Source organism: Dysidea avara, chromosome 8, assembly GCF_963678975.1.
Source record: "Dysidea avara chromosome 8, odDysAvar1.4, whole genome shotgun sequence".
In the NCBI taxonomy this organism is placed as follows: domain Eukaryota; kingdom Metazoa; phylum Porifera; class Demospongiae; order Dictyoceratida; family Dysideidae; genus Dysidea; species Dysidea avara.
The window spans coordinates 11,281,858-11,570,215 of record NC_089279.1 but is presented as its reverse complement, the minus strand read 5'-3'; the positions used below and the strand labels follow the sequence as shown (position 1 = coordinate 11,570,215).

The following is a 288,358-nucleotide window of genomic DNA, read 5'->3' as shown; positions in this document are numbered from 1 at the left end:
CAACAAGCATTACAAATTTTCAAGCACCAACTGAAACTATTATTTCTTTCCCCTACCAATCAGTAATCCCATAATTAATCATATTGTAAAACATTTTGTATGCACGTTCCATATGTGCATTAATCCTCAAACTGAGACTGCACACATTTTTGGAAAATAAATAAATATGTGAATAGCTATTAAAATTTTGTGGGTTGAGATGTGGGTGAAAGCTTGTTGGAATTCATTAACAACCTCCATAGTGGTTGGGGTGTTAGAAACAAGTTGCCTATGCTAAGGACATAGCTATTTGAAAAGTTTTTGCTCAGACCCAACTGACCCAATTTTGCTCAGATTTTACAGTAATTAAGGAAAAAAATAGATCACATGACACCTTAAAATTTTTTTGCAAAAGATCGAGATACTCTAATCTAATCAAAAACAGCCAAGCTGTAAAAAAGGTGCGGCCCCCAGATATGAAATCCAAGGTGGCGGCCAAGAAATGGCTGTGATGGTAGGTTAATGGTAAAAATTTTAATAACGACAATTCGGGTGAATTTGGTGCAAGACCAAGCAGCACCAAGAGTCATTATTAAAATTTTTACCATTAACCTACCATCACAGCCATTTCTTGGCCGCCACCTTGGATTTCACATCTTTTTTCACCATGACCTTTTGGGGGGCCACACCTTTTTTACAGCTTGGCTGTTCTGATTAGATATCACTTCTTTTTGTATTTGTATACTGCAAAGCTGGCCTATGGCTGGCTTTGGAGCTTTTTAACCCATCTGTTTTTTTTTCTTTACCACAGGAAGAAGAAAAGAACTTAAGAAGATGTTTAATACTTCAACTATTTTTGATTTTATTAGTAATTATACAACTTACATACATATATTTACAATGGCGGATCCAGGATGGGGAATTTGGGGCAAATCCCCCCCCTCACATTGTGGAGGAGCAAGCCATGCTTCTGATTAAAATAGCTACTAAACTTTTATGTCAGGCCAAGATCAGTTTATCAACTCATGAAAATATACACATTTTACTACAAATTTACCTGAAACAAAAGCGAAGAAAGCCAAATTAACTAAAATTGTCACGTCCGTACTAAGCGCCTCTAAAATAATTATCGTGTTGTAGTTGTTCAAGATATTCAGAGCCTTTTAAACAGCTTTTAGGACTTCACAACCATTTGAAAATGCCAAAATGGCAAAAATCAACAGTGAGACACTACTAAGAGGTGATTATTTGCTGCTTCAAAAATGCAGAGAATTTGGCTCACCCCAACCACCTACCCTATTTGTGCCCCTCCCCTTACCAGCTCCTGGATCCGCCCCTGATTTATTAAATGCCAATTATTCCCCAATGGATAATCTCTTTGCAGCTGATCTCTCTACTGGGTAACTTGAAATGTAGTTGAACTCTCTACAAGGTGACTTGTTTCTAGCTCATCTCTCTATAAAGTGGTTTGTTTGTAGCTGAACTCTCTGCAAGGTAATTTGATCGTAGCCAAGCTTTCTACAGGCTTCTTTCTAGCTAATCTCTATATAGGATAACTTGTTTGTAGTTGAACTCTCTACGTATACAGAGTGGGTTCTTTGGAACTGAACTCTCTACAAGGTGACTTCTTCTAGCTGATCTCTCTGCTGGGTGACTTTATCTAGCTGAACTCTCTACAGGGTGATTTGTTTGTAGCTGAACTCTCTACAGGGTGATATATTTGCAACTGAACTCTATAGGATGAATTGTTTGAAGCTGAACTCTCTACAGGATGGTTTCTTTGTAGCTGAACTCTCTACAAGGTTACTTGTTTCTAGCTGATTTCTCTATAAGGTGACTTCTTCTAGCTGATCTCTCTGCTGGATGACTTGTATATAGCTGAACCCTCTACAGGGTGATTTGTTTGCCACTGAACTCTCTACAAGGTGATTTGTTTGTAGCTGAAGTCTCTACTGGGTGACATTTTTCTAGCTGATCTCTCTATAGGGTGATTTGTTTGTAGCTCATCTCTCTACAGGGTAACTTGAACTCTCTACAGTGTGATTTACATGTAGCTGAACTCCCTACTACGTATATTCATTGTGTATAGTTTCAAGCTGATCTCTCTACAGGGTGTTTTGTTTGTAGCTGAACTTTTTACAGGGTGATATGTTTGTAGCTGAACTCTCTGCAGGGTGATTTTTTAAATAAATGAACTCTCTACAGGATGATTTGTTTGCAACTGAACTCTCTAGGTGACTTCTTCTAGCTGATCTCTCTACAGGGTGACTTGTTTCTAGCTTTTCTCTCTACTGGGTGACTTGTTTCAAGCTGATATCTCTACGGAGTAAATTATCTGTGGCTGAAATCTCTACAGGATGTTTTTTGTAGCTGAACTCTCTACAAAGTGACTTCTTCTAGCTGATCTCTCAACAGCATGATTTGTTTCTACTTAAATTGAATTCTGTACAGGGTTATCTGTACATAGCTGAACTCTCTACAGGTTGATATGTTTGTAGCTGAACTCTTTACAGGGTGATTTGTTTGCAGCTGAACTCACTGCAGGATGATTTTTTTGTAAATAAACTCTCTGCAAGATTTGTTTGTAACTGAACTCTCCACAAGGTGACTTCTTCTAGCTGATCTCTCTACAGGGTGACATGTTTCTAGCTGATCCATCTATAGGGTGACTTGTTTCCAGCTGGACTCTGTACAGGATGGTCCCTTTGTAGCTGAACTCTCTCCAGGGTGGTTTATTTGTAGCTGAACTCTCTACAGGGTGGTTTATTTGTAGCTGAACTTTCTACAAGGTGACTTCTTCTAGCTGATCTCTGTAACTTGTTTCTAGCTGATCTCCCTACGAGGTGATTTGGCTGTAGCTGAACTCTCTTATGGTTTGTAGCTGAACTCTCTACAAGGTACTTGTTTGTAGTCAACATCCCTGCTTGGTGATTTGTTTGTAGCCGAACTCTTTACAGGGTGATTTTTTGTAGCTAAGCTCTCTACAGGGTGATTTGTTTGTAGCTGAACCCTCTGCAGGGTGTGATTTGGTACTAGCTGAACTCTTTAAAGGGTAGTTTCTTTGTGTCTGAACTCTACTTCTTTTAGCTGATCTCTCTACAGGGTGACTTGCTTGTTTGTAGCTCGTTTCCTCTCCAGGGTGATTTGTTCATAGCTGAACTCTCTACAGGGTAGTTTTTTGTAGCTGAACTCTCTACAAAGTGACTTCTTCTAGCTGATCTCTCAACAGCATGCCTTGTTTCTACCTGAACTCTCTACACGGTGATCTGTTTGTAGCTGAGCTCTCTACAGGGTGACTTGTTTCTAGCTGATCTCTCTATAGAGTGACTAGCTTGTTTCTAGCTGAACTCTGTACAGGATGGTTCATTGTAACTGAACTCTGTACAGGGTGGTTTATTATTTGTAGCTGAACTCTCTACAAGGTGACTTCTTTTAGTTGATCTCTGTAACTTGTTTCTCTCTACAGGGTGATTTGTTTCTAGCTGAACTCTCTACAATGTGATTTGTTTGTAGCTGAACTCACTGCAGGGTGATTTGTTTATAGCTGAACTCTCTACAAGGTGACGTCTTCTAGCTGTGAACTCTCTCTTGTTTCTAGCTGATCTCTCTATAGAGTAACTTGTTTGTATAGCTGAATTCTTTACAGGGTGGTTTTTGGTTGCAGAGTTCTCTACATGGTGACTTGTTTGTAGCTGAATTCTGTAGAGTGTGACTTGTTTGTAGCTGAACTCTCTACAGGGTGCATGACTTGTTTATAGCTGACTCTCTTCAGTGTGACTTGTAATGTTCTGAATCTCTACAGCGATATAGTGGGGCGGCTAAGTCATATGATTGTTCACTTTGTGATAAAAGCACGAAATTTGGTGTGGTGACTTTACTTCATGCATTTTCATTTTAGGATGGGTACCATTAAAAATTACAATGGTAAACCCACCATTATTAACATTTTTGAAAAGCTTTGAACCAAGGAAACCTTACAAACATACACTTCTTAGCTCTACATGCATACAACATATAAATGAACATGAAAACACATGTTTGTGTGTAGCAAGAATATGTTTATAGTAAATTGCTTGTATTTTTCAGTATAATCATGACCACACACTGTATGGACCATTATAAAAAGAGCTGCACTTTACCTGAAATGCATCGCAACCAAAATTTTAACAAATACATTGATACTCTGAACTGATTAACACCATATTTTTTGTTGTTGTGGATCACTGTATAGTAGGGTCCACAAAGGTTTGGGTATGGCCCATGAAAATACATCACTCAAAAACCACCCTCACTTTTCCCTGACGAGGAGGAGGTAGTATTGGCTAGGTAAAACTATATAAACCTAAAATAGCCTTCAGATCAACCTGAAACGCTTTCAACAAGTTGCTATGGAATTTTAAAATAAATACATTAAACAGAATTTTCTAGTGAATAACTGACTAACTGATGCCTTCAGACAAGCATAACTCGATAATGGCTAAGGCTACTGGCTTGATTTTTTCACTATTCAAGTTGTACGTACAATGTATTCTTTATGGACTTACCAGTGTCCTCCTTTGTGTCCCATTCATCTTGCTGACAGTGCAAGGTGTTGATTCAGAGGTAGTGTGAGATGGTTTCCCTTCATAATGGAAATCGTCCATATTTTCCATAGTAGCTATTTTAATTGCAGAGGTGCTTTTCAAACAGATCTTGATTCATAATGCTGTGTAACAGGTTGAACATAGCTGACAATGAAGCATAATAGATACTTCACTTTTCAGACAACAATTTATAGCTGGACCATTCCTTCTTTTGATGCGATATAGGAATTTTAAATTTGAGTAGGGACCACAGTAGAAAGAAAAGGTAATGAAACAAGGGGGGTTGCCTATGCATATAACCATACTAGTGTAAATTTATTCCTACTTTATAGTATGTTAACGTTGAGCTGAATCCTCAAAAACATTTAATAACTCATGGTGCAATTACACACTAACTTGAAATTTGGCTCATTTGTAGTACTGCTTGACCCACTAAAATTATTTTAAAATTTTTTGTTCAAATGTTTGACATAATATTTACAACCAATCAAAATGTTCACAATACATTTCCTATGGGGAATCCATATAAGTACAGTGTCCATTATAGCCCTTTCCCGAACTTGTAATGGAGCCAAACTGTACATGTCTGTTGTTGACACCTTTGTTGTTACCAATAATCACCTGGTTGGCTGAAATGTTAACTCTATTGAGAAAAAATCCACTTTTAATTTTTAGCTGTTTTTCAGGATTCAGCTCAACGTGAACATACTATAGTTGTTTCAGGGTAGCTTTAGCTATAACCATGACTAAAGTAGGGATAAATTTGCACTAGTATGGTTACATGTATAGGCAACCTCCCTTGTTTCATTGCTTTTTCTTTCTACTGTGGTCCCTACTCAAATTTAAAATTGCTAATTTTTCTACTGATCTACTTGTGTTAATTATGGATGCTGGCTACCAGCACACATTCAAGATATGGGAGTACTAGTGTTCAGCGATCAACACATAATAGAATAGCACAGAGTAATATATAGTGCAACTTATGGAGATGGATTGCTTGAATAAAATCAATTTGTGGATGATGGAAAATCTGTTCTAGGCACCATGAGCAAGTTCTGCACTACCAACCACCTTTTGAAAAATAGGTTAATACTACTTCTATTAAGCTGGGTAATGCAAAGGAGATGCTAGACCCCAAGGATTATTTTAAATGAAGATGCAGTCAAATTATTTTTATGCTAAACAATTAGGCACAGAGGCAAACTCACTATTACCGCATAACTTGTTTCACTCAATAATTGGAGCCAAAACACTGTTTAAAACAGCAGCACTCAAAAAAGATTGTCAACTCTCTGCTAGGTTATTTACTGTATGGTAGTGAAGAGAATCAGCTTTTAAATTAGAAATACTTTAAAGCCTCACAAAAGTTGTCCTGTACTTTCTCCATCGATCATCTGGCTTAAGCTTACCAAATCCTTGCATTAGGTAATGAGTCAAGTCTGATCTGCTGTTGGTAATATCAAGATATTCTGAAATATGCGGACAACAATCTGATGCCATTTTTGGATCCCAATTTGTTTGCAGATGTTGAGAGGCTAGACATTGTATTGGATCTTTATTCTTCAAACAATAGGTTCATAAGACTGGGGGAGGTTCCAGAAGATGTGTGTTAAATAACATAATTACCTAGAACTGGTCTACCTTTTGAGTAACAATAATACGAAAAAGAAGAGAAATATCTTTGATATGTATATTTCTCCAAACAGAAAATGTAGACATTAACCACAAAGTAATTTAATAGCTAGCTACCACTCATCTTAACAGAGATCTTTCAATGAGCAAAGCTAGCACTGAATTGAAGGCAGAAAATGAACCTTGGAATCATGAAGTAACTAATACTACACTGTTAATTCCTGCTGCTCATGCTACAAGACATGGTCCACTAAATATGGACAGTGATGTTCTAGTTTAGTAATTGTCCCAGCAAACGATTTGGGTTTGACAGAGGAATGGGAGACCTTTTGAAGTTGCAACAAAACAAAGGAAGCAATCCATTTTCAGACATTTTCCATCCCCATTCTATTCAAGAAGAAATGTAACTTCTTGTTAAGTAAATTCAGTGCTTGTCCCCAGGTCCCCATATACAGGTATGATATTTCACTTCATAAACTGCATCCATTGTAGCAAACAATTTATGTAAATTAATGTACGTGTGTACTGATCTATCACTTTTGAAATGATACTGCCCTATCAATGGTATTTAATGGTTTATTTTTATTGTAAATTATATTTGGGTTGTACCCATCCTGCAATGATTCAGAATGCCTTACTCTACATCTCCACCAAATTCCATGCTTTTATCACAAAGTGAACGTTCCTCTTTATTTTTGAGGCTTATCCGCTGCACTAATACATTTGTAGCTGAACTCTCTACAGGGTGACTTGGCTTGTAGCTGAACTGTCTATAAAATTAACTGTTTGCAGCTGAACCCTACAGAATAACTTGTAGTGTAATAGAAATTTCTATAATGGAGTAAGTCATATACGTAACTGAGTGCTCTATTAGGGTGACTGTTCTATTAGAGTAGCTCGATCTCGCATTTGCTACACGTAGTTGGCTTTCAAATCATAACTCAATGGCTTGTACTCCGATTCTTCTGTACTACTGCAAGGAATCTCTACGATTATTATTCCAGCCACATACCGATTTTCAGCTCATTGCTCTAAGAGAGAGAGAGATAAACGTCATAATAATTGACAATTACATGAACAAATAATTTCAAGGAGTCAGGAGTCCAGTCTCAGGGTTACTAAGTTATTACTAAAAAGTATGGAGCCCTGGCAAGACCAAAAAAAAGAGAAGTAAACTGCATACAAAACTAAACAATTATACATGGCTTCTCAACAGGTAAACAGATCAACTACATCCCAAGTAGTGGAAGCACGGGAGTTAAAGATCCTGTATAAACAGGAGATTGCAACACGAGCTGCCTGCTGAAGAATACAATGAATAGTATTCTTCGGTAGATGGCATACATTGCTTAGTTTAGAGACAGTCTGTGGCATGAAATGGCCCAAACAGCCAACCTCAATTGTCACAAGATTAACTGAAAATCCAACCTGTTGAAGGTCAGTCAGTAATGAACCATAGCGATCTTCTTTACGGTTCCTTGCAGCTAAAAGGTGATGTTCAGTATTAGTAACTACACAGAGTTCTAATAATGCGATGGAATCTGTGGAAACTACCACAAGGTCAGGTCTGCTTAAAGTAGATGTAATATGAGGTGGAATAGTACTTGGGGGACTAACACTTGCCTGATAGCCGGGAAGATCTGCATAAATCTTATAACATGGTGGTAAATCCTTCTTAAAGTTGCGAACAAGAACCGAGTCATGACGCCAAGTGTATCTGCCTTGATCAAGTGCAATGGAACAACCAGTTAAAATATGGTTAGTTGTTGGTTGAGTACAGTGACAAAGGGTACAAACTGGACTAGTGATTACATTCCAGCGAGCCAGATTCATAGGTGTTGGTAAGGTGTCACAACCGGCACGCAATAAGAAAGAAAGTTGCTTTTCAGGTAAACCATACATTAATTTCTTCCACAAGTGACAATTTTGTTCTAGGGCAACTATATCCAGGAATTTATTGTGTACAGTCAATGGTTCAAGAGTGGAATTCCAATAGCAAACATGAGAGGATCGTAAACTGGTACGAGCCTTGCTTTTAAATGTAGAGGAATGGATGTTAGAAACTGAAGATTTAGCAGCAGAAAGAACATCAAAAACAACATCTGGTGCATCCTGAAAGACATTAGACAAGAGAGAATGCCACAATTCAACAATAATTGGGTCAACAGAGCATCCAACAGCCAGGATATAAGATAGTTTAGCAGATTCCTTCAGATAAGGCAAAAAAGGAAGGTCTAAAACATCAGTATGGAAAACAGCTCCAGGAGTGCAATTACGAGGTAAATTTAGCCACTGTTTCACAAACCTCAGCACAGATGATTGAGCAGATTGAATGGATGACACTGTAAGCCTCTCCACAGCAATATGAAAGTGAAGTAAAGATGTAACAAAGTTTTTAAGGATCCACACTTTGTATTCCCCTCTAATAGAACAGTTGTCAATACACTGGAGATACAATAAGATTTGCTGTTTGATGTTGTCAGAGGCCAGCTTACAAGTAGCAGTGGGAGAAATACCAATTGTCTTGCCTAGAAATTTCATACAGTTATACTACAGATATTGATAGTATTACCAGTAGACATTGAGAACTCTGTAGTGGGCACGACATGATGGCCGTTAGAATGAAGGTATACGCATTTGGGAGGTTGAAACTCAAAGCAGATGTCAGCAGCTTTAAGCACTAATGAAGTAAGAGCTTGTTGATACAAGTCAACTTTACTAGAAATGACAGTCAAATCATCAGCAAAACCTTTTGCTTTGTGAACATTGGAGGAACAAGTCTTTGGTTCAGCAAAAGCTGCCCTAACAGAAGCTGAAGGTTGGGTGTTAATCGGTTTATCGACTCGAAAGTTCTTACGGTAATGTCCAGCAAAACACCACTCAATAGTATGTAAATCAACTGACGCTCTATATCACTGTTGTCATAATGTAAACTACAGGAACCATCACAATGATAGGAGGTGACATTAGCTCTGTACCGACCAGCAGGAAATCAGACCAAAAAACATAAATAGGTACACCAGGCGAGGTAAATCAGTTGAATGGGGAGCAAATAACTGAGCAGAGTACCCACAATGTTCTGACTTTGAAAGGAAAACAAACAATGGATTGATAGCTAGGTTAAACAAAAGGAGAGACAGTGGATCTCCCTGGAACACTCCCCTATTAATTTGGAATATTGTTGTGTTCCAATCAGCTGTGGAAACATAGGCACAGAGATGAGAATAGCAAATGATAATATATGAAATAAAAGCAGACGGTAGCTCCAAGTATTGTAGAATATCGAAAAGGTACTGATGGCAAACTGAATCAAAAGCATTTTTCAGGTCCAGAAAAGACATAATAATGGGCTTCTTGGAAGACCTAGCATTGGCTAACAGGGAGTCAATACTAAAGATGTGTTCCACTGTGCCGTTGATTCCAAAAGAAAACCTTTTTGGATGGAAGAATCAAGCAATTTGTTTGTTAAAACAAACTTCTCTAAGCGTAGTGATAATATACGATGAAAAAGTTTCCCAATTACTGATGTTAACGTAATAGGGCAGAAATTCTTAGGAAGGCTAGCATCACCTTTCTTATACAGTAATATGGTTTTGCCCTGACACCATGATGCAGGAGCAGAATGAGATTGTAAAAGAATCTTGGAGTACAGAGTAGCTAGAAAGTTGTGACAAATGGGAAGTTTTTTCAAATGAAAATAAGTGATTCCATCAGGACCTGGAGCAGACGACAATGAACATTTTTTCAAAACTTGCTTGACTTCACTTGGACGAATAGGAGACATATCAAACTCAGATGTAAGATCTGGGAATCGCCAAACTTCAGAAATCCAATCAGGAAGGCCATGATATGAGGCTGGGCTTGACATCACAGACTCAAAGTATTGTAAACATGTCTGTGCAAAAAAATCAGGAGCGGTTTTATCAGGTGGATGACAAGCTTCCTGAGCAAACTTCCACGGGTTTTTACGAAAAGACTTCTCTTGTCTAGCAGCGCAGTAGAACGATGTAGGCATCTCTTTTGGTAGCACGCAGAATCTTGTTGTGTAAATGCACAGCAGTCATAAGTTGGTTGGAACCACAGCATCTCAAATCACTTTTTAACCGTTGAAGATGTTCAGTCAGACGAATGATGGCTCGGTCTCGATGTGGTCCAGGTAGAGAATCTTCTGTCAAAATGCCAGAATTACGAAGGTGAGCACCAATTAGATTCGAAAAAGTCGAAGCCGCTTCATTAGTTGATATGGCACCACATGCAGTTCAGTGCTTCTCGTACTGGTGACATTAACGAAAACAGTTCTTCATCAATTACAGGCCAGTCAAACGCAGCTCGAGCTCACGGGTTGCGAAGAGGAGTTTCTGGGAGCTACGAACATGATCAAATACGCCTCTATCTCAAGCGGTTTTCCTGGTAGGCATGAAATTATTGGTAATTTTATTCACGAATCTCGATCGCGTAATTGTTACACACCTTCGGTTTCGTCTCTTATCTCCATGATCTTAATTTCGATTGTTTTCAAACCACCAAAAGGCACTCCTACAATGGTTGATCTATCCACAAACCGATTTTCAACTCATTCTATGAAGCGGTTTACCCTGTAGTAGAGATTTCCAACTAAATTAAATAATTAACATTCCATGCATTCATTGGTATGACAAATATTGTGCTATTTTTCAGGGTCATTTTAGCGCAAACCCCACCCCAATTGGTGGTTCCTATCAAAAGATATAAGCAAAGAGGTTGACAGTGTGATGATTTTTGTGTACAGTGTTTTCAATGCTTTTTACATATATCGCATGGCACCAAACACAATATTCAAAGTGTCATAAATCTAGATAGGAAACTAATAATGACATGAAATTTTCACCGCATAACTATTTTATGGAGAACAGCATATGAGCTAGGTAAAACCTCTCAAGAGTCACCACTTCTTTGTAGTGATTCACAAATAAAACTGTGTGTATTATGTAATACTAAGTATATACCAGTACCTAATGCATTTTCAACTAGAAAAATCAGTAATATTATATAACATGGTAAGTAATGGCATCACAAGTTACAATTAACAAGTACTTCGGAAACATGGCAATCAGATGACACAATGTAACACCAATATTATTATTAAAATAGATTTGTTTGGACACTGTTCAGCTTTACAAAATAATTTTGTCACATTGTAAGCACTAAGGATAGTAATTGGGAAGCAATAAAACCCGGAATACGGAACAGCGGAATAACGGAATAAGCGAAAATTACATTCTTAATATTTTACTACTATATATACAGTCTATAGCATTTATACAATACTCACCTCGTAGCAATTCCACAGAGAATCACTAAGGCGATCCTCAGGGCGATCTTTAAATAGAACTAGCACAAAACTAACCACTCTAGAATAATCTAACTAAGCTAAAATACTTTCTAATACACTTTACTACAAAATCGCTACAACACTATAAGTTCTTTCTGCTACAGCTACTTATACCAGCCATCACACACGAGTAACTGCCCGAATTTATTACTGACAACATTCCATCCTAAGAAATCTTCTCTGAAATAATCTACTTTGGCTAACCTGTTAGTTATCCATCGCCAAACAAGCTTAATGTAAATTCAAAAGGTTAAGTGCTGTATTTAGCTGACATCACTTTGTGCAGCTTGATTCTAATAAATTCGGGCAGTTACTCGTGTGTGATGGCTGGTATAAGTAGCTGTAGCAGAAAGAACTTATAGTGTTGTAGCGATTTTGTAGTAAAGTGTATTAGAAAGTATTTTAGCTTAGTTAGATTATTCTAGAGTGGTTAGTTTTGTGCTAGTTCTATTTAAAGATCGCCCTGAGGATCGCCTTAGTGATTCTCTGTGGAATTGCTACGAGGTGAGTATTGTATAAATGCTATGGACTGTATATATAATAGTAAAATATTAAGAATGTAATTTTCGGTTATTCCGCTGTTCCGTTATTCCGTATTCCGGGTTTTATTGCTTCCCGATAGTAATTATTATATAACATAATGACATCACTATACTACAAAGAGAAATTATAAATAGTTTCTGACCAAAATTACAATCACTGAAGCTGCTATAAAATGGATCAAAACAGCAGTAAATACATCAGAATACAACATCAGGTAGGTGTGAAGCCATGTAAGATTGGTATCACATGCCAGTCTCCACTTTTCAAAGATTATGCTCAACCTTGAACCCTATAGACTATTGCAATTCCGCGCAAGACAACAAACTGCTCACCTTCAAACTATACTTGCATCGATGCAGAAGGATGCCTTGAAGCCCAGGGTGATTGTAATGCTGAACTCTGAACAGTGAGATGGCGGTTTACATTTAACGGAGTGGCTATTCGCACGGTCACGTACTAATAGCTTCGTGCTATTCGCACGGCAGTCACGTGATGTTATTATTTTACGGATAGTACACGGTTCATTCATCTCCGAAAACTACACGTGACTTTGAGCGGGATTTTTTTTTTCTGGACCTTTCTCTGTAGTCTTTCGTTACATGCCCGATGTTTTGTATAGGAGACGAGTTCGAGAGTTACGATGATCTTAAGGAGACAGTCTCTACCTTTGAAAGAACGGAATTCGTCCAATTAAACGTTCATCGATCAAGATTCAGCAGCAAAACGTGCACCATCGAAGGTATACAATGAAGATTTGAGATATAGAGAAATAGATTTTCTTTGTACACACGGAGGAAATGTTCGGACTTTTTTTTCCCGGGCTGGATGTAATGCCCTTTCCTACCACCCCCAGCACAAGAGGCAAACGTGCTGGACAAGAACTGAAAAGCGGGACATCTAAAGTCCCTAGGGCCCTTTGTTCGGACTGCATTTAAGGGTGAACGACCGTGGGAGATACAGGGAGAGGGCCAAGGTAGCATACCAAGATCGAGATATTCTACTGAATAGAGCAGTCACTCTAATAAAGCTGTCATAGTATTAGAACAGTGTGTAGCGAGCTTCTTAAGGATTTTTATGTTCTTTTTCAGGCAGTGATAAATGCATAGTTGCATGTTAGGGTGGGCAGCTATATTGTCAGCAGGCTGTGACCTTTTTTCAGTGGTCTCGCCCCTGGTGTGTGTCACTTGCTATCACATTATAGGCTCAATTGTCTTGACATTGTGATTTGACAATTAATGCCCAGTGAATCCTGGTGCTGCTGACTCTTGCTTGTCAGGTATTACAGAAAATTTTTCAAATTTTAGAATCAAATTCTGTCCATTGTCATGCTTCCTCAGAGTTGTAGACCCCCTAACCACAGTTCAAAAACTAAACAAAGGGATGCTACTTGTTCTACTGGAGGAACAATGAAAGTGATGTATGTGATGGAATTAAGGTAAAATTCAGCCTTGTCTATGCTTGTATGCTACTGAATGATAAATTTCTTTGTTACTGTAGGATGGCATCACTCTTGTGTTCGCATCACTTTGGAAGAGGCCAAGAGAATAAATGATGTTGGAGAAATGTGGTTTTGTAACTATAAGGGATGCGAGGATGCATTTGGCAACTCGGACTGCATGACTCCTATTGGATTATTTTTATCCAATCAATCTGCTACTTTACAGTATGTGGTATTTTGTAAATCTCTACTTATTACCATATCAGTTTATATACTCTAACTAACTGATTATGAACTTCATGACAGCATGCATTTTACCATTCATGTAGTTGGGTAGCTATTTAAAATAGAGACATGCTTGCATGTTTTACAACGATGGCTATAATATGTAAATACACAACCCACAGCTAGCAGTCCATAGCAGGGAAAATGCATGTGCATGCATGGTGTATCACGACCAAATTTGGTGACGTATCCATTATACTTCCCGCATGCACGTACACACCCAGAAGATGTATGCCATAGTAAAGGATCTATATGTGTACACACATGCCAACTGCATCTCTTAGTAATACACCTATCAATGTTAGGCCCCTACCCCCCAGTACGGGCCATGTGGGGACAAGGTGGGGATTTGACACCCTGCAAGAGCAATAACCCCACTACTGGGGCCTAAATGTTTGTCTAATCCCCTACCTACCCCCTATATTCCCCGAGGTATTCCCCCACTCCATGATCAGTTCTGCCATGCCTGCAGACAATACACGTTAAGGTTTGGCTACGGGTCAACGTCACGTGATTTAACTAAATATAGCTACACAATTCGATTGAAAAATGCTTGTATCAAAAGCCCCACTACTGGGGGTAACTTTGTAGGTGAACCCCCCATATAAACCCCCTATGGATCCCGTACTGGGGGTTACAATTGATAGGCGCATAACCGTGCGAATAGCTCTGAACGAGGCTCTGTGCTATTCGCACGGTCACGTACGAATAGCTCCGTGCTATTTGCACGTGACCGTGCCCAGATGGTAGCTCAAAGAGATTCCTCCTCGCAACCCGCGACCCGAGCACAATTTGACTGGCCTTTGATTGACGAAGAATTGTTTTCAATGATATTCCCGCTCCGGGAGGCTCTCAACAGCGACGCGATATCTACGGATGAAGCTGCTTCAGCTCTTTCATCTCTAATTGGTCACACACGTCTAGCTTCTGGAAACAAGCTACTCCAAACAAGATCACCTGACAATTCCACTAGTAACTTTTATTTTAACCGGCTTCCTCGCATCTGGAATGCCCTTCCCGTTATCAACTACCAGGACAACCCACTCAAGATAAAGGCCAAACTTTTAGATTATCTGTGGAATCATTTCACTGCCAATTTCACCTCCAACAACACCTGCTCTTTTTCATTTCTATGTCCATGCTCAAAGTGTTCAAAGATCCCTCACCAACCTAACTTCAACTCCCTTTAACTGTTAACTTCCCCCCCTTTTAAGTAATCTTAGACTAGTAAGTAAACTTTGTAGCTAATCACTGCTACAATTTAGCTTCCGGCCACTGACACAGGATGTCAGTGGACCATCAATGTGCTGCCATATGTCCCAATTGTATCATACCAACATCTGCAACTTGTATGTATGTAGGTATATGTACACTGTAAAGTTTATTATTATTATTATTATTATTATTAATTGAAGCACACCTAGGAGACTCTGGCGTTTTACCGCAACATTCCTACTCAGGTCCGCACCGGGACAGAGCCATTATTCGGCTAACAGAACGCCTTCGTCGCCTGAAGAATGATCTAAGACGATCTCATTCTGCGGAATTCATGACTTCTGTGCGTCTGCACTCCAAGGCTATTCGTGAGGCTAGAAAAGTTACATCTCGACGTTCCACCAAGAGCCAAGAACAATCATTTCGCAAGAATCCTTGGAAATTTGCTCAGTCCATTTGCAGACCACCTCAAAAGGTAGATCCTGCTTTCTCAGCAGACCAATGCTTTCAATACTTTGAATCTATAACTTCTACACCGTCTCAATATAATGGCTTTCCGGATTGGATTCATGAGGTATGGTCAGTTCCAAATCATGATTATGAATTTGATATGTCCCCAATCCGTCCTTGTGAAGTAAAGTGTGCTCTGAAGAAGTGTTCTTCATCTGCTCCAGGAAATGATAAGATCACTTACTTTCATCTGAAGAAACTACCTAGTTGTCATTTATTTTTGGCAACCTTATACTCCAAGATACTACTACATTCCCACTCCGCTCCTCAGTGTTGGTGCCAAGGAAAAACCATATTACTCTATAAGAAAGGGGATCCAAACTATCCCAAGAACTTTCGTCCCATCACATTGACCTCAGTCTTTGGCAAGCTATTTCATCGATTACTGTCTCTCCGTTTGGAGAAGTTCGCTTTGAACAACAAATTGTTAGACCCCTCACTCCAGAAAGGCTTTCTCTATGGAGTGAACGGCACTATGGAACATATATTCAGTATTGAATCACTATTGGAGAATGCCAGAGCTACTACGAATCCTATTGTTATGTCATTTCTTGACCTGAGGAATGCCTTTGGGTCAGTATGTCATCAATACCTCTTTGATATCTTATATTACATCAAGGTGCCTTCTCCTGTTATTTCGTACATTACTAGCTGTTATTCAAAATTGTCAGCATATGTGTCTACCAAGAACTGGAACACGTCAGTATTTTCTATTCAACGAGGAGTTTTCCAGGGTGATACTTTATCACCTTTGTTATTCAACTTAGCCATTAATCCGTTATTAGCTTATCTCTCCACATCAGAGTATTGTGGCTACTCTGCTCAACTACAGGCTGCCAACTCTGTTGGGCTGCCTCCTGTTGAGACTGCAATCTATGTGCTATGGTCTGATTCCTCGGATGATTCACCATCTGGTTGGTACAGAGCAATCGTGACCTCTTATCATTGTGATGGCTCCTGTGATCTAGTTTATGATAATGGTGATAGTGAGCAGTCTGTGGATCTTCACACTGTGGAATGGTGCTATGCAGGCAGATATCGCAAAGTTTATCGCTCTGATAAACCTAATACCCAACCATCAACCTCTACTAGTGCAGCTGCTGCTCTACCTAAGATTTGTTATTCATCAATGCATAGAGCAAAGGGTTTTGCTGATGACTTGACTGTCATCTCCAAAGATGTCAAGTCTCATCAGCAGGCTTTATCATCACTTGTCCTAAAGGCAATAGACATATGTTTTGAATTTCAACCTCCAAAGTGTATTTCCCTTTACTTTAATGGTCATCGTATGCTTTCCTCTACTGTATTTTCAATGGCAGCTGGGAATACCATTAATATCTGTAATGTGGATTGTACTAAGTTTCTGGGTCGCACTATTGGTGTTTCTCCAACTATTGCTCGATCGGTAGCTTCTGCTAACATGAAGCAACAAATTTTACAATTTTTACAATCCATCGATAAGTGTTCTGTTCGGGGAGAATATAAGATATGGATCTTAAAAAACTTTGTGTCTTCTGTTCTACATTTTCATTTAGCTGTTGAGAGGCTTACCGTGTCTTCTATTATTTCAGCACAGTCATCAGTATTGAAATTTGTGAAAAATTGGTTGAACCTCCCCAGAAATTGTACTCCTGGAACTGTTTTCCACCCGGATGTGTTGGATCTCCCCTTTTTACCACACCTGAAGCAATCAGCCAAACTTTCATACATTCTGGCTATTGAACGGTCAGTTGATCCACTGATTATAGAGCTGCGACATTCTATTTTAGCTAACAGATCCGATATCTCTTCCACTGTCCTTGACTGTTTATCTGCTGCTAAGGCTTCAGTTGCCAACATTCACTCTGCAACTTTCAAGAACCATGCTCGCCACAACTTACGCTCTGCTCACATTGAATATTGGAAGTCAAAACTGGAACCATTAACTGTTCAAAATAAATTTTTAGATATTGTAACTCTGGAGCAAGCTTGCCCTCTGTGGAAGAGACTGATGTATGGCCTCCCTGAAAAACAGCTGTCCTTCCTGCTACGTGCTGGTTGTGACACTCTACCAACCCCTATGAACCTGGCCAGATGGAACATCATTACTGACCCTAGATGTGCTCTTTGTCAAGCTCCTCAACCCACAACAAACCATATTTTGACTGGCTGTCCTGCTGCTCTAGATCAAGGCAGGTATACCTGGAGACATGATTCAGTTTTACAGGTCCTTGTTCATGGGCTCCAACAGCATTTACCTGAAACATTCAAACTTTACGCTGACCTTCCTGGTTATCTAGCTAGTTCCAGCCCCCCTAGTACCATCCCAACCAATCTTTCCTCCACCCTCAGCAGGCCTGACTTGGTATTGGTTTCTAATGATTCCATTTGTTTGTTCGAATTGACAGTACCAACTAATACCCAGCAACATCTTCTTGCTGCTAGAGCTAGAAAGGAAGATCGATATAGCTCCTTGCAATATGACCTCCAGCTTTCTGGGTTAACTGTCAATCTTGTTCCAATTGAAATTGGTTGTTTAGGCCACTTTTTGCCAGAAACAATTGCTCAAATGGCTACTGCTTGTGAAGTGCCAAAGAAAACCATAAGATCCTTGTTTGAGCAGGCAGCTCGCATTGCTGTGTCCTGTTCTTACAGAATTTTTAATTCTAGAGCCTCCCCGGGCTGGGATCTTTTAGACCACCTTAGGTAAACTTTAAGTATTACATATATGTAGATAAAGTTTTTTTTTTTTTTTTTTTTTTTGTGTATTGTAATTTAATTTACCTTTAGTTAATGTAAGTCTTGCCAGGGCTCCTGTACTGATCCATCAGCACATGGTACCCCTGTGTCTAGGCCCCTGTATGCTTGTAGTGTATATTTTGTCTTAATCATTAAGACGTTTATTCTCTCTCTATGCTATTCACACGTGACCGTGCGAATAGCAACTGCCAACATTTAAAAGGCAGGGGGGTGAAAGGGCCACATTTTCGTCGTAATCCAACGTAAATCGTCCTCCAATCAACGGAAAATTGAAATCAGCATATACGGTTTGCCCAGGAACACTTCTCATCTGCCACAGATTCACGCAGAAACACTCGGAAACTTTGGCTCTAACCAGTGCCGTATTCTTCCAATTAGAATTACGTACGCAATTATTTGTATGGGGATTTTTATTTCTCAAACTTTGATTTGACATATTTCAATAAATACCGCATGGATTTTAATCCAGTAAAGTGCATTACGAAGTACGAAGCGCTGACCACGATTAACTGGAACGTCAGCTTGTGAAACATTTACTGAAGGTGTGTAATTTAAGTAGCAAAAATATGTATGAAAAATTGATTGGTTGGAAATCGCTACCTGTAGGCGTGACAACAAATCGATCTTGTTTTACGCGAATAATCGGTCATACCTCCTGAGCCATTCATCTCATTTGCACTAAATTTGAGGCTATAATTCGCCGTTGGACTGCCTTTATATGTGCCAAATTTCAAGGTGATCTGATTGCGCGTTTGTGTTTTATAGCAATTTTTCAAAGTGTGCAAAAAGGTGTGAAAATCGCGTTTTCTTTCTTCCTGTCAATATACTCACGGTGTGGCGCGCCAGATTCTTGAGCCGCACGAGACATTACCGTGTGTCTTGATAGAACAGCCATTCGGTACAATTTTGATTTCAAATATAATGCTAGCTATATGTAAACGTAAAACCAGCGTTTCCTCACCCCTGGCGAAGAAAATCTATGATATCATTGGTGCAATGCTCATGCACTGAACTACTAACTATGTTTATCCGCTTTTCATTAGAAGAGATTTGATAGGTCTGCATACAGCTTTAATGTGACTGATTGGCCTATTATACGGAGCAAGCGATTATAATTTCCAATCGATATGCGCCGTGTGGAGAAAAATCGGTCTGGCCACGCGAGACTAGACTTTCAGACTTTCACCAGAAAAGTAGTGACGGTCACTTGGTAGTTTTTACTGTGTGTACTTATTTATTTAAGCTTTATGGTGTAAAAATCACCAAAGGTCTGTTGGTAGCAACCAACAGCCATAAAATACGTACAATTAATACTAACTACTTAAGTAATTACATAGTTACATAGTTAAGATTATAAGTGATTAAAATTGGTAGTTGGAGGTTTAGTTTGGTGACTTCTGGAGCATGGACACAAGTAATGCAGAGTGCAGTTGTTGTTTTCATCAAAGTTAGTCAGGAAATGGTCCCACAGATATGATTTCAGTTTAGATTTCAGGAAACAAACTGACATGTTTAGGTCTAGAATTGGTATGGCATCCCACAGGGATGGTAAACGATGAAAATAAGAATGTCGCGATATGTTGTTAAGATGTTGAGGTAATAAGAGTTTGTTGCTGGAGCCTGATCTAGTATTGGTAGAATCGAAAGTGATGTAGTTATTGATGTTGAACTGATTAGTTGGTGATTTGATAGATTTAATAGCAAACAGTATGTCTTGAAGTTCAAATATGTACATTAAAGGAAGGAGCCTCAGATTTATCAAACTGTCTTTGTAACAACTAGTGTAATCATTCAAGATGTATTTAGTGGCACGATATGATGTTGTATTCTTTCAAGGTTTAAAATGTCTTTCATTAAGTGAGGACGCCAAACTTGCGTACAGTAGAGTAACTGTGATTTTACCAATGATATACAGTCTAACCAATGTAGAAGGTGAATGAGTGGGTGAAAAAGTATTGCGAATTAGTCCAAGCATTTTGTATGCATGAGCAGTGATGTCTTTGTAATGTTTATCCCAACTTAGGTCTTTAGATAATGTTAATCCAAGATCTTTATGAGAATTGACATGAGGTATAATTGAATTGGACATAGAATAAGAGGTATTGAGTTTACGTTTGAATGATAAATGAATAAATTTCTTTAAACTAAAATCCAGATCAACATCCCTTGACCAAGTTAAAAGAGCAGTGATATACGTAGGTGGGGTCTATTCTACGGAACAGAATGATGGACTAAACTACGGAACGGAATGCTTTCTCAAATTGAAGCTTGCAGCTTACCATTGCTGTACAAGTTATCGGTGGCACCTCCAGCAGGTAATCAAACATACCCCAAGAAAGATAAAACCAATTTAAGCATCGACTGTGGGTTCTTGTTGGTTGTCATTAGTAACGAAGTACTAATCGTGGGAATAGCTGACTCGGTGTGCTCATCTTTGGATGTATCGAATAGGGAACTTAAAGCATGCCTTGTTTTTACTAGTACGTGAGTTTTTTTGTTTACTTTGACTTTAGAATGTACAGTCTGGGGCTCAGCCTTTCTAATCAGCATAAATCAGTATGTAGCTAGCTACATTACAAAGAAAAGAAGAATGGTGGCAAGCTGAATCAACTCAGTATACTTAGCAGAATCTAAAGGAATTTTGTGCAGTGTATGAGGAGCAAACATTCAGATACCTCAAGGAGGCTATATTGTGTGAACATCAATGATTCATTAACAACCAACTAATGCCAGATATCTCAGCCCGAGTAGTGAGTTGAATCCAGAATGGAGTCTATTCTACAGAATGAAATGCTTTCTGAATTAAAAAACTTGCAGCTTGGCTAGCCGCTATCATCGCTGAAAGGAACCTCAGGAAAATGGAATAGGATAATTATAATAAAATATTATTAGCTGTCTCATTCAGCGATTCTTCTACTACCTGATATATCAAGCAGGTCTCTTTACTTCATTTATTGCATAACCAAGGCAAGTTTTTTTACTACAATACAGTAGCCAATTGGATGTCAGTTCTTTCTGCTGCATGATCTTGACAAGATAAATAGTTTAGAATACCACTCAATTTCTTCAATTTCAGAGCACATTATCCACAGAGAAATTAACTAAAAAGTAGAGTTGCACCGATAATCGGTTGAATTATCGGTAACAACCGATATTAGCTAATTTTACAAGTATCGGTATCGGCTACGAAGCGGAAATAACTTTCCGGTTAACCGAAACCCACAATCAATCGTTAAGTTGACGACAATGAACAGGTGAAAGTAAAGAAGGTGGTGAATGTAGCAGTAAGTGGTTTGTTGTAACTGTTTTGTAACTATTTGAGTTTGTTTGTTTGCACAAATGTGGTTGCAAGGCTATAGTAGGCTGTGTATATTTATCGGCCGCCCACGCAATTAGTTGATCACTCTTCACAAAGGGTCTGTAGTCCCACTAAAACACTGTTTGATTAGCTGTTTTATAACTACTTGGCTTCCTTTTCCATGAAAGGAGATACTAGCAAAACTGTGTAAAACATTGTAAAAGTCGGCCGCCCACGTAATTAATTACATTGATTACATTATCATTACAAATGCAGTTTATACGCATAAACTTTAGGTGATTTTCTGCTCCTCCTCTGTTCTGAAGAAATGAAGAATATCGGTAAATATCGGCATATCGGTTACAGGAATAGGTAAATAATCGGTATCGGCAAATATGAAAAAATGCATATCGGTGCAACTCTACTAAAAAGTTACTGGTGACAGGAAAAGGCTAGTTGATCATCACTTGATTCAGTCTAGTAAACAGAATATATGGTTGATTGAGTGAGGTATCACTTTTAGAATGTTCAGATTACCAGTGATGAGATGCATGGATTCATTGAATTTTGTTATGGTTGGGGACATTAAATATCCAAAAGCAAACTGACTGTATAATATTAATTCACTTTCTTCATATTTTCTCAATTTTGATCCTGTATACAAATAGTTAAGTTTTCTTAGTCAATAGAAATCAATAACATGGGAGAGAAAATTTATTTTTGTTTACCTATACTGTACAACTTCAAAGGAAATGAAGAAAATACAGACAAATCAATAAAATTAGTACAACTACAATAAGGTGAATTACAGATTTAAATACTTAATATGAATTACAGCCTTTAGTATTGTTCCAAAGCAAAATTGTAGATGCAAAAAAAAAGACTGGTGAGATCTTGGTTATTTAACTACAGTGGTTGGAGATTAAAAGGGTGGTAATTTCTTGTTCTTGGATATGTTGCAAAGTGGAGGTACGTACAAATCAAAATGGGATATCATTATATCAATTTCATTATGAAAAATTTGTGTACATAAATAATAATCTAGCATTACTGTATTCATTTGTCCTCCACTTTAATATGCTACAACAGTGTTGGTACATTGGCAGTCTTAGGCCTGAGCCTAATATGTTTTTACCTATTATTCTTTCCAGAATTTCCCAAAAAATTTTCCTATTATTCTTGTATCCAGTCTATTATTCCATAATTATTCTCATTCTGTGGCTAGTTGCTTAGTTTTCAAGATGCTGTTATAAGTAGCTTTGTCCAAATTATTAATTGCCATATATGAAGCATTCCACCTTACACATCAATTTTCTATCCATAATAGTTACAGCAGACTTAGAATAACTAATTCAAGTGTATTTAATTATTAGTGTATTATAATAATATGCTGTAAACTATATAGCTACTAAGTTAGGTAGATAATAATGCTCAAAGACTTGAAGAAGATACACTGGTATAAGATGTACTAGTTTCAGAATTGCAGATAATCATGCAGTTAAATCCCTGATGCTGGCTGCAGATTGTTAACACGAAACGATCTGACTGCTCTATTAGAGTATTTGAGCATTCTATTAGAGTATATCGATCTTTTAGAGGCTTTTCAGCTCGCACTCTTGTCAGCTTTATATCATTTGTAGTAGCTTAACTCTTTCTTCTAGGTAATCAAGAAGAGACACGCCCCTAATTCCACCGATTATTCCCGTGGTCGTCCGATTATTCTAAAATTATGCCTGTAACCATCCTATTAAGTATTATCCCGGAATTATTCTCACGAAATTGGTGACCTATTATTCTCAAGATTATGCCGGCATGATAGGCGCAGGCCTAGGCAGTCTACCTTGAAATTTCAACTCTAGAGTACATCCAACACAGAGCAGCCCACATTGTAACAAATACCTGTGATCCCACTGTAATTTCATGGACCGGCTGGACTGGGAATCACTTTAAAATAGACAAACAAATTTAACCTGTTTTGTTTGAAGTGAAGCATGTGAAATGTTACACTTAAGAAATCCTAGGATTCTTAGGTGATGTGAGTGTTCCATTTCAGGTCTGACTAGATACATTGAATTAGATCTTGGTTCAAATCACATTTGCCTGGTGGCTATGGGCATGGTATCACATGCATAGAAGGCTTATAATTGAGATCTGGTTGATCTTGGAGTTTTGGCATTTAGCCTGATTCAAGGCTAGCAGTCAGACTCATCCTTGAGTTTGTGCAACAGAAAAAAATCAGCTCACTATTGAATACATCTGGCATTAGTCCACTGTACCGGCTGTTAATAACTCCATGCGTACACTTCAATGATGTTTATAGAATATAGGTAGCCTCCTTGTGGTGTTCCAAAGTATTTGTTCCTCACACACTGCACAAAATTCGTCAAGTTTTACTTCAGCTGGCTCATTCCTGTTACCAGTGTCTTCCTGCTTGCTTTATTTGTACACTGACTTATGACTTGAAAAGCCGACCCAGACTGTTTTCTAAAGTCAAAATAAGCAAAACAGCTCACATACTATTAACTTTGGTAAGAACAAGTGCCCTTCTTGATATATCCGTAGATGAACTATGGATGAACATCACTGATACAGCTCATCCCACAATTGATACTTCGTTACTAACGACAACCAACAAGAACCCACAATCGATCCTGTAATTCCTTTTTATCTTATGTTTAATCACCCACTCTAGGTGCCACTGATAACTTGTAAGGGCAGTTTCAGCAATGGTGAGTTGCAAGCTTCGATTTGAGAAAGCGTTCCGTTCTGTGGTTTAGTCCATCGTTCCGTTCCGTAGAATAGACTCCACCGTATACGTAAGCTGTAAAGTACTCATTAATATTCCATTGACCCAACTCATCTACCGTTGTGAGAGATTAGTTTCATGCCCAGGTGCTTATTTATTTATTTATAGTGTGGGGGCCGGCAGAAAAAAAAGCGGTCTGGGCACGTGATGTGTTGAATAACCTTGCAGAAATGAGCCGAATGACTAGGCGTGGGAAGCGGGGGCCATGGCCACAATAATTTGGCCAGTCTAGCTATCAAGCCAATGACCTTCCCTCTGCTATTCATTCATCCGTTATGTTTGTCTTTGCTGATGATACAAAGTGCTTTTTAAAAATAAAGCCTGAGCTGGACATTCAAAGGTTTCAAGAAGATTTGTCATCAGTTTCTCATTGGAGTAGTAACAATAACCTTGCCTTCAGTGTTCCAAAATTTGTTATTTGCATTATCACAACAAAATTAATTTAATTCATTGTATACTAGTAACGGTAATGCCATTCCTTGCTCAGATAGTTGTAAAGATCTTGGTATCTTTTTCTCTGATAGTTTATCATGGAGATTACACTATAAGAAACATTACTTCTAAAGCTTATAAAACTTTTGGATTACTTTGCCGCATATTTAAAGACACTTACTGTTTGGAATCTAGGAAGAATCTGTGTTTCGATGATTAGATCTACTTTGATGTATTGTTCTTGCTTGCGGAAGCCCTATTTACTATCTGATATTGAACTGTTAGAAAGAGTGCAAAGGAGGGTAACCAAATATATTCTTAACAACTACACTTGTAACTACAAAGAAAATCTTTTGAGACTGAATCTTCTTCCACTCATGTATATTTACAATCTAGCTGACATCATGTTTGTTTGTTTTTTAATGAAATCAGCAAAATTTCCATCTGAAGTTAAAACTTTGTAGAATTTGTCTCTGGACCCACAAGATCAACAAGATACAAACTCAGGTACATGACAGCATCTAAAAACAGTGTATTGAATTCCTACTTTTGTTATATACCCAGGTTGTGGAACAATTTACCACTAATTGACCTATCCCAAACCCTCCAAACTATCAAATTCAAACTCAAGAATCATTTTTGGAATCATTTCTTTAACAATTTTGGCAGTAACAATCTATGTACTACTTCCGTTGCCCTTGCTCCAAATGTTTAAACACTCAAGCTCCTGCAAAATATTTTACTCTTTAACTATAATAATAATAATAATAACTTGAATGTACTCTTTATAGTTACCCCTTGTAATTATTTCAAGTATTTTCAACTAGAGTAGGGACCATAGCACATTGATAAAAAGTACTGAAACAAGCTGGAGTAGTGCATGATATTAAATCATAGTATAACAATAAGAAGTGCTATATCCCTACTGTGCTCCATGATACCATAATGGAGGCATACTTTATTCCACGGACTGGACTGGACTCGCGGACTGGACTGGACTCGTGGACTGAGCTGGAAACAGCTTTTAAACAATAATCCCAGGGGCGGATCCAGGGGGGGGGGGGGGGCTTTGGGGGCTGAAGCCCCCCCTTCATATTCAGGCTTTACTTGATCAATATGCTGAGTATTATAATGAAATTTTGTCTTAGCATAATTATATGATCACTAATAATACAAATACTCATAAAACCACCTTATAAACATTTTTCCAAGGTATTACCAGTGGGTTTATGCTAAAGTTTATGCAACAAGGACCCGGATCAGCATTGGAGGTGTACAAGATCGAGATACTCTAATAGAGCAGTCAGCTAACTACTCTAATAGAACATTCACTGGAAACATGTAGTTGGTTCTGTTATGGAATTTTTCCAAATCTGCCTGCACCTATACATACAATGAAGTGCATTGGTCTATTTAAAGGGCTTCATTCATCTACTTGTGTAGTTAATATGTATGACAATACTTAATTCAGGTACACAATTTCCATTGAGAATGCTCTCAGATTCAATCTTGTATTGTTCAAATTTCAAAATTTTCCACTTTCAATATTAGTATTCTAACATGCACCTATTCAGTGTTGTGCAATTGTGAGAGGGTGCATCATGTACTTGGTTGCCTGTACCTACCCAAACTTTTCCATTAGCAAAATACTTCAGAGTCAGAGAGCCATACCTATAATCTAAAGGCAGTATATAAAATATCTACAGGCAGAAAATTTTATGAATTTTATGTGGAAATGTCTCCAAATTGCAGTATTTTAGCATCTATTTTTTTAAAAATTTCCTGGGGGGGCATGCCCCCAGACCCCCCTAGTTCCAGAATAAATAGTATATACTATCTATGGTTCCAGCATGCTTCGCACACCTCTATCCAAGAGATTAGTACCTTGAGTTAGCCCCCCCCCCCCCTTTATAAATCCTAGATCCGCCCCTGAATCCAGGAATTATCCATCTCTTACAACACTGGAAACACCACTATCGAGCTACAACTGTGCTGCTAGTTCTTCCTTACAAGTCATGACACTAGCGTATTCACTAATTAATTAGAATACACTTACGATACATGTGTACTAGCAATGATACAGCGTGATAGAGGCTATTCTTGTAGCGTAGATGTTTTCCTTTGTTGCTTTAGCACTAGTGTTACAGTAACCTGTTGTAGAGATGAGCCAGTAATTATTCTTAGCAGGTAGCCAGGTGGCACCACCAGGCAAGGTGATGGGGCCGGGTGGGGCTATGCAAATAATCTGGCTCATCACTACAACCCTAACGCTAGTGTTAAGTACTGAAGCAACAAAGGAAAACATGTACGCTACAACAATAGCCTCTGTCACGCTTTATCACTGCGAGTATCGTAAGTGTATTCTAATTGATTAGTGCATGCGCTAGTGTCATCTGACTTGTAAGGAAGAGTAGTACCAGCAGTTATAGCTCGATAGTGGTGTCTCCAGTGTTGCAAGAGATGGATAATGCCTGGATTATTGTTTAAAGCTCAGTCCACGAGTCCAGTCCGTGTATGCGCTAGTATCATGACTTGTAAGGAAGAGCCAGCAGCAGCACAGTTGTAGCTCGATAGTGGTGTCTCCAGTGTTGCAAGAGATGGATAATTCCTGGATTATTATTTAAAAGCTGTTTCCAGCTCAGTCCGCGAGTCCAGTCCAGTCCAGTCCAGTCCGTGGAATAAAGTAGGCCCATAATAGAAACGCACAGTAGGGATATGTAACAAAATATTTGGTCCGGGTGCATAGCCAGACCGCATATGTTCGACATAAATGGTCCGGCCGGACCAGCTATGACAGCAAAAATGGTCCTACCCGAGCAAAACTGGTCCGAGTTATAAATGTCAATGCTATTAAAGCTAAGCCACTCGATACTACTTGTTGTGATTAGCTATACTGAGTGACAAAATAATTACCTAACAGAGGCTATACTAACTTTGCAAAGTCAAAGTCTGGAGACAGTTCGTCCTCGGTTCGTCCACAGCACTGAGTTAGCGAATACTGGTGGAGTACCATCTTCGCATTGTAGCTACCTCCACAAAGTTACCGACAGTTGCTGAAGAAGTTGGCGCTGAGCAAACTATAATATTGCTAACTTATAGCTAGCTATTACTGTACACGGTTTCATTCGCGTCTCTTTGACAGAGGCATAACTAGCCAGAACCCGGGCCACTTGGGTCCCAGGCCAGGCGGCATCAATTATTGTACACTATAGATCGAGATACTCTAATAGAACAGTCACCTTACAGCAGTCTCGTAAATATTCAGTAATATAGCAGCTACTCAAATAAACTGCTGAAAGTAACCTCATACACATTAATTAAGTCACCCGAAATATGTAGTTGATTGCAATCAACAATGAGTATATAGCTACAGATATGGTTTATTATGTCTTGCAGATAGATGTATAAGTTATGGTCTGACACTAAATTTGCATTAACATACATGAAACCTAGAAGATGTCAAGAAGATTAAAATGTTCCAGTGCTATATGAATGCTTTCAGAACCTTCATCAAATCACTGATTTTGAATAATACACTGAATAGCATGCACATACAGTTATATGGTTGGTACTATAACATGAAAAAGCTAGTGTGTCGTAAATTTATAACTAGGCTGGAGTTTGAACAATGACAAAGAGCTGCATTAGTGTATGCATAGCTATTTAGCTATAGTGGTACACTGCATGATTTGCATGTAAAAACTCAAATTTCATCATGATAGCTACCTTGAAAGAAATACAAGGCTATGGCATAGCTATTTTATACAAGAATTCTAATTATGAATTTCAGGAGTCCAAATAGGTCCTAGGAATGGTAATAGCTACACAAGTACTTTGGGACATTTATTTATTTATCATTGCTCAATGGCAAGTTGCCAAAAGTCCCAGTAAATGAACAGTAGCTAATTATAATAAAAGCATTTTAATTAACTTATACTTTTAATGTCTGAAAGTTAATAGCTAGGTGGTGGCAGTTCGTGACATCAAGCTGCTACATGAACATAAATAAAGGTAGGTGCAGTGGTTTTAGTGTGTACGAGATGATTTAGTTTGCTGTATGTAGATTGTAGAAGATCGTTGACATTGTAGTATCAACCAAATTGCTTCAGATATGTTAACTTACCTGCAAAATTCATGCCAGCATAATTATCGGGTGCATGCATGACAAACTGGAGGCGGACCATTTATGCACTGGCATGGGTGGTCCGGGGGGACCAAGTATGTAAGCATAAGCGGTCCGGCCAGACCATTTATGACAGCATAAATGGTCCGCCCGGACCTTATTTGTCCGGACCATTGGTGCGTTGACAGATATAATATAATAATAATAATATAGATTTAATGTACATACCTCCATAAGTGGAGTATAATCGTACATATCTGAATCAAAATTATGATTGTGTGTGAATGTATATTAACATTATTTGTTGTCAGTTAATTACAAGTGTATGCATGTGTGTGTGTGCAAGTTGGCTTGAAAATTTTCCACTGAGTATTGATAACATCTCCTGGCAAAGTATTCCAAAGTTTAATCGATGATGGCATATATGAATATTTGTATGTGTCCACTCTTGTGTACGGCTGCATGAGGTGACCACGTGTATAGTGACATGTTACTGGTACTAGTATATTGTCATCAATATCAACATCAACAATATCGTTAATTATTTTGTAAAACATTATCAGTTTTGCATTTGTTCTTCTGCTTTGCAAACTAGGCCATCCCAAAGATTACATCATTTTAGTCACACTAGCATATGTCTTTCTTATTTAAAACAAATCTTGCTGGTTGTCTTTGCACCATCTCTAGTCTGTCGATGTCTGTCTGGTAATGTGGAGACCATACCACTGATGCATACTCTAAAACTGGTCGTAGATAAGTTTGATAGCATGATGATTTTACAGCGATTGGACAGTTTGTTAAGTTACGTCGCAAAAAACCAAGCACAGAATTTCCCTTCTTGACAACGTTGTTGATGTGTTCATGCCAGTTCAGTTTTTGGTCTATGGTGACTCCGAGGTATTTAGCGTGTTCAACTTGTTGGATATTAGTATAGTCTATGTGATATGTAAGGTTAGGTAAGTTAGACTTGTTTGATATTCTTAAACACTCGCATTTACTTGGATTAAAGTTCATTTGCCATTTCTTGGCCCACTGAGATAATGAATTTAGATCTTGTTGTAAAATAGTAATGTCTTCCTCTGAATTAATATTCCTGTATAATAAAGCATCATCAGCATATAACTTGATCTTAGATTTAACTACTATTGGGATATCATTAATGTAACACAAAAAGAGTAGCGGTCCCAGGACAGAACCCTGTGGGACTCCTGATATTACTGATTGTGGTTCACTGGTTTCTCCATTTAGTACAACTTGCTGCTTTCTATCAGTTAAAAAGGCATTGATCCAATTTAACAATTGGCCACGTATACCATATGAGGACAGTTTATGAGATAATTTATTGTGAGGAACGGTGTCGAAAGCCTTTGACAAGTCCAGCAGAATTGCATGTACCTCTCCACCATTATTCAAAGTAGTCGCAAAGTCATGTACAGTTGATATCAGTTGGGTTTCGCATGAGCGCCGCTTACGGAAGCCATGTTGCTGTCTGCATATAATATGATTTTCTTCTAGATGTTGATAAATACTGGTGGAAATTATATGTTCGAGTATCTTACAAACAATGCGTGTTAAGGAAATTGGTCTGTAGTTAGAGGAGTGAGCACGACTTCCCTTCTTAAAGATTGGCACCACGAGGGCATTTTTCCAGTCTTGTGGAAGGACACTCTGTTCAAGGGAAGCTTGGTAAATTAGAGAAAGTGATGGGGCAATTTCACTTGACATTAGCTTTAAGAGTCTACCAGGGATCTGGTCAGGTCCACTAGATTTGTGTGGTTCTATGTTAGAAAGGAGTTGCTCAACTCCTTCGACAGAAATGTTCAGGCTTCTTAATTCAGAGGAAAAATTGGCATCAGCAATAGGTGGGCAATTGTTGTCTTCTCTGGTAAAGACAGAACTAAAATACTTGTTTAACTCTTCAGCCTTTGCCAAATTATTAGTAACAACTTCACCGTTTACCTCCAAGGTAGGAATTCCATTACAGTCTTTTCGCTGACTTTTGATGTATGAAAATAGTTTTTTGTTTGGACGATTTGATTGTGGATTTATCAAGTTTGTTAAATAATTATTATGTGCTTTTCGACATTCACGTTGGGCTGCCCTTTTAGCTATACGGTAAGCATTCCAGTCTTCGGTAGAGCCAGATGTGCGAGCACGGTTATACAATCGCTTCTTCTTTCTAATATATTGTTTGGTGTTTGCTGTTATCCAGAGCTTGTTATATCTATTAGTAATTAACCTGGATGGTATTAAGTTAACACATTCCAAACAAATAGCTTTAAACTCTTCCCACATCTGTTCTATTAATGAACCTGGTGAATACTTACTTAGAAATGTCCTAGTAAAGTTATTAATCAAATCTTTCAGATCATTCATGTTGACTTTTGACCATAACAATTGTTTCCTTTTAGCTGGAGGCATATAGACAGCCTTCACAGATGATTCAATGTAAACTATGTCATGGTCACTTATTCCTGGCAGAGGTATACATTTGTTAACTAAATTTGGTCGGTTAGTGGCAAAAATGTCAAGGGTGTTCTTATTTCTTGTAGGGAAATCAACCAACTGAGTCAACCCAGTATCACAAAACTTGTCAAGGATGATATTACAGTAAGAAGAAGGATAGTTGTTCCCCAAGATTGAACAATTTGACCAGTTGATGTTTGGAAGATTCACATCTCCACCAAACCATATCACAGCATTGGGATTTTTATCAGCTAGGTCATTTAAGCAGTGACACATTAATTCTAGGTATCTTAAATCTGCGTTAGGTGCTCTATACACTGATACTACTATTAAAGACTCACTCCGAGATAATTCCAGTTCAGAAGCTATGAGTTCACAAGGGTAGTTACTAGTATCAATTTCTTTCCATGAGTAAATTTTATTGCAGGCTAGAAAGACACCTCCATAACCATCACTTCTATCACGTCTAAATACTTGGTAATCATCACAAAATATTTCACTGTTCTGTATGTCCGACCTCAACCAAGATTCTGTTCCTGCAATAATATCAGGTTTGTAGACAGAAACAAAGTTATCAAAGAGTGGTTTTTTTGCATGAATACTTTGGCAGTTTATGACAGCAAGTGTCAATGCAACATTATCATTATTATTGCTTATATTAAGAGTGGATGAGACATTTCTGAAGTTACATACGAATACAATTAGTGTAGTGAGATCATGATTACTGTCAGTTGTTAGATTAGAATCAATGGGAGACAAGGGTAAATCTAATTGAACTTTAACACTTTCTATATTAGGTACACTGATCAGCAAGATCAATCAGACTGGGCTGTTTTATTGGTGGGATTGGTTCAGATAAAATTTCCGGCTGTCGTCTAGGCTGTCTTTTCATAATTGTGCCATTTTTGATAATTAGGTTCACTTCACCTTGTTGTTTTCTTTTCTTAAGTTCCTCTACCAGCTTCTTGTGTTTTAATCTCTGGAGTTTTGTCATGTCTTGTGCAATAAATATGTTTTTATACTCTTCATGAAATCTGAGTTTGGGGGCTCTAGACAGAAGTTCTAACTTTTCGACTTCAGACTCTAATGCAACAAGAAGGGGTCTAGCTTTATTATCAGTTTTACGGCCAAGACGGAATAACTTATGGATTTTAATATCCAAATCAGTAGAATCTTTGCACATTTTTAGGAGCTTATCTCTTTCTGCTGTGTCTTCTGGAAAGTTGTAAATGATTATGTTGTTTTTCTTTCTTTCTCGTTCAGCTAATTCTTCTGCAATAGTTGTGGCTGTGGATAGTTCTTGTGAGCTGGAAATGTTTCCTGTTGCCTGAGGTTGCTTTTGGCTAGAGAGCAAATCGTTAAATTTCTTTTTGAGAGACAGGTTGTTCTGGCTTAGTTCTTCGATTTGGGACCCAAGTTTTGACACTGTAGTCTTTAAAACTCCATAATGTTCACCAATCACTTTCAGGTCCTGAGAGATATTAACAGGAGAGTCATGGTTGGCAACAAAGGTGAATTGATTTAGACGCGAGTAGCACTGATTGTACCTACAACAATATACTAGATTAGGGATTTCTCCTACTACTTGGTTAAATAGCTTGTATTTTTCTTTAGGTATTCCCTCACAACTAGCGTGTACCCATCTATAGCAAATTTCACATTGAATAGCATCACTTGATTTACCTTTCGATGTGCAGCGTTTCATACAGTGACTACACGTATCACCTGGCAACTTAACTAGCTTGTTCTGGCTTTCTGTCGGCGAAGTGTCCTGTGAGGCTGCAGTAACTTGATCCAATGACCGTTTCATAGCCATGTCGTTCTAATTGAGTCGCACTGTAATGAAAAACTGCCACAAATAACCGTATACACGATAACTTTATATATATATATATATATATTTGTTAATGTACAAACTCAATCATGAGTATATTCGTACATATGTAGTTAGCTACAAATTTATATAATTGTTAAATAAATCAAGAGATGGAGCTTGGATAATATGATAATCTAGTTGGTTCCATAATTTTATTGTAAAAGGAAAGAAGGAGTTCATATAAGCATCTACCCTTGTTGGCAACTGCAGAAATCTTTGATGGTGACCTCTAGTTGTGGTGTTGCTTGGTCTAAACTGTTGGTGCACATTAATATCTACCATGTCATTAATTATTTTATACATTAGTGAGGCTCTCAAATTATTTCTTCGCTTCTCCAATGTGTGCCATTGTAAACTGTTCAACATTTCTGTCACACTAGCTGTTCTATTATAGTTATTCATCACAAACCTTGCTGCTCTTCTCTGTACCATTTCTAATTTATAGATGTTATGTTCATGGTATGGGGACCACACTGTACTGGCATATTCTAGAATGGGGCGAACAAATGTATTATAGCTGTAGCATTTAACTGTTGCAGGACACTTTGCTAGATTCCATTGTAAAAGACTTCTTACTGAGTTTGCTTTTGCAGTGATCATGTTAACATGTTGTGTCCATTTAAGATTTTTGTCGATAATGACACCCAGATGCTTTGTATGACTTACTGATGGTATTAAGGTATTAGATAGGTAATAGGATGATTGAACATAATTCATTTTATTGGTAATTCTCAAAAATTCAGTCTTTGAAGGATTAAATGACATCTGCCAAACATCAGCCCATTGTGATAAAGTATCCAAATCATTCTGAAGGGCTACCACATCTTGTTCAGAATGAATACTTCTGTAGAGTAAAGTATCATCTGCATACAACCGAATTTTTGATGAAATATTGTGTGCAATATCGTTAATGTAACATAGAAACAAGAGTGGTCCCAACACTGACCCCTGTGGCACTCCTGAAGTTACTTTACACAGTTGGCTATATTCACCATTCACAACAACTTGTTGGGATCTGTTTGTCAGGAAGCTTTTAATCCATCTTAATATATTTCCACAAATACCATAGTGACTAAGTTTGCTGCAGAGTCTGTTTATAGGTACGGTATCAAAGGCTTTGGACATATCTAAGAAAATTGCATCAATTTGTCCTGATAGGTTGAGAGTAGTGGCAAAGTCATCAATTGTTTCAATTAACTGGGTTTCACAAGATCTTCTGGATCTAAAGCCATGTTGTTGGTCAGCAAGAACATTGTGTTTATTTAAATGAGAGTAGATATTTGAAGATATTATATGTTCTAGGGTTTTGCACACAACACTGGTAAGAGAAATTGGTCTATAATTTGCTGGTAAACAGTGATCCCCTCTCTTAAAAACAGGTACCACAAAAGCTTTCCTCCAATCATCAGGGATAATTCCTTGTTCTAAGGATCCTTGGAATAACATTGTAAGGCAAGGTGCTAGTTCTGAAAAGAATTCTTTCAAAAATCTGGTTGGAATATTGTCAGGGCCACCAGCCTTTTGAGCATCCAAGTTAGACAGTAATTGTGTCACGCCTTCAACATTAACTTCAATACAGTCCATATCTGGAAAAGGTGGGCCTGGTACTTCTGGTGTTACTGAAGTATCTTCTATTGTAAACACAGACTTGAATTGATCATTAAGAGCATTAGCCTTATCTGTATCATCTGTTATTGTGTTCCCTTCAACTGTCAGGGTTGTGATTCCAGTAGTATCTTTACGACAATTTTTAATGAAAGACCAAAACTTTTTGTTGTTCACTCTAGGGTCAGATATTCTTGACACATAATTGTAGTATGCTCTGCGGCATTCATGCTGAGATACCTTTTTTATGTTTTTGTAGTTGGACCAATCACTTGCTAACCCAGTAGAACGGGCTTTATTATATAACCTTTTCTTATTCCTACAGATACGTTTGGTTCTGGTGGTGACCCATGGTTGGTTGAATCTAGAACTAGGATATGTGTAAGGCACAAGCTCCATACAATCCATACACATTGCTTTGAAGTCATTCCATATCTTCTGTACACATGAAGTGGTTGTATTAGAGCTGGTGAAACTTGAAGTAAATTCTGTAATAACTTGTGATAACAGTTGGAAGTCAGCTTTTGCCCACTGATAAAGTTTTCTTTTAGCTGGACACCTGTACTTTGCTGTAATGAATGATTCAACATAAACTACATCGTGATCACTGATTCCTGGGATGGGGATACATTTATTTATATAAGATTTGGCCTGTTTGTAGCAAAAATATCCAGAGTGTTATTTCCCCTAGTGGGAAAGGATACCATTTGTGAGATACCTGAATCACAGAACAGTTCCAGTACTAAGTTACAAAAAGACACAGGGTAATTATTTCCATTATGTGAATTTGTAAGCCAGTCAATGTTAGGGAGATTTATGTCTCCTCCAATCCAAATAATTGCCCCAGGGAAGTCAGTTATTATGTCCTGTATAAGATTACACAATGACTGAAGATATGCAGCATCACTATTTGGTGGTCTATACACAGCTAGTACTATAAGTAGGTGATAATTTAGCTGGAGTTTGCAAGCAACTGCTTCCACATTGGTTGTAAGAGTTAAGCTTTCCCAATTGTACATCTTACTACATGCCAGAAAGACACTGCCATAACCATCATTTCTGTCTTGTCGAAATGCTTCAAAGTGTTGTGGTGCAAATATCTCAGATGATGAAATGGTAGGATTTAGCCATGATTCTGTGCCAACTATTATGTCAGGTTTATATTCATGAATCAGATTATCTAGAACAGCCTTCTTTCTGGAGATACTTTGACAGTTTGTGATTACTACTTTAAGTGGGGAATTATTAATTTCGGGGGGTTGATTATTACTATTGTGCAAGTTATAATTATTTACTGGATTAGAGCTTAATGAAGCTAGTCAATTGTCTGAGTTATTTGTGTCCATAGTAGAGGAGTTATTTGCCTGGGTATTAGCTGCCTGTGGTTGTGTTGCCCCTGCATTATTATCCTGAGAGCTAGGGATAAACTCTGAGTTTACTACATTTCCATGCAACTTTCCTTTGAGAAGCAATTTGTTGCTAACAATTTTGATGTCTTTTTTCTATTTTGCCCAGCTTGTATCAATCTCCATCTCTCTTTCATCAATATCATATCCGCAACTCTCTCTTCTGGTGAAAGATCTGGTTTTATGGTTAGGCCTTTAGGAAGATTCTTTCTGGCACTCATAAGGTTAGAAACATCATAAGATCTGTTCAGCTTAACCAAGATAGGACGAGGACGATTGGCTGATTCATTATACTTTCCAAGTCTGAAACTATCCCGGATGTTTTGAGGTCCAACATTGCTTCCAATACCAGTAAGGATTTCTACGATTTGGTCTAGTTCTTGCTTCATACGGGCAGATCTGCTAGTCCCCTTTGGGAATTCTTTCAAGCCATACAGCACAATGTTATATTTTCGACTATCAGTTGTTAGATTTTTACTTAGTTTTGCAGAGGTAGGACAGGTTTTGGATGTAGGGGGCAAGGCTGGAGTAACACTAGTAGGTGAATGTGCAATTTGATTTGTGTTTTGACTATGTAGAGACTCCAGAAGTTCAGTAATTTTAAAAGTTAGAGTGTGAATTTGTTCTCTTAATTCAATAAATTCCTTTTTATACATAGATTGCATACGATGCACACAGTAGAATGGTGATTCAGACTCACCAGCCATTGCATATGCAGATTTTGAGACTCCAGAACATTTCCGATGGAACCATGCTGCACAACCACCTTCACAGTAAACCGCTTCATCACCAGGCTGGCCATCTTGTGTAGACTACTACACATCTGTATTTACTGAAGATACCCCCGTTGAGCTTCTCTGGAATGTTTTACATCATAACTTACTGGATATTATGGACAATTACATCCCATCTAAAACCGTCCGTATAAACCACAAACAATGCTGGATTAGTCGCAACATCAAACAGCTAAGGAGGCGTAAGCAGAGGTACTACAACAAAGCAAGATCCTCAAATTCAATTTCTGACTGGAATAGGTTTAAAGATATTAAGAGAACTATGCAAAGGGAAACTAGACGTGCTTTCAATCAGTATATGTATAAGACTATCCACAATCCTTATGTGTATGGTAAGCGGAAAATGTTCTATAAGTACATCAAATCTTTAAGATCTGATCACACTGGTATACCCTCCTTAGAAAGAAATGGGCAATCCTATACAACAAGTCAAGAAAAAGCGAGGATCTTGAACGAGTACTTCTGTACTGTTTTTACACCAGACAGAAATGATGAAGACCTGCCAAGCATTGGGGACTCTCCTTTCTCAAGTATTTCTAAAATCAATTTACAGGCCTCTGGAATAACTAAGCTTCTAACAGATCTTGATCCATCAAAAGCTGCAGGACCCGACCACATCCCTGCTAAATTTCTGAAGATGTTTGCTGAAGATTTGACTCCATGTTTGTTCATTTTGTTTTCAGCTTCCCTTAAACAAGGCATAATCCCTACAGATTGGAAAAAAGCAACAGTATCACCTATTTTCAAGAAAGGATCACGTTCCGACCCAGCTAACTACAGGCCCATTTCACTCACTTCTTTATTATGTAAAACTTTAGAGCACATTATTTACTCGCATGTGATGGGTCATTTAGAACGTAACAATATCCTCTCAACCAATCAGTTTGGCTTCCGCCAAAAACGCTCTGCTGATCTTCAACTACTATTAACCGTCCATGACTTAGCATCCAATTTAAATGACAATGCACAAACTGATTGCATACTGCTGGATTTCAGCAAGGCTTTCGACAAAGTTTCCCATAAACTCTTACTGTTAAAGTTAAGGTACTACGGAATTACCGGAGAGACAATTAACTGGATTCAGTCTTTTTTAACCAACCGTAAACAGCAAGTTGTTTGTGATGGTTCTATTTCAGAAGTTGTCAATGTTACCAGTGGAGTACCTCAGGGCTCTGTATTGGGCCCCTTACTGTTCCTTGTTTTTATAAATGACTTACCCAGCTGTATCAAATCTACTTGTCGCCTATTTGCAGATGACTGTCTATTGTATCGCCAAATTCACTCTAAGCATGACTCCAATGTCCTACAGAATGATTTACATTGTCTGGAACATTGGGCAAACAAATGGTTTATGCAATTTAACCCAATTAAATGTGTTGTTTTAACAATTACTCACAAAGTGCATCCAATTGTCACACACTACACACTGTATGATCAAATGCTTGCCCATGTACAGGAAGCTAAATACTTAGGACTTACATTAGACAGTAAACTTACTTTCAACAAGCATATTGAGTGTATCTGTAAAAGAGCTAACTCTGCCCTAGCATTTATAAGAAGAAACACTCATTTCTGTCAGAGGAATATTAGAGTTGATGCTTATTGTACATATGTCAGACCAATTTTGGAGTACGCAGCTTTTGTTTGGTCCCCCTATACCAACATTAACATTAACAAATTAGAATCTGTTCAAAGGAGAGCTGCTAGATATGTGATGTCTGATTTTAACAGATACAGCAGTGTTGGTGAAATGTTATCAACTTTACAGTGGGACAGTTTGAAGAAAAGACGAGATATTCAGTCTCTATGCGTCCTTTATAAAATCTTATAAATGGTTTAATAGATGTTTCACTCCCAGAATGTATGATTAAAAACTCTCTTATCACTAGAGGTCACAACAAAAGATTTGTTACAATATCTTCAACAGTTAATAGCTATAAGTACAGTTTTTTTTCCAAGAGTAGTCCCTCGGTGGAATGCTTTACCAAGTGTCACTGTCAATGCACCAACTCTACAACAATTCTCTACACTTGTACACTAGTGATCTCTTCAATTACTTAATTACTTATCCTTAATTAATTTACTTACTTAATTACTTATACTTAATTAATTTACTTACTTACACTGCTTGAAGTTTCTTAGTTTACTAGAGTGGTATATCCACAGTATATGGAACAGTTAATTGTTAGGAATTTTAGTAGCTTTTCAGTAAACCTGCATTCACTGATGTTTACTGAGAGTTTAAAATTTAGTAAAACAATTATGTTCCATATACTTAAAGTTACTGACATTTTACTATCAGTATAACTGGATACAACTACAGTAAGGCAGCTTAACAAATTAGTAAACTAAGAACCTTCAAGTAGTGTTATTTACTTACATTCTAATTTAATTTGTAACTAATCATTGTACTGTGCTCATGCATATGAGTCTTACAATTACAAAATATAATAATATAATAATAATAGACTCCTTTATAACCTCTTCACACACGCAACACGTTTCCGGTTCATCGTCAGAATCACGAGTTGCGGCTTCGTTCTGGGTACCCTTAACATAAGGTTTATCTTTGCCTCGCCGCTCTTTCTTTCGATCTTTTGGCATTTTCTGGTGGGCACAATGACAATTCTAATAAAAGCCACTCCAGCGAATTCTGAACTAGTAGTCAATCTTTGTTCTAACATCCGTAAAACTGTTTGTAGATCACTATCAATCAGTTACAAAGCATACAAAACAAGAAAATCTCAGGTCTGGCAGAGAACTCTGAACAGACCTTAGCCCAAGCTCACGTGATATTTTTGGTATCATCTTTACGCTCGCCTTTAGCGGTACCGTTAAAGGATGCCACGGTACAACAACTTCTCGGTGTGTTAGTAGAGGAAAAGTGCTTGAAGAGGAGGAGCGCGAAGAAGGACATCTGACTCCCACAATTCGCTGCAGCACCGGTGGTATAATCGTTATAACACTTCTTATTGTTTTACTATGATTTAATATCGTGCACCAACGTTGAAACCGGGTCACTACTGCTGACCCGGATGACCCACTGACCCGGATGTGACCCGGATTAATTAAAGCAGAGACGTGTTTCGGCTAGTCTGGGTGAACGAACGAGTCTACATTTTGAGCGTTCGATTCGTGTTGAGTAAATATTGCAACTTCAGCCTAGCTGTAGGTTGAAGACCAAAAAAAAAAAAAAAGGTTTTCACCTTCTGACAATAGCTACCCCTCACCATAGATACCCTCAGTTTCGTGTTACATACTGCACTTACTAACAAATAGGCGTGGCTGAGCATATGTTGGTAATGCGATAAGTGGGCGTGGCTCACGAAAGATCTACGCGATAGCGTTTATAAGTTCCACGTCGTCAAACGAACAATTTCCTTTCTCACGTGATCCAATCCGGGTCAGACCCGGATAAATTGTAAACTGAGTCAGACCCGGATGACCCGGAGAAAATGTGACCCGGATGACCCGACCCGGTTTCAACGCTGTCGTGCACTACTCCAGCTTGTTTCAGTACTTTTTATCGATGTGCTATGTTCCCTACTCTAGTAGATAATTCCATATTTTTGAAATACTTGTTTGTTAACTTTTTGCAAATAATATTATTATCCCACGCATACCGCATTTGAAATGGCACCGCACGGTGCCCCAGCTATATCGTCTGAAAAGTGAAGTTTCCATTACGCTTCGATGTCAGCTATGCTCAACTCGTTACACAACAGTACGAATCAAGAACTGTTCGAAAAGCACCCCTGCAACCCAAAAGAAAGGGTTGCGTTGGCGCCGCGCACCCCAGTTATATAAATTATTGTCTGAAAGGGAAATATCCATTACGCTTCGTTGTTGGCTATGTTCAACCCGTTACACAACAGTACGAATCAAAAGCTGTTCGAAAAGTACCTCTGCAATCGAAGTAGCCACTATGAAAATAAGGGCGATTTCCGTTACGAAAGGAAGCCATCACGTGCTACCACCAAATCGATACTTTTCGCTGCCAGCAAAGATGAATGGGACACTGGTAAGTTCATGAGGAATGCATTGTGTGTACTGCGGTATGCCAAAAAGGCACCTGTCGAGCCGAAGCGAGTGAAAAATCAAGCCCGTAGCCATGGCCTTTATCGAGTTACGCTTGTCTGAAGGCATCAGTCAGTTACTCAGTCAGTAGAAAATTCCATTAAATAAATTAGTTTTAAAATTCAATAGCAACTTGTTGAAAGCGTTTTGGGTTGATCTGAAAACTTGTTTGGACTTAGTTGCCTCATCGTCGTCAGGGAAAATTGAGGCTGGTTTTTGGGTGATGTTATTTCGTGGGCCACATCTATATACTCCTTTGTGGACCCTACTATACACTACTGTCGTGGTGTATGATACTATCGTAGTGTATGATTTGTAGATATATAGCTAATTGTATTTTGTTGGCAATTAATTGTGGCTATCAGTGCAAGACACTGGTAGACCTTCAGGTCTTGTGTAATTTAATACTTAAGTTTAATTTTGTATTGATCTGTACAGTCCTGTGAAGTATTAATAAATAAAAATAAATAAATAATAAATGAAAGCCATCTCTCAAATGTCTTCTTAGCTAGACCTACCACTATTCGTAAAACATCCATCAAGAAAAGTTTTAAAAGAGCATATAACTATACAGTCATCGCTATAGTCTGTTCGCGTTCACCTGAGCCCTCGTTTCTTGCTAATAACTCTTGCTACATGGGCCAGCTGCCCAAATATTTAGTAGCGCTATGAAATTCCGGGTCATATTGGTAAAAAAGTACTTTGCCGATACAGGCAAGAACAAGTGAGTTATAAATATTCCATACAAATAAGGCGTGCAAACATCTAAAACATGCTTGTTCCAGAAAAAAGCATTAGGAATGTCACTTCTTTGATATTGTTATATTTGGCGGGGGTTCAGGTGAACGCATACCGACTGTATGCTTGGTCCTGACTGCCTCGGGCGCTTATAGATTAGAAAACTAGTGTTCTCTTTTAAAGGTCAAAGGGGATATCTAATTGAGACCTACAAGATATTGAATGGTTACCATGACATCAACCCTACCTCATTTTTCACTTTGAGTAATACGGATACCACCAGAGGTCACCACCGTAAACTCTTTAAATTTCGATCTCGGCTGCTAGTGAGGCATATTTTTCACCAACAGAGTAGTTAATTTGTGGAATTCTCTTCCAGCAGATGTTATTTCTGCACCAACCGTGGCATTGTTTAAGAAGAATCTTGATGATTTATGGAGAACAACAAGATATGGGCACTCTCAAAGGCCTGCGGCCTAGCTTGACAGTCTTGTACTGCCAAGCAATTTTTGTCCATTAATAATAATAATAATAATAATAAAGAAACGCTCATAATTTCTAATCGATAAGTACCAACCCGAAAAGACTGACCACATAAGACATAGTCTCACGTGGTCAGACTCGCGTGGTCAGTCTGTTCGCACGAGACTAATAGCTATACTGACCACGCGAGACTAATTTTTTCTGTTTTATAAAGTTTTTAATTCCTGCCCTAATGGCACTCCCATCCTCCCCGATCTCTATAGCTAGAAGTTAAACCTAATTTAATTGATAAACAACAAAAAACAGCTAAACCTACAGCTAGAGCCTACACAGACCTACAACGCGGAACTAATAGCTACATAAGGTAGTTATTAGTCTCGCATGGTCAGTCTGCTCGGGTTGGCGTTTATCGATTAGAAATTATGAGCACCCCTAAGAACTACGCTTTTTTTTACAAATTCATCTATTAAATCAAAAGTCAAAACAGTTGTCGAACTGTCACCCAGCACATTTGTGCGTAATAAGCGCCTCTAGAAAGAATTATCGTGTGGCTGTATACAAGGAATATTCTAACCTTTAAAACATTTTGCAAAGACCAAAATAGCAAAAATAAACAGTGAGGCAATGCTAAGAGGAATTATTTGCTGCTTCAAAATTACAAGGGAATCTGAACTTGTAGGTGATTAAGGAGAGCAGTCTGTTTGTGCCTCTTCCCTTGACAGCTTCTGGATCCGCCCCTGCATGGAATTTATAGGCGTACTTACATGTTATAAAAGACATATGCAGCATAAGAGTGTTTTTGAGGTGTTACTCGCTACGCCCAGCCCATGCGTCACGAGACTAATGCATCCGCTCTCCTCAATATCGCGCATAGTAAGAGTACAATCTCGTTATGTACAGACTTGCTCAACCACAAAATTACGTAATACAGGAAACTGGGTTGTCACGTGATCACCGCACAAGCCGTTTTGTGGTCAACAAGTTTTCTGCGTAACAATGACGATTGAGTGACCTTTATTTAAAGATTTTTTTTACAGTGGAGTGGATATGTATAACAGGTAACCTCAAGCTACCCTATATCTTGGCTTCTGCTTCATGGAAGGTATTATAAAACTCAAGTTGTGTGGCTATGCTAACTAACTGAGTAGTGAGTTAAATACTTAGAGTAATAAGTAGTCAGTTTAGTGTACTGGTAGTTGTGTATGCCAAGTAGTACTTTCATTACATGGATTCTAAGTAGTGATTGAGCCTTGAGCTAATAATGTATGGCATTGTCATCAGGTGGTTACAAATCAACCAAGCTTACCAACCAATGCCTGTAACCTTTACCGGTTATCTGCACATGGACAATGTTGGGATTTGAACTTTGATTAGTACAAATGCCTGCTTTGTGCTGTTGCCGTATAGTATAGGTGAAGTGACATAGCCAACCTGACCGATTAGAACATTGGCTTGGTAATTGCAGGTTCCAGGTTCGATGCCCCCTCCCACTCCAACTGTAAGTTGCAGTTTCCTTGAGTAAGAGACCTACCTACTATGACTGTATAACTGAGACTTGGGGAAGCTAGTGTCACTTAGTGGTGTCGGGGTTAGGAGTTCCATGGGCATTTACCGGATGCTTGCAAAATGTAAAAACAAAATCACGTGCACATTTCACTTGAAGAATTTCTGATGAAAATTTGTGTTCTGCCTATCATATGACAATCAGAATATTTATGCATCATGTTTTGCTGGCAAACTGTTAACTACAATCCTTGCTATATAGTTCAAGATATTCGTATCACAGGTCACGTGTTTGATCATGTATTGTTCTTATACATTTTTGCAATTAACCTGAAAAATCAGTAGAAACATGATCAGTATCCCAACTTCACGGCTTGTGTTGTACTCTTCTTGATGTTTTCCACGAACTCTATACAGCATTCTTCACTTCGTCATTTAATAGCACTGTTGCACAGAATGTTCAGAAATTATGACTGGTATTCATTTGATACTTGATGTTTGTTTAGTAGAACAATTGCTTGTATCTTCCCTATTGTGTTGTGCATGTCAATCTTATACCGATTGTTTTATTTTGCAGAGTATTACAACAAGATGTCACAGAATTCACCAGCTTGGGCAATCCTGATGTAAGTGTTTGTGATTTTACTATAAACTATATGCAGTCATGAACATGGTTATGTAAAAAAAGTTGTAGGTGTTGATCGATCCAACTATTCTAAATGTCATTACTACTGTACAGTATTTCTTTATATAAAAGCCCGGTCTTGTATTTCCTTCCTAGCAGTATTGACACAGCCTGTAAATGTATCAGGCAGGCCCCAGTATTTATTTTCAAAGTGTGCTGGAAACTCCCTGGCTTATAATCGAGACAGGCGTTTATTTGCATGTGGCTTTTATACGAAATATGGTATACATGTACCATGGAATTTGTTAATCAGGGTACTTGAAAATAAGGACACCTGCATATTCTGGTCACTTTGTAATGGTTAACAGTTAAACTTATCTTCACTATAAGCATTAAAAATCTTCCCAGCATAGAATGATAAAGAATTTCTTGCTCTCATAATAATGGAGTATGTGTTGTGCATATTAAGAGGACCATGTTCTAGATTACAGATACTCCATAACAAGGAATACCCATCTACTCTAAGTTACATGGAACTGAATTGAGCGTCCTTAGTAGGGAGCTTGATTTAAGTGATGGTTATTTGCATTACCTACATAGGTTTGTAGTTGTAGATAAAGTAACCTCAGTGCCGGTAACTGTCTATCCAGTGCTTTTTTTTACAAAAATTGTCAGTAGTATGATCAGAGGAGGAAGGAAACAATTTAGGACTATTAAAAATACAAATAGTTGTTTTCTGGGACAAACTAAAATGAGTGGATGATGTGAAGTGTGATCACTTGTTTAAAGTATATGCCTAGTTAGTGTTACAATGTTACAAGCGAAACACTATTTTATAGATTTCACTTTGGAAAACTAATTATAAGTGTTTTAACAAAAGAAATGCTGACACAAAGTGCAATCTGAATACAATAACCCCTGCTTGCTAGTGTTGTATTGTGACTATTGAGGTGCTTATGTGGTAAAATTCCAGATACACTATGCAATTAACAAAATAGTTTTGAGTAGGGCTTTTATAAAGTGTTACCAACCTCTGTATAATGATAATTAAAGTGGGTTGGGCACCAACTAGGCTTTAAAACAAAGGACGAAAACAACAAGACTGGAGGGGGCTGTGTTGGCTCTTTAGAAAATGTAATGCATTAAAATTTGTAAAGAAAATCGTACATCCTTCCTCCTCACCCCATACACACAGACTAGCACAACGATATTTACATCATTCTTTCCTGCTAAGCCAGAAGGATGCCAAGGCCCAAACTGTCATTTGAATGGCACCTCTCAAAACTATCTTTACAGTAGCAAGGAACATTATATTTATTAATTTGTAAGGTTATATAGTACATGGAGATATTTGTTTATATAACTTTGGTTGTAAATATTGTTATTATTTTGTTTTATACGTAGCTACTTTCAGACATAAGCAGAAATGGGTGATAATAATTACAAACCAGCACTATCCCTACCCAAGGTGTATATTATGTGCTGAACCCTGGGACCAAGGACCTGCGGGATCCAACTTTCCTTGGAATTTTATACATTTCCCTGTATTTACACGTTCAAGTTACGACATTTCATCTCGCATGGTCAGACCACTTCTATATCATCATTACCTTGTATAATATCTATGATTAAAGCATCTTGAACAGTCTGGACTGGCTGCTCATTGGTTACCCCATGAATGCACTATTATATTACCTGACTGGAGACAAACTATTTTTACAAGAAGCGATCACTACTGGCTATACAAGCAGTTAGGCTTGTGTGCTTCTGCATGAAGGCAAAATGTTTAGTTTTTATAAAGGTCACTATGTGGCTGGATTCGCTGGAAGTGTGAAAATCAGCATCCATCAGGCCTGTGCTAACCAGTCTTTCAGAGTAGGCCGGCACTAAATGCTAGGCATCATATGAAGCATTGTGATGGAGAGTAAGTGGTCTGGCCATGTAAGTCTGGACACTGGCATGTGACTTGGAGGTACCAATAAATATTGTGAGTTATAGTTGGTCCCCACCGAACTTTTCTGAGGACTCCTCAGTACTGCTTGTATTATGTACACTAGTAATCATTATTGTTATTTATATTCCAGGAGGTGAGAAGTCTATGTGATTGCAGGTGTGCTCATTCAGCACTGCCCGTTTTATAGTGAAGAACCTTTGGTGATGATGTCCAGATAGGGTCAACCTTAAGGAAGCAATCAATCTGTAAAGTTGTGAATTTGTGTAACTGACAATTTGATTGTAGCTAGCTATCTACAGTACCAGTGTTGTTCTTTACTTTACATAAGTATTTGTGGAATAATCTATAATATATAGACGTGGGATTTTAGTTTGCAAAACGCACTCCGATGTTGAACAAAGTACATCAGTATAATATTTACCACAGCAAGAATATTAACCCTCATGTCGGTATTGTAATTGCTAATGTCTCTCTATACTGATACAATATGAATCACAAATCTATAAATGACTACAATGCTATTCAGTATTGGGGTCTGTGGCCTGTTTTTGTTTGAGCCTAGGTAAATTTTTTGACTGGTGTGTAGTTCCAAGACCGTAACATAGACGGAATAAATACAGTGGTGTATGAATTATGTTGTGTACATAGTTAGAATTTTTATGCCCCAAGTGTTAAGGTCACACATCTGGTGAATGTGCGGATAGTACATTTGATGAAATTACGTATCTCGCCACTTAAATAATTGTTTTGCAAGTCTTGCCTTTTCTATACCTCTCATGTCTTCTTTTTCACAGAAAATCTACTAGTGCCTTTCCATGCTCATCTTGTGTTAAGCTTACTCCACCTACCAATTCTCCCCTCACAGACCAAGGTCTGCCAGTCCACAGTCCAGGATGAGCATCCACCAGTCTTTATCTTGTCTGGCTGCTTCGTACTACAGTATAGCCTGACAGACCAAATTAAGTCTTAGAATAAATCTTTTTTCCAACAGTTATGCACTTATATTGCCGAGTTATGCTGACTTTGTTCATGATTTGGATGTAGCATATCAATGGATAAAATCTTAATATCTAAAGGAAAAGTTGAAGGTAAAACTCTGATCCAATGATTTTAAGTTATCATAGTGAGAGTGCAACAGGAAATTTTTGAGGTAATAAATTTGCATATTGAAATTCAGCAAGTTAAGAATCATTACAGCATAGCGGACCTACTTTACAACATGCAACGGGTGTGAACAAGTAATAACATCCACAACTCATTTTCTAAAGTGACAAACAGTAGGCAATTAGAATGTATACTATAAACTAATTGTGTGTTGTGTCTTCACATAACCTTCAGTGTAGACAGCATGCAGTAGCTCCTTCGAACAGTAGATACCTGTACAGAATGTAAAAGAGGAGTTAAGAAACTTTTACAGTTGAGTAGGGACAGAAGCTAAAGTTTTGGTAGGGATCACAGCAACGTTGAAACCGGGTCACTACTGCTGACCCGGATGACCCACTGACCCGGATTTGACCTGGATGTGACCCGGATTGATCAGAATTAATTAAAGCCGAGACGTGTTTCGGTTAGTCTCGAGCGAGTGAACGAGTCTACATTTTGAGCGTTCGATTCGTGTTGAGTAAAATATTGCAACTTCAGCCTATCTGTAGGTTGAAGACCAAAAAAAAAAAAAAAAAGGTCTTCACCTACTGACAATAGCTACCCTTGCGTATATTGGTAATGCGATAAGTGGGCGTGGCTCACGAAAGAGCTACGCGATAGCGTTTAGAAGTTTCCACGTCGTCAAACGAACAATTTCGTTTCTCACGTGATCCAATCCGGGTCAGACCCGGATGACCCGGAGAAAATGTGACCCGGATGACCCGACCCGGTTTCAACGCTGGATCACAGAAGACAATCAAATCAGCAAGGGAAGCCATCACAAACCCACAAATTGACACTTCTAGATCAGTGGAGTAAGGAATTAGATAAAAGGTAATTCGACAATGCACATAATCTTGCAGCTGTGATGGTTGGCATAAGCCCATTTTAGGCCTAAATAATGTCTAACAGTGAAGAAACTGAGCCTTAAGTTGTGTTTGGCTGAAGCCATCTTTTAGTCAATGCAAATTTAAGATTTAATAACTTCTCAGAAGAATTTCAGATCACTCTGAAAGCATATTTGGGCTTGATTTTGCCTACCCAGTGCAGCCAAGTAAATTTCGAGTGAGAATTTTAGCAGGAGATGTCAATCTACATACATCATCCTTACTAGCCTGTACTGAATGAACTGAACAAGTGATGATGTTTGATTGATGATTTGATTGTCTATATGGTATATACGTACATCACTAAAACTTTGGGACAATAGACTTACCTCAGTGGTATCTTGAGGACTTTACATGTCATCCCAACAATACAAGCATCTCTGTGCCACTAACACCTACAGTAATATAAAGAAGAACATTCACTACTTGTGAAAGCAGTTGCTTCTCTAAACTAAAAATCACACAATATGTAGGTGATTTTGTGAACCAGACCCTCCAGTCAACATGTTGAATTGTTGGAAACTAATGATAAACACCATAGTCTCTGTGTAAGGTAACCCGAAACACTCCTTGCAATGAGTAATGGATGTTTAATATATTATATGCTAGCTACAAAAAGAGTACAGTATATAACAGAAACCAAGATTGTCGAACGGTATATTAGCCTGTGATTAATGATCGCATATAATAACATGGATATTTCAGTAATTGTCCATTTATGTGAAATGGTAATTTGAAATGTGTACGTGGCAACGGGCCTTTGTTCGCCAGTTTTCTGTGTTATTCAAGCAAGTATTCAACAGTTATTGTACAAGGAAAGTGTAGTAAGGACCCCCAGTTCGCTAAAACAATGGTTGAACAAATGAGAGTGTTGCCAAACCTTCAGGGATCCACTTAGCGATTCCAGAACTTTAACATTAGCCATTTCCCCTTTAATGCTATCATGTTTCCACTGGCCGAATTGGGCTAAATACGGCAACCCTTAATGCCACTATAAACGAACAATTACTGAAATATCCATGTTACTTCACGCAATCATTTATCATGGGTAATACACCCGTTCAGTACTCTTGGTTTCTATTATATACTTTCGCTACAAATTATAAATTGGACTTTGTTATAGGTTGTGAACAGATAAATCATGCAAGTATCACTCATTTACACCCATGTCAATGTACATTAAAGCACACCAATGTACAAATGTGACAATTCACAACCAAAGTTATAACAGGTAGTTCCATTTATGACTGCACCAAATTAAGCAGTAAACGCATGTTCCTGGTAGTAGTTTTACATCGCCAAAAATTAAATAAGATTACACACACAACAAAAACCCAGTGATTGCAATTTATATGGAGGTGACTTTAGTAAGGAGCTTAATTTAAGCCCCCACATACTAGGGGTTGGAAACTAGCCACCTGCTACTGAGGATGTGGTCACCATTAATTTGAAAGCAAAATCTACAGCATTACATGCTGGAAAAATATTAAATACTCATAATGAAGGGAACGTTAAGACTATTACTATAGTGTTCTTGTGATACTTTAGGATGGTCATATCGTGTATGATCAACACTTTCAATTTTTTTATAAAACCATGTCCAAAGACTGGACATGGTCTATATTAAACAAATAATACACTTACATCAGGATTGTTCAAACTGGTGAATTCTCTGACATCTTGTTTTAATACTCTGCAAAATAAAACAAACAATCAGTATAAGGCACAACACAATAGGGAAGATACAAGTAATTGTTCAACTAAACAAATTCCAGGTATCAAATGAATACCAGGCATAATTTCCAAACATTTTGTGTGTAACACTGCTATTAAACAATGAAATGAAGAACATTGTACAGAGCTCATGGAAAGCGTCAAGAAGAGTATAACAAAAGCCATGAAATTCAATCATCTGGGACACTGAACACGCTTTTACCAATTTTGCATAAATGTATAAGAACAAATACATGATCAAACACGTGACCTGTGATACGAATATCTTGAACTATATAGCAAGGATTGTAGTTAACAGTTTGCCAGCAAAACATGATGCATAAATATTCTGATTGTCATATGATAGGCAGAACACAAATTTTCATCAGAAATTCTTCAAGTGAAATGTGCACGTGATTTTGTTTTTACATTTTGCAAGCATCCGGTAAATGCCCATGGAACTCCTAACCCCGACACCACTAAGTGACACTAGCTTCCCCAAGTCTCAGTTATACAGTCACAGTAGGTAGGTCTCTTACTCAAGGAAACTGCAACTTACAGTTGGAGTGGGAGGGGGCATCGAACCTGGAACCTGCAATTACCAAGCCAATGTTCTAATCGGTCAGGTTGGCTATGTCACTTCACCTATACTATACGGCAACAGCACAAAGCAGGCATTTGTATTAATCAAAGTTCAAATCCCAACATTGTCCCATGTGCAGATAACCGGTAAAGGTTACAGGCATTGGTTGGTAAGCTTGGTTGATTTGTAACCACCTGATGACAATGCCATACATTATTAGCTCAAGGCTCAATCACTACTTAGAATCCATGTAATGAAAGTACTACTTGGCATACACAACTACCAGTACACTAAACTGACTACTTATTACTCTAAGTATTTAACTCACTACTCAGTTAGTTAGCATAGCCACACAACTTGAGTTTTATAATACCTTCCATGAAGCAGAAGCCAAGATATAGGGTAGCTTGAGGTTACCTGTTATACATATCCACTCCACTGTAAAATAAAGGTCACTCAATCGTCATTGTTACGCAGAAAACTTGTTGACCACAAAACGGCTTGTGCGGTGATCACGTGTCACGTGACAACCCAGTTTCCTGTATTACGTAATTTTGTGGTTGAGCAAGTCTGTACATAACGAGATTGGTAAGAGTATGGTATAAATAACTGCGATAATTTCGCAAGCAGTTATTAGCTATACATACAGTATGTTGATCGTGGTAAAATCCTAGGTAAGATTTTGAGTGCAGTAACCTGAATTCAAAGGAGGAAAATGGAGCTACAAAAAATAATAGCGAATATTGCTGCCATTGTGCAACTGGTGGTTCTACTTGGTCCAGGGATACAAGGCCAATTGTTAACAAGTATTCCTCAACCGAGTAATACATATGTGCAGGTCTATGCTCTCCCAGTTGGGCAAGGTGACTGCACTATTATCCAATGTCCAAGCAGCGGAGATATCATTGTATTTGACTGTGGATCTAGCGGCGCAAATAGGATTCCACCTTCCTATGTGCAAACTTTCCTTGGTAACAACATAAATAAGGTTCGCTACATTTTCTTAACGCACGCAAACAAGGACCACTACAATTACCTGTATGAGATCACTACGTGGAATAACTCAAGTGTTACGGCGGTTATTGTAGGTGGGAAAAAGTCAGACTACAGTAGCGCAAATATTAGCAATTGGCTTAACAATTGGAATACACTGAGCAAACTGTATATGGTGAAAAACGGAATGTCGTGCATCTCCGGGGTCACAAATTGTATAATCACTAACGTCAGGACGCCAACGAGCACAATTTCCACTAACTTCTGCAACAACCAAAACATTCAATTCAACATTTTGGCAAGTAATGTTGGTAGCACTGCAAACCAGAAAAGCATAGTAATGAAGATTGTTCATAGCAGCTGGAGCTTGCTGCTTTCTGGTGACATGGAGGGACCTGCTGCAACAACAATTGCTATGGCATTAACTACAACCCTAAAGTCAAAAGTATACAAGATTTCACACCATGGAGCAAGCAGCATAGCTAACAGCGCTCAGTGGCTTGGTCCTATTAAACCAGAGCAAGCCTTTGCCAGTAGTGGTTATGCTTATGGTAATTGTCGTCACCCTACTTGTGTCACAATCAATAGGATACTGGCGTTAAACACTATTATAGCAGCAACATCCCATGCTTTATACTGTGGAGGCAACCCTAACATGAACTACCCCACTTTTCAAAGAAGCATTTTTGAAACATCCCCAACCTCAACTACAATTTGTTTTCTTACCTACAGCTCTGCAGGTTCCCAGCCAGGATCACACTGTGGTACACCACCTACACTTGCAGCAAGTACTGGTATTATAGATGATGATATGCTCTACAAAGATGATAGCATAGATGAAGATGACTGTAACATCATGAGTGGAGTCATGGAACATGGTGGTGCTCTGCCCATGGCTGCATTTTCAACCTTAGTAGTCATAATGCTGTTGCTGAGCTTTACACTGTGAACCACACAGCCCTTTTATTGCTACTTGTTCATTACAAAAAACTAACTAGCTAATATATAGGACTTTAAGCATATATACATGGCAGTGCTTATGTTTATGTATTTAGTGCATTCATTGTTAAATTTACATAATTACATGCATAATTATGTGATAAACAAATTTCTCAATGCAAAAAAAAACTTGACAGTTAATTGTTTAATAGTACACTTTAGCAGCTTCAGTTTAATGGAATGTAACAACGCTATGTGCTGCATAAGATTATCGCTGGGGTATAGTTAACTGACTTGTTAATTTTTATTTACTGCATTTCTAATGTGCCACAATGTACTATGCACAGCCTATATTTACGTATATAGGTGCAAGTTTTCTGTATACCATACAACAGGAATTTTTGAAAATTTGATGAGTCCACACTCATCAGCTTTGACAGGAATTAAAATGTTGATGAAACAAGAAGTCGCAGACGGATCTAAACACATACTTTAAAGGTGCATATGGACATTTGACAAATTAACAGATTTGTCTGCCTTTTCTTTCATCTCATAGACAGCTATACACAGGGGCGGATCTAGGATTTATAAAAGGGGGGGGGGCTAACTCAAGGTACTGATCTCTTGGGTAGAGATGTGTGAAGCACACTTCCCAGCATGCAAAGCATGCTGGAACTAGGGGGGTCTGGGGGCATGTTCCCCCAGGAAAAATTTTGAAAATAGATGCTAAAATAGTGCAATTTGGAGACATTTCCACATAAAATTCATAATAATTTCTGCCTGTAGATATTTTATAAAGATCTACTGCCTTTAGATTGTAGGTATGGCTCTCTGAAGCATTTTGCTAATGGAAAAGTTTGGGTAGGTTACAGACAACCAAGTACATGATGCACCCCTCTCACAATTGCACAACACTGAATAGGTGCATATTAGAATAATAATGTTGAAAGTGGAAAATTTTGAAATTTGAACAATACAAGATTGAATCTGAGAGCATTTTCAATGGAAATTGTGTACCTGAATTAAGTATTGCCATACATATTAACTACACAAGTAGATGAATGAAGCCCTTTAAACAGACCAATGCACTTCATTGTATGCATAGGTGCAGGTAGATTTGGAAAAATTCCATAACATGTTTCCAGTGAATGTTCTATTAGAGTAGTTAGCTGACTGCTCTATTAGAGTATCTCGATCTTGTACACCTCCAATGCTGATTCGAGTCCTTGTTGCATAAACTTTAGCATAAATCTACTGATAATACCTTGGAAAGATGTTTATAAGGTGGTTTTATGAGTATTTGTATTATTAGTGATCATACAATTATGCTAAGACAAAATTTCATTATAATACTCAGCATATTGATCAAGTAAAGCCTAAATATGAAGGGGGGGGCTTCAGCCCCCAAAGCCCCCCCCTGGATCCACCCCTGATACATAAGTCAAGCAAGGAAGGGTTTGCAGTATAAAAGACTTCATTATATATATATATATATTATATTTTAAAAACCTAAAGCCTTTTAAAGTGCATGTAGATTATATTTTTATAGTTTCTAAGCATTAGCCACAAAATTATATTATTTTTGTTACTGCTTTACAGTGACCAGCCTTGAAGGTCTACAGTAACTTGTGCTGCAGTCTGATCTAACCTTCTATTTTGCTACCATTCGGTGCTGTAACTGTTAGTGCCTTATCCTCCAATCTTGAACCATGCATACCCCCATGCATCTTCACATCTGTAAAAATAATTATTATAGTTTTGATATTAAGCAGCTACTCAGGACTCAGTTGCATTTCAATATAGGGATGTGGGGTAAAATGAATATTTGTGAATATTTGGCATAGCATATAGCGGAGTGTGAATGTTTGCTTTGAAATATTACAACTAGGTATATAACTAGACAGGAGGTAGTATTTCCACACATGCTCCAGAGTGGAGCACCCAAGTAAAAGTCTGGATCCAAGACCTTTCTGTTCAGTTGGGGCTCCATTAAGTAACAAGTAAGGGATTAGTTACATGAAACTGTAGCATCATACTGCTATATACGGTATGGGAACATGTAATACTTGTGACAAGCCCACTTTCTTCACGTATAGACCACCACACATCCATATATGAAATATGGTACACCACAGTTATGATAACATTAAAGTCTATCTGCTTTCCTTATTCACAAGGAAATACAGAAAACCAATATGTAATATTCTGTTACTGTGACTGGATACATTGTGTCATTTTAATGGGTAGCCTGTTTGTATGACATGCCAAATGAAATGTTTTAAGCAAGTGAATAGTACATTAGCACACTGCATGGCATGCATGGTTACACACATATACCCTATATCTTCCTTGTGCAATTCATGTACCACTGCACCGTGCATTAATTATACCTTTATCATTACAACCATCACTGCAAGTGAGATGAATATTGCAATAGAATACAGTCAAGAACTGTTGAAAATGTAGAAGGAATTGATTTAGTTACAGCACTCTAATGCCTGGTGATGGCCACTTCATGACATGCCCCACATGGTATATATGGGAACATTAAGTACTATGGTTAGAGGGCTAAGTAACCACTAATTTAAAATTAGGCTATCCTTGAGCAATATACATTTACGGTACATTCTCTTTAAGGTTATGGGATACCATAGACCCACATGTACACTATATATCATTTTTTCATGATTTAGGATTTTGATTTTTCTTAATCCAATGTTACCAAATATTTATGCATTCTTAAATTCTTATTGGAATTCAAATATTGTTACGGAAACATGAGTTGTCCCCATGCCAAATAGTGAAAACTATGAACCAAAATTCAGACCAATGAAGAACCATGAGAACTGACTTAACAATTCTAAGTTTTTTGAAGAACATCACTTGTGAGGAACTGACAAGAGGATTTGTGAATAACGTATCTAGTTGCTGAAATATGGCAACAAAATAGTCTGAAACAAGACATTGTGATCACAAAATTAATTTTTAAATTCATATCACAAGCACCAGAAACATTATTTCATAGAAATGGCTCCATCAGGACCTAGACAAGAAGCCAAAATAGTAGTAGATTGTTTATACTAAATGTTAACAACTTGTTTGACAGTCCTGATTTTTGGTTCGGGAAAATATTGCCATTATTGAGCAAAACTACACATGTGCTTACAGGTGTGCCAGTTGCTAAGTGCATGTGTTGTTTCTATGTTATCTTGTACCGTAACGTGTATTTTCTTGTACCTTGTAACTGTCCAGTCAGTGTGCTATTATTCTCCCAACAATTTAAGCCTGTTACCAGCTGATACACAACACAACAACACCAAGCCCGCCTTAATAAAAATTGAGTCGACAGTCGCTCACTATCCCGTAACGTTACGACACACACAAAAAAACAATTATTTCTAAACATTTTTATTATGTACACATATTAATGTTTCTTATGCTCATTGTAGTCAGTATACATGTAACACGTAACATTTACTCATGGTTGGCTGCATGTACTTTATGACTAGGCACATATATATTACTCTACATACCTGTGCATGAGAAAGTTTTTTATGTGGTAGATATACATTCTGTGTGTGATAAACCACTTTCCTCATGCAAAGATACCATATAACCATATACACAAAAAATATATACCAAAACTATGCAGGTGTGCCAGCGGTCACAAGAGGAGCATGCAAACAAATAACTAAAATTAAATCCTATGAGAGATAAGCTCAGTATTATTTTTTACTGCTGTAATCATTGGCCTATGATACTTAACAAAAGTACATGCATACATTATGAGCATTTAAACTGTTTTATAGCTCTAGTCACTGCATGAGTATCTCTAGTGGTACACTTGCAAATGTTAGCCTATTGTTAAACACTCCAAAAATCGGTGAATTTAGTAAACAAAGGGAGCTTCTTCTATTACCAATATCCCCTTGTTACATGTGTATATGCATACAAACCTATGAATGTCACACAGATTTACCATTGTAGAAAGTGAACTAAGCCCATGGTGTTCAAGTTCAATTCATGGTTCAAACTCAAGTCAACATTATATCATTGCATTAAAGCCCTATGAAGGTTTTGTCTCCATGATGTAATTGTTGTTTATGTACACTTACATGAATGTACCAAAGCCAGCCAGAGATACTTATTTGTAGCATTGACTGTTACTACAGCTAGACAAAAAAATATTTGCCAATAGTGGTCTGTCATTGCGAGACAAAGATACTGACACCCAAACCACATTAATTTTACATTTTACCATCAAGTAGCTAAACAAGGAATACTTCTTTGCTGTGATCTATATATAGTAGCTACAACACACAACAGGTATTCGTTAACTCATTCCGGCAGGGAAGCGTAATGGCCAGAAATGTTCACAGAACATTTTGTAAGATAGAATTCAGTGCATAACTAAATAAACAATGAAACATGATTGGATAAGCTAGGAAACATTCCAGTTTTGAACAACAAACAATAATTGTAATGATGTTAGTTAACAATGTAACAGTTGTCTTCTATCTATTATACCTTATGGCAAAACTAGCTAGACAGGGAAATGTACTCTGTGATGTAGTTATCTTATCACCAGACAACAAAATTTTACCTTGTGGTTATGAATGGGTGAAACTTTTCCATATAGCTGTGGTACTTTTAATTGCTCATGTTTGATCCTTGTTTGTTTTCTAGTGAATATTTCCTTGTCTCAGATGCATTTCCCTTATAACATAGACAGACAAGGAAATATGATTGCTGGGCTTGCATGTTTGACCCTTGCAAGCCCAGCAATTAAGCTAAACAAACCACATTTCCCTTATAACATAGACAGACAAGGAAATAATAATTTTTACCTTTATACTGTAGAGTAGCTTGGTAGCACAGCATCCAATATAAAGCATTCTATTCACTAACTTATTTTACATCGGAAAAGTAATGGTTAGACAAAGAAATGTTCACCAAATGATGCTGTAATAGACAGACAAGGACTTCACTACACATTAAAACAGCTACGTAAATAAACAGGACAAATAATTTAGAAATAAAATCCCTATATATGTAGCTAGCCAGACAAGGAAACATTCACTAGAAAACAAACAAGCATTAAATACGCAAGAAAATTATACTATTAAAAATAAAAACATTTTATACCATTCATGGTGGTTTATACATAGTCAGGGAAATGTTGAAACCACTGACCTCCATAAAGCCAAGAGGCACATATCAGCTTATTCACATTTACTGTAATATAGAGCATGGGGACTATATACAATGGGCATACAGTCATTTCTTCTGCACTGCAGCTACCAGCAGAAGAATAAAATACTGAGCCCAAATGGGGGCTGTGGACTGTACAATTGTCCAGATAAACCCTTATAATATATAGCCTATTAGTGTACAACTTAGGCATTTCTCACATGCATGAAATGGCTTGTATTGAGACTTGGTTTGTATATTCAGCTTTTAAAATTGGCATGGGACATAGAATGATAGATAGCTACGTTACAGTATGGGAAAGTATGTTGTATTTTTGCATGTGATGAAACCACATGCAAAGACACAACCGCATATCCATACATGAAAAAATATTATGTGCCAAAGTTGTTTACAGCTTTTTTACTTATGCTAATATTCACAAGAGAGTGTGCAAACACTAACAACCACATTGGATGTATGAACTCCCATGAGAGCTGTATACTTGTGCATAGACATCAATATAGATTTTGTACTACTACTACTATACTACTACTACTACTACTACTACGGGGTAGCAAGCATTTGCTAACAAAAGCCAAGTTGTCCAGATTTATAACAATAATACATAACCACCTTGTGATGCAGTATATACACTCAGCAACTGAAACTGTAATACGCTGTTTATCACAGTACAGACACATGTGAAATTATGCCCCTACTGAGACTGGGTGTGACAGTCAACATGGCCTGCAGTTTGAACCTTGGGTTTTTCCTTTTTTATTTTCACTTACAGTAGCTACCAGTATGTTAAATAGGTAATCTAAAGGCTGCAGCATATACTTCAGAGGTGTTTCATTCTTTGGTCTCAATATAACCATAATATATAGCATCCAGATTTCAGATAAACAAAACTCTCTTGTGGTTTATCATCATTATGATGAAAGATTATGAGAGAGGCCCCATTGAAGGAAACTGCCACATAGGAGAGCAGTTATCAACTTACTCTCTTCTGACAGACAAAGTAGCATTCACTAAATCACCCTGCACTGACCATATATGTAACAGCTAGGGCTGAATGATTGTGACATTTTGCTACTTTCATGATTGTAGGATGCAACATATCACTAATTTTACTCATGGTTGGCTGCATGTACTTTATGACTAGGCACATATATATTACTCTACATACCTGTGCATGAGAAAGTTTTTTATGTGGTAGATATACATTCTGTGTGTGATAAACCACTTTCCTCATGCAAAGATACCATATAACCATATACACAAAAAATATATACCAAAACTATGCAGGTGTGCCAGCGGTCACAAGAGGAGCATGCAAACAAATAACTAAAATTAAATCCTATGAGAGATAAGCTCAGTATTATTTTTTACTACTGTAATCATTGGCCTATGATACTTAACAAAAGTACATGCATACATTATGAGCATTTAAACTGTTTTATAGCTCTAGTCACTGCATGAGTATCTCTAGTGGTACACTTGCAAATGTTAGCCTATTGTTAAACACTCCAATAATCGGTGAATTTAGTAAACAAAGAGAGCTTCTTCTATTACCAATATCCCCTTGTTACATGTGTATATGCATACAAACCTATGAATGTCACACAGATTTACCATTGTAGAAAGTGAACTAAGCCCATGGTGTTCAAGTTCAATTCATGGTTCAAAGTCAAGTCAACATTATATCATTGCATTAAAGCCCTAGGAAGGTTTTGTCTCCATGATGTAATTGTTGTTTATGTGCACATACATGAATGTACCTTATGGCAAAGCCAGCCAGGGATACTTATTTGTGGCATTGACTGTTACTACAGCTAGACAAAAAAATATTTGCCAATAGTGGTCTGTCATTGCGAGACAAAGATACTGACACCCAAACCACATTAATTTTACATTTTACCATCAGGTAGCTAAACAAGGAAATAATTTATTACTTCTTTGCTGTGGTCTATATATAGTAACTACAACATACAACAGGTATTCGTTAACTCATTCCGGCAGGGAAGCGTAATGGCCAGAAATGTTCACAGAGCATTCTGTAAGATAGAATTCAGTGCATAACTAAATAAACAATGAAACATGATTGGATAAGCTAGGAAACATTCCAGTTTTGAACAACAAACAATAATTGTAATGATGTTAGTTAACAATGTAACAGTTGTCTTCTATCTATTATACCTTATGGCAAAACTAGCTAGACAGGGAAATGTACTCTGTGATGTAGTTATCTTATCACCAGACAACAAAATTTTACCTTGTGGTTATGAATGGGTGAAACTTTTCCATACAGCTGTGGTACTTTTAATTGCTCATGTTTGATCCTTGTTTGTTTTCTAGTGAATATTTCCTTGTCTCAGATGTTGATACGCTTGCAAGCCCAGCAATTAAGCTAAACAAACCACATTTCCCTTATAACATAGACAGACAAGGAAATAATAATTTTTACCTTTATACTGTAGAGTAGCTTGGTAGCACAGCATCCAATATAAAGCATTCTATTCACTAACTTATTTTGCATTGGAAAAGTAATGGTTAGACAAAAAAAATGTAATAGACAGACAAGAACTTCACTACACATTAAAACAACTACGTAAATTAACAGGACAAATAATTTAGAAATAAAATCCCTATATATGTAGCTAGCCAGACAAGGAAACATTCACTAGAAAACAAACAAGCATTAAATACGCAAGAAAATTATACAATTAAAAATACCGTAGCTATGAAAACATTTTATACCATTCATGGTGTGTTATACATAGTCAGGAAAATGTTAAAACCACTGACCTCCATAAAGCCAAGAGGCACATATCAGCTTATTCACATTTACTGTAATATAGAGCATGGGGACTATATACAGTGGGCATACAGTCATTTCTTCTGCACTGCAGCTACCAGCAGAAGAATAAAATACTGAGCCCAAATGGGGGCTGTGGACTGTACAATTGTCCAGATAAACCCTTATAATATATAGCCTAGTAGTGTACAACTTAGACATTTCTCACATGCATGAAATGGCTTGTATTGAGACTTGGTTTGTATATTCAGTTTTTAAAATTGGCATGGGACATAGAATGATAGATAGCTACGTTACAGTATGGGAACGTATGTTGTATTTCTGCATGTGATGAAACCACATACAAAGACACAACCGCATATCTATACATGAAAAAATATTACGTGCCAAAGTTGTTTACAGCTATTTTACTTATGCTAATATTCACAAGAGAGCATGCAAACACTAACAACCACATTGGATATATGAACTCCCATGAGAGCCGTATACTTGTGCATATACATCAATATAGATTTTGTACTACTACTACTACTATACTACTACTACTACTATACTACTATACTACTACTACTCCTACTACTACTACTACTCCTACTCCTACTCCTACTACTACTCCTACTACTACTACTATGGGGTAGCAAGCATCTGCTAACAAAAGCCAAGTTGTCCAGATTTATAACAATAATACATAACCACCTTGTGATGCAGTATATACACTCAGCAACTGAAACTGTAATATGCTGTTTATCACAGTACAGACACATGTGAAATTATGTCCCTACTGAGACTGGGTGTGACAGTCAACATGGCCTGCAGTTTGAACCTTGTGGTAGGAGGGTTTTTCCTTTTGCCTTTTTATTTATTTTCACTTACAGTAGCTACCAGTATGTTAAATAGGTAATCTAAAGGCTGCAGCATATACTTCAGAAGTGTTTCATTATTTGGTCTCAATATAACCATAATATATAGCATCCAGATTTCAGATAAACAAAACTCTCTTGTGGTTTATCATCATTATGATGAAAGATTATGAGAGAGGCCCCATTGAAGGAAACTGCCACATAGTGTGGCCACATAGGAGAGCAGTTATCAACTTACTCTCTTCTGACAGACAAAGTAGCATTCACTAAATCACCCTGCACTGACCATATATGTAACAGCTAGGGCTGAGTGATTGTGACATTTTGCTACTTTCACGATTGTAGGATGCAACATATCACGATTATGATACTATCATGATGTCATGCATCCATAGCAACCTTGAATGAATTATTTATTTTAACAATACACAGCAAAATTGTGTACAACTGTTCAACACAATTAAGGCCATAGGCAGTTAACAGTTTAATACAAACAGCATAATGAATAATAGTATTCTAACAGGTTAAGCTTTAACTAGGCAGTAAGATTTATTCACAATATAATGAACTGTCTCAGAAGTTTAGGCTTGTTTTCTGGATTGTGTTCTTCCACAACAGTATGTGCCACCATTTTGAATTTATTGCATGTGATGTCACAACATCCCGATTATTTATATTACATATCAACATCACAATGTTCAGAGACGATCACGATTAATCCCACAATCGATATAATCTCCCAGCCCTAGTAACAGCATAAACATTAACCAGCCAACTCAGAATGCAAAGCATGTAAATGAAATGCACTATGTGTGCACATAATAGAATGATAAACACAGACAACAAGGTACATGAATAACAGCAAAAGAATAAAAGAACCTCAGATGAGGAAAAATTAACCAGCTCACCGCATACCCATAAATAAAAATATATTATGTGCCAAAGTTGTTTACAGCTATTTTACTTATGCTAATATTCACAAGAGAGCATACAAACACTAACAACCACATTGGAAATATGAACTCCCATGAGAGCCGTATACTTGTGCATAGACATCAATATAGATTTTGTACTACTACGGGGTAGTAAGCATCTGCTAACAAAAACCAAGTTGTCCACAATTAAAACAATAATACATAACCACCTTGTGATGCAGTATATAGACTCAGCAACTGAAACTATAATACGCTGTTTATCAAAGAGACATGTGAAATTATGTCCCTGCTGGAGGAAGACTGGGTGTGACAGTCAACATGGCCTGCGGTTTGAACCTTGTGGTAGGAGGGTTTTTCCTTTTGCCCTTTTATTTATTTTCACTTACAATAGCTACCAGTATGGTACATAGGTAATCTAAAGGCTGCAGCACAAGCTGCTGTCAGCTGCAGATAGTCAGTACTTCAGGAGTGTTTCATTCTTTGGTCTCAATATAACCATAATATATAGCATCCAGATTTCAGATAAACAAAACTCTTTTATGGTTTATCATCATTATGAGACAGTGAAAGATTATGAGAGAGACCCCATTGAAGGAAACTGCCACATAGTGTGGCCACATAGGAGAGCATTTATCAACTTACTCTCTTTTGACAAAGTAGCATTCACTAAATCACCCTGCACTGACCATATATGTAACAGCATAAACATTAACCAGCCAACTCAGAATGCAAAGCATGTAAATGAAATGCACTATGTGTACACATAGTAGAATGATAAACACAGACAACAAGGTACATGAATAACAGCAAAAGAATAAAAGAGCATCAGATAAGGAAAAATTAACTAGCTCACCTTATTACCACCAGACAATCAAGAAAACGGTTTGAATGTAAATACCCAATGAACCTTACTTACATGTGAGTGGTGAATATTTTATAGACAAGCAAAGGTCTGCATGTACAATTGTTATCACAGTGTACAGTAGTCTATAGGCTGACAGGTAACAACAAAATACTTTGTAGTATAGTGATGTCAAATCATCTCATTTGTTTATAGCTCATCACATTAGCCATTAGCTATTAGGATTTAATCTATCCCACTATACTAAACATGGATTTGAGCAAAATACAAGCCAAAAATTAACTACCTTTAATCTCAAAGAAGGATACCGTAGATTCCCAAAAAATTCGGCAGAAATAGATTAATTTCGTCCGTGCCTGGCTGAACGATTAGGAAAAAACTGCATCAACCCGATGAATTTTTAAGGATCTATCCCTGATACAGCCTGCATGCTTCTTGGCTATGTTATTTACAATCAATTTACATTTAACTAGCTATTACTTACTTTGATTTCTTTCTACAGGGACCACCAGCAGGGCCAAGTTGAGCAGGACTGACTGCTCAGTAGACAATAATAATAGCTAATAACAGGAACGCCTTGGGGCGGAACTTGACTGACCGTACCGTCTGTAATACTCACTGAATCAGAATTGCATGCACGAGGAAAGGCACTATATACCGCGACTGCCTACATCATCCAGGAGGGAAGATCATTGTCATTACTACATCGCTTTTGAATACAATCTCTCAGACATAATATTAAAGATTTCAACAACTAAATAAAATAGAAACCACAATCAATAATTATTAAACTATCCTGATTTGCAAGTGAGATAATAATTAAATCATAGATAGAATAGACCGTATAGCCTAAATATTTCGAGGGGGGGGGGGGGATTTTCGCTGATTTCACGGTTTTGGGGGTTATCAGCGAAAATTTTAGCTTTGAAAAATTTAGACCTCCATATAGTCTAATACATTTTGGGAGTGTTTGCAAATCCGCGAAAATTTTATTTTTAGCAACATTGCTAAACCTCGAAATATTTAGGCTATATGGGACCATATTCATTTAGAAAAGTAAGCGCACTCAGATGTCACGCGGAGCCATACAAGGCTCTTTACTTACCATGGTAATGGCTTTTCGGACGCCATTTTGAGTTCTAAACCTGGGCGAACACAACGGTTGCTATCATGTTTCCATAGTTATGGTACTGCAAATGACGAACTTGGCGGACAACTGTGATGTTACTATGGTTTTGGTACTGCAAATGGCGAATATTGGCGGACAACTCCTTCGCAACGGGTTATAAGCGCTATGAAATTAATTCGGTGAATAAGGTCTATATGCTATCATAAATCTTGCTGTCAGATGCTGCATGGAGTGTTCCATGACTTAGCTAACAGTGCATAGATAACGTTATCAGATGGTATCATGATAAAAGTATAATATGTGGATTCAGTGGCAGGTCTAGAAATTTTCAGAGGAGGTTTCAGGTTTAGGAAGTTTTCAATAACTGCGATCTCAGACTGAGAAGTGTATGTAGTCCAGCTGGGGTGAATATTAACTTAGCTCAGTTACATAGATATCTAGCTAGCAGTGACTCAGCAAAAATAACTGTTTCACAGTTTAATCTTACGAATCCAGGCCTTCACAGAAAGTTTTGAAGCAAAAAAGCACTTCCATTCATTAAAATGATAATTATTTTAGAGGCGCTTAACACTATAAAACGCCGTAATGGAATTATTGCCAGTGACGTTAAAGACAAAACTAAAAGTCCCAATATAACACACTATGTATAACTCCTGGTGATTTTATCACCCACACCGAATCGTAAAGTAATTTGAGGGGCGCGCACAATTCAGAAGGGTTTCAGCTGAAACCGTTGCAATCCCCCTGTGTCCACCACTGGGATTCAGATATTAGAGAGATCTTATTCTGTGAACAGAAACGAAGATCACTTTGCAGTGTGTCACTCCATAATATCGTTGGCCCCAAACAATTTTACACGTCGCACTATATCCAGCATCGAGGTAGCATATGGTGTGAGGTCACTGGGAATCGTCAGCACTCAAGAGATCTTCATCAACTACTCGCAACTAGTCCTCGAGGTGCCGAAAAAATACCGCGCTTATAAACAGAAACTTGGTCTTGCCATTATCTATGGTCTTGCTTGCTGAAATTTAGAGCACATTGCATTCAATATTTAGAGATGCAACAGGGGTACAACAGGGTGATCCTCTAGGCCCCCTACTATTTTCTCTTGTTATTCTACAATTTATTGATGCTGTTCACCTTCGTGACCTTGTTAAGCTAAATCTTTAGTAGCTTGATGATGGTACATTTGTGGGCACACTGTCCTGTTTAATTTCCCTTTTGTCTCTCTTCACATCTCGTGGACCTGATTTTGGTCTTTTGTGCAAATGTGAGTTGTTTTTGCCTTCAGGTGACCCCTCTTTTTCTGGATTTCCTTCCGATATTAAGCAGGTTACCAGCTGGCTTGGAACTATTGGGTTCTCCATTTTGGGGTGATGATAACTTCTTCTTTCTTCTCGTTTGGATAAGGTGGCTGTAACTCAGGATAAACTGGCTGTGTTAGATGACTTTTTTTCCCCGGGCTAGATGGACTGCTCTTGCCACCACCCCCAACACTAGGTGTTAAAGTGCTGGACAGCTGGAAATACCAGTAATCAAACAAGGCCGCCAGACTCCAAGCGACCCTCGGAGTAGGCCAGATCAATATTAGTAGTTGATGGACGGCCAACTGAAGAGCGATGACCCCTCAAACACATCACTGCAGATCTTAACAATGAAAAACAAACCCTACATCGCAGCCAGAATAGCATTTGCTGTAATTAATGCTGCGCTTCTCAGCCAACATTGAAGCAAGCTTCCTAAAAACTGTTGTAGCAGTGGGCCCCATGCCACCAGTAGCTGCAAACACCAATGGTGAAAAGCAAGCTCTCTCAACCTCTCTAACACGCTCATCATATGCCCGTCTTTTTTCATGTTCATGAAGCTGGTAACATCTGGACAATTGGGAGTGAAAATAAGAGCGCGCAAAAGGGTGGAAAACCCTGACATTGAAAAATGCACGCTGCCTATTTTTACCCCAAAAATCCCTGGCAACAACATCAAGATGGGCACCATCTTCACTATTGGCAGTAGCGAATTGCAATGGCTCACCATCAAGAGTCTGGAGAGCAGGCTCAACACCAACATCACTGCACACTTCACTCAACAGACTTGCAGTTAAATCTCTGACTTCATTGTGGCGGATAGATGGAAACCCGCCACAGGGACAAGTAAAGGCATGCTCCACACAAAAGGGTTTACCACAAACACATGTCTGAGGCAAGTTAGCAGGTTGCCATCCAAATCTTAAATACAGGGCATCATGAAACTCCCCCTTGCTTAAGGCAAACCCATATTCAGCAATAGGTAGCGTTGTTAACCAACACGATGCGCCTTGCTCTGATGCAGCTTCAAAGGCACGTCGCAATTGTGGAGACAGTTGATCACAAAGCAAGTCTGCTTGAGTAGATAGATCATTTCGGCGTGAGACCCGTAAATCAAGCTTGCACTGGTATATATGCTGATATACATCTAAGGAACAAGAGGTACATTTTCTTAAAAGATGGTCAACTAGAGGAGCCGCAACACGGCTAGAGGATAAAAATGATGAGGAAAAGTGAACGGTTGGAATAATGACACCAAGCCCTCCAAGGCGGGCAGGCAGTGAAAGAAGCTCTCGTTCGATGGAACCAAATGCTGGTCGGCCAGTCATTGCAGGAAGAAAACGAAGGCTCAGGACATCATCAAGTGGATGGAAAAACTCAGGAGTGAAATGACAAACGGCTGTGTTAGATGACCCTCAAGTCTCCATCTCTTATGTAGTTGCCTCAGTAGCTGTAAAATTATTCACTTACTCCGAACTGTACCACCCTCTGTTCTGAGGCCTTTTCTTTGTCAATTTTACCATAATCTTTGCACTTGTCTTAGTCATATCATGCAGTGTATGTAGTCCTTCTGATCACTCTTGGTTCCAAGCCACTCTACCTTTTTGCTTAAGTGGGTTAGGTTTATGCAAATCTGTCCTTTCTGCTCCGGCTACCTTTTTAGACTCTTGTAACAGTACCCGTGATTTAGTTTCAACCCTTCTTTCTATTGATGCAGACCAGCTTAGTTTTCCTGATGAAGGGGCTGCTGCCGCTGTATTTTCTGACTTTCCCAGTGATTGTTCCATCTCATCAGTTTCTCAGCAAGATTTGCAAGCATTTTTAGATCAATGTTTGTTTGGTGATTTGTATGCATCTTTCAGTATTAGGGATCAGGCTCGTTTGACTGCCCTGGAACATTCCTCAGGTACTAGTAGTGGTTGGCTTAAGGCTATTCCTCAAGCCTGTCTAGGATTAGTCATCCCTAGATCTGAATTTGTTGTAGGCCTACATCTGTGGCTAGGAGTTGCGTTATTTATTCTCCACTGTGTACTTGCCTCTCTCCTATAGATTTCTTTGGTGATCATTTGTTAGGCTGTTCTCATGGTCCAATGAGAATCTGTCATCATGATACCCTGGTCGACATCCTTTATACAAGATCACCCTGATGTTCTTACGGAGCAGCATGCTTCTTATAATGATGGCTTATACCCTGGTGATATCTTCCACCCTGACTTCCAGAATGGTCGCTCTGCCTATTTTGATGCCTCCATATGCAGTACTACTCAGCCTGCTTATATTTCCTCTTCTACTTCTTGTGCTGGGGTGGCTGCTGCAGCTGGAGAGTTAGCCAAGGATGAGAAACATCTAGCAGCTGTAATGAAGGTGGGAGCTGATTTTATTCCCTTAGTAGTGGAGCATGTACACACATTTGTACAGAAAGGAACTGAGAGCATGTACTACTACTACTACTACTACTACTTTGGTTTCATTTAAGAATTACACATGTACATTTGTACAGACTACTACTACTGCTGCTACTGCTACTGCTACTACTACTGCTACTGCTACTGCTAATACTACTACTACTACTACTGCTACTGCTTGTCATTAAAATGATTACACATGTACAGAAAAAATTTGGTGCACGAGCAAAAAAGCTTAAGTCACACCAAAATGAAAATTAGTGTCCCTAATAATAGAGATAGTTCCAAGTAATGCTGCTTGTTGGAGCTGCTGGAATAAACTATCATAGTAACATGGTAACTTCAGAAACTTCTGATGGCAACACGAAACAACACCAGAATGTCCCAAAACAATTGGGATAACTTCAACGGGCTGGCTGTAGCAAGTGGAAACTTCTCTGGCAAGGGGTAAATACTTGGAAATCTTTTCATCCTCCTTTTCAAGCACGTTGACATCAGCTGGACAGGAAATTTCAACAAACAATATATGATGGATCTTTTTCAGAAATAAAGCAATATCAGGCCTGTTATTTGGAATTCTTATATTAGAAAATATTCCAAAATCCCATAAAATTTTAGTATCATTGTTTTCTACTACAGGTAAAGGCTGATGAGAGAACCAACTGTTAGCAGAGAGCGGAAAGCTAAAAGTCTTACACTGGCTATCATATTATGGCACTGGATGTAGCTGGTTTTAGCTAAAATGGGGCACCCAGCCAGGACATGCCGAATGGTCTCTTCGTGTTCAAAGTAAAACTGGCACATGCACAATAAAGAGGGAACAGGTAACCTCATTATTTTAGACTGGTACACTCTGGTACATAACACCTGATCTTGTACTGCAAATACTGAACTCTCAGACTCACTATGAAGGGAGTGCTTTAACCACTGAAAACTATGACTGGCAATGATGTTGTCTGATCTTATATAAGTAAAAAACTTGCCATGAAGAGGCTTCTCACACAGTCTAGTAACACGTTTCTGCCGCTGCGCAGACCAAATAATACTCTTAAGTTGTCCAGTAGGTAAACATGATAAGTTGTCCAACCCCAAGTCCACAGCAAATATCTCAGCTTTGGATATAGTAGCAACTTAGAAGATGGCATTTGAGAAATTATACTAAAACACTCTCTCACCAAAGGGTCACATGACATCTGAAGGTGTCGAGTAAGCATTAACAGCCAACGCTGGTACTAATGTTCGATGTTCACCAAACCACGACCTCCCATATGACGGGGTAAGTATAGACGTTCAATTGCAGAAGGAGGGTGATAACTGTTTGCAGTGGTCATAACCTTACATGTTAACACATCAAAGTGTGAAAGTTCAGCTTCAACAGTTCCAAAACCATAGGAAAGTAAGGAAACACAATAACCATTAGTGGCCTGCACTTTAAACCTACCATGAAGCAGTGACGTCCACACTAATTTAAGTCTCCTCAACATTTCAGCAGATATAGTCTCTTTACGCTTGGCATGATCAACTCCCGCAGACTCAGGGAAACCCAAGTAGTGATAGGTCTCACCATAGGCCAGTTCACCAATCTCATCTTCAATCATCAAAACAGGACCAGTAGTCATAGGTTTTCCTCGCTTCACAGTTAACTTAGCACACTTACTGATGCCAAAAGACATTTCATTATCATCTGAAAACTTTCTCACCAAATCCACCATTTTCTGTAAACCAGTGTCATTCTGGGCAAAGAGCTTTAAGTCATCCTATAAAGTAAATGAGTCACATTTCCTGTTGGTTAGATCTTATAATCCTTCAAACCATCCAATATATAGCTTAGGGGATTCAAACACAAACAGAATAACAATGGACTCAGTGTGTCTCCCAGATAGATTCCACACTTCACTGAGACATCAGATAATTTCAAGGGTGCTTTATCAGGTGAACAAAGAAACAAGGAGGTTCCCCACAATGGCATCAGATATTCTATACATGTAATCAACAAAGTTGGAAAATGAAAAAGTCTGAGGCACTCCAGAAGCCAGTTGTGAGGCACTGAGTCATAAACCTTATGGTAATCTAGCCATGCCACAGACAAAGAACGATACTTACTGCGTACCTGGTGTCACACACTATTTGTCAACAAAAGATGATCAACACAGCCATACTGGCCTCTGGAGCACCCCTTTTGAGCTGGATGGATCAGTTGATATTGTTCACAATGGTCAAACATCAGAGATGATAAACAACCAGTCCATAATTTATAAACAATATTTAAGCAGGTAATAGGGCGGTAATTCTGTGGAATGGACAAATCTTTGCACTTGGGCAAAAGGAACATCCTGCCATGCAGGAACCACAATGCGGGTACAGTTACATCACCAGTAAGGAGTTGACAAAAGTGTGAACATAAAAATTCATGAGTAGAAATCATTTTCTTCCACCAATAACCTTGTATTCCATCTCAATGGGATAGCATAATTACATAATTGTGCTCAATGGGATAGCATAATTACAGTACTTATGTTTAGCTACAACTGTTAATTACTCTGACAACCGTATTGCATAATTAAGTCATAACAATTGCATCTTGTTCAATCACATCAACATTATATGCAAATTATATGCAAATTATTTGAAACTACAGCAAAAGCTAATTGTCAACAAAAACAAAACTAGCTTCAAGTGTCAGTTGCATTTCAGCTGAAAGTCAAAGGTTAAATTGGACCTGGGATTTCAGGGAATGCTTTCATGGCATAAATGTCTTGACTAGGGAAATATTGCTGCAGGTCTTTAACAAGCTCATCTCCAGCTGCTTCAATTGGTGGAAGAAACTCTGCAGTTTTGGGATTCCTTGCAGCCAGCAGGTTTAGAGCATTCTTAACAGTATTCCACGCCACCATGAACCAAGAGGGAAAATCTTTGGCATTAGCAGGCAGTGGAGAGGGTTGGTCAGGAAAAGGTAGCTCATTTGTAAAATCAGGCTTTTGACCAGCTTGTGCTTGCTTATAGCCATCCTGCAACATGGTATAAACTTTTGATAATCCAGCATAGACAGCTCGAATTGTGGAGTCCACAATGCCTAATGGCTTTCCCGTAAGCTTTTCCATGACAATCTTGTCTATCCCCATAAGAACATCACAGGTGATTGTCACAATGTAAGCATACTGCATCAACTTTTTCTCCCAATCCTGTTGTTGCTCTGGAGTCAGTTTCCTGCAATCATTGTACATAGTTAATGTAGCCACAGTAACAGTACAAATTATGTACTATATACACCTACGTATACATATGCAAAGTAGCTGTACTTAATTTTATCAAATACGTTCTATAGCTAACACACCAGCATGATTGAATGTTAATATTTTCGTAATTCAATATTAGGCCATGAAAAGTTAATTATATTTTTCTGGTTCCCTTCCTGGTCATTTTTTTTCTGAATGAATTGCACAACCACCATACAATAATTTGTAATATTTTATCTCCATTGAAAGGTTTTCATGTCTTGTAAACACTCTTTCCTTATAAAGATGCACTAACTTAATACAATAACTTTGGTTTTCCCTATAATTCCATGTACTGCTATGTCAAATTTAGTGTACCACATCCAAAAGTTGCAAAAAAAATCCTGGTCACCTGGTCAATTTTGGGGAATTGGTAGGACCAGAAACATAATTGACTTTGTACGGCCTTAGTAACTATTTTTTGTAAAGATCAGGCTTTACAGCCTCTCTGAGCCTTCTTTACCTAATACAAATACTATTAAATACTAGTACTTACTGTGTATCTGAAAGCTCAGGAAATTTATCAACTCCAGAAAAGTCTAACACAGCTGCTGCACTGGTAAAGCTATCGGTCTTAGAGGGGAAATATTTCTCTAGATCTTTCACTAGTTCATCTCCAGCTGCCTCAACTGGTGGAAGAAATTCAGCAATTTTGGAATTCCTTGTGGCCAGCGCATTCAAAGTATTCTCAACAGTTTTCCATGCAATCATGAACCACGAAGGAAACTCGGTGGGATTAGCAGGTAATGCTGGCAGTGGATCAGGGAAAGGCAATTCATTAATGAAATCTGGCTTTGTACCAGCTTGTACTTGCTTGTAGGCATCCTGCAGCATGGTAAAGACTTTTGCCAATCCAGCGTAGATAGATCGTATTGTGGCGTCAGTTATGCCCAACGGTTCTCCTTTGAGCTTTTCCATGACCAGCTTGTCTATGCCCAAAAGCACGTCACAAGTGGTAGTAATGATGTAAGCATATTGCTTCAACTTCTTTTCCCAATCTTGTTGTTGTTGTGGCGTTAATTTGCTGCAGTGGCATATGAAAATGAAGAATTATTACTTAACTAGTCACCTTTCACTTACACTGGAGTAGACATAGCTAGTCTAGTTCGAGATCTATAGTTCAACTTGAGAACACTGTAATCCGGATGTGCGAATCTCACCGTTATAGCTAGGTGATTGTAAAAATATTTCACTTTTGAAGACTTATATTGGCGCATAGTATTCTTGCACGTGCGCAAAGCAAACTTGTTCTGTATAAATTGCGCGTTTCGCATGCAGATCACGGTCAGTAGTGGCTAAGTCGTAGTCGATGAACCGATCACTTGACAGACGAAGAAACGCAAACTAGAAGCAAAAGCCAAATCCGTTGATCCTATGTCGCAAACTAATCCACTAGAAGAGGCGGTAGATCTGCTTAATGCAGCAGCTGCTTTAGCAAGCAAAGTGACGTCACCGATAAACACAGTAAATGACGATCTACAGAAAGTAAATGGTTACATTGATAAAATCGAAAATTTTATTAAGTCCCTGAACGACAGTGTCTCGGCCGCAAGAGATATAGGGGATGCTTGCTTTGCTCTTACTGAAATCCCTGCCATTGGAGAAGTTCTCGATACACTGGGAAAGGCTTTAAGAGACTACGCTGGAACCGTTAATAAATCACTAAAACCTATCAATGATTTCAAAAAGGATGTACTAGACAAAGTGAAGTCCGTCATAAAAGACATCTGTGATATATGTGGAAAAATCAGTGGTTATGTCACATACTTTGCAACCAAGTAAGGAATTCAAATTCGATTAATTGTTCAGTCTGCGTGAAATCGAAAACTATAGCTACCTTAGGTGGGGAAAGTTACGCGCGGGAAATTTTTCGCGAATTTCGCGATTGCAATAACCATCGCGAAACTTTTACCCCGATTAACTTGCTACACTGTCTGCATGCTTGTATTTGTACAGTAAGATATTAGTAAGCACAATCAGCATCGCGAAACTTTTCCGCCGGTATACAGAGTTGAGTGCCATTCGCGAAGTTTTTCCACGCATAACTTTCCCTGCCTACGTACGGTAGATGGTGCTGGTCACTGTAAAGCTCTAATAACAATAACCATTAATTGCATTTTAAAAGTGACCATAATGTAGCTACAGCCACTTTACCACGCGCAATTAGCTATAGGCCTTGTGCGTGCCAAGGCGTGGCACTTTATTACATCATCAAAATAACGCATCCACCATTATAGCTGACCGTACCACTCCTCGCAGCGATGTCCCTTGGAAAGTTGCTAGAAAGAACTTGCTACAACAACTGTCTGTGCAACTGTGGTCCAACAATGCTAAGATGATCTTGAGGTACTGGGCCCTTCAGGGCTCGGATGATGATGACAATCCCCTTTTCGGCAATTTCCCCTAGTAATAGTTTTCCCCCTGTAGCTAGCTGTAGTTTATGTAGTTGTAATAGTTGTTTATAATTGTAATAGTTATTTATAGAGATTTAGATTTATTAGAATAAAGTTACGTTAAAAAAATTTTTGAGGGCAAAAAACCTACGCATTCTATGCCTACGAAATTTTTTTAATACTAATACGAAGGAATCGTGCTAAAAAATATAGTATCACTGTTATAAAGTAAGTTACTGGGTAAAAGTATATAACATATTTGGTGCATGGCGAGTTATTCCGCCTAGGGAAGGTTTTTGCAATAGAACGTTCGATACTTTTGCTCTCACTTTTCTCGTAAACTATCGTGAAACTTGAAGCCGTAGCAACTTTTTCCAAATTTTACCAGACTACGCCTTGCCACGCACAAGGTCCATAATTGCTCTATACTACAGTGTGCGAGTTGTTCCGCGAACCCTTGGGAAAATGGCAGCAGGCATATTTGTAAAATTTACCAGAATCGTTTGTGCGTGCCAAGGCGTGGTCTGGAAAAACCGGAAAAAAGTTGCTACGGCTTCAAGATTCACCATAGTTTACGAGAAAAGTGAGGGCAAAAGTATCGAGCGTTCTATTGCAAAAACCTTCCCTATAGGCCGAATAACTCGCCATGCAGCAAATATGTTACATACTATTACCCAGTAACTTACTTTATACCAGCACTACTCTATCTTTTAGCACGATTCCTTCGTATTAGTATTAAAGAAAATTCGAATGTATAGAATGCGCACGTTTTAGTCCTCAAAAATGGCGAATGCGTTATTATGATGATGTAATAAAGTGCAACGCCTTATATATATATGTATATATATTTATGATTGTAAAACTCACAAATTTGAGTATAAAAACAATGTCTTTAGATTATTAATTACTGTTTTTCATTGAATGTGTCAGTGTTGATTGAAGAATACTATCAAAATCATTTAGGGAAAAATATCATTGATTGGTAGTTGATTCCATAGGGTAATTGATCTTGGGTAAAAACTAAATTTGTATGCATCAACAGTAGCAGATGGTTTGATGAATTTATCCTGGTTTCCTCATAAACATCTTGTAGAATGTACAATATAACTGGGGATAGGAAGCTCTACTAGGTGATTGACAATCTTGTAAAACATCAAGAGACGAAGCCTTGTATGGTGGTACACTATGGATTTTAACTTTAGTGAATTTAGGATATGTGATATACTACTTAATCTGCGGTAATTTGACACAATAAAACGAGCAGCACGCTTCTGAATAGCTTCTAGTTTATTGATGTAGTATTGCCTTAGTGCGTACATGGTCAATAGACCCTGTCCCCGTGGCACTTTATTGCATCATCGAAATGTCGCATCCTCCAGTTCTGAGGACAAAAACATACTGTGTCCTGTTCTTACAGAATTTTTAATTCTAGAGCCTCCCCGGACTGGGATCTTTTAGACCACCTTAGGTAAACTTTAAGTATTACATATAGATATAATTATTTAGATTTTTTTTGGTGTATTGTAATTTAATTTAACTTTAGTTAATGTAAGTCTTGCCAGGGCTCCTGTACTGATCCATCAGCACATGGTACCCCTGTGTCTAGGCCCCTGTATGCTTGTAATGTATATTTTGTCTTAATCATTAAGACATTTATTCTCTTTCTCTCTTTGCTCCATGCTAGGATTTTTTAAATGTGAAAAACATAGGAGTGCGGTAAAAGTACATAATATACTTCTAGCATGGCGAGCTACCCAGCCTAGGGAAGGTTTACGCTCGATACTTTCATTTTCATTTCCCTCCATAATCTCCCATAAATCATCATGAAATCTGAAGTTGTAACAACTTTTTGCCAGACCACGCTTTAGTGCACATGGGGTCTATAAAGGTTGATTTATGGTTTATCTTCACCCCCGCATCACCTATCCTGCCACTTCTAAATTCATTACCACTATAATTGATTACGTGCGCTAACATTTCATGTTTAGACATTATTCTACCTGCAGAAAACGTTTCCTCCAGCTTCAGAAAAGCATTTAAGTGTAAGCATAAGCTTTAAGAAGGCTTTTGATTAATTCTTGTAGTGACAGATCAGAGGAGGTTGGTCACGCATCATCATTCATTATGATTATGAACAAGGTAAATGACCTAGAAATGCTCATTGCTGGCAGTGAGCCTGACCTGATATTAATTACTGAGATTTTGCCTAAATATCACTCATATTTTATTAACAAGACCTCTTTAATGATCCATGGTTATTCATTATATTTAAATTTTGATCCTGACTCTGATATGACTTCTACACTGGGTATTCGTGGAGTGGGAATTTATGTATCCAACACTTTATCAGCTAGCCAAGTGTATTTTAACAACAATAGCTTTAAAGATCATGTTTGGATAAATATTAATCTGCAAGGACAAGATAAACTGTTGGTGGGATCCATTTATCGTAGCCCTTCCGAGGCTATGCAGACAAATATATCCTCACTTTGTACTATACTGGAAGAATTGAATGATTTTACTCATTTATTGATATGTGGGGTATGAAAGATATTGTTTGGTCTAACTTGTCAGTGAACCCAAGGAATACTTATGTTGAATCCTTCATAGACACTATTCAAGATCTTTTTTATTCCAGCACATTCAAGAACCAACTCGTTTTAGACCAGGCACTACTCTCAGTTTGCTTGACCTTGTGTTTACAAATGAAGCTGATATGATTAATCACATTGACTATCTTCCAGGCTTGGGAAATAGTAATCATGTATGCATTCGTTTTCACCTATCTTGCTATTCTACCATCAAACCAAACCACACCCCTAGATACAATGTTAACAGAGCTGACTTTGACAGTATGCGTGCAGCATTTCATACCATCGATTGGCCTGACATCATGGAGTCTATGAATACTCAAGAAGCATGGGGATTTTTCAAGACAGTACTTCAAGATAGTATTGATAAATTTGTACCACTAACAACAGGAGTAAGGAAGAAAAGAAATATTTACATGTCTCCTGAGGCATTCGGAATGAAGAAATTAAAGCGGAAATTGTGGAAAAATTATACCTTGTCTAAAGCTGACCATGACTACAAAGCTTATAAGGAAGCTAGAAATAAGCTTCGGCGTTTAACAAGAAATTTAAGGATTAATCACGAACAACATCTAGTCTCTAACATTGGAAGAAGCCCTAAAAGCGTTATGTAAACTCAAATATGAAAACAAGATCTGATATTGATAGTATCCAACGTCCTGATGGTTCTACAGCTACTTCTGATCCAGAGAAGGCTGAATTATTGATTTCATATTTTGCGAGTGTTTTCACTAATGAAAATTTAACCTATTTTCCAGCCCTAGATCCAGGAGCTTCAGTACCAAAGTTGGAAAACATAACAATAACTGCTTCATTAGTAATTGATAAATTGAATAGGCTAAAAACAGATAAATCTCCAGGTCCAGAGGATACGTTGGCCTCCACGTATATTCAAAGAATTTTCTGACCAACTATCAGTTCCACTGTCCATTTTATTTAATAAGTCTTTCCAGTCTGGTGTTCTGCCATCGGAATGGAAAATTGCTTTTGTTACCCCTATTTATAAGAAAGGAAGTAGACATCTTGCATGTAATTATAGACCTGTCAGTCTTACATCTACAGTAGTTAAGGTTATGGAATCCATTATTAAAACTAATATACTAGAACATCTGAACTCTAATAACTTGTTGACATCCCACCAGTTTGGCTTTTTAGAGGGCCATTCATGCACTACCCAATTACTTCATGTTATGGATATTTTAACAAAATCACTTGATTGTGGAGTACCTGTTGATGTTATGGATCTGCAGAAAGCTTTTGATAGTGTGCCACATAAACGTTTATTGTATAAGATTGAACACTATGGAATTACAGACAACCTTCTTAGATGGATTGATGGATTTCTATCCAATAGGAGACAGCGCATTGTTTTAAATGGGGAAAAATCATGTTGGCAAGATGTGAAGAGTGGTGTTCCACAAGCATCAATTCTAGAACCTCTTCTCTTCCTTATTTATGTTAGTGATATGCCGAAATCCATCTCAAGTCATGTGTTTTTATTTGCAGATGATACCAAGCTTATATGAACCATTTCTACATTGGCAGACCATGTACAACTCCAAACTGATTTAGATAATCTAGCCAAATGGTGTGATGTGTGGCAACTGAAGTTCAATGTTACTAAATGTAAAGTGATTCACTTTGGTTGAGCCACACACAGCTTTGGAGACTACTATCTTAGCTAATGGTGTCTCATTGGACTCAGTTAATTGTCATAAGGACTTGGGTATTATCGAATTTAAAGTTCCACCAACACGCTTCTGAAGTAGCTATGAAAGCGAACAGGGTATTGACTTGTATGAAAAGAAGCTTTATCGATTTGAATGAATTTGTACTATCACGGTTGTACAAATCAATGGTTCGACCAATATTAGAATGCGGAAATGTAATTTGGGGACCCCATTATGTATTAGATCAATGTAAACTTGAGGGTGTGCAACGGTGTGCTACAAAACTAGTACCATCTTTAAGAGACAAGTCTTACATAGATCAACTGACATCAATGAATTTACCATCTCTTTTGTACAGGCACAGACGTGGTGACTTAATATTTCTTTTCAAGATGTTGAACGATTACTTCAATCTGGATCACTCCAACTTTTTTACTTTCTCCCACAATACACAAACTAGAGGTTACGCATATAAATTACTTAAGCCCCCTGCCCACCTTACATGTCGGGTCAACTATTTTGGTACTAGAGTAATTGTGACCTGATCTTGGCACTGCTTGAAACTTCTTGGTTTACTAGAGTGGTATATCCCCAGTATATGGAACAGTTAATTGTTTGGTATTTTAGTAGTTTTTCAGTAAACCTGCATTCACTGATGTTTTACTGAGAGTTTAAAACTTAGTAAAACAATTATGTTCCATATACTTAAAGTTACTGACACTTTACTATGGGTACAACTACAGTAAAGCAGCTTAACAAATTAGTAAACTAAGAACCTTCAAGCAGTGTGGAAAACCTACCTTTTTGGCACATTGGTCAATTTTCTGTTTTATAGCTTAAATACAGTACTGGGTATTCATCTATCTATTGTCAAAATTTCAGCTTAATATCTTTAAGCATTCCTGAGATATGGCCAATTTACTCTCCTGTACATTACAAACTAACTTTTATGGTAATGTATTAAGTTATGTGAGCGATTAAGGGTGACAAATGGTGACAAATCACTTTGTTTACCAATAATTCCATTTTTACCATCTAGAATACTTTAAAACACATTTCTGATAGTTTAATGAAGTATTCTTGGTACATTTCTGCAATTAAATGGCATGTATTATTGTCTAAGACTAAGTTTTAGCCATTCCAGCACCTGAACAAATCACCCAATTTGTAAGTTAATTGTTATGTGAAATTACTACATGGTTTGATATAATCATCCATATCTCCTAAGAAAAAGAAGCTATGGGTGTGAAACTTCACAACAAGAAAGTTTAATAGTTGCTTTATCCAAATGTGCAAAAAAAAATTAATATTGAAAAAATTGTTGAAAGTTTCAATTGAGTATTCCCAAAAAGTTTGCTTGTGCCCAAAAGGTAGGTTTTCCAAGATCCGGTCACAATTAATGATTGGAACAATCTTATGAGTGATATTGTAGAAAATTCTTTATTAAATAATTTTAAATCAGCTATAGATAATTACTTTTATGACTATAGATTTATCACTGCTTGAAGGTTCTTAGTTTACTAATTTGTTAAGCTGCTTTACTGTAGTTGTACCCATAGTAAAGTGTCAGTAACTTTAAGTATATGGAACACAATTGTTTTACTAAGTTTTAAACTCTCAGTAAAACATCAGTGAATGCAGGTTTACTGAAAAACTACTAAAATACCAAACAATTAACTGTTCCATATACTGTGGATATACCACTCTAGTAAACAAAGAAATTTCAAGCAGTGTATGTTAATGTAATAATTATATTCATGGTTAATTTTTGTTTATTGTATCTAATTTATGTATGTATATGTATGTAGTTGAATGGGTGTACAGGCTTCTAAGCCTCAACCCAAATCACTTCATAATCATAATCATAAAGAAGTCTTAACACCTAGAACAATGTTTGGTTGCGTAATTTTACATCATAGGCTTTTAACGCGTGAACAACCTCCCCTAGTGACAGATAGTCGGATATTTATAAAAAACGGAATCGAAACGGGAAACGGAAAACGAAAAGAAATCAGCCTACAGTAAAAAACAGAACAAAAAAAACAAGGTGCTGCAGAGAGACCCGACGTAAGTGTATCGACACGAGCCTGCAGATCGCTTCGATTGTGAGTGCACAAATAAACACATGAAACCCAATGCGAGCTGAACAGCTAATAATGAAGCTTAAGTGACACCATAGATATTATATACTACGTACTAGTATATACTATCTATGGTGACACTATAAAGTACTTACTATACTAGCCATGAATAAACTAAAGCAGTGAATATGTTTACAGCGTTATAATGGCCTAGTCAATTAAGCGCCACGGCCCAGTCACTACGCACGTGTGACATCGCGATAGGTGTCAAAACAGCAATTTAAACAGGGCGGATCTAGGAGCTGGCAAGGGGAGGGGCACAGACAGACCAAGTTGTAGCTGGTTGGGGAGGGCCAGATTCTCTTGTTAGTTGCTGCATTTTTGAAGCAACAAATAATCACAGTATAACCGACATGCTAATGACGTTGAAATGGCCATCGCTTGAGAATCGTAGAAGACATTCACGTTTAATTCTGCTATTTAAGTTCGTAAACAAGTTGATATTATTTATTATTATTTGTTTACTGTACAGAAACCTCCATATGGAGTATATAGTACAACAGATTAAATTAAGAATAAATTGTAGTGATTGTACTTAGCTATAATTAATACATTGTTTAAATGTGCTTAAGGTAGGTGATTCCACAGTACTGCTAGATAGGTTATTCCATAATTTAATTGTAGAGGGGTAATAAGAGTAAAGGTAGGAATCAATTCTGGAGTGTGGCTGCAAAAATCGTTGATCGTGACCTCGTGTTTGGCTTGCTGTTGGGATTAAATAAGTTCCATTATCGATGTGAACTTGTCTATGCACCATTTTATACATCATAACTAGCTTCAAATTGTTCCGTCGCTGTTCAAGAGTTGGTAGATGCAGGTGATCTAGTATCTCAGTTACACTAGCCCAGGGTGAATAATTGTTTGTAATAAACCTTGCAGCTCTTCGTTGGACTATTTCTAACTTGTAGATGCTACTGTTAGTGTATGGAGACCAGACAGTTGATGCATACTCTAAGATAGGACGTACCATTGCTAGATAACACAGCTTCTTAGTTTGTTGAGTGTAAGAGCTAATATTATGTCGCAAAAAGGCATTGGCTGAGTTTGCTTTACAGGTAACATGTTGGATATGGTTTGTCCATTTCAGGTGTTCATCTATTGTTACTCCCAGGTAAGTGGCACTGGTAGATCTACAAATTTGATGTTGTTTCAGAAAATATGTTGAGTTAGTTGTTAATATCCTGTTAGTGATCTTGAGGTGTACACATTTGCTAAGGTTGAAAAACATTTGCCAGTCTTCACTCCACCTTACTATGGCATCAAGGTCTCTCTGCAATACTAAAGTGTCTTCATTTGAATAAATCGGTCTAAAAATAAGTATATCATCAGCGTAGAGTCGTATCTGAGAGTTCACTAGAGCTGGTAGGTCGTTAATAAAACAAGTAAATAGTAAAGGGCCAAGTACTGTACCTTGCGGTACGCCAGAGATAACTTCACACTGCTCACTAGTTACACCATTCAGAACTACTTGCTGTTGTCTTTGTCCAAGAAAATCTTTTATCCAATTGACAAGTTGTGGACAAATTCTGTAATGCTCAAGTTTTTGAAAAAGTCTTACATGTGGAACTTTATCGATACATATTCCTACCCAGTATTTGCCAGTGCCATCCCCCTTAACAACTACCAGGGCTAACCACGATCAAAAGTTTATGCGACAGTATGCCAGAACGGACCGATATCTTTATTCATTTCTGCCAAGGACAATCCCTGACTGGAATAACTTGAATATTGAGAATTTAAGTAAATGTAATTTAGATTTTTTAAGGATTATTTATCTAGTTAATCACTTACATGACCTTTTTGTACATTAGCGTTATACCCTTGATGGGTTTTGCTAATCAATAAATAAATAAATAAATCACCTCTTAGTAGTGTCTCACTGTCGACTTTTGACATTTTGGCCTTTGCAGATAGTTGTGAAGTCTTTAAAAAGCTGTTAAAGCTCTGAATGCCTTAAACAGCGGCAGCACGATAATTATTTTTGGGGGCGCTTAGTACGCACGAAGGTTCCTGGTGACTATTTCACAGCTAGTTTGACTTCGGTTTGTTTTGGTTTCAGGCAAATTTGTAACAAATGTTAGTAAAAATATAGTATTAATATACATATTTTCATGAGTTGTATAAACTGATCTTGGCCTGACATAAAGCTTAATATTTTAATCAGAACTTGGTTGGCTCCTCCACAAGGTGAGGGGAGAGGGGCATTTGCCCCAAATGCCCCATTCTGAATCCGCCATTGATAAAGACGATTCAAGTGCACTAAAGTACTTACTTTACTAGCCATGAATAAACTAAAGTAGTGAATACTATTAACACTAATGGCCGAATCAATTAAGCGCTACACCTATGGTCTGGACATCACCACGTGACTATACATTCAAAACAGCAATATAAACCAACCTGTGACCTTTTTCATTCAGTAAAACAACAAACTATCTTCTTCCCCAAGTCCATTACAGGGGCGGATCTAGGATTTATAAAAGGGGGGGGCTACCTCAAGGTCTAATCTCTTGGGTAGAGGTGTGCAAATCCCAGCATGCAAAGCATGCTGGAACTAGGGGGGTCTGGGGGCATGCCCCCCCCAGGAAAATTTTGAAAAATAGTTGCTAAAATACTGCAATTTGGAGACATTTCCACATAAAATTCATAATATTTTCTGCCTATAGATATTTTATGTACTGCCTTTAGATTATAGGTATGGCTCTCTGAAGCATTTTGCTCATGGAAAAGCTTGGGTAGATACAGACAACCAAGTACATGATGCTCCCCTCTCACAATTGCACAACACTGAATAGGTGCATGCTAGAATAATAATGTTGAAAGTGGAAAATTTTGAAATTTGAACAATACAAGATTGAATCTGAGAACATTTTCAATGGAAATGGTGTACCTGAATTAAGTATTGCCATACATATTAACTACACAAGTAGATGAATGAAGCCCTTTAAACAGACCAATGCACTTCATTGTATGTATAGGTGCAGGTAGATTTGGAAAAATTCCATAACAGAACCAACTACATGTTTCCAGTGAATGTTCTATTAGAGTAGTTAGCTGACTGCTCTATTAGAGTATCTCGATCTTGTACACCTCCAATGCTGATCCGGGTCCTTGTTGTATAAACTTTAGCATAAACCCACTGGTAATACCTTGGAAAGATGTTTATAAGGTGGTTTTATGAGTATTTGTATTACTAGTGATCATATAATTATGCTAAGACAAAATTTCATTATAACACTTAGCATATTGATCAAGTAAAGCCTAAATATGAAGGGGGGGGCTTCAGCCCCCAAAGCCCCCCCCTGGATCCGCCCCTGCATTATCGTATCTACCACAGCACACCAAAATAGTAATTTTTCAAAAACAATTAATGATTGGAACTCTTTGCCAGTAGATCTTATTGAAGTTGCAGATGCTGACATTTTTAGAACCGGACTACAATCATTGTAATTGTGTTGCATGTATTTGGGCAAATCTGAGCACACCAGCAGGGCTGACTGCGCAGTAATTACATAACCAAGTAATAAGAATAATACTTTTTTTCGTCAAAATACGTCTTAAATAATTAAATAATGTACGGCTAAACTAGTGCACATAAAAATATGCACTCACCGGTAATGAAATAAATAATACACGAAGGGAAAAAATAAAAATGGATTCATCTCTGCTTGCTGTAGTTGCGAAGTTTACTATTCCTAATAACGCTGTCCAATAAACAAACAAAATAACTTTGCGGTCCCTAGCAACGAACTCGTACAACCGGTTTGAAAAACGGGTTGTAGCTTATAGCAACCGACTAGTTGATATGCGCTGTGCGTTTAACCGGCATTAGATACTACTTCAGTGCAGTTGAGAAGCTCAGTGAGAAGACACTTCGAGTTAAAGGAATTGTTAGTTGATGGATGAACAGAATACCACACATCGAGATTTAGTGGGCGTGTCACGTGCGTAAGGAACTCGGCCAGTAAAGCCAAAGCCAAGTGTAATTTTACTCGTCCAGCTAGGACAGCGACTGAAGGAGCAGGGAGAAACGACACAAGAAAGTTTACAGCTGAAAAAGTGTTGTAAGGTGAGTAGGAAAGGGTCCAAGAGAACATATAAGAGAAATGTCAAGCATATTGGATATTTAAGTAGAGCAATATATTAAAATTTGTTTGTTCCTTCACAGTAAAACAAACTAGTGAATGTCACTACTAAATGTAGTGAACGTCACTACTAATGTCTGCCACAATACTCACTATTTTTGTGTAGTGACGTTCACTACTAATTTTGTAGTGAACGTCACTACATTGACCACCAAGTAGTGACGTTCACTGCAAAAAATAGTGAGTATTATGGCAGAGCAATTCACTACTAAATTTTTACAATGTTGCTTCACTACATAATATGAAGTGATTTTCCAATGATATAACTTTTTTTATTTCCACATTCACATTTTTGACTGTATCTCTAGCATTGAAGGCAGAAAAATCTGTAATGAATTTCAACTTGTTTACCCCTTCATTTTATTGGTCATCACATTGTGTACTGCACACAGTTTTATTGACTGTAGAAACTAGTCTGCCTTTCTATAGAGTAAGGGTCTGGTCACTCTCACATTCAAAATTTGTGGTGTAACACTTTTAAAACTGGTAATGCTACCTAATTCATATGGAAAGAAATCTTGGTTATGTTAATCCATATGGAAAGAATCTTTGGTTCTCTTTGGTTAACAGCTGTTCGCTGATGTTTTTAAGAACTACTCACTTTATGTGGCTGTTGGATGTGCCATTCTTACTGACATCAGGGGTGTACACAGAATTTTGAAAAGAGGTTTCCACTACAGCTAAGTGACTGTTATATTAGAATAGTTGTGACTGCTTTATTAGAGTATCTCGATCTTTTCACCAAAATCATAATTCAGAACAATGCTATAAGTGTTGCTATCATGTGAAAAACTGTTATTTAACTAAGATAAAAGTTTAAAATGTATCCTGTTCCACAACAGATTCCAGATTCTAGAACCATGAAGTTTCAATTTCTTAATGTTTTAAGTACAGTGTAAAATCCAAAGGGGTTTCCTGAAACCCCTGGAAACCCCCCTCCATACACCCCTGCTGACATTATTGTGACATCACTGTTGAATGACACCTTGAAAGTGACCAGACTCTCTCTCTATGCAGAGGGGCAGACTAGATAGAAACACTATTAACATCTGTAACATTAACCATGCTAAATTTCTAGGCCAAACTGTTGGTGTTTCTTTTTCAGGTACTCATAAGTTAGACTCTAAATTGATGAATGTTCTATGAGAATACAAAGATTGGATTCTAAAAAAAATGGCATCTGTTTTTCATTTCAACACCATTGTGTAGTGACTTTGCCATGTCTGGGCACTGGGTGGGCAAGTCATATTCGGCCATGCAACACACATACACATGCCCATCTTCATATGGACACCAATACAATATTTTGAAGAATAGTGTTATGCATTATGTAACACTACTGTATGCAAAATGACTAATATAACCTTGAGAACTCTAACTAGCTATTGGCCTGCTTAACCCATATATACATCTGAACGTGTCTTTATATAGTTTATACCTGACTATAGGAAGAAACTTGAAAATATGAGGTGTTTTTAATGCTCTTTACACATGATAAATATGCCCTGCCACTAGACTAGAAACAAAGAAACAATTGTTGATTGAACAAGTTGACCATACCATTTGAACTATCACTAAGTAGTATCCACATTGCTAGATGGGTGCTATTGTCTCAAATAACTTCCTCTATTCTCTGATCAGAGTTTGGACCATACCAAATGTTACTTAACTTATTCCAAATGTAAACTGTCCAACCCACTACTGGTTGTTTGAGCTGTGTTATTTATTCTTGTATAATAGTTAAGTACACTAGACCGTCAGTTATCCAACCCTCATTTATCCGTACCCTCATTTATCCTAAATTGGTAACAACTGCTTTATTAGAATATTTTGAGTACAAATGTATGTCTATTAAAGAATTTCAATAGAGCTCTGGATATAAATGTATAGACTTCAGTTTTACAAACAATTGATTTATCTGAACACTTTTACCATTGTCTGAGACACATTGGGTTTCAGATAACCTAGGGTCCACTGCACCTTCATTATATTTGACTGGTTCATAGCCGTGGCTCTTACAATAGTTGCCCCCAGATAGTGGCCGATCTACAGCCTAAAATTATTGTCATAAGAGTTGCCCTCAGATAAGAGCCACATTTTGTATCTTAATATGCTGGTACAAGTGTTGATAAGACATGTTTGGAGTAGAAACCAGGCAAAGGAGTTGTTTTAAGCCAGGAAATAACATTTTTGAGAGAAGTTTAAATGAGTGATACTGTTGAAGGATGATTGAACAAGGCCAGTCACTTGTGAATCCATAAAGACACCATGAGCTGCTGCCACACAAGCCCATGGTAGCCGCCTTCACATAGTAGCCACAGGGTTTTCTTTGCTGAAAGTTGTAGTAGCCTCAGCTATAACTGGTCAAATGTAGTATTTGTTTTAACAACTAAATATTCCGTGATTGCTGAATTGCAGCATGTACAGTTTCTTTTACATTCAACAGAACAGTCACTCTAATACAGCAGGGAGACAGAAGTAGTTGCTACTTGCTAATAGTCAGCCTCATGTTGGGTGTAGTGTTAAAAAATTTCTGAAAAGTATGTTTCCTGCTTTTCTGTAAAATTTCCCTAATAGAGCAGTCACTCTTGTACAACAGTAAAATAAGTACTGTATACAGTAAACTGCTGAAATCACCCTGAGACTCAACCGCAATGGTCTAATTTTCTTAGGGATAGGGGTGGGGTGCATGGCCTACTAGGGACCACACTAAGGTATGCCTTCCGAATATTACCAAACTTTAGTATTTATGTAGCTAGGCCCTAAAGTCTATCAGTTCTTCTACTGAATTTTACTTGCATTGGAATTAGCAGTAATGAGAAGGTGCGTACACTGGAGAAGTGATTGTCAGCTCACTTATTGTACAGTACGATAGTACTGTTATCATACTGTGTAGTAGGGACCACAAAGGCGTGGGTGTGGCCCATCCAAAAACCATCCTCACTTTTCCCAAATGATGATGTGGCAGTATTGGTTAGGTAAAACTAAGCCCAAACAAGCCTTCAGATTGACCCAACATGTTTCCAACAAGTTGCTACGGAATTTGAAAAAAATATTTATCAGAATAACTACTCTTCTACTCTGTGTGTGTCTGCATGCATATGTGCATGTGGTGTAGTGAGTGGTGATGATTGTGTGGTGTCAGTAGTCTTTTTCTAATGGTACAGGGAACAGGGAATTCTTATTATAAGCTCCGCTTGTGATTAATTCAGAGTAAACCAATTACTAATAACTGATAGTCACTCTGATGTAAAACTTAGACCAACAAATAAACCTTAGTTTAAATCTCGGGGTAAACTACGCTATATATGTAGTGTCCCACCCGTTAGTTTACTGTTACATTTCTTACAGGGTAAAATGGTATATCAGTCTTCTTCCTGTGGTGAAATGATGTACAGTGCTAGCTCCCTTGATTATCTGAACACTTGGTTATCCGAACAGCAGAATTGAGTTCTCTTTTGTTTATGACATATGTTCTATTAGAGTATTTGAGCTCTGTATACAAATGTATGGGGTTTGATTATCTGAACATGTCTTGGTCCCGAGGGATTGGATAACACTGTATTACCCTGTGATTAATGATCATGTGGAATAACACAGTTACTTTGTTTATATGAAATGGTAGCGTGAAACAGCTCTTGAATAGCCGTACTTCTATCCATTCACTAGCTAGAATAAAATCCATTGGCAAAAATGATGTAGTGTTGTTTAAGTTGTGCTACTCATTCTTGTACAGTATTTGAGTAATTTCGTCAGTCAGTCAGACTTTTTATTCAGAATAATATGTCCCTGTGAGGTTCCCTATACTATACATGTAACTGCATGTATTTGTTGAATATCAAATGTGGGAATAAGCAGTTTCATGTATTCTTGTTTTGTAGCAAGATAAATAAATTGAATACCTGTCTCAATTTGCTATTAATGGATAAAGATAAACACTTGAAAAATTATTTTTGTATATTGTCAACTGTTACGTGCTTTTATGTTGTTATCATACCATATTTGTAGTGTGTAGCATCAGAATTCCACTTAAACTAATGTCGATTAATGTTAGGTCGTTAAGTGGGTGGTTTTCTTCATATTTTTTGGTCTTGAAAAAATCTGCCCTACTTGCAAGCTAAAAGTTGCTCTTATGGTGTTGCTAACTGACACTACATCTACATTCTTGTGGCATAATCAGGGCCATGGGGGCAAGGTAGAGAGGCCACCATCAATTGTGATACAAGCAGCTGATGCAATAGGACCTTGACTATCCAAACCTTGATTATTCATTCTTTATTAGTAGCTGCTCTATTAGAGTATTTCTTCATTAGGTGAACGTTCTATTAGAGTAAGTGTATGTTCCATTAGAGTAGTTGAACGGAACTCTGTGCATATTTAAACTGGCACACAGGTGTTTGGATAATGGAGGTCCTACTGTATTTATTATGCATCACAGTTAAACAAAGCAGCCACAGGTTGTTTAATACGCTAACAAATTTACTTGGTTATGTGTGACCCGGTCCTAGTAATAATAATAATAATATAATAATAATCTATGCTTTAGCTCACTTTGTAAAATTAAAACCCACTATTGATCCTGTGAAGTGTCACTATATTAAAGCAGAGGAGATCACAGAGTTTCATCAAAGAAATCATATGATTTCTGAGAATGTTTGGAATGCATTAATGAGAATAGGAGGTAGTATATACAAGTTTTTTTTTATTATTATTTACCTATACTGTATAATTTCAGAAATGAAGAAAAATGTACAGACGAATCACCAAAAAAAAATTTAATACAGTAAGTAGATTATAATTTAATTATAGATTTAAATACTTCAAGTGAATTAGAGTCTTTGGCTAGGTTAAGTAAATCATTCCAAAGTGAAATTGTTGGACAAAATGAGGACTGATATGAGGTCTTTGATGCTTGCAATGATAGGAGGGTAAAAGGATGGTAATTTCTTGTACTGGAATATGTTGCAAAGTTGGTATATAAATCAAATGGGATATCAATTTCATTGTGGATAATTTTGTACTTCATGGATAATCTTAATTTTGATCGTCTGCTTTCAAGTGATTCCCAGTCCAGCTGGTCCATAAGGTTAGTTACGCTAACAGTAGGGTCACATGTGTATGTATTGGTCACAAACCGGGCTGCTCTTCGTTGTATCTGCTCTAACTGGGATATTAAGGTAGACTGCCAGGGTACCCACACTGTTGCAGCATATTCGAGTTAGGAACGAATAAATACTGTGTATGCTAATTTCTTAGCATGGATTGAGGCACATGAGATATTACGTTTGAGAAATCCCAAGGTTTTGTTGGCTTTAGCTGTTATGTAGTTGACATGCATGTTCCATTTTAGGTCTGATTGGATGATGACACCTAAGTACTTGCAACTATTAACTTAGGACAAGGGAGAGTTATCCATGTAATAGGTTCTTGAGATAGTGTAAAGCTTACTTAGGGTTACACTCATGCTGTGACATTTATCTCTACATTAAGTTATATCCCTCCTAGGAGGGATGCGTTCCTGAGCACTGATATCAGTGCTATTATACCACTTATACACCTTGAAGTTAAGTGTGAAAGTGGCATATAGTATTTTAGATTTGTAACATTTATAGTACAAAAGGAAGAAGAGTAGCCAGCAAGCACAGGTGGTACAGTGGTATAGAGCGTGGGTACTCCAAACCTGGATGTATGAGTCCGAACTTTGGCTGCGTCAACCTTTTTTCTTTGTTTATTATTCCTTCTTGTGTCACAACTTTTTCCAAGTTTTTAAAATAACATTCAACAACTACCGGCTAAATTTCAACAGCGTTATATATTCGAAAGAGGGCGAACGTGAGGCACATAACTAGCAATATATAATGCCCTGTTTCGATTTTGTAGCTAGATAATTATCAGTCTCAGGTTTTCCTTCTAACTTGAATTGTTGTCCAGTGCATCACGGCATCCTATTTAGATAACATGTTAGTGACACTAGAGAGTACATTGACTAAACTTTGCACCACTTATACCAATCTGTAGACACATATTGGAAGGTACACGTGCTCTAGCGAGTTCTAACATGCTCTTTATAGCTACCCTTCAAATTTGAAAATAATGCAAGGCTTGTGCTAGTTATAACGACTTTTGTAAGTGGTACGAATAAATACGGACGAATTTTGAAGGCGCATATCTTAAAGGTGGTTGGACCAATTAAAGTTTACACAAAATCGTCTGTCGCGCGCGCTTTCCTTGGCCGGACGACATACTATCGTGCACGTGTGCATGATTAAAATCACTGCAACAGAAGACTATCTGGGATAGTTATAAAAACCGAAAGCGAAATGAAATCAACCTACAGTCTAGCTAGTGGTGGTCAATCACTATTATGCACAGTTACACTATAATTATTATGTTGTTTATGCATCAAGGAGAACCCCATGCAGGTGGCAGATTTCTCTACACGATTTACAAGACTCCAGGTGGCAGATTGTTTTGCACGATTTAATCTATTCATTTATTTATTATTTTTAAAATTATTATTACTGGGCAGGCAGTGTTTACTGATTATGCCCAGGGGAAAATTACAGAGGGGATTACAAGGGGGGAACATATGTACAATTAGCTACAAATGTTATCTAGAAATAATTTCTTATCAGTGATTTCAATTAATGAGGTCGATAATGAGTTCCAATCAATGATAGTTCTTGGAAAGTAGCTATTTTGATATGCTGTGGTGTTTGCGCTTGGGTGGATAAAGTGAAGTGGGCGGTGGTGGCAAGTGTGTCTAGTTGTCCTCAGAAAATGTGGTGGTGGTATATTTACTATACTAGCTTTGTGTACAATATCATGGAAGAAGGATAATCTAGCAATCTTACAGCATTCTCTTAGAGTGACCCAATTTAGAGATTCTATTATAGCAATCGTGCAGAGAAATCAGAAATCTGCCATCTGGAGTCTTTCTTGATGCATAAACAGGTATCAGTTGAAGTGCGTCAATTATATTATAGTGTAACTGAGCATAATAGAGTGATTGACCCCCACTAGTTAGACTGCAGCACCTTGTCGTTGCTCTTACGACATTAACCACAATCAAAATTCACATGGTCCCAAATAAATACACCCGAAAACTATTCCTGCAGTTTCCCCACACTTGTAGGTGAATCACCCAAGTAGAATATATTAGTTGTAACATGGGCACTTGTGATTTGCCTGAAATATACGCACTCACGCTGCTCCCTCGTGCTTGTGCGTATATTTCAGGCAAATCACTCGTGCCTATGTTACCTATGTTACAACTACTATCATACAGTACGATAGTAACTGTATAGTAGGGACCACAAAGGAGTAGGCGAGGCCCACGAAATAATATCACCCAAAAACCAGCCTCAATTTTCCCTGACGACAATGCCGGAGGCAGCATTGTTTAGTTTTTTTTTTTTTTTTTACTCCCATCCTCCCCGATCTCTAGCTAGAAGTTAAACCTAATTTAATTTATAAATAACAAAAAGCAGAAGAAAGAAAAAGCAGCTAAACCTACAGAGCCTACACAGGCCTACAAAAACACCGCATGGACCGCCAGCATACACACAGCAAAACCCCCGGACAGAGGCCTTAACAAGAAAGCCCTGCAGACTACAGACCAAACTGCAGGGCGTGGGAGCATGAAACAGAGTTCAACTCCCACAAAGGACTGCCAGGCAACAGGCTAAATAGATGTAAATATGTCCGGGCATTGTGGCGCCACAGACAAACAGAGAGTTGCTCTAGCAGATGGCGGTATGCTAGGCCACGAGAAATGCCACTCCTGGTGGTTGTCCTCAAAGCAATATCCTGCAAGACAGGACGACTAGCAGCAGACCACAAACCCAAGGACTCAACCACCAAGGGGACAAAAACACCTCCAGCAGCCTGTACAAGCTCGATCTGAAAGCTTGTTTGGGCTTAGTTTTGCATTGTTTAGGCAAAACTAAGCCCAAACAAGCTTTCAGATCGACCCGAAACGTTTTCAACAAGTTGGTACGGATTTTTTTAAATTTATTCGACGGAATTTTCTACTGGCTGAGTAACTGACTGATGCCTTCAGACAAGCGTAACTCGATAACGGCTAAGGCTACGGGCTTGATTTTTTTACTGTTCGACGTCGCTTTGGCCCAACAGGTGCCTTTTGGCATAACGCAGTACGTACAATGCAACTTACCAGTGTCCTCCTTTGTGTCCCATTCGTCTTTGTTGACAGGGAGAGATGTCGATTTTGAGCAAGCACGTGATGGCTTCCCTTCGTAACGGAAATTGTCCGTGTTTTTCATAGTGGCTATCTTGATTGCAGAGGTGCTTTTCATACAGTTCTTAATTCGTACTGCTGTGTAACGGGTTGAACATAGCAGACAACGAAGCGTAATGGATACTTCATTTTTCAGACCATAATTAATATTATTTTTATTTTTTTATTCCGGCCCAAACGGCACTCCCATCTTCCCCGATCTCTAGCTAGAAGTTAAACCTAATTTAATTTATAAAAGACAAAAAGCAGGAAAAAGCAGCTAAACCTACAGAGCCTACACAGACCTACAAAAACACCGCATGGACCGCCAGCATACACACAGCAAAAACCCCGGACAGGGGCGTTAAGAAGAAAGCCCTGCAGACTACATAATTGGGGCGCGGAACTATTCTTCTTTTTGTGTGCATGGATTATAGAGGTGTTTTACGAGCAGTTCTTGATTCGAAATGCTGTGTAACGGGTTGAACATAGCTGACAATGAAGCGTAATGGATACTTCACTTTTCACACGATAATTGATATGGGGCGCGCGGTGCTATTTTAAATACGGTATGTGTGGGTTTACCAGTCATAATAAAATTATTACAAAAAAGTTAACAAACAAGTACACGAGGAAATGCACAGTAGTGATTTGTTTATTTATTTATTTATTATTACTGAGCAGGCAGCACTCAGTGCTGATTAGCTCAGGAAAATTTAGCAATTACAAACATAGTTACAATGATTACATGCGCTTCTTATTGTTTTACGGTGATTTAATATCATGGACTACTCCAACTTGTTTCAGTACTTTTTATCGATGTGCTTAGTCTGGCGCCGCCCGCCCCTTCGCAAAAAGTAAGGGTCTGGTGAAATACAATTCGAAGTTGCTATTGTTCTGGCAGCCGGAAATATTTTGCCAGTGCTATTGTTCCGGCAGTCCGCTAGATTTCTCACTATCAAGCACACTAGTTGTATGCTATGTCACGAGTATTCGAATTTAGGGCACACGTCTAGTAGGTTGCCCGAGTATTCGACTTTAGGAAACGCGTTTAGTAGGTTGCCCCGAGCATTCAACTTTAGGGAACGCGTCTAGTAGGTTGCCCCAAGTATTCAACTTTAGGGGACGCGAAAAGTAGTTCTAGTATTAGGGTTAGGGTCGAGCATTTTGTGTTTTTTCGTTTTTTTCGTTTGAGGACCTTTTTTGTTTAAGTTTTATTTATATTCACGTGACTGCCGGAACAATAGCAACAGCCAATACAAATACCTAATCATTTCAAAAGGAATTCAATTAGACAGCGCACGTGATGCTTGTTTATTATTATTATTATTATTAATGGACAAAAATTGCTTGGCAGTACAAGACTGTCAAACTAGGCCGCAGGCCTTTGAGAGTGTCCATATCTTGTTGTTCTCCATAAATCATCAAGATTCTTCTTAAATAATGCCACGGTTGGAGCAGAAACAACATCTGCTGGAAGAGAATTCCACAAATTAACTACTCTGTTGGTGAAAAAATTATGCCTCACTAGCAGCTGAGATCGAAATTTAAAAAGTTTACGGTGGTGACCTCTGGTGGTATCCGTATTACTCAAAGTGAAAAATGAGGTAGGGTTGATGTCATAGTAACCATTCAATATCTTGGAGGTCTCAATTAGATTTCCCCTTTGATGTCTACAGTACAGTGAATATAAACCAAGTCTCTCTAGTCGAGTTTCGTATGGTAAATCAAATAAACTAGGTAATAACTTGGTGGCACGTCTCTGTACTTTCTCTAGGAGATCATTTCTCTAGGAGATCAATATCTTTCGCCAAGTAAGAGCTCCAGACCTGGATGCAATACTCCAAGTGAGGTCTGACATACATTTTGTACAAAAAAGTCTACAAGTCAACAGAAAGAAGTTTGAAGGACCTTCTTAGCAAACCAAGAACTTGCATAGCTTTTGTTGCAGCCTTACGACACTGTAGAGATGGTTTCAGGTCTTCAGTGCACCAAATACCAAGATCTTTTTTTTCTTGCATTTCTGTGATTTCAAAGGGTAAGTTGGTAGAACTGTCCAGCATAGAGTAGGTGAACGGAGCAAAGTTACCAATCCGCATCAGCTTACATTTAGCTATATTGAACCGAAGCAACCATGTGTGGGACCACTGCAACAATCAGTCAACATCACTTTGCAGCCTAAGGTGATCGTCAAAGCTCTGAATAACAGAATAGATTTTTGTGTCATCAGCAAACATTCTTACATTACTTTCGATATGTTACGTCAGATGATTGCACTTCAATTCGAACAAAAGCATTGTGTTGCCAAGGCGATTTCTGTGTGAACGCCATTGGCATGCACTAATTGGCTAGCGCCGAATCTGGGCGCTAGGAATGATTTAGTATCTGTATTTCACCAGACCCTTACTTTATGCGAAGGGGCGGGCGGCGCCAGACTACGATGTGCTATGGTCCCTACACTAGTTGAAAATTCCAATTTTTTTCGTGTACTTGTATATAGTCTAACCAAGAGTTAATAATAAGAGAGGAGAGTGTCTAACACTGTATAGGCCTGTAATAGATGATTGTGCAGAAGTTAAACGGCTTCCTTTCCGTGTAACGTATAGGGTTCTAGTATTTGTTCGTTTCCTTACCGCAATTAGTTTAGCCGCACCATGATGGGTGGTAGGCAAGGGCAGTCCATCAAGCCCGGGATAAAAAAAATATTAAAAAATATTTTAAAAACCATGATGAATCCTCGAGAATATTCGAAGACTGAATTAAAGACTGAGCTGATATGTACAGGGAACAGTGCTCCTTCAATTGAAGAATGCTCAAAGGTAGGGTAACATGGCGACGCAGTGAAAATTCGAAGCGATTCTCCACCTTTGGTTCAGTGTTTATTGGTTTCTCAGACGCTCTCCCCCAGAGTTATCTTTGAGGTTAACAGCCACACTTCTTTACGCAACAGAACGATGCTCTTCGTGGTGAACTTGAACATCGAGTTGAACGCACGCCCTTGTGTCTGGGATAGCCTTTGTGGTTAAATTCGAAAATATACTAGCCAGTCTGTACGTTACGCGGAAAAGAAGCCGTTTAACTTCTGCGCAATCATCTATTACAGGACTATACGGCGTTAGACACTCTCCTCTCTTATTATTAACTCTTGGTCTAACCCATACCCTAACCTAACCTAATGGCTAAAAAACGTGACGTTGCGCGTCTTCCTAATCCAAACGTTCCTTATCCTAGAAGCGCTGTTCCTAATCCTAGGAGCGGTTTCCCTAAACTTATACTAGGAGCGGGGCATACCTACTTTCCGGAACGGGACGAACAATTCCGGAAAATGCTACATTACTACTTTACGGACGGGAAGTAAAAAAATAACGTTCTATTGGACTATCCTTTGAACTGACAGATTGAGTGACCTTCATGCACCAATAGTTGGGCCACCACTACGCCACATCTACCGGGAATGTAGCCTCGGTAGCTCCTTCGCTAAAATATAACTCAGCGCGGGGCTCGTGGAATAACATGACTAACGAAGCACGTGTTGACACCTGCAGGTGCAAATTAAGCGCATGGCCACTGCTACAGCAAATCAAGCAACGAACTTAATGTGATATTATGGAGCCTACCGTTCCTGTTCCTTACTGTAGAAACCGTTGTACGCCCTATACTACCGACGAAGCGGCCAGGATTCTTCAAGGAATTAGTGGAAGTGCCTTGGGTTTGTTGCACACCACCAGTCAAACCAAAAGGCGGAGATGTGTCCATAATGATATATTGCTCAAAGTGAGACACATAAGTAAGTAGCTTGCTAGTCGTGTTGGTGGCTGATTAACCCAGCATCCCACTAGACAAGGTGAATGCATTATGCACATATCATTAATAGTTATTTCATTGTCCTTTAGCTAAGCAAGCAGTTATCAACTTATGTTGATTTAGCAATAGCTCATAACATAAGACCAGGTAAAGTTGATTGCTAGTTTCCTATTTTGCGTTTTTTTTTAACAGAAGCAGGTGGGAGATACATTTTCTAAACACATGCAGGCAGGCTGGAGGTATTGATTCATTATAGAATAAAAAATCAACACTGCTAGATTAGAGTGCAGATTGTTACACAACAAAACGAGTATATCTACATAGAACTTTATTTATGTACCATTTACAAATGACATGCAAGAACAATAGCTGAATTAGAAGTCAAATGTCCAATAGATTATCTTCAGGTGTAGGTGACCTCCCTTGTTTCTTTAATTTTTATTTCTAAAATCCCAAATTTTTGTTTGTTTGCATTTTAAATAACATTGCAGAGCCTATAATAGTGAGCCTACGCATAAAGAAAGAGCAGTGCCAGACTTCATATTTTTGCCTAAAGGCTTGCCTCTACTATCAAATACTGACTCAAAAGTGACTGGCCATTCATACTCTCCAGCTATCAACCTCCTTTTGCGACAGTGTTACAAATGACATGGACAATCTTCATTTATAAAAACAAAGAATCTATCTCCACGGGCACTACCACCAATCAACCAACCAACCAACCATCAAATTGTGCTGGCATGATTGGTGCAGGCCTACTGCTGCTCAATTTTACATAGTGGATATGATGAATACAATACTCCTCATATTGCTGTATGCCACAATGGACCATTATGTATGCAAGCCCTTGGCCTTTCAACCTTGTAAATTGGTAACCAAATACTGATACAGAGTGATATAGGAGCTAATTGTATTTTTAGCTATACGATAGCTTTTAAATCATCATCCCAGTCCCAATATTTTATCACCAGCAATCAAGATTGTGGAATCCTTTACCAACCAAGTCCTGTGTAATAGATGTGAGATGTCCAGAGTAGCTATAGAAAATTTGTGAGGGACACCTTAATTCTTTAGCTACATACTTATGTGCACTATCAGTCATACTGAGCTGGTGAAGCTCAGTAAAGCTATAAATGAATAACACCGGAACAGATTTACACAACACATACTTATGTGTCTCTCACATATGAATGGCGGTGTACCTGCTAAGGTTACTCCCAACTCCTTCAGTAGAAGAATTGTTGCTGCTGTACCATACGCGTATGTCGTGTACCTTGTGCCAGCAATAAGGCATAGGGATTTTATTTATTTATTATTTGCTTTACAGCATACATACAACAAGATACAGTATAAACATTAGTAGTCCTTAAAATCTAGTGTATGCTGAAGGTCCACTGATATCCAGTGCCAGTGGCCAGGAGTAAGTAGTTATTAAGATTAGTTATAGTTGCTTATATCATAATAAAACTCATTTAAAGCAAGGGTTACAGATGATCAAAGTTGGGAGGTTTGGGAGACTTATTACAACAGAAACAAACAAAACAAAAAGTGCATGCATTTTCAGGATCAAAATTTAGTTCAAAATGATTCCATAGAAAGTTTGTAAGTTTGTACTTGATAGTAGGTAGGCTAAGATTGTAATTTATTATTGGTAAAACATTCCATATATGAGGGAGTCTGTTGAAATAGAAGTTACTGCTGGAAACATCTTATGTGTTGCAGTTTATAGCTAGATCCTGATCGTGTGTTTCCCGAAATGAATTTAATATAGTCAGTGATATTAAATGCATTTGTAGGGATTTAAAGGTTTTTTTAACTTTATGATGTCCAAAACATACATTAATGGCAAAATTTTGAGCTCAAGTAATCGAGATTTATATATAGTAGCTGGTATAGTCATTCAATATGTACTTTGTTGTGCGACACTGAAGCTGTTTTAGTTGTCTGATATCTTTTAATAAATATGGTTTCCATAGTGTTGAACAAAACATTAATTGGGATCTGACTAGTGATATATAGATGTTTCTTGGTTTATATTAGTTGAAAAAGAACGTCGTAATAATCCTAACATCCGATAAGCCTTTGATATTATGTGTTGGTGGTGGGGTCTCCAGTCTAAATCTGATGAGGTAATGATACCCAGATCTCTATAGAGTAGTCACTTTGGATATAACATTGTTGCCTATACAGTGTAGGATGTTTGCAGGTGAGGTTTAAAGGACATGGATGGCAGGTTCCATAAAGTTATTCGATCAGGTTTAACTGATGACCTTTCATCTGTATTAAATCACAATCATTCGTTTCAGCTGTGTGCCATGTGCTCTCTTAGCTAGCACCTGCAGGTGTGAGCAGGTGCACAGCACATGCTTCTTTATTTCACGCGGCCTCGCGCTGAGTTATATTTTAGCGAAGGAGCTACCGACGCTACATTCCCGGTAGATGTGGCGTAGTGGTGGCCCAACTATTGGTACATGAAGGTCGCTCAATCTGTCAGTTCAAAGGATAGTCCAATAGAGCGTTATTTTTTACGTCCCATCCCGTAAAGTAGTCACTGAATGTAGCATTTTCCGGAATTGTTCCGTCCCTTTCCGGAAAGTAGGTATGCTCTAGGAGCGCTGTTCCTAATCCTAGGGGCGCTGTTCCTGATCCTAGGAGCAGAGGCGTAGCTAAGGGGGGGCATTTCCCCCCCCCCCCCATCACTAAATGATTTTTTAAAAACCTTAGTCACAAGTTTACCAGTATTAAACTGACACGCAAATGACTGTAAATTATGTACACTACTACGCGGTATCACCAGGGGTTGCTAGTGAATGCGCACACAATTTACATTCAACTCGCTCGTGAACCCATTAAACGAAAATATTAGAGACATACTTCTATATTTAGCCTAGATTACTCGCGTGATAGAACATTTTTGAATCTAAAAAGAGTGACCCGCTTCTCCGCAGCAGGAGTCACAACTCACAAGTGACAAAGGAGACCAGATGACGCTACGAACCTGCTGCCTACGAGGTGATAAAGTGTTAGCTAAATAAATGTACCAAGTTTATTTTATCGAATCGATCACACTGGACCTTTGTACGTACGGCAGTGCAGTCTGTTTTTACTTTGTCAGTCAGTCAGTCAGGTGGATCAGTCAAGCTTACAAGTTCTGCTAGCAAGACAGGTGGAATTTTGTGCAATACATGGCATTTGAATTTCGCCGAGTGAAGTGAGTGAATACGTCATCCTGTTAGCAGTGTGCTAGGACTGCAGCACAGGCTGTGACTAACATAAAGTAACTTGTATTTGCACTAAAGTATTAGCTCTACCGGACTGGATGAATTTGTTGGAGTACAGTTGTGGCACGTGCGATGATGCTCGACGAATATAGTTAACTCGATTGGAAGCAGTCAGTACTGAAATAGTTACGTAGCTAGTTATTTAAGCTGTAATAATACAACACCGTATGTTGGCTAGCCCCCCATTGGGTCATTAGCCTTTTTTTGCAATCATGAATAGAGTCCTTGTCTCAATTCAAGAACAGTTTAAGTAATCTTTATAATTAATTTGTACTTTTACACTCAACTTTGAGTTCTGTACAATAATCACTAATAATAAAATTATCTGTAGCTGTGATGGAGAGCCTAGCTCAACAGCATCAATAATTCGAGATACTCTAATAGAGCAGTCACACTATTCTTAGAGGAGAAGTGTAGCAAATAAGGAAATATAGTCTAGTTGGTAGAGGACAACTATTGCCAGCAGGTAGTGACCTTTTTTGGTCTTCCACTTACAATTAGGCCATGGCTCCAGCAAGCCAGACCACAAGCCCCCCCCCCCCCCCCAAATAAAGGTGTCTCTACTGCCCTTGCACTGTTCCTAAGGCCTACAACCATGTTTCTTAACTATAGGATCGAATCCTTGCCATACCCTCAATACTTAGTCCTCTTTGTGGTTGCATGCTTCCCAAGGACTCACATACTTGGGTAATCTTTTTTTCCTGTTACTTGTTCATATTTCATCATTACTGATGGTCCCTCTCTCTAAGAGATATACTATTGCAGCCATTACTTGTATGGCTTCCACTTTTTCATTACATCTTAGAAAGGCCTGGTTGTTTTGAAGATCAAGACACATGATAGTGTGTCATGCAACCAAGTACAGCCAGTATGGATGCATAACAGACAAGTGTGTATTTTATAGGAACCATGTATTGAATGCCCCGGCCATTTTAACTTAATTATCTGTAGTGTAGGTCGATAGTACTTATGAAAAGCGTATCCTTAGACTCCTTCCTTTGAGCTATACACATCAAACCAGGTAGTTAATCACTGCATACAATTCTGAGAGTATTTAGTGACTTGCACTGATAGCCTAATGTACATTAAATTAATGATGTACAAGAAAGTGAAGTAAACAAAACAAAGTATGGGTAAGAAAATAATCTATAGCTATAGCTGCATTGCAGCAGGAGCAGAATATTATTGACATGAGTCTGAAGCACAGCAGAATACTAGCGTCAATAAATAGATAGCTATTCTATAACTGCTGTGATATAAAAGGCCTCTATCCAAGAACAGTAACAGACTAGCAAATACTTTGGTGTATATGGCTTGCATAAATATTTGTGACCGAAAATCACCCATATGGTCATACACGAAATAATTAGAATTTTACTGTTGAGGGTGATGCTGTTAAGTGTAGGATCCAGTTTCAAAAATATGAGAATTGATTAAAATCGTTAATAAGTGGATTTATACCATAGAGCTTATACAGGTATTTAGCTAATTATTAAATATTTTAGGTGTCAAATGTGTCCATATGCAGGTGATTTTCTAAAAGTTGGTCATATTTTATACTGACACTGCATTTTGGTTAGGCCACTCCAAATGAGAGTGTAGTTTCCCGTCCTCCGCCCGCATCACATCTGGGCACCTGCATTAAATGGTCATTATTGTCATTATTTTTCCAAAACCACTTCCTGTGCTGCTTTCTGGAAACTTCTCATGAAGCGTTGTTAAAAAGCACAATGAAACCTAAAATGAACAGTTCTAATGGTTGCTAGCTTGTAAAAAAAGCCATTTTCATGACCTTGAATCCTCTCAAGATTGAGATACTCTTGTAGAGCAGTCGAATCTTTAATAATGAATAATGATAATAAGCCTCTCGCCCCCACCAAAAAACGAAAACCTCAGGACGGGAAACTACAGTCTTATTTGGAGTGGCCTTAGCAACATTACTTTGTGAGCATTTGGAATGTGTTGTTGTGTATCATATTTGCATTTGCTGTTTAAAATAAGCACTTAATTCCTGTTGTCAAAGGTGGTAACTAAACACCTTACTGGACTGTGTGGTAATTGTTATACAGTTTCAGTAATTTCTATGAAGTGTGGCTTCACTGAGATAATTAATAAGGATCATTATACAATTAAAAGTGCCAAGAGATCACAGAATTATTTATTTATTTTTTATTTATTTATTAATGCTTTATGGTACACACATACAAGCATGACCTTAGGTACACACACAGATACAAGAATTGACAATACACATGGTGTACTAAAGGTCTGTAGGCTTGTGCCTACAGCCAAAGTAGTAATTATAAAATAATAATAAAAGATCACATGATAAATTGTCTAAAACTGTGTGGTTAATCGAGAAATGATCAGTAACACACCGACTACAGGGACAGTGGTAGTGCAGTGTATGGGGATTGAGGGGGTCAAAGTTATGAATGAAATGATTCCAGAAGTGGGACCTTGCTCTGTTCCTGATAGTGTCAATAGACAGATTAATGTCAATTAATGGAAGCGCATTCCATAAGCGACAGATCCTTACAAAGTAAAAGTGTCGTTGCTTGTTAGTGGTGGAGGGATTGTGATGTAATTTGAAGCCTCCTGATCTGGCACTGGTAGAGAAGGAAATGAAATGGTGAATATTGAAACTACTGGTTGGATTTTTGATAGATTTGATGAAAAACATGATGTCTGAACCGGTAGAAACTCTGAGAGACTGTTGTTGACTCAGACATATTGTACACGATTAGAAAGATATGTTACAAACCAGTTAAATAATGTTCCAGTAATGCCAAAAGATCTTATTTTGTGTAGTAACTTGGTATGATTAATAGAGTCGAAGGCTTTCTTAAAGTCTAGATAAATGACATCTGATACCTTGTTTGTTCTTTTCGCTTCCAATAGTTCATTGATGAATAATAACAACTGCTGTAGGGTAGATCTACCAGGTAGAAAGCCAAACTTATCACTTAATGTAACTCCGAGATCTTTATGTGATTGTTTAGTAATGATTATGTTACCACTAATAGTATATGATGTAGGAAACTTCCGGTTAAAAGATAAATTGTACTTCATGGTCAGGTGTCAACTCTCTTTTTTTCACTGTAATGTAATGAGCTACCGTAATTCGCTTTATTTTCGTGCAAAATTTTTTTCTTGATAAAAATTTTCGTGTAAAAATATTTTTGTATGATTTACTTGTATGAAATTTTTCGTGCAAGAAATTTTCGTACAAATTTTGCATACGACAATTATTTTACAACGAAAAAAAGCAAATTACGGTAATGCATATTAGCTTCATGTTTCCTTACAGGTAGTATATGTGACTGGATTTTGGAAAAACGATCCAAATCGCACATTAGAAGTTTCGAGATAAACGATTTTGAAGAATTGAAGCCAGCATAACTCTCCAAGGATAGCAAGCACGCCGGGCGGCGTATGAAATTTACACAAAAGATGCATCAACTGATCTGTTACTTTTCAGGCCACGTTCAGTACTTGTAGTGGCTTGTAGAGTTTCCCGCCAAATAAGATGGAAAATCTGAGCAGTTGGACGAGCGAAGTAGGGGGTGGAGGGTGGAGGGTGGAGGGTGGCGGGGAGGGCAAGAGATAGACCTCAAAATGGAGGCAGACCACGATTGGAATCCAGACACGAGATTACAGGGCTGTGCTGGCTCCTCAGTGGCTGATATGTAGCAAAATCAACAGGGAACACGTCTGGCCAACATTATAAGGCTGTCCACCAGTAAACCACTGATTCTTGCCAAGCCAGGTCCTTCACAAGGCCTGAAACCGCCATTTGAGCACTCCACACCACCCAGAAAAGACATCTGTTAAAACCAGCCTCGTGTAGTTTGAGTAGTACTGAGGGTCAAAACTAGTAGTACGATAGTGTAGCTATCCACTGGTGGTGTTAGTTTGATTTTGCCTGATGTGCGATTTGGATCGGTTTTGTCAGTAAAATCTGGTCACATATGTTTTTGTACAAAGTGCTGTAGTTGTATGTTAACTAGCTGCAACAGTATGCTCTCCTTCTCAACTATACAGTGTTCCAACATGGACTAACACAGTTCAAGTATTGTACTTTGGTTGGCAAATTGTGTCTGTGTTGGTAAACCTTCTTGAAGGCACAGCACCAGCTGACCGCCTCAAAGACTTGATGGGAAAATTTGAGAGTATAGGAAAAGCAATAAAACCACCTTATGATGTAAGTTACTAGTTAGGTGGTCATGCTTATTGGATGTGTATGTATACAGTATAAATGGGGTTTTTCCCAGGTTTCTACAAGCTTCTTGGGTTGATGCTTTAATTGTTATGCACAGTTAAATACTCTCCCTACACTCTTTGTATATTATAGTTACTTACCATTTAGGATTTACACATGTGCAAGGATTACACCCTCACAAACACCTTCCTTTTCACCTCCCACAGTCCCAATGCATGAAAAAATGAAGATACTCTAATAGAGCAACCAAGGTACTGCTCTAATAAAGCAATCAAAGCTATACCCTATAATATAGTTGCAACTTTTACCCCACAGTTAATTCAGCATTAGATTTACACTGGCTTCATGAGTATGCATGAATCACTATTCTGTGTGCTGCTCACTACAACTGTAGTTCAAGGAGAACAAGGAGTCCAGAGCAACTAATAAGATGTATTTATGCACTTCTTTTATGTAGGTTGTGAAAAAAGTCTTTGAAGAAGCCTTAAATGTTATAAGCTCTGTACTGAAGCCTGCATTTGATGCAATGGAAGATTTTTATACATCTGTGTTTCAACCGATTGCTGACCACATAAACTCTGTCACAGGTGTCTTCAATGAAATTGGAAATGTTGTTGGACGAGTTGAAAATGCCATTGCACCAATAAAGTGGGCACTAGATGCTGCATCATGTGTGTTCAAGGAAGTGGTTCAACCAGTTATTGATAGCATCATGAAAGTAAGCATGAAAAATTGCCATACACATTTGTATCACATTACTTATGTGAGTGCACCAAACAGGGACTTGGTTTACAAAGCTTGGTTAATGGTTTTATGTCCAAGATAACTGGTCCTCTCCACTTTGCTGAGTTATTGACGAAGATAGAACAGGCTTTTGATCTTGATAAGATGATGAGTGCAAGTACATCAATGTCTGATTGTGCTACTGGGGCAGCTGATGTAGAGCAGGTACATATAAAATAGCTAAGTAAATTCCGTTAAGTGTATTAAATTGATACTAAAAATCAAACTGTATCTAAGCCCTTTGCAATTTAACTTTGAAAACTTCCACCTTATACAGACCACCTACTTAGATGTATGGTTTAGTTTTCTGTGTCATATGCCAGACCTTTTATCAAAAGTGCATTTTGGTACAAGCAATTGCAAGGAGTAGCAATGCTAAACCACTGCAAAGCAGACATGTTTTCTTGACTTGCAGTGACAATGCATGAGGGCCAACTATAGTTGTGTGTTTACAGAATGATGAAGAAGTATTTTAATCTATATTGCTTTGTTTATACTTATTATGAAATTAAAGTGGATCAGTTAAAGAGAAAAATTTTAAAGGCTTACTTTATCAGCATGCTATACGTATATTAGATTTTCTTGCGATTATGTAGCTAGGAGAATGGTAAACAAATGCAATATATTTGGCTGTCTAATATAATAACTAGGAATGGATGGAGTAACAATTCACAAACACTTACTTATCATCAATTTGGAACTCGTGTGACCCGCTGTATATAGTTACTCTACGTATTCTCTTTTCTTAAACTGTATATGGATTATGCAATAACATGCTTTTTCATTACCAGATGGCTACATTTGTATGAATGCAGTACAAGTAGACATAGCTACAGTATGTGTGTACTCCATTTGCTCCATAGTTTGCTGCAGCAGTAAAAGATTACTCGTCAGATCCAACACAAGTCCTCATGGCTGCTGTCCTTAGTGCAGTGTCTGGTACCGCTGTTAACCCACTTTCTTTCCCACCTCCTCCTCTCCCAATGCCACCACTTAATGTGAACCATCCCTCTGAAGAAAATGTAAGTATATTATAATATTCACTGGCAATAAAAACTAGTGTAAGCATTCCCTTGCCTTTCACTAGATGGTGTTTTTGCAACTGAAAGCCGGTAAAAAAAGCAAGGCAAAAGCAAAACAGACAGTAGTCCTTACTACTCCACAAATCACTTTTGCTGCTGTTGCTGCTCCAAACCCACCATCCTCTCCTACTGATTGGTCAGATGTTGATCAGCTTATTAAAGATATCGATGCTATCAGTGTGGGATTACAACCAGTGCTTACTCTTGGAGGGCAGTTGCAGCAGTTCCTCGCTAAAGTAAAGGAGCAGATGGGAATCCCAGCAGAATTACATGCTAAGCTATCACAGTTGATTAATGGAGCAAAGTTTCTGCATGACCTCCTTCAATTCTTGCAGACATTTCCAGACCTTAGTATATTTCTTCCTGCACTGACGAGTAGTCTAGCAGATGAGCTAAAAGCTGCTGGTGAGCTTGACACAGCAATGAATCAACTAGTGCAGTCTGCTACTGCTCTGTCTAATTCAGTTCAGGTATGCATGGTCCTGTATATATTAATTTAAAAAGTGCATTTTCAAAACTGAGTTAAATTTCACAAATCTTGGATAGTGAGTATGTTTTAACAATTCAATCTATTCTTAAGCCATGTGAGTATACTTGCTAGAAACAGGAATATAAATGTTAGTAAGCTAATTTAATAGTTCAAAGATAAGACACACTATGTATGCCATGTTCTATTATTTTCATCCACAACTCAAGAGTATTAATTTGTATGCTCCTATACATCAAACAATATATTCATTGCCATGAAAGGTGTATCACATAATTATATGACTTCTTGGAAGATTTACACACAGAGATGCTGTGACACACGCATGTGTGCACACACACACAAACATGTACTTTCTACAAATAATTTATTTGTTTTGCAGCCTATTGCAGCTGCTAACAGCCCTACTTTAACTGCTACTATTAACAAACTGAGTAGCTCACTTGATAATTGGAAGACACAAGCAGAGAGGTACCGCAGTTTACTGCAGCATTCTTACAGTTTGGACAAGGCTGGAAAGTTTAAACCTCGCATAGATGCTGTTGCCACTACTTATCATCAGCGTATTGCCCAACTCCAAAGCACTATCTCTGATATCAAGGAGTATGTATCCACTACTGGAAAAGATGGATTCACCATTGCTCATTGGCTCAATGGAGTTTGTAGTCAGTTTGACAACTTAGATCCAAATGTTGATAAACTGGAGATGGCAATAGGAAAAGTTGGGGAAATTGCTGACTACACTGCAAAGATAGATGGCATTTTCCAGCCATTGCAGTGGATGCTTCAACACTACAATTGCACTGGAGATGTTAAAGGCATTAAAGCCCAGTCACTTGGTCGGTTTCAGGATATTACTAAAATTGCAAGTAAGTTGAACAACCACACCAAACCTTTTTATTTGTTTAATGTATACATAGGTAGTACAGTTGTTAGAAAGTTCTTTGAGAATTTGTCCAATGAAGTAATCAACCATTACTTTCCAGTTCAGTCAGTCATAGTGATTGTAGGAGACACTAAACAGATACTCACTGATGCTTCAGCTGCCATAGCACAAATACAAAATGGTTATCTTGTAATGCTTCAGTCCATAGAGAAGATACAGATTGGGAATTATCAGTTTACGTACTACAACCCAATGACAAAGAAGACAAAAGCAATCAACAACTATTTTTTCAGTGATGCTGAAGTCGTTGAGGCTACTCAATTGGGAAAAGATATGCAGCCACCTTCCAAACATTCCTGATAAACCATTTTAGACATTTGAACTACTGCTGTGTAGTCATGTAGAGTATAGTTGGATTTTAGGTTCCATAAGCTTGACTTACTTATGCCGCTTTTTTCTTAGCTTTAGTTATGTGTGCTGATGACAATAATATTGTGGCATACAGGCATGTATAACAATGTCGGTGTAGCACACAAATGCGCAGTTCAGCAAGAGTATTGATTTTAGAAGGGCTGAATAGAGTAAAGCATCTCCAGGCATTTTAGTTTCCATTATAATGCTTCAAATTTTCCCAAAAATAATTGATATAACTATAAAACATCAACTTTGTAGTGTGAAGTAGCATTATTTAGGCTACATAAATAAATTATTTAGTCCACCCACATTAAATTGCTGTATTGAAGTGGCCTAAAGTATTTATTTTGCTAATTCATTGTGTGGAAAAATAAAGCAGTACAATTAGTGTAATAGCAACATATATGCCAATTGCAAGTTGAGAGGTCATATAATACCAGGCTGTGGTGTTCAGAATAGCAACAGATGATAGATTATATTTGCACTTGAGTGGGACTACTGCAATTTAACAGGTAATCATTTAGCTACATGATTTTGTCATTTTTGGTTATTTTTTCTATACAGAACCACATGAAAAAATTACTCAGACATTTTTTTTAAAAGTAAGTAAATTTATGCTTTAGTGCCTTAGCTTACTTTAAGTGGCTATGTAGCTAGAAATTGTTACCACTAAAACTGCAATTACTTCTTAGAAAAGCACTGTGTACACAGGCTGAAAAAACATTTCACAAGTACTGACTGTAGCCCACACTCTTATCCACAATTATAGTTCAGGCACCCATTTATAAAACTAATGGAGTGAATGTAGTTTCAGTAAGCATGCCCAAGTGGTATATATCACTTATACCACTCACCTAATATAATTATATGCCTGCACCCTCAGGCCATTAGTCCTCAGGCTTGGACATATAAATCAGGAAAATTCCTCATAGTCATAATGTAACTATTACATATACCTACCTGCATCAGGTAGTAATATCATGGAAGTTGCAAGCAGTATAAATTTAATGGAGTTTTACAGTTGGTAGCAGCACAAGATAGTAAATGTAAATAATAAAAAGGTAAATGTCCATTGGGGGACTCTTGATAGGACTGGCAATGGAGTAGATAATGATTGGTAACACAAACATGCTGGATGCTATCAGATAAGTAGCTCTGAAACCACTTTCACAATTTTCCTTGAATACCACAGCTGTAAAGCTTGCTAAGTAGCTAACTTGGATGCTGTCAAAAGCTTTCTTTATATCTAAGTAAATGACATCAACTTGCTTGTCAGAGATAATTATTCAAATGTTGATTTAATGTGATAATACAATAGCTGATCATTATGTTAGAGCGATTGACTGCTCTATTAGATAATGTCCTTGTCATTTTAGACAAGAGAATGACTTGGATTGTGTATATGCAGGCCATGCAAGGGTAGTAGATAGCTGCTACCGTCAGAGAAGCATAGTACAATTAAATGCACAAAAATCTAGGTGCGGTCATTGTGGGTGTCTATATATACTATTGAATGGTGCAATGTAGCTGATGTCCTCAGTGTTCATAAGAATAGCTTTACATTCAATATACATGACTATTTGATGTGCATGAGCTTCACAAGTGGCCAAATTTAAGATTGTGTAACAGAGGTGACTTTCAGCAGAGCTTTGTATTTTACAACCAGACCTAGCATACATTTGGAGAGTGTAAGAGTTGCTCTTTTTGATATGAGCAACTCACAATCAAGGAAATCCCCATCATAATCACTAGCAATGAAGATATTGTCCCTCACTAACTGATATCATCTGATCACTTGGTTGCCTCCTCAGTTCAGTGTTACATATGTAAGTCGCACGCAGACCACATGCACACCATATGCTTTTAAATACTCCCTGAAACAAGATTAGACGACTACTTGCTAAAATGAGACACACTTTAATCCCTAGCATCTTGAAATGAGACCATCAAATTAGCCAAAAGTAGGGATTAAAGTGTGTTTCATTTTAGCAAGTAGTCGTCTAATCTTGTTTCCTTACTTTTTACTGCTGATCATTTAAAGCCATTTGGCGTCACCCACTATTTGTCTCACACTGACTTTGAACAACTATCAGACATAGTTCTTTATTAAGAATAATGGTTGCTAGGGAATGGACCTATATAGCTATTTTTCCCCAAAATTGGAACCAATTCATTTAAGTTTCCCAAGTGGTACACTTCTAATATGTGCCATCAGATTAAATGTCTTTGTATTTTATAAAAAAAACAACTCACACCAAACTCTCAACTCTCATCCTGGCAACACTCATTGCACCTTGGTGTCATCTTATCCATGAACTGATTTGAACAATATAATACAATCAATTATTTCATCCTAAACTTACAGAATTCTTTGATTACTTGTACATATATACATTCAGCCGATGCGACTATGGTTTTAAAAGCCGCATGTGTGTTTTTCATAAGTTGAGCCATCTTGGAATCAATGGCCCTCTTCTCAAATGGATCAAGAGTTTTTTGTTTGGTAGAACACAACACTGAAATGATAGTAATGGAGAAAAAAAGTTTTGAATCTTCAGGAGTACCTCAAGGAATAGTTCTTGCTCTGCATTTTCTGATTTCTTTAATTTGGCATCGCAAAAGTAAGAATTTTCTTTGTGCAGTTAAAGAAATAGCTATCATGTCTGATCTCAAACATTGGTGGTTATACTCTATTAGTTTCTCATCCCCACCCGTGTCGTTGTTTTCCTTGCCACATTATAGCCATTAATGATTTTATACCATGAGTGGCTAAATGCAACCATTACTGAATTAAGTAACTTTTAAGTTCAACTACCTAGAGTAGAGAATGCATGCAAAAAAGCCACATTTTGAGTTAGAGGGTATATCCTGCAAGGCAGTTTGTTAAAAATACCTCTGTGTTTCCTTCCAATATGATGCTCTGCACAACCAATACTCTACCCCCATACAATTTAACCTAAATTCCACTTGTGTACCAGGCAGCACTCTCTCCATATAGTCCCTAGTCCCTCTACAGGCCACTATAAACTCTTACCGATATTCTTTCTTTGTGAACACATCTTTCATTAATGCCATTCCATATTGTAGTTAGCTATACTGACCAAGCTTGCTTGGGTTGCTGCATTTTGTAAGGCTCGATCCAGTCGAGGCTCCGCTACAATTTCACTTTGTTTCCATTGACTTTTTAATCAACCTGGTTTGTTTTTTGTCTACAATATTGTTTTTGTATTAACTATATAGCTATAGAAGCATCCTTGTACAGGCTATCCCTTTTGATGCCACCCTGTCTTTTTGACAAAAAAAATCTTCAACTATGTAGCTGATAATAAATAATATAAATCCTTCCGCCCACATTAATTGCTGATCTGACCTATACCATAGACTTAAGCCACATCAAAATAGCGTGGGCAATTAGTAGACTTAAGCCACATCAACATAGCGTGGGCAATAGTAGACTTAAGCCACATCAACATAGCGTGGGCAATAGTAATTACTTCATAAAGTAAGTTGAAAGGTCAAGTCGGGGGCGAATGCAAGTCATATAAATAATATGCACAGCCATACGCCGTCACAGCCTTCATTTGCATAGCTACAAGATCATAATTTAAATATTTGCAATTGGTGGAACCACTGCAATTCGGTTACTGTAGCTAGCTAACTGGTAAGTTCTCTACGTATAGCTACCGTAAACGACGAAAGTTTGGCGAGACTTAAGTTTGGCGAATCAGCATGCGAAGCAGGTTGGCAGACAAAAGTTTGGCAATTTCACCATGCAGCTAAAATGGAACTATGTAGTGAATAGCTGATTGGCAAATAAAATTTGGCGAATTTCCTCGATTCGCCAAATTCGACAAACTTTACTAGTCACTCCAAACTTTCGTCGTTTACGGCATATATGTTCTTAGCTAGCTGTTCAGTTGTCGACACACTAGCCGTTTTCTGGTCGCTCAACCTACCAGCAGAATAATGCAAGTTATGATTATCAAGAATAGACCTACTGAAAAGTTAATACGCCGTCACGTAGCTTATTGGAAATTATAAGCGAGTACCAAAATAGGCGACTCCTTTTTAAACACCCGCTCCAACTACCGGTAGCATCGGGGGGGGGGGGGTTAATGCGGAATTCCACTTCGCCCACAAACATCATGATTCAAATAGCCGAATGTTTCTGGGCCAGCTGTGGGAGTATAGCTAGGAATTCTCCAAATGATAGTTGGACAGGTGTTAAAAAAAACGAGTCTCCTATGCAAGTATAGGCGCTTCACGACATAGTTAATTTCCAACCTATAAGCGTGATGGAGAAAATGGTCTGACCACGTGAGACCAGCCAATAGCTATATATGTCAGATAGCTAGGGTGAGGTTTAGCTATAACTTATCTTATAGCAATTGTAGCATAAGCTAGTTGGCTATATGCAATAGCATATTATAGAGCATTAATTTGAATAGCTAGCTACGCAAGATTCTGTTGGCATGAGAAAACGGCTGACAAGTGATCCTGCATGGCTGCTAGCTAACGGCTTACATAATTAGTTGCATTTTCAGCAAGCCATGTGTATAGCTATCTATCTCTACAAGTCAAGGGTGCATACTATAACATATACTAAATGACAGGCATTATAATATGTATTATTTTTTCAAGGTATTATAATATAATATAGTAAGTTAGCTGCACGACGTACATGTTACATACTACATAGAGATCTATATAAGTATAGTGTAGTACTGACCCAAGTGAGATCACCACAATTGTATGCATATACACTTGTAAGTATAAAGTCTGGTAAATTCAGTTATCTTAGCATACATGATGATTTTGCAATACTGTATTGCTATAAGTTGGACTACAATTTATGTTGCAGAGTGTGTGCATGTGATTGTGTCCTATAATATAAGTGATTGGATTAATATTCTCAGGTCATGACTAAATCAGGATCTCCAAAAGTTTTTGGGTAATGATCATGAATTCCATGATCTATATATAGACAGAGTTCTTGCAAAACAGGTTGGGATATAGTGCATGCATGGGGAGGCCAAGTTATCTGGTGATAGAATAACAAAATATGCATGGTTCTGGCTGTATACATATTTATTAACAAGAATGATACAAGGCTTAGATATTCATTCTTGTACTCATTGTAGTTATGATGTCATTGTTTGGCAGATTATCTATGCCATTTATTATGGTATAAAGTACAAATCATGTAGGTGTGCATGGTTCTAAGAAATGTCATTATATTATATCATTGCATAGTTGTGATATCATTGTTTAGCTGATTATGTTATTGTGGTTTAAGGTATTAATCATACATACAATGATTCTAGGAAAAGCCATTATATCATGTTTTATGGTTTTCAGGTTTTGTGTAAGGCCACTCCAAACAAATTCTCTGTTTCCCGTCCTGGACTCAAGCATATTTGCATGCGGGCGGGCGGTCTACTTCCATTATTTCATTATAAGATTAGCAGCTTTTCAAGCCATTATTTGCCTGGCACAACCATAAAAGCTGCATATGAAAGCATGCTTAAGCTTGTTCCTTCCTTTTAAGTTGCAAAAATATTAGTTTGTGCCGACGTGATAGCACTGTTGACACGTGAGCTGACACTGTTTCAAGATGGCTTTTACTGAGCCTGTCAGTATGCAAGAATAACCGGAAAATAATGGAAGAATACGGAATAATGGAATATTTAGAGCTGACAGCAACTAGATGCGGGCGGTGGACGGGAAACAGAGAATTTATTTGGAGTGGCCTATATATAAACAATTAACTAGCTATAGGTGGGTAGTTGGAAAAGACGGATACGGTCGGACATGGACACGGACATTTTTAAAATGCACTTTTACATTTACATAATAATTATTTTTCATATTTTAACAGCAGCATTCGCTTCCAGACCCAGTCTTCGATCTTGTCATAGCGCTTATCCATTTATAAGCGCATGTGCAAAGGATAGACTAGCACTCTAAAGACCATAATGTTGTAAACGTGTTTTCAGAAATTTAGCTGGCATGTCTCATGCAATCTAATCTCTTAGGCCAGGTCCTTGAAACCCTCAACTTTTTAGTATAAGCACCTGCGCCTAAAAGCGTAAGATCGTGGATATGGCCTGCTAAGCTAGGGCATACAAGCTAATCTCTACAATTATATAAAACGACTTTCGAGCATGTGTACAACACTATAGCTATATACTTCTTGATATTCTGTGGAGTCATGCTGGTCTAGTCCTTTGCACGTGCGCTTATAAATGGATACGCGCTATATGACAAGATCGACGCCTGGGTCTGGGAGCGAAGGTGTAAAAACAACGTTAGGTATAATCTATAGAAATGTAAAGGAAGTGGTTACTGAACCGAACGATTTTTTTATTTTCGCGCCTAGTAGTTTCCGACTTTAGGGGACGCGTCCAGCAGTTACCCGAGCCGAGGGATCCGACACGAGCTGGAATCCCCTACAACTAGTTTGGAATCCCTGCCTTGGAATCTGGAATCTTTGGCTCGATAAAAGTCCGTTTATTTCAGGAGACTTCCGGATATTTTGATAGCGCGCCTACGTTCTGCATTCTAGCGTGTTCTGCCCACGTTGTTCTTTGAACCTCACTATGAACGTTACTTCAAAGTGTTTGAGCTGACTTTACGGATTTAAGAGAGTATTATAGAAAGTGCGAGAACGTGCACGTGGTCCGCGATGTGGTTGATTGCGTAGCTGTTTTTGCTCTGTACTTGTGTGTTTATGTTGCTATTACAATTTTGTTTCTTAGATTGAAAATACTATTCGCTCGAGATACCAGTAGCTAGTAGCCTCGCCCCTCACCAGCTCAGTGGCCATGTAGTGGTGGTAAGCATTTTTAAAATTTGTGATGGCTTTTTATTTAGCTAGTTTTTGTTCGTAGTGATTCTGATTTTAATTTGCCTCGGATGTTTTTACATCCGAGTTGTTATTATTGATGAAAGAAAAGTTACCAGGATATGTACAGAAATGGTTTCTTGCATCAGGATTTGACACGGAAGAATTAATTGCTTAGCTACATGGATGCAGATTCTGATAAAACAATAGAAACATTTGTATACAGAGAAACGATTTTCATATGATCCTAGCATGCACAGCAAGTTCTTACCTACTAGCAATCCAGTCATTTTAATGGTTTAACCTTTAACTAATTGGCAACACAAGCTTTCTTAACAGTTTCTGGCACAGAAAAACGTGCTCCATAGCATATCAAAAGTCCTAAAGAATCCTATTAGAGGAAAGTGACCTTTTTGAACCATTTTTTGGCAAAAATTGAGATTTCTGTCTATATTTCATTCATATATCAACCAAATTAGTCAAACTTGGTATCAAGTGAATGGTCTCACTGAAAGGAACAATCTGACATCTGTTTGAATTTAATAGCTCATTTCATTCAAAAGTTATAGCCGGTTTTCTGGTCAAAATTTTCCTGCTCACTCAAATAATTAATTTTTGCTCTGCTGTTGAAAAATAAATGATTTAGCCATAGTAAAAAACATGGTTGATGACAAGGTGTAACTATGAATCCTCTAGTGTTGGTATGTTGTCATGGAAACCAAATCACTGTTGGAATTTGCAATAATATAATAACTATAATATAATTATAAACATGGTAAATAATGTTTAAATTGTTATAAGTTGTACAAAACTTTGTAAGGAAGTACTTCAATTATTGTCATCCTCGAGAATAAAAGTATCAACATTGGTACAAGCTGTTCTCTTACAATTGCCACATACAGGAGAACATTTTTGTTATACTTCTTGCATGTACACCTTGTAGTGCTACAATCTGTATGGCAATTAGCTACACCATATTATCTTGAGTAAGTCATCTGGAACTGGTGCTAAATCAGTAAACAATGACAGTCCCTTCATACTCTTTCTACCCCCCATTCAAGTGGCTGAAATTCACTGCCCTGGCTTTTCCACTCCTGTACTTGTAAGTATACACAGAAGCTGTGGGATTTGGCAGCTTCCAAAGTACGTAGGAGGTGATGAAGAAACCTAGTATTTGTAGCTACTTTCTCACAGAAGCAATTATAACGTAAATAGTCCAATGTTTTTCCTGGTATAATGTCATCAAAGCTTGCTCACCTATGTCTTTTGGTGTAGCTGATGATGCATTAAAGACTTCTGCTTGCTCTCAAAAGTGTTCGCTTGACCTGAATTTCTTAAGTGAAGCACCTTTTCCAATACCATACAGTTGTGAAGCAGTATCACATCCAAGTATAGCATGAAGGAACAAAAGGTTTTTGTATATCTCAGGACCAAGTTTCTGCTTAACAATGCTATGTTCCACACTCTAGGTTTCTTAGTGGTTTATTTTTGCTCAGGCTTAAAAAAATGTGGCATGAGAATTTAAGTAGACACAATAGCTAACAATGCTAAAAGGTCAACATCATCACCTACTAGTGCAGTGTCTGTTACTGTGGCTGATTCTGCAGCTTTCTATACAATCATCACATCAGCATCTCCTGGAGAATAATACACTTTGCAATTCCTTCTTTCTAAGTGGTTGCCAAGCATAATATATGAAATACTGCTTGTTGCTTCATGGTATGAAAATTGACACTGCACACTCTATGATAGACTGCATCTGCTGCATGAAGATCATGAACATGCAATATTCTTGCCTGTACTGCATCTGCCGGCCCAATCATCTCCCCTCTAGTGACACACTACTAGAATTGTGTCTCTCATTTCAACTGTTCTTAAGGGTACAACTTCTGAACCTTTTCCCTTTCTGTCAAAAATAGCTGGTTCACCACAAAAAAAAGCAGTCAGTGTCAAAATTAAATCCCTTTGTGTTGACATAAGCATACGCTTGCCGGTGTTTGTATTTGTTGTTGTGCCTGGTTCTCCTTCTTTCACTCTTTAAAGTTTTTGCTATTTGATCTACTTTTCAGTACTGGCGATGACATTCCTGGTGCACCAAGTACACCAACTTCCCAGGTACACAATGCACAACATCTCTTTCTTCACTAGCTTTGTTGATACTTGCACATACCTTTTAACTTGGGATAATGTTTCAATAGGTTGACTGCAAATGACACACTCTTCTGGCACCTCCATTTCTTATCCATTGAGATCAGAGGATGACACTTTAACCACTTCACAAACTTTGCTATACATTAAAGCAAGAAAGGTGCAAGGATTGTCATGCACGTACGTAGCTATAGCACTAATTTGATTTCCCAATGACAGTTCCAAGTAAATTAAAAGGTATTTAAGCAGCCTAAATTATGAATGTCTATGAGTATATCTAAATTTTTTAATAGTGCATCACAAATCATAGTAACACGAATATATAAGTTTAACAGAAAAACACAACATTTATTATAAGTTTATGACTTACATACCTTACATCTACCGTGTTATTCTTCGATATTCTGTACAGCAACAAAGAAAGACACTGTTTCTCTTCTTTACAATACCAAGTAAACAATAGCATTAGTTATCGTGGAACAGTTATTGGAACATTATTATCCCAGCTATAATCATGATAATAATCTAACTCTATACTACTAGAAAAGTCGCCGGACATATTTCTCTGTAATTAGTTGAACAATAATTATTAAAGCTAAGACTTTTAGAGTTGAGATTTTGCTGACAGCTGGATGCCATTTGTTTACATGAATATGAATATAATTTTATTTGTACTTAACATTACACTAGCCACATTAACATAGTATACAGTTTGCGATACAATTAGTGGATCTGTGTACAACCTTCTGTAGAATGACTACTCTGCTCCAAACAACTGACGGTACATTATGGTTTCCATGGCAACATTTATGCCTAAAAGTGCCATAAACTCCTTTTTCAGGAAATATGTCCTTTTTCACAACATAAAATGTACTTCAGTCAACAAAAGAGCACCACTATACTGAAAACTGTAAAACTAGTTATGTGCGTGGGCGGACCCAATTTTGACCAGAACAGCTATAACTTCTGAACGAAATGAACTATTAAATTCAAACAAATGTCACATTGTTCCTTTCAGTGAGACCATTCGCTTGATACCAAGTTTGACTAATTTGGGCTATATATGAATGAAATATAGACAGACATCTCAATTTTTGCTAAATAATCCAAAAAAAGTCACCAAAAGGTCACTTTCCCTTAATGGGATTCCTTAAGACTTTTGATATGTTATAGAGCACATTTTTCGGTGCCAGAAACTGTTAAGAAAGCTTGTGTTACAATTAGTTAAAGGTTGACCCCTTTTTCCATAAAATGACTAGACTATAGTTCTGGGTCCTCATTTGAATTTCCACGTTGCAATTTTTACATTTATAGCTATGTGCTTACATTATTGCATGACACATCATGTATTTGTAATTGTCGAGGTAGCTAATTGTCATTGTGCTATTATGATTATTGAATTTTAATATTTTGTTTTGATTCTATACAAAGTTTGCAAAGCCAACATTAGATCTAGACTATATAGTTACTTGCTTGTTACAAGATAAAAAGCAGCTTTCTGGATCATCCTTTCACTCACATTTAGCTAGCTTTTCACTGTTCAGGTTCTTGATTTAACTATTTCAACTGTATTCTTACCCGTAAGTTAGTTGTGAATTTCGAAAATTAGTGGAAATATCTATAATGAATAATGGGTAATGAACCACCCATCCACATGTATTATTGAGGTCAATGAAATGGGAAACAAGGAATTTTCTTGGAGTGGCATTAGACTTCTGCAAGCAGGACCCTAACACACCATTTAGTGTGGCAGGACAAGATGAGTGAGTAATATAGTGTCTGAAACAGCCAGTGTTGGGAGTAACGCGTTACATAAGTAACGCGTTACGTAATATTATTACTTTTGTGGTAACTAAGTAATATAACGAAATACGCAATAAAAACGAGTAATATAGCTCAAGTTACTTTGCTTACAAATGGAACGCGTTACCTAAGTAATATAGTTACTGTAACGAGTCTAATATTACGTAATATTATTACTACAAGAATGGACTTTACTGAATACTCCTAGCCACTGTGTGTGTGGCTCGCCTTTCACCGCTGATCATGCAATGATCTGTCGACATGGTGGTTTGACTTTTGTTCGCCACAATGACCTGCGTGATACAACTGCTGAATTACTTTCAAATGTTTGTACTAATGTTGCAATTGAGCCACCACTTCAATCCCTGAGTGGCGAAGAACTTACCCCTCGATCAGCTAACTGCCAAGATGATGCCAGGGCTGACATTCATGCACGCGGATTTTGGGGGCGGCGGCAAAGTGCCTTTTTCGATGTAAGGGTTTTTCACCCAAACGCACAAAGCTACCGCAATGTTTCGATACCATCTGTGTATAGGCGTCATGAGATGCAGAAGAAGAGGGAGTATGGTGACCGTGTCCGTGAGGTGGAGTTTGCATCTTTTACTCCATTGGTGTTTGCCACAACTGGGGGCATGGGGAAGGAAGCCATCACATTTTATCGCCGGCTTGCTGAGCTCCTTTCCAAACGTAGTGCTTTATCGTACAGTAGTACTTTGGCGTGGATTCGCTGTACCCTGTCTTTCTCCCTGTTGAGGTCAGCGACGATGTGCATCCGTGGAAGCCGCTCCATCTCGTTTAGATCACCAGATGCTTCCCCGGAAATGGGCCTAACAAATGGCCCTAGGGACTTTTAGATGTCCCGCTTTTCAGTTCTTGTCCAGCACGTTTGCCTCTTGTGCTGGGGGTGGTAGGAAAGGGCATTACATCTAGCCCGGGAAAAAAAAATATTATTACTACAAGTAACGAAGTTACTAATCTCGTTAGTTATCCTCTCAGTAACACCTAGCCACAACGAAGTAACGAAGCCTACTGAATGAAGCTTATTCACCAGCTTCTTACTTAATTAAAACCAAGATTTGTACATTTTCCAACAACGCAATCATGTCACGTGATAAGGTGGTAGTTTCACACGTGACAGCTTAAGGCTGTGGACACAAAGTAATATAATATGTAATATTATTATAGTTACTTTATTTTATGAGTAATATGTAGCTGTAACTAAATAGTTCAGTTGCAAGTAATATGTAATATGTAACTAGTTACTTTTACAAAGTAACTTGTCCAACACTGGAAACAGCACAACAATTGATAAAGCTTGCATGCATTCATCTCTCAAGAAAGGATTTACAGAGGTAAAATGAGCCCTCTTCAAAACTTGTTTAAAAGACAAATATACTCTAATAGAGCAGTCAGGTATATACTCAAATAGAGCAGTCAGGTATACTCTATGCATGTATCCATATGAAGTTTTTCAGACATTCTAATGTTAAATGCAAAACTGAGCATGACCTTATATTATACTGCTGTAGCTTTGATGTACAGTGTTTAAAGATATAGAACTCCAGTAATTTATCACCACTTGTGTTATGCAAAATGAATTCATGCTATGCATATTTGTATAGTTATAACGTTTTGATTGTAAGTATAACATTTGTATCAGTGGATATATGGTTCCTATACCAGTGAGATAACTATCACTTACAGATTACGATATGTGTCTCTATGTGTTATGCTATCTGTTTCCACTAGGCAGCTTTATCTAGTACTACATACGTAGCTTCATCCCAGGGGCACTTATATGCATTATAATTAATGTACTTTTCATAACATATAGCAATTTGCTGAGTTTTGATTCATTAAAATATTGAAAGTCTTTCAGCATGCCCCCAGACCCCTACTTCTGGTAACTCAATATTGCTGTTGGAATCCCCCTTCAAAAAAATCCTGGTTAAGCCCCTGATGTGCATGTGTAGCTATGCATGTCAGTTTGTATTAGTACGCTGCATGCATGCATGCATGCATGCATGTGTCCTGCCAAAAGTAGAGATATCACAGAAGGGTAAACATGTGTTCACTCCCATTGGTTTTGTACCATGTTTCATGTTAAAAACAAGCTAGCACACGCTGCCTCATAACTCACTCATTCTTGTAGATAAACAGTTTGCTCCAACATTTATATTGCTGTAAAAAGCGTGCAGCCCTCAGGGCGAAAACAGTTGTTAAATCAATGGTGGTGACCAAGAAATGGCTGCAATGATATTAATATCAATCGTTTTTTTTTATTGAAATGATTGACATTAACATAATTGCAACCAATAAAAAATAAAATTGATATTAACATCATTGCAGCCATTTCTTGGTTGCCACCTTTGATTTAACAACTGGCTTTTTTGAGGGCTACATGCTTTTGTTTACAGCTTGGATGTTTTGGTATAGATATTACCTCTTTTTGTTGTTGCAAGCCCCAAAGTACTTTGTATTTTTTTCTATACTACACCAATGAGGAAGAGAAAAGAACCCCTATTTATAGTCTGTATTTGAACTACAGTATATATTACGCTACATGTATATACGTATCCAAAAAAAATGAGGTGTAAAGATCAAAGAGATGAACATTCTGCACTACAATGAGGTAGTTGAATGTTCTGGTGGTGACTTGTTATGTATGTCCTGGTTGTTGTGGCTCCTTTGGCACATGCCTAGACTGCATGTTGCTGGGGATCAAGTCACCACTGGGTCTGGGATGTTTTCTACATTCTTCAATGTTTTAGTTACACGTTATGACTCCCTGTATTCACAGGTTCTCACAGGCCCCTAGTGGGGTAGTATTCACAGATAAAACCATTGCTGGCGAGAAGTCAATGTTTAAGTACAGGTTGAATGCAGAGAAAATCTCAGATCCTGGTTGTTGTGGCTCCTTTGGCGCATGCCTAGACTGCATGTTGCTGGGGATAAAGTCATCACTGGGTGTGGGATTTTTTCTATATTCTTAAACGTTTTAGTTACATGTTTATGACTCCCTGTATTCACAGGCTTTAGCTTTCTCACAGGTCCCTAGTGGGATAGCATTCACAGATAAAACCATTGCTGGCGAGAAGTCATTGTTTAAGTACAGGTTGAATGCAGAGAAAATCTCAGATCCTGGTTGTTGTGGCTCCTTTGGTACATGCCTAGACTGCATGTTGCTGGGGATAAAGTCATCACTGGGTATGGGATTTTTTAAACGTTTTAGTTACATGTTTATGACTCTCTGTATTCACAGGCTTTAGCCTTCTCACAGGTCCCTAGTGGGATAGCATTCACAGACAGATATAGCTGAACTCAATGCAGTGACTTATAATGTGCATGCAGCTGAACTCTGTACTTGTAAAGTATAGCTAAATTCTCTACAGGGTGACTTGTAATGTAGCTGACCTCTTTACAGAGTGACTTGTAATGTATATGTTAATTCTTTTCAGGCTGACTTGTTTATAGCTAAACTCTCTACAGGGAGACTTGTGACTTAACTGAATTCTCTACAGGGTGGTCTGTAACCTTGTAAGCTAGTTGAATTCTCCACTGTTTGTATAGCTATATCTTACTAGGTGACTTTTTTGTAGTTTTGAACTCTCTATAGGGTGACTAGTTTATAACTGCGCCCTCTACAGGGTGACTTGTTATGTAACTGAACTCAACTTGTTATGCCATTGAAGGGTATGTCGATGGACATTGCTATAGTATGCATATGTTGAGCCCCCAGAAACATTCTTTATAACACAAGGGTGGAATTACACAATTTCATGACACTTGGCTCATTTTCAGTGCTTAACCCCCCTAAAAACATTTCAAATCTTCTCAGTTGAATGTCTGACACAATAATTATGTATGACCAATTAAAATTTTTCACCATACATTTCCTATAGGGAAGTCATAAAAGTATATTAATGTTTATTACATCCTCTTTCCAAGCTTGTAATGGAGCCAAAACCGGACATGTCTGCTCTTGACACCTTTACTGCCACCACTAATCATATGGTTGGCTGAAATGTTATTTCAATTGAGAAAAAAATTATCCACTTCTCTTTTTTAGCTGTTTTCACAGTGCTCAGCTCAACTTGTACATACTATACAGTTTAATGCATGATCAAATCACAATGAGAAGTGCCTGTAATTGTAAGTATAAATGCATATAATTTCTTTGCTATGTAAATAAAGCAGACAGTCAAATGAATAAAGCATTGTACGTACATAGGATTTGGGACCATTTACTGGAATGATGTGTTCGAAATGTGATGAAATCATCACCGTATGAGCTTTATTGAACTTTAGTAAACTTTATTTATCAGTTCCATTATATTTTTTGGCTTGGGGAGGGGGTAGATAAAGTCACAGTATACTATTAGCATTTGCTAGGACAAGTATGTAGATATGTATTTAGTTAGCTAACATATACTAGATTACGTTAGTATTTGTGCTGTGGTATTCTAGACATGAATGCTCCTACATTGTGGCTAATTTTTCTACTGCCTGTGATCACTGCAATGGATGTCACTGTACGGCCAGCTGTAGGACACAATATTACTTATGGCAACTACACTGGACCTCTAGATTATTTCTTATGCAGCTTTGCTATGTCTGCACCTGCTGTTAATGTTTACCTAACTCATGGACAATATTGATTAAACAAACAACTACAGCCATGTGTACTTCGTGACAAAACAAGTTTCAGTCTAGTTGGTGAGAGCAATACGTCTATTGAATGCATGGATTTTAACATCGTCCTAGCAACCTCTAAAAATGTTTTCATTTCAAACATTGAGATGATAAACTGTGGAGATACGGTCAGTGACAACATTACAAATACTATTACTAAAGCTGTGCCTGCTGCATATTTTGGACATGGTATTAGATTTGCAATAATGCTTTACCAAGTGACCAATACTTCAATAGTTAATGTTACCATGAGAAATACTCTTGGATATGGAATCGTTGCCTTCAATGCATTGGGAGTAGTGAATCTCATTGAGGTTACTATAATAAACACTACTTTTGAGAATGACCAAAAGCACAAATGCACTACCTTTGATTATGACAGTTTGGAGTCTAAAACTAACTTTTCATGTTCTGGTAGTGGTATTTTATTTTTCTACCATGATATATTGAATGGTAGCTTACCTAACACTGACCTGTTTGTTAACAAGTGTATGTTTCATGGGAACAAAAATATTCTTCCAACTGGCTCATTTGATGCCAATACTGATGCTCTCAATTCTGGATACTATCATGAACCACTTCCAGTAATAGGTGCAGGGTCCATCACTTTGGTATTCACCCAGTCTATGTTTAATGTGACTTCAATGATATCCAACACAATCTTTAGCAATAACATTGGAACATTGAGTCCTACTGTGTCAATCTTTTGTGTAGCTACGATAAAAGGTATCACAAAATTTGATAATTGTACATTTGATAACAACAAACCCACAGTGGACTTGTCAAGACCATATCTCTTTCATCCAACTGGTGGAATATCATTGTACTACACTCTACTTAGAAATGCACCTGCAGGGATAAATACCACTCCCCTTAAAAGTGACATGGAAATCAATTTGCTTACAGTGATAAAGTCAAACTTTACTAGGTTAATGGGAAAATCTGGTGCAGGAATATACGTTAAAAAGATATCACCTGATGCTGTAACAATAGTAGTAAATATAGAAGAGTGCAATTTTATTGGCAACAAAGCTGACACCGGTTCAGCTCTATATGCTGTTGAAAGTAAATTTCAGGGATTGTCATTTAGAACTACCGGTGGGCTGTCCATAAATGTAATTAATGTAAATGCTGTCAATAACAGTTTATCTCACGGCAGTACACTGTCTCGTAGAAGCAGCAGATTGATTACTGGTGTGTTTTCATTTGATAATTGCTTGTTTACTGTTACATGCACCAAACAGTGTGACTTTTCTGGAAATCAACCATCTGTTCTTTATGGGCACAATTCAGCAATTGTACTATCAGGTGAGGCAGAGTTTAAGAACAATGAAGCTGAATATGGAGGGGCCTTAGTGCTAATCAATACAGTTGCTTATGTTAACACTGGATCTAAACTGTTCTTTGGTCACAATTATGCCCTGACAAAAGGTGGAGCTATTGATGTATATTTCTCCTCTATAAATGTGCAATCAGAGGACATCTGTCCTATACAATTTATTGGAAATACCACTGAACCGATATTCAATCTTTCTGATCTTAATCATGAATCATTCAATGTGAGCATAACATTTGAAAACAACACTGCGGATGATTCTTATTCTCCGCAGTCGATATATGCCAACGTGTTTTATGTTTGTTCATGGTACCCTAACACAACAGTGCAAATTAATTTTGGCATCTACTCACCGATAGTCAATGACACAAGACCCTCAGTATATCGCCAGCTGTTCAAATTTGGGCCAAATGAGACTGCCAGTGATCAACTGCTGATTGCAGCTTATTTACCATGCATATGCAGTGATAATGGCACCCATAATGGCACCAATGATTACAACTTCACTGAATGTTCACAAGCTCAGAATCGTAAGCTGAACAAATCAATTGTTCCTGGAAAATCATTTAATATTTCTCTTATCACACTTGACATAGTAGGATCTGTTGGATATTCATCCAGGTTAGATGCTGAAGTATACTCAGAAAATATTACAGATGAGATGTTTTTGTTAGATAGTGGCCAAGACTCTAGATCATTTTCTCTTACAAATAAAAAGTGTACACCAATAGAATTTGTGATATATGGTAAGTATAACAAATTATATGAAGTTCCTAGAAAGGGAATACTCCGCCTTTCAGTTGCAAAAAATTTTGAATATGAATTTACTTTTAATGTAAATGATCGATGTCCTCCTGGATTTGAGATGAGAAGAAAAAATGAACTACAAATTGCTTGTTTATGTGACAACTTTTTCAATTCATCAGTCAAGGGTAACATTAACTGTGATTCTAAATCTGGTTTACTTACACGCTCAAATCGTCTGTCTTGGCTGTCTGTAGTAGAGGGTGATCTTCAATTTGTCAGGCTGTGTCTTGCAACATACTGTAACAATCATGTTGAGGTTTATGATTTAAGTGACAACGACATACTCTGTGTTAACAATCGTACTGGACGAGCATGTGGTGCATGCCAAGATGGTTTCAGTAAAGTGTTTGGTTCTGATATTTGTAAAATGTGCACCAATGATTGGCTTGTGACTATTTTACTTTATGGTGTTTTAGGAATAGTATTAGTGCTTGTCATAGTATCATTGAAGTTGACTGTTACACTGGGTGCTATCAATGGACTGATTTTCTTTTGTAACATAATCAGCATCAATGAACAGCTATTTTTCAATGTGAACAATACAAGCTTCTCATTTGTTAGAGTATTCATTTCAATAATCAATCTTGACTTGGGATTTACATTATGTTTTTATGATGGAATGACTGAATTAGTCAAATCAGGGTTACAATTTGTATTTCCTATTTACCTCTGGTTGATAATATACTTGATTGTTTTTGCTTGTAGAAGATATCTTCATCACAAAAATATGGTTATCAAAGCATCTGTTCCAGTTCTGGCCACATTAATTTTGTTGTCCTATTCCAAAATACTGCGTACTATAATCGAAGTGTTTTCATCCATAACAGTGAAGTCTTCCAATGATGGTTCAATTATTGTATGGGAACCTGATCCCACTGTAGTCTATCTGACGGATGGCCATATTCCATTATTTTTCATCGCAGTTTGCTTTTTCATATTTTTTATTTTTCCAATTGCTATTGGATTTACGTTTCCAAGTGTTGTCTTAAGATCCAAGAAGCTAAGCTACTTTTTCCCACTGATTGATTCCTTTTTGGCCCCTTACAAAGATAAATATCGCTACTGGTTTGGAATTAGATTACTTGTGCTCATTTATCTGTCGATAATGGAAGCCATAGTATTTCAGTATACAGAGGTTCTGTTAGTATCAAGTATTGCAGTGGTCGGGGCATTTGCAATATTGCAAGCTTACTTCCAACCTTTGAAAAGCACCCTCATAAATATATTGGAGCTGGCTTTTATGAGTATTTTTCTGCTACTATCTGCATTAACTTTGTACCTTTATCCCAGTATTTATGGTTACAGACATGTTAACACAGCGGTAACAGTTTTTGGAACACTAGCATTTGTCCTCTTTTGTCTAGTCATTTTGTTTCATCTGCACAATATCACCAAAAGCACCAACCGTTATGCTTCTGTATGTCGAACACTTGATGGATATTTTGGAAATTACTTACCAAAGAAATCAATTGAGACTTTGATTATGCAACCACAACATTTATCATCAAGTAATACTGAAGAGAATTATTTTAGTTACAACCGCTACCGAGAATCTCTCCTCGAACATTTGTAGTTACTAATTTGATGGTTTATAAACTGTGTTAGTATGTTACAATGCAAGTAGATATATAAGTGTCTTGTATAATGCAATTAGCTATAATATTGTGTTTACTTACACACTTTATAAGTATCTAAATAATGCAGCTGCTAGTAATTACATGCAATGTTTTATTAATTTTGATATATTTTTAAATATTGGAAAACACGACAGCTGCTACCGTAATTTACTTTTTTTTCGTTTTTCATATGCAACAACTTGTACAAAAATTTCTTACACGAAAATATTAACATAAGCAGCTGCAATAAAGATAACCATGTTTATTTGTAATTCTTTCGTAGACTATAAGTGCATTACGAAGCTTCAAAGGATACTTTTATAATTTGAAGTTTACTTAACATTCAAACCCATGAAGCATTTGAAGCTTCGTCCCAGACCTAGTTCAAGGTGATATAGCTTCTAACCAACAGTAATAACATCTGGAGTATTGTATTGTATTGCATTTTTTCTGTGCTATGTACAATTACTGCAGTATTTATGAATAACAATTTGAATAGAAAAAGTGCTGAATAAATACAGAAGAAGTCAACATCAGTGCACAACAGATCATGTGTCATGTTTGCATGCTTTCACTAGATACACAAAATACATATGTATACAATAATCTGTACTACATATGGAGGTTTCTGTCTGTACCTTAATTTTGTACAGCAGCACATTACTTGTACAATGTCTGGTCAGGATATAATTGCCAAGGAATAACATAAGGTATACTCTAAAATTCATGCTATGGTTAAAACCTCACTACTTCATTAATAGAAACAGCTGGCCACCTCTAGTTATAGTCCCAAACACCATCCCGGCCCACTTGTACCACAGAACAGAATCTTTAAATGCATTATTCAACCTCTTTATATGTGACCGAGCCTGCGAATATAGGGCATGTGGACACAAACTACACCCAGTCACTCTATAGGTCATATCTCAGTATTGGAACTGAATATTTGCATTCTATAACTTGTATCATAACACAAATTAAATGCTCACTAAGAGCTGAAAATTGCATTGCCATAGCGTAGTGGTACTAAAAGTTATGTCCGATGGAATTTTGAAAAAGTAGGCAAAAATCATATGCTCACATGCCCTATTATTGCAGGCCCAGTCACATATACTAATTTCATCACATAATTAAGGACAAAAAATGTACAGTATAGGGTTTCTTTTCTTTGATATGTAGCTATAGCCAAAATGTATAATTTTTGTGCTTCAGAATTCAGTTTTCAATGCTATAAATATGGTGCATAGCTCCATTATTTAAGCATAGATACAAACGGAATTATATACAATGCCATAGCTGGGCTATTTTGATCACTGATCCCCTAATCAAATGTTGAGGACTTGAGGTCACACCTGGTTGCTACTATTTACAGCCAGCTATTGTTCCCAACTTGCTACTATGCACTGTTCTAGCTGACTGCTGATTCTACCAATGCCTTGCTGTGCTGCTACCACTGCATGCAGCTGGTTGCAGCCAGCAGCTATTGTTTCCAACTTGCTGCCACTGTTCTAGCTGGTACTGGATGCTGCTTGCAGATGACTGTTACTTCTACTAATATAGCTTGTTGCTGTTGGCAGTGAAGAAATTGAGTTTAATAACTTTGCTCTAATCAGGGGCAGATCCAGGAGCTGGCAAGGGGAGGGGCACAAACAGGCTAAGTTGGTAGGTGGTTGGGGAGAGCAGATTCTCTTGTTAGTTGCTGCATTTTTGAAGCAGCAAATAATCACCTCTTAGTAGTGTCTCACTTTTGATTTTTGCCATTTTGGCCGTTGTGAAGTCTTAAAAGCTGTTTAAAAGGCTTTGGATGTCTTAAATAACAGCAACACTAATAGAGGTCTGCACAGTATTACCAATAATAATAATAATAATAATAACACTATAATTATTTTTAAAGGCGCTTAGTACGCACAAAGGTGCAGGTTGACAATTTCACAGCTAGTTTGACTTTGGTTCGCTTTGGTTTCAGGTAAATTTGTAACAATACTAGTAAAATATACATATTTTCATGGGTTTCATGAACTGATCTTGGCCTTAGTATTTACTAGAAGTATGGCTGGCTCCTCCACAAGGTTGGGGGGGGGGAGCATTTGCCCCAAATTCCCCATCCTGGATCCGCCATTGCTGATCCTGTGTATAAAAGCAATAGTTGTTTCCTGTGTAGCACTTATGTACCATTATTTTCATAATGCACTATCTAATACATTAATCTTATATATTTGTGCACTGAAACATAATATTCAACAGTCCAACAATACATATAGGCAGTGGAAGTAGGGGGCTGAAGCCCCTCCTCGGTCTGCTCTAAGCACCCCCCCTCAGAATGATACCACGCCAAAATTATCCTTCTTGGAGTGTGGTTAATAGAGTAGTCACAGTATCAAAGCAGTGTGTAGCGAGTTATGTAAGGATTTTTATGTAGTTTATCAGCTATAAATGCGTAGCTGATGAGGTGGGTAGTTATTGTCAGCTGGTTGTGACCTTTTTTTTTAATAGTACTTCATTTCCATAAGTCTAGTCAGCCCCCCCTCATATCAACTACTTCCTCCACCCCTGGTCCAATAACATGCAGCATTACAAATAGTCATGGCATTAAAGTAAGCAGTATAAGTGTTGTAACAATTATAACTATTACATTTAAGACTACTAAATAATCTTATAACTTTTGTGTTTGCAAATCACATGTGTTCAAGGAAAGACTCTTGGTAATGTTCATAACTTGAATAATTTTCTTCAACACTATTTAATGATAAATCTTGTGCCTGTACAATCAAACTCTCATATGATTTCTTTGGTAGGTATTTTCTAAAATGTCCTTCAAATGCTTGGCGCACAGTAGCATGCCAGGTAGTGTGACTACAAACGTTGTGAACATGAAACAAAATAACTAGACAAAAGAGAACAAATGCCAGTGCTCCAAAAACAATAACTGCTGTGTTCACTTCATTGTAGCCATAAATGCTGGGATAAAAGTACAAAGTTACTGCAGACTGTAGCAAGAAAATACTCATGAAGGTAAGCTCCAATATATTTATAAGGGTACTCTTGAAAGGGTGACAGTAAGCTTGTGATAAAGCAAACGCTCCAACAATTTTCATGCTTGATACCAACAAGACCTCTGTAAACTGGAACCCTATGGTTTCAAGTATAGACAGACTAATGAGCACAAGCAATCTAATTCCAAACCAGTAATGATATTTATTTTTGTAAGGTGCCAAAAAGGAATGGATTAGTGGGAAAAAGTAGCTTAGCTTCTTGGATCTTAGAACTACACTTGGAAATGTAAATCCAACAGCAATTGGAAGAATAAACAATACAAAAAAGCAAATTGCGATGAAAAATAATGGAATATGGCCAACTCCAGTGATATATCACTTGTGTTTTGCTAAATGAATCCATGCTATATTTATGTTTTGATTGTAAGTCATTCCATTTGTATCAGTGGATTCATATACCAGTCTTACAGATTACTATATGTGACCCAGTCTGGGTCTTATCGCCTATTTAAAAGTATCGAGAAACACTGGTTTTAAATATATAATTTTAGTGTGTTGTAGCTCGCCAATGGTTGAAGCTATGTGTATTCCTTACCTTGCAGAACATCCACTATGCAAGTAGCCAACAACTAAGTTTCCCGCCATTTTAGATAGTTTTTAAACCAGCGTAGGGATAAATTAGGCCAAGTTATGGGCCATTCAGGTATCAATACTGGCTGAAATGAAAGGTAATTCACAGCAGAGGTATTTATTCAACACCACAGAGCTGTACAGTCACATACAGCCATCCCCAGGCTGACCAGAGCTCCATTCAGGCCCCATACCACACGTACAGATTGCCTTGGGACAAGTAGCCAGCAAAACTAGATCACTCAAGTCTAACTGATTTTGATTGTAAAATTAGGTAGTTTATTCATGTAGCTTTGTGTTCTGGGTGAAAAATCCAATCTGCTGACATGGGCGATAAGACCGGTTTTCCAAGACTGGGTCACACATGTGTCTGTATGTGTTATGCTGTCTGTTTCCACTAAGTAGTTTTATCTAGTATTAGCTTCATCCCAGGGGCACTTATATGCATTGTAATTAATGTGCTTATAAAATATATATAGCAATTTGCTGAGTTTTGAAAGTCTCTCTGTGGCTGGGGGCTGTGCCCTCAGACCCCTGCTTCTGGTAACTCAATACTGCTGTTGAAACCCCCTTTCAAAATATCCTGGTTACGCCCCTGGGTGAAATGTGCTATTTTGAAAACCATCCCCAACACTGCACAATTATTTAGTGGTGCACAGTAGCTGAACTACGTGACTATAACTCATTAAATTTTTCCTTAAAGAGAATGCTTGGCCAACTAAGCCTATTATGCTAAACTCAAACCCACAATGAAAAACTTTAAGCAGCTCAATATAAAAAATCAAAGGGAATGGTCAGGGAATTGAAGGCAATACATGAAATATAACCCTGTGGCTTCCTTTAATCTGAGGTGTCAAAGTGGTATATATATGCAGGTATCTATCTGCTGGAGTCTTTTAGAGAATCTCTCCAGAAGTCTCTATAATCAGACTTTTCAGAAATCTGATCTCTTCAAGACTTCATTATCTCCCAAAGAACTTTTATGCATACCTCTAAGTACCAGTTAGGCACTGGAGGATGAAAACAGAAGGCAAAGCTGACTATGTTTTGTGCAGGGCATTGAGGTGCACATTTCAAGGTACAATGGAACCTCTAACACTTGTTAACAAAATACTCTAATTGAGGATGTTCAAGTAATTGACTCAAATGGCTAATACGTAGGTCACCTATTAACCAAATAGTCGATTATCTGAACCTGAACGTTTGTTATCTGAACATCAAATTGATTCCTCAGTTAGAGTATTTTGTCACTGACAAATGTATGCTTTATTAGAGTATGTATATAAATTTAGATAGCTGAGGCTCACTGCAGTTGTTTGTGGTTGGTTTGGTTTAGTGGCTACAATTTAAGTTGGTATATGCATGAGGGTTAGCAAGCTACAGTCTCCAAGTAGTTGTGCACACTTTTAAATTTATAGTTTAACACACTAGCTAACTATGATAATTAGTTTGTAATATTATTACATTGGAGATCTTCATGAGAAAGTGAGTTGTAAGGATAAGTGCTATAGTTCTCCTTACCATAAACTTCCAAAATGGTATCACGATTTTTAAAATTCATAACTCAGTGATACATAGTGCAATTGTAATGAACTTTTCAGGTAACATTACTCAATCTATGCTCTACAGTGCACTAACAGTGACAAGCAATTCAGTGATTTTAATGAGAATGTGGTAGATAACTTCATTTCACTGCCATGTTTCTTTAAAATGTATGTACCTATTGATAGTGACTGATGCCATACCTTTTGCACCTTTTATGTGATTATCATGTGTAATGAAAACTTTCTACACAGCATTTTGTTCATTGCTGCTTTAGTTCAATTTCCATAAACAATTATATGGTTATTACCAAAAATGTATGTACCCACACATATTTATAGCTATCATAGTAGTTTTTACTGTACAGTACATACAATTATCATGGAATAAAATTACAGAAGGGTTTTAGGATAGATTGTTTACTTTGGGATATAATGTATGCATGGAAAAATGGATTTTGTCAGCTGTTTACACCTATCTTTCGGTGTGACTTATATACTTCCTTGTATACTTTTACTTTCTTTTCTAAGTCTGGACCTGCTGTGTAGCCTTCTAGGTATGCAAACATGTACTGCTTTACCTTGCGGAAATAGTTTTTGATATTCTCGAGCATCACCGAATCAAGTCCATTGGGAACATTAGTACGTAATCGTGGTAAAGTGTAATTTGTAAAGCTTCGTGTATATCGCTTTGCTTGACCCCAACATCTTTCTATGGGGTTAAGCTCGCAATGAAACTTTGGTAACATGATGCAAATGTGTCCACGATCATGTAGAAAATGTTCTAGTTTGGTCATTTCATTCATGAAGTCAGGATGAGTCGAGATTTCTTTCCTCATGTTTTCAAGTTTCATTGATTTTTTGTATTTGCCTCTTTCAGTTAGTACTTGAATAAGGCCCTTTGGAATACCAATATTAAAGACCATTCACTGGGGTCTCTCATCCCATTCTGTGTCACGTAAGCATGGCTGCTTTCCCCCAGGCTTGGCATTCATATTGTTCGCATTTAATGCATCATCGGCGTAGGCATTGTGACAACTGCTGTTGTCAAATACCCATACCACACGATATCCTACATCTTTCGGATACTTAATATCAGCTATTTTTATTGCATGTTCCATTTGAGTGAGGAATTTGTCTGAGGTCCAATAACCTTCTCGACTCTCTCCATATTCCAAAAATTGACGAGCTTCTTTTTTAATGTTGTTCCCATATGTGTGTTCAGCCAGAGAAAATTCTGTGTCACTAAGATGAAGGTAACCATTAAACTCATCAATAAAGTCTGATACCATTATACCGGAACCTTTGCTTTTAGGCTTAATTGCAAAATTATCTTTTTCACCCCATTGTGTCCCTTGGTCTTCATTAGCTGAAAATATGGATTCATCATGGAATAACACAATAGTTTTCTGTAATTGCTCTTCAGGTGGACATCTTAAATCTTCTGGTAGGCACTGGGCAGCTTGAGGTGTGGGGGCATTATCTTTGTTTATAATTCCAATTGATACCATTTTCTGAATGAACTTTTTACGACAAGCAACTACGTCCTCTCTCTCGTGGCCGTCAATATAAACACCTTTCTTTCTATCTAACACTTTAAAATCAAGATGGTGCAGCCATCTTCTTGCAGTATCAACACTTATTTTGCGAGGAAATCCAGGCTCGAGCACACTATTGGGTAAAAGTTCGTTATTTACCCACTGGCAAAATGAAGCAATGGTCATGTTGGGTTTACCTTTTACATTAGCGTTTTCCCCTGACATACTTTCTCACATGCTTGTTTAACTCCTCATTTTGTCCCAAGACTCCAGTCTGCTGGTACTTTCCTTGCAGTGAACCTGGAAATGATCCATCATTGCATAAAAAGGTTCCCCTCCATTCACGAACAGTTCGTTCACTTTTTCCAACTAAATCACCTATCACTTTAGCAGCAAACGTTAGCTGAAGGCCTAAAATGTTTACTATTAGATAGTGCAGCAACAGAGACAGTGACATTAGATCGTCTCTGTCAAGTGAATTTACCCAGTCTTTTGCATGGCCATGGATTAATTCATCCTCTAGCTGTTGCAGTTTCAGCTGGTGAAGTGTAGTCTTCGTCATCTTGGGAATCATAATCACTGAAAGTGGGTACAATCTCTTCAGCTGTTTCACTATGATCTCCAGTTGCAGGCACAACGCTTTCAGTTGAAACAGTACTGACTTCTGTGGTCTCATTTTCTGACATGTCACTAGAGTTTAAAGTACTAGAAAATTCAAGAGCAGGGTCTGTTATATGTTCCTCAATAATAGAACTTGTTTTATCTTCAGAAATACCTTCATTCGATTTGGAGGAGCATTCTTGTGTTTTACATTTCTTCTGGCGGTGTGCTCTGGCTACTCCCAGCTGTAAACTTCTTTTTGACTTAGGTGGCATCAATAACAATCATCAAATAAACAACAATCACCTGTAGAGCGAACTTAGACACGTTTCTATCATTCAACAATAATAGCGTGAGGTGTGCATTAAATAGAATAACGTGGTAACGGGTGGTTTTTTTTAAAACTACACCAATCGATAGCCCATCAAAAATTATGCAAAAAATGTATGGGTTGCTAAGGGAGTGTTATAGGAAAATTTGGAGTTATTTAGCTGGAAAGTTTTGGAAGTTTATGGTAAGGAGAACTGTAGTACACTACCGTTCATCGGCTATAGTGACTATCCATTTGTAGTTACATATCAGTAGTTCAATAGCTTTATGGACAGTTATGTCTTACCATAGATGTTGTGGAGGCTTATCGATTTTTTATTTTAGTTTGCAAAAGATCGAAATACATATGTTGACTATATATGTAATTGTTATTGCTAAATCCCAGGAAAATAAGCTGAGCTGACTACCATTAAAATAAAGAATATACTCTTAATAGAATAGTCAGTGGGCAGTCATTGTGTAACACTACTTTGCCCTCAGAATTGATCTCAGGAAGCTAGAATTTCAAAATTTTAATGTAAGGGAGGAGGGGTGGGCATGTATCTAGAGAGATCATGCTTTTCATACTGAGTGTGGTTTGCACACTGCTGTATCTAGCTTGGAACAGAGTCCCATAATTCCTATAAGCTTTGGCTTTATGCCTTTCACTGTAGCTTGGTGATTGTTAAGCAGATTAATTTTTTGCATATAGTTTATTTGATTGAGTATAAGGTACTTTTATATTATAAATAATGTACAACCCCTGCAAATTCAAGATAATTTATTTAAAAATCAATTACCCTAGATCTATCGTGCTCAGTATTAACATTATAGGGTAATGTAATATTATTAGCTCTAGTTAAGGCCTAATGGGGGGCAATTGTGTGCTTGCATGCGAAGGCTGCCTTTGTCCTCTTTTTCTATACACTCCTAAAAAGTGAACGTATTATGTGTTACAAATTGTACTTTTATTTACTTGTTTGTGCATTAATATGCTACCAATCCTATAGTATATTCATTGAAGTGAACTCTTAGTACTCTAATAAAACAGTCATTTGTTCTCCAATAAGAAATCCAAAATGAACAAGATTTACAAAAAACAATTACTATCAAAGTGGTATTAAGAGACCGATTCATTTTTTTTCACCAAAGCCATACACCAAAGAAAATAAAAAGAGCTTTAATAAACCAAGGAATGGATGTAAACATATATAAATCAACAAGTTTAGCTGAATGACTGGTCATAAAGACTCATAATGTAGAGAGCTATACTAGATAATGCAGTCCACAGAAGCTATGGTACAGTAAACCTCACAACCCATGATACCTCTTATTGTTCTCAAAGAACTTAGTCCTTCCTCTTATCTTTTAATTTTGAATTGTTTATGCACTAGCCATCCTTACCCATTCAGCTAGTATACATGGTAAAAAAAAAAAATTTGAGCAGTTACCAAGCTATACTGCCTGGGCTGGATTGGCCACCTCAGAGCAAGAATGCAGTGAATTATTCAAAATTAGCATTACTACAAGAGATGATTGTGGATATATAGAAAAGGCAAAATGAATTTTGTAGTTATAGAAAGCAGACATAACTGATGATGGTAATGTCCGAATGCTCTAATAGAGTAATTGTAACATGAATATCTATATGGTTCATTTTAATGACATACTTAGCATAAAAATTACATGTATAATAGTATAAGAAAGTCCAATAATTGTTTTGTGAATCATGTCCACATTTTGATATTAAGCCACCTGACTATAGACATACTATACTGGGGCGGTTATTGGGAAAACATTTACCATTGTCTCACGTAAACAAACGTGCTTTTGAAGAACAGATAAAATAATTATGTATGTCTACAAAGCTCTTATAGCTCTCAGGGAAGCAAATGTCCCTTCAATAATTATGTGTGTCACTTTATACACAGTTTGCTCCTCAGGAGGATGGTTTACATGTTCAATTCATCAGCACTATGATGCTGGATGGATTATAATGTTGCATATTATTCTACAATTATAAGATACACCTCCTAAAATACTGACAAGTTTTCCTATGTACCCACAAGAATACTCATTAATTTTCATTGGGGCACAATTGACTGCTCTATTAGAGTACTTATATGTTGATAGAATAAGAGGGATCTTCCTTGCTAACCCTGATCTATACATAATGATGTAGGTTTGGCAGCACACAATTGCAACATATTATAATCAAGACACACAGTCCTTATATTGATTGGGAACCTCAACAGGCTTACATTGTGTCAGTATTACAGTGACCAGCACTGAAAGTCTACAGCGACTTGTGCTGCAGCCTTTGAACTAAATTAAATGCATTATGTAGTAAAAGCTATTATATATGTTGCTTGTGTCTTATACCACTGTAGTTTCATGGAGGAAGAGAAATTCAAAGCTGTTGTGGACCCATCATTTGTTCCTACCAATGACGTATGTGTGTTATGTACAAGAAAATCTCTAACTCAAAGTCAGGTCTAGGGACCCTATAAAGTACTAAAAGAAGTGAAATTCACACAAAAACAGCCAAGCTATATAAAGGTGTGGCCTTTAAAAGCCTACATAGGTTGTGAATCAAAATAATTAATAGCAACTTTTCACCCAGGATTTCAAAGGCTGTGCCCTTGTTTACAGCTTATGAGGATTTGTAATAGCTCAGCTAGCTGCTGCCGAAGTAAGGAAATAAACCTGCTGCATCCAATGTGCCTACAAATAAACATTATTTTGGGTGGAACACGAGTATAGAAAAAATCCAGGGGTGGAGCATAGGGGGTATGTACATACTTCCCTCTTTTGAGGTCATTTAACAAAGGTCATCGTTCCCTGCAAATCCTAAATAGTTAACTGAATAAATGTAAATATTTAATTACTCCACTTTTGATGAGAGATAGAAAACCACCAAATAGTGGCCATGTGAACATAGAGAGAGATATATAGAAGAGACTCTGGTTGTGTTACGTTCATTGTCCTATTATCCCAAAATTCTGCCAGGGGTTGTTTATGGCTATAATTAGGGTTGTAGACCAGTGTTTGAGGTATTAATGTTGACTGCCACATGCTATATACACACTATACTTTCAGTCAAGGTTGCTAATATTTTTCTCATTCCTACAACTATACCCCTTGCAATTAAGATTTGCCAAAAAGACCGTAGGAGAAACGCACTCAAGGGAGTATAAGATTTGGCCATGGGGAAGCCTGAGGGCATTAAACAACTGGACAATTTATGTTGCACAATTCTGTAGGCTTTGTACAGTCTCAGACTTGTAGTCCTACATCTTAAATAAAGCCTCTAATGAAAGAAGCATATGGCAGCATTGTGGCCATCACAATTAAGTTACAGAGTTTTATGTCTTAAACACTATTATTGTAACTATAAACAACCCCAGGTTTCAGCTTTACACTGACAAGAGAGGAAGGTACTTCTTAAGCCCCAGCCCTATTTTCTACACTCTGGTTTGTGTGTGTTTCCTGAAAATCCTAAATGGTTAGATAGATATTAAAATTAATGTAAGCTAATTAATTGCATGGACCATTAAATTTATAAGTGATATAAATGAACATAACTTTGGAATGGAATATGAATGAAACAAGCATCAAACTGAAGACCTTTTGAACAAATTGAGTGTTGCACAGGTGATATGACAACAGTGACTATTTTTAGACACAAAATGAGCCGTAACTTCAGGACACCAAAGGTCAAATAATTGATGGCTCCACCTGTCAAATCCCATGTCATCATGTACTATGTCAAAAGTCCCACACAGTGGTGAGTATGCTGTTCTTGAATTTATTTAATTTTTACACTAGTAAAACTAGCTTGCACTAATTTCAATCACAATCACACACATGTACAATAATAATAATAATAATAATGTAACTGCATGTACCTCATATAACGATTGTAATGTATGCAATTTCAAAAAAAAAGTCTTTTATACACAAACAGTCCTACCAACGTACAAAATTAAATATAATTTTTTACGAGTACAAAAGGTTGCAAATTATTTGGTCACATCTTTTATCTTGCACTACTGGCTTCACAAGAGCTCGTACTGGCGTAGATGTTCCTTTTGAATTATGTCACGACAACTGTTGAACACTTTGCGTATGTTCTCAGTATCAACGGCGATGGTGAAATGGGTGTATAAGCTATGACGTTTGTCAGGTGTTGCTTCAGAGATATTCTGTAACAAAAACAATACACAACCATCACTGACATTTGACACTATAAAACTACAAACAAGTTTTTACAAGTAACAGCTATGCTTTTTACAGGTGAACAAGTTAGAACCTCTATTGCTTTACTTGGAGGAACACTCACTAGGTTTCAGCTGCCAACTATATAATGTACAGTAAATCTTGATTTTTGAAGACGAAAAATTTGAGTACAACCAAGCAACTGAAAAATTGTAAAACTTACATTCCAGCTAAACTTGGTAAATGGCATCAAGAGTATGTATAAGCGTCACAATGCATGTGCACTCTTGATGATGTACTGTTGACTTGCTGTAGTCCCAGAATAGGTTATAGTTGTGATCAAATGTTCTTGGACACCATAACTATAGTATATACTAGTTGAGCTGGATCCTGAAAAAAAACAGCTAAAAATGAAAAGTGGATATTTTGTTTCAAGAGAATTAACATTTCAGTCCAACAGACATGTGTGGTTCGGAGGTAATAGACACTACACTTTATGGCTTCCCATATAGGAAATATGTGATGACACTTCAGATTGACCAGAAATAGTGTCAGGCATTTGAACAAAAAGATTTTTTAGCAGGTCAAGCACTGCTAGAAATGAGCCAAATTTCAAGAGCATGTGTAATGGCATCCATGAGATAATTATTAAATGTATTTGAGGATCCAGCTCAATCATACACACTATACTTAACTATATCCCAGTAAAGCCATACTTCAAAGACTTTACTGTGATAAGTCATTGTCTTTGACAAAAAAAAAGTGTTTATTGCAATCTAATAGGACAAATTCAGTTAAACACTGAATGTGCAATCAAAATGACAGTACAACATGTCAAGCTGCATACAAAGCCATACACATCAATGTACCCACAAGTCTTATACTTGATAGAATATCTTAGTTATTGACACTTCCCTACCTGAGACTAGTGTCAATAACTAAGATATACTACTACTACTACTGGTGGTGTGATATTCTTCCTCATTGTCTTGTTCAGAGTATTTCTCTCGAGTGCCCGAACTGCTTAAATTTTTGGATCAGAAAGTGTTCACATAATCTATTTCTAGTCATAGAACAAACTGGTAGGTTTAGTTGGCTAGTTTTAGCGATATATAATGTCACACACTTTATCATTCTTGCTGTCTGAGTTGTTTTCGTGACATTCTTTTAGAGTTCATTCATCCATATAGTCAGGAAATTTTAATATAATCTAGGAATAAATTCCTTACCAAGAAATTTTTTTACCAATGTGTTTGTAAAGGTGTCTACTAACCCTCCTCAAAAGATTTAAACACAACTCCCCTAGGGGAACTCGTGACAGCTGCTGGAAGTTGGACTACCCATGAGCCTTATTTGGAAATATTTGAAATTGTCTGATCGCTGTAAGCATAGTGTGAAATGTCAAACTACATAACTCAAACTATATTGCACCCTTCCAAGGGTAGATTTATGGGGGAGGCTAAGAGCCCCCCTTTCCCTTTGCAGAACAGTGTCAGTGAGTACTATTCCTAAAGCAATAGCCATTATAATTAAATATTTTAAAGTATCTTTATAATATGAAGGACATAATGCATTCCTGACAATATTTATATTACTGTACCTCAGTAAACTGCTCCCAATAATGAGTAAAGGCAGAAGACTAGCTTCCTTTTCTTGAAACATTTGGTGGGTTTTATTCCCATGGTTACAAAGGTTTTAATTGTGGGTTTTTGGCAGTGAATTCTACAAGGGTTCTTTTGCATCTATTAACAGGTTATCCAAGTGATAGTGTAGTAAGTTGATAATAGATATCAAACAATAACATCCTACAATAAGTTGTAAGTCATGCAGCATGAATGATACTGAAAAAAAAAAGAAACGGCTGAAAACACTGCCTTTAGAGAGCGACATCCCCCCTCCCCTAGGTTGGCATCCCCCTCCCCTACAACACTACATACACATGTGCTGTATGGTTTGTACTTCATGTAGGGCTGAGCAATAGTATCGATAGTGCGATATATCGCGATAGTAAATCACTATTGTTATCGATAAGCTCAGATCTGCATTAAAATGGTATTAACAACCCTTCTATACTGTTTTACAGTGTGGTATTACCAGCTTTCTTACAAAGGAGTGGCCTGTAAAAGCTATACCAAAAGTCCATATTCATTGGCCGCCCACGCAGTTAATTAACAAATGTCCTGTGCATGCAAAATAACTTTCTACATGGCTACACGTCATAGCTATACAACTAAGACTTTGTTAAGAGCAAAGTGTTTCATAAACTATCGGGATAGTATTCACTATCGCGATATTTAATCAATAACTATCGTGATAGTAAAATTTTTACTATCGCTCAGCACTAACTTCATGATAAGATGAATGGTAGTCGTACAATAGAGATTATGTCAAGAAAGAGAATTGCACACAATCCTAAGATAAGAGATAGTGCCAAGTAGACAGGTCCACCTGCATATTTTACATTGCATGTAGCAATAGCTACAATCAATTGCCCAAATATGTGCTAAAATGAAAAACAAACAAAAAAAACTGAGTCCACCAGTCCAGTCCAGTGTTTGTATACAACCCTCTCCGTGCCTATCTACAAACCCAAGACTGGATGCTATTGCAGAGTATGTCTTTGGACCCCAGTGGCTATGGATGGACATTAAGGAGTAAAGGCTATGAGCCAGTTCCAACATCAGTGTGCGAAATAACAGTCAGGACACTGACAATTTCTGGTCAATTACACTAGTTGTCAGGCCATAATTGGATTTGTCCGGAAACAATGTCCTTTCAAGGTAAAGCACTGGGGTAGTTGGAAAAGGCGGATACGGTCGGACGCGGACACGGACGCGGACACAGACATATTCAAGAAGGACCTTTACATTTATATAACAGTTATTTTTCATACCTAACGCTGTTTTTACAGTAGTCTTCGCCTCCAGACTCAGGCGTCGATCTTTTCATAGCGCTTATCCATTTATAAGCGCACGTGCGAAGGACTAGACCAGCACTCCACAGCATGCCAAAGACCATAATGGTGTTGTACACATGTTCTAAAGTCTAATACAGAGTTATATAGTTGTAGAGATTAGCTTGTATGCCCCATGCAACTTAGCTTAGCAGGCCAAATCCACGATCTTAAGCCTTTTAGTATAAGGCGCAGGCGCTTATACCAAGTGTTGAGGATTTCAAGGACCTGGCCAACGAGATTAAGTTGGGACATGCTAGATTAATCTCTGTGACTCTGAATTAGATTTCTAGAGCACGTATACAACACTATAATGGTCTTTAGAGTGCTAGTCTATCCTTCGCACGTGCGCTTATAAATGGATAAGCGCTATGAGAAGATCGACGCCTGGGTCTGGAGGCGAAGACTACTGTAAAAACAGCGTTAGGTATGACTGTTATATAAATGTAAAAGTCCTTTTTGAAAATGTCTGTGTCCGCGTCCGTGTCCGACCGTACCCGCCTTTTCCAACTACCCAAAGCACTGAGAGTTTAGACTCTGGAGTGTGACAGTAGGAGGCCAGACATAGTGACATTGGCATGTAATTGAGTTATGTGTTTATGGTTTGTGGTGTGGCCACAAAGCCATGTCCAAGAGACCAACAGGTTACATTGCACAGCCTGTTGACTCAGTTACTTGGCAAATGTACTTATGACCTGTTAGCCATTACTAGCTTTTACTTGTGGTATTCATCCGTACACTCAACTTGCATTTTGAGCTATATAGAATGGAGTTCATATTTTACAGAGGCACTATTTCATAGCAGCAATAGTATAGTTTGACTACATAACTATTATAATACTGAGTTAATTCTCCTTTGAGTCCTTTCCTACAAATGCTCCTGTAATAGATAGGACCTTACATGTGACCAGAACCCTAAAATGTTGTGCTTTTCTGATCTGTCACTGTTATTGAGTGAAAAGTAATAATAATCAGTTGTACAGTGACCCCAATGCTTGAAACAAATGATTTGGCAAGAAAGGAGAAATGCAAAAAATGTCCGGACAAATTGATTTATGTCCACTCAACTTTCATGTTGTCCTGACAGTGTGTCGGCACATGTCTAAAAAGTTATTTCGTACACTGCAACATTAGACCCTATGGCACCTGATAAATTTTTAAAGTTCATAAGCTGTAATTGTAAAGGAGATTGTAGCAACTGACGGTGCAGCTGTAAGAAGAATGATGTCAAGTGCATCTCAGCATGTGGAAATTGCAAAGGAATTACATGCAAGAATTGCATTGATGATGGAGAGTCTGGAGAAGACCCAGACGTTGACTTATGAGGCAATAGACATTATCAAACTAGTCCTTAAGAAATACATGAGTTCCAACTAATAATAATAATAATGAGTGAATGTGGTCTTTTCATCAATTTCAGGAGTGGTTAAAAGCTTGCAATGTATACGTATTAAACCACATGATTTGCTGTACTAACAGCAAATCAACCATTTTCAAATAAGGTCATGGATAGTCCAACTTCCCAAAGCTGTCATGGGTTCTCCTAGGGGAGTTGTGTTTAAATCTTTTGAGGAGGGTTAGTAGACACCTTTACAAACACATTGGTAAAAAAAATTTCTTGGTAAGGAATTTATTCCTAGATATGCCAAATATCTGCTAATATCCCCTGACTAATATAATATTCGCAGCCAGGTACTGTAGTACAGTACCTCATATGTACATGGTTCGTTAAAATAAGTTACCAAGATACAAAAAAATAGAAAATTACAAATAGTGCTACTGAAATAATAGATACATATGAGTTCAACAAAAGTATTTGAGGTTTATTTTCCTTGAAATATACAGTCTCATCTCTATCGGGCGGTCGTGCAGTCACACCAGCTCATATTGGCGCAAGTGCTCATGCTGGATAATCTGACGACAACTGTTAAATACTTTACGTATGTTTTCTGTGTCAACAATAATTGTGAAATGGGGATACAAATGGTGTCGTTTATCTGGTGATGTTTCAAAAACGTTCTGCAACAAAATACACTAAGATCTACTAACAGTTTAAATCTTGAGGTCAAATGAACTATTAACAAACTGCTAACACTGGCCTATTCCATACATATTCAGAAGGCTCTGGCAAAGACTTTCAGTCTTATCTGAGAAAGCTACATTTTATCTTCTTGTATTAGAATAGGATGAAAAGCATATATTTTCAGCCAAAGAACTGTCCATTTCACTCTGGTCTGTTGGGCTAGCTTTTGATTCACCTGGGGCTTGATTGAGATACCCTAATACACCAGTTATCTCGCAACTGAGGAGTTAGACCCCAAGAGAAGTTCTAAGTGAGTGTAGGTTGTAAGATATAAAATGCTTTTTTGTTCAAGTCATCAACAGTTCTAATTTATGGGATACAAAATCACTTCACTTTTGATCACACCTACACCTCTGTCCTGCTTCTACAAACAGAGAACTGTTGATAGGTGATGATTGGTGTTGATAAGGTGAAGTCTTTGTTCTAAGAGAAGCCTTGTGAAAGAGACATTCACCTCCATAAATATTAAGAGCTCTTGATTTAATAGAGTATTTAGATCTTTTCCAGAGGAGGTACCTGACACGAGGCATAGGGTTTGTAGAGAACCTATTTCGGAAGGGTATTGCTAAAAACTATATACTAATCGAGAAGCTTTTCTTATGCTAAATTCAATGGTGTAGTCAACCCCAATCGTTTGACTTCAATATACATGATCTATTGGAGACTTCATCACATGATAAATAACTTGACGTACGAAATGGAGGACAAGCAACCACCAGCACTGCTGATAATAAAGTAGAGTGCCTAGAAATCCTTCAAAGTCTATTAAGACAGTACTTTTTGCAATTTAAAAATCTCTAAGAATGTAATTAATGCAAATTCTCTCCAATGGCGTTTATTTCATGTCATACCTCCTCTTATAAGCATTGACCAAGGGGAAGCCATGACCCCCATTTACACTACCAGTGATTGTAAGAAATGAAATAATATACACATATGCAGAGACAACTCAAGCTCTCTCCACATAGCTATATCATTTCATCATATCAAGAGTTCATAAAATAGAGAGGGAGAGTATTCAACGCTGTATTACCTGGTCAAAACACACTGTGTTCCAATTACATCATATCTTGAATATTTCAGTATAATTTGTCACCTGGCTTCACCTACTGCAGTGTTGATAGGTGTTGGTTTATCAAAGGGAAACATCTTTAGTGCTTTGCTTTAATAGAATTGATACCACTTCAGTAGCAATTTAATAAGTTTTGGTGCTTATAGTCATTTTGTCATCTTTGAATGCACTGTGTTTTGACCAGGTAATGTTGGATACTCTCCTCTATTTCTATATTATGATCATATCAATTGTTACAATACTTTTTGTAACATGGATCTTGTATTTTAAATACACTAGTCATAATTAGCAATAATGAATAATACAATCAACTTATACATGCTTCTTATTATGCAATAGTGGGTAGTGTGAGTGTGTTGTACTTATTATGAATATAGTCAACAAATTTATGTATTGTTCGCTTCACAAGAGCTCGTACTGGCGTAGATGCTCCTTTTGAATTATCTCACGACAACTGTGGAACACTTTGCGTATGTTCTCAGTATCGACGGCAATGGTGAAATGGGGATATAAATTGTGCCTTTTGTCAGGTGATGCATCAGCGATATTCTGCAACAAAACAGATAACAAAATGAACTTGTAAGATTTAACAACTTGAAATGTTAAAATTAGGATAGTAACTAACTGCTACGGTCCACCTACCATAGCATCCAATTTGCACCTGCATGAGTGAGACCACTCCACTCCGTACAAGAGCACCATTTTCAGCTTGCATATATACGTGTATTTCACATTGTATGCAACGAAAGCTCAGTTATCTAAAGTTAATATCACTTAGACAATTTCCTGCTGATAGTAACTCATCTACAATAACCACTCGAGCCCCCAAGATTGTCACTGTAGGCTGTCAAGGCCAGTCAAGCGGCCATAACAGAAAACGAATAAGGGATACAGTAAATAATATTGCAATCCTGCATTTCTGGCCTTGCAACGCACAGTACTGTAGCAGCAATGATCTAAGGACTTGACATGATTGTGGACAGGTTTTATAAAACCAAGAGTTCATAATATTTGTATTGAGGAGAGTGTCTAACTGCCAGTATGGTCTGTACAAACACACTGCTACAAAGTTCACTTTTGATCATATGTACACCTCTAGCCTGATGACAAAGAACTGTTGATAGGGGACGATTGGCATTGATAAGGTCAAGCCTTTCTTCTAAGAGAAGCCTGAGGTGTTACTCCCCATACAAATATTATGAACTCTTGATAAAAAAGCTATGCATTGAATACAGTAGATCATTACTTCAGCTGAGAAGGATTATCTTAAAATTAGAGGTCTAACCATATGGTTGGTACATAAAACGGGAAAAGGTACAGAACAATCATCTAGTAAGTGATTGTTCTATTAGAGTATCTCAACGTTTTTACTGTACAAAGGAAATATATTTGAAAGTTGCCACTTCATCACTTTGATGAATTAATTGTTGATGAATATCATGAAATTTAGATCTAAATAACTATATTTAAAGGCACTTATCAACGTTGACAAATTCATCAAGTTTTTCTATCCAAATTTCCTTTTGTACTAGCAGTGTTTGGGATGTTCCTCCATATTATAGCACAAGTAAAATTTACAAACTTAAATCTAGAGGTGTACCTATAATCAGATCAGCTAAAATATCGGCCACCGATATGGTAATTTTTACCAATATTGGTATCGGTACAGAACAGCAGGAGGACCGATATCGCTAACGGTATTATATAGTAGCAATAGTTTGTACATAAACGGATTATGCACTGGTTTTCTATGTTATCCATGTGGCTCTTTATTGCCAGTGGCTTATTGTTCAGTCTGCAACAAGCGCTATGCTACGAGAAGCCATACAATCACACACGATTCTAGTGTTTTTTTTTTTGTTTTTTTTTTGCTGCAAAGCTTATCACGGTCTATACAAATGAAGCAGTTGAGTACCTTTGTATAAAAAGAAGGGTCACAGGATAACCAAGGAAACTTGCTGGGAGTGTATAAACAGTGGAATGGACTACTGGAATGGTAGAATACTGGAATGATGGAATGGAATTTTTAAAGTTCAATATCATTTTTTACATCCAAATAAGTACAACTCCTCCCCTTATGTAAGCAAATAAATAGGATTCCCCTTGAAGTCAGCTCTTTTAGCATCCTTTCCCTCACCACAACACTTGTATGACTTAAAACTCAATACTTTATTACTTGTATGCAGTGTTGGGCAAGTTACTTTATAAAAGTAACTAGTTACATATTACATGCAACTGAACTATTTAGTTACAGTTACATATTACTCATAAAATAAAGTAACTATAATAATATTACATATTATATTACTTTGTGTCCACAGCCTTAAGCTGTCACGTGTGAAACTACCACTTTATCACGTGATATGATTGCGTCGTTGGGCAATGCGCAAATCTTGGTTATAAAGTAAGAAGCTGGTGAATAAGTTTCATTCAGTAGGCTTCGTTACTTCGTTGTGGCTAGGCGTTACTGAGAAGATGACTAACGAGATTAGTAACTTCGTTACTTGTAGTAATAATATTACGTAATATTAGACTCGTTACAGTAACTATATTACTTAGGTAATGGGTTACATTTGTAAGTAAAGTAAATTGAGTTTTATAGCGTATTTCGTTATATTACTTAGTTGCCACAAAAGTAATAATATTACGTAACCCAACACTGCTTGTATGAAACTAACTGTGGTTCAGTTCAGTGTACAACATGGCACTGCCATGATGAACTTCGGCTTAAATTTTGTTTTCTGACATAATTGTGGAAAAGGCTCATTGTAAATGCTTACAAGATAGTCCAAAGATTTTCGCTTAGGCTCCTATAGGTTAGTGGTAAACACCTCGTACAGGCTCTGCCTTCTGTGTTCATCCTCCAGTGCCTAACTGGTAAAGTTGATAATAAATGAATACTTCATTATACAGTGAATATACTTTTACAATGCATTCATGTAATCAGCTAGCTAGCTAACTTTTTTATCATTTGGGAACAAGTGTTGAACAAGTGTTGAACAAGTGTTAAGTCAGGAGTCTTCTTAGTGTTCCCAATAAACTGCTATTGTGCATGTTCATAACTTACTTTATACTACAATATATTGGTAAACTTTGTCTATGGTGAGGTGAATTATGCTAAAAGAGCTGACTTAAAGGGGAATCCTATTTATTTTCTTACATAAGGGGAGCTGTACTTATTTGGATGTAAAAAATGATATTGAACTTCAAAAAAAAACCATTCCACCATTCCAGTAGTCCATTCCACTGTTTATACACTCCCAAACTTGCTGTACCAGCTTTCTCACAAGCCATTTATAGAATGCAGAGTAATGCAGAAATATCAGTTTAAGGCTTCATGGGAGTATACATAAAAATGTTTGTGGGTACCTAATTGTCTGGATTGCACAATAGAAACCCAAGCTGTATACCACCACAGGAGTATAGCAATGAATACATGCACATGTTGTAGGTAAATGTACACTTTTGTTTGCTTAAAACTATAATGCGAATATTGGATCAGCTATCCGTTATCGGCTTCTTTTGGTGGCATCAATATCGGATATTGGTACATGCCAAAAACCCATATTGGTACACCTCTACTTAAATCATTACTTTCAAAACAAAACAAACAACAACAATCCTTGATTCTTTTCATTGCCTGGTATTCTGAAATTACTTTGGTATAGTTGTCTGTGTCTCCCTAACTATGTCCTTGATGGCTAAGATAGGTTTGTGTGCTTAGTATGTATCCATACCAAGTGAAACCTACAATTAAGACTCTACCTTGGGCATACTACAAAATTCATACTCCCAGTCAGAACACACTAGTCGTATGTTTTTCAAACACAAAAATATTTGAACTACATCTTCAATACGTAGAGTTATTTTACAACCCACCTTTAAGTGGCATAACAAGTATGCCTTTCACAGTAATGTTATGACTACTTGCCAAAATCCGTCAAGTTTTAAACATACAATGTTCATTACAGTGCTATTAGTCACATAACCATTGGAAGTAATATACATATAAACAATCACATCCATCCTTTCAACGGACATATGCACGCATGTACACCTTATGTGAATCGGTCTGGCAAAACCGGCCTTATCGCCCACAATAGCAGGTTTGATTTTTTGTCACAAACACAAAGCTACAGGAACACATTATCAGATTTTACTGTCACAACCTGGGTTAACTGGTCTGCTTATGCTGGCTGCTTTTTCCAAGCCCGGTGGCGAGCTGAATGAATGGTCTTAGGCCTAAATGGAGCTCTGGCCAACAAGTAGATGGCTGTGTGTGGCTGTACAACTCCGTGGTGTTGGATAAAGACTAGTATTGTTCATTTACTTCACTTTAGCCAGGTTTGAGCCCTGAATGGCCCATAACTGGGTCTTATTCATCCTATTGCTTTCCATTTCTATTTTCTTTCATTAACCCCTTGCCCTCCCACCACCACCCACTGTAATGCTCGCCTGATACAGCCGAGCCATGGCCAACCCTGGTAAAAAAACTATCTAAAATGGTGGGAAACTTGGCTGTTGGCTACTTGTTCACTGGATAGTATTAAAGGTAAGGAATTGGTTAAAAAAGTGTGAAAATTTTGTACACTTAACTAAAGCCATTGGCGAGCTACAACACTTGGAAAACTTAAATAGGCGATAAGCCCGGTTTTATCAGACCAGGTCACATATGGTGTTGTCTAGTACTATTTATTTATTACCTTAAACAGATCTCTGATGAATCCTTTAGCCTTTCTCACGTCATCTGTGTCCCCAGAATCACGAGGAGCTAATATAGAGTATAAATTTGGTCATCATTAAGGGAAGAAGACTGACAAGCATTACATTTGTCTTCATAAAACTCAACAGTGCCTTTTTATTCGTATGTAGGAGTTTCATTAGCTAGTAGTATAAGTATATTGTAGTGCCTAAAACTCTTTCTATAAAAGTTAATTTTGTACAATTACATTAGGTGGCACATCATTGCCATCATTTATGACTCACTATTCATCACTTGAGCCCGACTTTTATGCAAATGTATATCAGTATCATACTATCTTAACAGTCTGATACAGAATTGCTTACTGTCTGTACTGGTCTGATAGGAGGTATAATGAGGGAAGTAGGATTCAATCTTGAAGCGTCCGTCTAATACCTTCTGCTTCAGCAAGTCTTGTTTATTGAGGAACATGATCACTGAGACATTTCTCAACCACCTGTGGGGAACACACTGTATTAAACCATTCATGGCATCTTCGTATACAGAAGACCTTTCTCTATCTATCCTAAACTTAAGGACACCCTGAAATGCAGTCACATTATGGACAACACTCTGAGAGGTACCATATTAGGCCTGTCGTTACATACCTGTTGTTCCAGACACTCTCAAACAGCTCCATAGCTTCCTCCAAACGGTTCTGTCAACAAGAATAATCTCTTGACTATAAATGCATGGCAGAAAATATGACAAGTAAATCATGACTGTTCTATTAGAGTAGTATCTAGAGTGTGTATTCTAATAGAGTAAATTGAACAGGGCCCTGTATGCATATGAATGGGCTTCATTTGTCTGAACTTTTTGATTATCTCAGGCTCAATGAGTTCAGATAATAGAGGGACCCACTGTATGTAGGTTCTGTCTGAACTTATACGGCATCTAGAAAATGGCATAAAGTAGGACTTGGGGTGGTTAGGAAGAAAGACAGTGGCGAATTAGCACGGCTATACTCTAGGGATAGTTAATGGCTTATACCACTTGTTACGATGTGGTCAATACCCATAAGTAATCATGTGCTCTTCCTGCTATGAAGTGTTGAATTATTTTGTTCAATATTGTGTTTCTTTTATCCATTTAAGCTTTATTATCTAGTGGACACATTGAATATAGAAAACCGAACCAAACTGAACTGTGCTGGCAAAGCAGATTTATGAGGGCTGGTCCAGTTTAGTTTAGCTCAGTTCGGTGGGTGTTTATACTGCAGTGAAAACGAGACGAGTCATGCCGAACCGAGCCAGCACATGATATGAGGCAAGTGAAAAAGCAGTATAAGTTCCAAATTCAACTGCCACTAAGATATTCTGACCGGTACTATTATTGTACTTGGCTAAAAATTATTGATGGAGAAAATTGTGGAACCTGGCAATAAAATATTGGGATACCTACATAATCTAGTCTGACCAGTTACTCAAAGAAGGTTGTAAAGTATCACATGGGAAAAATCAGGACACTCTTGGTTAGTTGCATGTCGCTCTTCAACAATGAACAATGTCATCTTTATAGTTTAAAAAACTTAAAAAATGAAGTAGGGGTCTATCTATGCAACAAAAAGTAGTGAAACAAGAGATCAATGATGATATTACAGCATAGCTCAGTGGGAAAGTCCCTACTTTGGCATTGAACAAAATAATTGTTATAGCTAATGTGCCAAAGTAGGGACTTTCCCCACTGAGCTATGCTGTAAAACCACCTTTCATCTCTTGTTTCACTACTTCTTGTTGCACAGATCCCTCCTTCGTTTTTCAATTAACAATTTTAAAAAAATACTAATTTGCTTAGTTTTTTTGTTGTAGCACAGCTAGCTACAATGTAACTTGTGACTGTTGTATTAGAGTATATCTCGAGTCAGCCAAGAGGTGTGCAGCTAGCTAGACCAACAAGGGGTGAGGTCATCTTGTTTACTAGTAAGTAAACAGCTAGATTGGTTAAGAGGTATGGTCTCCGTACTCTATCACTATTAGTCCACCTAAATCTTTAATTGATGGGCGTGGTAGCGAACCTATCGCGAACAGGATCCCAATCGCAAACTTGCAGATATCTAGCTAGTATATCTCTTATAGTAGCACTGGGACTGTGTGTTCTGAAATCCAGCTCTGAAATAATTCTGTGGCATCTATATTATGTTGCTGAAACGAAAAATTAATGCCTCGATATGGTTTCGTTGGATGAAGAAGACAAGCAGCCTGATTGAATATGAAAGAAAAGCAGAGGGCCTACACTCGTCGGAACCCCAAAAGGCACATCCCATTGGTGAGTCTGTTATTGTGGCATAAAATGGTGGCCGTGCGCTGCTTCGTTTGGTCTCTAGCCTTGCAACTGTGGTTAGTGAGGCAGTGAGCCCAAAAATCAAGTTTTGGCGATTTTTAAAAATTCTATATCCGCCCACCTGTAAGTGTTTTGTTGCATTTAATGCTGTTTTATGTATTATATGGACTAGTACTATTCCGTAAAGATGATTTTCGTGGCGTAAAATGTCCCTAGGATGATTTTTAAAGACAGAATTTTGGGCGGTACACGAAATTTTCACGGCGATCCCTACTTAAACGGTATCAGCATACCGGTTGATAACAGTAAATTGGTTGGCTAACAGTTTTGAGTTATCATACAGTTTAGGTTTAAGTTCCCCTTAACAACACTACAGAAGTCTCACCTTTGATTGGTCTTCCCGCAAGAACAAATTGTAACTGCTACAGGCGACAATAAACAAGATGGCTGTCACATCTATTGGATGAGAAAACAATATAAGGATAGAGTGTAGATGAGTATGTATATGGTTTTGAATTAAATATATATATGTACAGTGTGAACGTGAAGCATAGTAAAACATTCCTTATTTTGTAGAACTTACACACATGCATACACACTACACCATCACATACTACACACACACACATATGCATACACACGCATACACACACACACACACACACACACACACACACACACACACACACACACACACACACACACACACGCACGCACACAATGAACTCACCATTAAAACACTGGATCCATTTACGACGTTCATCACGTTGCCCACCAACATCAAACATACTAAACAACAAATGAAATAGCATACACATCAATATACAGCTGGCTGGAATTATTATACTTATACACAAGGCTATGCCATGTAAACAGCAGACAATTGGTCTATTTGTTTCAGAACCATTTTGATCATATTAGTTAAGTATTTGTATTGCATATGCAGCAGCCACCTATATAGAAAAGACACCTCTCAATAGTGTCACCTTCACCAAGTGACAGTAATCCACCTGCCTAGTACAGCCACCTGCTTCTTAAGGTAAAAAAAAATTGACCTGAAGATGACTGGCTTAGACAGGTTCCACTGCACAAAAGTTTTGATGTATCCATGGTATCCACATGAGCATAATAATTTAAGCTAAGAATATGTTTATAGGTTTGTGAGTCCGATGCATATAGGGACCGATAGGACGGGAAAAGCATATCAACATGCACTAAAATACAGTTGTAACTCGTTTGACAATCTCTCAATAATAAGTGATATGGGATTCTGATAGTATGCACAGAGAGAATTAAAGCTTGCAATACGTAGTTGAAAAATATATCCAAAAAGCTAGCTACCCTTTATTTTGTAGATCTAGTAAAGTACTATTGTTTACGCTTTGTCTCAACGCTAGCTCCTATAGAAACAACTTACTCAAACACCTTAGTAACAAACTTATGTTTTATAAAAAAGTGAGTTATAACACAGTTGTCTATAGTTTGTTACAAGTGTGATGTACACACTGTATTGGATGTATATATACTTGTATGTTTCACATTTAAATTCACTTACTGAAATTTTACTTTATCCACGATAAATCTGGTCTCATATATTCCCCGCGTCATTACTCGACAGTGAAGGATATCCTGTGGTAAAATGAGGTAAACACAGTACACAGCCCACTACACATGCACATCTGAAATTGTTGCTAAAGCCAGCTGGAAAAAAACCTATGGGCTCCCTGGCCAAAAGAAACAATTACACAAGTGTACGCATTGCACATCACATACTTTACAAGAGTTCATAATATATATATACTAAGGAGAGTGTCCTACTCCCATATACCCCTTTAAAAGAGTGTATCGTAAAGTTGTAATATAACAAGTTTATGAAAGTTCAAGAATCATTGGTACTCTACACACAGACACCATGTTTAGGGCAGCTGTATTTAAGTGAAAAATGCCTATGCAGTTATACTTGTAGATCAGTGAGAGTTCAGTTGCCAGTGATGTTGCTAGGCATGCGTACAATTGATAGTGTGCTCAATTAACGACATTATTAGTTCTACAAAGAGAAATGGACAAACTCAGAAGTGCACATCCTTCTACAGGAGGTACATGAGAGTACGACATGTACTCTAATGAACTCTTGATACAAACCATTAAACAACGATCCACTAGGGACCTGAAAATTTGTACAGAAGAGAGTCAGAAACTTAACATTTTACAAGCAAAAAAAAAAAACTACACACCATCACAACACAAGTTAAAATATATATCAAAACACATATCTGTAGTTATGGCAACATGGTGTAGCTTTGGAACAATGCAGTAAACAGTGCAAGACTTTGAAGAAGCAAGGTAAATGCTACACAGCTGATGGTAACCACGAAATTATGGAATGTCAACCAACTGGTGTTCAGCCTCACAATAACTAAATTGGATCTAGTCCTATGTGGTCAATTATCGTGGGAACTGGGTAAGTAGGATCCTAATATGCAAGTCAGTTGAGACATCAATACAGAGATCATAGAAACACATACGCTAGATACATCCAAATAAACACACACACACAACACTCTAAGCATGTAATTACTCAACTGGTACATGTACATAAATGGTTTCTGTTCAGAATCACAAAAATGCTATGGTACACTTATATGGTCACGGTTCCATGGCAACAATTGTAAACCTGAGCTAAACACATCACTTCAGATTGCGTGAAGTGTCACAGATGTAACATATCAAATAGCATTGTGAGTTCCATTATATAATCAACAAGAACCTTCCCAAGTTTTGTCAGACACATCACAGTAAGAAAGAGGAACTTGTACAAAAACAAAAACTAGGGTTCAGGTTTGTTACATGACACAGATATATATGTACGTATGTACATACATAGGTATATAATATATGTATAGTTAGAATGCTAACGATTAAAATAAAACATACATCATTGTTTGGGGAGAATGTTGGGTCTGCAACAGCTTTGAATTTATCTGGTTCCATAAAACTACAGGAAGACAATACATGATGGACATTATCATGTGTATCTTTCTGCAAGCATACATTAAGTCTGTAGTAGTATGTACGTGTGTGTGTGTGTGTGTGTGCGTGCGTGCATAATCTTGTACATATACATATTAGGGAAATAAGACTTTGATTAGAACTTTTATTACAACATGTACACCACCTGTGAGTTACTCTTCACAGAGGTATTCATTCCACACATACAACACTCACATGTTGAATAACTTACTATCGTGCACAATCAATCAGTTGGTATTCATTGGAGCGAGCATAACATGCCACCATTCCTGGATCATTCCATAACTTGAAACAGTGGTCAAAGAACTCCTGTAAAATAATGATATGATAAGTACTATTCAAAAGATTGTTATGAGGTATAAAACACCCAAAGGTAATATCAAGAAGAAACAAAAGGTTCTATACAGCTTTTATAATTCTATTGGTTATAAAAATGGCACACGTTGCTGCATTTTGCATAATTAAATGTACTGGCTGTGTCTAACAAGTACGCTGTATGAAACTACACGACTTTAACCCCTACAAGATCATTTAGTTCTAGCAAGTCTTCTGTTTAACAGTACCTATAATAATTCAATTTGCTGAAGACTAAAATGTCAACAGAAAAATATGTACAGGGTACATGGAGATAGCACAAGTAAAGTGGAGTAACAAATTATGGCAGAACTAATCCATATAAAATGCTTGGGGAAAACTCTGGTACTTATTTCCTATAAAAAAATTTTGACCCAACATTTATTTTAGACTGTAATACAGTGCATATATACCACTTTAGCATGGGAGTTCAAAGGCACCACTCGGTGTTTAACTCCCATATTGCCCGGGCGGAAAGCGGTTTGCCAATGACTTTGATACCCAGCCAGTTCAAAGAATTGATGCACTTTGACTCATTATATTGAGCGACATAGAGCTTTGTATTGTGGGATTCTTTTTTGCAGATGTTGCTAAGCTTGGTATATTTGCTAAGATAGAGTAGTTGGTTGTTACTAAAGGATAATGAAGGTACAAAATAATTGTTTGGGCAATTGTGGATGCATATTTCTACCCACCGCGTATCAGCCTTGGAACAGACCACGGAACAGCAAAGCTACTACTGCTACGTTGAAATAGGCTAGTAACTTACAGTCCTAAGTACTTACCTTAATATAATAACTTACTCACTGTCCCAATAGCGAAGTTAGTTGGCTTAACTTAGTACAAAAATGATAACAATATAAACTCCACCCCACAATCGCAAGTTTTCTAACATTGCGTGTTAAAGCATAGTAACGTATAAATGACGTTTTAATGTATGGACAACGTTTTGATGGCTGTGGCCTTCGGGCTTTGGGTGTATATATCAGCAAAATTCCAAGCAGCCGTGGTATAAGTGATATATATCACTTGGGGCGCACTCACCTAATAGGTGAAAGAAGTAACGAGAACTCAGTATATTGCCCACCACTAGCTTACCGGTGGATACTCAAAATCTTGTTGACTTGCTACATCCAGAACATATCTCGCATGTTCATCACTCTCAGGATTTCCAAACTGAAGTGGTGGATTCAAGGTTGGCATTGCTTTTAAAACAGTCTAAAAAGAATAAAACATTTAAAACCAACAATAAAAGACAGACAGACAGACACACATGCACACTTCTACATGTGCACTCATACACACACGTTACAAGTGTGGCAATGCACACACACATATATAATGCCATGTATGTCAACTTAGGTAGGTATTTTATGAGCTCAACCAACCCACCTTTGTGGTAGATTAAAAAATTTTGTAAGTGAAAAGGGAGCTAAACTAATACTGTAAACTCTAAGCAAAAGCCTCGTATCCCTTTTGATGTGTTCATTTGCAAATATCTTCTTCTCACTCAAAATATTATGGCTGCAAATAAAGTACATTATTTCATAGAGATCATGTATGCCCCACAATTATAGTTTCATTATTTCTGCACTTCTTTTTCATGCTGACTTCTGAATTTGTTTATCATACAGTACGATAGTACTGTATAGTAGGGACCACAAAGGAGTAGGCGTGGCCCACAAAATAACACCACCCAAAACCAGTCTCAATTTTCCCAGACGACAAGGCAGTATTGGTTTGGTAAAAATAAGCTCAAACAAGCTTTCAGATCGACCTGAAACGCCTTCAAAAATGTTGCTACAGAATTTGACTGAGTAAGTAACTAAGGGCTTGATTTTTTTCACTGTTTGATGTTGCTTCAGCCCAAGAGGTGCCTTTTGGCATACCGCAGTACATACAATGCATTCTTCATGGACTTACCAGTGTCCTCCTTTGTGTCCCATTCATCTTTGCTGACAACAAAAAGTGTTGATTTGGCGGTAGCACGTGATGGCTTCCCTTCGTAACAGAAATCATCTGTATTTTTCATAGTGGCTATTTTAATTGCAGAGCTGAGAGGTGCTTTTCAAACAGTTCTTGATTCGTAATGCTGTGTAACGGGTTGACCATAGCTGACAACAAAGCGTAATGGTTTAGACGATAATATGATATAGCTGGGGCGCGCAGCACCTTTTCAGATGCAGTATGTGTGGGTTCACCAGTCATAATAATTATTTTTTTAAAGTTAACAAACAAGTACACAGAAAAATTTGGAATTTTCAACTAGAGTAGGAACCATAGCACATCGATAAAAAGTACTGTATCAAGCTGGAGTAGTGCACAATATTAAATCACAGTAAAACAATAAGAAGTGTTATATCCCTACTGTGCTCAAGATACCATAATGGAAATGGATATAACACTTCTTATTGTTTTACTGTGATTTAATATCATGCACTACTCCAGCTTGTTTCAGTACTTTTTATCGATGTGCTATGGTCCCTACTCTAATTTTTCTGTGTACTTGTATTTTATATATATATAGACTCATTAGACTGACCCATGCACTAACACTACACTCTTAAACTTTTTGCCAGTGAAAGTGTGAAACAACAAATTGAGTCAAGGTGGCCTAAATGCATTTTTAGAGCAACTACATTCTTTGTGTATCACTTTACACATTCACTCATTTTTAATCTAACATTTTTAAGCAGGCTGTGACTAAGTGTCCTACAGACCTTCAGCACTAGTACTTGTGCTGTAAAGCCTTGATAAATAAATAAAAGTTTTGTACACAACCTAATACTTGTGAATAGAAAAAATCTATAAATAGATAATTCTATATACAGAAAAATTCTATATATAGAATGATGTTATATTCCACTTACAGTGACAATTTCTCTGATGTTTCCCTTTATTTCAAGTGCCTTCTGTACTTTTTCACTAAATGAAATCAAGATAGCACAGTAGTAATTAAATATACTAACTACAAAACTACAAAACTACAAAACACACTCCCTGTATAATCTCTAGGTATATGAAAATTATAATGAAAAATTGTACTGAGCAAAGTTAGAATACTGTATCAAACCTACCAAGCCTACTGTATCAGAAGCATATATTATAACATGGGCACGAGTGATTTGCCTGATATGTATGCCCAAGGCCCAAGGGTTGCGGGCATACATATTAGGCAAATCACGAGTGCCTATGTTACAGCTAATATGTAACACTTCTGTTTCAGGCTGATAGCCTTGATGCCAATACGAGTGTAACCATTGGATTCCTTTTACAGATTCGATTATGGTTAGGCAGCAAGTAATGTTGTAGCTACGATTGTTATAATAAACAGATGAGACCTATGAATATCACGGAAAAATCGAGCAAGGAAAATTTTTGGGAAATTTACAAGTGTGTTAATGCTTTCGCGTTGTATAAAGACTAATCATAACATATACTATAGACCTAAAGGGGTAAGCTTCGTTATAGAGTAGTTAACTCGTGTCATCCATAATGTGGACATGTCCGCATTCAACAATGTACCGAAACGCTTGTGAATGCACTGTAAGACTAGTTTCTCACCTTTAAGTAACATTTTCCAACTTGTAGAACAGCAATGATACTAAAATGCTTTCATTTGAGTGATTCTTGAGGCAACACTTTATTTAATTTGTGGTAATCATCAGGTGAGCATTAATTTACTCCCATGATCGATTTTGGTCTGAGCTTGTATAAAACAAACAGAGGGCGGTACCACAGCCTCATCCACATCAAGGCCATGCTTGCTTTGATGAAAGTGACTTGCTCTTTTAGAAGTGCAACCACTTTCCTGGGATACATTTCAATGTGCACTAGTGTACATTTAGATGTCTCCCTGTAAAGAGGTATACATGGCAAATGTATCCTCTGGAATTCCTTTGATCTGAGGTGTGAAAGTGTTACATATATATATGCTCTCCAGTCCCTCTACTATGTGCAGTACATTCAAACAAAGCAAAACAAACAACCAAAAAACTACAACATATAAGTGTGCATGTATGAACTACAGAAAAATTATTATTTTTTATATCAGCAGATCAACTTTTGTGACAATGTTATAATACTCACTCATCACTGAATCCGTCAACATGAAGAATTCTCATCTGCTTGACTATGGTGCTTTTTCCTGACTCACCAGCACCTAAACAGAATAAGTACAAACAATAGCATTAACTACAATGGGATAATATCCATCACAGCCTTTATAAGACTACACATATACATGCAATGTGATCCATCAATTAGTATTAGAACAATGGTGGGTGGTTATCAAATCACTTTTCTTTCTAGGGTGTAGTCTGATCTTAAAAAATGATAGTGTTAAGAAACAATACATCTGATTACATCTGATATAAAAACACAAGATGGTGTACCCGGCGTGATATATAGCAGAGCTATAAATGTGTTAGGCACAAACAAATAAAATTGACTGACATAATAATCATGCACTTTTGTACACACACACACACACACACGTGTGTGTGTGTGCATGGGTGTGTGTGGTACGTGTTTGTATCTGTGTGTTGCGTGTAGGCATGATGAGTGTGTGGTGCCTGCGTACATAATCACTTTTACAGCTACCACAATTTATTGATACGGCCAACCATGTATTGAGTGGGATGAATGGGTAAAAGCAATATCCATGGTGGGTACCAACTACGCATAAATCACACAAACTAATTTAATACATGGGCTGTAAGTGTCTATTAATGTTCCTATAAATGTCATTAGACACAATAAATTAATTGCATTTCTCACTCCGATACAATGGAATTGATCTGTAGTATCATCATTTAATAGATCTGTAACTTTTGTCATACGTTTTAGTAGCCAAAGCACCTATCCCATAAAAATCATGCCCTATGGGAACTAGGAAAAAAGGGTCCGTCGCATACTACTGTGGGAAATTGTACACAATTTGACAGCTGATAATTAAATGATTCTTAGAGGTGATAATTACACTATTAACATAAAGAGAAACAATACAAGCAGCAAACTGTGAATATTTCAGGTCAGTGAAACTGTACCACCATATATACGCACACAAATTGTACACGCACACAAATTGTACACACATACATACAGGTCTTGTGTAAACATGGTGATCATGTATTGCCTGGCAGGTGGCAATGCACTGCACATTCCTATCTAATGTTATTCTAGAACTGGAACTAATCACATCTCAATACCACAATTCTAGTTTAGTTCCACAATCAACTAGTTCATACACAGCGGTAAGTTGTCAATTGTCAACTTAATCATCTTTGAACAATGCCACTAATTGATCAAGTATTTCCAGAATCAACAATGAACATCTCTTTAATCTATCACCTGTTTTACTTATACGACTACCTAGTACCACAATACCCATTTTGATTGATGGAATAATGGATTTTAGAATCAGCTGATTCTTACAAACAATTATTATAACATGTCCAATGGAATAAGAACTATTTAAATGAGACAGATGACATTATCTTGCGGCCAGAGTGGTAGCAAATATATTTGAAATAAATACCATATTTCCTTGGTTAAACACCGTATCTTTGCTGAATGGCGCCTGTTTATCATTTTTAAAGTACAACATCAACTTTTTAAAGTGTTTTTTTTTGTCTGCATACTTTACATGTTAATTACTGTCCGATAGTAATTTTTCAAATAAAATGCAACATTATATACATGCATACTTTTGGATATGTTATTGATACTGCTCACAATCATCCCGATATTCCAATACGTTCATACAATGCCCTAATGTACGTACACTACAGAATACTTTCAAGTTCATTTTTTTCTAAGCAAGGAAATTTTCTCACTCAAAAATGCTATGTCACTGTCAGCTACACTAGGACATTGTAACATACAGTAATACATGTATACATTGTATGTCTCTGGCTGGAATTAATCAACAATGTACTATGCTACTGTTTGTTTTAGCTAATCAGTTTTTACTTTGTTTTAATTGTAATTTTGTAATCCATGAATTACTTCATAAGTTTGTAATTACGTATGTTGCTATACACTGCTAAAGGTTGTGTAAGTCGAACAAACCACTTTCATGCACCGCAATTAACTGTTTCGTCTAGCTATACAGCATTTGCTTATACAAAATTTTCAAATAAAGCCTCAAAGCAACTCTTCATTTTCATTCATGTCTGAAAAGAGACACAGCCCCACTTTCAACTTAAAGCATTCGTTATTCCCAATTACCTAGGAGACTAGCTACGTTGATTTTTCGGCTGCCTGATGCCTGTAGAGCCTATTGGAAGAGGCTTTCATAGCATCCTCATAACCTTGCTTCACTGGCATGATTATCTTCCATAAATCAACCTGGAGGTTTAATATCAAGCTCTATGTGGCCTCCATTGCTCAAACACAGGCTGATTTAGTACACAAGTTTTGCTCAAGAGGGTGTGGAAAGACAAGCAAATACACACAATTTTTTGTCAGGAAACCAGGCATGCACCCACAACTGGGAGAAAAACAGAACCAGCCTAAAAAGGATGCTCATAGCCAGTAATATAACCATAACAGCGAAGTGTAATAAGTATGTAATAGTTGAAAGTCTTACTACCAATCGGACATAGAGCTGACTGATAGTGGAAATTAATCGATCATTATGATAGTCAGTAACAATCATGATAGTGATAACATGCAGTTGTGCTGTCATAATTATATTATATGTATCTGTGCTTAGCCGAAATACATGTAAAACAGAAGCAAACATGATAAGTGCTGAAGTTGAGGAAGCTGTGAAAGACGAGTAGAGCATAGACAACAAAGGTAACCATAATACAAATATAACACAACATCAATTCTTGTGTTAGAAAAGGCAGATACATGGTGTGCAATTGGATTATTAATGTATGTATGAGGTTGAGTGTCTTTGACAGCTGAAAGTAAATATCATCATCTATCGTTATCACAATATAAAGGTTACTACTATCTGTCGTGATTACAAGTACACAAAGAATTTTCAACTAGAGTAGGGACCACAGCACATTGATAAAAAGTTCTGAAACAAGCTGGAGTGGTGCACGATATTAAATCACAGTAAAACAATAAGAAGTGTTATATATCCCTACTGTGCTCAAGATACCATAATGGAAAATACACAGTAGGGATATAACAGTAATCCTGTGTAACGGGTTGAACATAGCTGACAACAGAGCGTAATGAATACTTCATTTTTTAGACAATAATTGATAGTTGGAGTGCACAGTGCCATTTCTTTCTTTTGATGCAGTATGCATGGGTTCACCAGTCATAATAATTTATTTTACAAAAAAAAGTTAACAAACAAGTACACAATTTTTTTTGGAATTTTCACCTAGAGTAGGGACCATAAGCACATCGATAAAAAGTACTGAAACAAGCTGGAGTAGTACACGATATTAAATCACAGTAAAACAATAAGAACTGTTTTATCCCTACTGTGTATTTTCCATCTTGGGGATATATAACACTTCTTATTGTTTTACTGTGATTTAATATCGTGTACTACTCCAGCTTGTTTCAGTACTTTTTATCGATGTGCTATGGTCCCTACTCTAGGTGAAAATTCCAAAAAAAATTGTGTACTTGTTTGTTAACTTTTTTTTGTAAAATAAATTATTATGACTGGTGAACCCACGCATATTGCATCAAAAGAAAGAAATGGCACTGTGCACTCCAACTATCAATTATTGTCTAAAAAATGAAGTATTCATTACGCTCTGTTGTCAGCTATGTTCAACCCGTTACACAGGATTACGAATCAAGAACTGTTCAAAAAGCACCTCTGTGATCAAAGTAGCCACTGTGAAAAATACGGATGATTTCCATTACGAAAGGAAGCCATCATGCGCTACCACCAAATCTACACCTTTCGCTGTCAGAATGGGACACAAAAGAGGACACTGGTAGGTCCATGAAAAATGCATTTTACGTACCAAAAGGCACGTGTCCGGCTGAAGTGACGTCAAACAGTGAAAAAATCAAGCCTGTAGCCTTAGCTGTTATCGAGTTATGCTTGTCTGAAAGCATCAGTCAGTCAGTCAGTTAGTCAATCAGTCAGTCACTAGAAAATTCTGTTTAATAATTAAAATATTTTCTCAGTTATCTCTAGTGTCCAAAGAATGGATCACCAAAGTTTGATGAGTAGTTTTGGAATTATAGTGCTAGACAGTTGAAGAGCAAGGAAATTGATTTGTACATCTACTGGATCGCAAACAAACACACGTGACATGCATACAATTGGAGCTACAGAAACGAAACAAAAGATTTCCGAACTCTCCATGAGCAGGCAAAGTTAGGTTTAACTGACTTGAGACTGGCTTCCCTGATTAATTGCTCGATTTAAAACTTGCATATTTTTTTCTTCCTTGAAGCATACATGATTTCGTTTTCCCTCAAAAAAACATGCTTGTATGAACCAGGCGGGATTTTGCTGAGACGGTCATATATGTACATGGCATTGGTGTTACAATAACACGGCAAATAAATGAACAAGCTTGAAATAATTATGACAGAAGTATATAACACTCCTATAGCATTCTAAGAACCAATTGTTGATAATTGGTAGCCTGATCCATCTACTACCAAGAAATGAAGTATCTGAATACACTATACTGGGATGAGTATGGATAGAAATCTAAAACAAGAGATACTGTAGATATTTTGATATATTTTTCTAACTGTGTACTGTACACGTATGACAGGATGATGGGAAAGAAAAGTTGACGAACCATTAAATTTGTCATATTAAATCATCAATATTTCTTGACTTTTGTCAACATTAATTCATCACAGCTGACAATGTGTGATCTATTCAAGTTTCCATGAACCATCAAAGTTTCCTGTTGAATGATGATAAGCCATCATTTCTGTGAATCTCTTATGGTTGTCACTTACAGCTTTCTTTTTTCTCAATGAAACTAATAAAGGATGATCAAACATCTCAGGAATTTTTCTGGAGAATTTTCATATCATTAGGAAACCATGAATCTTTCCACTACTGTGAACGATATTCAGTGCTAAACCACCAAAGTACTGAAACTTTGAGAAATAATACTACAGTGGAAATTCTCTGAACTTTCTGAATTAAAAAGTGGAAAATCTCTACCTGTATAATTATTACAGCAAAAATGGGTCAAAAAATTCTGGGTCTCAAAGTGTCCATAATATTACTTTAAACCTTTGTCCTTATTGAGGAGGTACTTTTATTGTTTAAGAGAGTTATTACAGGAAAACACAAAATTTGTTATGGGCTCCTCAGTCAAAGCCATTACCAACTAGTATAATTTAACCATCATTTAGTTGAGATTATAAGATAACTTTACGAAGTAAGAGTGGTGCACAAAGCACTGAAACTTTCAAAGGGTCCTTTATGTCATTCTACTCGTGATGTAACAAGGATTAAAATGATACCAAGGGTTTTACCCTAACGCAAAACAGTGAGACTAAAATTAGCCATGTAAGTAAACACACAAACCCTTTACATACTTTTATAAAATGATCCATAACTTGACGGTGATTGCTCCTATCACCTTGCAACAAATAATTTTTATTTCACTATATATGACTCACGTGAGTAACCCACAATCAAAATTAAACATGTGGCTAGAATTTTGAAACAGGGTTGGGCGTATTGAAAATTTCCTCCCACGGTTATTGTGGAGCTTATTATCACGATTATTGCAAATATCACAGTATTGAAATGAACTATAGCAAGTACATTCAAAACAGTTTACACATCATATATTTGCATGGGTGAACTTTGTTTACTAGCTACCACAACTGCAAGGAGTTTGGAAAAACCAGCCTAACTTATAGAGATGCCATGGAGTGCATATAAATTTTGAAAGGAGGCATAGTTCATAGCTAGCAGATAATTTACTAAGGTGAGGCCAGAATTTCCATCCCACAATCAGAGTGGTGTTGCATCCAGTACATGTGCCTCCCAATAATTAGTGCATCACTTCATGTAGTAGTGTATGGGTTAGGCTTGTTTGCTAGTACAAGGAGGCTGAAATACTGATTGACAAGTACAATATGGCATTGTTAACATGTAAGTGTGTAGTTGCAGCTGTATTCCAGTATCCATACCAGTATATTGCCCAACCCTATTTTGAAACATGGAGACACGAATCCCTGTTGTTCATCGCTTCAAAACGAGTAAGCCACTGTAGTTACAGTGTTCATTTAACCTTCACCAAGTAGCCCAGTGAACTGGCTTTGATAAATCTGTAGTTGTGGGCTATAAGAAGTTATCCCACCTATCATCACTATGTGTGCTCATATTGTGTAAACACACATTTCTCAAAAGTTCTTTGCGGGTTTAAGGTCTAAAAACAGCAACAAAGAATTGTATATTTAATTCCTAATCATTAAAAATTATCTCGCAGCATCTATTCTTAGCCTACCAACTACTGTGTAATTCTGTGACACTGTGTTTCTCTCACATATAGTTACCTGCAATTACAAATTTTGTTCAGACAGTCTTTACACCATAGCATCATAATTTTCTTTGGTCTCTACTTAAGCAGTTCCCTTCGTGGGCCAAGGTACAATGAAAACATGTTAGATAAAAGCATGGTGTGCTTTTAAAAGAATTATTGTGCTGAAGGCAATATAGGTTATACTAGCTAGGGAGGTACTTCGATACATCTACTTGTTGAAATTAATCTAGAACATGTATATACCCCACTAGCTATGGCCTAGTATAACAATGGATCATATCTATATATATATATATAGTTACAAATCAAAATTATCAGAGTTGGACAATGAATAATTTTCCTTAATCTGCAAGAGCTCCAGGACACATTAACTCACAATATAAAGCTTAAAAAGTATTAAACAGTAAGACGCATTGATCTAGTAAGTTCAGCTGTACAAATTAATTAACATCACCAATTCTATTCTTGATTTACTGGTCACCCAAATGCCAATCTACATTTGGTATAACCTTCAAGACATTACCTTAAAATAGTTTTGATAATAATAACACCATATGTACCTGCTGTAGTTCATGAAACAGTGGGGGGTAATAAGTCTCGTACTTCCTTGGGGTAGCACTTGCTTAGAAAGGTATGGTCATCGACCCATACTACTTAGAACAAAAAAATCAACACCTTTTATTGCAGTTTAATTGATGTTAACTGACTTCTGAGAGTACTAAGAAGCCTTTCGTGGCATGAAGTACTATGGTGCACTTTTGGACTTCACAGTATCAGCAAAAGACTTCTCTGACTGCTTAGAAGTCAATCAACATGCAACAAAAGTTGTCATTTTTTTCAGAACAAAAATATGATGTGGGCAGATGAACAGATTCTTTTGAGGTTGGCATCACCGAAACAGTAAGGAGGTAAATGAACACTGCCTGGCTACAAGTGAAGGCAAGTGTAGAAAGGAGAACTAATGATAGTAAACTGCTTGTTTTAAGTCTTTAAACAGTGTAACTTAGTTTATTAAAAAAATTTCTATCACGTCATTTCTTGGCAAACAATATGCTACTCACGACATTCACATGAAACCCAAAAATACCAGATTCAATTGTCCAAACAGTAGGAATTAACAAAATTGTGTCCAGGTTCTTTTGACAACTTCACCATCATAGATTTTGATCAACTTACAAGTGTCCCTTTGTAATAAATGTAACAAGGTGCGCTTATTAGAAAAATCTACACCATGGCTGTTTACCGAATCAGTGGCATTTGTAAAAGTTTCCCGACATCCGGTGTGCCAAAACACTCAGTTTCAATCAACACAGTATGAAGTACTTACCTAGTAATAGCACGCGATGAGTAGCTCTATACTCTTTCTTGTCCCGCCCAATCTCGGCATTGATATCTTTGTTAAGTTTTTTCTGAGCTCTCCTCCGCTCTTCTTCCTCCTCGGATAACGGTGAAGCGCCACAGCACAACATCTCTGTCACAAAAAACACACGGTGATACTTAACAACAAAACAGGAAATGAGTCCCCGTTAATTTGTGTCCTAGGGCGTCGACCGTTATAGTCTCTCGCTCTTTCACTGTCAACTCCTGCGGTTTATAATACACTAAAAACTTACCTATTTATGTTTTAAAGTGAGTAGAAACGCTGCCAATTTATCTCGCACAACTCATAAAACGAACTAACGCCCTCATGACTCAGCTACCCAACCAAATGCTAATCAAACATTTCAATGGAAATTCCATAAATATTTTAGCACGCATCAGGTGATTTTTGGCGCGTCCTACTGTAATATTAACATCAACACAACTTTCTCTAAACACTACATCATCATGTATATAATATAATATACAGCATATACAGCAGCATAAGTACAGAGGATTATTGTGTAGGTAGCATAACCTCCACATGCAACCTGTCTACCTATACACATTAAATGAGTGCTACTGTACAGTTAAATAAGAGATAAATACATCTTTTCTTGAAAATACTCTCAGCTGATAAATATACATATATATATATTACACTGTGTCTGTCGATTCACAGGAGCTCATACTGGCGCAAGTGGATGCGCTGGATTATGTCACGGCAATCATTGAACACTTTACGTATGTTCTCTGTGTCCACAGCACACGTGAAATGGGTATAGAATGAGTGCCTGTTGTCCGGGGTTGCTTGAGTGATTTTCTATAACAAAAGAACAATGATAAACTTAACACACGTACATGCACAGTTAAAAAGACGAATGCAGAAAAACAAAATTTTCCCTATGTACTTTGCAACAGAATTCAAGCAGTTTTTCACCAAACGTTTCCCTATAAGTGCATTTAACCAATTTCCTTTAAGCAACTACAAAAGCACTAGTTAACATTTCCTTGACACTTTCTACTGAGTGAAGCCAGTCATTAAATACTCTAGGATTAACTGATGCAACTGATAGGGAAAACATGTTTAAGTAGAGTTAATAAGCTGATAAAAACGTGATGGGCTGAAAAGCCGCATTAACAAATACCCATGTTGGAAAGTTGTGTTGTGACACTACACAATGGGATATGAAATAATTTTATGTACAAGGAGATTGCTCAATTTAATGTTTCAGTATTTGGTAGTGACAATTGGCAAGCAAACGATATGCTTCTCAGATGGCAACAGGCAGAAATACTACTCACCACAAAGAGATCTCTGATAAATCCTTTGGCTTTCCTCACTTCTTCTGACTCTCCAGGTTCACAGTGAGCTACATAAAACAACATTGTTAATGTTATCTACACTCTAATACAGGTACTGGACTCATGCATACACGCATTCACACACACATGTACGCACGCATGTACACACACACACACGCACGTACTGCATACTCACTTTCTGAGTTAGTCTTGTAGTCACTGTACTCAGGAAAGTAGTTCTCAATCTTGAAGCGTCCCTCCGTTACCTTCTGCTTCAACAAGTCCTGCTTGTTGAGGAACATGATCACTGAGACATTTCTCAACCACCTGTGGGAAATAACCATGGCAGTTTCAAATTAACAGTCAGAACTGATCTGACAGGACTTGTTTGATAGACAATCTGTGTGCGTGCGTGCGTGCGTGCGTGTGCGTGCCAGTTATTTCATTCATTTTACTCATTAAATGGTAACTATACATGCACCATAGCACTTGATATAATATTTAATTAATTGTTGTTGATTCTTATGTATTATGACATCATGGCTTGCCTGACAAAGTTCATTGTAGGTTCATCAAGACACCCACTACATAGACTATAAAATGGTTAAGCCTAATTTTAGTGGTATTTTAAACATTTCTTATGAAAAGCAAATGGATGATTCTGGAAAAAATTTGGTACATACAAGAAGCTGGAAAGTATATTTCATCACACGTGTACAGTAATCCATAATCTTTTTTTTTTAAGGAAAACTGCTCATGACCAGACCTTTGAGATCAGAGCTATTATATTCCTTTTATAGGCATTGTTTATTTTTAGTTGGTGGGTGTATGGGTAGCAGAACTGTATGCTAACTATTACACAACCCAAACAGTTTATTTAGTCTGTGTATACTGCAACTATTGGATAAGAAACTTGATAGGGTCAAATTAACATTCGTTACTGTATGTCTATCAGTTGTAGTTAGCATACATGTGTGTACGTACACAACAAGCAGTGTTTGTGTGTAGTAGTGTGTGTGTGTGTGTGTGTGTGTGTGTGTGTGTGTGTGTGTGTGTGTGTGTGTGTGTGTGTGTGTGTGTGTGTGTGTGTGTAGTGTGTGCGTGAGTACAGTGGAGCCCCCTCTAAAGATGGACACCATCGATTTATCCTTTGTAAAGAGGTATTTGCTACTAATATTACTGTTGATTTTGGACCTAAATGAATGTCCTTTATGAAGAGGTTGTCCAGTATTCAGGGGTGTCGTTTAAGAAGGGTTCCACTGTAGTGTTGTGTGTCCCCTACAAATGATGTCTAACATTTTTTTGTAACTCTACAATAAAAAAACAACTTTTGCTTGGTCTCTACCTCACACTTGCAAGATCTTATCACAGAGAAGGTTCTACATACATACACTACATACATACATGTGTTTCCACCAGACCTGAAAGTGGTAAATACAACTACATAAGAAGAGTCATAGGTAACTAAGGGAACCTTTACACTACAACTAAAATAGATGATTTGCATTAAAGATATCACTGCTTATCTTACATTATCACAGTCACAGCTAAAACCTGCAGTAAATGAAATACGTAGAACAATGCCAGGCAACTTGATATTGTGAATAGTGAAATCATGGTAGTAACAGAACTTAGAGACTAAGTATTTCAAGTATTAAGAATTTGATAGACAGACAGACACACAGACAGACACACTGTGTGCACAATACACTATGCAAACATGCTGCACTACACACACACACACACACACACACAACACACACTATACCTGTTGTTCCATATGCTTTCAAACAGCTCCAGAGATTCCTCCAAACGGTTCTGTTAACAAAACAATGATGGTTAATAGGGCAATGAAGTCTGAAATAAATACACTAAGATAGTCTAAGGCATAATCACTGTACCTTTGTTTGATCTTCCCGCAAGAACATATTGTAGCTGCTACAGGCGACAATGAACAGGATTGCTGTCACATCTATTGGGGAAACATAATATATAAAATCACAATCAAAAACTACACACACTTCAATGATACTCTATGGGCAGGCATAATGTAACACTTTCAACTACATAATCAAATTATAAGGAGTGTTTATTTTGCAGCTAGAATCTGGATAGGGGGACTTTCTATTATTCCAATATCAGATTTCATCATTATAGGGTTTCAGTACACTATTAGCATTGTCATACTGTGTGACTTGTTGCATGTTTGGTTGAGCACACTTTTTATTATCTTCAATATCTGAGTAATATGGATAAAATTCTGTTGGTATAAAAAGCATGATTCTATGGATTTAAATTCTTTTTTATAGGGGGGGACACACGCACTCACCGTTAAAGCACTGGATCCATTTACGGCGTTCACTACGCTGTCCACCAACGTCAAACATGCTACACAACAACACAAACATCAGCTAAGATAGTACAAAAAGCCATGCACTGAACACAACACTTTCCAATGGAATACTGAACAAGGAAAACAAGTTATTACAGAGCTGTATGGCTGGGAATGCCACATTAGAGAGGACATTTAGTAAACTGTTAGTGTGTTGAGGAATCCTGAATGGAAGAAGTACAATAAGCGCACTTACTGAAATTTGACTCTCTCCACAGCAAACTTGGTCTCGTAAATTCCTTTAGTCATCACTCGACAATGAAGGATGTCCTGAAGTAAGGCATATGGGTAAGTAGAATTTGACACTACACACAGATACACACACATGCAGCACACACACACTAGCACACGCCATGTATACACAGATGTGCATGTACACAACGTGTTTAACTGCCACCAGTGCTTGTACACTATGCATTCCCATTGACAGTTGGAATCTGGTCAGCATTAATACAGCCTGCTAAATGGAGTGGATGAATGTGTGTGTCTTGCTCAAGAAAATAAAACATAGCTGAGCACACACACATACACACATCACAATGAACACATAAAAACATATCACCTTCCAGATATAAACCTAATTTAACTTATAACATGAACTGGTTAAATGGTTTCCATTTGGAACCACAAAAATGTTGGACTAGACTAATATGGATATGGTTCCATGGCAACAGTTGTAAACCAGAACTAAACACATCACACACACACACACACTTCCGACTGTGAAGACCAACAAGGCATATTCCTTATAAGTGTAATACGATATAACAGTGTTTTCATCGTGAATCAGTACATGAACAAACTTGATCAAGGAGTAGACATGGGTGACTGTAGGCTAGCAGTAAATTGGCAATTTGTTCCATTTTGTAATATGACATATAATATGGTCACACCAATACAATTTGTACACACAACACACATACGTCATTGGTAGGAACAAATGATGGGTCGGCAACAGCTTTGAATTTCTCTTCCTCCATGAAACTAGAGTGGTATAAGACACAAGCAACATATATAATAACTTTTACTACATAATGCATTTAATTAGGTTAGATAGTTCAAAGGCTGCAGCACAAGTCGCTGTAGACTTTCAGTGCTGGTCACTGCAAAGCTCTAATAACAATAACAATACATGCAACGTACAATCACACATGCAACGTACCATCACTTCTCTTTAACACACACACACACACACACACAAAACACAAACACACACACACACACACACACACACACACAAAACACAGCCTATAGAAGTATACAAATAACTTTTGACATATATAGCATAGATAGATGATCGATGTAATAAGCTTCTGAAACAATAGAAGTGGTTCTTGTCCACATTCAGAATGCTGGAAGCCATACGTTGGGGATTGTAATCTTTGTCTTGTATGAAAAGTAGCTTACATACTGTATAAATATGAATCAGGCAAGATGCAAGTACACACATGCACAAAATATACCGACTCACGCACTACACAGACACATGGGTGTATACACGCATGGTTGTCTTACTAAGGAGCACAGTCAATCAGTTGGTATTCATTGGAGCGGGCATAACATGCCACCATTCCTGGATCCTCCCACAACTTTGCGCAGTGCTCAAAGAACTCCTATAAAATGACAACACATTTATAACAGCATTATGAGATCTCCTCATGTGATGCAGTGTAATGTACCACTCTGCGTGGGCAGTTCAAAGGCACCACCAGTGCCATAATTTGTATATTGCACTGCTGCAGACCACAGCGAGTGCATTATAACTTATAACGCACTGGTTGTGGTTTTGTAGACCACAACGAGTGCATTATAAGTTATAATGCACCGACCGCAGTGCAATATACAGATATTGCACTGGCTGCGGTTTTGTGCAGCATAGCACAAGTGCCGGTGGCGAAGACCACTACGACACCTCACCTAATAGGTGGAAAGACACTTCACAGATCACTCGAATTCTTTTATAGCCTGACATGTAACGATCGATTGTGAGCCATAACGTCACCAATACGTATAATGTTTACAAGCAGCCAATGGCGATCGAAAAAGCCAACACGGGTGGCCACAACTCTAGTCTATATATATATATAAACGTACTTATATACCTTACTAGTCTGGTACCATCTTAGCCCAGATCAAACTGTAGTCCACTTCGACAATGACTCAATAAAACAAATATATTCTAAATAATACTAACCTTTACGTTTGATTGTGGTAACCAGTTTTGTCATGCCACCAGATTCGAGTTTAGCCAGTGTGAATAGTAAAAATTAGACTAGTATCGTTTGGTAGTTAGGTTTTGTTTACTTAAACCGTCTATTTAGCTGCTTTTTTTCGCTTGAGAGAATCACTATGGCGATTAGTCTGGCGCTTAGTCTATATGGCGATTGAGTGATCACGCTGGCATGCTGAGCACTACATGATGAGAGTCAAACAGTGAATGCAGGTTAGTGATATAACGCATAGCGTACTAGCTTTCAATATCTCAGGTGGCTGCAGGGGGAACGTCATCGCAACGTCCGGCTTGGTTACCCACAATCGATGTTAGAAACCTGGCCTTTATAAGTGTTACAGCTGTCTTGTGAGACTCTCCCCACCTATTAGGTGAGTGGTACATAACAGTTATACAACGTGCACTCGTGCTCTGCCTGTATAAACGCACTTGCCTTCGGGCCTAACGGCCCTCAGGCTCGTGCGTTTATATCAGGCGGAGCACTCGTGGCCGTTGTATAACTATATAATATCAAACTTTCATATGGGATATAAACAATACAGTAGTTACTTACAGTTGGATAATCAAAATCTGGTTTGTTTGCTTCCTCCAAAATATACCTTGAGTGCTCCTCACTCTCAGGATTTTCCAGTCGAAGTGGTGGGTTTATCGTGGACATTGCATTCAAAACAGTCTAGAAATAAAAAATAGAAACTGAAACAATTGCGTTGTTTTAGCCGAACATTCGGCTACATCCACCTATATTCAATATATCAACACAGGCAGCAGATAGGTAAATGGGCATTTTCTGTACTTAGTATTTTATTAAATAGATAGTTGAACTGATAGCTTACATGAGTGAGAATGCAACTATCTCAGGCTGCTAGTAACTAACTGAAAAGACTAGCTGCATATTTACTAGCTACATTCAGCCACCAATGGTGCAAAAAAGTTTTGACAAAGTAAGGAAAACAAGTGACGTAGGCATTCATTTAGCATAAAGAGACACTGCAAACACAGGACATGAAAGTAAGCAGGGTGGTAAAATTTAAAGCTAGTAAGATACTTGATCATCATACATACTAAACTGAATTTAAAAATCCTTTTAGTTTAGATATTCCCTCATTAAGAGACAACACATGGTCCTACAAACAATAGACAAAATTCCCTAATCATTAAATCTGCTGTCCTAAAATCTACCATTGCAATAAGGAAAATCACAATACACACAAAACAATAAACTCATGTCTCCTTGACAACGATGGTTGACCATTCAGCTTAATTTTACTGTGACAACTACTGTAGCTTATTGTATAGCAGGTTTTTCCGCTAGGTTGTAATTTTCACAGCAGCATGAAAACACGAAAATATCAATAACAACAAAATTGCTGCAAATGCACACTAAAATAATATTATTAGTGATGTGTGCTAGTGTGAGCATGTGTTGCTCAGGTGTATGTGCCTTGAGTGACTGATGTCTATTCTGAATTACTTTTTGCTAGGTCTATTGACTCTTCTACTCTACCTGACCCTTTCTGAGAGAGTACTGAGGCAAGCGATATTATCTGCCAACCAAAAGTTCTAGAAGTACAGAAATGTCCTAAATGGCGTGGCAAACAATTATATTTATGAGAAATCAGAGCAGAGATAGGTAGAATTTTCAAACCCACAGCTGCACGAGCAACTTCATAAAAGTAAACAAGAGTACAGCTTGAACAATACTGAAGGCATAGAGAGAGAAAGTGGCACGTCTTCCAAGAAAGCAAATTAAATCAATTCCACCAAAAAAAAACGTGGAAAGTCTTTACTACTGGGACTGAAAACGGATATGATAGTGCAACAGTACAATCATAAACTTTGTGAGCATGGCACAGCTGTGATTGCATTGGTTGTACAAGCAGCTGCAGAAGGCATTCCATTGGCAGCCATGTAAAGCTAACCAACACTTGGGCAAAGCCTTAGTTGTCAAGAATGAATTTCACAAAGAGGAAGGGTTCCACCAAGCAGAAAGTAATGGTGGAGATTTCAAAAGAGAGAAGCATTTTCTACAAGGTATTGTTGATGATGCAACCATGGAAGGCATTCCATCTCGTTTGGTCTTTAATTGGGACCAGAAAGGCATAAATCTTGTGCCACGATTAGCCAAGACAATGGGAAGAAGTGAGTGAAATCACTGGCTTGAATGACAAGCAACAAATCACTGCTGTGTTGTGTAGTAACATAGATGGAGAGATCGTACCTGTGCAATTAATCTAAGTTGGGAAAACCAAAAGGTGTCATGCTCTATACAACTTTCCAAACCATTGGAACATTACACACATCACTGGTCCAATGAAAATGCTATGATAGAACACATTCAAGAGCCACATACTGAGTCCATTCGTCAAGAGCAAGCAGCCATGGCTATTACTGATAAATTCAAAGGCCAGATCACTAAGAAGGTGCTGGATGAAACATCATTCAGTCAGTGCTGATTCCGGCCAACTGTACAGATCAACTGTACAACTCCATAAACAAATCTATCAAGACCTTTTTGAGAAAGCAGTTCACAGCATGGTATGCCAAGCAAATTTTTAAACAAGTGCAGTACGCTAATGAAAGCGGAACAAATCTCTAGATGCCACTGCAAGCTCAGAAGCAGGGAGCAAAAAAGTGTGCCTCCACTGATACAGCTTCACACAAGAGCAGTAGCGGAGAAAGTAATGAGATTTCAACCAGCACGAGTAGTGATTCTGAAGATAGTTTTTCCAGTCAAGAAAGTGAATAAAGTGACAATAGCAGAGGTGGGGATAGTGATGGATCTAGTAGTTAAGAAACTGAGTCAAGTGATGAAGATACCAGAGATGACGCAGAGTTTGAGCCAGTAGATACATCAGCAGCTAGAATGAAGCCACTGAGAGGTAAATGGCTGCCTGAGGCAATTGATTACATGCTAAGTTATCCTAGGATTTTGATCAATGACTTTAAGGCTGCTGGTATCACTGATGCATTTGGCATCGCAGTAGACTTGATAAACAAAATAGCAAACTTCACAGAATCAGAGTCTAATGATGAACATGAAGAACTGTTACATGTTAACAGGTCTAGTAATGCCAATGAAGATGAGAACATGGGTTGACCAGCAATGACAAAGAGAGCCTTGATGCTACAGTTATTTCAGACGAGTTACAAGGTAGTATTTCTACAACAGAATGTAGAGTCTACATGGACAAGATTGAAAGTAAGTTTCACCCCTTGCTGTAACGACGTGAGCTCGTACATCGGATTACACAGATCACCATGGAAATCAAATTACCTGTGGTCTCACGTGGTCAGAGGGTTATTCCGCTATAACCATGACATTCGTAATATACTACTCTTCGAATCGTCCTTCAACCTTGTAAACGATGAACATAAATTTAAGACAGCCACTCCGTGAAAATTTCAATCTGTATAAATTTTCAAAAGCAAAAAAAAACGCTGTTGTGAAAGAAACCCGCCATACGGTAATATATTCAGTGGCACAGCTTTTCACCATGTCCAGGCAGTGGGTGGGCAAGCCATTCAGCCATGTAGCACTTATAAACATGCCCATCTTCATATGGACATCAATGAAGTCTTTAAATGTATTATGCATCACTACATATTAGGGCTGAAACGGATAGCAACTTTTACTATCCGGATATCCTGAACAAAACCTATCCGGATATCCTACAGATAGTGACATCGTCACTTGCTATAGAAACATTTTATAGTTTATTGTAAGCATCCTTGCGTTACTAGTACTAGAAGCAAACAAACATTAACATGATAGCAAAAGGTTTGTGGTAATGTTACACTGTTACTTTGCACAGTCTGTAACAAGATTGGCAGCTGGAGAAAACATGAATACAAGATGTAGCAGTTGCTACAAGACCTTTTCCAGGTACAACTAGTCGTAAAGAACTCTTTATAAGGCAATAACTATTCTGTTACAACTCCTTCAGCAACATTCACAGCCTCACTTCGTAATTTAGCGATGGGCGTGGTCGCGAGCAAGCTGATTAACTTACCAGGCTGCTGTTAACTTCACATAATCTAGCTTAGCTAACTCTCCATGATGAAAATTGATTCAGCTAGTGATGAGAAGTTGGACAGATAAATGGCTTTAAGTTATTACTACCCGCTAGGCTTCAAGGTACTATCCGGATAGTAAATTATTATCCGGATATCCGGATCATACGGATATCTGTTTCAGCTCTACTACATATATACTTTACCTACAATACTGTATGCAAAATGAACTAATATAACTCAATGGCTAGCTATTGGCTTCCTTGATCCATACACACACGCATCTGCACTCTGTGCTGGCCACTGGAGTTCTTAGCCTACAAAACAAAACAGTAAACAATTGCTGACTGAACAAGTGTTCCATACCATTTGAACTAGTTGTCACAAAGCAGTGTCCATGTGTCCAATCCTGTGTTCTTCACTCCTTGTCATGATGCTGTGTGGCTTTGGTGATCACACGATCTCAGCTCTATTTATCGCTTCCTATTATTTGTACTACAATCGAGTTACTCGTGGGGAAAACCCAAAGAAAACCCTATCGCCGTCCACTGTCTGGTTGAAAAGAAAAGCTTTGGCGAAAATGATACGGTTAGTACTATGCACTATGCTACTTATTCTTGCACAGTAATCGTGGATGTTATATACTGTAGTTGAGTAACTTTAACTGGATTCACCATCATTATACAGTGTCATGATAAACAAGTGATTTAACCACAAGGAGGACTTCATAGAAACATACCATGACTATTTCTCTGATGTTTGCACGTATTTCAATCACCTTTAGTCTCTTTTCCCTACAAAGAGAATAAATGAATTTGTAAAACAAGTGCACACACACACACACACACACACACACACACACACACACACACACACACACACACACACACACACACACACACACACACACACACACACACACACACACACACACACACACACACACACACACACACACACACACACACACACACACACACACACACACACACACAATGCATCTGTGTTTGTGTATGCATCACAGTATGTGGTATAAATATTTGTACCATAACTAAAGTCAGTGTGAAAAATATTGTTAACACCTCCAACAACACACCACCAAAAATACAAACAATAATTCAGGAGTCCCTGCCTACTGACAAAGAATACAACTGAGCAAAGTACCTTCCCCCAACTCCATTCCCAAAAATTATTGGGACTGGCAAGTTAGCATTGTCAAAAAGATCAGATAAAATACAACACTAATATGGGCTGGATATATACAACAGCTTACTTCTGTCAGACTCTACAATGGTTAACACAGACCTAAACTTGGTCATTAAATGGAGGCTAGCTTTTCAACTCTTACCTTAGAAACTCTTAGGATGATTAGAATGTATGGCCAAATGATATGTAAAGAGATGGTGCAAAAATGAGCCACTGTTTGTACAGGCATTTGTGTGGATAGCGCCTACTAATGTGTTACAAACTGGCATCTTAGGTGATGAGAAAACAAGCTTGCTACTTGCAGGAATTTTAACATGGCAACCAAAACTTTTGTCACCTCTAAAGCTTTCAGCAACTGACAAAGAAAGGACTTCAAAAACACTGCACTCACTCGTCGGTGAACCCATCCACGTGAAGAATTTTCATCTGCTTGACCACAGTGCTTTTCCCCGATTCTCCAGCACCTAAAATACCAGCAAAAAGTTAGATAATACATTTACAAAATCATGACTAACTTTCAGCCATTTCAGTAACACGTACAATCAAGCACTATCACTACTACTAGAGTTATGCCTGACACAAGTAAAATTAAAATGCCTCCTCCTTATAATTCTCCTTCTAGGCCTAGGTGGTCTACTTGTAACAAAATAGTACAGTGCTATAAAACAAAATACTATGAAGAAGTGATGAATAGCCAAGAGGGTTGAATCCACATACATAACAAGCACTAAAACTCCAGAACCAAACCTCCTACCGCCTGCCTAGCTATTAACCTAGCCGAAACGCTACAAGCTAACAACTGAACACCACCTGAAAACAACGAACTAATGTAGTTCGGAAGCTGTGATGTATGCAGCAATGACGTAGTTAAGCCTTACATGGCTGTTTCTACATTGTGCGCATGTTAGCATGTTTGGCGGCTTGCTCTGTCTTTTAGCAGGTGTAGCAGGTGTTTATATGGTGCGTACATTCCGAACGTTCCCGAACATACATTCTTTTGTTTTCCTTGGCTTTCTTGGCGGGCTCCACATTAGCACTTTTTGGTATGCTGTCAGTATGCAGTTACAATGGCAGAGACAGCACACTATTGTAACAAGCAGCTGCCAAACTACAACTACAAGCCAACATAGAAAATAAAATGCTTTCATAGTGTTAATGCAGCCATAACCACTCCTCTAAATTTGTTTTGATGTATACTGCCGCCTTACACCTCTCATTTGATGTTTGTTTGATGTCTTTGTGTGTCGGCAGGTGATTATACACAGCTGCATATCGTACATTCTGTTTGGCGTGTCCCACCTTAACACAACGCCCGCCGCCTGCTACCTGTGAGGCTCACAATGCAAGGAGACCTTACACAATGATTCCTAAAGGTGTACAGATTATTATACAAGATACACACAATACTTAACATGCAAAGATTGACAGGAGGCAAGCACAAACTTACCAGAACGTATTTTTAAAAGTCTTAAGTTATTTTGGGGCTAAACACCTAATTTCTAATGCAGATTTAATGGGAAGCCACCGAAATTAACACAGCAATATAACTCTACACGATTTTACAAAATCTTTAATTTTACTCCAACACAGATTGTTACCAAGAAGCAGCAGCCGATGGGTTGATCTGTAGTCGTCCTTTTCCCGGCGAATCTCGGCGTTGATGTCCTTGTTGCGTTTCTGCTGAGTTCTCCGCACGTCATCATCTTCTCCATCGTAGGAGCCAGGACCGCAGCACAACATTTCCTCAACGTCAACGCTTCTGCAACGCCTTTACTACGTGAAAAACGTTAAGTAAGAATAGTTACAACAGCAATAAGTGCTCGTTAAAAAGGCAGTTACACAAAACAGGCCACTTAAAAAATTCTGAGCACTCACCCACCTGTTTTAACAGTGAGGAAGTGTAATTAACGAAGATCTAGGCTGTCTCAGCCAGTTCCCTTGAAAATCACCAAACACGAAAGCATCGAGTTTTACGGTGAAACATCGTTACACGCTTGTTTTTATAATGCGTAGCACGTGGGAAGCCTTGGACTCGCGAGGTGTGCCTAGCCACGAGTTCGCGCCACTTGCCAGCGTGATATACCCGTGCAGGTAGAGAGAAGTCGAAGGCAGTCTACAAAGCAAGTGCAGATGTTGGTGTTTGCGCTATAAAGCAAATCTGGTGTTATCACGTGATCATGCACTTCATTGTAAAGTTCACCCAACTAGTTGATTTCTTAAAATTTAAATAAGATGAAATGTGGAATGATACAGTGTAAAAATAAAAAATACAATATACACAATATATTATTCAATTCGGATATATAAACATTATTTCAAAACTTTGCTATGTTCGATTAATGCTTCGTACCACTTTCTTGCCTCTTGCTCTGAGATTGCTTTCAGCTGCCACATGCGTTCAGCTGCTTCAACTTGAACTATCAGTGCACTCTTAGGGCTCATGGTGACAGGACAACCGGAGACGTCGACTGTTCCCCCGTATCTTAGTTTACCGCCTTTTTCGTTGTGGTAGATTAGCTGACTAAGCTCAAGTTGGAAGAAACGCTTGTCCCAGTGTTTTCCATCTGAACGTAGCTTTTCTAAATATCCCTCTACTGGTTTGAGTTCTGCTCGCTTAAGAGTTTTGAGTCCTTGCACAGCTTTCTGTAACAAGAAATAGGAATTTTTTATATACTGACAGCAACACATTAAATGTACATGGGTTGAATGGTGGGAGTAAATTTATATTATGGCTTTATTCCATCATAAATTGTGAGATAATTTACTGAGAAACATAGTTACACAATATTAAGATGAACCACAGTATACAATTTCCATGTAGTTAGTCACATTTCAATGGTAAAAAAAATACATCTTAAAATTGTGTAGTCTATTGAAATAATGTTTTACATGTTCGGTTTGTAATTTTAAAACTATATCTATATATAGTAAATTTATCAGCAAAGTAATTCAATTACGCAGAAATAAGTGCAATACTCACCACTTCATTGGCAACTCCAGATATTTCATTAATTGTGGGTGGTGCATTTAGGGATCCCCTAAGGCTGGTGTGATTTACCTACAACAAATACACACGACAATTAGAACACATTATAAATATGTTAATCTATGCTACCTCGGGTTTAGCATCTCCATTTACGATAGGTTTAGACACACCTTTGCCTGGATTGTCGACCACATCATTTGAACTAACCACACCACTTTTAAGTTTCTTCTCCTAAAAAAAAGACAAAGGAGTACTGAATTGTCTTTCTATAAAACCAACAAAATTATTTACACCAAAAATGTATATTTAAATATCAAAACCAGGAATTAAAAAAATAGATAGAGCCTCTAAGGTAGTAAAAGTACGCCTGGTTTTCTTTAAATATTCTATGGAAAACCTATGGAAAGAATCCTTCTACAATGCCATGAAATGTATACACATCCACATCCTAGTATGTGGGTGGATAACATGGATTACAGGAAAAAAAATACATGATTATTTCAGGGATACAAATAATTGATCATCCTGTAGTTTAGACAAGGAAAATGACATTGTTGTTTATAGGGTTTTATCCTCAAATGGAAGATGCACACATCATTACGGATACGGATACGAAAAAACTGCTTTGAAAATCTTACCAATAAATTTAGCACTTAGCACATCAACAATGCTGAGTCATAATTATCCATGTACATATATAATTACAAGTATGAGCCAATAATTGAAGTGGTTTTGACAAGTTGGCAATCAGAATACCTAGAGTTGTCATCTGGTGTGATTACAGATTAAACACCCTCAAATAGAAGTACAGTGCATATTTCTTACATGGTACCTATTTCTTCATGTTAAAAAGGGGCACATATATACATTACTAGATGATCAGACAGGATTCTACAAAACAAGATCTTGACCACATAACTCAATTACTAAGATATCCCCGTGTATTTAGTAATTGTATCTGCCTGAATAAATGTACAAAATCACAATACTGCCATCCAATTGTTACTACTGTTCTTAATGGTATTTATATTGTTGGTGAATTACATGTGAGGGTGGCATAGTTTTGTAGGTGGATCAGATTGTCATCTTCATATTATAGTAACTGAATATTTCCAGTATGTTAATAAGTTGAAATTGATACTATGGGATATAGGCAACTACATAGTAGGCAATGTAAATTAATACTTGGCTGAGGAATTCCAGGTAGTGTACGTGTGTATGTGATGAGTGGGAGTGTGGAATGTATGAATGTGTGTGTGTTTGTGTCTGCGTACGTGCGTGTATTTGTATGCAAGTGTATGTATGTGTGCATACATGTGTGTGTGTGCGTGCGTGCGTGTGTGCGTACATGTGCATGTGCGTGTGCGTACATGTGCATGTGCGTGTGTGCATTATGCATGTGTACAACAATTGCAACCAATAAATAACAATTACATAATCTTACCGTTGCTTGAGTAGCTATGATCTTACTAAGAGCTTTTTTCCTACAACACAAAACAGTCAATTACAAGACGACATCTAATCAAACAGCGTAACTTACTGTGGCACCAACTTAGGAGGAGGAAACAGTTCTTTATGTACCTTACTGAATTGGACAATGAATTTACTAACAGTACCAAACAGTTCCTCAGATGGTGTCTTGTTAGACTCACCAAATTTGCTCTGACAATAAATCACATTAAATTCACCCAATGACACGTAGGTCATTCTCTTACTAATATCTTATCATAAGTGGAGTGGATCTTTTTACCTACTTCTTCTGCACTTGCTAGCTCTTCTCTATACTGTGCCAAAAAATCCTAAACCAACAAAAACGTCATTGATGATAATACAAAGGATGTACCACACATGTGTATTAGGGATGGGATGTATTTGTTTGTAAATATCAAGTTAAGTTATTACATAATTATAGTTGTACCAATAGAACTTGAAACTTTTCTTCGATTCATTTATGTACATGACTACATCCTTAATAATTCACACCTTTTCTAGATAGCAGTTGATATGCGTAACACTGGGATGCTGGAAATATACATACATATTGTATTTATTGAAGATTGTAAGGGACTGCGTACAACCTGTATAACTATAACCTGTGTATATTTATGGCATTTTCACAACCATTCATAGTAAGATGTGCATGTGTATGTGAGTGTTTTCACTTTGCTTGGATGTAACTAACTTTTACGGCTGTTTCAAGTTGCTGCTTTGCCCCAGCAGATATTTCCTTCTTAGACATCAGAATTTCAGCATTCTTGCTAATCCTGTCCAACTGCTTTTTCATCACTATAAAAACAACAGCTAGATGACACATCACAGTACACTAAATGCACGAGCAGTCAGCAACCTCAACAAAAATTTCAGCTAAAAATAAATTGTCAACATGTGCTGTTCCCTCTATCACAATTAGTTATATTACATGTAAACACATACCTTCCAATTCAGCCAGGATTCCATCAATGGAAACTAGGTACACAAAAATTTTTGACATTGTCAATAAACAATTATGAAATTAATTAGCAATTAATTTATGAATAAATTTATGCTATTTTTATGCTAACACAATATTATACAAGGACATCCTATACAACTAGCATATATGTTCAAATTGGGATGTAATTTTCATGGTTGCTTGGCTGTCTGTGAAATTTTCATCCTTAAAAATTGTTCTATGCTTGGTAACCTCAGTGAAAAACAAGTGATCTTCAAAAATAAAACTGCAAAAGTCCTTGATCCGTGAAAATTATGTACCTCGAAAATTTCCACATACATGGTAAATTTTGGATTTCAGCCCATGTGCAAAAATTTAGCAGACATATTAAATGGTACAGTCTAAAGTAGGGATTTCACAGCACGAAAAAAAAAATTTTTTAAAGAAAAAATGTGATATTGAAATGTATTGGCTTGTTTTATCACTATAAGTGCCTAAGTAGTTTATAACAGTGATAGATTTATCTAATACATATGTACAAGGCCACATAGTTTAGCTAGCTTATCTATTAACCTTCTGATGCTTTAGTTACATGTGTCATCTGCTTAGGAAAGTCCAACAGGTCTGGTTTTCTGGAGTGAAGTTGTTCCACGAGATAGTGTAGCAGTGACATTTTGGGTTGACTACTGCTCCGATAATCAAATACCTACAAAGAAGATGTACTGTTAAATCATCACTACAACATTGTATTACCTTTTAAAGGCATTCTATATATGGTATACAGATGAAAGTTCTATTTACAGAACTGCCCATATTAGGCTACTACTATATCAACTACTTAAATGAAAGGATACATTTATCACACATGTATATATTAATTACTACCTAAATTTAAGCACGTGCTACAATTACCTTCACTAAAGTGCTTAGTTGAAAGCCATAGGCACCACCACGCTTTGATCCACAATTGAGGTAGTTACCAATGGACAAAACATAGGCAAGTACTTGAGAGAATTCTTGACTATCATATAGCTCTGTGCAAGCGTGCAAGGCAAGTTCAATTATCTAAAAAGACACAATTTGTAATGCTGTTAATTAAATATTTTGTTGTAAAATACACACAAGACCAGAAGGTAATGAAATCTGCTTAACTCACCGGCTTGAAGTCTCCAAAGTTGCTGGGGAATTCCCTGACTGTTAGGAGCAAGTCAAGTCGTGTGTGCAATAAAGGTATTTCACCAAGCTAAACAGAAAGTGAAATATGAACAAATGTGAATATAATATGTACACTGTACAGCTTTGTATTGCACATTACAACTCTGTTTACCTTCATAAGAAATTGATCTTCATTTTGTAGTTTCTCTTTGTCTTCCTTATAGTTTCTGTACATCTCCTTGTCTTCTTCTGATGGCTGGAACCTTTACAGCATACAGCAAAGAATGTCATAATACATCGTGCGTGTGTGTGTGTGTGCGTGTGTGTGCGTGTGTGTGTGTGTGTGTGTGTGTGTGTGTGTGTGTGTGTGTGTGTGTGTGTGTGTGTGTGTGTGTGTGTGTGTGTGTGTGTGTGTGTGTGTGTGTGTGTGCGTGCACAAACGTATGTTTAGCCATACTCAATTCCTTCTCATGGTGATCCCTGAGCAGCAGTTATTAGACAGCTAAACAGTGTATGATTATCGCAAAAATGCTATACTATATGTTTCCTTAATGATGCTAATAGAACATTCACAAAGGAGTAAAGGAAACATACAGTGTATGTATGGTACATATGTAGGATATAAGCAGTTCACTTTCAATTCTGTGGGCTGTGTGATATAATGTGACTATCATTCATTTTGATGTACGACACATACACACAGGCTGACACGTCAGTCACACATATACCAACTGCTGTATCAAGTACGTATGTGTATTACGTATCGAGACATACACATTGAGACAGACAGACAGACAGACACACACTACACACCTTTTCATGGCTATAACATGCTCCAATTCTAATCCACCTTCACCATCTATCATGTTCAAATGGGTCTCAATCTCGTCAAGGGGAACATGAAATCCACGCATAAAAATTCCTACATAAACAACATGATTACACCAGTAACACTAACATTAACATAAACTAATGCACACACAGCACACATAAGGACACAGTACCAAGGTTTTTAGCACGGTTATGGTCCAATAGAGTTTTTGTCTCTTTCACTGTTTCTGCCTTAGACTTTTTGGCACTAGCAGCTGTTTGGTTAGGGAATAATTCTTCAAGTTTCTTCACATCTAAATGTGCTGTGACATCATCTAAGTCCAGCCACACCGATCGGCTAACCTATTGGCAAAACAACTAGTAGCTTGAGGTGTGTATGTAATTTTCAAACAGAGACCTTTGTACATAAGGTGTGTGCACATACATAGTGTATGTGCATCAGTGTGTTTGTAGTGTGTGCACAAACACATCTTTGTGTGTGCATGCATAAGATAGTGATCAAGTTATAAGTATGTGCTGTACCAAACACATATAATGGCTTACTGCAGCATCTGACAATTTATTCCAGTAGAATGGTCTTAGTTTCTTCTTTGGAACTATTGCACAAGGCTTTGGTGGCAAAACTAACAGGAAAAATTTGCTCACTTGTACTTTCAGTAATTATAACTCACTTGAAAATAATCCAGCAAAGCCAGCTGCACCAGGAAACGGAGGAGGGGGAGGGGCTCCAAGTGCTCCTGGAACTGGAGGAGGGGGAGGGACTCCAGGTGCTCCCGGAACTGGAGGAGGAGGAGGGACTCCAGGTGCTCCTGGAACTGGAGGAGGGGGTGGGGCTCCAGGTATTCCTGGAACTGGAGGAGGGGGAGGGGCTCCAGGTACTCCATTGACTGGAGGAGGGGGTGGAGCTCCCGGTACTCCAACTAATGGTGGAGGAGGAGGGGCTGCTGGTACTCCAGGAAGTGGTGGAGGGGGAGGGGCTCCTGGTATTCCTGGAGCATCTTCAATATGGGAACCTTCAGGGGGTTGAGTTTCTGATAACTCAGGTGGGGTAATTTCTGATGATTCAGGGGGTGACACTTCTGGTTCAGTATTATCTGGTGGGGTGGACTCTGCTGTCTCTGTAGCTTCTTTGTCAGTACCAGGATCTTCAGACACTGAAGTTTCCTGACTATCATCAACTTTATTATTACCTTCTACTGGTTCAGTTTGAGCTTCTTCTCCACTTGATGGAGCGTTTCCTTCCCCAGTCACTTGTTCCTCTACACTGCTTCGTTGTTTTGGTGGTACGGGTTGTTGTTCATCTGATTGTTTACCTCCTTCCTGTGTTACATTCTCTGACTGTTCATCCAGTTGTTTATTTTCTTGCTTTAAATCTTCCTGTGTTTCATCACTAAGTACTGCATTCTTGTGTGTTGAGTCCTGTTGTTTTTCTTGAAATACATTATCATCATCGTTTAAAGATATCCGAGGGGGTTCTGGTAAGGTTTGAATGCATTCGCTAGTGATATTTGGTTTTTGTACTATTACTCCATCTTCACATTGACTACATAGGAGGGAATACATGATAGTGTGTGTGTGTGTGCGTGTGTGTGTGCGTGTGTGTGTGTGTGTGTGTGTGTGTGTGTGTGTGTGTGTGTGTGTGTGTGTGTGTGTGTGTGTGTGTGTGTGTGTGTGTGTGCATGCGAGCATGAAGGTGTGCGTATTTACCTGCGTAAGGTTGTAGCTATACTTGCTAGTCTGCAGATCTACAATGCAGTAAACCAGTTCAACACACCATATATACCACTGTACATTATTACCATCAGATCAACATCAGTGCCACCAGCAGCTTGAGTAAAATTTTGTAGTGCCAATAACTCCTACAATAAGTAACAAAACAATTTAACAGTAAATACACAGTATGTACACCCTGTAGAGTACACATGTGTAGGAGTGTCAAGTATTCACAGTACACAGAGTGTGAAAAATAAATAACTATGTAGTGTCGTACCATGTCTCATGATTGAAGGTATGTATGGACATATAAAGTCCCCTCACCAGTTATGTGGGACATGGTTTTGGTTCCATAGCTAACATCAAGTGTCCAACAACACTAAGCTCATGCACGCACGCACGTACGCACGCACGCACACTACACATGTGCATGCATACAAGAATGAAGGCTCATGCTACACACATACAGGGTATAAGTACCTGCTCTAACATTGCCACCAACTTGGTCACATCTTGATTGTGAAGATCCAGACGTGGTAGATCACTGACTGAAAATCTCTTTTCTTCTTCATTGGGAACTTCTGGCTTAAGAAAATTTGATGCTGCCAATGGATGCTCCTCAGGTTTGTCTAAATGAGATATTGTACTCGACCTTGAGCCTCTACGAGGTCGTGGAGGACTGTTGGCAGTTGAAAAACTAAACCGACCCATCATTAGGGTGCTCCGACGTTTAGTAGTTGTTGCCTTCATTTCTTTCACTACATCAGTACATAGTGGAACACATAACAACTAAATTGCTTTGTACATTATATTAAAAAAAAATTAGCTAGAGTACAACCAGTTGGTCACAGATCCATACACAGTTAAAACTAACATGTTTTCCGCTTGGCACTTGCCCTCCTAAGTGTTGAGGAGTCATAACTTGCATTGAGAATAGCCTGAATAAAAATACAGCAATTGAGTGTAAGGTGTATACCATAAAATTAGCAGGAGCAAATGAGCAAAACATGCTAATCACGAACCACAGCAAGGTGGGGTTCATAATAGGGATTGCTCATATTTTTGGATAGAATTCACACCTAAAACCACCTTGGAAAACATCTTGCAACATAAAACAGTCCTGGTAGTTCTTTGCAAGTAGTATAGGTGTCAGTATTAAGTAGAAAAGCAACAGTAAGTGTATTTCAGACAATACTGAAATTTCCTATTTTGTTCATATTCATATTATATTCACTAGGCCTGCATCACATACAACCAAATACATGCACCAATGAGACAGTCTAACAGCAACTAGGCCACAGTGTAGAGCTAGTGTTCAAGAGAATACATACAGTAGCTGCTACTTCCTGCCGCCGGCATATTATATAAATACCAGAGATATAACAGTGCCAACAGTAATTATATAATATAAATACCAGTGCCAACAGTAATTATGTGACTGCTGATTTTCCAAAGCAACTGTAGATGTGTGTACAACAGTATATGTGCAGTTTTCGGTGCATAGATCAAAACACTCTAATAGAGCAGTCACCCTATTATAATAGTCATTATGGTAGCCTGCCATGTGAGACCGGCAAGTTCCCACACAAAATGTTCAACACCCAAGACTATCATAGCATCCTATAATATTATACTGATTAGAAAGAGCGTTTATTGTTTGTGAAACAACAGGTCACTTAAAGCATGTGTTAAGCTATATGGGTGATTAGTAATGTAAATTCTAGCTCATAATAAGAGACTCTGTATATACATTTCAATTATGTAGAACACAAATTTGTTCCATCCACTCATCATTACAAACATGAATAAACAATACACAAACTAGATTTTAAATTGGAGATTTCAAAAGTGGAACAAGGATCACTGAAAAAGCCACAAAACAAGAAGGTGGTAATGTAAACCACAAATCCCAATTCTATTAGCTAGCTATCTCAAAACATGAATGGAGCACTATGCACAATTAACATGCACTTTTTGACAGAGTCAAAAGAGGGATTTGTGGATGTTTTCACACATATATACTATACAATACAAGTTGTGAGTAAAATTATGACATGCTTTAACCATAATATCTAAGACCTGCGTATATTAGCACACACCTACCTGATACCACTCATCTCTTTCCTTCTCAACATCAGCTTTGCTGGAACGACCAGCAATTACACGAAAGCTAGAAGAAGACAACAATATACTGAACTGTATGTGCATTGCTTTTATATGTTGAGTGTGTGTGTGTGTGTGTGTGTGTGTGTGTGTGTGTGTGTGTGTGTGTGTGTGTGTGTGTGTGTGTGTGTGTGTGTGTGTGTGTGTGTGTGTGTGTGTGTGTGCATGCGTGCGTATTTGCATGTAATATGTGTGTATGTGTGTGTGTAGTGCACAGCACAGTATGCACGTAGGCAATACATACAAATATGTGAATGACTGCACATACACACACACATACATGTGGTACACCTACTACTACATATCCAATATATACCTGAACACTTTCTTGTCTCTCAACGTGGTGATGGAGAAGCTACTGTGGTCAATCTTTTTAAGGTCTGTCAAACCCAGTCCAAGTGGTATGATGTTAAGGGCATTCTATAAGACACACAGAGAGACTTTTATGGTAAGTGTGTACAAATGTCTCAATACACACATGTGTACACTAATAATAGCCTTGTGCATACATGCATGGATGGGCACAACCATGGATAATATATATATGGATCGGAAACGCGCATATAAAATGTATTACAAATAGTATACAGTGCTAATGTCACAATGTTTTACGGATTTGGTAGTGTAGAACAACACGATTCTCTCACAGTTGCAGAACGTTTTTCAAACGTATATAGCCTTTTCATCAAGTAGTAGTACTTGTCTTGTTATCATCCCCAAAGTTGTTTTGTTGTTGGGCGTTGCATAGTTTAACAGTTAACTATGCTGTTTGTGGTTAGTATGTTGCTCTGGTATGTTTGTGTAGGCAAATTATGGTAGTGGGAACATGCGTGAAGAGCAGTATCTTACAATACAACGTGGTGGGTTGGCATCCGTGTGAAGCTACACCACAGTGAAACGTTCAGACAAAACTATGTACCTGGCAATGGAAACTATCTCACAAACTCAAGTGGAGGCTCTTCATTACATTATTATTCACTAGAGGGACAAGTACTAGAATCAGTTTTGTTTAAAACATTGTCTTACTCTGCATAAATAGCTAGTTTTACCATGAATTAAGTTTTCCCCGTAAACTTCATTACAAGGAATGCTTCACTGTTTCGTGCAATTTGCGGAGTTGTCTCCAATCCATGTGCAACCTGAACACACACACACACACACCACACGAACACACACACACACACACACACCTCCAAGTCATCTTGTTTGTAGTAACTCAACTCAGCTGCAGCAACTTTCAAATATCGTCTGTAGGAAAAGATATTGCACCATGATAATTGCCAGCAATTTAAAATCATACAGTATTATTATATACACATCTGCATACTGGTGTATTTAAAAACTGTAAAAACAAGAGTAATAATCTAAAGTCAGGTTTCAAGGGTTCATCATTCTCATCTTCTTGGGCATCAGATGTGTGGTGTTGTTGGCATAAGTGATATTAATAATATTACAACATAGCTCCATGGATGCATGGATCCCTAGCAGTTATGAAATACATCTAGGTAGTTGCAATAAGTAATACATCACGATAATTATATTGTTAATTCAGTATATCACAAGTGGTAAAAAAATAATGATTGGTAAAAATAGCCTCGGTACTGTTATTGTGATATCAAGTGCATTGTCAACCCTATGGACTACATGTAAAAGGCAGCGTGTGCGTGTTTAGCAGAACTTTCGAGTTTCTCAACTTTAGACTAGGTACACCCATGCTTGCAGGTTACTGTAGCCCTGCACCAAGAGGATATACATGTGGACCCCTAGAACTTGAACTTGAGCACAGGTTCCTGTGCATGTCTGTATGATATACATGCATACAAACTTTGGCCACATCAAGAAGGCAGCACTGTGTCCCCTCTTCTCCACTACTCCCGTCTTAAGCACCACCTTCTCAGCTTTGGTCATTATAGACAAGGATTCCTGTATCTCCTCCACGGCAAGCTGACTCTCATCTTCTTCATCATCATCATCATCTACCATGTATGTGTTTGACAACATGATGATCTCACACACGCACACGCATGCATGCATGCACGCACACACGCACACACAAACACGCACACGTTTAATGACTGAACACACGCATACACACAATTGTACAATACACAAATTACCTTTCTCTACACTAGCTTGGTTATGATCTACTACTAAACTTAAGAGACGAATCATCTGCAATAAACAACATGTGACCACATACATGTAATACACATGGTAATATCAGTATGTACATATACTCTACATAAGGAATGGCATGCAGTCAGGCTGTCAGTTAGTAGAAAATTCAGTTAGAAATTTGATGGAAGGATTTGGGGTTGCTCTGAAGTAGCACATGAACATATGTTAAATTTAATATCTCTGAACATCCTTTAACTTTTGTTAAGGAATGTTTGAATGTTGTTACACCCACTCTGTTATCATAGACAATAATGATGATTTGTACTACGCTGCACAAAAGATAGGTGTGCACATATTTGTGAAACTTTTTTCTCAAACTGATGTTAAAACAATGTAAAAACCTACTTTTACAACCATAATAATCGGGATAATGAATGTTCGAATGTTGAAATTTACATTTGAATGTTAAGCATAATGAACATTCCTATGGACATTGATGCCCTACTCTGAAGGCATTTATGGGCATGGTTATGCCTAGCCAATGCTGCGAAGGTTTTTGGGCAATAACTTCATGATCCCTACTATACAGTACTACCATACTGTATGGTATTGGGAATATTTGTAAAAAAGACCACTAAAGTCAACATTTACATACATCCCCATTTATGATAAATTTATAAATGTAGGCCATTGTGTGAGAATACATACTGTATGTATGAGTAACTTACCCTGTTCTTTTCATCTATTGAGTCAGCATCAAACTCATATTCATTTTGCCTTTCAAAACTAATGCATAACCGAAGGCCGTCCTAAAGAGATCAAATAGTACCAACTATATACACAATGTATGCACAGTATATGGTGAATGGTGACAATGTATATAGGCATTTAGACTCTATTTAGGCTGTTTTGGGTGGGTAATAAATCTCATATACTCCACCTTGTTTTCTAATATACTCCACGCCTTTAAGCACAATATGACATATACTCAAAATCGGATTTGTTCAATCGCTATGAGTTGTTCACGTGCAGTGATTTAACGAGCGCGATTATTTAGTCACGTGAGGATGCATAGTTGCCATGGCACTAGTATTATCGTAAGAAAACCAGCCGCTTTTGCCGAGCCTACAGCAGAAACAGCCATGGATGAGGTAAGTGATCTGAGTGTAATGTGAAATAGAGTCTAAAGCAGTTATACGGGCACAATGTGGAGTCTATGAAATTTATAAACCCTCAGGCCCTTAGTACCGCCCTCGCTTCGCTCGTGCGCTACAGCCCGGGTCTTCGGGTTTATAAATTTCATAGACTCCACATTGTGCCCATATAACTATTATATAGACAATAGAATACAATTGATAAGTACATAACAGTATATTGAAGGATTGGACTTACTTCACTACTGTAGTTAATTATTTCTATGAAATCTACTTTGGCAATCCTGTTGCCATTTTGAATGCTGCTGAGACATCTGGTGTGAAAATCAAACTACACAAAAATTTAAAACAATGACAAGACACGTTTACACAATGCCATGCATGCATCTATCTCGTATATGCTACAATGCAGACAGACAAGATACACACACGTATTCGCACGCACGCACGCACGCACGCACGCACGCACGCACGCACGCACGCACGCACGCACGCACGCACGCACGCACGCACGCACGCACGCACGCACGCACGCACGCACGCACGCACGCACACACACACACACACACACACACACACACACACACACACACACACCTGTAGAATCAATCTCTGGGCAGCACGTGTCTTACTCCACTTGTAAACACTAAAGTTATACACAGTTGGTTCTGTAGGCTTGTCAGCTTGCTGTTGATCTTTATTAGTGATCACACCAATCTGTTCAGCTAAGCGCAATGCTTCATTAACACTGATCTTTCCTTCCTATGTGGGTACAGCAAAGTGAACAAACTGATAATCAACTAGCAGTACAAACACATGACATTGTATATCCTCAGGAAATGAACTAACCTAATCAGAGATCATGAGCTACCTAACATGTAATTATGTACATGACATGTAACTTTGGTCATAAGGTAAATAAAAAAGATAATATGGTTTAACAGGCACATTGTGTATCCTGGAAATGTGAGTTGTACATTAATGATGACAATTGTGTGTGTATAGTGTATAGTGTATAGTGTGTGTGTGTGTGTGTGTGTGTGTGTGTGTGTGTGTGTGTGTGTGTGTGTGTGTGTGTGTGTGTGTGTGTGTGTGTGTGTGTGTGTGTGTGTGTGTGTGTGTGTGTGTGTGTGTGTGTGTGTGTGTATGTGTGTGTGTGTGTGTGACTCTCTGTGTGTGCGCAAGTAGCCATGTGTATGTGTGTAGTGCCATGTCAATGATATAGTACAAACACACACAACATAATCACTACCCACCCTAACATCACGCATAATCTTCATCCTCCTCTTCTCATCTTCACTGAGCTATGTATATACACAATATATATCTCACACATTCATACAGATACAATGACATTACTTATTGAAGATATTGATACATAATGTACAGTGTGCATAGATCAAGTAATGGAGTTAGTCAAGCAATAGAATAGGAGGTTTATACAACATACTCATTGCATGACCAAGCATTGGTAGTGGTGGGATGAAATTTATACATGCATGATCTATTCTATAAATCTATCACTGAAATGTTTCCTTGTAATCAAAACAGCGCAACTGTACAAAAGGGGATGGCCATCTGAAAAAAAAAAAGCTTGAGTTAAAGTTGTGATGGTGGCAAAGAATGGCTGCAAAGATGTTGTTTATGTCAATAAGGAAAACAATGATGACACAAACATACATGAAATGAGTATGAAAATCACAAACACAAGTGATAAAAAATTTCCTAAAATGACAATGGTGATTTTGTAGATTACTTGAATCTTGTATGATGTTGTATTTAGTGAATACGTATATACAAGAGATAAAAATTAATACAATCCTTCAGCATTTTAAAATCTGTAAAGCCTTAAATGCAATGTTTACTACCAGAATTTTGTACATAACACTTTAAATACATAAACAATCTACATACATAATTTACTATGTTACTATGACAACTATCTATGCACTCAACACAAAATATACATGTTTACATTCAGTGTAAAGTATAAATGACACTACATTTGTTCAACATATAAGAACTTAGCGAGTTACATGAGATAGGACAATTAAGTCATTCAGCTTTCTCAATGTTACATACTCCCAGCTGTTAGGCTTCCTGTATTTTGTTATAAACAAGACTTCAACAGGTGCCTTGTGGTATACCACAATACCATTGTCTCAAATTAAGCCTGGGAATTTATTTCTTTCAACCAACTTTTTACGGAGACCGACGTTTATATACCTGATCACCGATGTTTATATACCTGATCGGCATTCACGAGTCAACTTCATACCTTGGTGTTGTGCTCACCTGGACTCTGCTTGGCGTTTCCCTCAACATATTTCACAGATTCCAGCTTAAAAGGAACTCTATAAAACGTTCTTTACTTCATCGTTTATAACACCGCCTGAAATTGTCAAAAATAATGACTGCACTAGACGTTTATTTGAGACCCGGCGTTTATTTTTGTTATGATGTAGCATACTCCCGGCGACTAAACGGGACCAGGCATTTATACAAGACTGGCTGTAATTCGAGGCAACACGGTATGTACCATGGACTTACCTTTGTCCTCCTTTGTGTCCCATTTTTCCTCTTGCTGACAGCGCAAGGTGTCGATTTGTGGTAGCTAGTGTGTGAGGACTTCCCTATGTTTGTAATGGAAATTCTTATTTTATGTAGTGACTGGATTAATTGCAGAAGTGCTTCTCGTAATGTTTTTCATTTGTATTACCGTGTGACGGGCCGAACATAGCTGAAAATGAAGCGCAATGGCTACTTCACTTTCCTTCAGTAATTAATAGTTAAGTATGGCGCCATTATAAGCTGGTTCACCAGTCATTAATTGTGATACAAAAAAGTAAACAAACAAGCAGAGTAGAAATTTTAAGTTCAATTAGGGATTAATAATAGCCATAAACAAGGGAGGTCACCTACACCTGCAGATATACAGGTGTATTTCGTAGACCACAAGCAGATATTTGGCTAACAACATGCACCACACATGTACAGACAGACAGACACACACACACACATGTACAGACACACACACACACATGTACAGACAGACAGACAGACAGACACACATGTACAGACACACACACACACCCATGTACAGACACACACACACACGTACACACACACATGTACACACACACACACACACACACACACACACACACACGTACACACACACACACATGTACACACACATGTACACACACATGTACACACACACACACACACATAGAAATGTGTGTGAACAAAGCTATTTCCTGACTACGAATATATCTGGTAAGAATACAACTGGTAGCATATACTGGATTTATGGTAATACGATATTTTCTACTAAACATTATGTATTCTCATTTCTCAATACTTACAAGTAGAAGGAATTCTAAATTAGACTAGGGACAATGATAGCCATAAAAAAAGTAGTGAAACAAGGGAGGTCATCAACACATGCAGATGAAATGTCCACTAAAGTATCTGCAAGTGTAGGCGACCTCCCTTGTTTCACTAATCCCTACTCACAACTTAAAATTCCTAATTTTCCTTCTACTTGTATAAGCATTGGAACTGCAAATACAAAATATCATATTACTAATAAATCATATAAACTACTATAGTAGTCAAGCAACAGCAAATGATCTAGGAAGCCAACTTTACATTTCTACGTGTGTGTGTGTGTGTGTGTGCGTGTGTGTGTGTGTTAGTATAGAAAATATTATAAAGGTATTAGCCATATACTGCTTGTGGTCACTAACATTTAGTAGCAGGCAACATGTATTGTTGTGAAACTGTCAACCATGTTTCTTTAGAGCACCAAGAATAACAAGTACAGATAATTTCATCAAGACAAATTAAGAGAATCATTCTGGCATTAAACCACTCAATTTGGAAATAACTTGTTTAGACAAATGTCATCACTACATATAAATGATACAGCATGTTATACACTTTCACTTTAGCAATAGAGAGTGCATATACATTGTGTTTATCAGAACAAAACTTTGCCGAGGGCTCAATAGAAAAACCACCACAACAGGTTTTGCTCTATACATTATTTTATATAATATGGGAACACCTCCACATTGCAACAAATGTAATGGCCAAAAATTCTTATTTCCAAACTGTATGTTTGTATATAGAAATTCCACCGCTTATGTAATTTTCAAGAAGGAGGTACAACGGCTAGCCCCCACTCATGGAAGGTGCTGCGGTCTTTATTACAAGTCTTTGTTAGACAGGGGACCAACAGCGCAAACAGCATATACAAACTGACACACTGAAAGTACTAGGGACACCAGCTGTAAGCCCTTAGATACGGGACCAATCGTTACTTGCGACCTTGATTTGTACGTCACTACTTAACTTCGCTTACCAGTTCCGTCGGGATGGGACTGACTGTTCTACTGGTTTGCCCGGACGAAGGTTGAGAATCATAACTACTCGTTGCCATTTTCGAGCGGCACGATCAACGCACCACTCTGGGGTTAATTACCACACTACAAATCCGGAAAAGGGTCTCCGTAAACTGTCACGGATACTATAACTACCAAAAATCGAAGGTGTCTTGTTTTCCAGCACTGTGTATCACTTCCTGAGTAAGATCTTATATGTGTTTTTGCGCACGATGACGGTGGATGGCATTTGGTAATGTACGTAACCAGCACGAAATTCTCAGCGGATTCCGGTAGAAATCGTACGATTGCGACACCCAGTAAGACTTCGTCCGCAAGCGCGACACCAACGATTCGCCGCTTTGATGTACTTCTAAATGAACAGGTGTCGTCTTTATATAAATTATAACACTTAATTTTGAATTGATTATGTAATGGCAATTAGGGGATAATTGAATAATGTAAATACATTAAATATACCCTGTTTTGCAGGTCAGCTTAGTTACCAATGCACAGGATGGTCTGCGGCAGGCACTGGAGTTGTATGAAAATGCTTCATCAAAGGTCAGTGATAGTTTATTTATTTTTACAGTTTTGATGACTTTTCATTTCACTTTTAGGAAGAACAAGAAAGTGCCCGACTCCAAGTACAGTCACTGCTAAGCCGTGCAGAAGAATTAGTTCTTTCTTTACAAGTCAGTTATTTTATAACGGAGTGATGCAGATATCTACCTACATATTCAGGTTGTCATTCATATAAGGAGAGAACTCACTCACACACAATTGTATGCATTAGAGCTGAGGAGACAAGGAGAAGATGTAAGGTTCACCGAATATATTGTTATTGGGGCTGATCACATGGCCTTCCATGTGGGGTTTTACCAGTTATAACAAGTTGATGAAGTCCCGTGGTACATGTGGTCATGTGTGCATTGTCTGCCTATGTGTGACAAATAGCTGTGTGTATTTTTGCACAGACCACTGCTGTGTTCAAGCGCCTATCATGGCTAGAGCAAAGACTGGAAAAACTGTTGTTTGCTCGACGAAGGGGTAGACCTGGTGCTCGTGGTCGACGTACTCAAGTTAGCATGGTAAGTACCAGAATAGTATAATAAACAGGAGATTGTCTCATAAAAATTGAAACATCAAAAATGGTATTTTAGAATGGAAGTGTTACCATGGTAACATTATTGCTGGCTGTACATTAAAGGAAGTTATTTGTACTTGTATATATATAGTTACCCATGAAGTGCACTTTGACAGCCACAAAACTAGAAACAGTTAGACATATTAAACACCACTAATACACAATTCCACAGCTGAAATTTCATCAACCACTTACATCATTTTCTTGTACAAATTGTTGAACCAACCAAATATCTTCACTGCAAAGAAGAAATTGAACATCTCTTGTACTGTTTATATTCATGTGTCTGTATAAATATGTAGCAATGGATGAATCACCAGTCACAGATAGATGACATGGCTACTATTCGTTATCCACCGTCTACACCAGTTGATCGAGTCTCTACAGCTCTTCCATCCATCGCTGGTGGGGACACTGAAGAAGGTTCTGACGAATCTGATTTTGATTTCAGCAACTTTTCCAACTCTCCTGATCCTGCCAAACGACACACTTCTGATGCATCAAAGTCGACCAGTCGGAATGTTAGCGCAAAACAAGATGGGTCAAGTATTTGCTCTTTTGGCCTAGCTGTTGAAGAAGAAAAGAAACCGAAGAAAGGTTTTAAAAAGCACGCTTCATTTTCAGCTCCAGAAAGTGTCAAAGAAGTTGAAGACTCCGATACACAAGCACAGCAATCAGATGTAGATAGGATGAGTGGTCCAATTGATGATATTATTGCTAGATCAACGCCCTTGCCAAGTTACATGCTAAACTTTGAACGCCCGAGGTCAAGCTGTGATAGCCTATCATGGAACGCCTTACCACTTGCACTTAACTCCAGTTTTCACTGTGAAGGTATGCATCAAATTCACTGTTTGATTTTTATAATTGTTTCTTTAACAGAGAAACAAAATTCATTTCAAGGATATACTGGTGAAGACATCCAAAGCGAGGTATATATGCCTTTAGGCCATTGCTACAGGGCATGCATTACATGTTGCACAACAGAATTCTGTGATGGACGTTCTAATTGAAAAGATTGAACTGTTCACTTCTTATATTGAGAAGGCTGCACAGGTATTCTCTGCTACTGATCTGCCTCTGGTTGTGCCAAGAAGGTTGAGTCCTGAAAAGGGATCCCGTTCAAGTTAGTTAATCACAAAAACTCTGTAATAATTACTAACTGCATGCATAAGGGAATTGCATATTTTTCAAGAGTACTCTTACAAGTGTACATGTAACTATTGTATGGATTTAGCATATAAACTAACATGGGGTTGTTGTGCTGTAATCAAGTCAATTGCTGTGGAATTTGGCCTTAACCAGTGCTGCAGCTTCCAAGCTTTTTGATTATGTGTAATTGAAGTATTTTGCCACCGCAGGTTTAATAAGAACAGGTTTATTGTACCAAACCACACGAGGCCTAGGGTGCTACAAACTTTATCGTGTCCCTTCTGAGAGGGTTGTCTCCTTGCACAAGTTTTTCAATATGTCAATCACCATTTATATTGTCCTACTGTGTTTCATATTTTTATATAGTTTCTAGAATGAAGCGATCAGCTAAGAGATTTACAGAGGTGAGTAGGGATTATTGCACTAAATGTTATATATATTTGTGTAGTTGTCTGCAAGGCCTGCATCATCAAAAACTACAAAACTACCACCACTACAAATTCCTTATTCAGACTCATCTACGATCACTTGGTCACGTCGGAAGTACGGAAAACAAGTACGTAGATAATTCAAGTGATTGATGTAAAATTGGAGCTTGTTAAGGTGGAGATATAGAATGAAAGATACCTGAGCAGATAATACAGACACTTGCAGTTAAGCTAGGCCCCAAATAATTGATAGCTATTAATACAGTGCTTGCTTATGTATCAAAAAATCTGCTGCTATTACAAGATGTCTGTATATATTATACAGTCTCCACAAGTACTGTACAGTGATACACAGCTACATATTATTGTTGTACGTATTACACAACAGAACACCTGTGAAGTTTATCCAAGCAATTCCACAAAATGGTGTGCCACAACCAGTTCTAACCGGTCATCACTTACCAAACAGGTATGAGTAGGATACTACACACCCTTCTTGTTGTCAATACAGTGTGCCTGCATGCACGTACACCCCATGCATGTTTGCATAGAGGAGTGGGGATGAAAGCATATTGAATTGAATAATTTTACCTTAACTACATGTAGTACGATGATATACTATCAACTAGTGCATGACTTTAGCTTGTCGAACATTAATTGTTGTACTATTTTAGACTGAACTGAAAGAGTCTGTAAGGCTTCCTTCACACTTCAGAGTTCGGTACGTTTAATATATCTAGGGTATGTGTACTAGTGTTTGCACACAAGTGTGTGTGTGTTATGCAATATACAAAACTATGCACACAATATTTCATGTGTGTAGTGGCATTTGTTTCATGTGATATTGTTACTGTTTTGTATCACTATAGCCATACACCTGCTACCAAGCTAAAATCAGCAAAGAAAATTAACACAGGTATGTATGTAACTGTAGGTCATCATCAAATCAATCAAAAAGTTATCATGGTCATCACAATAACATACATGTCAAAATTTTGATTTGTAAAAAATTGAGGTTGTGTATGTGCATACGCACATGCGTGTGTAGTGTGTGTACGTATGTGTGTGTGCCCGTGCGCGTGTGTGTATATGTGTGTGTTGCACTCATAAATGTCAACAATCTGAATATTATTGTTCATGCCATTGTTTACTTTCAGTTGAACGTTCAGTTTCCCAACTTCTAGAACTCAGTTGGCACAATTAAAGTGTTTGCGATCCTTCTAACAAAATTTAAAGCCCTTTAAGTTGTACACACACTGTTTGACATAACATTGAATACACTGGTATACAGTGTACTGTAGGTAGTATCTAGTGAGTTTGTAATTACACCTGTTGGATTGTTGTTCTTTCCCTAGCCACATTGTTCAGGTTATACACAGATGTTCTGAAATGAATAAGTTAAGGTAGTCATGTGTAGACATGTAGTCTCATTCCCTTTGAGTCACCACACTTTGTAAGTATAACATGGTTAGGCTTCTACAGTAGTACTGTTTACATCATGTGTATGGACCCATCTATAGTGTATACAGTAGCATTCTTATGCTATGATGGGATATTGATGTTTTAGTGATGAAAGGAGATATTGAATCCCAGCCAACAGACATGGTTATATGTCCATAAATATGTATACATATTTACATTTTTAAAACTTCATTGAAAGGGTTTGTATTAACTACAGGTAGGGTTTAAACAGTGTGAAATGTTCCACTTGGGTGATTCAGTTTGATATGTAGACTTTCCAATTCTGAGAGATTTCATTTGTTTTGGAGTAGAGTTGAAATACTAGAGCTTCGTGCATAAAATGTCACTTTGTTAAATCTTTGGGTATAATTAAAGACATAGTTTTCTGGCTTCTTGCTACAGACTATCAAGTGTCGTGATCTCTTATTCTTAGTACTAGCTATCTGCTATAATATTGATATCATATCTGTATCTCTGTTACATTCTTTTGTCAACGACAGTCATTTCTGATCATTTATATTTAGAATTCTAATTGAAGCACAGTGGTAACCGATGAAAATCAATGAATTTTGTTTGCATGTGTATGATTGAAGGCATTTAGATTTTGTGGGCAGTTTTATTTCCTTATATATTTTTCACTAATGTTCTGGCCATTTTAGGTATAACATGAATGCAACTGTGCATGAAATGACTATGGTACATGCTCCTGCCCTACTGTAGACAACTAGTTGATGAATTCTGCTCTAGCTAAAATTTGTCGTCATGATTTCTGGAGCCTACACCAACGTTACATACAGAAGTCACTATTCTTGTGTGTGCCAAAGTTTGTTTTGGTTATTACTTTACAAAATTGTTCAAAACAGCCAAAGTTGTGATATTCTTGATTGGGATAAACTCCAGTGGGACTGCTCATGGCATTATTCACAGAGAAGGAAACAGTAAGCAAGCAAAGGGCATCACAAAAGACACCCTTGTGCAGAGCAAATTGGCTATGACACTCATGCAAACCAAGATGAGATCTCTTTCTCACTGGACAGTGCTACAATTGTCTGACATATGAATTATTCAGGTATTTTCCAATAGGTTGTTCCAATAGGTTGTTCCAATGGTACAGTAATGTACTACTTCCTATCACAAATGTGGTGATCTGTGCAAGTATCTCAGCCTCTAAACATATATTGAGCATTAACATTTAAACTAAAATCTTTCAGATATCCTACGGATAGTAACATCACCACTTTCTGTAAAAACATGACATATTTTGCAATTGTTGTGATTATTCTTAAGTGGCTCGTCACTCTTCTACAAAATACAATGTTGTCATTGTACAATTTCTGGCAAGGTTTCTTAATGAAACCATAAAATGGAAATATAATCATCTTAAGTGACTTATAGCTAGCTAGATAGCTGGGTCATGATACGTGTAGGGGCCAGTGAAGAAATTGGTTGCTATATATTGTTTGGATGGCTCTTTACCATTGGCTGTGGGCTACTATTTTTAAGAGAAACAGATTTATATTTCTGTTGCCACTTTAAATGAAGCAATACTCTTTCTTTTGCAAGAGCTCAATGTTCTATTATCGATTTGACAACTGACTGTTCTATTAGAGTATCTCAATCTAAGGGTAGTGCAAGTCTGAAATACTTGAATCATGTGATGTTTAGGTACAATTATGAGATTTATAAACCTCTAGCAAGCTATACAGGATTTCAGAATTATAGCTGACTCTTCAACCAGGTGTCTGTACTGCAGAAAATCCTTAGTATATTTCTACATACATGACTCTAATACTGTACTATACATATATTACTGTATGCTATTGAACACATTTCTTTTATTATTTTTGCATTCCTATAGATGAGGAATATTTTGAATCAGAGAAGCACAGACATCAACTTGTACAGGTGAAACAGCTTTAAAACAATTAGTTCATATTTTAATTACTGTTTACCATAACAGGACCTGGTGCAGAGTTTGACTTCTCCAGTTGATGACATCAGAAAAGATTCAGCCGAGGTAACTCAATCTCTACACTGAAACCTGTCTATACTGGTTGCCTTGGGATCAAATTTTCTAGACGTTAGACAGGTGCTATGAAATTTCTTGACATAAAATGAAGTTTTAGTGGTGGTTTAGAGAGCTTGATTTCCTCTACTAGACATATTCAACATTGTTAATACAATAGTAATCATGTATTGTACGTGTGTTTCTTTGCTTGCCTAATGTAATCTTGTGTTTTAAGTCAAAGTGGTTACTAGTGAAAGCACGTATCTATATTGACACAAAACTAGACATTTATGTTTTGTAGAAATGTGAAATGGTCCTGCACGAAGGGCGCTAGTATATGTAGTAGTTATAACATGGGCTTGAGTGATTTGCCTGAAATATACACACGAGCATGAGGGCACATTGCTGTAATGCAGCTGGAGTATTTAAAGACACTGACTAGTAATACCCCTTTGAGGTGATTCCATTTTATGCAGGTTCATTTTACAGTAAAATAATCTAATAGAACATACATTATGTCATTTGCTTGTATATATGTAACTATATACCTTATTAATGATTGATTTATAGGCTCTAGGGGCTTTGGGAGCTAGTAGAAAGGAAGTCATTAAGCCTTTAGAGGATCAAGTATGTTCATCTCTCTGTGAATGTGTGTTTTTGTTGTAGTCTGTCAGTGTGTTAGTCTGTTGTATGACTATGCTAATTGTTACACTATGCAGATGATGAATGACTCTAATTATTTGGTGCAATATGAAGCTGCCAAAGCTTTGATTACTTTAGGTAACCTAATCATATGTACACATACCGACCATTTAGCTTAAACATGTAGTAATTGTTGTGCTACAGCTATTGTCAATTTACTTTGCATTCTTATACGTAGGTGTGTGGAGTAATGATCTCATCAATTTCATCATTTATTCCATGAACTGTGGTATGTAAATTTGTGTGTATTGTGTAGTGTAGTGTAGTGTATGTGTGTTGCCAGTTTTAGGTGTATTGGGAAGTGTTTGTGTGTGTGTGTGTGTGTGTGTGTGTGTGTGTGTGTGTGTGTGTGTGTGTGTGTGTGTTACTTATATTTGTGGTAGCACCACTTATGATCCAAACTGATTTGTTGGAGTTGTTAGCAGAGGTGGAGGATTTTTCTCAGCTAGAAGAAGTACGCAATTGCACACATACATGTACATGTAGTAGTTATATAATGTTCACCATGTAACCAATACACACACAAGGTGCATTAGACCACACGGGACACAGAACAGTGAACCTGTAACTTTTTTCTGCCTACTGTAGTTGTGGGTCTACTGACTTTATGCACATATGCTAAAAGTTATCATTTGTTGTTGGAAGTTATATTTGTTATTTCACCTGTTTAGTTCACAGAGTCTTATCCAAGTTGCGTTCAAGTCATCAGTGCAGTTGTCAAGGACAACGTCAGTAGAATATCATTTTTGGCAGCACTAGTGTCCAGCAGTATGAACCATCAGTATATCCACTACCCTGAGGCAGTTATTGGTAGACTACAAGTTAGCCTCAGTGATATGTTCCCACCAAATAAATCAAAGGTAAAGTAACCATCTTATTTTAAAAGTCAGACTTTATAAAGTGGACTGGTATGTATACGTAATAGGGTGGATGGCTGTGGTATTTGGGATTAATAGTGCGAGCATTGTAAACAGGAAGAAGTAAAATAGTGCTCGGCTTCGCCTCGCACTATTTCCTTCCTGTTTACAATGCGAGAACACACAATGCGACTTTATAAAGCGGACTGGTATAGTAATGAATTGGATTAGTAGTAACATTTATAAAAAAAATTATGCATATTTTCCAGTTGTTTGATCATATAATATGAGTACAGTGTTTTAGTATCATCACTAATATATTAGAATACATATTGCATTGAATATCATTTAAACTGTTTTGTGTCCTGCAGGCTCTATGTTCACTAGTCTTACGGTGGGACATTAAGGATACTTATGCTATAGAAGCAGGGTTATCACAAATGTGTGAGCTGTCTGAATGGAAAGTGAGTGGTCATCATTTAAGAGGTGGTTTAAATGATCCTTTTCCAGCTGCGTCTAGAAGCCATCACTTGTCTTTGGCATATTGGTAAGGAGTGATAGTGTGATTGAATGTACTGTAAAGTGGGCAAGAGAATTTTGAACAATGTTGCAAGAAAGAAATCTCTATTTGTAGAAAAATTGTGATAAGCTAAATCAAGACACACAATAGTGTGTAATGCAGTCAGTGCGGGAGCACGACGGGCAAGTGTGTATTTTATAGGAACTAGGAAAACACTATTTCACATAACCGTAGCTCAGTAGTGCCTAAAACAATCATTTCACTGTGAGATGTTACAAGTGTGATTTTTTGTCATGTCTAGGGTACACCACTTAAAGGAAGGTGATCTGTGCATGGAGTAACCAACTTTTTTAACACAAACCTTTTGTGGAAAGTAATTAGGACAATGGCCATGTAGTTATAACAAAAATATAAACATAATCGAGCTTTGTCAATAAAATACAATGCCTACCATGCAAATCACTTAATTGAATGAGCAAAAAATATGCAACATAGCTGAACTCTTGACTTATTACTTAGCTGAATGCTCTAATAGGGTGACTGCACTATTAGAGTATCTTAATTACACACTTGTTGGCCTTATATAGTTGGTATAACTCAGTGGTTTTTAATTTGATCCTTGTTAACCACTGAAAGGTCTTTCTATAATAATTAATCTACCTATACACCTGTAGGGATTTGAGCTACAATCAAGTCACCCTGTAGACAGTTCACCATTTATAATTTTACTGCAAAAAATCACCCTGTAGAGAGTTCGGCTACAAACATATCACCCTGTAGAGAGTTCAGGTGTAAACAAATGACTAGTTCAGATGCAAAAGATCATCTTGAGAGATTTTAGCTACAAACAGTTCACTCTGTAGAGAGTTCAGCTACACATATGTGGCATGACATAGGACCAAAATATTCTAATTCTAAGTATAATAATAATAATAGCTAGGTAAACATGGTAAACACGGTTACATCACGAAACTTCTGTATGATTAATAATTGTCAACTAGTATACTGTCCACTGTATTTTAGAGGCCTACGTATTGTAGAGGAACATCTTTACCATGGGTACACACTAGTGAAAACAGTCAACAAGGTTAAACATAGCTAAACAAAGCCAACCTGTAGAGAGATTATGTAATAATTTTACAGTGCCAATTTTTAACTTAATTGATATGGACTGTACTACAAACTAATATAAATCTACACTCTATCTCTTTCCTGTAGTAAAAGAGAAGGCAAATAAAAAGGAAGCAACCATATAGGGAGGTTGCAATATCAAAAGAATTGATATGTATACACCCAAACTGGGTGCAGCCCCAGGGTGAAAAAAGTTATGACATCAAAGGTGGTGGCCCTGCAATAATGTTAATGCCAACCATTTTTAATGATGCCGTTTTTAATGATGTCATCATCATTATTAGCATTAACATTATTGGAGCCATTTCTTGGCCACCACCTTTCATTTCATAATTTCCTTCACCTTTGCTATTTTAAGGTCACACCCTTTTTTAGCAGCTTGGCCTATTTGTTTGTACTGGGTGCAGGTATCTGAAGTGTTTATTCATGTGTCTAATTGTCCCTAAACTTTACTGCAATGAGGTATATGCACATTTTGTTGTACTTTTATTCTGTAGGAAGAGACCATGTGTTTCAGTTAGGGGAGACTCGTGTATTCAACACATTAGTTGCCAGACTGTCCAGCGACCCAATTCAGGTGTGTAGTGCAAAGTGTAGTACTCTGTAAGGTTCGCACATACACGTAAAAACAGCTTGAAATTTTGCCAGTGTCTAAGAAGTTTATCATTGTATTATTGGTGTATTGTCTAATGTGATTTTTAAGTGTAGGATAATTTTGTGATTGACCTATAGTTTGTTATAATAATGTTCCCCTCAGGCTGTCAAGACCTAGTTTGTTATAATAATGTTCCCCTCAGGCTGTCAAGACCTAGTTTGTTATAATAATGTTCCCCTCAGGCTGTCAGGACCTAGTTTGTTATAATGATGTTCCCCTCAGGCTGTCAGGACCTAGTTTGTTATAATAATGTTCCCCTCAGGCTGTCAGGCTAGAGGTTGGTAAGCTGATGACTTCGTTCAAGCTGAAGTTAAAGGCTCTTGATCTGCTGCTAAAGTATGTTAGTTGTATTTAATAGAACCTCATAAAAAGAACACCCTGAAATGTGGGCACCCATTATTGTGGTCCCATTTGTAGTAGTGTGGTTACATTTATTGATTCCTGAACTTAGGATATCTCAGGATATCTCACTAATAGGGCCAGTCTATGTGCTTGGAAATTCAGGGTTCCAGTATATAAATATTTGCAATGCTATTGTGTACTGTGCATGCAAATCATAATACTGCAAAGGTGAATAAAATGTCTGTATGGAATCACATTGCTTTGAAATACAGTCTCACTAAAGGTGCGTACTTGGCCCCTTGCCTCCTATTACAATGTCAGTATTAATTTTAAAAGGCTGTAAAGGTATAAGGGTAGTTGTCACGATTGCTCCACAAGACTGGTTGTATGTGGAGCATTATTAGGAGCTATATAGTTACATGTTTGTGTTTATAGGCAGATAAATGACAAGAATGATAATGTAAGAACTCGAGCAGTGATGGCAATGGTTAGATATGTTTGTAGTGTGCGTGTATGTGTGTGGTACACTGTTTTCGTTTCATGTTTTGTACATAGGTTGAAGCGCATCGATCATTATGTATAAACGTTGATCAGAAATACAAAAAATATTAATACAGTATAATTCAGTCTTTTCCATTGAGCACAGATGGTGTTCATCGAATGTTAGCTATATTGATGTTTCTTATGAGAGTGAGATGTGATATCCACTGTTGAGCAGTTAAATATTTGATGGTAATGTTTTGTCCTTCTGGAACAGTTGGGACAGTAACTTTTCCTGGAGAGTACTCACAAGTGTCATCACATCCACACTTCTGAGCCATCACCTGATTGATAATATATAGGATTATATGTACAGTAGTATATGCACAGATGACGTTTATCTATTGTCGAGATATGCTTCCTGAATTGGGCTCACTCTCACCAGGCATAATTGTGTTACAAGCAATCAAGTAAAAGGAAAAATTAGGAATTTTAAATTCGATTAGGGATCATAGAAATAAAAAAGTTAAGTAGTGTAGCAAGGGAGGTTGCCTACACCTACAGATATACCAATGGATATTTAGACTGAGTTAGATATTAAATGCCCTCTAGTATATCCACAGGTATAAGTGACAGATATGGGGCCAAGTACATTTAAAAGTACTTAAGTAAAGTACAAGTACTTTTGAATTTTCCAAGTACAAGTACTCCAGCAGCAATCAAGAGAGTACTTAAGTAAAGTACAAGTACATGCTGGAAGTACTTAAGTAAAGTACAAGTACATTTTGCTGTAGTAAAATATTTGCTGTATTCAGTGTACTGTAGTATGTAAGTGTGCCTAGGGGGGTTGGTTTTTGTCAACTATTCTCTCCCTTAAACTCTTAAAACGCACTGACTTGAACAACAGCATTGGCGACATCGTTAATCGTGGCAACATGATACACAGTAAGGTTGGGGAAGGCAGTAGAAGAATCGCAAGAAGTTGTAAACTGCACCTTCATACAATTTTGATATTCTCATTGTACACCCACTGTGTACAAACTATGTAAAATGTTTGCAGTACTTACAAGTACTTACAAGTACTTTAAGTACTCAAGTACATACAAATACTTAGCAAAGTACTTGAGTATAAGTACAAGTACATTGGGGAATTTAAGAAAGTATTTAAGTAAAGTACAAGTACTTTCAAATCTGTACTTAAGTGTACTTAAGTATAAGTACTCATGTACTTGGCCCCATGTCTGGTAAGTGACCTCTCTTAATTGCTGTACTACAACTTTCTATAATCCCTAATCAAACTTTAAAATATTAATTTTAGTTGTTTACTTACAAAACGGGCGATACGTCTGTTTGCTTCCTTGAAGGTACATTCAACTTGTTTACAGTACTCTAAATCATATGTGGAATTCTGATCAAAGTATTTCAGTGGCAGAACTGTTGCTTTTTCTTCAAGCACTGCACATGGTCCATCTAACGTGAGCTTCATTAATCCTCGGAAGGTCTCCAACTCTAGCGATATAGTCTCAATATAGTTGGTAGATGTTTGATTGCGAGCTGATAACTGTTGACACTATGACAAAAAAAAAATGCACAAACTTTGGCTAACTTATTGCTATGCTACCATGACTTACCTGAGGTTCACATCGTAGGTATATGGAATTGCCAACTGTGATCCCCAAGTATGTTATAAAGCTCAAGCTACTCTCGGATGGCACATCTACAGTACAATAGTAAGGTAATGTTTCGTTGCTCTGTTCACAGTTGCTACAGAGTAGGATAGACATCATGGTGACAATGGATGCCACAACTTTTAGGACTGTCATTTCTGCTTCTCTCTTGATATTTTTTTCCCTTTTGGTTCTTTTATTTAGTCCCTTTTATACTTTCTTACTACGTTTGTTTTCATAGCAACGCTGTGTACACATTTTTTACTGTTTGTGACATAGTATAATTTAAGTATTGGGAACCTGCTATACAAGTACATGTAATTTCTGTGTTGTGTTTCATTATGATTAGGAATTTTTGCAAGATAATGTAGTGAGTGTGAGATGTGTTTGCCATTATACGTACATACGTACATACTACATGTAACGCACATTTCGTTAGGTTAATGTGTATGTATATTGAAGCTATGAGTACTGCACACCATAACTTTGTCCACTAGTTCTGAACTACTTGCCTGTGATATACAGCTGTACTAAAGTACTATGCATGACTTTGATTTCTTGATGTATTTTGAACAACCCCTTGTACAATTTTTATGTTTATTGTGTGGGTAGAGTATGAGTGGGCTATAGTGAGCAAGAGAAATAGTTAAACCTTTTGACTTGAATTTTATGCCACTGAAAGGCTAGTCAAGCGTCATATGTGGTTTCCCCAAGGAAGATATTTGAAGTTATTTATATAATGCATGTGTATATAGTTTCCTATCACACATTCTACCCTCCAATAACAAACATTAACAATTTCAGTTTCAAAAAATATAACCAGTCTTACATTTGTAACTACCACAGTACAGATTACTATTGGAAAACACCTTTAGCTGTCATGGCTACCAGTGTTTCTAAAGCATTACAGTAATTGTTTTCATTGAAAGGAAACTAGTTGCTATGGTGCTTGACAAAACTCTTCTAATTTATAATCTCACTGTCATCAACTTTTTAAAGCTGCACAAACATGGACAAAGGTGTGACATATCTTTGTTATGAAAAACTTGTTCTAATAATTTTACAAGATAGAAGCTACAATACATTCACTGTCCTCTGCTACTGTTAAACCACAAGGGAGGTGTAATTAATTCATACTGTTTGTTTGCTGCAATTTAAACTTGTTAAAGCCACCAAATTTCTATGGCTGGTTGTATACATGTTCTATTAGCATATTAGGTAGTGAATAAGACCTTATTACATTGTGTTACTATTTTTGTTTTTACCAGTAACTGTATATAGTTGTACCAGGTCTGGATAGCACCTAAGATTCAGATAGCTAGCATCATCATCCTTTTAGAGTTATAACAGTAATGGCGCTGGTTGGTAGCATGCATGTGTTGTGGCGTACACGTGTAGTGACGTAGTGCCATAAATCTAGTTTGCTTATATGTAGTTTACATTTCATATGTATAGAAAATATTAATAAATATTATTGCAGATTCAAATTATAAAAATAATATAGAAGATCAGTAAAGTTCCGTATAGTCCTTTCCATTGAGATAATATAGTGCACTGTAGTTAGTAACCAAGGTTTCTGAGTGCAATGAGGTTTGTCACAATGGTGCTTAGTGATACCCATTGCTGAAAAACTACATAGTCCATGGTAGTATTTTGTCCTTTAGGAACACTTGGGATATTAATTTTTCCTGGCGAGTACTCACAAGTCTCATCACATCCACACTTCTGAGCCATCACCTGGGGGAGAGAGTGTGTATTTGTAAATTTAAGTGTGAAAAGTATACAACTAAAGCTGGTCAATGTGGATACTAAGTGTATAATGAAACCACCTAGCATGAATTGATCTGGAAAATCAGGATGCTAACTTTTAGTCAATCTCATTAAGGGTATATGTACCTAGTTAAGGGAAGGAACCACGCTTTTGTATTCTGAGGTACTTCTATTTCTGTATGTGCAGTGTTTTACATGTATATGTATCTGCTGTTCACTAGTGTTGCATACAATTGTTCATACAAGTAAACATTGTATAATGCAGTAGTGTTGTATGTACTTACAAAGCGAGCGATATGTCTTGTTGCTTCTTTGAAGACACATTCAACTTGTTTACAGTACTCTAAATCATATGTGGAGTTCTGATCAAAATATTTCAGTGGCAGAACTGTTGCTTTTTCTTCAAGCACTGCACATGGTCCATCTAATGTGAGCTTCATTACTCCTCTGAAGGTCTCCAGCTCTAGTGAGATAATGCCAACATGGTTGGAGGTTATTTCATAATGGGAATTCGAGTCATTACGATATCTTAATTCATTGCACTACAAGAAAAATGCATATTTTTGACAGATATATTGTTGTACCGTCATGGCTAAATACGTACCTTAGGAGGAGGACATTGTAGATTTATGGGATTGTTGACATTATCAGCCCACAAGTACTTAAGAAGGTCGTCGCTACTGCCTGATGGTACTTCTACATTACAGTGATAAGGTAGTATTTCATCGGTCTGTTCATTGCTCTGTTCAATTGGAGCAGAGTTGCCACAGAGTAGGGTTGACATCAAGATGATAGCAAATGCCGCAATGTTTAGGATTGCCATTTCTCCTTCTTTCTACAATATTTTCTTTAACTAGATTTTGGCCATTTGACTCTGCAAGTTCCTTTTATACTTTCTTACTACATTAGCATTGCTGTGTGTGTTATTGTTTGTGGTATCTATAAAGAATTAGAAGAGTTGATTTCAATGTTGTATTTCATTGTGGTTAGGGATTTTGGCTAAACAATATAATTAGGTACTTTTTTCCCATTGTTTATATATGATATATCTTGTTTGGTTCATTTTTACAGGTTAACAGTAAATAAATTAATAATAGTAGGTGGATAGCATTATTCAACTTTGCAATCACGCAGCATTCAATGTTTTATGAGAAAATATTAATAAATTTCTTGCAAACATAATTTATAAATACACAAGATCAGTTAAGGGTCCGTGTAGCCTTTTTCATTGAAGGTATTGTACACATGTAGCCTTTAGGAGTGTCGAGGTATTTCACCATAGTGCTTAGTGATACCCACTGCTGAGTAGCTAAATATATTGAATGGTGATGGGTTGTCCTTCTGAAATTTTTTTTGGAACGTTAATTTTTCCTACTGAAGTGTAATCACAAGTATTGTTACATCCGCAGCCCAGACCAATCACCTGAGTTGATAACATAGAAAGGAAAGAGCACGCATAAATTTAAAAGGTCATATAATGAAACTTGTTATTTTGAACACTGAAGATGTCATGTGTAATTCAGACACTTAGTTAGGGTCCCTTTAGTTTATAAACTGACCAGCATAGTCAGGACGTTCTTAGGTGCCAATATTACACCAGTTACACTATATGTAGATTACACGCATATGTGTACTGGACTCCTACAATTGTACATTCACACAAGTCATGCATAAACACAGCACACACACACGCACATATTCATATACAGTACTGTAATGTATTTACTTACAAATTTAGCAACATGTCTAGTTGCTTCCTTAAAGGTACATTCAATGTCTTTGCAATATTCTAGGCCTTATGTGGAATTCTGATCAAAGTATTTCAGAGGCAGAACTGTTGCCTTCTATTGAAGCACTGCACACGGTCCATTTTATGTGAGCTTCATTAATCCTCTGAAGGTCTCCGGCTCATGTAAGAGACCCTGAAGATGGTAGTTGTCCATTTCATCACGGGGTCTCAATTGATAGCACTGTGGCAAAAAAATTGCACATTTTGACTGGCACATTGTTGTACTGGTATGGGTGAATACCTTTGGTGGAGGGCAATTTAAATATGCAGGATTGTTAACTGTATCACACAGGTACTCAATAAGACCAATGGTGCTGCCTAATGGTTTATCTGCTGTACAATAATAAGGTAGTGTTTTGTTGTTGCTCTGTTCAACTAGAACAGAGTTGCTGCAGAATAGGGTTGATATCAAGACTAGTACAAATACCACAACTTTTAGGACTGCCGTTTCTCTCAATATTCCCTTTTGGCAAGTGTTACTCCTCTTGATTCTGCTAGTTTCTTTTAACAAAACCAGTTTATTTTTCTGGCCATGTTCTAGCTGACATTATTTGTTTGTTATGATTAATAAACACTGGGAGTTTCTATCAGTTTTTTTTATTGTAGTTAGGACTTTTTTAGGTACAAATAAGAGGTGCATTTTTCCGTTTTTACAGATATGTTGTATTTTTGGTTAGCATATTGATAGTACAAGTAGTTTAGGAGCTGTGTGATTATAGGTATTGCATCATCATCTAACGTCGTTCTCTACCTACAAAGAATTGTTTGTCTGTGGTATGCTCAAGTAGACCTGTCTGTAACTCTGATTGTGTCTGAGTAGTCTTTAAATGTCTAGTTCTCTTTTATAGTTTTTGAAGAGTACTTTTCTTATAAGACATATGCAGCGTTTCTTTGCTGTTAATATTTCTCGAAAGATCTATGACAGTTTATAAACAATTATAGTCACCATCTGTTAGGTGGTTGGCAATTCTCAGATGAGACATTGCACAATATATGCTAGCTATCTTGGTAAACTAACTGTCTCATTCTTATTGGAGCTGTGTAAATATTGATGGGTAAATTCCTTGTGACTACTAACCAAATTGCATGATATTGATCCCAGAACTACCATATATGTATCTAAATACTCACTGTAAACTAAGGTGTTTATTTTTGTTTACATTATAATAACCACAATGAAGTTATTATACGGCAAAGTCTAAACTTCAGTAAAAGGTAGTCCAAAAAACCAACGGAATCCTAACTAACCATCTACAAAGATGTGTTACGATTCATAGAACTATTCTTTATACACAGTTTGCTTACAGTGCACTTGATTTTACAACTAGTTTCTTTGTAATGTATCCCATTTTTGGTGTTGCACATTCATATATGTATATACTTGTGTCCACCATAGACCATACCATGTCCAGGATAAAACAGTCTACTGTCAACTCCACCTGTCCCCATAAATGCACACTGTATAATGATTTCTTTATTATCATAGTTTTCAACCCAAAGAATAGTTCAACCCTCCTATTCTAACTAAGAAATGTAATTCATTTGATAATCGCGCACTAGACAGTAGGGATTCAGTTATCCCATAAATGGGACCCATGTCCATCTTGGTGCATCTTCCTATGAAACACACAAAACACTTTGTAGCAAAGATAAGTTTATTCCTTGCTTGATTTATTACAACGCCATTCCAGCATATGATGGCTATACGTGCGTGTACTAGTAACCATAATTTATTTGTGTTGCATGGAAAGCAGAATTAGCTACTTGTTGCATTGACAGAAAGTCACATATACAGAAATGTAAAACACTGTAGCTAATCACTATGGGTAATAATATTATACTCAAGCTGGAAAGTACCACCATTAACAGTGTGTTCAACTCATGCTCACTTTCTAGATTGGTAAGGGATTTACACAGAAAGGTGATGGGCTAGTAAATGTACAGGATCAATCAAAAGTTCAAGATAAAATTGTGTATTCCATGTTCAGATTAATAACAAACACCATTACTAGAGTTGGCTTACCAATATTATTATAATCAGTTTCAATAGAATGTGTAAGATGATTAAGGTATTTCTTGAAGCCTTTTATGACCATGTAACGACAACTACTCCACAGTGTAGCATGCAATATGTATATAAACTCCTTCACAGCCACTCGCAAACAAGCTAGCAGTATCTCACATCCTTCTATCTACTGTATACAGATGAACACAGCATGGCTACAGTGAATATATCAAGCTCTTTTACATGCAGGCACTACAAGTACTATAGCTATAAGTTGCTACACACAAACTACAACAGTTTGGTCATAAAAGGCTACGATACATACTGGTTTACCATTTAGTGATTTAGCTCAATTTCTACATAGCTGCCCTTTATAGTTACAGTACTTCCCAAGCGCAACGTCACACTCGCTCTCATGTGCAATTTTGCTCGAGATTGTAAAAATTGCTGATTAAGGGGCATGACAACTGTTTTGCTTGTGAGACAGTGTGGCAGCTGTTTTGCTCATGAGAATGAGAATCATGAGCAAAACAGTTGCCACGCTTCTTCATTAGCGATTTTTAAAATCTTGAGCAAAACTTTGTGTGTGTACGAGTGCGACATTGCACTTTCGCAGTACTGTAGCTAGAATGCTCCCAACTGCCTGAACTGGATTATCCACTGAGTCTGAGGTTTTCTGCACTCTTTAATAGAAAGATTCAGACTCATAGGCTTTAGCCTTCTCACAGATATCTAGTGAGGTATGCATTAAATCAATAAATATGTAAATAGCTTAAATATTTAAATAATGAGAAAGCATGTTGTCATATGTATATTGTGGTCTACATTGTAGTTCCTTGTGAGCATTTACAATTTTTTTAGGGTAATTTTGACTTGAAAGGGACAAAGTACTTGCAAGGTTTACTGGATTTATTAGAACTTGATGCTAACAAGAATGTCAGAATACAGGTATGTACTGTATTCTTGATTGTGTTATGGTTGTATATGTTTACAGGTATTACGTGTATTTGGAAGCTTAAAGTTTTACGAAGCACGGGTAATTGAAAAACTTCTGGAAAGAGACAAAGGCACTGGAACTATTGCAAAGTATGTTTGTTTGTGGTTATAGGGAAAAACAAATGGAACATTTGCAATAAGCAGTGGTGCTTTATAGGGATCTGTTTTGAGCTCAAATTGTTGACTCAATAATTGTTAATATAAAAAGTCAGCCAACCTGTGTGATAGTTGTCTTGTAAATGGTACAAGACCAAAATAAAATTATTATGAAGTTTTTAATGGTCATGGTAATGAATTGTACGAACATTATTGGCTGTATGGTTTAAGCGAGTGTTTCTTGAAGACAACACATGGACCGATGAAACAAAAACAAGCATGCAGTAAACTGTCCACTTGTTACATATACACTAACATCTTTTTATCAGCCTGCTACAGAGAGCAAAGCACAGTGTTTATGCAAGCCATATATGTGACCTAGTCTGGGAAAACCGGTTTTATCGCTTATTTAAAAGTATTAAGGAATGCTGGTTTTAAGTGTGTAACTTGCCTATGGTTAAAGCTATGTGTACCACAATTATTTACCCCACAGTTTTTAACATATTTCGTAAGGTGGACTGTATCAAGCAAGCTCCAATAGGAGTGGTGGGATGGATGGGGAGGGCAACAGGTTGTTTACATAATGAAAGAGGAATGCATATAAGAATGAATTAGGTCAAATTATAGATCGTTCATGTATCAAAACTAGCTAAAATGAAAGGAAATTTATAGCACAGGTCTTTATTCAATACCACGGAGCTGTATAGCAACATATATAGCCATTCTCAGGCTGGCCCCAGACTGTTTGTACAGCTTACCATTGGGCTTGGGAGAGACCATCAAGCCTGGCTGATTTTGATTGTGAAATTTAATAATTATTCATGTAGCTTTGTGTTTTTGGTGATAAATCAAACCTGCTGTCATAGATGATAAGACCAGATCCAGTCACATATAGGAAGCCATAGAAGTTTTTATTTGATTGAAGCTAATTAGTTATATCACAGCAGTCATACAATATCTTAGTTATTGACACTCATTCTCAACTTCACCTCGGACTCATGTCAATAACTGATATTCTACTCCTGCTGTAACTAAGCAAGCACCTTTAAGATACTTACCATAGGCACCTTTTCACGCACATACTACAGTAGAACCCAATTATGTAAATACATGAAGTGTCCCAATGCCGCCATCACCATGTATGCCAATACCACACCTTGGCATTGGACTGAACTGTAATTTTCTGTGCATTTGACATATTTGTACAGCATGTGAAAGAGAATATTAATAATATTATTGTCTAATATCAGGATTAAAATATTAATTTGGGGGTTTATCCTATGACAACAGGATAGGGAACAACACTTGTCATGACAATAAACAATGCACTTGCATTTCTTCACATTATAGTGTACTTGTAATAGACATGTATTGTTTATCAAAGGTGATAGGTAAATGCCTTATTGGACTATATGGTGGTTATTGCCAAGGTAATTGTTCTTTTGAAGTATGTACGGCTTCATTGCAAAATTAGTATGTATTTAAACAAGTATTACTAATTATAGTTTCAGAAAGAGTACAGATTATTCACATTGAAAGGTGAATCAAAGTGTCATTAATCAAAAGAAATCCCTCTATGGACTCACTAAACCACATAAAGCCATGCAGGGATTTCCTTCATAGCTGTAATGGTAACAATTTTTTTTTTTGTTGTTTCAATACTTCTAACATTATAATGATCCCTGATATAGCATGTTTATTTATAAGAATGATGTTTCTACCTATAGGGAGGCACAAAAAGCATTAAAGAATTTAGAAAAGGTATAGGTATCATTCTAAGCGTGCCAAACAATGTGCGTAATATTTTATTATTTTACAATAGGAAAATGTGATCAAGGGTTATACAAGCTAAACAAGTGTATGGAATTCCTGCAATGCCGTTAATGATATTATTATTTTTGCTACAGAAGTATAGATACATAGACGGTTATTTATTTAATTTATATTTTTAATGTCTATTTTTTGTATATATACAGTTTTGTTTTACTAACATGGAGATATGTTAATTGTGACAGCCGATTTATTTTGTGTTATATAATAATAACATGTTTCAATCCAATATTTTATGCAAAAGTAAATTTACAAGTTCATATATCCAAGTGCCTTTTTCATACATATTGTCAGAATTTGGAAAACAATTTGTGTCAGGTGATGGATATTTAAAAATAATAATATTGTCTCAGGTAAACAACACTAGTAATAGTTGTATCATGTGCCCGAGTGATTTGCCTGATATGTACACCCACTGTACCATGTGGTGGGCGACTAATCACCCAAGCCAATACGAGGAAACCCGCTGGATTTATTATATAGAGAGTCTTGTAAAATTCGATTATGGGTCAGCAGCAAGTAACGTTGCAGTTACGTTTGTTACCATAAACGGGAAAATCCTATGAATATCACGGAAACACTCAATTTGCGATTTAACAAGTGTTTCAAAGTTGCTACATCGTTTAACCACTGTTTACAATGTTTTCTAAACATCCAGAGGGGTAAGCTTTGCTGTAGAGTGGTTACCTCGTGATATACGAAAAGTGGGCGTGATACGTAATCAAACACGCGGACACGCGATTGTAAATTAACCATGACACTAGTTCTCACCTTAAACTTCCGTTTGTCAACTCATAGGGTGGTAAGGGTGTCGAATCGCCTTCGTATGAGTGCTGTAGAATGCAAAATCGGGTTCATGGTTTTCATCACGTGAGTAATAATAAACTCCCACAATCGAATACTGCCAGGATTCTTATAAAAACAAACAACGTTACCTCATCAGATATATCGAGGCCATGGTACATTTAAATGTATCATGGCCAGCCATGGTTTATTTTAAATGTACCATAGCCAGCCATGGTTTAACTTAAATGTACCATGGCCAGCCAGGGTTTATAAGATATGTAACCTGGAATTTGGCTTTGAAGTTAGGTGGTTTCATGGTACATACAGACTTGTATAATGGGTATCATGGTTGGCATTGGTTGCAGTTAAAAGGAAACCTACAGATAATCATAAATTTTTGTGTTGTGTGTGTCATAGATATTAAACATATGCACATAAATTCAATAACTATTTTATGATGGATCTTTTGTGTTTATAACTTGGCAAGGCAAATGACTGTACCACTGATGCATGTAGATTCTTTGTTAAATCAGGACCTCTTGCATAGTCAAGGTTTGTGGTAATTGTATTCATTCACATATATATATATATATATATAGCTACAATTTTCTGAAGTATATCAACAACAATTCATTGTAGCATAACGCTTACTGCATATAGTAAATTGACAAACCAGTTTGCTAATCAAAGGAGTTACACACATGCTACACCTTTTGCTATTGCTATTAGTACTATAGTTTTTATATTTATAAAATGGATATGCTTACGGAGATATAAGCTAATAAAAAATGACAACAAGATTCCTGAATCCATATAGAAATTTAATGTTACACTTGGTTATTAACAAACTACATATGTGATGGATTTAACTGTGGGTTCACCATCACTGGCCCTATATATCACCTAATGTTGATCAGTGCATGAAAGGAAGCACTGTATATTTTATGTACGATGCAATGAGGTAGTGTGCTTAATTGGTTAGAAAATTTTTTGTCAAACAGAAAACAAAGAGTCTCAGTTTGTGATTCTTATTATGACTGGACTAATGGGGTAGTGTTTTAGGACCAACCCTTTTCATCATATATGTTAATGACTTGCCAGATGCTATACTAAGTTTCTTCTGTTTGCTGATGATACCAGACTATATCGTCCTATCACCTCACCTGTTGATATTGATCTATTGCAGCAAGATTTAAGCTTTGTGCTTGCATGGTGTGGTACTTGGTTGTCATTTCTAAACTTCCCTAAGTGTAAGGGTATATACGAGTATTGGCCCCAAATCTACATCCAGGCAGTATTACTGTTTTTTACATAAAACAATGATATACACCCTATTATTACCGTTCAAGAGGAGAAAGATTGGGTGTCACATTTGATGAAAATTTACATTTCAGGACACACATCAACCAAATAATACACAGAGCTAACAATGTGTTAGGCACCATTAAACAAACTTTAACTCCAGAGACCCTGTTGTAATACAATTACTTTATACCACACTTGTAAGACCAATTCTAGACTATACGCTTCTACCATATAGGGAATCCTCATAGTCTGTCAGAATAAAGAAAGTTGTGAAGGGTAGGTATCAACTTTGTGGCTCTTCTTTGAACATTTTCCAGCTCACAGATGTTTCCTATTTGATACAGTCTACCTAGTTTAACTTACTGTCGAAATTGTATGGACTTGATTATAATATGAAATTTTGAATGGAGCAGTATTAGTAGATAAATAATATTTTTTACAATGAATACCAGTTACAGTACTAAATCTAATGGATTTAAAATTTATAAGAAATGAACAAAACTTCAACATTACGTTTACTTTTTCACAGAAAATAATTAATAACTGGAATTCTTTATCCTATGAAATTGCCACTTCCCCTAATGTACTAAGTTTTAAGACTAATTTAGATCATTAATTTTTGTATAATCAATGTTTTTCTTATGTGTGATTTAACTGAGATTGGTTTTGTAAAACTCTTGTCTTCTTTTATTGACCAATTATACATAATAACACTAAAAAAAGTGGCATGTCTTATTATGCTATCCAAGAAGGTTTTCCCCCTCAAAATTTGCAGTTTGATAAAAAAATACTGTAGTGTTGTTGAAATATTACAAACACATAAAAGATACTTAGAAAGCAAATAAATTCTCACCGTGAACTTTTAGATGGTGGTGATCCACAAAAATTTTTACCCTAAAAAATATCCCGCTATATAGTATTGTGGTGAATAGTTTATGTACATGTTTGTATTATGATGAACTCAATTGCCAGTTTTCCACACAAAAAAATAAGCATACAGATTGTGCAATTGCATATTTATAATGATAAGAAATAATTTTTAGAGTTTGTGTAAATCCTGAGCTGATCGTTTCTTTTGTGACTTAAATGTCTCGCTTTCTAAGAATGGCATCCAGGATTTCTTCAATGACTGCCACAGTGATGTAGAATTTACAAGGTAGCTTTTCCACAGGTATTGGTTCAATAGTAATAGTAGACGTATCATCAGGATTGTAGAAGCATTTAGAATTGCATCCACATTTCTCCTTTTCAAGCTACAAAAAATAAAATGTATTATTATGACCGGCTGGCTACTTTGACACCTAAAGGCGGTCTTTCCCTATTTATGAGGACAATTTGACTACGTTTAGGATCGTCTGTATAATCTACATGTATATAAGGAAGTGGTCTTGTTTTTATAGGTGCTGACTAAGGTACGTTACTTTGCCATGCATTCTTACATAGACAGCTATTTTCTGTGTTAACTGTTGTAGTTCACTTTGGACAGTTTCACACAGTGTGGAGGATGGTGGTGTATCTATTACGGTGCCTTCGGCTGAACAATAATCATCTAGTTGCAGCAGTTGGCTTTGTAGTATCTGCAATCGGCCATTGACAGCATCGTTCTGTTCATCTCTGTCATCCGTCAAAGTTACTACTGGTAAATCACAGTCATCTCCACATGCCTGAAGATTGTGGAATGAGTATACATATAAGTCATGGACTGTTGAGATGCATACGTATGACACTGCTATAAACACTTACTGCCGCGGTGCACACTGTCTCGAGCAGATCTATCATATTATCTGATTGTACATAGAGTGCTTGCAGGCTATTATCCAGTTCTGTGTCACTCACTGACTTATTGCAGTAAGCAAATAAGTCAGGCGTACAGCTCTGCATAGCAGGAGCAGCAATAGTGCAAGCCACAATTGCAGCTAAACTCAGTAAAATATTCATCATGTTGTCTCACTTCTGAAAGCATATGCACTAAGTGATGTTGGACTAGTAACTTCATTACTTTTATACTATCCTCCTTCTATCCTATATACATACGATCCCTGATCACAACATGGAATTATTATGGTTATAACTGCACATGCTTTCACTGTTGTCATCAGTTTTCATATTGTTGTTTATGTGATTCACATGTTTATTTAGCTCATGATGAGGTTATGTAATGTGTGAAGTAGAAGTATATGATATTGCTTTGTAGTGTTTCCTTAAAACATATCTTATACCATGAACGACAGAAGATTTTCATTTAAGGAATCCACGCTTAATTCATCAGCTTTGATGAATTAGAAGTTGACAAAAATGTTGGATTTAAGCACACATTTTTAAGGCACTCAACATTTAATAAACTAAAAGTTAACTGATTGTAAAATTGGTCAACTTTTCTTTCTGCTACAGACTATGATCAGAGACATGTTTTCGAAATGTGTGTACAAGTTCACTGCTGTTACTGAGTAGCAGTGCTGGTAAGGATAATAATATTATATTACCAGAAAAAAGAGAGAATTGCTTCAACAGCTTTGTGCATATAGTGTTGAAGGAGTGTTAAAAAAGTGACTCTGACACATTTGCTGCCTTTAGAACCTCATCCTTGCCAGCTCCACTCTGTTAGATAGATAGATAATTTTTTTTTTTTAATTCCACACAATCAGCTAAAGCCATTCATCATTGCAGGAGATATTCAATACATACATACAATACAACCAATATAGCCAGTTTTATAGATAATATTAGATATTGACAATATATAAAACATGTAATAGTTATTTGGCATACATACTAAGGTGTGATCAAACATTTATACTCTAATAGATCTTACTTAATAGTTATAGCTCTGTAAAAAGCTACAACAAGTACATATCAATAGTATTCTAGCACAGCTATGCAGGTGCATAAAAAAAATTTTTTTTACAGCAAACCTCATACTGAACATCTAAATACATATAGGCGTACAATCATTATTATTAAAAAGTCTTTGTAGATAGTTCTCCAACCGTCCCTCTCTCCACGTAATAATAAATCTGCAGGATTTTGATTTATACTGATATTATTATAAATACAGTACAGACACAAAGTAAAGTCAACCAATTTGCATATATATGCTGTTTTGCATGACCAAATTGCTGTGGTTCATGTGGAACAGCTTATATCTATGTACAAGTAGTGACTGCAAGGAAAAGAGTTTATTAAGTTGAGTCCTCCTGTACTGATGATGTAAGATGCTGCGAGCTTAGTTGTGTATGGTGAAGGAGTTTATACACACATTACATGCTAGTAGTTATTTGTTGTTATGGTCACAAGAAATAATTTAATCATCTTACACATTCTATTGAAACTGAATATAATTATACATAAAGACCATAATATTGATAGCAATAAATAATATAATTCTAGGATGGTGTTTGTTATTAATCTGAACGTCTAATATACAATTTTGTCTTGAACTTTTGATTGATCCTGTATATTTACTAGCCTATTACTGTTCTGTATAAACCCCTTACCAATCTAGAAAGTGAGCATAGTTGAACACACTGTTAATGGTGGTAGTTTCCAGCTTGTTACCCGTATAATGTTTTTCTTCAGTGTTTTACGTTTCTGTATAACAATAATATTATGTGACTTCTGTCAATACAACATGCCTAATGTTCTGCACTGCCAGGTCTTACCATGTTTAATGTGAGTAATTTACAGTTGCAAATATGCTATATACTTACTGATTTAGTAATTTAGCACAATTTCTACAACATAGCTACTCTTTAATGGATGGTTGAATGCTGAAGAAGCATCTCGGCTGTTGTGTCATACATAAACTGGATTATCTGAGATTTTTTTCCACTCTCAGCAGAGTTCAAATAATTCTGAAAGAGGACAACTCTCTCTTATAACAGTAAAAATGACTCCCTGTATTATACAGGCTTTGGCCTTCTCACAGGTACCTAGTGGGGTGTGCATTAAATGCTTAAAATTCAAATGTTGTCATGTATTTATTGTACACTATACATTGTAGTTCCTTGTGAAGGTTTTTAAGGATATAATTTTGACTTGTAAAGGGACAAAGTACTTATACATTAGTTTTGCTACAGAGAATGCAACACATACAGGTCCCTTATGCATGTATAGCTAATTTTAAAGAATACATGTTGACCTAAAAACAGGCAGTGTATGTGAACTAATTCTGTTGACCTATAATCATGTATAAAAGTTGTTCAATAGACTACTAGATACAACCACTTCACCATCCATACTGTGTGAAACTGTCCAAAGTAAACTCCATCAGTTTGTTAAGAATATAACTAACCATGTAAGAAATGGCTCTTAACATCATACCTTAATAAGTAATGCCTACAGTAAACCTTACAATAGTAACACCAGTTAGTTGTCATTCAAATATACATAGTTTTAAAATTCCTCACTGGCTGCTGAGACCATCGAGAATGTTGACAAGATTTAATTCTCATACTCCTTTTCTTTTTGTATCTTGAACTTGAGAATTGTGGATGTACTAGATACTCTAAATGTGACTACACACATGGTGAAATGATCACAAAACCTGAAGAAGTTCTTGTGGAACAACTTCCTTGTGAACTCTACAAAACTGTAGCACGCACTCAGAGTAATCTGGATATAATACGCAGAAAGTGGTCCAAATCATCAAATAAATAATTCAGATATTAAACACTACCAGATTTAAATTAGTTTATATTTATGTAAATACAAGTATGCATGCAGTGTACAATTGTGTGATTTGTAATTATTCAATCGCAATTGCACAGAATAGCTGGCATGTTAAAACATAGTATAGATACATATATGAGCACAGTCTCATATTGTGCTGCTCTTCTAAGGGAACATAGTTAATAGCTGGAAATCTGGGGTCACTAAGTCCCAAGAAGGCAATCAGCTAAAATTTCTATAATCTGATGGTACACAATCTGCATTATATCCATCACAGTGATAATGATAATGTCATGTGTATCTACCATGCCACAGGTTTAAATTAGATTTAGATGTACAGTGGAACCTTAGTTATCCGAACCCCTAGGGACCAGAGGTTGTCCATAAGTCTGAAAAGTCTGTATATCTGAAACTGTGTATAAATAACATTAAAATAGCATAATCAAAATTTTAAAAATATCAATATTTTCTAATAGAACACTACTCTAATAGAGCAGTCATTCCTTACTTTGGTTAACCAAGAATCTGGATAAGTGAGGTCCGGATAACTGAGGTTCCACTGTACTGGTATTGGATAAAGGTGTTCATATATATGACAGATTTTGATAATTTATATCCCTGGATACATCCATGGTCCCTAAATAATTAAACTCTACAACATGTGTATCATGCATGTACAGCATATAGCTATGATAGTAATGTATAGCAGAGATCACAAAGACTTGCATTTTCCCACCAAAATTGTCAGTCTGTCACTCAGTGACTGCTTCTCCTTTACAACAACTTCACAGTATTGGTAAGGAATATTCAATCCCAAACATGTGTTCAAGAGTGAACTGAAACACTTGTTCTGTCATTCTTGAAAGAACTGTGAAAGGAGAAGTGCATGTACGTATGTATTTATTACATATAAGTAGTTAAGATTAGCAACCAAATGTTCTGACACAATTCATCTGGTACAGATGTATAAAAAATGACATCTGCTTCATACGTTGATGCTTGTGCATGTACAGTACGTAGTTGTTACAGAAGGCACGCAAATCATGTATGTTGTTGTAGATGCTGTGACAACAAGAACAGCACTGGTGCATAGACTGTTGTTGTGCAACTATTGTTCTTGGATATATTTTCATTGTTGCTCCTTTTTCTGTAAACTTGCTATATTGGTAAGTTTATGGTATTCTCTCAACAATTGTCTGTGTCCTTAGAACTCTGCTTGATAAACCACACACGCACACACACACACACACACACACACACACACACACACACACACACACACACACACACACACACACACACACACGGACTTTGGTAACTACCCACTGTATGGTGTACTATAATACATGCATAGCAGAGTTCAAGCCAAACTACAGCAATGACAAGCTACATTGTAGCCTCATAACTGAAATTAGCAATGTCCACCCTGTCTTTGGAAACAATGATCACAAACACAATAAAAAGTCCATAAATTTGAAAAATGTAGTGATTGTCCCTCTGTTTTATGCTGGAAGGTCAGCAACAGCTCTGACCACTGCTTATAACCTACACTGTAGTATATATCAACACTAATGGAGCAAAAATCACTCACCACCTTGTCGTGCTATCTCTTCTTAGGTTCATGGAATGACCACTTTCTCACCAGTTTACCAAATAAAGTTGTTTAGGAGTGCAATCCTCATCTATACAATTTAAGTGACCTAATCACAACAACCTCTACTTCAAAAGACATTCAAAAATTGGTCAGGTAATAGTTGAAAAGTAATATGCTCAATCCATTGTTGGAATCTTGATACATATGTACTTCTAGGATGGTACTGACACGGCGATACACAGCGATAGTGGAAAATAGTCAATCTATACACACACACTAGGGGCCTTTAGTGTCCAAGTCTTGGCACCATACAATAAAATGAAAACTGTAAACAGTTTTCTTAGTATGAACAGAAAGAGTGCAATTGGTAACCACAGGATGCCAAAGTTCTTAGCAATCTGACAATTAACTTCACAAGCTGCTTGACCGCTTCATTATCAGCTAACAAATTTGAACACAAATAAGTGAAATCCTCCACCATCTCAGTCACTCCACCTTACAAAAAAAATCCCCCTCACTCATCACAGCCCCCATTGCTAGTCCATAGGTTTTTGGAATACTGACAGTCAAACCAAAATAACTTCCCACCTGAACAAACTTCCTCCCAGTTGATTCAAGTGTAGTACAAGTCACAGTATGTGGAGCTAAATCATCAGGAAATTCAGAGTCACTAACTTACACCCTCAACAGTCTGGACTTAGCATAGTGATCCCCTACCAACTTACTACCATGTTTATACAGCAGAAGGACCCCAACTAAACCACACTGTTCATGCCACACAGATACATCATATTAAAGTGCAGGATGAAGTAAGTTGGTACCACTGCCATATGCCATTCCTAACTTTGAGCCTAATGGTAACAGTATCTTCATCTTAACATGACTCCAGCCTCCATTCCTTCATGATGATGGTCAACAGGTACACCATGCACACTTCAAAAGTACAGTCCACAGAGCTTAAAGTTTTACGAAGCACGGGTAATTGAAAAACTTCTGGAAAGAGACAAAGGCACTGGAACTATTGCAAAGTATGTTTGTTTGTGGTTATAGGGAAAAACATGTGGAACATTTGCAATAAGCAGGGTGCTTTATAGGGATCTGTTTTGAGCTCAAATTGTTGACTGAATAATTGTTAATATAAAAAGTCAACCAACCTGTGTGATAGTTGTCTTGTAAATGGTACAAGACCAAAATAAAATTATTATGAAGTTTTTAATGGTCATGGTAATGAATTGTACGAACATTATTGACTGTATGGTTTAAGCGAGTGTTTCTTGAAGACAACACATGGACCGATGAAACAAAAACAAGCATGCAGTAAACTGTCCACTTGTTACATATACACTAACAACTTTTTATCAGCCTGCTACAGAGAGCAAAGCACAGTGTTTATGCAAGCCATATATGTGACCTAGTCTGGGAAAACCGGTTTTATCGCTTATTTAAAAGTATTAAGGAATGCTGGTTTTAAGTGTGCAACTTGCCTATGGTTGAAGCTATGTGTACCACAATTATTTACCCCACAGTTTTCCACATATTTCGTAAGGTGGACTGTATCAAGCGAGTTCCAATAGGAGTGGTGGGATGGATGGGGAGGGCAACAGGTTGTTTACATAATGAAAGAGGAATGCATATAGGAATGAATTAGGTCAAATTATAGATCGTTCATGTATCAAAACTAGCTAAAATGAAAGGAAATTTATAGCACAGGTCTTTATTCAATACCATGGAGCTGTATAGCAACATATATAGCCATTCTCAGGCTGGCCCCAGACTGTTTGTACAGCTTACCATTGGGCTTGGGAGAGACCATCAAGCCTGGCTGATTTTGATTGTGAACTTTAATAGTTATTCATGTAGCTTTGTGTTTTTGGTGATAAATCAAACCTGCTGTCGTGGATGATAAGACCAGATCCAGTCACATATAGGAAGCCATATGCATCAAAGTACCTAGAAGTTTTACTTGATTGAAGCTAATTAGTTATATCATAGCAGTCATAGAATATCTTAGTCATTGACACTCGTTCTCAACTTCACCTCAGACTCATGTCAATAACTGATATTCTACTCCTGCTGTAACTAAACAAGCACCTTTAAGATACTTACTATAGGCACCTTTTCACACACATACTACAGTAGAACCCAATTATGTAAATACATGAAGTGTCCCAATGCTGCCATCACCATGTATGCCAATACCACACCTTCGCATTGGACTGGACTGTAATTTTCTGTGCATTTGACATATTTGTACAGCACGTGAAAGAGAATATTAATAATATTATTGTCTAATATCAGGATTAAAATATTAATTTGGGGGTTTATCCTATGACAACAGGATAGGGAACAACACTTGTCATGACAATAAACAATGCACTTGCATTTCTTCACATTATAGTGTACTTGTAATAGACATGTATTGTTTATCAAAGGTGATAGGTAAATGCCTTATTGGACTATATGGTGGTTATTGCCAAGGCAACTGTTCTTTTGAAGTATGTACGGCTTCATTGCAAAATTAGTATGTATTTAAACAAGTATTACTAATTATAGCTTCAGAAAGAGTACAGATTATTCCTAGGAAAAATATTGAAACTAGAGACATTATCACATTGAAAGGTGAATCAAAGTGTCATTAATCAAAAGAAATCCCTCTATGGACTCACTAAACCACATAAAGCCATGCAGGGATTTCCTTCATAACTGTAATGGTAATAAATTTTTTTTGGTTGTTTCAATACTTCTAACATTATAATGATCCCTGATATAGCATGTTTATTTATAAGAATGATGTTTCTTCCTATAGGGAGGCACAAAAAGCATTAAAGAATTTAGAAAAGGTAAGTATCATTCTAAGCGTGCTAAACAATGTGCGTAATATTTTATTATTTTACAATAGGAAAATGTGATCAAGGGTTATACAAGCTAAACAAGTGTATGGAATTCCTGCAATGCCGTTAATGATATTATTATTTTTGCTACAGAAGTATAGATACATAGACGGTTATTTATTTAATTTATATTTTTAATGTCTATTTTTTGTATATATACAGTTTTGTTTTACTAACATGGAGATATGTTAATTGTGTGTTGTATTGTGACAGCCGATTTATTTTGTGTTATATAATAATAACATGTTTCAATCCAATATTTTATGCAAAAGTAAATTACAAGTTCATATATCCAAGTACCTTTTTCATACATATATTATCAGAATTTGGAAAACGATTTGTGTCAGGTGATGGATATTTAAAAATAAATAATATTGTCTTGTATAATGGGTATCATGGTTGGCATTGGTTGCAGTTAAAAAGGAAACCTACAGATAATCATTAATTTTTGTGTTGTGTGTGTCATAGATATTAAACATATGCACATAAATTCAATAACTATTAATTTTTATGATGGATCTTTAACTCGAGTGTTTATAACTTGGCAAGGCAAATGACTGTACCACTGATGCATGTAGATTCTTTGTTAAATCAGGACCTCTTGCACAGTCAAGATTTGTGGTAATTGTATTCATTCGCATATTGCTACAATTTTCTGAAGTATATCAACAACAATTCATTGTAGCATAACGCTTACTGCATATAGTAAATTGACAAACCAGTTAGCTAATCAAAGGAGTTACACACATGCTACACCTTTTGCTATTGCTATTAGTACTATAGTTTTTATATTTATAAAATGGATATGCTTACGGAGCTATAAGCTAATAAAAAATGACAACAAGATTCCTGAATCCATATAGAAATTTAATGTTACACTTGGTTATTAACAAACTACATATGTGATGGATTTAACTGTGGGTTCACCATCACTGGCCCTATATATCACCTAATGTTGATCAGTGCATGAAAGGAAGCACTGTATATTTTATGTATGATGCAATGAGGTAGTGTGCTTAATTGGTTAGAAATTTTTTTGTCAAACAGAAAACAAAGAGTCTCAGTTTGTGATTCTTATTATGACTGGACTAATATATAGTGTTTTAGGACCAACCCTTTTCATCATATATGTTAATGACTTGCCAGATGCTATACTAAGTTTCTTCTGTTTGCTGATGATACCAGACTATATCGTCCTATCACCTCACCTGTTGATATTGATCTATTGCAGCAAGATTTAAGCTTTGTGCTTGCATGGTGTGGTACTTGGTTGTCATTTCTAAACTTCCCTAAGTGTAAGGGTATATACGAGTATTGGCCCCAAATCTACATCCAGGCAGTATTACTGTTTTTTACATAAAACAATGATATACACCCTATTATTACCGTTCAAGAGGAGAAAGATTGGGTGTCACATTTGATGAAAATTTACATTTCAGGACACACATCAACCAAATAATACACAGAGCTAACAATGTGTTAGGCACTATTAAACAAACTTTAACTCCAGAGACCCTGTTGTAATACAATTACTTTATACCACACTTGTAAGACCAATTCTAGACTATACGCTTCTACCATATAGGGAATCCTCATAGTCTGTAGGGATGCGGCGATTATGCCGGCATAATTTCGGGCATAATAGGTATGTGTGGGAATCAGGAATTATGCTAGCATTTTGAGGTGATTATAAAGCTTTAACAGTAGGAAAATCTGCAGATTTCACAATTCCGTTAAAAATGATCGAGATACTCTAATAGAGCAGTCAGAAACTCTAATAGAACAGTCACTGAATATTAGTTACTCTAATAAAGCAGTCACATTGAAATGAAATACTCTAATACAGCAACCAGCTAAAGAATTCAAGACTATTTGAAGCTTAAACATCAATGAAAATGGCCTGATACAGCAATGAACTGGCATTATTAGCCAATTATGGTGGCATAATTTTGGGAATAATGGGCAATTCTCAAAAGCATAATAGGTGATTTTTTGAGCACTGCTCAAAAGCATAATGCTCAATTTTTGGAGCATAATAGCCTCATGCCTAATAGTCTGTCAGAATAAGGATAGCCGTGAAGGGTAGGTATCAACTCTGTGGCTCTTCTTTGAACATTTTCCAGCTCACAGATGTTTCCCATTTGATACAGTCTACCTTACTGTCGAAATTGTATGGACTTGACTATAATATGAAATTTTGAATGGAACAGTATTAGTAGATAAAGAATATTTTTTACAATGAATACCAGTTAGCTACAGTACTATATCTAATGGATTTAAGATTTATAATAAATGAACAAAACTTCGAAATTCAACACGACGTTTACCTTTTCACAGAAAATAATTAATAACTGGAATTCTTTATCCTATGAAATTGCCATTTCCCCTAATGTACTAAGTTTTAAGACTAATTTAGATCATTAATTTTTGTATAATCAATGTTTTTCTTATGTGTGATTTAACTGAGATTGGTTTTGTAAGACTCTTGTCTTCTTTTATTGACCAATTATACATAATAACACTAAAAAAAGTGGCATGTCTAATTATACTTATTATGCTATCCAAGAAGGTTTTCCCCCTCAAAATTTGCAGTTTGATAAAAAATACTGTAGTGTTGTTGAAATATTACAAACACATAAAAGATACTTAGAAAGCAAATAAATTCTCACCGTGAACTTTTAGATGGTGGTGATCCACAAAAATTTTTACCCTCAAAAATATCCCGCTATATAGTATTGTGGTGAGTAGTTTATGTACATGTTTGTATTATGATGAACTCAATTGCCAGTTTTCCACACAAAAAAATAAGCATACAGATTGTGCAATTGCATATTTATAATGATAAGAAATAATTTTTAGAGTTTGTGTAAATCCTGAGCTGATCGTTTCTTTTGTGACTTAAATGTCTCGCTTTCTAAGAATGGCATCCAGGATTTCTTCAATGACTGCCACAGTGATGTAGAATTTACAAGGTAGCTTTTCCACAGGTATTGGTTCAATAGTAATAGTAGACGTATCATCAGGATTGTAGAAGCATTTAGAATTGCATCCACATTTCTCCTTTTCAAGCTACAAAAAATAAAATGTATTATTATGACCGGCTGGCTACTTTGACACCTAAAGGTGGTCTTTCCCTATTTATGAGGACAATTTGACTACGTTTAGGATCGTCTGTATAATGTACATGTATATAAGGAAGTGGTCTTGTTTTTATAGGTGCTGACTAAGGTACGTTACTGTGCCATGCATTCTTACATAGACAGCTATTTTCTGTGTTAACTGTTGTAGTTCATTTCGGACAGTTTCACACAGTGTGGAGGATGGTGGTGTATCTATTACGGTGCCTTCGGCTGAACAATAATCATCTAGTTGCAGCAGTTGGCTTTGTAGTATCTGCAATCGGCCATTGACAGCATCGTTCTGTACATCTCTGTCATCCGTCAAAGTTACTACTGGTATATCACAGTCGTCTCCACATGTCTGAAGATTGTGGAATGAGTATACATATAAGTCATGGACTGTTGAGATGCATACGTATGACACTGCTATAAACACTTACTGCCGCGGTGCACACTGTCTCGAGCAGGTCTATCATACCATCTGACTCTACATAGAGTGCTTGCAGGTTATTATCCAGTTCTGTGTCACTCACTGACTTATTGCAGTAAGCAAACAAGTCAGGCGTACAGCTCTGAATAGCGGGAGCAGCAATAGTGCAAGCCACAATTGCAGCTAAACTCAGTAAAATATTCATTATGTTGTCTCACTTCTGAAAGCATATGCACTAAGTGATGTTGGACTAGTAACTTCATTACTTTTATACTATCCTCCTTCTATCCCATATACATATGATCCCTGATCACAACATGGAATTATTATGGTTATAACTGCACATACTTTCACTGTTGTCATCAGTTTTCATATTGTTGTTTATGTGATTCACATGTTTATTTAGCTCATGATGAGGTTATGTAATGTGTGAAGTAGAAGTATATGATATTGCTTTGTAGTGTTTCCTTAAAACATATCTTATACCATGAACGACAGAAGATTTTCATTTAAGGAATCCACGCTTAATTCATCAGCTTTGATGAATTAGAAGTTGAGAAAAATGTTGGATTTAAGCGCACATTTTTAAGGCACTCAACATTTAATAAACTAAAAGTTAACTGATTGTAAAATTGGTCAACTTTTCTTTCTGGTACAGACTATGATCAGAGACATGTTTTCGAAATGTGTGTACAAGTTCACTGTTGTTACTGAGTAGCAGTGCTGGTAAGGATAATAATATTATATTACCAGAAAAAAGAGAGAATTGCTTCAACAGCTTTGTGCATACAGTGTTGAAGGAGTGTTAAAAAAGTGACTCTGACACATTTGCTGCCTTTAGAACCTCGTCCTTGCCAGCTCCACTCTGTTAGATAGATAGATCATTTTTTTTTTAAATTCCACACAATCAGCTAAAGCCATTCATCATTGCAGGAGATATTCAATACATACATACGTACAATACAACCAATATAGCCAGTTTTATAGATAATATTAGATATTGACAATATATAAAACATGTAATAGTTATTTGGCATGCATACTAAGGTGTGATCAAACATTTATACTCTAATAGATCTTACTTAATAGTTATAGCTCTGTAAAAAGCTACAACAAGTACATATCAATAGTATTCTAGCATAGCTATGCAGGTGCATAAAAATTTTTTACAGCGAACCTCATACTGAACAACTATATACATATAGGCGTACAGTCATTATTATTAAAAAGTCTTTGTAGATAGTTCTCCAACCGTCCCTCTCTCCATGTAATAATAAATCTGCAGGATTTGATTTATACTGATATTTTTATAAATACAGTACAGACACAAAGTAAAGTCAACCAATTTGCATATATATGCTGTTTTGCATGACCAAATTGCTGTGGTTCATGTGGAACAGCTTATATCTATGTACAAGTAGTGACTGCAAGGAAAAGAGTTTATTAAGTTGAGTCCTCCTGTACTGATGATGTAAGATGCTGCGAGCTTAGTTGTGTATGGTGAAGGAGTTTATACACACATTACATGCTACTTGTAGAGTAGTTATTTGTTGTTATGGTCACAAGAAATAATTTAATCATCTTACACATTCTATTGAAACTGAATATAATTATACATAAAGACCATAATATTGATAGCAATAAATAATATAATTCTAGTAATGGTGTTTGTTATTAATCTGAACATGGAATACACAATTTTATCTTGAACTTTTGATTGATTCTGTATATTTACTAGCCTGTCACTGTTCTGTATAAACCCCTTACCAATCTAGAAAGTGAGCATGAGTTGAACACACTGTTAATGGTGGTATTTTCCAGCTTGAGTATATATTATTACCCATATAACATTTTTCTTTGGTGCTTTAAATTTCTGTATAATAATAATAATATTATTATGTGACTTCTGTAGTAGCTACATGCCACATTGCCATGTATAACGTGAGCAATTTATGGTTGCAAATATGCTATATGCGTATTTACTGATTTAGTAATTTAGCACAATTTTTCTATATACAGCTGATCTTTATAGGATGGTTGAATGCTGAAGAAGCATCACAGCTGTTGTGGCATACATACTGGATTATCTGAGATTTTTTCCACACTCAATAGAGTTCATTCTGAAAGAGCAAAACCATCTCTTATAACAGTAAAATTCACCAAAATTATAGTTTGTTAAAAATTATATGTTGACTCCCTGTATTATACAGGCTTTGGCCTTCTCACAGGTACCTAGTGAGGTGTGCATTAAATGCTTAAAATTCAAAATTAATGTTGTCATGTATCAACATTGTAGTTCCTTGTGAATGCTCTTTAAGGATATAATTTTGACTTGTAAAGGGACAAAGTACTTATACATTAGTTTTGCTACAGAGAATGCAACACATACAGGTCCCTTATGCATGTATAGCTAATTTTAAAGAATACATGTTGATCTAAAAAACAGGCAGCGTATGTGAACCAATTCTGTTGACCTATAGTCATGTATAAAAGTTGTTCAATAGACTACTAGAGCAAGACTAGATTACTGCTGTAACTATACAGTCACTAATTTGTTATGTGGTGAAAATGATGACTGAATTTTTATTAGTTGCTTTTCTCATGCTTGTTACCATATTTAATCACATGAGCTTTGGTTTACTTTGTTATTGAAATTGGCATTATCACATCCAGATAGGATACACTGGGAAGAAGATATAGCTATGTTCATTGTTATTTTGTAAAGAAAATGATTTTCAGGACAGGTCTTGCTCCCTATCCCGTTGTCATAACCCTAATTATTATTTTAATTTTGATATTAAATGAATAATATTCTGTTTCAGGTATATACTGTATGAATATATAAAGTCGACAGTGCAGAAAACTACTGTCCAATCCAATGCCAAGTACAGACCCAGTTACATAAATACATGGAATGTCCCAATGCTGTATGCCAATACCACACCTTGCCTATAGCATGTACCTTAAAGGTGATTAGACATATCACAGCAGGAGTAGAAGACGTGAGTCCTAAACAACGAGTGTTGATAACCATATGACTGCTATGTAGACATCAAGTAAAAGATGAATTTTTAAGTACCTGCATTAATGTATATGGCTTGAATAACATTCATGGTGCAGCATTTTGGAGTAGAGGAAAGATCTGTCATTGTTTGGTGTATGTTGTTGCATGTTTAGTGTCGTTGTTTTTGCTGTTTGCAGTAAACACTTCTTTTTTGTTGAATGTGATAATTAAACACCTTAATGGACAGTGTAGTCTACCACAATGCAGTTACAGTAAACTTTTTGAAGTATGAAATACTAGTATTTAAACAAGTGTTAGTAATTGTAGCTTCAAAATAGATTATTCCTGAGGAAAATATTGAAATACATAAGAGACATTATCACATTGAATGTGAATCAAAGTGTCATTAATCAAAAGAAATCCCTCTATCCTCTTACCAAACCAGGGATTTCTTTTTTGAATATTTATAATGCTAACATCTTTTATTGCAGTTATTTTTCTGTATACTTCTGATGATCCCTGATGTAGCATGTTTGTTTATAAGAATAATAGTTTTCCTATATAGGGAGGCACAAAAACCATTAAAGAACTAGGTATCATTCGAATAAATATTGTATTATAATTATTACAATAGAATAATATTATCAACAGGTATACGAGCTAAACAAGTGTATGGAATTCCTGCAATACCAGTACTGGTATTGTTTTTTCTAAAGAAATACAGATAATATGCATAGACAATTATTTATTTATATTTTTAATACATCAAGAGGTCTGCAATACACCATACCTGCAGGTATTTAGTCATACTGAAGCCACTATACTAATAAATAGTGAGGCCAAAAACCAAAAGCGTGATACTAAAATATTAAAGTGGTTAATAGTAAAATGCAGATGTGACATAAATATAAACTGTGTGTTTACAGTTGGGATGGCTGAGTGTAAATATTTTGTTGCCCTGCCATTCAATATCATTCCCATTTATTTTTGATCATTTTTTTTATTCATTCAAGGAGACAAGGACAATACCTATTACCAAGGTATTATCTTATATACTCAGTAATACTGCAAGACCCTAGCTAGTTACCCCCATTAAATGTACCATGCATGGCCACATTGAAAATTTGGTTGTAGGACCTAGAAAAAACAGCTAGCATCCCATGGCCATGTAGTAAGAATTGTGTTAACATAAAAAAATATTATTGTTTTTCCATATCAGAAACTTTACAGCAATATATGTACATCTGCAAATACAATCTACTATTTTGTTATATGATATTTTCTTGGGCCTGTAGTGGTGATAAACACTTTTTGTATAGCTAGTTGAGAACATGATTTATTGAAGTATTGGGCCCAGTTCTATCACTATATACAACTCCAGTGTAAGTTGTGTGTATAATAAATAAAAGTAATGTATGCTATTATGTCATGGCTTCTCCATGTGTCACATGTAAGCTATGTTAATTTTGCTATAATACAGAGGTGCACACACATTAGCCACTATATAATTAATGTCATACTAGTATTTAAATGTAGACACTAATTAATGGAAGCAAGAAAAATGTCAAAAATAGGAGTTGTTATAAGTCTTTAGCATGATGCAGAGCAGTGTATCCTATATGTTTACTGACTGATATGATTGTCCTTAGGAATTTGTGATCCCATGCAACTATTGTTTACTTATGTTGTAAAACATTTCTCACTTAATACAAGCCATTCCATACCATATCACTTATACATGTACACATGTTACTTGAAGTATGACTATAAGATTTTTGAGGTACATAACTTTCACAGGTAAACAAATCACAGAATTTTTGCAGTTTTGTTTTTAAGGATCACTCATTCTTCACAGTCATTAGACCTATATGGTTGTTTGTATTTGTATTTTAAGCTCGTGTCTGATTTCTGAAGTTTGCCACAAGCATCAAACTTCAGAAATCCTGATAAAGCAGTGAATCCTTTAATTTTTGAGGATAAAATTTCCATGGATAGCCAAGCAACCACGAAGTTCACAAAAATTTTATCCCTCCAAAATTTGTACGACATAATGAGTATTTATATCTTGTCATTAAATAAACAGTGTTGGGCAAGTTACTTTGTAAAAGTAACTAGTTACATATTACATATTACTTGCAACTGAACTATTTAGTTACAGTTACATATTACCCATAAAATAAAGTAACTGTAATAATATTACATATTATATTACTTTGTGTCCACAGCCTTAAGCTGTCACGTGTGAAACTACCACTTTATCACGTGACATGATTGCGTTGTTGGACAATGTGCAAATCTTGGTTATAAGTAAGAAACTGGTGAATAAGCTTCCTTCAATAGGCTTTGTTACTTCGTTGTGGCCAGGCGTTACTCCGAGGCTAACTAACGAGATTAGTAACTTCGTTACTTGTAGTAATAATATTACGTAATATTAGACTCGTTACAGTAACTATATTACTTAGGTAACGCGTTACATTTGTAAGTAAAGTAACTTGCGTTATATTACCCGTTTTTATAGCATATTTCGTTATATTACTTAGTTACCACAAAAGTAATAATATTACGTAACGCGTTACTTATGTAACGCGTTACTCCCAACACTGTAAATAAATAATAATATAGATTAGAAAATTGTACATACATATAAATAAAAAATTAATTTGTATGTTGTAGAGTTTTAAGTGCTGAGCTGATCATTTCTCTTGTGAATTGGCTTGCTTTCTACGAATGATATCCAGCAGAGTCTGAGTGTGTGCTACAGTGATGTAGAATTTACAAGGTAGCTCTTCCACAGGTATTGGTTCAATAATCATTGTAGATGTTTCATCTGGTTTGTAAGAACATTTAGAGTTGCATCCACATTTCTCTTTTTCAAGCTGCAAGAACTAAAAAAAATTATATAAATGTGGTGAGACTGATCTATTATAATTATGATTGGCTGGCTACTTTGATACCTTGAAATGATATAGAATTGAGGACTGTCTATATATAGTGAGGTGGTCTCTTTTAACTGGTGTTTACTAAGGTTTACTGCATTCTTACATAGACAGCTATTTTCTGTGTAAACTGCTGTAGTTCACTTCAGATGGCTTCACACAATGTGGAGGATGGTGAAGTAGTTTTATTATCTTTTGTGGTGCCTTCAGCTGGACAAGAATCGTATAGTAACAGTGGTTGGCTTTTTAGATTCTCCAATTGGCCATTGACAGCATCGTTCTGTTCATCTCTGTCATTTGTCAAAGTTTGGAATGGTAGATCACAGTTGTTTTCGCATACCTGAAATTTTTGGAATGAGTACATGAGTCATGGACTGTTGATATGCATTTACAACGTTGCTATAAACACTTACTGCTTTGGTGCACACTGCCTCGAGCAGATCTATCATGTTATCTGACTTTATATAGAGTGCTAGCAGGCCATCATCCAATTCTGTGTCATTCACTGACTTGTTGCAGTAAGCAAACAAGTCAGGAATCATCGTACAGCTTTGGATAGCAGGAGCAGCAATAGTGCAAGCCACAATTGCAGCTAAACTCAATAAAATATTATTCATGGTAGCTCACTTCTGAAAATTTTTTTTAGCTTTGTATATGCACTAAGTGATGCTGGACATAACTTCATTCACTTTTATACTATCCTCCTTCTATCCCATATACTCTGATCTCACCTATTGCACAACATGGAATTACAAGTTCACAACTTCACGTGCTTTCATTGTCATCATCAGTTTTTGTATTGCTGTTTATTCTAGTGTATATTTGATTGCACATACACTCCCAAAACCTGGACTTCATGTCTCCGTAGTGTACATACAGTATATGTACGTACCACATCTCTCAGGGACATGACTAATATGTGGGCTTGCTACCAATGTCACACAAAATAAATCTATTACATAAGTCCCTAAACCTTGCTCTCAGTAGGAACCCTAAATCAATAACAAGCCCTGCTGTGAAAATTCCCTTTAGCAAAGTTGTTCATGCTTTACTGTTAGCAAACTAACTCAAGTTATAAGATGATGCATGGGCAAGATTGAATGGAAAGTATAGTGTACTATGTAGATCACCAACTGTATTTTATGAAACTTTGAGATTAATAAAGCAGCACAGTTATGACTGTAAAATGTAAGGAGTCGGCAGTTTGTGGCAACCTCAGGACATGCAGCTGGGTGTCACCAACATAATACAGCTAGTAAAAATTACTGAAGTTCAGTTACAAAGATGGCTAATCAAAAAGCTTGGAGTGCACTACTGCAAGACAGCTGGAACACTAGCGATATCTTGCCCTGATTTTAGAAACTCATGATCAGTGGGAGGACAAAGGATTATTTTGATTAATCCAGTGCCCTTACCAGACAATAGTGATGGATATATTGTAGGATATCTTCATTCAAAGTATATCCTTGAGACTTTGTGGTCCCAGTTATCAACTATGCTTGTTCTTCTAGTACGAGCAGCAATGCATACTGTAATTAAATTTATATTATTATTATTATTATTATTATTATTATTATGAATTTTGGTACGAAGAACTTGCATTTATTCATCAAGTATTTAATAAATTAATTTATAAATACGGATTACATAACCATACTTGTATTTACATGAAATAAGAACTCTGAGTTTAAATCCTAAATAACTGTTACTATTGTGAACTGCCTCTCTTTCTACGTATCATATCTAGAATACTCTGAGTGAGTGCTACAGTGTTGTAGAATTTACAAGGAAGTTGTTCTACTGGAATCTTTTCAGGTTTCTTGTACATTATACCAGGTGTGTAGTTACAGTGATCATTACATCCACACTTCTCAATTTCAAGCTGTAAAGTGACAAAAAGAGTTTGTGATTATGTGAAATCGCCATTGGGTCAGAAGATGGCCTCAAATTAAATATAGGAGGCATATTTATTGGAGCTGGTTTTACTAGCATGTGATCACAGTTTATTAAACTCATTTATTATGAACCCTTTCTTACATAATTAATTATCTTCTGAGTAAACCGGTGGAGTTCACTTCGGACAGTTTCACACAAAATGGACACTGAGTTAGTTGTATTATCTTCTGTGTTGTTCCCAGTTGTACAATAATCATCTAATAACAACAGTTGTTTTGCTAATACCCGCATGCAACCATAGACAGCGTCATTCTGTTCAACTCTGTCACTTGTTATGGTTTGTGTTGGTAGATCACAGTCATTTCCACATACCTGAAGTTTACAGAATACTCAAATCATGTAGTGTTCATATATGCATAGAAAGCTACAACAAAATGTTATGATTACTTACTGTCTTGTTGCACACTGTTTCCAGTAGATCTATCATATTGTCTGATTCTATGTAGAGCATTTGCAAGCTTCTCTTTAGTTCTGTATCATCCACTGACTTGTTGCAGTAAGCAAATAAATCAGGAAGCAATGGGTGAGGCATCGTACAGTTTTGGATAACAGGAACAGCAGCAGCAATAGTGCAGGCCACAACTGCAGCAAAACTCAATAAAGTGCTAATCATGATGTCTCACTTCTGAAAACGTCTTTGCAACTGTACAACTGTTGTTGAATTTAGCAAGTTCTTTCACTTTTATATTGTCTTTCTCCCATCAGATGTATCCTGATCTCACTTAGTACACACAGTATTTGCCATGGTGACGGATCGGTATGGTATACTTTCATTTGAGGCTGTCAGTTTTTGTATTGTTTTACATTCTGGTACAGATTTTTAATTGATTGCATCAGTTAGACTCCCAAACAGACTGTAGACAACTTGTTCCCAAAGTATTTCTCTGGCAGGAATGTGCATATCTGCCTGAGTATGCAATGGGTATTGTGTATCTGCGTATTTTAAGTTGGGATGTTATCCTTATAGTTGAGTTCTTATCTAATACTCAGCATTATCTACTAGTATCTGTTAATGTAGACTCTTTGTAATAGGCACCTGTGTAAGCCACATGTACAGACAAAGTTTAGTTGCCAGAGTAACTCTTTTATGCAGTAGCTCATTAGAAATCAAAAAGCATTGATTTTTAAAATAGGTTCCAAAATCATCTGTTTGTATATGTTCCACTGTGAAACTTGAGCATTTCTATCTGCTAAGCAGTAAATAAAGGTTGACTGTGTTTATACAGTTGATGTAATTCTTGCTAGCTACATTACATTGTGAATATTGTGTGTACATTGTTCTGACCAAGTGTATCTGTTGCATGAAAATTTCTACACATGTATACCGTAATACAAATCTTTTGAAGTGGATTAGTTTTGTGGTTAGTCTACAATGTGAAAATTTGTGGGAAAACTGTTGCAGTGGACAACTGCGTATACTAATTGTTGATATAGAAAATTGGTTTGAAACATTTACAGAAAAAATAATCACAGTTGAAGGAAAACACAAACTCCATGACCATTATGTATCACAAAAGGTAATTTATATGATTGTAAAGCTTATCCAGTGTCGTTGTTTAATCATCCAAGGACCGTGTCATTGGCAATATAGCTATGCCATTGCTATATGTTTCTGGTTTAAGGAAAATTAGAAAGTTTCTAGTTGGTACAAATAGCAATAATTGCACTTTGGTCCTAGTATAAACACTTTTATTGTAATGGTCCCTCTCTACCAGGCTGGTACAATTCCTAATTTTTCCTTAGCATGCATATAGGATATAAGTATACATTGGATATACTGTTCTTTTATCATATGTATAATGCATATTAAACCCAGCCCCTAGCTTATTTTAGATATTGTTCTTGCCTTCATTTTGTGCATTTATAAAGCACTAATCAGACTGTGGCTGATGTGTGTGCAACATGTGGTGGAGAAGCCATGATGTAATAGTACTATAAAGTATTTATTTTTATTTATTTATTAAGGCTTTACAGCACATTCAAGTGCTGAAGGTCTGTAGGACACCTGGTCCTATAGCCTGTTTAAAGTTGTTACATAAGTGTGTTTGAAAAGGTGGAGAAAGGAGAAAAAATCCATGACTGGACCTGGGCAGTCTCAAGCCTGCAGCCATCCAATTAACACTCAAATGCTTACAGGGGTCTGCCAGACGGTCAGGATGTTTTCTCCTTGTCAATTTCAAGTATATGTATCCATAGGAACTCTAGAGAGTGACTTAGTATCTCACACATGTAGTAAGTCACAGGGTTATTATGTATGACCAGCCTCCTCTGAGTAGATCATTACTCAGATTCATATCCCATAAGACAGTTGGTAAGACAGTCAATTAGTTCAGTCAACAATCTATAGCTATCAAAGTTCAAATCATGATCAATTATACTTTGAGGGAATGTCTCCCAAACTTTGAAAGTCTAAGAAATAACATAACTCTTGCAGCCTCAATGATAATTCTAAATAGTAGGAAATCTAACTGTAAAACACTACAGTAAACCAATAATATTCATATTCACAAGTTTACAGAAATGAATTGATAATTATGAAAGCACAGCCAAGGAGAACAATTGCTGACTGATTATTATAATAATAACAACACAGACAAAACTATTCAGGTAAAACAGAAGTGATAAACATTCAGCTATAGTTGTATTTCTCACAGAAATATCTACATACCATTTAAATCCTATTTGTAATTTCTAAGCCCGAGTGTGACTTTGAGATCTGTAATGCTACTCAGCACATCAGTGATCATTAGTGAGGTGTGCTGTGTGTTGACTCCCTCAACTGGAGATATGCAGACACCTGTCTGCCATATAAGAGGTCTCTAATCAGTGGCGATTCTAGACCTGACCTACGGGGGGGGGGAGTAGGGAACAGCATAATTATTGTTGTTTGGCTGTAGTATAAGGCAGAATTTCAGTGGGGTCTGGCCCAGAAGCTGCAGGATTTTTGCAATTTAAAGGCTTGAAAACAGCATAAAAGTTATGCAAATAACATGAAAAGTGCTAAAAATAACAATGCCAATCTATACTGCAATTTCCCCAAGATTTTTAAAAAGTTATTTTTCAGCAGGGGGACCATGACCCCCCTGGACCCCCTTAGAATCAACTATGTCTCTAATCATTTTAGAAAACCTCTCCAGAGGTCTCTTAGTGATTTCAAAGACCTCATTCTCTCCCAAAAATCAAAGGATGCCAGTTTCTAATGTATTAGGGGTCAGGAAGACTTATTTATCTAAAAATCAGCCTCATAATGTCTTCATGGTACCTAGAAAGTAATGGTTGGATGTAGTCAAGCCCAAAGCTGCCTTCAAAGTGACCTGAAAAGCTTCCAATAAGTTGCGTATGCATGTATTCAAAAACACAAAATGGCTACATTGCTTATTACCAAGAGTTACTATTATTAACTCTTGTTATCACTAATAGCAGGAGTTAATAATAGTGGAGAGTAGAATGTCTAACACAATACAGGGCCTCTACAAATGATGATTCAGCATGATTCAAAGGGATTCTCTCAGATGTGTTAACAAGTGCACACTGCCAGAAAAAGGAAATGTGATGATCGCACATGGGAAGAACAAAGAAATGTGATGATTAAAGCAATCTTCACATATAGAATATACTGCAAATCACAGAATTTTACAGAAGAATCCCTTTGAATCACACTAAATCATTTGTAGAGGCTCTGTACTGTGTTGGACACTCTCCTCTCAATTGGTAATAGAGGTGCATGTATTGATGTTCAATTATAGCATCATATGTCTGGAACCATCCAATCTTTCCTTTGATGTTATAGAAGTGAATTGTTTTACAAAAAGTTTATATCCAATGTTTGCTTATATCTTATTTAATATATTTGTCTTTAGGACTTCAGCTATTACACATTGCCATACTTAATATTGTAACACATTACTCACTTTAATACAAGCCACCATACACTTATTATGTGTATGTATTGTGCTACTCAATGTGTGTACCTTAAAAGTTTTCCAGGAACATGATATTCACAGATAAACAAATCTCAGGATTTTGTGTATTATTTGGATCACTCATTTTTCCAGGTTACATGTTATAAAGTAAATCCTTTAATTTTTGAGTATGAAATTTCCATAGATTGCCAAGTAACCGCAAAATCTGCAGATTTTGCATCCCTTGAAAATTTTTATGTGCACAATACAATACTGTATGTATGTGTATAGCTTATGACAAGCTCACATGTCAATTATCCTGTCATTAAATCATTAACAAATATACAGAATATGTAATTGTATACATTATAAGAAATAATACAGAACAATTTGCATATTGTTGAGTTGTAAGTGCTGAGCTGATCACTATTCTTGTGACTCGACTACCCTACGAAACCTAATGTCTGCAAGAAGAGCTTGAGTATGTGTTACAGTGATGTAAAATTTGCAAGGTAACTTTTCCACAAGTATCTGTTCAAGAATTGGTATAGATGTTTCACCAGGTTGGTAGAAGCATTTAGAGTTACATCCACATTTCTCATTTTCAAGCTGTAAGGAATAAATTATAAATGTAGTAAGATCTATTCTTTTAACTGGATGGCAACCTTTGATACCTAAAGATGATCTTAAGTTCTTAACCATAAAGTGTCCTCATTTATTAGCACACTTTGACTATGGTTAGGGCTGTCTATATAAAAGTTGTTGCTCTCTTATTAACCTTAAGTTACTGCATTCTTACATAGGCAGCTATTTTCTGTGTAAACTGCTGTAGTTTACTTCGGATAGTTTCACACAGTGTGGAGGATGGTGAAGTAGTCTTATTGGTGCCTTCAGCTGAGCAATAATCATCTAGTAACTGTAGTTGGCTTTTTAGATTCTCCAATTGGCCATTGACAGCATCGTTCTGTTCATCTCTGTCATCTGACAAGTTTTGTATTGGTGGCTCACAGTCGTTTCCACATGCCTAACATTTGTGGAATAAGTATGCGAGTCATGGACTGTTCAGATGTGCGTATACGAAATATACTAAACTGCTGTAAACACTTACTGTAAAGTTGCACACTGGCTCGAGCAGATCTATCATATTATCTGATACGTCATAGAGTGCTTGTAGGCCATCATACAGTTCTGTGTCATTCAGTGACTTGTTGCAGTAAGCAAACAAGTCAGGAGGCATCGTACAGCTTTGGATAGCAGGAGCAGCAATAGTGCAAGCCACAATTGCAGCTAAACTCAGTAAAATATTTATCATGTTGTCTCACTTCTGAATCTCTTTTCTTCAAATTTGTAAGCACACCAAATGATGATGCTGGGCTAGTAACTTCATTTGCTTTTATACTATTCTCCCTCTATACCATATACATATGTTCATATGTTACCTGGTCACACCTATTGTACAACATGATATGTTCATAACTTCTCTTTCATTGTTGTCATCAGTGTTCATATTGTTGTTTTAATTTTTTATGCTGGTACACTCCTAATTTGGGACTGACATCACTGCACTGTTTTATTCACGTACAAGGCTCATGATGAGGTTTTGTAAAACGTGTATTAGAGGTGTGTGATAATACTTTATACTTATCTTGAATATCTAATACTGTATGATAGGAAATTTTGATGGAAGGAATCCACACTTCATCAGCTTTGATTACTAATAATTGGATATAGGCACATATTTTTAAAGATTTTTTTATCAACATTTGATATACTAAAAGTTAACTGATTCGTCAAATTGATCACATCGGTACAGCACAGTATGGCTATCTGACTATAGTCAAAAACATAATTTCAACATACTGGTGACATATTTTCACCATCAGTTTTGTGCTGTTGTTTATTCTAGTGTATATTTGATTACTTCAAGTACATGTACACTCTGGACTACATATCTCCAAAGCATTTCCATAGTGTACATATATACAAGTGCATACAGGTATACCACATCTTTTAGGGACATGACTAATATGTGGAATAGACTGTACTTGCTACCATACTTGATGGTGTAAGACAAAATAAAGCTACTGCACAAGCCCCTAAACCTTGCTCTCAGTACAGACCCTGAATCAAATATATTCAAACACTGCTCTGAAAAATTATCATTAGCAAAGTATTTCATACTTCAAACTAGTATGGCTTATAGGATGATACGGTACATCAAAATTAATGGAAAAGTTTTCCATAAAGAACGGTTGAGATGTGAAGTGTACTATATACATCACCAACTGTGATTCATAGAGTAATAAAGTGTAGTTATGAACTTATTATAGTATATAAGGACTTGGTGTAGTTTGTTGTCGACAACCCCCAGAACATGCAGCAGGGTGTTGCCAACATAATACAGCTTAGTAAAAATCACTGAAGTTCAGTTACAAAAATCAAAAAGTTACGTAAATTGGTGAATACTACTACTACAAGGCACCAATAACTTGGACTGTTTTTAGAAACTCAGCAGGAGGACAAGGATTGCTTTAATTAATTTTGTGTACTGATAAGACCATTGTGATGAATGTATTGCAGGGTATCTACCTTCATGATATGTCCTTGGGACTTTGTGATCCCAGCTATCAATCACCCATTCTTATAGTACAAGCAGCAATACAGTATCACATTTACATATTATGAATTTAGCTACAAAGAACTTACATGACTTTGATCAAATATTATAAATAAATACGTATTTCATATATGTACTTGTATTTACATGAAATTACATGAAATAAGAAACTCTATGAGTTTAAATCCTAAATAACTATTACTATTGTGAACTGTCCCTCTTTCTATGTATCATATCTAGAATACTCTGAGTGAGTGCTACAGTGTTGTAGAATTTACAAGGAAGTTTTCCACAGGAATCTCTTCAGGTTTCTTGTACATCATACCAGGGGTGTAGTTACAGTGATCATTACATCCACACTTCTCAATTTCAAGCTGTAAAGTGATAAAAAGAGTTTGTACAGTGAGAAATACCATTGTCTCCAAAATGGGAGGCCTTATATATTAAGCTATATTTATTACCAAGAGGGTGATATTACTAACAAGTAATCACAGTCATACATTGTGGGCCCTTTCTTACGTACGTAATTAGTTATCTTCTGAGTAAACCGGTGAAGTTCGCTTCGGACAGTTTCACACAAAATGGACACTGAGCTAGTTGTATTATCTTCTGTGTTGTTCTCAGTCATACAATAATCATCTAATAGCAACAGTCGTTTTGTTAATACCCACATGCGACCATAGACAGCGTCATTCTGTTCATCTCTGTCACTTGTTACAGTTTGTGTTGGTAGATCACAGTCATTTCCACACACCTGAAGTTTACAGAATACTCAAATCATGTACTGTTCATATATGCTTAGAAAGCTACAACAAAATGTTATGATTACTTACTGTCTTGTTGCACACTGTTTCCAGTAGATCTATCATATTGTCTGATTCTATGTAGAGCATTTGCAAGCTTCTCTTTAGTTCTGTATCATCCACTGACTTGTTGCAGTAAGCAAATAAATCAGGAGGCAATGGGTGAGGCATCGTACAGTTTTGGATAACAGGAACAGCAGCAGCAATAGTGCAGGCCGCAACTGCAGCAAAACTCAGTAAAGTGCTAATCATGATGTCTCACTTCTGAAAACGTCTTTGCAACTGTACAACTGTTGTTGAATTTAGCAAGTTCCTTCACTTTTATATTGTCTTTCTCCTATCAGATGTACCCTGATCTCACTTATTACACACAATTTGCCATGGTGACGAGTTGGTATGCTTTCATTTGAGGCTGTCAGTTTTTGTATTGTTTTACATTCTGGTACAGATTTGTAATTGATTGCATCAGTTAGACTCCCAAACAGACTGTAGACAACTTGTTCCCAAAGTATTTCTCTGGCAGGAATGTGCATATCTGCCTGAGTATGCAATGGGTATTGTGTATCTGCGTATTTTAAGTTGGGATGTTATCCTTATAGTTGAGTTCTTATCTAATACTCAGCATTATCTAGTAGTATCTGTTAATGTAGACTCTTTGTAATAGGCATCTGTGTAAGCCACATGTACAGACAAAGTTTATTTGCCAGAGTAACTCTTTTATGCAGTAGCTCATTAGAAATCAAAAAGCATTGATTTTAAAATAGGTTCCAAAATCATCTGTTTGTATATGTTCCACTGTGAAACTTGTGCATTTCTATCTGCTAAGCAGTAAATAAAGGTTGACTGTGTTTATACAGTTGATAAAATGTTGTACGTCTTACTACATTGTGAATATGTTCAATATTGTGTGTACATTGTTCTGACCAAGTGTATGTGTTGCATGAAAAGTTCCACACACACATACCATAATACAAATCTTTAGAAGTATATAAGTTTTGTGGTTAGTCTACGATATGAAAATTTGTGGGAAATTGTTGCAGTGGACAACTACGTATTCTAATTGTTGATATAGAAAATTGGTTTAAAATATTTACAGAAAAAAAAACAATCACAGTTGAAGGAAAACACAAACTCCATGACCATTATAGGTGATTTATATGATTGTAAAGCTTATCCAGTGTCGTTGTTTAATCACCCAAGGACCATGTCATTGGCATCATAGCTATACCATTGCTATGTGTTTTTGGTTTAAGGAAAATTAGAAAGTTTCAAGCTGGTATAGATAGCAATAATTGCACTTTGGTCCTAGTATAAACACTTTTATTGTAATAATCCCTCTACCAGGTTGGTACAATTCCTAATTTTTCCTTACACTTGAATGTTACCTTTTTGTAACATAATTCACTTCTATTACATCAAAGGAAAGATTGGATGGTTCCAGACATGTCATGCTATAATTGTACAGCAATACGTGCACCTCTTTGGGAGATAGTGAGGTCTTTGAAATCACTAAGAGACCTCTGGAGAGGTTCTCTAAAATGATTAGACACCCTGTATAAAGCAGATATATCTGTATATCTCTAGTTGAGGGAGTCAACACACAACACACCTCACTAATATCACTGATGTGTTTAGTAGCATTGCAGATCTCAAAATCTCAAAATCACACTCAGGCTTAGAAATTACCAATAGGATTTGAATGGTAGATTTTTTGTGAGTAATATATGTATAGCTGCATGTTTATCACTTCTGTTTTACCTGAATAGTTTTGTCTTTGCTGTTATTATTATTATAATCAACCAGCAATTGTTCTTCTTGGCTGTGCTTTCATAATTATCAATTTGTTTCTGTAAACTTGTGAATATGAATATTATTGGTTTACTGTAGTGTCTTACAGTTAGATTTCCTACTATTTAGAATTATCATTTAGGCTGCAGGAATTTTGTTATTTCTTGAACTGTCAAGGTTGGGGAGACATTCTCTCAAAGTACAATTAATTTGAACTATGATAGCTATAGATTGCTGACTGAACTAACTGACTGTCCTACCAACTGTTTTATTATGGGATATGGATCTGAAGTAATGACATACTCAGAGGAGGCTGGTCATACATGATAACCCTGTGACTTACTACATGTGTGACTGCTCAATCAAACATGGCATTTATGAAACCTGTCACATTCACAAAAGTATGCATATAGAGCCACACAAAAAATTGGGTGGCTGAAAGAAAGACTGTGTGAGGTTTATGCAATTTATGTATTAGAATGCTATTATATCAAGGCCTCTCCACCACATGTTACACACACATTAGCCACTGAGTGATTAATGCTTCATAAATGCACAGAATGGAGGCAAGAACAACATCTAAAACAAGTGGCCGGGGTTTCATATGTATTGTACATATGATGCAAGAATGGTATACCCTATGTATGCTTATATCCAATGTATGCTTATATCCTATGTATGCTTATTAATATATTTATCCTTAGGACTTCAGCTATTACGCATTGCCATACTTAATGTTATAACACATTACTCACTTTAATACAAGCCACCATACACATATTATGTGTGTATGTATTGTGTTACTCAATGTGTGTACCTTAAAAGTTTTCCAGGAACATGATATTCACAGATAAACAAATCTCAGGATTTTGTGTATTATTTGGATCACTCATTTTCCAGGTTACATGTTATAAAGCAAATCCTTTAATTTTTGAGGATGAAACTTCCATGGATAGCCAAGTAACCACAGAATCTGCAGATTTTGTATCCCTCGAAAATTTATATGTGTATGATACAATGTGTATGTGTGTAGCTTATGACAAGCTCACATGTCAATTATCCTGTCATTAAATCATTAAACAAATATACAGAATATGCAATTGTATACATTATAAGAAACAATACAGAACAATTTACATATTGTTGAGTTGTAAGTGCTGATCTGATCACTATTCTTGTGACTCGTCTAGCCTACTAAACCAAATCTTTGCAAGAAGAGTTTGAGTATGTGTTACAGTGACGTAAAATTTGCAAGGTAACTTTTCCACAATTATATGTTCAAGAATAATAGATGTTTTATCAGGTTGGTAGAAGCATTTAGAGTTGCATCCACATTTCTCATTTTCAAGCTGTAAGGAATAAATTATAAATGCAGTAAGATCTATTCTTATAACTGGATGGCAACCTTTGATACCTAAAGATGATCTTAAGTTCTTAATCATAAGGTGTCTCATTTATTAGCACACTTTGACTATGATTAGGACTGTCTATATAATAGGAGGTGCTCTCTTATTAAATTTAAGTTACTGCATTCTTACATAGGCAGCTATTTTCTGTGTAAACTGCTGTAGTTCACTTCGGACAGTTCCACACAGTGTGGAGGATGGTGAAATAGTTTTATCGGTGCCTTCAGCAGAACAAGCTTTATTGGTGCCTTCAGGTGAGCAATAATTATCTAGTAACAGTAGTTGGCTTTTTAGATTCTCCAAATTGCCATTGACAGCATCGTTCTGTTCATCTCTGTCATCTGACAAGGTTTGTATTGGTGGCTCACAGTCATTTCCACATGCCTAATATTTGTGGAATAAGTATACAAGTCATGGACTGTTCAGATGTGTGTATACGCATATACTAAACTGCTGTAAACACTTACTGTAAAGTTGCACACTGGCTCAAGCAGATCTATCATATTATCTGATACGTCATAGAGTGCTTGCAGGCCATCATCCAGTTCTGTGTCATTCAGTGACTTGTTGCAGTAAGCAAGCAAGTCAGGAGGCATCGTACTATTTTGGATAGCAGGAGCAGCATTAGTGCAAGCCACAATCGCAGCTAAACTCAGTAAAATATTAATCATGTTGTCTCACTTTTGAAAATCTTTTCTTTAATTTTGTAAGCACACCAAGTGATGATGCTGGGCTAGTAACTTCACTCACTTTTATACTATCCTTCTTCTATCCCATTTACATATGTTCATATGTTACCTGATCACACCTATTGTACAACATGATATGTTCATAACTTCTCTTTCATTGTTGTCATCAGTTTTCATATTGTTGTTTTTACTTGTTTATGCTGGTACACTCCTAATTTAGGACTGACATCACTGCACTGTTTTATTCACGTACACGGCTCATGATGAGGTTTTGTAAAACTGAACATGTATTAGAGGTACAGGGGCAATTTCAGGGGGTTTCTTAGGTTTCCAGAAACCACCCCTAAAATATTACGCGTCCCTACGATTCATCTGGGTGATAAAAATTACAAAAAGTTATATATATTGTATTATATTATGGCCTTTTCTATTGGCTAAACTTCATACTGAAAATTTCTAGATTTGCCCCTGAGGTATGTGATAATACTTTAGAGTGTTTCCATGAGACTTATCTTGAATATCTAATACTGTATGACAAGAAATTTTGATGGAAGGAATCCACGTACACTTCATCATCTTTGATTAATTGGATGTTAACAATAACCAAAAGATCTTGGATACAAGCACATAGTTTTAAAAGTGTTTTTATCAGTGTTTAATACACTAAAAGTTAACTGATTTGTCAAATTGATCACATCGGTACAGCACAGTATGGCTATCTGACTATAGTCAAAATCATAATTTCAACATGTTGTTGACATATTTTCACCATCAGTTTTTGTGCTATGATTTATTCTAATGTACATTCGATTGCATCAGGTACATGTACACTCTGGACTTCATATCAAATTGACACTTCTCTGTCAGCAAAGATGAATGGGACACAAAGGAGGACGCTGGTAAGTCCATGAAGAATGCATTGTACATACTGTGGTATGCCAAAAGGCACCTCTTGGGCCAAATTGATGTCAAACAGTGAAAAAATCAAGCCCGTAGCCTTAGCTGTTATGCGTCAGTCAATTACTCAGTCAGTTACTCAGTCAGTCAGTCACTGGAAAATTCCATTAAATAAATTTTTTTAAATTCTGTAGCAAATTGTTGAAGGCTTGTTTGGGCTTGGTTTTGCCTAACCAATACTGCCTCATCATCGTCAGGGAAAAGTGAGGCTAGTTTTGGGTGACACCTTTGTGGTCTCTACTATACAGTACTATCATACTGTATGGTATTATTATGTTTGTATATGTTCCACTGTGAAACTTGTATATTTCTATCTGCTAAGCAGTAAAGAAAGGTTGACTGTGTTTATACTGTAACAGTTGATAAAACGTTGTAATTCTTACTAGCTACATTACATTGTGAATATGTTGAATACTGTGTGTACATTGTTCTGACCAAGTGTATGTGGCAGACCTTCAGTGCTGGTCACTGTAAAGCATTAATACAATACAATACAATGTGTTGCATGAAAATTTCCACACACACATACCATAATACAAATCTTTAGAAGTATATAAGTTTTGTGGTTAGTCTACAATATGAAAATTTGTGGGAAAACTGTTGCAGTGGACGACTTCGTATACTAGCTAATTGTTGGTATAGAAAATTGGTTTGAAACATTTACAGGAAAAAAACAATCACAGTTGAAGGAAAAACACAAAATCCATAACCATTATTATGTATCACAAAAGGTAATTTATGTGATTGTAGAGCTTATCCACCATTGTCCTTGTTAAATCACCCAAGGACCATGTCATTGGCAATATAGCTATGTGTTTCTGGTTTAAGGAAAATTAGAAAATTTCTAGCTGGTATGGATACATGGCATTTATGAAATCTGTCACATTCACAAAAGTATGCAAAAAAAGCCACACGAAGAATTGGGTGGTTGAAAGAAAGGCTGTGTGAGGTGTATGCTATTTATGTATTAGAATGTTTTATAGTACTATTATATCATGGCTTCTCCACCACATATTACACATACATTAGCCACTGTGTGATTAATGCTTTATAAATGCACAGAATGGAGGTAAGTACAATGTCAAACACAAGGGGCTGGGGTTTCATATGTAGTGTACATATGATGCAAGAATGGTATACCCTATGTATGCTTATATCCAATGTATGCTTATATCCAATGTATGCTTATATCCTATGTATGCTTATTAATATATTTGCCCTTAGGAAACTTCAGCTATTACACATTGCCAAATTTAATGTTGTAACACATTACTCACTTTAATACAAGCCATCATACACTTATTATGTGTGTGTATATATTGTGTTACTCAATGTGTGTACCTTAAAAGTTTTCCAGGAACATGATATTCACAGATAAACAAATCTCAGGATTTTGTGTTTCATTTGGATCACTCATTTTTCCAGGTTACATGTTATGAAGCAAATCCTTTAATTTTTGAGGATGAAATTTCCATGGATTGCCAAGTAACCACAAAATCTGCAGATTTTGCATCCCTCGAAAATTTATATGTGTATGATACAATGTGTATGTGTGTAGCTTATGACAAGCTCACATGTCAATTATCCTGTCATTAAATCATTAAACAAATATACAGAATATGTAATTGTATACATTGTAAGAAATAATACAGAACAATTTGCATATTGTTGAGTTGTAAGTGCTGATCTGATCACTATTCCTGTGACTCGTCTAGCCTACTAAACCAAATCTTTGCAAGAAGAGCTTGAGTATGTGTTACAGTGACGTAAAATTTGCAAGGTAACTTCTCCACAATTATATGTTCAAGAATAATAGATGTTTTATCAGGTTGGTAGAAGCATTTAGAGTTGCATCCACATTTCTCATTTTCAAGCTGTAAGGAATAAATTATAAATGCAGTAAGATCTATTCTTATAACTGGATGGCAACCTTTGATACCTAAAGATGATCTTAAGTTCTTAACCATAAAGTGTCCTCATTTATTAGCACACTTTGACTATGATTAGGACTGTCTATATATATATATATATATATATAGGGGGTGCTCTCTTATTAAACTTAAGTTACTGCATTCTTACATAGATAGCTATTTTCTGTGTAAACTGCTGTAGTTCACTTCGGACAGTTTCACACAGTGTGGAGGATGGTGAAGTAGTTTTATTGGTGCCTTCAGCTGAGCAATAACCATCTAGTAACAGTAGTTGGCTTTTTAGATTCTCCAATTGGCCATTAACAGCATCATTCTGTTCATCTCTGTCATCTGACAAGTTTTGTATTGGTGGCTCACAGTCATTTCCACATGCCTAATATTTGTGGAATAAGTATACAAGTCATGGACTGTTCAGATGTGTGTATACGCATATACTAAATTGCTGTAAACACTTACTGTAAAGTTGCACACTGGCTCGAGCAGATCTATCATTTCATCTGATGCTATATAGAGTGCTTGCAGGCCATCGTCCAGTTCTGTGTCATTCACTGACTTGTTGCAGTAAGCAAACAAGTCAGGAGGCATCGTACAGCTTTGGATAGTAGGAGCAGCAATAGTGCAAGCCACAATTGCAGCTAAACTCAGTAAAATATTAATCATGTTGTCTCACTTCTGAATCTCTTTTCTGTAACTTTGTAAGCACACCAAGTGATGATGCTGGGCTAGTAACTTCATTTGCTTTTATACTATCCTCCTTCTATACCATATACATATGTTCATATGTTACCTGGTCACACCTATTGTACAACATGATATGTTCATAACTTCTCTTTCATTGTTGTCATCAGTTTTCATATTGTTGTTTTACTGGCACACTCCTAATTTGGGACCAACATCACTGTGCCATTTTATTTACGTACATGGCTCATGATGAGGTTTTGTAGGACGTGTATTAGACATACGTAAGTGATAATGCTTTATACTGTAATATTTCCATCAAACCTATCTTGAATATCTGATACTGTATATGATAGGAAATTTTGATGGAAGGAATCGGCCATATTTCATCAGCTTTGATTAATTACATGACAAAAATCAAAAGATCTTGGATCTATAAGCATACATTTTAAAGGTATTTATCAATGTTGGATGTACTAAAAGTTAACTGATTTGTCAAATTGATCAACACAGAATTTGTGTTTTATTAGGATCACTCGTTTTTCCAGGTTACATGTTATAAAGCAAATCCTCTAATTTTGAGGATGAAATTTCCATGGATAGCCAAGTAACCACAAAATCTTCAGATTTTGCTTCCCTCAAAAATTTGTATTTGTACAGTACAATGTTTATCTGTATAGCTTATGACAAGCTCACATGTCAATTATCCTGTCATTAAATGATTAAACAAATATTATACAGATTATGTAATTGTATACATAGTTAAGAAATAATACTGAACAATTTGTATATTGTAGAGTTATAAGTGCTGAGCTGATCACTATTCTTGTGACTCGACTTACTTTCTATGAATGGTTACAAGAAGAGTTTGAATGTACGCTACAGTGTCATAGAATTTGCAAGGTAACTTTTCCACGAGTATCCTATCGGTAATCTTTATAGGTGTTTCATCAGGTTGGTAGGAGCATTTAGAATCACATCCATATTTCTCAGTTTCAAGCTGTAAGAACAATTAAAATATCTTATAAATGTGGTGAAATCTATTTTATAACCAGCTGGCAACCTTTGACACCTAAACATGATCTTGACAATAAGGTGTCCTTATTTATGAACACACTTTGACTAGGACTGTCTATATATAATATAGGGGGTGGTCTCTTATAACCTTAAGTTACTGCATACTTACATAGACAGCTATTTTCTGTGTAAACTGCTGTAGTTCACTTTGGATGGTTTCACACAGTGTGGAGGATGGTGAAGTAGTTTTGTCATCTTTTGTGGTGCCTTCAGCTGAACATTAATCGCCTAGTAACAGTAGTTGGCTTTTTAGTTTCCTCATTTGGCCATTGACAGCATCATTCTGTTCATCTCTGTTGTCAGACAAAGTTACTGTTACTGTTGGTAGATCACAGTTGTTTCCACATACCTAACATTTGTTAGATAACTGTGTAAGTCATGGTCAGGGGGTGAATATGCATACTAAATTGCTGTAAACACTCACTGTCTTGGTGTACACTGTCTCGAGCAGATCTATCATATTATCTGATTCTACATGGAGCATTTGCAGGCTATTGTACAGCACTCACTGACTTGTTGCAGTAAGCAAACGAGTCTGGAGGCATTGTTCAGCTTTGGATAGCAGGAGCAACAGCAATGGTGCACACAATTGCAGCTAAACTCAGTAAAATATTCATCATGTTGTCTCACTTCTGAAAATCTTTTCTGTAACTTTATAACTTTGTATACACATTAAGTGTTGATGCTGGGCAAGTAACTTTATTCACTATCCTCCTTCTATCCCATATACATGTGTTCCCTGATCACACCTATTGCACAACATGGAATTATCATGTTCATAACTTCACATGCTTTCATTGTTGTCATCAGTTTTCATATCATTGTTTATACTGGTACACTCCTAATTTGGGAACAACATTGCTGCTCTGTTTAATTTAGCTGATGATGAGGTTATGTGAAATATGTGAATTAGGGATGTGTGATACTGACAATGCTGTGTAGCATTTTCTTAAAACTTATCTTGAATTCTAATACCATAAAATAGGAAATTTGATGGAAGGAATCGGCCACATCAGCTTTGTGCTGAATTAAATGTTGACTAAAATCAAAAGATGTTGGATCTAACCACACTTTTAAAAAGTTTTTATCAACATTGGGGGGCAGTAGTAGCCCAGGTGGTAGGAAATTGGCCTGGTGATCAAGAGGTCCCAGGTTAGATGCTCAGGACTTACTACTACTGTTGTTTCCTTGAGCAAGAAACTTTACCCCCATTGCTCCAGCCACCCAGCTATTAACCAGGAACATATTGCATATGTATGTGCAATTTATGGCACAGCTGAAAAACAGCCCTTGGCTGATGCTGTCATCCTTGTAAAAATAAATTAGAAAAAACGTTTGGTGTACTAAAAGTTTACTCATTTGTCAAATTGACCGGCACGGTATATCTGACTATAAGCAAAAACATGTTTTCTACATAACCTTGACATATTGTTGACATATTTTCACTATCAGTTTTCATATTGTTGTTTATTCTAGTGTATATTTGATTACTTCAAGTACAAATACACTCTGGACTTCATATCTCCAAAGCGTTTCCGTAGTGTACATACATATATGTATACCACATCTTTCAGGTACATAGCAATATGTGGAATGGTGCTACCATACTAGATGGTGTCACACAAAATAAAGTTATTACACAAGCCCCTGAACCTTGCTCTCAGTACAGACCCTGAATCAATGTTAAGCCCTGCTCTGATAAAATTATCGTTAGCTAAATCTTTCATGCTTCAAACTAATATGGCTTATAGGATGATAGATGGGTGAGATCAAAATTAAAAGTGTCTATTTTACATAAGGAACAGTTGAGATGTGATGTGTACTACTATATAGACCACCAACTGTATTTTATCAAGATTCAAAGATTACGGCAGTAATTAAAATGTAAGGAGTCATTAGTTTGTTGTCGACAACCCCCAGGACATGCAGCTGGATGTTGCCAACATAATACAGCTTAGTAAAAGTTACTGGAAGTTACAAAAATCATAAAGCTTGGTGAATACTACTACTACAAGGCAGCTGGAACACTACCAAAAACTTGTACTGTTTTTAGAAACTTGGTGGGAGGTCAAGGATTGATTTAATTACTTTTAAGATCATTGTGATGGATGTATTGCAGGATGTCTACATTTGTAGTGTGCCTTTGGGACTTTGTGATCCCAGCTATCAACCACCCATTCTTATAGTACAAACAGCAATACATTATCACATTTATTATGAATTTGGCTACAATAACGTCTATCCTTCGATCAAATATTTTAATGAATTAATAAGACTACAAATTAAATGAAATAAGAAACTCTATGAGTTTAAATCCTAAATAACTATTACTATTGTGAAATGTTCCTCTTTCTACGTATCATATCTAGAATACTCTGAGTAAGTGCTACAGTGTAGTAGAATTTGCAAGGAAGTTGTTCCACTGGAATCTCTTCAGGTTTCTTGTACATTATACCAGGTGTGTAGTTACAGTGATCATTACATCCACACTTCTCAATTTCAAGCTGTAAAGTGATAAAAAGAGTTTGTGATTAAGTGTACAGTGAGAATTACCATTGGGTCAAAAGATGGCCTCCAAAATGGGAGGCCTTATATGTACATTAAGATATATTTATTTCCAAGGGGGTGGTTTTACTAACAGGTAAAGTGAACACTGTTAATTAAAATCATATAATATTAGCCCTTTCTTACAGAATTAGTCATCTTCTGAGTAAACCAGTGGAGTTCACTTCAGACAGTTTCACACAAAATGGACACTAAGGTAGTTATATTATCTTCTGTGTTGTTGTCAGTTGTACAATAATCATCTAATAACAACAGTTGCTTTCTTAATGTCCGCATGCAACCATAGACAGCATCATTCTGTTCATCTCTGTCACTTGTTACAGTTTGTGTTAGAAGATCACAGTCGTTTCCACATACCTGAAATTTACAGAGTATATAATACCCAAATCATGTACTGTTAGTATGTATAGTATATGCATATACAACACTTCATCAAAATATTGTCATGATTACTTACTGTCTTGTTGCACACTGTCTTCAGCAGATCTATCATAATGTCTGATTCTACTTAGAGTATTTGCACACTGTTATCTAGTTCTATGGCATTCACTGAATGGTTGCAGTAAGCAAATAAGTCAGTAGGCATTGTACAGTTTTGATCAACAGGAGCAGCAATAGTGCAGGCCACAAATGCAGCTAATGTCAGTAAGATGTTGACCATGGTGTCTCACTTCTGAAACTCTCTGCCGGTGTAACTTTGTACAACTGATGTTGAGTTAGTATATAACCTCCTTCACTTTTATACTGTCTTTCTCCAATCAGATGTACTCTGATCTCACGTATTGTGCAATTTGCCATGGTGATGAGTTAGTATATGCTTTAATTTGTGGCCACGCATCAGTCTTTGCATTGTTATACATATTCTAGTACAGAATTGAGTTACACTCCCAAAAACTGTATTGCTCCCAAAACTTGTTGCACCAAATTACTGCACGTGTCTGTAGATAAGCAATCCATTTCTTTTGAATATTTGCCACCAATTTGAGGTGTCAATGTTGAATTAGTTTAATATTTCTTTGAAATCTCAATATGAATGATGACACATGGCCAATCTCCTCTGGGCCTAAAATTGTACATTAGCTGACCAGGAAACTTGAGACATGTTATAGTAACATCCAGTACTTTTCTGATCCATATTATACCTCCCAAGTCAAACCATAAATTATTCACACTCTACCACTTCTGGGTTTTACATTGCTGGTAGAAGAAAACAAATTGCAAGAGTATGCACACCAAAATGTGGAGGACTAGTAACTAGTAAAATAACAACAAATGTTATGTTTTAAAGTAATAGTCTGTGGGAAAACCCAGCAGCTTACATACTTGCTTTTGCCAGAGCAGGATGCCCACTCCCAACAAACTATTCCAGTCAGCTCAGATGTCTGCTATCTACAAAAGGTAGTAATCAAACAAAGTGGATGGGAGAGGTTAACCACTTAGTTATTTAATCTCCTGACATTATGTAAACAGTGTGTAACCACTGGTATATTCTTCTTAGGACCTTATTTTCTACTCCAATATGTTCAACCAACAGAAGACACACAGGTATACAGGTTGCACTGCAAACTACATCAAGAAGTAAAAACACAGTTAATGTATGATACTTTAATTTTATGGATGACCTTCATCCACAGTATTGTATATTATAGCAGCAGAGTTATGGTTTATGTGACCAAGCCTGCAAAAGCCAGAGCATATGTTCACTAACTACTAGGTCATATCACAATAATGGAATAGAATACATATCTGGTTTCCGTAACTTGTACTACAAAGGCTTAATAAGAGCTTAAACTTAGCATATTGGCCAAAAGTAGTCATAAAAGTTGACAAAAGTATGTGCATACATGCCCAGTCTTGTAATTATTTGACATTGCCAGTAGGGTTCATATGGTAGAAAATATCAATGGTTTACTGAATTGTGTCATACCTGATTTATACATTGTTGCCAAACTGTTGTGGTTGTTATGATAAGACAAGTATTGTTCTTGGTGTTATATTTATTTTCATAAGTGTTAGTGTTTCTGTAAATGTGTACGTTGGTAAGTTAATGATATTCTCTCAACAGTCTGTCCTTGCCTAATTAGTACTAAAGCAGATCAACCCCGCACACACACACACACACACACACACACACACACACACACACACACACACACACACACACACACACACACACATACACGCACACACACACACACACACACACACAAACATCACACACACACACACACACACAAACACCACACATACACATACACGCACACACACACACACACACACACACACACAAACATCACACACACACAAACACCACACATACACACACACGCACACACACACACACACACACACACACAAACATCACACACACACACACACAAACACCACACATACACACACACGCAGAATCAGTATATCCACCATGGAATATACATTCCACATGCTAGCTGTTAAAACAGCTGTTTTTCTCTTTGTGTGGATTTCTGGTGGAAATTGCCTCGGGAGACTTGCAACACTTCCTCAGGCACACAAGAGTGGTGAATGTTAAGTGATGTCATCAGATGACATCCTGGACTAAATACACAAACTCCAAACCTGTGTGAGTACTTCTGCCAGTTCCTAACCACTAGGAGGTACTACTCAATGGCAACCATGCACACACACACACACACCACACACACACACACACACACACACACACACACACACACACACACACACACACACACACACACACACACATGCACACACACACACACACACACACACACACACACACAAGGTTCTGACACTTGCCACAAAAAAAATTGACCACACAACACTGACAGTTGGGTTGGTTGATTGGTCAGTCACAAACACAGTGAATAACAAAAGAAGTGAATAGCAATGCATAATTTGTATCTTGAAAGTATGCTCACCTTCCCTAACCTTGAAAACTGGAAATTATAACTTTATCAGTCTAAATAATGGAAGGAAATCCACTAGGCAACTGTTAAGACACTATAACAAACCTACAACATTCATGTTCACAAGTTTACAAAAACAACCAACAGATATGAAAACACACTCACAAAGAACAATTGTTGCTTTATTATTATAACAATAACAGCTCCTGACAAAAGTATTTGGGTAAAACGGGAATGATAAAAACATGCAGTAAACCAACAGGTATTCATTAATTAGTCACCTACAGAAATCCCACCATTTACAATTAAGCATGTGCAATGTTTATTACTCTGTTGGGGTTAAAACAATAATTCAGTTCTCGATGGTTACTGCACACAATATCCATATTTTTAAAAAAACCAATTAAAGCTATATACATAGACAAAACTTCCAGTTAATAAAGTATCACACGTCCTCATGGACATGCAGCAACTACAAAACAGTAGCAAAAAAATTCTTTCCTGCATGCATGTATGCAAAGCATGAAGGATAAGTAAAACACTCTATGAGATTTAACAACTTGCTGTATGATGCAAAACCTTTGATTTTGAATTTTTCATTCAATCACAAATGCTTATTGATATTTTTCACACAAAATTTCAATAAATATAGTTATGCACTTGCAACAGTTTTCCCACAATTTTTGTATTGTAGACAAACAAAACTTCACTACTTGAAAAGGTTTACATTATATGATATATAGTATGTTGTGTGTAGTACATAACTGAATGGTTGGAACAAAGTACAAATTCAAATGAAATGTTTTGCAATGCTTTTAGAAACAAAATAAACATCATAAACACATAGTCTAACCCTTAGCACTTAAGGCATAGTAGCAGCTATAATATATGGACAAGCCAATTATGGTAATGTGAACATTTAAAAAATATCCTTGTTAACACTGTGTCCTAACTTTCAGCTGCGATAAGGGTTGTGTAGGTGCTCTAGTTTACAAGTTTTGATGCATGCAAACAGGTTCCATTGTAGTAGTAGATAGTACTTACCAGTAACATAAGATAAGAAGTGAACAACTTACAGTAAGTAGGCACATGCACACATATACCCAATGCAGCTAGATATGCACTTTAACACTAAACAAAAGTTTTGGGAGCAATAATGCCTACAGATTTTGGGAGTGTAACTGATCTGTACTCAACAATACAAAACTGATGGCCACAAATGAAAGCATACCAACTTGTTGCCATGGCAAATTGTGTGTAATAAGTGAGATCAGGGTACATCTGATAGGAGAAAAACAGTATAAAAGTGAAGGAACTTGCTAAATTCAACAACAGTTGTACAGTTGTGAAGACATTTTTGGAAGTGAGACATCATGTTTAACACTTTACTGAGTTTTGCTGCAGTTGTGGCCTGCACTATTGCTGCTGCTGTTCCTGTTATCCAAAACTGTACGATGCCTCACCCATTGCCTTCTGACTTGTTTGCTTACTGCAACAAGTCAGTGAATGACACAGAACTAAAGAGGAGCTTGCGAATGCTCTACATATCATCAGACAATGTGATAGATCTGCTGGAGATGGTGTGCACCAAAGCAGTAAGTTAACAAGATATTTTAATGAAGTATTGCGTGTGTGCATGAATGATACATGATTTATGTATTCTGTAAATTTCAGGTGTGTGGAAACAGTTGCAATAATATATCAACACAAACCTTGACAGACAAACCAGATGAACAGAATAGTGCTGTCTTAGGACAATTGCGGACATTAAGAGGACAACTTTTGCTACTAGACGATCATTGTACAACTGACAACAACACAGAAGATAATACAACCACTTCACCATCCATACTGTGTGAAACTGTCCAAAGTAAACTCCATCAGTTTGTTAAGAATATAACTAACCATGTAAGAAATGGCTCTTAACATCATACCTTAATAAGTAATGCCTACAGTAAACCTTACAATAGTAACACCAGTTAGTTGTCATTCAAACATACATAGTTTTAAAATTCCTCGCTGGCTGCTGAGACCATCGAGAATGTTGACAAGATTTAATTCTCATACTCCTTTTCTTTTTGTAGCTTGAACTTGAGAATTGTGGATGTACTAGATACTCTAAATGTGACTACAGACATGGTGAAATGATCACAAAACCTGAAGAAGTTCTTGTGGAACAACTTCCTTGTGAACTCTACAAAACTGTAGCACGCACTCAGAGTAATCTTGATATGATACGCAGAAAGTGGTCCAAATCATCAAATAAATAATTCAGATATTAAACACTACCAGATTTAAATTAGTTTATATTTATGTAAATACAAGTATACATGCAGTGTACAATTGTGTGATTTGTAATTATTCAATCGCAATTGCACAGAATAGCTGGCATGTTAAAACATAGTATAGATACATATATGAGCACAGTCTCATATTGTGCTGCTCTTCTAAGGGAACATAGTTAATAGCTAGCAATCTGGGGTCACTAAGTCCAAGAAGGCAATCAGCTAAAATTGCTATAATCTGATGGTACAAAATCTGCATTATATCCATCACAGTGATAATGATAATGTCATGTGTATCTACCATGCCACAGGTTTAAATTAGATTTAGATGTACAGTGGAACCTCAGTTATCCAAACCCCTTGGGACCAGAAGTGATCCATAAGTCTGAAAAGTCTGTATATCTGAAACTGTGTATAAATAACATTAAAATAGCATAATCAAAATTTTAAAAATATAGTACACTACTCTAATAGAGTAGTCATTTCCTTAATTCGGTTAACCAAGAATCCAGATAACTGAGGTTTGACTGTACTGGTATTTATAGTGGATAAAGGTAGTCATATATATGACAGATTTTTATATCCCTGGATACATCCATGGTCCCTAAATAATTAAACTCTACAACATGTGTATGATGCATGCACAGCATATAGCTATGATAGTACTGTATAGCAGAGATCGCAAAGAATTGCATTTTCCCACCAAAACTGTCACTCAGTAACTGCTTCTCCTTTATAACAACTTAGCAGTATTGGTAAGGAATAGTCAATCCCAAACATGTGTTCTAGAGTGAACTGAAACATTTGTTCTGTCATTCTTGAAAGAATTGTGAAAGGAGAAGTGTATGTACGTATGTATTTAGTACATATAAGTAGTTAAGATTAGCTACCAATTGTTCTGACACAATTCATCTGCTATATCGAAAATGACATCTGCTTCAACATAAACTGTCCATATGTTGATGTTTGTGCATGTACGTAGTTATGTTACAGAAGGCATACAAATCAGTAGATGTTGTTGTAGATGCTGTGACAACAAGAATAGTGCCGGTGTATAAATGCATAGACTGTGTTGTGGTGCAACTATTGTTCTTAGATATATTTTCATTATTACCTTTTTTTCTGTAAACTTATTATATTGGTAAGTTTATGACATTCTCTCAACAGTTGATTTCATTCTGTGTCCTTAGAACTCTGCTTGATCAACCACACACAAACATACACACACACACACTTGGACTTTGGTAACTACTTACTGTATGGTGTACTATGATACATGCATAGCAGAGTTCAAGCCAAACCACAGCAGTGACAAGCTACATTGTAGCCTCATAACTGAAATTAGCAATGTCCACCCTGTCTTTGGAAACAATGATCACAAACACAATAAAAAGTCCATAAATTTGAAAAATGTAGTGATTGTCCCTCTGTTTTATGCTGGAAGGTCAGCAACAGCTCTGACCACTGCTTATAATCTACACTGTAGTATACATCAACACTAATGGAGCAAAAATCACTCACCACCTTGTTGTGCTATTTCTTCTTAGGCTCATGGAATGACCATTTTCTCACCAGTTTACCAAATAAAGTTGTTTAGGAGTGCAATCCTCATCTATACAATTTAAGCGACCTAATCACCACAACCTCTACTTCAAAAGACATTCAAAAATTGGTCAGGTAACAGTTGAAAAGTAATATGCTCAATTCATTGTTGGAATCTTGATACGTATGTACTTCCAGGATGGTACTGACATGGCGATACACAGCGATAGTGGAAAATAGTCAATCTATACACACACATAGGGGCCTTTAGCGTCCAAGTCTTGGCACCATACAATAAAATGGAAACTGTAAACAGTTTTCTTAGTATGAACAGAAAGAGTGCAATTGGTAACCACAGGAAGCCAAAGTTCTTAGCAATCTGACATTTAACTTCACAAGCTGCTTGACCGCTTCATTATCAGCTAACAAATTTGAACACAAATAAGTGAAATCCTCCACCATCTCAGTCACTCCACCTTACAAAAAAAAAATCACGCTCACTCATCACAGCCCCCATTGCTAGTCCATAGGTTTTTGGAATACTGACAGTCAAACCAAAATAACTTCCCACCTGAACAAACTTCCTCCCAGTTGATTCAAGTGTAGTACAAGCCACAGCATGTGGAGCTAAATCATCAGGAAATTCAGAGTCACTAACTTGTACCCTCAACAGTCTGGACTTAGCATAGTGATCCCCTACCAACTTCTTTCCATGCTTATACAGCAGAAGGACCCCAACCAAACCACACTGTTCATGCCACACAGATACATCATATTAAAGTGCAGGATGAAGTAAGTTGGTACCACTGCCATATGCCATTCCTAACTTTGAGCCTAATGGTAACAGTATCTTCATCTTAACATGACTCCAGCCTCTATTCCTTCATGATGATGGTCAACAGGTACACCATGCACACTTCAAAAGTACAGTCCACAGAGCATCTCTCATGGGCACAGAATCATAAGCCTTCTTCATGTCCACGCACATATTGAACAAGGAGTCCCCATGTTCCATTGTCTCTTCACAAAGATCATATCAACACACGCTTGTACCCTTCGAAAACCACACTGGGAGTCAGGGAGCAACCCTTCAACTATCACTTGTAAACAGTCTGAATAATCCAAGCAAAAATCTTACCAACAACTTCAAATATACTTATCCCATGCCAGTTATCACAGGACTAAAAGGTCACCCTTCTTGGGAACAGGCACAATCAGATCATCCTTAAACACACAACCCTCCCTCTAAACAGTCTGCATCTCTTGAATTCCAGCCACAGCATTCTCCAATTCACCTACCAATTTATCTAATTTTATATCCACAGAATCACTAGGATTAATGGGGCAATGGCACCAACAAATACAAATGTCACCAAAATTTTCAAGCAATGATCAAATGGTCCAGGAACAAATTTACAATTTATAAACGTTTTCAAAGTGTTTCGTTAGGGAAATGTAAGTAGTAAAGCTTTTCACTCTCTTGTGCAGAATGAGAGCATCCTTTCCAAAAGAAACAAACCACAATTGGACTCTGGACTTCTCCACATTATGGCTGGTTGGCTTGGCCAGTTTCTACAAGGTAGAAGGAACAGTTGCATGGGGTCACCACTAGGGGACGCCAACAAATATAGTCTTTAAAAAAACTGAGTCTGACTCCCTCCCAGGGGCGGATCCAGGGGGGGGGGGGGGGGGGGGGGGGGCTTTGGGGGCTGAAGCCCCCCTTCATATTTAGGCTTTACTTGATCAATATGCTGAAGAATTACAATGAAATTTTGTCTTAGCATAATTATATGATCACTAATAATACAAATACTCATAAAACCACCTTATAAACATCTTTCCAAGGTATTATCATTGGATTTATGCTAAAGTTTATGCAACAAGGACCCGGATCAGCATTGGGGATGTACAAAATCGAGATACTCTAATAGAGCAGTCAGCTAACTACTCTAATAGAACATTCACTGGAAACATGTAGTTGGTTCTGTTATGGAATTTTTCCAAATCTGCCTGCACCTATACATACAATGAAGTGCATTGGTCTGTTTAAAAGGCTTCATTCATCTACTTGCATAGTTAATATGTATGGCAATACTTAATTCAAGTACACAATTTTCATTGAAAATGCTCTCAGATTCAATCTTGTATTGTTCAAATTGCAAAATTTTCCGCTTTCAACATTATTATTCTAACATGCACCTATTATATTCAGTGTTGTGCAATTGTGAGAGGGGTGCATCATGTACTTGGTTGCCTGTACCTACCCAAACTTTTCCATTAGCAAAATGCTTCAGAGAGCCATACCTATAATCTAAAGGCATGCAGTATATAAAATATCTACAGGCAGAAAATATTATGAATTTTATGTGAAAATGTCTCCAAATTGCAGTATTTTAGCATCTATTTTTCAAAATTTTCCTGGGGGGCATGCCCCCAGACCCCCCTAGTTTCCAGCATGCTTTCCATGCTGGGAAGTGTGCTTTGCACACCTCTACCCAAGAGATCAGTACCTTGAGTTAGCCCCCCCCTTTCATAAATCCTAGATCCGCCCCTGCCTCCCCCCCCCCCACACACACACACAGACACACACAGACACACACAGAACCACATACACACAAGGTTTCTGACATATGCCATAAAACATATTGACCACACAGTACTGACAATGAGGTTGGTTGGTTAGTCACAAAGATAGTGAATAACAAAATTCAAACCAGTGCATAATGTGAAAGTATGCTGCACCTTCCCTAACCTTAAAATAACTCTCTAGGGGGTGTCATCCAACTGTTTAGAGACTATATAACAAACTTACAACAAAAGTTTACAAAACAAGTGTCAATTATGAAAGCGTACCAATGAAGAACAATTGTTGCATGAACAATAACAGCAAAGAAACTTCCTGATAAATTATTTGGGTAAAACAGGTATGATAAAGGTATGAAGTTAACCAATTTATTTCTAACCTCCTGAAAGCCTACCATTTGAATCCTATTTTGTAACATCTAAGGCTACAATTGTATTTTATGATGCAGCAATTATATATAATTCCAATGACCATTGCTATTAGATAATTTACCTTATATCAATGGTTTACCCCTATAGGCAAAGTACTGTATGTAGTGTGCACATACTGCATTGGTTTCAACAAACTAATGATTATACAAAACATTATTAAATTCTTATACTTAAATAGTTTAACAAGTGTTGTTTAAATACTCTGTTGGGGGCCTGTGGCTAAGGAATACATAATTTATCTGGCACACAAGAGCAGTTCATGATTGTTAGTACACACATTTAGAAATATACCAGTTAATTACAAACCCTGCAGTTAAAGTATCACACATCTTTCTCGTAATTTGTAAGTAAGAACAACAGAAATATCTTTCTTACATGTATGCATAAGTGATAAGCAAAAATGCTGTATGAGCTTTTAACAAACGTGATTATTGATAATGCCTAACACAAACCCTTTGTGATGCAAAACATTCTATGGATTTTGAGTCTTACAGTTTTACATTCAACCACAAATGTTTTATGTAAATATTTTTCACACTGATTGTCTATAACAGCATTGGGTATGGTTGTGCAGCTGCAATAGTTTTCCCACAAATTTTCAGATTGTAGACACACCAAAAAACTTCACTACCTTGAAAGATTTGCATTATATAGTATGTTGTGTAGAAATGTGCAATACATAACTAAATGGTTTGAACAAAGTACAAATTCAAATGAAAAGTTCACAAGGATTGTAACATTTTTAAAAATAGAATAAACAGTGATCATTGGTATAAACACATAGGTGCTTATGGCATACCGTAATTTACTTTTTTTGGTTGTAAAATAATTTTCGTATGCAAACTTTGTACGAAAATTTCTTGCACGAAAATTTTTATTTAAGATCGAACTACTCTAATATAGCAGTCATTCACGTAAATCATACGAAAATATTTTTACACGAAAATTTTTTGCACGAATATGAAGTGAATTACGGTAATAGCAGCCACAATAATATGGACAGTTCAATTCAATAAAATTTATCCTTGCTAACAATGTGGTCCAAACTTTCATTTGCTGCATATATAAAAGCAGTGTTATTTTGGCATCTTAATTTTTTTATGTGTATCATCGTAGGTCTCACCTTCATGCATGTCATTATAATAGCAGATAGAACTTAAAAGAAGGAAAGGCACATACACACTTTGTATGTACTTTAACACTAAACAAAATTTTTGGGAACAGTAATGTTGGGAGTGTAACTGACACACATGCATTAGAATATAATAATACAATATGCAATAACTGATGGCAACAATGAAAGCATACCAACTTGTTGCCATGGTAAATTGTGTGCAATACGTGAGATCAGGATACATCTGATGGGAGAAATACAATATAAAAGTGAAGGAACTTGCTAAATTCAACAATAGTTGTACAGTTGTAAAGAAGTGAGACATCATGATTAGCACTTTACTGAGTTTTGCTGCAGTTGTGGCCTGCACTATTTCTGCTGCTGTTCCTGTTATCCAAAACTGTATGATGCCTCACCCATTGCCTTCTGGCTTGTTTGCTTACTGCAACAAGTCAGTGAATGACACAGAACTAAAGAGGAGCTTGCAAATGCTCTACATATCATCAGACAATGTGATAGATCTTCTGGAGATGGTGTGCACCAAAGCAGTAAGTTAACAAGATATTTTAATGAAGTATTGCGTGTGTGCATGATGGTACGTGATTTGTGTATTCTGTAAATTTCAGGTGTGTGGAAACAGTTGCAATAATATATCAACACAAACCTTGACAGACAAACCAGATGAACAGAATAGTGCTGTCTTAGGACAATTGCGGACATTAAGAGGACAACTTTTGCTACTAGACGATCATTGTACAACTGACAACAACACAGAAGATAATACAACCACTTCACCATCCATACTGTGTGAAACTATCTGAAGTAAACTCCATCAGTTTGTTAAGAATACAACTGACCATGTAAGAAATGGCTCTTAGCATACCTTATTCAGTAATGCCTACAGTAAACCTTACAATAGTAACACCAGCTAGTTCCCATAAAAACATACACTCACTGATGGATAAAGCCACTCATTAATTGAGACCATCAGGATGTAGATAAGACTTAGTCTTGTATCCTCACATTCTTTTTCTTCTTTGTAGCTTGAACTTGAGAATTGTGGATGTACTAGATACTCTATATGTGACTACACACGTGGTGAAATGATTGCAAAACCTGAAGAAGGTCCTGTGGAACAATTTCCTTGTGAACTCTACAAAACTGTAGCACGCACTCAGAGTAATCTGGATATGATACGCAGAAAGCGGTCGAAGTCATCAAAAAAATAATTCAGAATTTATACACTACCATATAATTTGATATTGAGGTGCAGTGTACAATTGTGTGATTAGTTTAATCAAAATTGCACAGAATAGCTGGTATATGAGTTCTCTCAACTACAGCACAGCTCCATTGATATTGTGTTGCTTTCGTAAGAGAGCATAGATATTAGTTGGAATTGCACAAAGTCCCAAGGAGGCAATTGACTAAAATTGCTAAATAAATATACCCTACAAGAAAGGTACAGAATTCACCACAATGATATGGTACATACAGCACATGTTGCTGCAGACCTTCAGTGCTGGTCACTGTAAAGCATTAATACAATACAATACAATACGTAGGTGCATAAAATTATTCACCATACAATTAGATCTGGAAAATATGCTGGTATTTATTGTAAATGGTGATTAACATGCTAACTTGAGCATGTACAAGCATACCGCAACACATTACTGCATGCTTTCCTACACAAACCGCCCTTCCACCGCACCAAGCTCTATAACATTACGGCATGCGACCACAACATATTACAACAACACATCACTTTACAGACCAGTTATACAGACATACATACATATACATAAAACTCTTTGGGAGAGGTAGGGCAATTGAGGTATGATACACTAGCTCAAATAGGCAATGAGTATGTGTTATCACTGTCATGGCAAACTTTACATAATACATCCAGTATTACTTATGTCAAGCCAGCAGCAGCAACATTCAACAACCACATTGCAAACATACAATTGTAACAAGGATTAGCACATTCAGTTGTGACACATTAAATTTAATGACAGTTAGCATTTTGTGATAACACACACACAGCCTTGGACTAGGCAGCTGTTGACTTTAATTATTCAGCAATTTGCGCCCAATTTCCCCCAAAGTAATTGTAAACATGCAGTTACACAAAAATTGACAAAAAATATACAGTAACATAAGTACATAAATGTATATGATGCAAGCACAAATATAACACATCAACTGATATGGTAACTACCATTACGGAGTATGTATCTGCAACTTGTATATTATTATAGTGAATATATGCAACAACATATCAACCAATACTATACAGTGAGACAATATCATTGCTTGTAGTGCAAAATCACATATATGTCATTAACTATCAATAATACCAAATGAGAATGTACGGAAGGCATAGAGTAACTTGTGTGTACAAGCCAAGTAATAACGAACAATGAAGGGTAACTATGAGATGAGTAATGTGTGTTATTGTAACACAGTTACATAATACTCAGTCACAATGAAACGATGAGTGTTCATACATAACAGTTGTTAATCATGCCAGAACAACAGCCACAACGAGCACTACATTCACTGTGCAAGCAATTGGTAACAGTAATATCTATCACACTAAATATTGGTCGCAAACAGATGAAACGTTCATATGCAACAGACTAGCAAAACATCGATCATACCAAGCGTGATATTCATACACAACAAATGCTACAGTAGTACACTGTAGCCACAAAACATTCTTGACAGACATCTTCTGTAATACCAAGCCCACAAATTGTGAACACACAGCAACAACACAGGTTGTAGCAAACACAACAGGTATACACAACAAGTGTCAGGTGGAACAAACTCAACATTCATATGCCACAGACATACATATGTAGCAAACATTGATCGCAATGAACACTGATTGCAGCAAACATTGATCACAACAAATGCAACATTCATACAAAACAGACATTCATACACAACAATCACCGATCACAACAAATATCAGTTGCAACAAATATTGGTCGCTACAAACTGAACATTCATACACAACAGACATTCAAAGCAGAAAACATTGATCGCAACACACTAAACATTCATTCACAATGGACATTCATACGCAGCAAACATCGATCGCAACAAATGCAACATTCGTACACAACAGACATTCTTACACAACGAACACTAATCACAACTCACAACAAATATCGGTCACAACAAATATCGGTCGCAACAAACTCAACAGTCATACACAACAGACATTCATACGCAGCGGACATTGATCGCAACAAATGCAACATTCATACACAACATACATTCATACACAACAAACACTGATAGCAACAAATATCGGTCGCAACAAACTCAACATTCATACACAACATACATTCATACGCAGCAAACATTGATCACAGCAAAAATACAACATTCATACACAACAGACATTCATACACAACAAACACTGATAGCAACAAATATCGGTCGCAACAAATATCGGTCGCAACAAACTCAACATTCATACACAACAGACATTCATACACAACAAACACTGATAGCAACAAATATCGGTCGCAACAAATATCGGTCGCAACAAACTCAACATTCATACACAACATACATTCATACGCAGCAAACATTGATCACAGCAAGAATGCAACATTCATACACAACAGACATTCATACACAACAAACACTGATAGCAACAAATATCGGTCGCAACAAACTCAACATTCATCCACAACAGACATTCATACACAGCAAACAACAATGGCTGCAGCAAGCACAACATGCATACACAACTAATGCATTAATACAACACAAGTATGTACCTTCACAACAGTCATGTTTTGCAACACAGACACCACAAACTATGAATGGCCATGACAATGTGTACAGGCATACCATAACAGATGAATAAAAACCTCAATGATAACACAAACAGTTTTGATGTATAGCCTAATGGCATGGCCAGTAATTTCTGCATCCCACCTCGATTGCAAGGAGAAAAAAAAATGCAAAATAAGGTCAGTAAAGTTTGAATAGGTACTTTGCGGTAGCAGTTCTGTTAAACACCGAACACCGATGTAGCGGATAGTGGAATGGCAGTACTCTGAAAGGTAATGAAATATAATATTTATAATTTTGATTGACAAGTGTTGAACTCTACATTTCAACAATCTCTGTAGTGATGCAACAATTGCTTCGCCATCTGTGGTATTGATGGGAACAATAAATGTGCATGTGGATGTCACTCCTTGAATGTGGTAAGGGCTTCTAAATGTGCAATCCAGGTTAAACTTGGGAGGCAGTTATAATGTGACTGGCACACCCCCCCCAATGAGAAATTATAGAATAGATGTATGCTGTCCTTTACATGTGCAGGGTTTTTATGAGAGGTTCCACTGTAGTAGGGATCATGTGTTTTCCCACCATCAAAAACTATAGCCTCAATCCTCCATGACAGTTAGTAGCATTGATTCAGCATGATCAACCCTAAATGTGTACCTAGAACAATTCCAATTACTATTAATAAGTATTGCAATATTGCTTAAATGGTTAATATTGTGTATTTATTTGTAACATGCTTACGTATGTGTGCACAACAATATCACTTATTGCACAGATTATCGATAATCTATGCTTATTGTATACACTTTTCTATGTACATACATAAATTATATCATATTATTTTAAAAATTGTACAAAGTTGCAGATCGATTTATATACAGAAGTAGAATTGGTCAGTTCAATGTAATCAAAGTCTATTTCCTTTACTGTGTAGATCTTCTTTTGCTTTGTATATCACGAATAATCTCCTGGATGAGTTTTATTGTGTTCAGTACTGTACATGGAAGCTGTTGTGGGGGTACATCATCATCAATTTTGATTAGATCTCGATCAGGATTGTAGGAACATCCAGAATTACAACCACATTTCTCATTTTCCAGCTGTAATAGAATCACATTCATAATACACTAATAGATAATTATATAACAGAACTCACATATTGAGCTATATTTTTAGTAAACTGTTGTAGTTTGTTGCGTAGAGTGTCACACAAGCCAAACATCAAAGGGAATTCATCAGATGTTATGTCAACACAAGCACAAGGAGCATCAAACAATACTAGTTGTGCTTTTATCTTTTCCAGTCGTCCATTAATAGCATCATTCTGTTCATCCCTGTCTTCTGTTATTTGAATTGATGGTGTTTCCACACATGTTTTACAGTTCTCCTGAAGATACATAATGTAGTAGTATATTATGCAAAGAAAAAACAGTAAATGCACTTACAGTTATACTGCACAGTTTAAGTACTTCATCAAAAATGACATCTGATTCTTCATAAAGTTTCTGTATATCAACATCAGAATTGTTTGTAGTTTTGCTACAGTAGGACAAATCAGTAGATGTTATTGTGGTAGGAGCAGCTCTGGTGAGCGCCATAAGTGATAAGGTAAATAGTACTGCTAGTATGAACATTTTAAATAAATTTTCTTCACTTTAGAAGTAGATTTTTATCTCTCTTTAGTCACTGTAAAATGTGAGTGATAACAAGCTGTTATTATTTTCTTTTTATACCACCTTATTGTTTTGAATTGCTTTGCATCATTCCAGTCCCTTGTTCTGTACCTTTTTGGTACTTTATATTATTTCATATAATGGTAAAGTCGCTTGCATGTGATCTTAAAGGGGTTTGTATTGCTGCTAGGACTTGTGTAATAAGTCACATGTACACTTGCAAGTGTACTGTAAACCTATAGGTGCAATTTGGTAGATATATCATTAGGCAGTTACTGTATTTAAGAATATGGATTATTCTCACTAAAATAGTCTCTAAATGTGTTTACATACAACACATTTTCAATGCAATAATTATTTTGTTACACAGTCACTAGTCATCAATTTCTGGACAAGCAAAAAGCAATAACTAACATCAGTGAGCACTTTTCTAAGGTATGTTAGTAAGTGATAGAATTGGTTTATATAGCTGTGTTAGCTGTATTGTAATGTGAATGATGTATGTTATTTTTGGTAATTAGCCGTGCTTTGTACTTCATTCTCCATATTAAAGTTCTTTGTGTCATGTTGTGTAGTATCACATGTCTACTAAAGAATATGAACAATCACAAGAATGCCTACTTCAGTAACATGTTGGGAAACCGCTACATCCGTTGTTTGAGAAAGGTTTACATAACAGTGATGTTATTATCCCGTTATGTTATGCTTAATATCTCTATTGTTTTGAAAACAATTGCAGCCATTGTTTTTCATAAGTCTACTATGTAATTTTAAATATCCTTTTTATGAAATATGCAAGCTAAAAATCACACATGTTCATATTACAGTAGCTTGCAACATCCACAATGCATTTGAACTCCTTTATTTTGTTTCATAAAGACATCAAACAACCCCTTACCCACTATCTCCACACCCCTTACAGTTTAGTAATATGTAATGTTTGGGTTGCATGTGACGTACATGGATAGTTTTGTTTCTTGTACTCTTAAAGTTAGGTAATTAAATTGACTATGAAATATCCATTATGACTGCATGTAGCTATAAGGCAAGCTCCTAGTTATAAGTAAAGTATTTTAGGAACACATCACACTATATAAAACACTTATGTAAATAGTACTTCATATACCGGATTTGTTTGATATTTTATTATTATTATTCACTCCTATTATTTTGAACACCTCAGTTACTGGGACTGCCAAAATTTAATGGTCTTGTTTCTTTAATTATAAATGCTGCTATTGTACCACTCTCCTACATGATACGTCATTTCATCCTGCATCACCAACTTTTCTTAATGAAAGTACTTCCTACTGTATTTGTCATATTCTGCTTTATACCTGACTATCTAACATTGTTACCAGAAATGTATGTTTACTTGCACTCAGGCATAAGGTTTGTTTTGAGAAATAACTATTAACACCCAAACAATAAGATAGACAGCACTACCATTACCCATATAGGAATATACTTTATACTTAATGTAAAGTTGTGAATGAAAGTCTTTGACATTAGACTGTCTCATAAGTATATACATGCACATGCCGTATAACTCCAAATAAAGCACATGCAAGTGGTTTGCAACTAGGCACCGGCCGATTATGCCAGCATAATTTAAAGCATAATAGGTGACCTAAAGCATCAAGCATAATGCCAGCATAATAGGGACGATGTTTGAAAAATTAATTAAATGCGCAATACGTGTGCCTGAAAAGAAAGCAAATATTCACTGTCAATAGTATTATTAGTGCATTTAATATTTAAAAACACGTAATATAGCTTATTAAACCGTTTCTTTGTTGGTTATTCACACTTTGCAGAAATAACTAATAAAATAAGATCGAGATACTCTAATAGAGCAGTCAGGAAAGGCTGATATACTCTAATAAAACAGTCAGTTCTAGAGCATAATCGTGATTTTGAAAGCATCATTTTGAGCATAATAGGCTTAATTTTGGGCAATACTCAAAAGCATAATAGGTAAAATTTTGGGCATAATAGGCCGGTGCCTATTTGCAACTGTTTGATGTGAAGGATGGATTTGAAAGAAATGCTGCATAGATAATACATTCAATCATTTATAGTTTTCGTATATCTTTAGAACAAAAGATTGTTTGCAGTTACATACACAGGCTTATGAAAAACAATGGCTACTTGTTTTCACAATTAACACAAAGCCCAACAGATGATACAGTTACTTGGAACAATAGCGTAGAGTCTTTCTTTGTGTAAGGGACAGAACATATTTCTCAATTTGAGATACACCTACCAGTAAGCTCGAGCTCCACCTAGCAAAATACATTTGTACAACTTATGGAATCAAACTGCAAAATATGTACTTATCAAATTACGTATTTGAAATTGTATCCCTTTTGCTTCAATTAATAACATATCCACATATATAAACCATCTCCTCCTAAGTTAGCTTACTTTTACGATAATGATTTGAAATTGTTTAGCTACATATAACTATGTACATAGTCTAAAAGAATACTTTTTAGTTTTTGACTAATTTGATGAAGAATGATCATGTGAATGTGTGTTATTGCTGCAAGATCCAGGCTGCAATAGCTGTGTTTTGCACTGAGACCAAAAGGCATTATATGTGTGTGTTGTTACTCGTGTAAAGGCTAAACAGTATTAGGCTGGTCTTGTATGTACTACGTAGTACTGGAGTCAACACTGCTAAGTAAGATATGGAATTGGGAATCTGCTTTCCTTTTTGACACCAGTTCATTTTATGGCTGGGTAGACTGGAGTGATGTGAGCAAATAATAATGAAGTTTTTCAGCAACAACAGCTGGGTATCATCAAGCTAGAACCTTGCGATTACCAGACCAGTGCTCTAACTGATTGGCTAAGTTTCCACATACACACACACATGCACACACACACACACACACACACACACACACACACACACGCACGCACGCATGCACACGCACGCATGCACACACAGAGATCACATGATCAATGTATCGAGGATAGGATTTCTCTAAAGGCTCAAGACCCCATAAGTGAGGGGGTGTCATGGCTTCTCAGTTTACCATAATTACATAGACCCAAAGCAAAAACACCTAGCTACAACACATAAATTAAACAGTTGACTATATACTCCTGTCAAAAGTGCAGGGACATTAATATACTTACTAAATGGGAAAGTTTCCATATATTATGACAGGGGGACACTGGTTTCAAGCAATCTGTGTCTGCGGATAACATTACTTTTGAGATCAAAATTGTAACCCACTGACTGTTCTATTAGGGCATCTCAATCATTTTGCAACAATTACAAATTTTATGTTATGCGATCTTTTTAAAATTAAAATCTGTGCAAAATTGAACCTAGTCTGAACAACAATTTTCATGGCCTTACAGGTGAAAAAATCCTAGCAGGGGTTTTACATCCCACATAATTATATTGTATGGGCCATACTGTAAAGTTATGTGAATAATTGGACAAATACATACAGTTATGCTGTACAGTTATGTAAGGAACAGACAGCACGGATGATCATGTGTGTGAGATTGTAAATCGCAAAAACTAGCCAAACTAATCCTACCAGTTTTATGACTAGAATATAGACACTTACAAATTCTATGATTACAATGTGATTCAGGCACTCCAAATGAATGCTCCAAGCAAGATAACCAGGAAGTAACACTTAGAAGCACCACCTATGCTTATGTGTATGAAAAATACAACACTTGGGAGGTGTCTCAAGGCTAATACGGCACTCAGCTTCACCTTGTGCTGTATCAGTCTCTCAGCATGCAACTCTTGTGCTACATTTTCCATACACATGTGTGGCAGTGCTTTACCTATAACATAATGTCATAATAGGGTAGAAATGTTTATGCCATATGTCATGTCACAACATAATTACCTAGCAAAATGTGTTTCCCTTTGGTGGTGATTTTTACAAATTTTTCAAGGGTATATATAGTTCTTTGTCCCAATATTCAATTTTGTACATTAAAGTAGCCAAATTTGTGTGCTATTTCTATGTCACAACATAAGGACATTATGTCATAATTATGTCACAACTATACCAGCATACCTACACACATGGCTAAGAAAATCAATGATACATACAGGGGCGGAGAACAGTACTCAAAAGTGGGGGGGGAGGGGGGGGAGTCATGTAGGGTGGCTGTAAGTTACAAAGTGTTTTAAAATCATTAACTGTACCTTAGTGTGCAAAGCACACTAGCATGCGAAGTATGTCAATACTAGGGGGTCTGGGGAATGTCCCCACAGGAAAATTTTAAGATTTGAATGCTTTTAGATTGAATCTGAGAGCATTTTCAGTGGTACATGTGTACTTGAATATGGCAATGACTATCATTAAGATACTGTACAATTAAATTCACCAGTAATTGAAGGCATTTCAGATAGACTCATGCTCTTGATTACGTATAGATATATGTGTTAATAAAGGCATATTGAATAGCAGGACCAACTCATATGATTCCGCTGAATGTTCTATTAGAGTAGTAGGTGACTGCTCTATTAGAGTATATCAATCTTCTGCATTCCCAGCATGCATAACCTTTAGCTTATACAATTCCCAGTAAACCAAGGCAAAGTAAGTTGGCTAATGACTACAGTAGTTGCTTTACTTTGGCAACTGGGCATTGGAAAAAGCGAGGGGGCACTGCGCCTCCACTGTTGAAAGTGTGTGTGTGTGTGTGTGGGGGGAGGGGGGGGGGGGGGGCAGTAGCCCCCCCATTTCTCCACCCCTGCATATATATATAACTATATCAAAATTTTAATGCCATCTATAGCAAATTGAGCAATGTATGTAACTTCTAGCTATGTTATATTCGTTTATAAGTGTTTGTGGCTTGTAATTAGAAGGTATTTGAGATATCTGCATACAGTACAGTACAAGTGTTTTGTTCTACTGATAATATTAGTAGAGCGGTTAAGTGAAAAAATCGTTCACTTTTTCATAAAAGCACCAAACTTGGTACAACATTTGCTTAATTCATACTATTTCATATTATACACGGTTGCATTAAAATTACCAATCATATCATGCTCAAAGAACCTGAAAAGTAAAATGAGTAGAAAATCTATTTGGGGAAGCCATAAAAGTGTTCTGAGCTGGCTCGATAGTGAATATACTGGAACTTTGCATCTGAATAGACAAACAAGGGATGGTCATATCCAAAAGCTGATCAAGGGAGGTGCCGGTCCATCCAGGTCATTAGCTTGCCAAGTTAAGAAGCACGGAGGGTCATGGTGTATAAAGCCATAGATGTGCAATACATTATCTCTATTGGATCATACCTGTACTTTTAACACTGAAATATTGACTGCATTAAAAATGTTTAAAAACAGGTTATTTTACCACATTTTGAAAGACGTTCTGATTACACCTGTAAATTTCAGATACATCCATGCTATTTAATCTAAAACAAAGATTTTAGATGCACTTGTATGGTTTTCTGAGTAGCTAGAAATGGGCTTATAACCTAGTTTAACAGTTTCAAAACATGCCCTAAGGCAATGATTTTGACGTGGCACCGAATCTCAAATGATTTAGTATACCTTACTCAACTTCCACAAAAAATTTGGTGCTTTTATCATGATTTCATCAAAATTTGTCTGATTATGTATCTCCAGTTATTATGAAACTATCAAAATTTCAGCACTTGGCCATTACCAACCAGCCTCCATTAGAAACTACCTGAACTTCATCAAATTTTCCAACCCTACCATAACTATCCCCAAATCTACTGTAAGGAAATGTTGAGATGATGCTGCCTACCAAAGTATTCTAGCCTCTGAGAGGATATTTTTGGCTAGGAATAATAAAGAGTGGCTGGATGTGACTAGTATTAGTTAATTTATATAGCTTCTTTTTATTATATTTTTATATTCACACCCTTGCCATGCCCACGCAGGTTCTTCCGTAGGACCATACACGTGGTCGCATGTGACCGAGGACTATCACACTTTCTGTAATTTATGTACTTTCATCACTTCATAATTGATGGTTTTCTCTCTAGCCTCAATCCTCCATGACAGTTAGTAGCATTGGTTGGGCTTATGATCAACCCTAAATGTGTACCTGGAACACTTCCAATTACTATTAATAAGTATCGCAATATTGCTCAAATGGTTAATATTGTGTATTTATTTGTAACCTGCTTACATATGTGTGCGCAACAACAATTCGATAATCTATGCTTATTGTATACACTTTTCTATGTACGTACATATATATCATGTTATATTAAAAATTGCAGATCGATTTATATACAGAAGTAGAATTGGTCAGCTCAATGTAATCAAAGTTCTGGTAAATCATCCATCTCCTTTACTGTGCAGATCTTCTTTTGCTTTGTATATCACGAATAATTTCCTGTATGAGGTCTATTGTGTTCAGTACTGTACATGGAAGCTGTTGTGGGGGTATGTCATCAATTTTGATTATATCTCGATCAGGATTATAGGAACATCCAGAATTACAACCACATTTCTCATTTTCCAGCTGTAATAGAATGACATACATAATACACTAATAGATAATTATATAACAGAACTCACATATTGAGCTATATTTTTAGTAAACTGTTGTAGTTTGTTGCGTAGAGTGTCACACAAGCCAAACATCAAAGGGAATTCATCAGATGTTATGTCAACACAAGCACAAGGAGCATCAAACAATACTAGTTGTGCTTTTATCTTTTCCAGTCGTCCATTGATAGCATCATTCTGTTCATCCCTGTCTTCTGTTATTTGAATTGATGGTGTTTCCACACACGTTTTACAGTTCTCCTGAAGTTACATAATGTAGTAGTATATTATGCAAAGAAAAAACAGTAAATGCACTTACAGTTATACTGCACAGTTTAAGTAGTTCATCAAAAATGGCATCTGATTCTTCATAAAGTTTCTGTATATCAACATCAGAGTTGTTTGTAGTTTTGCTACAGTAGGACAAATCAGTAGATGTTATTGTGGTAGGAGCAGCTCTGATGAGCGCCATAAGTGAGAAGGTAAATAGTGCTGCTAGTATGAACATTTTAAAATAAATTTTCTTCGCTTTAAAAGTAGATTTTTATCTCTCTTTAGTCACTGTAAAATGTGAGTGATAACAGGCTGCTATTATTTTCTTTTTATACCACCTTATTGTTTTGAATTGCTTTGCATCATTCCAGTCCCTTGTTCTGTACCTTTTTTGGTACTTTATATTATTTCATATAATGTTAAGGTCACTTGCATGTGATCTTAAAGGGGTTTGTATTGCTGCTAGGACTTGTGTAATAAGTCACATGTACACTTGCAAGTGTACAGTAAACCTATAGGTGCAACTTGGTAGATATTACAGTTACTATATTTGAGAATATGGACTATTCTTACTAAAATAGTCTCAAATTGTGTTTACATATGACACGTTTTCAAATGCAGCAATAATTATTTTGTTACACAGTCACTATAGTCATCAATTTCTGGACAAGCAAAAAGTATAGTAACTAACATCAGTGAGCACTTTTCTAAGGTATGTTAGTAAGTGATAGAATTGGTTTATATAACTACGTTAGCTGTATTGTAATGTGAATGATGTATGTTATTTTTGGTAATTAGCCGTGCTTTGTACTTCATTCTCCATATTAAGTTCTTTGTGTCATGTTGTGTAGTACCACATGTCTATTAAAGAATATGAACAATCACAAAAAAGCCTACGTACTTCAGTAACATGTTGGGAAACCGCTACGTCCGTTGTTTGAGAAAGGTTTACATAACAGTGACATTATTATCCCGTTATGTTATGCTTAATATCTCTATTGTTTTGAAAACAATTGCAGTCATTGTTTTTCATAAGTCTACTATGTAATTTTAAATATCCTTTTTATGAAATATGCAAGCTAAAAATCACACATTTACATATTACAGTAGCTTGCAGCATCCATTTGAACTTCTTTCTTTTGTTTCATAAAGACATCAAACAACCCCTTACCCACTATCTCCACACCCCTTACAGTTCAGTAGTATGCAATGTTTGGGTTGCATGTGACATGCATGAATAGTTTTGTATCTTGTACCCTTAAAATTGGGTAAATCGACTATGAAATATCCATTATGACTGCATGTAGCTATAAGGCAAACTCCTAGTTATAAGTAAAGTATTTTAGGAACACATCACACTATATAAAACACTTATGTAAATAGTACTTCATATACCGGATTTGTTTGATATTTTATTATTATTATCTCACTCCTATTATTTTGAACACCTCAGTTACTGGGACTGCCAAAATTTAATGGTCTTGTTTCTTTAATTATAAATGCTGCTATTGTACCACTCTCCTACAAGATACGTAATTTCATTCTGCATCGCCAACTTTTCTTAATGAAAGTGCTTCCTACTGTATTTGTCATATTCTGCTTTATACCCGACTATCTAACATTGTTACCAGAAATGTATGTTTACTTGCACTCAGGCATAAGGTTTGTTTTGAGAAATAACTATTAACACCCAAACAATAAGATAAACGGCACTACCATTACCCATATAGGAATATACTTTATCCTTAAGGTAAAGTTGTGAATGAAAGTCTTTGACATTGAACTTCCACAAGACTGTCTCATAAGTAGTGGTTTGCAACCGACTGTTTGATGTTAAGGATGGATTTGAAAGAAATGCTACAAAGATAGTACATTCAGTCATTTATAGTTTGTGTATATCTTTAGAACAAAAGATTGTTTGCAGTTACATACACAGACTTATGAAAAACAATGGCTCAGTACTTGTTTTCACAATTAACACAAAGCCCAACGGATGATACAGTTACATGAAACAATAGCGTAGAGTCTTTCTTTGTGTAAGGGACAGAGCATATTTCCCAATTTGAGATACACCTACCGGTAAGCTCCACCTAGCAAATACATTTGTACAACTTATGGAATCATACTGCAAAATATGTACTTATCAAATTACGTATTTGAAATTGTATCCCTTCTGCTTCAATTAATAACATACCTACATATATAAACCATCTCCTCCTAAGTTAGCTTACTTTTACAATAATGATTTGAAATTGTTTAGCTACATATAACTATGTACATAGTCTAAAAGAATACTTTTTAGTTTTTGACTAATTTGATGAAGAATGATCATTTTGACTGTGAATGTGTGTTATTGCTGCAAGATCCAGGCTGCAATAGCTGTGTTTTGCACTGAGACCAAAAGGCATTATATGTGTGTGTTGTTACTCGTGTAAAGGCTAAACAGTATTAGGCTGGTCATGTATGTACTACGTAGTACTGGAGTCAACACTGCTAAGTAAGATATGGAATTGGGAATCTGCTTTCCTTTTTGACACCAGTTCATTTTATGGCTGGGTAGACTGGAGTGATGTGAGCAAATAATAATGAAGTTTTTCAGCAACAACAGCTGGGTATCACCAAGCTAGAACCTTGCGATTACCAGACCAGTGCTCTAACTGATTGGCTAAGTTTCCACACACACACACACACACACACACACACACACACACACACACACACACACACACACACACACACACACACACACACACACACGCACACGCACACATGCATACACAGAGATCACATGATCAATGTATCGAGGATAGGATTTCTCCAAAGGCTCAAGACCCCATAAGTGAGGGGGTGTCATGGCTTCTCAGTTTACCATAATTACATAGACCCAAAGCAAAAACACCTAGCTACAACACATAAATTAAACAGTTGACTATATACTCCTGTCAAAAGTGCAGGGACATTAATATACTTACTAAAAGGGAAAGTTTCCATATATTATGACAGGGGGACACTGGTTTCAAGCGATCTGTGTCTGCGGATAACATTACTTTTGAGATCAAAATTGTAACCCACTGACTGTTCTATTAGGGCATCTCAATCATTTTGCAACAATTACAAATTTTATGTCATGCGATTTTTTAAAATTAAAATCTGTGCAAAATTGAACCTGGTCTGAACAACAATTTTCATGGCCTTACAGGTGAAAAAATCCTAGCAGGGGTTTTACATCCCACATAATTATATTGTATGGGCCATGCTGTAAAGTTATGTGAATAATTGGACAAATATATACAGTTATGCTGTACAGTTATGTAAGGAACAGACAGCACGAATGATCATGTGTGTGAGATTGTAAATCGTAAAAACTAGCCAAACTAATCCTACCAGTTTTATGACTAGAATATAGACACTTACTAATTCTATGATTACAATGTGATTCAGGCACTCCAGATGTATGCTCCAAGTAAGATGACCAGGAAGTAACACTTAGAAGCACCACCTATGCTTGTGTGTATGAAAAATACAATACTTGGGAGGTGTCTCAAGGCTAATACGGCACTCAGCTTCACCTTGTGCTGTATCAGCCTCTCAGCATGCAACTCTTGTGCTATATTTTCCATACACATGTGTGGCAGTGCTTTACCTATAACATAATGTCATAATAGGGTAGAAATGTTTATGCCATATGTCATGTCACAACATAATTACCTAGCAAAATGTGTTTCCCTTTGGTGGTGATTTTTACAAATTTTTCAAGGGTATATATAGTTCTTGGTCCCAATATTCAATTTTGTACATTAAAGTAGCCAAATTTGTGTGCTATTTCTATGTCACAACATAAGGACATTATGTCATGATATGTCATAATTATACCAGCATACCTACACACATGGCTAAGAAAATCAATGATACATACAGGGGCGGAGAACAGTACTCAAAAGTGGGGGGGGGGAAGTCATGTAGGGTGGCTGTAAGTTACAGAGTGTTTTAAAATCATTAGCTGTACCTCATGTGAAGCATGTCAATACTAGGGGGTCTGGGGAATGCCCCCACAGGAAAATTTTAAGATTTGAATGCTTTGAGATTGAATCTGAGAGCATTTTCAGTGGTACATGTGTACTTGAATATGGCAATGACTATCATTAAGATACTGTACAATTAAATACACCAGTAATTGAAGGCATTTCAGATAGACTCATGCTCTTGATTACGTATAGATATATGTGTTAATAAAGGCATATTGAATTAATTGTATAGCAGGACCAGCTCATATGATTCTGCTGAATGTTCTATTAGAGTAGTAGGTGACTGCTCTATTAGAGTATATCGATCTTCTGCATTCCCAGCACTGATTCATGCAGTATTCCATTCATGCATAACCTTTAGCTTATACAATTCCCAGTAAACCAAGGCAAAGTAAGTTGGCTAATAACTACAGTAGTTGCTTTACTTTGACAACTGGGCATTGGAAAAAGCGAGGGGGCACTGCGCCTCCACTGTTGAAAGTGTGTGTGTGTGTGTGTGGGGAGCCCCCCCCCCCCAATTTCTCCACCCCTGTATATATATCAAGACACACGGTAGTGTGTCGTGCGGCCCAAGAAGCCGGCGCGCAACCCCGTGAGTATATTGACAGGAAGAAAGAAATTGCACTTTTCGCACCTCCGTAGCTCTGTGCTGCCTTGATGAAACAAGACACATTTTGCTGTGTACATTCCCTCCAACTTCAGTACTCCACATTCCAAATTTGAGCGAACTCGCTTCAGGAATTCCTGAGATATGCGACTTCAAAAATTGGCTTAGTTTCTTCGTTTTTTTTTCTTCTTATTATTCTTCCTCTTTTCGCACACTTACAAAAACTGCTATAAAACGCGAACGCGTTATCCGATTGCCTTGAAATTTGGCACACAGAAGGAGGGTATAAAGGCGCATCTCGGTACCAACTTTGGCTGGAATACCATAAACAGGCAAAGAGTTATGAGCGATTATGCACGAAAAATAACACCAATATGTTGTCACGCCTACAGGGTAAACCGCGTATGGGAAGAAGTTGAAAATCGGTGGGTGAATAGGTTAACAATTGAACCTCAAACCTTTTTGTGGTTTGAAAGAAATCGAGCTAAAAACCAGGAAGATACAGCGAAAAAAATCAACAGTGTGTAACAATTACGCAATCGAGATTAGCTAATTTTTTATTTTATTATTATTATTATTATTATTATAACGAGTTACTGGTAGAAGAAAGGCACTATTTAGAAAAGTGTCCTGCTTAACGAAGGCACCGGAGAAAAAACGCTCACTTCAATTTGACGTTCGGGTTTCGTCTAACTCAATTCCGGTGAGTGTTCTTGTGTGCACTACGCAGTTTCGTCTGGACATTAATTAATTAATTATTTATGACGTCACGTTCTTATTATTATTATTACTTGGTTATGTAATTATTTATTATTATCTATATATTAATTCTCTTCGCCCACGCACGTGTTTTTCGAGCACTGATCCGTCATTCTTGGTCGGATTTCAATCGGATCGGTACCATTCAATTCTAGAATTTGAGACAAATCTTATGATGCAGGATTGGTGGCGATTCGTTGAACTACGAAAAATACCCTTTTAACCACCGTAACTACCCTAGGAAGACACTAATTCGTCCATAACTTACATGAGACCCTTATCGGGTTACCAGCCTTCCCCACCCCCCAGCCTACACTAGACTTTTCTCTCCCCTGTGGCCGACAGAACGAGAAACGTTAAAATCGAGGCCATAAAATTTTCAAACACAAACTCCTCCCAGGTTTTTCCCCCGATTAGCTTCAAACTCGCTAAATCAACTACCCGTCCAAATCAATGTGTCATAAGGTGGTTTTCGTGTCTATCATTACGTGCTAACTTTGGTTGCGAGATACTTATCACTGT

The 288,358-nt window shown here is 37.0% G+C and overlaps 15 protein-coding genes and 4 long non-coding RNA genes across 23 annotated transcripts; 9 read left to right on the top strand and 10 right to left on the bottom strand.

Annotated features, from left to right (window-relative positions):
• Nucleotides 1-12,679: 12,679 nt before the first annotated feature.
• Nucleotides 12,680-13,824, top strand: LOC136264332 (uncharacterized). The gene is made up of 2 exons (XR_010705076.1): nt 12,680-12,847; nt 13,606-13,824. It is a non-coding gene; the product is annotated as an uncharacterized lncRNA (long non-coding RNA).
• Nucleotides 13,825-15,380: 1,556 nt separating this feature from the next.
• LOC136264773 (uncharacterized) lies at nt 15,381-19,772 on the top strand. Its single transcript, XM_066059542.1, has 2 exons — nt 15,381-17,461; nt 19,670-19,772. The coding sequence occupies exons 1-2, from the start codon at nt 15,381-15,383 to the stop codon at nt 19,770-19,772; spliced, it is 2,184 nt and encodes a 727-aa protein (XP_065915614.1).
• Nucleotides 19,773-43,287: 23,515 nt separating this feature from the next.
• On the top strand, nt 43,288-46,884 carry LOC136262978 (uncharacterized). The gene is made up of 3 exons (XR_010704413.1): nt 43,288-43,546; nt 44,480-44,528; nt 46,612-46,884. It is a non-coding gene; the product is annotated as an uncharacterized lncRNA (long non-coding RNA).
• Nucleotides 46,885-47,723: 839 nt separating this feature from the next.
• LOC136262977 (uncharacterized) lies at nt 47,724-51,127 on the bottom strand. Its single transcript, XR_010704412.1, has 3 exons — nt 50,156-51,127; nt 48,841-48,906; nt 47,724-47,858 (listed from the first exon to the last, which is right to left on the bottom strand). It is a non-coding gene; the product is annotated as an uncharacterized lncRNA (long non-coding RNA).
• A 299-nt stretch (nt 51,128-51,426) lies between these two features.
• On the top strand, nt 51,427-52,960 carry LOC136262976 (uncharacterized). The gene has a single exon (XM_066057397.1). It carries the CDS (start codon nt 51,523-51,525, stop codon nt 52,747-52,749), a length of 1,227 nt encoding a protein of 408 aa, XP_065913469.1. The 5' UTR covers nt 51,427-51,522; the 3' UTR covers nt 52,750-52,960.
• Nucleotides 52,961-70,805: 17,845 nt separating this feature from the next.
• On the bottom strand, nt 70,806-72,712 carry LOC136263449 (uncharacterized). Of its 2 annotated transcripts, none has more exons than XM_066057975.1 (3): nt 72,601-72,712; nt 72,017-72,544; nt 70,806-71,452 (listed from the first exon to the last, which is right to left on the bottom strand). In XM_066057975.1, the coding sequence occupies exons 1-3, from the start codon at nt 72,612-72,614 to the stop codon at nt 70,954-70,956; spliced, it is 1,041 nt and encodes a 346-aa protein (XP_065914047.1). In that variant the 5' UTR covers nt 72,615-72,712; the 3' UTR covers nt 70,806-70,953. The 2 variants fall into 2 exon arrangements, with proteins under 2 accessions (XP_065914047.1, XP_065914048.1); XM_066057976.1 differs by having other exon boundaries at nt 72,590-72,692.
• Nucleotides 72,713-72,794: 82 nt separating this feature from the next.
• LOC136263448 (uncharacterized) lies at nt 72,795-107,750 on the top strand. Its single transcript, XM_066057974.1, has 8 exons — nt 72,795-73,298; nt 103,829-103,988; nt 104,464-104,724; nt 104,787-104,954; nt 105,653-105,811; nt 105,877-106,341; nt 106,741-107,227; nt 107,279-107,750. The coding sequence occupies exons 1-8, from the start codon at nt 72,895-72,897 to the stop codon at nt 107,602-107,604; spliced, it is 2,430 nt and encodes an 809-aa protein (XP_065914046.1). The 5' UTR covers nt 72,795-72,894; the 3' UTR covers nt 107,605-107,750.
• Nucleotides 107,751-111,234: 3,484 nt separating this feature from the next.
• On the top strand, nt 111,235-127,407 carry LOC136263576 (uncharacterized). Its single transcript, XM_066058189.1, has 2 exons — nt 111,235-111,319; nt 122,921-127,407. Exon 2 carries the CDS (start codon nt 123,196-123,198, stop codon nt 126,859-126,861), a length of 3,666 nt encoding a protein of 1,221 aa, XP_065914261.1. The 5' UTR covers nt 111,235-111,319; nt 122,921-123,195; the 3' UTR covers nt 126,862-127,407.
• On the top strand, nt 118,322-119,413 carry LOC136264772 (uncharacterized). Its single transcript, XM_066059541.1, has 2 exons — nt 118,322-118,413; nt 118,662-119,413. The coding sequence occupies exons 1-2, from the start codon at nt 118,322-118,324 to the stop codon at nt 119,305-119,307; spliced, it is 738 nt and encodes a 245-aa protein (XP_065915613.1). The 3' UTR covers nt 119,308-119,413.
• Nucleotides 127,408-138,343: 10,936 nt separating the features above from the next.
• On the bottom strand, nt 138,344-167,478 carry LOC136263438 (guanine nucleotide-binding protein G(s) subunit alpha-like). 2 transcript variants are annotated; one of them, XM_066057956.1, is made up of 14 exons: nt 167,323-167,476; nt 167,037-167,180; nt 159,339-159,411; nt 158,120-158,174; nt 156,348-156,467; nt 155,107-155,204; nt 154,800-154,860; nt 153,421-153,494; nt 152,596-152,654; nt 152,251-152,321; nt 150,191-150,240; nt 149,909-150,039; nt 149,545-149,612; nt 138,344-138,720 (listed from the first exon to the last, which is right to left on the bottom strand). In XM_066057956.1, the coding sequence occupies exons 2-14, from the start codon at nt 167,176-167,178 to the stop codon at nt 138,574-138,576; spliced, it is 1,149 nt and encodes a 382-aa protein (XP_065914028.1). In that variant the 5' UTR covers nt 167,179-167,180; nt 167,323-167,476; the 3' UTR covers nt 138,344-138,573. The 2 variants fall into 2 exon arrangements, with proteins under 2 accessions (XP_065914028.1, XP_065914029.1); XM_066057957.1 differs by lacking the exon at nt 138,344-138,720 and adding an exon at nt 145,106-145,390 and having other exon boundaries at nt 167,323-167,478.
• Nucleotides 167,479-167,513: 35 nt separating this feature from the next.
• LOC136263439 (guanine nucleotide-binding protein G(s) subunit alpha-like) lies at nt 167,514-180,212 on the bottom strand. Of its 2 annotated transcripts, none has more exons than XM_066057958.1 (14): nt 180,092-180,212; nt 179,811-179,985; nt 178,604-178,676; nt 177,746-177,800; nt 173,549-173,668; nt 172,281-172,378; nt 171,689-171,749; nt 170,962-171,035; nt 170,703-170,761; nt 170,275-170,345; nt 170,142-170,191; nt 168,570-168,700; nt 168,374-168,441; nt 167,514-167,891 (listed from the first exon to the last, which is right to left on the bottom strand). In XM_066057958.1, the coding sequence occupies exons 2-14, from the start codon at nt 179,950-179,952 to the stop codon at nt 167,745-167,747; spliced, it is 1,149 nt and encodes a 382-aa protein (XP_065914030.1). In that variant the 5' UTR covers nt 179,953-179,985; nt 180,092-180,212; the 3' UTR covers nt 167,514-167,744. The 2 variants fall into 2 exon arrangements, with proteins under 2 accessions (XP_065914030.1, XP_065914031.1); XM_066057959.1 differs by having other exon boundaries at nt 179,811-179,980; nt 180,092-180,207.
• A 208-nt stretch (nt 180,213-180,420) lies between these two features.
• Nucleotides 180,421-197,290, bottom strand: LOC136263429 (protein diaphanous homolog 1-like). The gene is made up of 30 exons (XM_066057940.1): nt 197,133-197,290; nt 194,020-194,067; nt 193,361-193,525; nt 193,002-193,094; nt 192,338-192,418; nt 191,609-191,663; nt 191,317-191,467; nt 190,682-190,739; nt 189,808-189,911; nt 189,432-189,498; nt 188,203-188,266; nt 187,809-188,086; nt 187,415-187,474; nt 187,323-187,360; nt 186,287-187,158; nt 186,159-186,238; nt 185,789-185,957; nt 185,598-185,706; nt 184,957-185,047; nt 184,786-184,872; nt 184,542-184,694; nt 184,203-184,335; nt 183,632-183,664; nt 183,381-183,484; nt 182,914-182,997; nt 182,739-182,860; nt 182,643-182,682; nt 181,328-181,429; nt 181,193-181,270; nt 180,421-180,855 (listed from the first exon to the last, which is right to left on the bottom strand). The coding sequence occupies exons 1-30, from the start codon at nt 197,208-197,210 to the stop codon at nt 180,523-180,525; spliced, it is 3,930 nt and encodes a 1,309-aa protein (XP_065914012.1). The 5' UTR covers nt 197,211-197,290; the 3' UTR covers nt 180,421-180,522.
• Nucleotides 197,272-218,416, top strand: LOC136263430 (uncharacterized). Of its 2 annotated transcripts, XM_066057941.1 has the most exons (29): nt 197,272-197,536; nt 197,644-197,715; nt 197,772-197,846; nt 197,896-197,970; nt 198,129-198,242; nt 198,601-199,132; nt 199,181-199,230; nt 199,286-199,424; nt 199,817-199,854; nt 199,899-200,006; nt 200,267-200,347; nt 200,553-200,599; nt 200,748-200,794; nt 203,198-203,244; nt 203,300-203,356; nt 203,918-203,974; nt 204,067-204,127; nt 204,228-204,278; nt 204,433-204,503; nt 204,721-204,909; nt 205,278-205,370; nt 205,417-205,453; nt 207,055-207,134; nt 207,475-207,548; nt 207,990-208,041; nt 216,127-216,213; nt 216,260-216,351; nt 218,085-218,118; nt 218,180-218,416. In XM_066057941.1, exons 1-29 carry the CDS (start codon nt 197,408-197,410, stop codon nt 218,207-218,209), a joined length of 2,619 nt encoding a protein of 872 aa, XP_065914013.1. In that variant the 5' UTR covers nt 197,272-197,407; the 3' UTR covers nt 218,210-218,416. The 2 variants fall into 2 exon arrangements, with proteins under 2 accessions (XP_065914013.1, XP_065914014.1); XM_066057942.1 differs by lacking the exons at nt 207,475-207,548; nt 216,260-216,351; nt 218,085-218,118; nt 218,180-218,416 and having other exon boundaries at nt 216,127-216,217.
• On the bottom strand, nt 208,118-209,869 carry LOC136263432 (uncharacterized). The gene is made up of 3 exons (XM_066057944.1): nt 209,666-209,869; nt 209,365-209,604; nt 208,118-208,378 (listed from the first exon to the last, which is right to left on the bottom strand). Exons 1-3 carry the CDS (start codon nt 209,855-209,857, stop codon nt 208,208-208,210), a joined length of 603 nt encoding a protein of 200 aa, XP_065914016.1. The 5' UTR covers nt 209,858-209,869; the 3' UTR covers nt 208,118-208,207.
• On the bottom strand, nt 211,122-219,137 carry LOC136263431 (uncharacterized). Its single transcript, XM_066057943.1, has 5 exons — nt 218,959-219,137; nt 213,202-213,441; nt 212,076-212,410; nt 211,756-212,013; nt 211,122-211,438 (listed from the first exon to the last, which is right to left on the bottom strand). Exons 3-5 carry the CDS (start codon nt 212,292-212,294, stop codon nt 211,262-211,264), a joined length of 654 nt encoding a protein of 217 aa, XP_065914015.1. The 5' UTR covers nt 212,295-212,410; nt 213,202-213,441; nt 218,959-219,137; the 3' UTR covers nt 211,122-211,261.
• A 2,078-nt stretch (nt 219,138-221,215) lies between these two features.
• On the bottom strand, nt 221,216-222,240 carry LOC136263986 (uncharacterized). Its single transcript, XM_066058661.1, has 3 exons — nt 222,022-222,240; nt 221,718-221,942; nt 221,216-221,531 (listed from the first exon to the last, which is right to left on the bottom strand). The coding sequence occupies exons 1-3, from the start codon at nt 222,217-222,219 to the stop codon at nt 221,361-221,363; spliced, it is 594 nt and encodes a 197-aa protein (XP_065914733.1). The 5' UTR covers nt 222,220-222,240; the 3' UTR covers nt 221,216-221,360.
• A 5,254-nt stretch (nt 222,241-227,494) lies between these two features.
• On the top strand, nt 227,495-229,690 carry LOC136263428 (uncharacterized). Its single transcript, XR_010704642.1, has 3 exons — nt 227,495-227,568; nt 229,347-229,380; nt 229,440-229,690. It is a non-coding gene; the product is annotated as an uncharacterized lncRNA (long non-coding RNA).
• A 2,479-nt stretch (nt 229,691-232,169) lies between these two features.
• On the bottom strand, nt 232,170-233,225 carry LOC136263908 (uncharacterized). The gene is made up of 3 exons (XM_066058531.1): nt 232,991-233,225; nt 232,687-232,911; nt 232,170-232,500 (listed from the first exon to the last, which is right to left on the bottom strand). Exons 1-3 carry the CDS (start codon nt 233,183-233,185, stop codon nt 232,330-232,332), a joined length of 591 nt encoding a protein of 196 aa, XP_065914603.1. The 5' UTR covers nt 233,186-233,225; the 3' UTR covers nt 232,170-232,329.
• A 21,403-nt stretch (nt 233,226-254,628) lies between these two features.
• Nucleotides 254,629-255,646, bottom strand: LOC136262754 (uncharacterized). Its single transcript, XM_066057148.1, has 3 exons — nt 255,426-255,646; nt 255,118-255,342; nt 254,629-254,912 (listed from the first exon to the last, which is right to left on the bottom strand). Exons 1-3 carry the CDS (start codon nt 255,627-255,629, stop codon nt 254,733-254,735), a joined length of 609 nt encoding a protein of 202 aa, XP_065913220.1. The 5' UTR covers nt 255,630-255,646; the 3' UTR covers nt 254,629-254,732.
• Between the last annotated feature and the right edge of the window lie 32,712 nt (nt 255,647-288,358).

Coding starts and splice junctions, on each gene's coding strand:
- LOC136263908 (XM_066058531.1), bottom strand. CDS start 233,185: ATGAATATTTTACTGAGTTTAGCTGCAATTGTGGCTTGCACTATTGCT. Junction 232,912..232,990: donor AGACAGTGTGCACCGCGGCA/GTAAGTGTTTAT, acceptor CACAATCTTCAG/ACATGTGGAGACGACTGTGA. Junction 232,501..232,686: donor CACAGAAAATAGCTGTCTAT/GTAAGAATGCAT, acceptor TATTTTTTGTAG/CTTGAAAAGGAGAAATGTGG.
- LOC136263448 (XM_066057974.1), top strand. CDS start 72,895: ATGTCGCAAACTAATCCACTAGAAGAGGCGGTAGATCTGCTTAATGCA. Junction 104,725..104,786: donor TTATTGATAGCATCATGAAA/GTAAGCATGAAA, acceptor TGCACCAAACAG/GGACTTGGTTTACAAAGCTT. Junction 104,955..105,652: donor GGGCAGCTGATGTAGAGCAG/GTACATATAAAA, acceptor TTTGCTCCATAG/TTTGCTGCAGCAGTAAAAGA.
- LOC136263430 (XM_066057941.1), top strand. CDS start 197,408: ATGTACGTAACCAGCACGAAATTCTCAGCGGATTCCGGTAGAAATCGT. Junction 197,847..197,895: donor AATTAGTTCTTTCTTTACAA/GTCAGTTATTTT, acceptor CTACATATTCAG/GTTGTCATTCATATAAGGAG. Junction 200,795..203,197: donor AGCAAAGAAAATTAACACAG/GTATGTATGTAA, acceptor GCATTCCTATAG/ATGAGGAATATTTTGAATCA.
- LOC136263431 (XM_066057943.1), bottom strand. CDS start 212,294: ATGGCAATCCTAAACATTGCGGCATTTGCTATCATCTTGATGTCAACC. Junction 212,014..212,075: donor TACAATGTCCTCCTCCTAAG/GTACGTATTTAG, acceptor TTTTTCTTGTAG/TGCAATGAATTAAGATATCG. Junction 211,439..211,755: donor CAAGACATATCGCTCGCTTT/GTAAGTACATAC, acceptor TCTCTCCCCCAG/GTGATGGCTCAGAAGTGTGG.
- LOC136263576 (XM_066058189.1), top strand. CDS start 123,196: ATGGATTTTAACATCGTCCTAGCAACCTCTAAAAATGTTTTCATTTCA.
- LOC136263438 (XM_066057957.1), bottom strand. CDS start 167,178: ATGTTGTGCTGTGGCGCTTCACCGTTATCCGAGGAGGAAGAAGAGCGG. Junction 155,205..156,347: donor AAGATTTTGAGTATCCACCG/GTAAGCTAGTGG, acceptor ATTATTTTACAG/GAGTTCTTTGACCACTGTTT. Junction 145,391..149,544: donor TCATCAGAGATCTGTTTAAG/GTAATAAATAAA, acceptor GTTTTGTTGCAG/AATATCGCTGATGCATCACC.
- LOC136263432 (XM_066057944.1), bottom strand. CDS start 209,857: ATGACAGTCCTAAAAGTTGTGGCATCCATTGTCACCATGATGTCTATC. Junction 209,605..209,665: donor ACCTACGATGTGAACCTCAG/GTAAGTCATGGT, acceptor TTTTTGTCATAG/TGTCAACAGTTATCAGCTCG. Junction 208,379..209,364: donor ACAGACGTATCGCCCGTTTT/GTAAGTAAACAA, acceptor ATTATCAATCAG/GTGATGGCTCAGAAGTGTGG.
- LOC136262976 (XM_066057397.1), top strand. CDS start 51,523: ATGGAGCTACAAAAAATAATAGCGAATATTGCTGCCATTGTGCAACTG.
- LOC136263439 (XM_066057958.1), bottom strand. CDS start 179,952: ATGTTGTGCTGCGGTCCTGGCTCCTACGATGGAGAAGATGATGACGTG. Junction 171,750..172,280: donor CTGATTGACTGTGCTCCTTA/GTAAGACAACCA, acceptor ATACCACTCTAG/TTTCATGGAGGAAGAGAAAT. Junction 168,701..170,141: donor GAAAGCATATGGAACAACAG/GTATAGTGTGTG, acceptor TATTTCCCACAG/GTGGTTGAGAAATGTCTCAG.
- LOC136263986 (XM_066058661.1), bottom strand. CDS start 222,219: ATGATGAATATTTTACTGAGTTTAGCTGCAATTGTGGCTTGCACTATT. Junction 221,943..222,021: donor AGACAGTGTGCACCGCGGCA/GTAAGTGTTTAT, acceptor CACAATCTTCAG/GCATGTGGAGATGACTGTGA. Junction 221,532..221,717: donor CACAGAAAATAGCTGTCTAT/GTAAGAATGCAT, acceptor TATTTTTTGTAG/CTTGAAAAGGAGAAATGTGG.
- LOC136262754 (XM_066057148.1), bottom strand. CDS start 255,629: ATGATTAATATTTTACTGAGTTTAGCTGCAATTGTGGCTTGCACTATT. Junction 255,343..255,425: donor AGCCAGTGTGCAACTTTACA/GTAAGTGTTTAC, acceptor CACAAATATTAG/GCATGTGGAAATGACTGTGA. Junction 254,913..255,117: donor CACAGAAAATAGCTATCTAT/GTAAGAATGCAG, acceptor TATTCCTTACAG/CTTGAAAATGAGAAATGTGG.
- LOC136264772 (XM_066059541.1), top strand. CDS start 118,322: ATGAAATGGGAAACAAGGAATTTTCTTGGAGTGGCATTAGACTTCTGC. Junction 118,414..118,661: donor AGTGTGGCAGGACAAGATGA/GTGAGTAATATA, acceptor GAATACTCCTAG/CCACTGTGTGTGTGGCTCGC.
- LOC136263449 (XM_066057975.1), bottom strand. Junction 71,453..72,016: donor CCTGAGCTTTCAGATACACA/GTAAGTACTAGT, acceptor CAATGATTGCAG/GAAACTGACTCCAGAGCAAC.
- LOC136263429 (XM_066057940.1), bottom strand. CDS start 197,210: ATGGCAACGAGTAGTTATGATTCTCAACCTTCGTCCGGGCAAACCAGT. Junction 188,267..189,431: donor AAAGAGATGAGTGGTATCAG/GTAGGTGTGTGC, acceptor ATTTTTATTCAG/GCTATTCTCAATGCAAGTTA. Junction 185,707..185,788: donor TAACCGTGCTAAAAACCTTG/GTACTGTGTCCT, acceptor TTGTTTATGTAG/GAATTTTTATGCGTGGATTT.
- LOC136264773 (XM_066059542.1), top strand. CDS start 15,381: ATGACTTCTGTGCGTCTGCACTCCAAGGCTATTCGTGAGGCTAGAAAA. Junction 17,462..19,669: donor GCTCACATTGAATATTGGAA/GTCAAAACTGGA, acceptor TAAAATTGGTAG/TTGGAGGTTTAGTTTGGTGA.